Genomic DNA, 286,506 nt, shown 5'->3' with positions numbered 1-286,506 from the left:
CAAGTGTGCCCCCTCTGTGGCGAGGCGGTCGTGGTCAGCGTGCTCCCCACTCATTCTGGCCCGGAAGGAAGGGCCAGCCCAGCACCAAGGAGAACAGAGCTAGATCCCTTTTATCCCTTTTGATTTGTTGGTGCTTTCCTTTCACAGTTGGCTTATTTCCAATTTCATGCTCAACTCCTCCAGTAATGGTCACACTACGCAATTTGTGGGAGGTGAGGCCTCTGAGGTTCAGAAGAGGGAAGGGTCTGAACCTGGATCTGAGGTGAGGATGTTGCTGTTGACTCTGGCACAGCCCTCCATGACTCAGTTCAGGAGAAACTACCTGTGGGTGTGACACACATCAGAGCCTCACCCTCCTGTATGTTAACCACACACTATTCTGATCCAGGCTATGGATCTGGCCCTTGTCGAGATCCAGCACCCTCACAGGACCAAGCAAGGGCACCAGGCCACAGCCTCTGGCTCAGCACCCAGCTGCAGTGCTAAGGACCGGCCCACAGCCTCCCTTTGACTTCCTGGGCATCCAATGTTTCTCAAATGTGCTATGAGCCAAGGGGTTTCTACCCCTCTCACGTGGCAGGCGCTGGAGGGAGCCAGAGGCCACAGTTGGAGGTCCCCTTCTGCTCACAGCTCCTTGGAGGCTTGCCTCTGCATTGGCACCACCTGCATTGCCATCAGGGAAGAACCTTCATGGATGTCTCAAGGTACCAAAAGTCACCCCAGGGAGTGAGGGATTCCCTCTATCCCAAAATGTGTCACACTCTGCTGGATCAACTTTGATGGTTTTTATTGTCCTCTCAAAAACACCAGTTGGTCCTATGTGGGATTCCTGTCAGAGAGATCCCCCACCCTTCAAATACCAGAGCAATCTCTTACTAATTTTATGACTTTGAGTGACTTAACCTCCATAAGCCTCATTCTGTCTTAGCAGTTAAATTAGAATAAGAATAGCACTTACTTTATAGGACTGATATGACGTGACAGTGAGTTTGGACAACAGCTACACAGAGAACAGGTGGCAAATGTTAACTTTTCTTGTCAGCAATTTGAAAACCCCACAGCACATTCTGCTGTCATTCAACTTGGCTGCTGGGGTTACATCTGGGCCCTTTCCCTCTCTGGGCTGGTGGAGCTATGCTAGCACATGGCTGGTCTTGAGCCAGCCTCAGATGTAGGTCAGTGTAAATTTGGCCTCTGCCCTGTTCCCAATGTCTTCCTCACATAACTAGGAAAGGTGCAGGAGAGGGGGAAAGACAGAGGGGGCAGGAACAAGTGACTGTGTGTTTGTGCTAGGCGCTGACCCAGCTCTTCACAGCTTACCTCATCCAGTCCTCTCAACAAATGAGCTGGAATAAAACATCAAATTAGAGATGAAGCAAATTTACCAAGGCCACAAAGATGATGATGATGATGGTGGTGACAATGATGAAGTGAACATTTAAGTACCTCCTATATGCCAGATACTGTTCTAAAAGGTACACGTATATTAACTCATTTAATTCTAACAACAATAGTAAGTACTATTTTTATCCCCTTTTTGTAGATGAAAACTATAAAACACAGAAAGGTTAAATAACTTGATCAAAGATACATGCTAGTAAGCTGCATGTTTAGGACTTGAACCAAGATGATCTTAACTAGAATTTGGCAAACTTATTCTATAAAATGGCATGTAGCAAATATGTTAAGCTTTGCAGACTATACAATCTCTGATACAAATAACTCTGTCATTGCAGTGCAAAACGGCCTAAAAAATATGTAAGCATAAGTATGGCTGTGTTCTAATAAAACTTTATTTATAAAATAGACAATGGACTGTTCTTGGTCCACAGGCTACTTTGCCAGCCCACAGTCTTAACTGCTACACTAAGAGAATGAGGACCTACAAACATCAAAGCTCTCTAAGAAATTAAATAATAACCATGAACAAAGCATTAAACAATTCCTGGGACTTTCTCATGTGACATAGTATACGATTCATTCAGTGTTTTGCAACATTCTTTATTAAAGGCATACTGTATACAAGGCACTACTCTAAGTGTTTGGGATACACCAATCAACAAATTAGACTGGAAGCACATCCCCTTGTGTGAATATATCTTACAGCAGCTTTATTAATAAAATAAAGTAACTCATTGATGACTTATATAGTATGCTCAAAGGTGGTGAGTGCCATGGAAAGAGATGGAACACGGGAAGGGGAATGTGAGAACAGGAGAGGGAAGTGTGGAATGGTGTTTGTGTGCCTCACGGAACAGAGGGCATTGCACCAAATATCTAAGGGAGGAAAGGGGATGAGTCATGCTGACATCTTGGTGAAGAGTTATCCAGGCAGGGAGAATAGCCTGGTGCAGAGGCCCCAAGATGAGAGTGAGGCATGAACATGCTGGGCGAGCTGAACGTGCTGGAGGAGGAGGGCAACATGGCTCTAAGGGATAAGTAGGGGTCTCAAGAAATTCTCCTTAAAGGAGGCAGGGATAGGGCTCAGCCTGCTGACCAGAGGCATTGGGAAAATAGAAGGTGTCCGTACTGGGAATTTGTCTGGCTTGTCCAAGGAGGAGCAAGAGGTTCATGTGGCTTAAGTTTGATCCATGGGTGAAAAGAGGCCAACGGTTAATGGGAGCCTGATTGTACAGGGCCTTGGGGACAAGGCAAGGGCTTGACATCTACTCTCAGAGAAGTGGGGACCCAAGCAATGACCTGATCGGACCCAGGGAGTAAAAGGATTACTCGACTGCCATGTTGTATCTTGGTGTCAATAGCTTTGGACTCAGGTTTCCTGAATTTGATTCTGATTCTAGTACTAATTATTAATCCAATATAGGATTAATATAATTAATCTTCCTATGTCTGATTTTCATATCCATAAGCTATATCCATACAATTGTAGTTATCGCATAAGGCAGTTAGGAGCCTAAAATGAAAAAATTCAGGTAAGCCATTAAATGTAATTCAGAGACATAGAGAACACATGAATATCAGTTATTTTAATTACTATTCATCTCCACAACAAGAATGTATTATCTCACTGTAATATACTATTGTTCAACCTATACACTCATACAACTGAGTTCACCAGCACTGTTAAGGTCTCATCTCTAAAGCAAGAACAGGAGGCATATCTACCTCTGGGGGCACTGCCATTCTTACAAAGGTGGTGACAAGTCATTAGGGGGAAATTGCCTCTCACAAGGTTGTGACACTTTCTAGGGTATATAATGTCCACAAAAAATTGAGATGTTTGTTGACAAGGGAGGATACCCACTGAAGACAGTGAAGACACTGCTAATAATGATGACAAGGTGTATTTGTTACCCCTTGCTGTGTAACAAACTATTGCAAACCTAACAACTGAAAATAAGAAACATTTATTACTTCACAAAGGCTTTGAGAATCTGGAATCAGAAAACTGGCTGAGCTGGGTGGTCTAGCTCAGGGCTTCTCATTAGGTTGCAGGTGAGGTATCAAACATGGCTGCAGCCATCTGAAGGTATCTTCCAGATACCAGGTGAGTGATCCAAAAAAGAGCAAGGAAATGTCTTTTGTGACCTGGCTTCAGAAGTGACATACTGCCACTTCTACCATGTCACATGTTCATTAGAAACAAGTCACTAAGTTCAGTCCCTACTCAGCAAAAGACAGTTGAACACCACCTCTTAAAGGATGAGGTATCCAAAAAACTTGGGCACATAGCAGCAACCTCAAACTCTTGGGCTCAAGCAATTCTCTTGCCTCAGCCTCCCTAGTAGCTGGGACTACAGGCGCCTGCCACAATGCCTGGCTATTTTTGTTGTTGTTGTTGAGCAGGCCCGGACTGGGTTTGAACCCACCAGCCCCGGTGCATGTGGCCAGTGCGCTAACCACCCAGTCTTGGGTACATATTTTAAAATCACAACATAGGTGTTTGAATTTGGGGTATTGTCCTTACGAAGGGCCAGACATACTTTTCAAAAGTCCAAAACTGAGCGCATGTCAGAGATTTAATGTTATTCATAAGTGAGGGACTCAGCAGGATGGTAAAGCTGATTATCAAGATAATTCAAGGTTGACTTGATCAGTCAAGAAGGAAATGCTGGTATAGAGAATCTAAGTTACATATTGAAAAGCTGCTTTATGATGTGTAAGGCAGTAACACTGCACACTTTGGAGTTATTTTTTCCATTGGACTGGAAGAATTTGCAGTTTATCGATCTTCTCTTAGTTCACATCTAACTTCACAGGGTCTGGGGCCTAATTAGTAAGCAAAGAGCTCTGCTCCCTAGGGAACTTACTGTTGGTGGGGCCTGTTTCACAAGGAAAGCCCTCATAGTTACAGTTTTGTTTTACTTGAAGTCCAGAGAATTTTTCTTAAAGAAGTTGGGGTTATTTTCTCACTTTCATCTGCTTGTTCATTCATGGATCCCGCCATTCATTCGTTCTGTGAGGAGACATCTCCCTGTACCTTCAGCAAATTCACTGCATCTCCAGGAGGCCAGCCACATATAGGCATCATTCCACTGAAGGCGGACTGTGGAAAGAACTTCATTAACCCCACAGGCGTGTCCTGTGAACCCACAGCTGCAATTCACTGGGGTTAGGGGATCAAGTAGGGCAGCCTGGGTAGGTGGCATTTAGATTTTTTAGGTGAAACAATATCTACTTTTCCTACAATCACTTTGCAAAGGCAAGCCTGTTTGCTTAAAAGTGCTTTGTCTACAGACCAACTCTTTCTGGAGTTTTGTTTTTTTTTCTTTGCAACTGTCATTTGGCCAATTTAATATTTTTGTCTAAGGCAGCTTCTACATTAATTTTATTTTGTGAAAGGCATTTATCATTTTAGTAGCATTAGGTAAATCTTGGGTTATTTTCCTTGTTTTGGATAACTTGATATCTCATTTATTCCTGAACACTTGAAAGGCTTTTAGGCCCATATGTCTGATTATTATTTCTTTAAATTTATTCTTTAACAATAAATACTTTATCAACGGTACTCAAGACATAATTAAAATTGTTATGTGCGGACCTTTCCTTAACTCAAACCCATCACAGAGAGTGCATGGAGGTATTGAAATTGCATTAATCATTTTATCATCACATATTATTTTTACCGATTAGGTATTTAAGGAAGGTCAGTTATGGAATAACAGACAGAATAAACTAGGTTTTATTTCCTAAAGAAATAATCACACACATGAGCAAAGATGTTGATATGAAGATGTTTATTGCAATATGGTTTTCAATAGCAAAAAACGAAAGCATGAAAAATAAGAAAACAATAAAAAGGACCAATGATAATAGATTGGTGGAAATGATGCTGTTGATATACAATGGAATATTACACAGCTACTCAAACTTATGGTGTCATTGGATAACTCATTGGATCCATATGTGGTACAGAAAGATATTCTGCTATTTTGCTACATTTAAAAAAACCATGTTGGAAAGAGTGTAGATTCTATAATGCCCTTGTATGAAAAACTGTCTACAGTAACAGGTACAGGAGGGTGTCAAAAATTGTATACACATTTTAAGAAGGAAAAACTGTATTAAAATTGTCATAGTTGCTATATACTGATAACAAAAGATGAATACAAGTCACATTTGCATAATCGAAGTCAAACGTGACATGAATATTACCAATTTAATAGTTTTTGCCTCCCTTCAAATGTTTATCCCTCTTTTTGGCACCCTCTGTATATCACATGCCTGTGGTGGGAGAAGCGCTGTCATTGGCCGTCTGGCAATGCATGCACAGAAGACAAGTACTCATGTTTTCCTTTTTGCTGATCTGGATTTTCAGGTCTTTCCACTGTGAACATGGAAAGACCTGAAGCAGGAGTGCCCCTAAGCAGGAGTGCCCCACCTCCAGCATCTTTCTAGGCCTGGCAAAGTCAGGAAGGAAGGAGGGACAGAGGGAAGGAAAGAAGAGACAGGGGAGGGAGGAGGAAGAGAAGGAATGAAAGTGGGAGAAAAGGAAGGAAGGAACGGAGGTTGTTCTAAAATCTGCTTTCGTTGAGCTGCCATCTGCACTAGCTCGCTCACATCTGGATGCCTCTGAGGTGTAGGAGCTGAGTGCTCAGAGATGTCTAGAAAGCCCCATAGGAAGGTCTTCAGAACTGCGGGAAGGAACTGTCTCCAGAAATTTCCCTCCCCCAGAGAGGTAATGAGCAGCAGGTGTTTCTGAAGGCTCAGGGTGGTGTGAAATCACTGGGGAAACCCTGCTCCTCCCCAGGCTGCAGCAGTTTCAGGGTGCCTCCCTTGCTTAAAGGGCTGAGGCATCCTTGGAAGAGCAGGCAGACTCTGCAGGCTCCTGCCAGGAGAAAGGAGCATTCCCAGGTATCCTTTGGGATGCTGGCAGGACGGGAGCTCTCTCCTGACCCCACACCCAGAATCCCCTGCTCTGTGGAGGCTCCTCACATGCTGGGAGGCTCAGCCTCTGTCCCTACCTTAGATTTTCTGTTATTTGTTTTAAAACAGGGGAGTCTACACACTGTGGAGCTCAAGATGGTCCTGAGTGGGGCACTGTGCTTCCGGTGAGTATATGAAGCTCTGGTTTGGCAGAGACCCTGGGGCAGACCTGTCGTCCAGCTTTTTGAGGAATGGAGAGAGGAAGGGAAGAGGGGCTGTGATTGCAGCTGGAAGTTGTGACCAGTTCCTCACTGCCCTTAGAGAGGTTCTTCCGGCCTTCTTAGATTGAGCAGGACTGGGGAAGGCCACCTCAGGAAGGCTCTGACACTAAGGGGGACAATGAAACACCCAGTTGAGAGCTGCAGCCTGGTCTGTCCACAGTGAGGAAGTGGGTCAAAGGACGTGCTCAGAGCTCTCATGTTGCCACCCAGCACAGTGGATTGATGTCCACTCACCCATTCTGTGTCCATACCTTCTCAATGCTCACTGGGGGAAAAATTAAACAAAACCCACTATTTGGCCAGTTTGTTTAGCCACTGGCATTACTAAGAAGACACTCTGCATTGCCCTGGACCTTACAATGGTGGATGAGAGCAGCCCTTTCTCTGGGTTAGAATAGCACTTCCTAATGTGTATTCCATGGGACTCCCGACCCAGGAGATGCTTTAGCTCTGGAGCTTTCTGACAAAATGTGAGGAATGCTGCTTTCCACATCCCCTTATAACAGAACCACAGCACAACTCAGCTTATTAGTGACTCTAAGGTTTTCTGAAGAAATTAAATTTGTCTAATCCTGTTTGGCCACACATTAATTTTTATACTGTATGCTTTTCTCCCATATGACTTACAGAGAAAGCCACTTAGGATACATCTTTCACCTCACAAGATGTCAAAAAATCAACCAAGATTATAGATGAGAAATAACTTTGAGAAGTAAAATGAAAGAATTTTAAATTTACAGAGATTCTTCACTTAGCAGGGACTATATGGTCACTTGGAAGTACGGTACCCTGAGGTCTTCGGTGATAATTGAAGAATCAGATTTTAATCTGGAAGAGCCTGGAGTTATCGCTCCCATCATCTGAGTTCAGCAATGGGGAGCTCAGGCCCAGAGAGGGTGAGGGGAATTGTCTCCTGCGACTTGGCAGCAGCCAGGGAAGAGCTGGGATGGGAACCCAGGTCTCTGACTTCTAGTCCGGATTCTCTTCCCACAGCACACAGAGGAGACTTGTTGGAGTAGAAGAGGTTAGATAGGTAAAGGAGTAAATCTCAGATTCAGATGGGAAGCTCTGGTAGTGAATGAGCCCAGCAGGGTTGGGATGGATGACATGGTGGAAAGATAGGGAAGCAACGTACATGAGATTAGGGGCCTCTCTGGAGACAGGACACATTGGAGTGCCCACCTTCCCCTAATGGAGTCTCAACCCTTCTTAATGTTTCAGAATGAAGGATTCCGCATTGAAGGTGCTTTATCTGAACAATAACCAACTTCTAGCCGGAGGGCTGCATGCAGGGAAGGTTATTAAAGGTTGGTGGCAAAATGCGGCCCAACATTCCTGGGTCTCTGCCTACTCTGAGGGGAGGGTGCCTGAAGAGAGTTTGCAATAGTCCTGCCAATTAGCATAGGTTTATAGACCCCCAGTCCCTGAAGTGTTAGATGGGGCACTGTTAGTCAGACTCCCAAGGGCAAATAAAATACTCCACCTCTCAACAAAGTCAAGATAAAATCTACTGCTACCTGAAGCTTCTGTGCAGAGGTGGGATTATTTTCCAAGAGGGCATCTTGTCATTTCCTCATAGATATATACTTATATACAAACATTCTATTTTCTGGAAACTGGTGCTGAGGAGAGAACTACAGCAGGCTCTCTATGCTTCTATTCTCAGATGGGAGTACGTTTCTGTCCCTCCACTCTGGGTCCCCAGTCACTCAGAGTGGCAGAGAACAGGTGGCACCATTTGGCCTCTTATTTACTCTGCTCCTAACCCTGTGAAGGGCTCTTTGCTCTAAAACAGTGTTCACTTGCCCACCCAGGGGACCCTCACTGAGCACAGAGACAATGGATCCCCCTGCTAGGCCATGTGTTCATGTGTGTGCATGTGTGTGTACACACAGGCATGTATGTGCACCTATGTATGTAAGTGTGTGTGTGCAGGTATGTATGTATGAGTGTGTGTATATATTTGGGTGTTCATGTAGGCATGTGTGTAAGCATATTCATGCACATATATGTATCTATGTGTATAAGTATGCCTGTGTGAGCATGTGCACATGTGTATACATGTGTGTATATGCACATGTGGTACGTGTACATTGTATATCTCTGTGTGTATTTCTGTGTGCATGTGTGCATGTATGGGGATGAATCCCTGTGGCGGGATGTCCAGAGAGGAGTGAGGCCTGCTTCTGCTCTCTGGAATCTCACAGGGTAGAAGGACCTTCAAACAACTCTAATGGGAGGCTTATCAAGATGAGTTTCAAAAAAGAGGCCTGAAGCCAGGGGGCGTTAAAGGAGGAGGTTGAATTGGCCTTGGGGTTTAGAGAAGCCTTTTGAAAATTTGACCTGAACAAGGGGTTGAGATAGGAGGTGGAACAATGTGCTACTGTAACTTGATGTCTACTGGGCCAGCTGGCAGAGACCACCCCTCCTTGCCCTTATGACAGTCACCAAGAAGCTTTCCTTCTGCCCAGCAGGGGATAGGATGGTTTCCACTGGTCCTGCACCTTAGGTTTCAGGAAGGGGGTAAGGGGTGGGGGTGGCCAAGGTCCCTGAATCTAGCCTCCTCCTCGTAGGTGAGGAGATCAACGTTGTCCCCAATCGATGGCTGGATGCCAGTCTATCCCCAGTCATCCTGGGTGTCCAGGGAGGGAGCCAGTGCCTGTCATGTGGGACAGGGCAGGAACCAACTTTGACCTTGGAGGTGAGTCTAGTTGGGACATCCTTGTCAACTCGTGGCTAAGCCAACAGACAAAGAGTGCACTGGGGCTGGGACCCTGCACCTCTTGGTTATGCTCATCAGGATTCTCTTTATGGGCTTTACCTCCTCCCTGCCCTGGCCCCACCCAGCCCTTCCCCTGCCCCTTCCAGCCCCTCACCTGCCCTGTCCCTTTGCTGGCAGCCAGTGAACATCATGGAGCTCTACCTCGGAGCCAAGGAATCCAAGAGCTTCACCTTCTACCGGCGGGACAGGGGGTTCACCTCCAGCTTCGAGTCGGCTGCTTACCCAGGCTGGTTCCTGTGTACTGTGCCTGAGGCTGACCAGCCTGTCAGTCTCACCCAGCTTCCTGAGAACCCTAATGGGGATACACTCATCGTGGACTTTTACTTCCAGCAGTGTGACTAGGGTGGCCCCCAGGATTCTCTAGGTGGGGCCAGCTTGGGCAGGGTGTTAGTGGAGGAGGAGACCCTTTGGCAACCACCCCTCTACTCTCAGGGCCCCCACCTCTGACTTACTGGGCACATGGCTACTCTCTGTTTGGGTAAATTTGGGTAAATTCTGAGATTTGGGGCTCAGCTCACAGTTTCCTCCCCCATTGGGTGATGCTATTGGTGTGGAAACTTATAAAACTACATGGGATAAACTGGAGAAACACAAAAAGATTTCAAGGGGGTGGGTGGGGCAGTGGTGGGAATTATTCATGCTGAGTGGTAACTGACCCAGTGTTCCCAGACCTCATTGGTCAGCCCAGCCGCACTTGAGCCTTCTGGGGCCAACAGCCCCCACATGAGGTCCTGTCATTCACTGCTGTGCAGGAGAGGGAGCTGGTCACAGAGTTAGGGACCCATGGTCCTCAGCCCGGCTCCCTTCTCCTTCCCATTAGTCCTGCTGCTATCATCATACTATGCTACCCTGTTTCCCTGAAAATAAGACAGTGTCTTATTTTAAGGTGTGCTCCCAAAGATGCGCTAGGTCTTGTTTTCAGGGGACGTCTTACCTTTCCTGTAAGTAGGTCTTATTTTCGAAGGATGTCTTATTTTCGGGGAAACAGGGTAGCTTTTCTATCTCTACCTTCCTCCTTTCCCTGTGGGCATGAGAGGATGGTGGTGTCAGAGGAAATGGCTCCAGCTCACAAGGTAGAAGATGGGCAGGACATGCCTTCCATTTTCAAAACCTAAGGTGCAATAAAAACCCCAGATGGGGATCCCTATTCACATGAATAGTTGCAAATGACATATTAAGTGTGAAGAGCAATTATAAAGTAGCATATCTTGTAATTTTATTTTAATTTATTTTTCTGCATTAAAAAAGCCTAGAAGAGTTTACTTCAATTGTAGCAATGTCCAGGTGGTGGCAGTTTAGGTGAAGTTTTCACTTTTTTTTTTTTTTTTAGGTTATAAAAGTATAAGTTTATTTTATTCTAGAGAGAGGGAAGAGAGTGGGGGGAAGGATGAGAAAGAGAGAACAGAGCAGGGAGTGAGAGAAGGGAAGACGGGGTGGAGAAGAAAAGGAGCGAGGGAATGGTGTGGCAACGCAAAGAAGATGCTTTGTTCTTTTATTTATCTGAATTTCCTAGTCTTTATACAATGAGGATGGATTACTTGTATAACAATAAGAAATTAACCTTGGGCTAAGCACAGCAGACGTGGTTTTTGCCTGTCCTTGGGACTCCACGTCCCCAGAGTGAAATGTGCAAATTGAGTTGTGCTCTGCTGCTCTAGATGGCAGCAGCAGGGATCAGGAAATAGTCCTCAGCAAAGCCACTAAGAAGAAGGATGTGATGAGCTTGTGTGGCTGGAATCTCTTGGGTAAGGAATTTACAGGAAAAAAGATCATCTTGTAATTATTTCCTGGAATGGAAAGCCCTCCAAGAGGGCTGCTGTACTATTAGAGTAGTGTCCTCCCAAATGTACATGCTTCCTGAAACCTCAAACTTGACCTTATTTGGAGACAGCATCTTTGCAGATACAATCAGTTAAAATGAGATCAGGCTGGATTAGGGTGGATGTAAGTCCAATAGGAGGAGAGGACACAGAGACACAAAGGAGACACAGGGGGAAAAGCCCAAGCAACCACAAAGGCAGAGATGGGAGTTATGTTGCCCCAAACCTAGGAACACCAAGGATTGTGGCAACATCCTTTTATTTACCCATTCCCTCGCTCCTTTTCTTCTCCACCCCATCTTCCCTTCTCTCACTCCCTGCTCTCTTCTCTCTTCTCATCCCTCCCCCCACTCTCTTCCCTCTCTCTAAAAGAAAATAAACTTAGCACCTGTGGCTCAGTCGGTAGGGTGCCGGCCCCATATACCGAGGGTGGTGGGTTCAAACCCGGCCCCGGCCAAACTGCAACAAAAAAATAGCCGGGTGTTATGGCGGGCGCCTGTAGTCCCAGCTACTCGGGAGGCTGAGGCAAGAGAATCGCTTAAGCCCAGGAGTCGGAGGTTGCTATGAGCTGTGTGATGCCACGGCACTCTACCGAGGGCCATAAAGTGAAACTTGGTCTCTACAAAAAAACAAAAAAACAAAAAAACAAAAAAAAAGCGATATGAAAACTTCACCTAAACTGCCACCACCTGGACATTGCTACAATTGAATTCTTTACCTAGGAAGAGGAAGGAAGGATTCTTCCCTAGAGCTTTCAGAAGGATTGTGGTGGCCCAACTGACACCTTAGTTTCAGACTTCCAGCCTCCTAAACTGAGGGAGAATAAATGCCTGTTGTTTTAAGTGTGAGACAGTTGTTCACAACAGCTGTAGGAAATTCAACTAGCCACTAACAATCCCTGCCTCCTAGTGCTCACCTCCTATGCCCGCTTCCATATTGCACTGGAGTTGTCTCTGTGGCCAACAGAACTTGGTGGAAATGATGGTATGCAGCTTCCAGGATTAGGTTAGAAAAGACACTGTGGCTTCTATTTGAGTGTGCACTCGTGTGCTCTCTCTCTCTCTCTCTCTCTCCCACTCTCTCAGTTTCTTGGTTTACTTGCTCTGGGGGAATTCAGCTGCCTTGCCATGAGCATCCCCATAGAGAAACCCAATGTGGTGAGTAACGAAGGCCCCTTCCCACAGCTGCATGAATGAGTTTAGGAGCAGGTCCTCCAGCCCCTCCAGCCTTCTGCTCCTGTAGCCCAGCTGCCAGCTCAACTATGGCCTCAGCTACCAGCTCAACTATGGCCTCATGGGAAATCAAAGCAGAGTTGCCCAGTTGAGCTGCTCTGGATTCCTGCCCCTCAGAGATTCAGGGAGATAATGACTCTGGTATTTTAAGTTGCTCAGTTTGGAGCTAACTTGTTCTGTAGCGTAGATAACTAATATGCAAAGAGAAATAAATTGATTTGGTTTACATATGTATTATGATCTCAATTGTCGCCAATATTTTCGTTTTGCTTCTCCAAATGAGCAACAACCCTTTTATTTACCCAAATATTCTATTTAAAAGCTGATGATACTTACCAGCTCTGTGAACTTTGGCAAAAAAAGGAAGAAAGAAAAGAAAAGCTGATCATACTAAATTGGTTGAATATTCAGTTTCACAAGGTTTAAGTCTTCTTTGGATGCTTTTGTGCCTTGAGGTGCCAGGGACGGACTCCAGTGTCCCGGCCTAAACCCGGGAGGATGAGAGCAGAACCAGAGGAGGGGCCCTTACCTGAGCCTCAGGTATTCCACCCGCACCTCACCTGTTGGACAGGCCTGGCAGGTTCAGAGTCTGCTGAGGGTAAGGAGGTGGCCAGGACAGAAGGAGCTGCCTCCATGTGCCTCAGTGCTGGAGGTCAGATGCAGCTGAAGTCCTGGGTAGCACAGCTCCTTCCCTAGGCCTCCCAGGGCAGTCAAGAACATGGGCTCTGGGTGCAGCTGTGTTTCAGACCCTGTTCACATTCTTTGTCTCTCTCTATGGGCCCAAGCACAGCCCCATGTTGCTCCCTCTAATTTTGTACTCTCCACACCTACTCTCTGCCTAGAGAAATCCTTCATCCTGCTAAGATGCCACCTCCTCTGAGATGCCATTGATGAATGAGCTCTCTGCTCATCTGCTGTGGGAAGGCTTTGGGCACACCTCCCAGCATTGTAGTCACTTGACTTGGAGTCTGTGGTCACTGGCATGATCTTAAGGTTAGGGCTGCATCAGTTTGTTTCTGAGCATCTAGTATAATGCTTGACACATAATTGCAACCCTGTGAGTATAGAGTGTGGAAACTGTTCCTCTACCCTGGAATATTGTATTCCTCTCCTCCACTCATCTAAACAGCCCCAGCCCCAACACCCTGGTCAGGGAGCAGCTTAAATTCCACCTCATCCTTGAAGGTTTCTCAGACCTGAAGTGATTGTTTTCCCATCTGTAGAATAACAGGATTCAAAAGGGCTTTAGCCAGGATGAGCAGACATTTATAAGTCAATAGCAAAGGGAGGAATAGAAAAGGCTACCTTCAGAAACATAAGGGTGTAGAATCAGTGAACTTGATGAGTAAAAATAATAATACTAAAAAGAAACATTGGGGATGGATCCTGGCATCACCACTGTTCAAGTGAAAAAAAAAAATAACCTAGTGGTTTTTGATATCTGAAACTTTGATATAAACCAGTGGCCTGGGCCTACATCTGCAGAGGTGGAATGCTCATACCTTATGGGGTTTGTACCAGTTGCAGACAATGAAGAACAGATAATGTCCGAAGACCAGGTCATAAAGAAGAGGCTGAGGTGCTGAGGGTCTTCATCCTGAAGGAGCAATGGGCAGAGAGCCCCTCTCAAGCACCCAAAGGCCTGCAAATGGAAGAATATACTTTTTCTGTGTAATTTTAGAAAGCATATGCAGGACCAATGGGATTGAAATTGTGTGGAGGCTGTTTTTCCTATAGGACTTCCAAATTTTAATCACAAGGACAATAAACACTGGTAGTGCTTTTTAAAGAGGTGTTGAGGCAGAGCTGAATTAACCTATTTCTCAGAGATGCCTTAGCATGGGTTTCTCCATTTGAAGGGGGACTATGATGTCACTATAAAGTCTTTTAAATTCTAAGGACTCTTTTGCCCAAGGAGTTACTCCCGTGCAATTGTCTCTAACATGCCCCTTGGTCCAGGGCTTAGAGAGTCGTGTCTTCTTAATTACGTTTTCAAGTGTGTGTGACTTCCTTCTAGCTAGACTGTAAAGTGATTTAACAACAGGCGCTGTATATTCAATGTCTTTTACACGTAGCAAGCAAGTGGATGCTTTGTAAATACTCATTGATCGCCTGATGTAATGACCCACGCTTTGGCCCTTCCCATGGGGGAGTGAGAGACTGTGGAGAGGTGAGGAATGATCACTGCCTTTCCAAAGTAGAAATATAGTCCCCTTTCTGCCCCTCCTTTCTCATTTTTCATCCTGTAGGCATTTGGGTCCTAGGCTGATCCCTCCCCTTCCTCAGCAAGCCCTTTGTGAAACTTCACAAATAACCTGAGAGGGAGAATTACAATAAGGCTGTTGGTCCTCAGATAGTATTATACTCAATTTCTCTGCCTTTTGGAATAGGTGGATGAATGGATGGAGGGATGGAAGTATGGACAAATGGAAGGATGGACAGATGGTTGTATGGATGGACTGAGTTAAGTAGTATCAATTAGAGACCTGAGTGTTCTCTCCCCCTGCACTATTCACACTGTCATATTTCCTAGCGGTCAAGGATGCGTGATATTCGTCCAATCCCAGAATGAATCTAAGACCATTGTCTTTTGCAACTGGGATCCCCTAGATATTCTGTTTTATTAGCCTGGTACCAACTCATTAGACCTACTGAAAGGCATAGATTCTCTTTTCATCTTTCCCAATAGGGCCATCCTGTCAGGCCCTGCTCTCACTGTGGCTCTCTGGCCATAGTCTGGCTTCAGCCATCAAAGGTTGTTCTGTCCTTGGGGCCACCAGACATACTCTCTTTTGCATTTATTACCTCTTTAAGTCTAGGATGGAGCCCCATGGGGCACCAGAGAGGTCTGCCCCAGCACTGTTTATCTGTCTGTGAAACCACTAATAACACAGTCAATGATAGTAGCTACAGAACAGGGGGCTGGTTCTATTCCTTGCCCAGGCTTTATAGGTGACTCTCTCCCCCTTCACCAAACACTCATTAGTGTCCTACCTTCTTATTATCCAGACTGTGCCTGAGTCATTATGAAATCTCTAGGTTCTTCTTCTTCCCTATCCTGGATCCAATTATAGAGATTGCTACAGGCGTGACCTACTCTGACCAGATGGTATAAACACAGTTCAGATGCCCTGGAGAAATCAGTCAGAGGCTCCCAGCATCAGGGTACCAGGCCACCAGGATCTGCAGGTCAGTGGTGGACAAGTAGTATTCTCTCTTTCTTTCTCTTTTCTTCTCCCCTCTGTCACTATCTCTGATTCATTCCCTTCCCCTTTACCCCTCCTGTCATGCTCTCCAGGTAACAAGGCATCCCCTCTGCAGAACATAGTGGGGTGCTGCGTAAGCTTAGGAGCACATAGATTTGAGAAGGAATAGACTCTGTCAAATCAAGATTTTAAAATATTTAGAACCACAGATTTTAGAAAGTATCTCAGACAAAATCATCTAGGTCAGTGCTACTCAAATCATATTTGGTGAAGCTTGAGCATTTCTTAGCTTCTTGGGAGGCCCCCTGGTGCCTGCTTTGTGGGCAAGAGAAATACTACCAAGGTTCTAGTGTTTGCAGAGCTTTCCAGATCAGAAGAAGTGGGTCTCTCTTACCCATATTGCATTCATTAGGTTTCTGTGTAAACTTTCATTGTGACACTTAAAACAGTTTTAAAAGATACTAACCAACCTCTTATTCCAGTGATGATAAATTAAAGGACCGGGGACAAAAGGTGGCAACATAAATTGCTAACAGAGCTGAATCTAGAACCCAGTCTTGCAATTAAAAGTCTGCTGTGTGTGTTTCTGGGTCCTGCCATGAGCACCAAGCTCTGTTGGTCAGGGTGGCCGGAGAAAGAGTCCAGTGAGCTATAAAGACATAGTTCATGATGTCCAGATCTTATTAACTTTTATAAGGGAAACAAATGTCTTTATGTACAACAATAAACAATACAGTACAATTTAATAGGAGTTCAGAATAGGGTTGCGACAATAAGAGAAAGATTTATTAAATTCTGAGTCATGGAACTGTTGACAGTTTGACCTAAAAAGAACCTTAACGACCACATTATCTAATCCCATAAATTTATAGATGCTGTAACTGAGGATTGGAGGTTGAGCGACATAGCCCTGCGTGTCTGAACTGTTACTCCTGACTGATGCTTGACTTGACATAACTAGATACTGAGCCTGTGTATGCTGATACCATGTCTGTGATCTTAGTACTGAAAGATCTGAATGGGCAGAGATGGGGAGGGTTAGCTTTTGAGGCAAGAAAGTCAGGCAACTGTGAGGATGCCCTCCGAGAAGATAAGAAGGAAGTCACGTTGCCTGAAGGGGTGGCTTAGGGACCACAGAGAAGTGAGACATTTTCATATGAGTGAATCAGGGTCAGACGGTTGCAAAATGGGCAGTCATTGCAGACCCTAGATCTGGGCAGGGACGTAGCAGAAGTCCTCAGAATGTGGGTCCAGTACCTCACCTAGGTTAGGTTGGGTGGAAGGTGGATAATGCAGGAATACAAGCAGAGCTGTAATGAGGATTAAGAATACTAAATTATATTTTGTTTATTTTTGTATATGAATAGAAATGATGAAAGTGGGCTCTTTGTCTTCTTCCTATCTTAGAGGAAACATTTACAGATTTTCACAATTCAGAATGATTCTAGCAATGGGCTTTTCATATATGGCCTTTATTATGCTGAATTAAGTTCCTTTTATTTTATTTTATTGTTTGTGATTCATTGAGGTTACACTGATTGCATTTGTTAAAGAAAGTCCCTCTTACAAAGTTATATATATATATATATATATTTTTTTTTTTTTTGTAGAGACAGAGTCTCACTTTATGGCCCTCGGTAGAGTGCCGTGGCCTCACACAGCTCACAGCAACCTCCAACTCCTGAGCTTAAGCGATTCTCTTGCCTCAGCCTCCCGAGCAGCTGGGACTACAGGCGCCCGCCACAACGCCCGGCTATTTTTTGGTTGCAGTTTGGCCGGGGCTGGGTTTGAACCCGCCACCCTCCATATATGGGGCCGGCGCCTTACCCACTGAGCCACAGGTGCCTCCCTACAAAGTTATATTTTAAAGGAACAATGTTTCAGAGCTTGTTGACACATCAAACATTAGGTCAGGAGAAATGGGAGATACTGTCAATGATTCTCGGGTTTTGAACATCACTGCTGAGAGGAATGGTATGGTAGTGAGAGAAATGAAATTGAAAGGAGTAAGTGGGTTGGGAAAAAGAGAAAACAATGAACTTGACTTTAGATATGTTATATTAGGCAGATTATCAGCATCAGCAGGATATCCAAGGGGGTCGTTCTGGGGTTGTGCGTAAAATAGGGTGTTGGTCTGGGTTTAGGGGTTAGACAAGATGATCATTGCAGTGATAGGAACGGATTAATTTCAGCCCCATGGAGTAGGAAGTAGAAGTGCTGATCACTTCAGCATTAGGGACAGCCCCAGGAGGAGGAGACATCTATGATAAGGCTGAGAAGGAGGGAAAAGGAGCGGTGGGGAACCAACCAATGTCAAGGGTTCCCAGGGGGCAGCAAGCAAACATCAAAGGAAAAAAAAGAGACTTTGGTTCCACAGAAGTTAACATTTGGTCTTCAAGAGAACACCCCATAAAGATGAAGTGCAGAAGAATGAGGACAGGACAGGGCAGGTGGGTGTGCGAAAGAACATGGGAAAGCCCAGGGCTATTCCAGCATGGTATATGACACAGGACAGGGGAATTAAAGAGTTCTCAGACAGCCAGAGCCATGTTTGGGGAGAAGTGAGAGTAACAAAAGTGGGATGCAGGCTGAAGTCTAGTGAAAAGTCATTTGGAGACGACAGGGAAGGGAAAACTTTGGGGATGGAGTGCATGGCACATTGGGAGGGTCATTGCAGAGACTCAGCATCAGACCCAGGCTCTCTGACGGACCGGGAGGCAGCTCCCCACTCCTGCTCACCCATCACAATTGAGCCAGGGCCCAGGCAGGGAGGCCTAATCAAGGAGATACTGGAATTTTTGGCTATGCCAGGATGGGAAGTTTCTAGGGACCAAGGGATCCAGCTGGACAGGACCAGTGCTGAATGTCTGCCAGCTCTATGACAACCAAGAGTGGGGGTCATCAGCCTGCTGTCCAGCCTCCTATGGGGCCCTCCACTTGGTCTGCACCACCTAGGTCTGACACAGCTGCCAGGCTGCCCACCATCCTGCTGCTGCCACCAGTGGAGCCTCAGTGGTTTGTCTGAGGGAGAGCACATCACAAGTGGGCCTACATGGAGGGTCATTGCAGGGTCATTGAATGACCTGTCAGGTGTCATCTACCCTTGACCACTCCAGCTGCTGTCCCAGACCAGCCATTGCCTGGTTGCATGTTTTAAATGTGGTCTCAGGCACCATTCAGACCTAGAGACTGGAGTTGTATTTTAATAAGGGCTGCAGGTGATTTGTATCTTTATTCCAGAGTGGGAAGATCTGAGCTAGTATACCAGTTCCCAAGGCAGATAAACACGTCAATCCTTACCAGATCAGAACCTTCAGCCCAGGGCAGCACCTGTGGCTCAGTGAGTAGGGCGCCGGCCCCATATGCCGAGGGTGGCGGGTTCAAACCCAGCCCCGGCTGAACTGCAACAAAAGAATAGCCGGGCGTTGTGGCGGGCGCCTGTAGTCCCAGCTGCTCGGGAGGCTGAGGCAAGAGAATCGCGTAAGCCCAAGAGTTAGAGGTTGCTGTGAGGCGTGTGACGCCACGGGACTCTACCCGAGGGTGGTACAGTGAGACGCCGTCTCTACCAAAAAAAAAAAAAAGAACCTTCAGCCTGGAAAATAGTACTTATGAGAAATCGCTCGGGTGATTCAAAGAGCAGGTATGTGAGGGAGCCAATGACTTTGACTGAATACTCTATTTAAAATACTTAAATTTACTTTATACTACAAAGGAAACACATGTTCATTACAGGAAAAATGTTGAGATGCTTAAAAAATTCTCATAATCTAGTCAGCCATAGGCAAATGCTATACAATACCAGCTATCTTTATTTCTATGTACATGTGTCTGTGTGTGTGTGGGGAGTTGAACAGTTTATAATGTACATGTGACTTATAATCTGCATTTTTTACCTTATACATTTTGAAACTTTTTATGTCATAAAACAGGCTTCAACAACTGATCACCTTTAACAAACACACACTTTATTCTTTATTGAATTTGTCATAATTTTTAGCCTATTATTGAACATTTACATTATTTCCAACTTCTCACTATTGTAAAAAATAATGCAGCGAACATCTTTGTAACTAACATTAGGGCAATCCATCATTTTGCCTTAGAATAAGGGAAACACATGCAATGGCAGAGTATGTGGAATGCTTGAAGATTTTGATTCACAGAACTGACACCTGTCCAGGATTGCACCCGTATCAGTTCTTATTACCTTCACTCTCACTAACTCTTGAAGTCCCACCCTAAAGCTCAGGGACAGAAAAATGACTTGTCCACAGTGACAGAGTGGCAGATCCAGTAATAAAAGTCACCTTGTTACTGCCCCATTTCATTTAAAATCATGCCAGGGAGCTCAGGTGCTCAGGTGGTTGGAAGCCCGACCCCCAGCTCACACTTTTCCTCCTTCCCTCCTTTTCTGCCTCCCCAAATGTCCCTCAGCATTACTCCTTTCCTCTCTGTACCCCACTCCTTTTCTCTCTCTCTTCACTCTCTCTCATCTCTTCTTATTTTCTGCTGTCTTATATTTTTTCTTCTTGCTTGGTGAGAGTCAGATCTCCTTGGTAAACCTCAGCCCTAACAGTCATCCTTGCATTTGCTTTCCTGGGCTAATTTGCAGCTCCATGTGGCTCTGGGTTTCTTTCCATGGAAGGTTCTGCTTTGGCCTTTCCAAAGGGGGGTCATTTTAGGGAACAGCTCTCAGTCAAGATAATCTACCAGGAAGGAACAGAGTTCACAAGACACTGTGTGAACTGGTATTTCTACAGGGACATAATCTTCACTTTAGATTTTTTACTTTCAAAAACACCAGTGCTGTTTTCCATCTGGAAAGGACTGGGGGAGTTTGGATGGGCTGTCTTTGGTAGTCTTGACCATGCTAGGAAGGATGGTCTTCTCCTCTCCTGGGAGGCCTTGCCTATTCTGCTGTGACTGGAGACCCCTCCTGGCTGTGCCTTCTCTTCCACTCTGGCTCTGGGTACTAGGTAGTGGGAGGGCGTGTGGTGACCCTCAGGTGGATGGGCAGTGGGGCTGGGTTTGAGCTGGGTTTATCTGCCTACTGAGAGGCTAGAGCATACCCCACCCCACTCTCAAGCCTGGGAAGTATCCCAGCTCAGCTATTTAGGGCAACCTGTCATCAGGTTTGCACACAGGTCCTAGGCTCACACCCCTGCCAGCTAGACTTGCTCCCAATGGCCCCAGGGAGGGAGAGACAAAGCTGCCTGCAGTCTGCTGAGCTGGCAAGACCTTGGTGGGTCCCCAGAGGCTGCTTATAGATAAAGGCCTGGGCAACCTTTGCAACCTGTGGCTGAGTGGTTCTGGCCCCCAGCATGCTTTCCCCTAGCTCCACTCGCTTTCTTCTCTAACAGTCCTTCTCTCCTTCTCAGCCAGGGACCAGACACCCCTGATTGCAGGAATGTGTTCCCTCCCCATGGCAAGATACTACATGTAAGTTGTCCTGGCCAATCCACTTTCCCAACAGGGGGTCTGGGGATCCCGTGGGAGGAGGGAAGAAAGGCTGAGTCAGCAGATGAGGCTTCTTCTCACCTTAGGTTTCTCAAATGCCCTGTAATTAAGCATCGCCATCACCACAGTAGCAACAGCTCTCTTTCTGAATATCTCTGGATGCCAGCCATGCTACTGCCTCAGTTGTCCTAAGTAGTTTATAAGTAACCCCAATGGAAACTGAAGCTCAAAGAAGTTAAATTTCCCTCATGTCACCCAGCTACCAAAGGAATAGCCAGGGTTGACATGTCCTCTGTGCAGCTCCATCTGCCTCTGAAAACTCAAAGACAATTTTGAATCTTCTTTTTTTTTTGAGACAGAGTCTCACTATGTCACCCTTGGTAGAGTGCTGTGGCATCATAGCTCACAGCAACCTCACACACTCTTGGACTTAAGCGATTCTCTTACCCCAGTATCCCAAGTAGCTGGGACTATAGGCACCCACCACAACAGCCAGCTATTTTGTTGTTGTTGTTTGGAAGGCCCAGGCTGGGTTTGAACTCACCATCCCTGGTATATGTGGCCAGCGCCCTAGCCACCGAGCTACAGGTGCCAAGCCAGACAATTTTGAATCTTAATGACATCTTCTTGAGGCCTCCATGGTCTTTACTCCCAGTGTGGGCTTCCAACTCCTATTTGTGAGATCTGCATCCTTACTTTATTGTTTGTGATTTTGTCATGAGCTTCCTCAAGTCCTTTGGAGAAGAGATAGGGGATAATGAAAAGAATAGGATTGACCTCTGAGATGCATTTCATCCTCAGAGGACCTCAATCCCCACCCTGGGCCCTGTACTGTCCTGGACAAGGTGTGTGTATGTATGGGGTCGGGAGGGGCAGTGCAGTCCTGGCCTCTAGGAGGTGATAGCCTGGCTGGGAAGGCAAGATGCATATACAGGAAATATGCAAATGACAAACAGAAGTCAACACTTCAGAGCATCGGGCTTGTGTCCTAGTCTTCAAATAGAATGCTGTAGGCAGATGAATTGCCAGGTCTGTTGTTACCAAAAGGAATGAGTATTGACAAGCCTGGGATCTTTCCAGACTTTTATTTTTATGGTACAAGTAAACCTACTTTAAACATGTAGTCATTAGCTAAGGTATTATAATTAGCTGTCATTGAGAGAGAAAAGTTTCCTGCAGGTGGTGGCATTGGTCCAGAGGTTCTGCCCTAAAAGGTGATGGACGAGAGCTCCCTAGGTCCTCAGAGCAGCTGGCAGGCTTCTTCGAAACCAGTCAGGCAACTGAGCTAATAAGCCAACTTTAAAGTCTTTAAAATAAGTGAAAAGCAAATCACACTTCTATATACACTCAATCAATCCTTCTATTACAGAAAATAAATATTTATAAAAAAGTGGGGCAGGCCTTGAAAATCTGGGATAAGGCTCCCTGAAACTCAAACTCATTTGAACCTAAAACTAGGAGATGTCCCAGGAAGCCAGGGAAAGCTTCTTCAGTCCTCCATGAGAGGACACTGGCTCTCCACACTGCCCTAGGGCCTCGTGGCTGCCCAAGCCGGGTGAAGGCAGGAAGTCCAGCCTCTGAAAGCAGGAGCTGAGGAGGCCTTCCTTGCTTTAAGATTGAGTTGGACTTTACCTACTGTTGGGAGGAGTTGTGCCTCATTTCCCACCTTCAGAGGAGAGAAGATCCTCCAAGTGCTCAGGGTGGTGATTCAGAGCATGGGGGTGGAAGGGCATGGGGGTAAGTGGTGCCTGAGGGTGTGGGCGATGGACACTGTCATATTGTTGCAGAATTAAAGATGCAGATCAGAGGGCTCTGTGCATGAGAGATGGCCAGCTCCTCGTGGGAGATTCCACTGCAGACAACTGCTGTGCAGGTGAGCTTCTGGGGCCTCTACCAGCAGGTGACTGTGAGGTGGCATGACCCCTGTAAGGAGTCCCAGCTTTCCTTGAAGCCTGGAGGCAGAGCCAGGCCCAGTGTGCCCACATCCAGTCCTTCTTACCTAGCCTTTGTTTGCCAAGGGCCTGCAACCCGGGGTCTCCATCCCTTGACTCTCTTCTCTCTCCCCTACCAGAGAAGGTCTGCATACTTCCTAACAGAGGCCTGGACCGTGCCAAGGTCCCCATCCTCCTGGGGGTCCAGGGAGGGAGTTGCTGCCTGGCGTGTGTTGAGACAGGAGAGGGGCCTTCCCTGAAGCTGGAGGTGAGAGACCCCTCCCCACTCTTGAGGGTGCTGTAGACCTGGCATAGCTCTCGGGACCCTCTGGCATCTCTGTGTCCATCTGCAAATTCCTGGCCAAGTCCACATGTGCTCCTCCCCCACGTTTCCACTCTCTCCCCCTTTGCACCCAGCACCAAGCTCCTTGCCCTCTGAAATATGAAAAAAGTGGTTCTTTCTGCCATGTTCCTCTTTGGCCATGCCCTGAGAGCCTCTAGGGCTGACATCTCAGTCAGCACCCCCTCCTGCAGCTGGCCACTTTGCCCAACAGGATGTGAACATCGAGGACCTATACAAGGGCGGTGAAGAGACCACACGCTTCACCTTCTTCCAGAGCAGCTCCGGCTCTGCCTTCAGGCTTGAGGCAGCTGCCTGGCCTGGCTGGTTCCTCTGTGGTCCTGCTGAGCCCCAGCAGCCAGTACAGCTCACCAAAGAGAGTGAGCCCTCGGCCCGCACCAAGTTTTACTTTGAACAGAGCCGGTAGGAAGGCAGGAGGCTGAGGTCCAGCCTGGTACCCCCAAACAGGCTCATCCTGCTCAGGGCCTGTGGTAGGTAGAATAATGGTCCCCCAAAGATGTCCACATCCAAAACCCCAGACCCTGTGAATACATTACTTTATGTGGCAAAGGGGCCTTGCAAATGTGACTGTGTCAGGGATCTTGGGGTAGGGAGAACATCTGGGCACTTGTTGAGTTTTAGGTGGGCCAGACATAATCACAAGGGTCCTCGTGAGAGGGAGGCTGGCTGGGAGAGTCAGAGAGAGGTTGTAAGATGCTATACCAGGGGCCATGAGCCAGCAAGTGCAGCAGTTTCTAGAAGCTGGAAAGGGCAGGGAGTGGGTTGTCTTCTAGAGAAGGCTGGAGAAGGAAAACAGCTGGGCTGACACCTGGATTTTAGTCCACTGACACCCATTTCAGACCTCTGTCCTCCAACACTGTAAATTAATAAAACTGTGTTGTTGTAAGCTACTCCATTTGTGGTAATTTGTCACAGCAGCCATGGAAACTTCTACGGGGCCCCTGTCTACCCGTGTGCAGCGCTGAACGCAGGGGTCTTGGGTGGCATGGTGAGCTCTCCTTGGAAGGCTGCCCATAGCCTCTCTAGTCCATCTGCTCCGGAGCCTCTAGAAATAGTGCCGAAGCCCCAGGCAGAACCCAGTCTCCTCCTCTGTGCAGGGACAGAGCCTGCTTACCATTTCAGCTCCTATTCAAGTGTCTTGAATTTTGACCAGATACTTTACAGTGAATCAGTTCTTCAATTGACTGATTAGTGCTGCCATCTGCCTGCTGGTTTGGTGTGTGACGAGCCAGGAGGAGTAGTGAGGGCAGACAATGAGCATGTCCTGGATGTGTTGAGGTTATCGTGGCAATGAAATCCCTCAGTTTAGGTGACAGGGGAACATATGGCTGGAACTTGGCTGAGAGTTCACTGTTGGAACTCACACTCATCCTCAGAGCCCTAATGTTTCCCCATCTCACAGAGTATCTGTGGTCAGGCTCAGGCGGGAGCAGACGGCACATGGTATCAGGGCTCGGAGGAGGCGTGGGCTGCTGGTGCTCCCCCTTAACTACTCAATGACCGCCCAGCACGCTCTGAGTTCCAACCACAGGTCAGAACCTTTTTTTTTTGTTTGTTTAGTAGGCCCAGGCCAGGTTTGAACCCACCAGCCCCGGAGCATGTGATTGGAACCCTAACCACTGAGCTATGGGTGCCCAGCTTCACATGTCAGAACTTAAAAAAAAAAAGAAAAAGGTGATAGTTGTCCTCAGAATGACCCCACAAGGCAAGCATTCTTCTCTGTATTTAACAGATGAGGAAACTGTCCTAAGAGAAGTGAAATAACTTGCTAAAGATCACACAGGCTATAAATGTTGGAGCCCAAGAGAAAACCTGGTGTGTCTGAGCCCAATGTCATTCCACAAATTTTATTCCACTCCGAGAGCTGGGGACAGAACTGGGAGCAGAACCAAACTTCCCTGGAGCTGATAATAGAGTGGGAGAGATACTAAATAAGAAAACAAATGAAGAGAAAAAAATAATGGCACTTTTCACAAGTAGAAGGTGAGGACAGCAGGAATTCAGTGGAAATACTGGATAGGGTGTTCAGGGAGGTGATTTTTTAAAGAGGTGACATTTAAGAGGAAGCTGAAGGGCAGAAAGGAACTGGGGCTGGGAATGATCCAGGCAGAGGGATAGCAAATGCATCAGCCCTGGGGCAGAAAGGAGCTGGTGTGTTCAAATGACAGTAGCAGGTAGGGTAGGAGAGAAGGGAGGCCTAGGTGGTGAACAAGACCAGCAGGGTGGGCTCAGAGGATTATGTGCAAAAGAAACCACAAAAGGCTTTGAGCAGAGGTACAGTGTGATGGGCTCCATAGCCTGTATGTGCCCTGGTTACTTTATCCCCTGGATAGCCTATTGTGACCATATGTTACACATTGGGACTATGTGCTATCTGAGGGCATGTTCTGTTGAATTTTGTGTCACTCATGGCCAAAACAGTGGCTGGTACATAGAACGTACTGAGTGAGTGCAAAATCTTGAACAAGTTCGTGGGCCATCCCTTGGTTCATTGCTGCACGTTTATGATACTATGTGAGGACAGCTCTGGTGCAAGGTGAATGGATGTCCCTCATTTGGCACAAAGGGCTTGGAGGGCTTAACAGAGGAATAAGTATTTAATCTTGGCCTCAAAAAAGTAAAAAAAGAAGAGAAAACAAAGTAGGTATTCCAGATAGACAACTCAGGGATGGGCATCCAGGGCAGAAAACACAGCTCAGGAAAGCATGACGCAGGAGAGCTCCCAGCATGTCCAGGCAGGGTGAGTCAGCAGTGAGCCTGGGACCAAGGGCTTGTGGCGGAGGAGCTGCTGAAAAGTCAGATGGCAAGATGGGTGGGGCTTGATTATGAATGTCTTTTATCCAGAAGGCCCGGAAGAGTCATCCAACTATAACATGCAGAACCCAGATTTTAATCCAGGGCACCTGAGATCTACGTCAGGCTGACGCAGAGGCTACTAGGGCCCCAGAAAGAGGCTGGGCTCTTGTCAGCCTCCTCCTCCCTTGTCTACCTGCCTGCTTTTTGGCACCGCCCTTGGGTCAGCTCTGGTGCTCTGATCTGCAGTCAGCTTGACCCCTGCTTCATTTTGGGGCAGTTATCTGATCTCCTTCAAGCATGTGTTGAAAGATAAACTTAGGCACATTGAAATTTTAAAGAACTTTTCTGAGCAGACAGTGATTCATGAATCAGGCAGCACCAAACTGCAAGCAGTTCAGGGCTCTGCCAGGGGGGCATGGGGAAAATTTTATAAGGTGTTTAGAAAACAAGAGTAAGAAAAGATATGATTGGTTAAAGTGGAAAGTTCCTACTTAGAGGTTCCTGACTGGTTAAGCTCCAGTTTTGTTTGTTCAGGTTATGACCATTCACTCTGGGTTAGACTTCAGTTTGCTTAGTAGGAACCCAAGGTACTGTAGCCACCTCAGCTTAATAGCCTCCTAATTATTATTCTAACTCATGTTAACTCATTTCTGATGGCCCTTCCCTTGTCAACTGTGCCCATGGGCTACCGAGGTAAACCTAGGCCTCCTCCTGCTAGTGGGCCCTGCTCCCCTCTGGATCATGTTCTCTATATAAGTAAAAAATATGGCAAGCATCTAATATATACTATTTTTGTAGCCATGCTTGGAAGAGGGAGAGAACACAAAGACTTAGAAGGTATAATCCCTACACTTTAAGGTCACACGGTACAGGTGGGAAGACCAGACCCTATGTATAAAAGCTAACGTTTATTGATTGCTTTTTATGAATGACTAGAAAACACTTCAAACAGCACTCTGGGGACCTTAGATTCAAATTTCTGCAGGACTGTAGTAGAAATAGTGGAATGTTCTGGCACTGGGGACTTAAAAGCATGAAATGGAGGCAGCTTCTGACAGGTGCAGTTAAAGGATGCCAAGAATATTCCCCCCCTCCCCCTGCCCCCACAACATCCCAAGGCTTGTCCCTTAAATTTTTCCTTCCTGGAGACTACACCAAAGTCTTCACTCCACAACTAGGTCATGAGAGCTATTATTACATGAATGTGAGGGAGAGGCACACCCGTAGGTCCTATCTACTGTTTGCATCTCAGGGTGAACTGGAAGGTCTGGAGACAGATAACCACGCAGTTGGAGTCCTGTGCCTCTCTCAGTCAGGCTGAGCACCAGGGAGGGGGTGGGGCTGGGGGTGCATATGTGTACCTGTATGTGCCTGCGTACAGTGTGTGTGTGGAGCAGGTGTGCCTGGATGTGCCTGCAGGCCATGTATGTGTTCATAAGAGGCCCCAGACATAGGCTGCAACAGACTCATGGAAGAAGGTATAGATCAGCTTTACACAGAAGGGCAGTCTGTTCAGTGTCTCCTATAACCTGTGTGTCTGAAGCCATTCCAGCCAGGATGCAAAATCTAGCCCCACTTCCCTTTGATCCAGATTTTCACCTTCAGTCATATGCCCTGCATTGCTATAGCCCCTGCTATGAGCAACTGCTCAAAACTCCACATGCAAAACTCCATGGTCCAGGGAAGTCCAAATCTAGATTTAGGGAGGGAAAATAACAGTGAAGGAAACTGTAATGGATACTAAATTTCCCTGTATATAATTCTCTAAAAGGCACACCATGTCATCATTGAGCCAGACAGAAATAAAAGTAAAGAATATAAACATTGAAGTAAACATCTTTGAACCAAGCACTACATTCACATTATTTGTCTTTATTTCCAGTTGGATTTTACATTTGATAACTAAAAGGGCTCTACCGAAACAAAAAGTGTATCTATCTACCACACAGCAAACTTCAATCTTCCCTCTAAAAGGCACAGACCCCAACCAGTCAGGGGCCGGCACCATCCCTGAGCCCTTTTCTGCCTCTGGGAGCCTGCAGTGTGGCCTTTCAGCTGCAGGTGGCAACAGAGATCAATATTGTCACTGCCTTTGGGGGCCTGGGAGCTGTGTGAGCCCTTAAACTTAATTCTTCAAGCACTTAGAAGGTACTATGCGTCAGCCCCAGTGCCTCAAATCTCTGCCTCACTTACAATAGATACATCCTTCTCAAACAACTTGTAAGTGCATATCTGAACCAAGTGAAGAATTCCCAAAGCTCTGCGTGTTCCTTCTTTCTGGTAACCATTTCTTACCCTTCCTTGACAAGGGACAACTCTAGTCTCTAGAGCTTAAGGCCTAGTTAGACATTAAATATATACTCACTTTTATAGTTTTTGCACATACTTGAAGAAGCACAAGAAGTATGCCTCCTCCCTTCTCTCCATGACAAAGATGCTGATGTGAACCATTCTCCTGTATATTCATTCCCTCAAACTCCCTTGGGTCACCCTTACCCAGGTCCTGGTCACAGAACCAGAGTGACAAGGAGACTTGGGACCCTAGTTCTGGCAAAGGCTCTTACGTACTAGAACATTTCTCATAGGCATTTTCTGAGAGTCTGTAGACATAGGATCCAAGACACAAAAAATAGCACAGGTCATGTAAGCTTATCTACATACGGACCACAGGGTCAGATACCTCCTAGCTGTGCACTGTGTAGGCTAATTGTCTACACAGCAGACACTGTGACGGGGGACACTGTCATAATAAATGCGCATAGGTTTATGGCCAAAATGGTCACCTCTGATCTCTTCTACACACCTCTCCCTGTTCATGCTCTCTGCCCCAGACACACTGACCCCCTCACTGTTCTCCAAAGGCAAACACTGCAGACATAATGCTTAGCAAGTTGCTAAGGTGGAGTGTCCCGGATTCAAGCAATGTCGAGGAGAAACACCAGAAAGCAAAGGATCTGTGGCCAGAGAAATGGGTTCTGAAGTGGACAAACCTCTTCTGCCTCACAGTGCCTAACCCCTGCCAGTTATCATTATGATAAAGGGACTTGTGCGACTTTCTCGAATGCTCCTTCCTTGGCTTTTTTCCCCCTTCCCTCCCTCCCATGTGTACTTACTCCGTGTGAGGACTGACTTCCCAGTCTTCTCAAGTTCACGCACTGCCACATGTTCTTTCTTGCACTCCCAAGCCCCGAATTCTATATTGAGCACATAGTGAGAGCTTCATCAGTGGCTTTGAATGATTCTGAGCCACAGATGCAACCTGCCAGGAAGATCAAAGAATGTTTTCAAAGATACAGAGGATGCCAAAAAATGTATACACTATTCAAGAAAGGAAAAAATTATGAAAATTATAATACCCAAGTCACGTTTCACTTCTGCAATTATAAGAGATACAAGATACAATATAAAAGGTAACAAAATGTTATTGGTATATAGTGAGTATTACAATTTTTTTTTTTTTGCATTTTTTTATTTTTTCTTTTTTTGGCCGGGGCTGGGCTTGAATCCACCACCTCCGGCATATGGGGCCCGTGCCCTACCCCTTTGAGCCACAGGCACTGCCCGTAAGTATTACAATTTTAAAACAATGTTTTCCTTTCTTAAAATGTGTATACATTTTTTGGCACCTCCATATATCCAAGAGTAGCCTGTCCCCCATCTGAGATTTTCTCCACGGCTTGTCCTTTATGTCAGCTCTGAGGAAGCTGCTGATATTATATATTTGCATGTTTACTAAGTTAAATAATAAATTGCCCTCAGGGCACCAGAGAATCTCTCTTGACCACATATCAGTTGAAATGCTAATTAAAAATGAAGGTTCTATCTTGGTGCCCATAGCTCAGTGAGTAGGGTGCCACCACAACACTGGAGCTGGTGGGTTTGAATCCAGCCCGGGCCTGCCAGACAATGACAACTACAACCAAAAGATAGCCAGGAGTTGTGGTGAGTGCCAGCTACTTGGGAGGCTGAGGCAAGAGAATCACTTAAGCCCAAGAGTTTGAGGTTGCTGTGAGCTGTGACGCCACGGTACTCTACCTAGGGTGACAGCTTGAGACTATCTCCAAAAAAAAAAAAAAAAAGGTTTCTGGGCACTGCTCCCAGCTGGCTGATACAATGTCCAGAAAGCCTCCACAATGATGATTCTTGGGAATAGGCTGAGGATACCCAGCACCTACTGAATGACACCTCTTCTGTGATGATTTCTGCTCCTGATCCTATTGAAGAGACAGAATTTCTCCTTACCACCACCACCAGCTCTAAGATGTGCTTGTCACAGGAGTTGAAAATAAAACCACCCGTGGTAAATCACAAGTCATCCCCACAGACGTTAGGTCCCAGTCAGGGAACATCACTCAGTGTAAGCATGTTTCCATGACAAAAAGGGAATAATTAAAACAGGAAGTTGAAAATCAAAACATAACCCTCCTATAAAGAAGCTTGTGCCACAATTGTGACCAAACATGTCACTCTGGGCTCACGCTTGTTAGTCACAGGAGAGCATGGAAAATCATCCTCATTGTGAGAGGACGCGCCTCAGTCATCACTCCCCACACACCCAGCCTGAGAGGCAGAGTAGGTGACCCGGTTTGGAAATTCAGGGAAGTTCGGTTCTGAGAGTTCCATCACCTCCCAACACAAGGGACAGGAACACGGAGGATTTGGACTCCACTAGCGCAGGAGGTGCTTGGCCCAGGCTGGCTGGTGCGGAGCCAGGGGTGTGGTTTTCTGGGTGAGTGCTGCCTCCGTCCTCGTTTGGAGGCTGGGCCCGTCTCCTTACCATGTTGTCCTTGCTACAGCTTTGTTTTACCTTGTAGTCTGCACTCTCTGGTCTTGGCCAATCACTTGGCAAAAGAGGCAGGCACTCTTCCGAAAGAGATCCTGACAAGAGCATATGGGTGGGGCAGAACTGTATTCCACTTCCCAAATTCCCAGCTGGCAGTGGGTAGACCTTCATCCTTTTATCGGCACTTTTATTATTATGGCACCAGACTGTGAGCTCCTAAGGAGCAGGGTTTGGGCATTTGTATTTCTGCACACAGTCACGTATCTTTCAATAACAGGGATACATTCTGAGACTTACATAATTATGCAATTTTGCTTTTTGCAAGCATCAGAGTGTACTTACCCAAATCCAGATGGCACAGTCTACTACACACCTAGGCTGTGTGGTGTGGCCTGTTGCTCTTGGGCTACACACCTGTATAGCATGTTATGTACTGAATACTGTCAGCAGCTATAACACAATGGTAACAATTTGTGTATCTAAACATATCTAGTCATAGAGAAGGGACAGTTAAAAGTACGGTATAATCTTATGGGACCTCTGTAGTATACGGGGTTCCTCATTGACCAAATGATGTTATGTGGCAAGGACTGTATTTGATGAGCATGAAGCTGTTGGGCCACTTTCCACTGTATAACTCCAGAGGGTACCACCCACACTCTGGGGTCATAGGCTGGAATAGTGATTATGACAATGTTATGATGTTGAGTATAAATGACCTTGTACTACACAAAACCAGCCTTTCTAATGACTTTTTAGTTGGTGGGAATAAAATGAGAAAAAGAAGCCTTTTGCTAATTCCCTCCACAGAGTCAAAAGTAGTTAGAGCAAAAGTTCAACCAGATTGTGGAATTTACTGAGGCTTACTAAACTCCTGGTCTTTATCCAGAGGGCATTACAGAGTCACCACGGTTGATTTCAAGTAGGGGAATGACGTGATCAGATTCACCTCCTAAAATAATTGCTCCTGGCTGCTGATCAGTATTTGGACTGCTGGTACAACCTCTGAGGGGGTTCCCTGCTCCAGTGTTGCTCACCAGCACTCTAGCTGAGACATGGTGGTATCTAACAATTGTTAGAAGGGGAGGAGAGAGAGAAGGGTGTAGCTGGAGGGAGATACAGGGATAAAGGAAGAAATTGGCAGGATGCAATAGGTTTAAACAAGTGTAAAAGCTGATAGGAAGGACCCAATAAAGAACAGGTTGGAGAAAATAGGGTGAGGGTGCAGGTTGGGTTAGGGATGAGATCACGGGCTCTGGTGTAAACCTGGATTTAAATTGCTCCTCTGATATAGCTCATCAGGGAAAATGGAATAAAAACAAAGTCCTCAAGTTTCTTTTAAAATTATAAATGTGGTGAGTCACATGCTTTCTATCTTCTGATATGTGTGGGAGAAAAGTAAATGCCAGTCACCATCTTAGGCTTAGCAAGAAATAGTGTAATAGTATTTACACTATTGAAAGATATGGAAATGCTTTTTCAGTGTTATTTCCATTTACCAATTTGTCTATGTTTCATGTATCTATCTCTGTGGAATAAACCACCCCCTAAACTTTGTGGCTTAAGAATAAAAAGACGGTTACCTATTCTGCTTGTAAATATATAACTAGGCAGGGACATTTTGAATCTGCTCTACCTACCTATAGCTGAGGGGCTCCAAGGGTGAGCACTGCCTAATCGGATGGCTCCTTTGCAGGTCTGGAGGTTAATTTTGGTTCTCTGCTGGGACCTTGGTGGGCCTAGGGGCTAAATCACCTTCACACGACCTCTTCCTGCCATGTGGGCTTCCTCATAATATGGCAACTGGGTGCCAAAACTGAGTGTCTAGAGAGCAAGCAAGCCAGGCAGAAAGAAACCCTACAACTTTTGATGACCTACCTTCAGAGGTCATCAGCATACCTTCTGCCTCATTCAGTTTATTCACTAATGCCAGCCCTCCCTCAGAAGGACAAAAATCAGAATCCATTTTTTACTGAGAAAAGTCTCAGAGAATTTGTGCTTTAAAACCACCATTATGACAACACACTGCCAGTTAAGATAGCAAATTAAAATTTGTGAAGTTTCCTTGTCCAGTGTTATTTCTACAAGCCATTACCCCAATTTCTGAAGCTTTCAGTATCCTACAAGATTCTTTTGTTCAAGTACTTGAAAAGGGCATATTTGTTTTAACGAAGAACAGAAAATTTGGTGATGGTGATGTGTGTTCATAATGCACACACAAAGAAGTGCTAGTCTGTGCGCTCCAACTTAATGGGCCCAATGTTAGGGTCTATGGCACACCTCTTGGGGGTGGGACACCATTATAAGAAGGGCTTTACTTAACAGATGCAAAAAAGATAACCTAATTTGTTGCACCTTCAATTAACCTGAAACAAATATAAAACGTTTGAAAAAAAAAAGAAGTGCTAGTCTGTGGCTGTCCTCAATCTTGTGCCTCTTGAATGGATTCTTTGAACAAGTTTATGTTGCAGAAACACATTGCTTCTACCAAAGATACAAGAAATCAGGGATGCCCCCTGTATTCCTGAGAAATTTTTGTTTGGTTGTTAATTATGAAAAATGGCAGCATTATAAGCAATATTATTTGAATGATAAGGAAAAGAAATCAGGCCTTTAAGCTTAAGATTTTCCCAGTAGAAACGAAGTAAGGAACTAAATAGGATTATATTTAATAACAGTAGGATAAAGAGCACTGAATATCTTTCTTGTGTAAGCCTGGGTAGGTAAAGTGGGTGCACATGGTTTACTAATACACTAATATAGGTTTGTGGGGGAAGACTGGTAGAGCGTGCATGCCAAGCCCTCAGCATGGCACACAGAGGGTACTCTCTAAGTGACTGATAATGTGAGTGCCTGGAGGAGGCGAATGCCCCCAGAGCAAAAGTGCAGGCACTGGCCTTGGGTAAGAATGGGTTGCTACTTCTGTGGATGAGACAGAAGTAGAGGATAAATGAAGATTCAACAGGTTTTAATGTGGGCTGGTAGGAAGAAGAAAGTCTCCTTCTATTAGTTTCTGTTATTTGGCTAGAAATGAGTGAAGAGTGAAGAAGATGTGTTGGGACACAGCTAATTACAGAAACACAGAAGGGCTGCTGAGCAGCCATGAGGCCTGCTGGCTTGAGAGGTCATGGATGCGCAGGGTGAACGTCTCCCACGTGCTGCAGAGGGGCTCAGTGGGTGCAGGGAAGGATCCGAGAGCAGAGATCTTGGGCAGATCCAGAGCTATGTCCCACAGTGCGGCGGCAGGGAGAGGAGCCAAGCCGGGGAGAATATCCGAAAGAGAATGATCCGAGTGAGCTACTAAAAGGATGTGGAGACCTCCTCCTGCAGGAGGTGTGGGAGCAAAGTCAGCAGTCAAAGGAGTGGTGGTGTCTCCATGGGGCAGAAATACCAGAGCAGCAGGACTAATGGGGGTAGGGGGAGAGAGGCCAGTGTGGTCAGAGAATAGGATGTTTGGATTTGAACTTTTTAGAGGTGAAGAGGTTACCAGTGATGCCAAGGCACAGGGTGTGACCCTGGGAGTGGCCGAGCAGGGGGAGTAGGGGCGAAAGTCACTGGAAGTGAGAAATCCAGGAATGGAGAGCTCATGTTTGGCATCCTAATAGACATCAAGATCCCCCAAGGTTTTAGGACAAAGAGGAGAATGACCAAGTGGTCAGCAGGTCAAAGCTATAAAGAGAGGCATATGGTGGTACAAACCTCAAAGGACTGGGGCTTTTGTTTGTTTGGGCTGTTTTTTCCTTTTACAAAGGCTGAAGAAGCCACATCTGAAAATGCCAGGAGGGAGATGATCCCCTATTGGCCCCAGATCCAGCAGTGAGATACCTGAGTGGTAGGAGCTTGAGCTCTTTCTCCTTGAGAAAATTGCAGTGAAAGTATTGTCCCAGAGAACAGCCAGATTCCGGCCAAGGAAAGATTTAGGGAAATAGTTAGAAAAGATAATGGAAAGATAGATAAGATTCATTCATTTAAAGACTGACTACTGAGCACCTGCTCTGCATGTGACACTGTGTTGGGCATTGAGATGCATCTGTAAATAAGACGCAGAGTAAGGAGTTCACGGTCCAGTGGTCAGAGACAGGCAATGAATACCTGAGCAAATATACACTCAATATAATTTTTGGTAGTAATACAGGCTGTGCAGGAAAAAAAAACAGCACTTTTAGATGGAGAGCCCAAAGTTGTGCAGAGGAAGTGGGGGTTTGTAACAAATTGTTTCTTCCAAAGGGAATGGAAGGAGCCGTGGGAGCTGGGTTGATGGCAAGCCTAGATAGATTTTATTGGATTAATGCTTGCTACAATAAACAGCTTTACTGAGCAGCAGATGGAAGAAAGTGCATTAGGGTTTGCAAATCATCACTGTGAGACGTGTGATTTTGCAGACTAACTTCCGCGTTCTCACGGCAGTTCAGTCCCACTGTGGCCCTCTGGGGGAAGCTGTGGTCAGTGCAGTATCTCCCCTACCTGCTTGACTTTAAGGCCAAAGACAGACAATTGCAAACCCTGCCCACAGCCCCATAGATCGCAGAGCAGACGCTGCTGTGTGGGGATTGGAGGCAGCCTCCCCGAGGCAGTCTGCACAGCTCAGGAAGCAATGGCATTCTCAGAGTTGAGCAAAGGGAAGTGGCTAACACTTTAGACATGACACTTACTGAGGCTTGCAGGATACTTTTTTAGGACTAAGAAAAGAAAGTTTTACTTCACCAGGGGTTAGTAAACATAGGAAATTCATGTTCTTAACAGCTAAGTGAGGTCAGAGAAAGACCAGGAGCTATACTGACTGGTGATGAGAGTGGGAGATATTTAGGAGGTACCCTCATAGTAGGTGGCCCCAGGATCAGCAGCCTCGTGGGTTCCTTTGAGCCTCCCTACCTGTCCAGGGCATGGGAAATGCCACTCAGGCTCAGATTGGTCCCTCCCTTCTCTGATTTTCTTTATCACAAGTCCTCTTGTCTTCTTTCCTGATTCTCTCTGAACCTGTGCCACTTCTTGAGATTATGAGAAAGATACATTTTTTTCTAGCTATAGTTAAAATCTTTTTCTTGTAAAACCACCTAATTAATTTATTCTTGCCTCATGTGTTCCACTTCTGAGCTTTTATCGTATTCAAGATACTATTGTAGAACATAGGGACCTAAAGATAAAAATGTTACAACTCATAACCCAGCAGGGAGAACAGGTAATTTTTTGAATAGCATTACAAACGAATTTAAATGTTGGTTTTCCCTTCACCCTACAGTCTGTCTTTCAGGCATTTCCAAGACTTCAGCCATCACTTACAAATCTTCTCTTCCATCTTTCGGCTTAGTACATCCAGCTGCCAACTAAACACTGCCATTTGCTGTCTCATTTGAATCTTAAACACAGCTCAGATTGAGTTACCATCTTCCCTCACTACCCTCAGAGACAACCCATCTTCCCTTTCCAATCAACTATGTTGCTCACTGAATGTTGCTAATGCTCCCATCCCAGTTACCTAAACCCCCAAATAAGAATATCTTTGTTTCCTACTATCCCTCCACCTTCAATAGCCACCTCTTGCATTCAGTGCTCACAAGATCCCATTGGCTCTCCACCTATGGTCAGGTCCACTGCTTATACCTTTGTCCCCTCTCTGTGGGTTACCGAGGCAAACCAGCCAGTCTCCTTACCACCAGGTCTTGCCTTGTTCTAAATCTTGGCCAACACAACACAACTGCTGAATCTGGGCACCACCCTGCCTCTCCTTCCATGGCTCCCCGCATACTTTTAGCTCAGCCAAGCCCTACCAATCCCCCAAGTCATCTCTTCATTGTCCTCACAGCTCCCTGCCATGTGTCATATTTAATGAGGGCCATTATGAGCTGCTTGCAAATTCCCCAGGACACTGCAGTCTCTCACAAGCTCTGTCTTTGCATTTGACACTCCTTTTGTTTAGAAAACCATTCTTCTCCCACTTCCCTGGCTGATTTTACTCATAGTACAGAGCTCAGCTGAAGACTCAACCCTTCTGGGAAACCACGTGTTGCCCTGCAGCCTTTTCTATGCAGCCATGAGGCACTGGGTCACCCCCAGCACAGCACTCCCAAACTGCATGTACATCATGAGCTTCTTCCATTAACCTGCAGCCAGCTTCAGGGCAGGGCTGGGCCCTGTGTGTTTCTATCTGCAGGGACTAACTTGTAGTGGCTACTCGATACATGCGTGATAAATGAATATGTGTAAAAAGGGAAGAAAGAATGAGAGGAAGGGAGAAAGGAGAAGAAGAAGGAAAAGGAGAGACACATAGAGTGCACAGGAATAAAGAGAAGTAATAACTAACTTAAAAGGCAGACAGGCAGTAAAGGCCCCAAGGAACAGGCATTGTTGGTTGAGCTCAGTGTTGAGGCAAAGGGAGGAGTCATGCAGGCAGAGTCAGGAAAAGAGGACTTTTAGGCAGAGCCAAGAACGTGTTGAAGCATGGAGAGAAGGAAAATGGTGAAATGTTGGTTTATCTGTCAGAATTCAGTGGCAGATAATGGAAAGGACTCTAGCTGGTTTAACTGGGAAATGTTTCCATATAGAGAATTAGGTACTTACTGTAAGGATGGTCATGTTTATAGTGAAATAATAAAGAATTTACCATCTCACCCTCCCTTTTTCTAATATAAAATCAATACATGCTTTTATGTCCTAATTTTAGCCTAGAGAAATTCTTTTCTCATCCTGCACTCAGCATCAGCTGAGATTTTCTTTTTTAGCCTATCACTTGTGGAATCAGCTGGGGGACAAGAGAAAATGGGCTTTAGACTGGACATCCAGGAGTAAGTCCCAGAGGAACACTCCAGAACTGATTTGGGGGAGAGCTATCCCCTCTGTCACAGTGGGGAGGATGCTGTCACACCATGGCTCCAGCTTCACAGCTGGGGAACCTGTGCAGGGATCACTCAGCTGTTAGCTCCAGAAAATGTCTAGAGATTGGAATACTACCCCTAAAGCATTCTGCATGTACTAAAATCTGAACTACAGAAATGGATGGCTCTTCTCAAATAGTGCATTTCAAATTTAAGCCTTGTATAAATGTGTCTGCTTGGCAGAACTGAAGTCACATCTGAAACTCTAGCTGCAAGGGAGTCTGGGAAATATGGCCATTAGGCTCTGCAGGCACAAACTGGAAATGCTAAAAGAGATTTGAAGAGTCAGGCTACTTCTTGCACTACCTCTCCCGACATGTGCTGAGTTGTAGTAACCAGAAATGGCCTGTGCATGACGGCAGCGATAAGCCCAAGCTCCCTGGAGAATTATTTCACCTCCTACTCCCGGCCAAACTGTGGGACTGTGCAGTTTCCTTACCTTATGCCCATGGCGGAAAGCTGAGCCAACACTCTCATATTCTTTTCCGTAAATCCCCATGGTCTTTTCCTGGGTTTCCACCATGCAACCTAGAGCTCAGCTTAGCACCAGCATGTCTGGAGTAGTACTCATATGGTGAATGACTCACAATGACAAATCTGCTCCCCTCCTGTGGGGGTGTGTAGTGGGCAGAGCCCAGGACGGGGAGAAGAAGGTTTTGTTACACTTTGAACCCTGTTCCTCAACAGCTGTGTGACACTGGACAAACTACTTCAATATCCTGATTCTCATTCAGCACTTTATTAACGTCAAAATGTTCACCTGTACAGGGAGGGATCAGGAAGCTGCCACTCCACTGCCATGAATGACTCAATGTTTTCTGTGTCTTTGTGCCACTCCCTCAAATTCTAAGTCTTCAAGAGGGGCATCCACATGACCTATCTTTGCCCACATGCCCACACCCATCTCACTCTGCAGGGAGGAGGAAGAGAGTATTTGTTTTTTTCTGTTTATAAAATAGAAGCCCGAGCCCTATCTTCTACCAAGATGTGACCAGTGGGGGGTTAATCCCAAGTGAAAACACGTTTAGTTGATGGATAGAAAATAAAAAAGCCACTATGCTTTTTATACTTACATACTTACATAATTATACTTACATTACACTTACATAATTCTGTACATATTTAAGTAGAGATTGCCTACTTTGGCCTCCTCCTGGGCACTGATGTCCATGAAATCACACGTTTAATATGCCAACTATATTTATTTTAATTGCATCTTAAAATAAACACATAATTATGCTATTAAAACATAAAAATAGAAACTAATTTATGGCTTTCACATGAAAGCTATAATCCAGTTACAACCTAAGAATAGAGGGAAGGGGGATAGGGAGGGTAGGGGAGGGAGGGGGGAGGGGGGCAGAGGGAGGGTGATTGGTGGGATTACACCTGCGGTGCATCTTACAAGGATATATGTGAAACTTAGTAAATGTGGAATGTAAATGTCTTAGCACAATAAGAAAATGCCAGGAAGGCTATGTTAACCAGTGTGATGAAAATCTGTCAAATGGTCTATGAAACTAGTGTATGGTGCCCCATGATCACATTAATGTACACAGCTATGATTTAATTTAAAAAAAAAACATAAAAATATATTCTAGAATCTGAAATTATCTCATGTGCCACCAGCGATACACATCACACTTTGGAAATACAAATGTATAAATATCGTGTGACGCATAGACCATGTTATGTTACAAGTCACTCGTTGGTAGATCTGTAAGTAACAATCAGTTTTCTGTGGACAAGCAGTGAAAATGGGCTTGGACTAATTAAAACATAAACCAATTGAACATTTTTTTAGAAAAAAATATCACAATTTATTAAAAAGGTATCAGGTTAGTTCCCAGAATCAATAGGAAAGCTGGAGAATTAGCTCAGAAAATGGACAGAAATCAAAGAAGGTTTTTTGTAGGGGGTTTGGAAAAAGCCGAGGAAGGTAGAGGAAGAGAGGCCTTTCTAAGAAGGAGCACTCTGCTGTAATGTTATGTTCTTTCTTAAGAGCCAGAAGACTGGAGATTATTTTGATGTTAGACACATTCATGTTCAGGCCAACAGATACTAGTTGAGCCTGCTACTAGTCACAAGAGAAGCTGCAAACATGCCACACCAAGAGCTGGCCACTGAGGGAGACACAGGAGGACAGGCCTGGGTCCCCACATCTGTGAAGCTGGCCTGGTGGCCACCCTTGCGAGCTCTGTGCGACTGTATTTCCTGTGGCACTGAGAAGGCATCTTCATCATCCTCTCACACAGATGAAGAAACTGAGGCTCAGAGAACTTGAACTTAAGTAACTCACCCGAGCTAGTAAGTAGGGTAGATAGGGCCCAGACCTTTGAATCAAGCTCAGGCCTTTCTGACAGCCAGCCATGATTGTAATCACCACATATTCACGCTCCTTCTTAGCAGACCGTGTCTAACAGACTCAATCAGGCCATGATTTAAATGCCACAAAGAACTTCCAAATAACCCATGATGAGGAAGAGATTGCAATGCCTAGGGGATCAGGAAAGCTTTGCAGGGGAGGAAAAATAATTCTTTCCTCAATCCTCATGAGTTCCTCATTGGAAAGGACTCCGTAATAAAAAACAGACTAACAAGAGGAAAACAAACAGACATTTATTAACATGCGTATTTCATATACCCATGGGAGACATGGAGGAACTGAGGAGTTCTAAAAGAGTTGGCTTTGAAGGCCAGCTTATACAGCCATCCTAATAAAGAAGAGTTAGTTTTTGGAGAAGCGACAAGACAAAGGAAAAGGACTTTGAGTCTCTAGAGGCAATGACTTATGGGAAGGCAAGAAAAAGGTGTATACTTATATATGTGTATGGGTATATATATATATGTATACACACACACATGTTTATATGTTTAGTCTGTCATTGTTAATGTAAATTCCTTAGGTGCCACCTTCAGGCAGAATGAGAGTCTAAAGTTGTATTCAGTGTTAACCTTGGTGCTCCTGGTAGAAGGGCAGGGTGGCGGGATGGGGGCAATGCATTTTCTTCTTTTCTAAATCTGTGTTCTTCTGTCAGGTGATGGAGGGCAGAGGGCTTTCTGGTAATTGCCTTCAGCTCAGAACAATCCTTATACAAAAGAGACACATTTAAGGGTGGCATATTCTGGTTTCCCATAGGTTTGTGAAGGAAATCGAGTTGATTTCCTTCACAAACCTATGGGAATATGTGGGAGTTGGAGGGCACAAAACAAGCCAAAGGAAGCTGGGTGTTAGAGGCACTGAAGGGTCCCTGGGACAGGCCTCTGGAAGGCAGGGAAGGATGGAGGAGCCATGGCAGTGAAGACCCTATGGGGCAGGCCCTGGGCCAGCACAAGGGGTAGGGATCTCTCTCTGCCTGGAAAAGTAGGCCTTTGCAAATATAAGGTTGGGGGTAAGAGGTCTGATATAATCAGAGCTATAATTTTTTTTTTGTAGAGACAGAGTCTCACTTTACTGCCCTCGGGTAGAGTGCCGTGGCGTCACACGGCTCACAGCAACCTCCAGCTCTTGGGCTTACGCGATTCTCTTGCCTCAGCCTCCCGAGCAGCTGGGACTACAGGCGCCCACCACAACGCCCGGCTATTTTTTTGTTGTTGCAGTTCGGCCGGGGCTGGGTTTGAACCCGCCACCCTCGGTATATGGGGCCGGCGCCCTACTCACTGAGCCACAGGCGCCGCCCAATCAGAGCTATAATTTAAAACAGCTCTTCACAGATATTTTAATAGTTCATGCCAGGATCTTTTTAAAATGTTGGAAAACCACTTTTAAGTTTTATAAGGACATTAATAAAAACAACAAATTGCACCTTCTAGAACCATTATTTCATAAAAGAAAGGCTAGTTTTACATTTCCTCATCCTTTCTATGAGACATCTTAGAACAGGGTCCTCAAATTGAGGCCCGTAGGCCACATGAAGCAGTGTGATTGTATTTGTTCCCATTTTATTTTTTTACTTCAAAATAAGACATGTGCAGCATGCATAGGAATTTGTTCATAGTGGTTTTTTTTTTTTTTAAACTATTGTCTGGCCCTCCAACAGTCTGAGGGACAATGAATTGGCCCCCTGTTTAAAAAGTTTGAGGACGCCTGATGGCTTTTCTCAAGGAAGCAGAGTTGACAATGTTAATGAGGAGAAATAGGAAAATGGAGTTGGTTGGGCTAATGTGGGAATAGTTCAAAATTAAAGGACTATATGACCCCCCTACCCCACTACCTTGCTTAAGGGATGTTCTTTTTCCTTGACACTAACCACCAGACCATAAAGATGTATATCTTAAGGAATTGAGCAAATAATCCTAGGAGGTTAACAGCACAGGGAGGAAAAAGAGATTGTTCCACTGTTAAAGATTACTTTGATATTGCTGTAAATTAAGTTTTGGATTAAGTAATCATTCTCTGGATGCCTTTTTCTTTGTAACTTTCTATAAAAACTGTTGTGTTTGTGACCAAGACAGAACAGATTTGAGAGACTACTCTTGCTGTTCTCCAGATTTGCTGGCTTTTCTGTCATTAAAGCTTGCTTGGACCCTACCTCCTTTCTGTGTTTGGCTGCAATGACAGGCGGTGGAGCCCCTTTCGGTTCAGCAACAACAGCACCCTGGTATACTTAAAAGTCAAGCTCTGGGCTCTTGATTTTCTCATTTCATTTGGCTCATTGTTGAAACTGGCACTGGTGTCAGGACCACCATGTGGAAGGCACTGCTCTGACAGATCTGGCAATAAGGAACATTATAGGGAGAGGAGAGATTTCAGTTCCTAAGGAGCTCATCTTAGCTCCAGCTGTCACAATGAAATGCCTCTGGCTAGGGGGCTTAAACACCAAGAATGTGTTTGCTCACAGCCCTGGAGGCCAGAAGTCCCAGATCAAGGTCCAACAGTGTTGGGTTTGGGGAGAGGGCCCACTTCTTGCCTGGCAGACAGCATTTTCTCCTGACAGCCTTTCCTTGGTGTTTGTATGGGGAATGGGGCAGTGCCAGCCCGATGGTATCTTTACCCCTTCTATAAGGACACTAATTCTATTGCCTCAGGGACCCACCCAAGGTGACCTCATTTAACCTTAACAACTTCCTTATAGGCTCTGTCTCCAAATACAGCCACACTGGGGGTCAGGGCTTCAGTATCTGGATGGTGAAAGGACATGTGCAGTCCACACAGAGCCACTGCAATAGCAGCTCTGATTGGGGAAGGGAAGCCTGTGGGCAGGGGAGGAGGAGTCAGATCAGGACCCAGGATGGACGTGTACAGTGTTCGTGCTGTGTGCAGAGTCATTCCATGACCACAGCACACACAACACATTGAGGAGACCACTCTTTCTTGGGATCAGAGACTCATTTCTCACCACCATACTCGAGGCAGCCTATATTTGCAGATTAGAGTGCACAGTGACCCAAAACCTCTTTGCTACCACTACACCCTGTGAAGAGATGTGGGATTGGAATGTAGATGGAGGGGTACAGATGTCCTAGTGTCACAGGCCAGGGAGTTTGGGAGAAGTGCAATACATAGAATCATGGCCCCCAAAGATATCTATGTCCTAATGTATAGAACCCATCAACACATCTTATATAGAAAAAGAGACTTTGCAGATGGGAATAAACTAAGGATCTGGCAATGGGAAGATTATCCTGTATTATCTTGGTGGGTCCATTTAATAAGGGACCTCATGGTAGAAAGGCAGGAGACTGAGCTTGCAAAGGAGACATGATAATAAAAGGAGAGGTCTGAGCCATGTGGCCACAAGCCGAGGAATGTGGGTGACCTCTAGAAGTTGGAAAAGGTGAAGAAACAGATTCTAAAAGGCTAAAAGAAACACAGCCCAGCTAACATGTTGGTTTTAGCCCAATGTCATCTATGTCTAACGTCTAACCTATAAAATTGCAAGATGATAAATTTGTGTTTTAAGCCATTAAGTTTGTGGTGATTTGTTACAGCAGCAATAGGAAATAATACAAGAAGGGTTAAGTCATCAACAGAAGTAGAGCAATCAAAAGGAAGATGAGGCTTTCCTGGGGAGATCTGAGGGTAGGGTGGGAAGCTGATGAATTCTCTTTTGGACATTCTAAATGTCATATGCATTTATTGGGGAAATGCTCATCAATAGCTGGAACTTCAGGGATAGAAAGAAAGGAGAAGTGGGTAATAACATTTGTTGAATATCTGCAAGGTTTTGGGATATTTTACCATTATTTTATTTAATCCTTATGACATCCTGGAGGATTTTTTTTTTTTTCAGACAGAGCCTCAAGCTGTCACCCTGGGTAGAGTGCCGTGGCATCACAGCCCCAAAGATATCTATGGGCTCAAGCGATTCTCCTGCCTCCGTCTCCCAAGTAGCTAGGACTATAGGCTCCCACCACAACACCTGGGACTATTTTTGGGTTATAGCCATCATTACTGTTTGGCAGGCCTGGGCTGGATTTGAACCCGCCAGCTCAGGTGTATGTGGCTAATGCCTTAGCCGCTTGAGCCACAGGTGCCATGCCAGGAGGATTTTTTTTAAACCAGATTTTCCCAGATAAGTGGCCAAGGTAAGTGATGAAGGGCTAAAAGATGGGACCAAGATTACTGAGCTAATGGTAGACAGAATCCAGATTCACGTCTGTGTCCAGTCTGATTCTAGCTGAAGTGATTTTTATCCTTTTTATTCTAGCTGAAGTGGTGTTATGTATAGTTCTACTATAGCAGTGAGGAAGGAAGTCAAGGCAGTTCCTGACAGAGGTCCCCAATCTTCTCAGTAACACAGAAGGTGAGGTAGTGCTGGGGTCAATAGATCACTTTGAGAGGTGGGAGGTAAGTAAAGTTCAGAGCAATGGTGATGGCAGAGGAGATGAATCTCTGGTAACCTGGGAGAGATGCTTCTCAGAAAGAAAATTTCTTCACATCATGAGATCATTGGTTTCAGGACCAGTGGGTGTTCCGGATGATGTTAGTGGTGACTCACTGTCTGTTGGCTCAGTGAAGGGAGGGATGAGAGCCTAGGCAGTGGTCAGAGGATCTCACTTCTCCTGCCCCCACAGTGTCTATCTGTCTTCACTGCAGGGGAAAAAGGTGTGCCATTGAATTTCCCCAACAGTATAATATTCCTATTATACTGGTGAAGGCTCCAAGGAGACAGAAAAAATAACTCCTGATTTCTAGACTTGGAGTTGGCTTCAGGAGCTGGGGTGTTCTGGGCTCTTATACCTCCTCCTGATCGACATGGTATGTTGCTGAGATGGAGGTCAAAAGATTTTGGTGTTGGTCTACACAAGCCTGAGTACATAGCTAACATTTATTGGATACTTAGTATGTGCCAAATAGCTTATGAAACCAGTTCTCTTCTATTCCTATTATACTGGTGAAGGAACAGATGTTCAGAAAGGCCCAGTAACTTAATCAAGATCTCATAGCCAGTAAGCGATGCAGCCAAAATTTAAAACTAGGTTTATACAACTCCAAATCTCATATTTGATCCAGTTTTCTATGAATTAAATATGAGTCTAAATTTTGAAAAACTCCCAGTCCCTGTGGGAAAACAGATGGAATTACAAGTTACCATAAAACAGTATAAACATGTAGAAATAAAATTAAAGGCATGAGAAGCCTGATAAGAAGCTCTAATGTAGATAGAGAAATGTATGGGGGAGGCTTCTCAGAGGAGGTGGCCTTATATCTCTGCTCAAGAAAAGGGTAGATGAGTTTCTGGCTAAAAGGGCATGTAGGTAGAAGGAGAACCTATGCAAAGATGTGGAGATGTTAGACACATTTGGGAAGAGTGAGTAGGCTGACAAACACGACGATGAGTCAGGAGCTTATGATGTCAGGGGCTAATGTTGGCATAGTTGATGACAGAAGATTCTATGAAAAGAAAACCCTAACATTTCCAGGTAAGTCCTAGATCTATGCTGATTCTACATCATCTCTCATGAAAATCGTGAACGTTTGGACTTACTTATCATCCTTCTCTGTAATCATTATGTTACTCATTAAATATGTCAGGGTAAATTGTTTGATCAGACAACATATCTAAACTCTAGATATAGAATCATGAGCTTCCCAGTTTGTCATTAATATAATGTGGTCATTCCATCATGAGGCATAACCATCTGCTCAGAATTTTCTTTAAATAGAAAGAAATTTTATCCTAGTTCTGTATCTTCTGAGAACTGTGCACTTCCGAAATCTCCTTCCCTTTTTTGATCCTCAGTTAGGTGAGATGGCACTAACAGTACAAACATTCTTCGTGTTTACTATCTAGTCTTTAAAATTAAGCATTTCACAATCAGTGTAACCTGGTTTCTTGTACTCTCAATGAATCCCCAACAATAAAAAAATTAAGCATTTCAAATATCTGCATAATTTTTCATAAATGTAGAATTATTAACTAATTATTAATTTTCCTTTTTGTACATGAAATTTCTTTGAATGTTTTGTTACTTTCCTTTATGCTGAAATAATCTTAAGGTTTTATCCTCTGAGTTATTTTATATTGAAATATTCCCTAAAATGGTATTAATAATGGTATTTTTATGGCTTTTGATATATGTCCCCTTCTAAAAGAGTCACCAGAATCAAATTTCACTGCAATCTCATAAATGTTGGAAAGTGTGCTTTTTCTAATTTTTGCTAATTCATTAGATGTAAATGCTTATTTAGCCATGATCTGTTATTAATGACAAAGTTAAATGTTTTCTATATTTTTATTTTTTGCTCATTTTCCCTTGCTCACTTATCTACTAGAATTTTAATATTTTTCCTTTTAATTTTTATGACTCCAAAATCACATATGATAAATTAAGGAAAGGGTCTCCTTAGGAGCTAAATGAAGAAAATGGGCTAGGAATAAGAACACCAAAGAGATATTGAATAAATATATAAAATAATAGCTTAGAGTTTATTTATATATTTAAATCTTGCTCAGGGTTGTGATTCTTAAGCTTTTGGAGATTATATTCTTTTGAGCTATGGATCATTACCCCCCAAATAAGCCTGACCAAGAAATTTAAATGAGTTCCTAGACCCCCCCTTAAGTATAGCCATCAAACCCTCTCATGTTATGAATCTTGGCTCTATAATAACTGCTTTAATAAAAATGTTTGTTTAATTATTGCTTATTCGTCCCTGTATTGTTATATTTTGTATTAGAAGGTTAATATTCTTAGTAAAGCATCACAAGAATGGAGAAGCATGAATCTTATGTACTCAATTTTGATATGAGGACAATTAATGACAATTAATGTTATGGGGGGGCTGAAGGAAAAGCAGAGAGAGGGAAGGAAGGAGAGGGGCAGGGCCTTGGTGCGTGCCACACCTTCTGGGGGCAAGACATGATTGAAAGAGGAACTTTACCTGACAAATGCAATCAGCATAACCTGGCTTATTGTAGCCTCAATGAATCCCCAACAATTAAAAAAAAAAGAAAAGAAGGTTAATATTATAAATAATTTAATGTAGCCTTTCTTTTTTTCTTTTTCTTTTCTTTTCTTTTTTTTTTTTTTTGAGAGTTTTGAGGTTATCACTAAGTGGGCTTCAAAGTCCAGGGGGGAATTTGATCTCACCACTGCAGTCTTCAACTTCAGATATGAAATGGTTCCAGAAATAGGAAGCCTTGGAATCTAAAACAAAATAACAAACTGAGGCCTTCAGAGACTAGATGTATCAGAGAGTCAAATTTTAAAATAAGTATATTTGACTTGATTAAATTAAAAAAATCTTCTGCACAGCCAAGGAAATAAACAATAAAGTGAATAAATATCCTACAGAATGAGAGAAAATATTTCTATGCTATAACATCTGATAAAGCATAGGTAATCAGAATCTAAAAAGAACTCAAGTAAATCAAAGAAAACAATTAAATAACCCCATAATAAAGTGGCCAAAAAATATGAGCAGAAACTTTTCAAAAGAAATGGATTAATGGTCATTATGAAAACATATGAAAAAAACGCTAAACATTTCTAACTGTCAGGGAAATGCAAATCAAACCCACAATGAGATATCACCTAATTCCTAAAAGTGAGAATTGCTTTTATGAAAAAAATCCCCAAATAGGCCAGGTGCTATGGCTCATGCCTATAATCCTGTAACAACCTGGATGGAAGTGGAGACCATTCTCCTAAATGGCATATCACAAGAATGGAAAAACAAGCACCATGTGTTCTCACTATTATATTGAAACCAAATGATCAACATCATGTACACCATATGGAAGTAAAAGTCAACAAAAAGTCAAAAAAAAAATCTATCATGTGCAAGTGAAAGGAAGGAATGGGTTACATCACACCAATGTGTACAATGCACACTATCTGAATGATGGGCACATTGGTACCTTTGACTCAAATTGTACAAAAACAATTCATGAAGCCAAAACATTTGTACCCCCATAATATTCTGACATAAAATAAAATTAATTTGTTTTTAAAAATAACCATGTTTGAAATATTTAAAGTACAAAATTGAATTAAAAAATGAGCAAGAGGCAAGAAAAACAAATGAGCTGGAGATCTGAGAAAGAATTAATTGACCTTTTAGAAATAATAAACATAGTTGTTGAAATAAAAACTCAAGTGGATAGGCTTAAACAGCAGCATGAGTATAGTTAAAGGACAACTATTGCACTGGAAGAATCAAAAAATATATGACACAGAATGCAGAACAGTAAAACAAGGCAAACATGTTAAGATACTGAGAATAAAATAAGACTTAATATATACCTAGTCAAAACCCCTATGGTGAAGTTAAAAAGACAAAGAGAAAATAATAAAGAAGTTAGTGTTTGAGAATATTTCAATAGATGAAATAAATAGATGATAAATAGATGGATGAATAGATCTTGGAAACATAGATTATACAAAGAAGGATAAATAAAGATAAATTCACACGTAGATGCATTGTAATCAATCTGTAAATCACCATAGCTAAAGAAACTATTTCACAGGTAGAATGACAGCTGACTTCTCAAAAACAAAACAAGGAAACCAAGGAAACAGTTGAATGACATCTTCAAATCTTCAAGATGCTTAGAGAAAAAATAACTGATTTTTTTGTTTGTTTGCTTGTTTGCTTTTCAGAGACAGAGTCTCAAGCTATCACCCTGGGTAAAGTGCTGTGGCATCACAGCTCACAGCAAACTCAAACTCTTGGGCTTAAACCATTTTTTTTGCTTCAGCCTCCCTAACAGCTGGGACTACAGGTGCTCATCACAACGCCCAGCTATTTTTTTGTTCTTGTTGCTTTAGTAGGCCCTGATGGGGTTCAACTCCCCGGGCATGTGGCTGGCATCCTAACCACTGAGCTAGGGTGCCAAGCCAAGTTTCATAGTTCTGAGACTATAAACCCTTGAGTAGTTTGTCATGGTCATAAATAAACCTGTAATCCTTACAAAGTCCATAAAACCCTGCCTGGCCTAACTCCAGACTCAGTTTGTGAAACAGCCCCACTTGTTCTCTGACCTCCAGTCACACCATCCTTCTTTTGGTTCCTCAAATTCACCTCTTCCTCCCATCTGAGGACCTGGACGTGGGTTTCTCCCCTGCATAGGACACCCTTTCCTCCCATGTGCCACTGACAAGTCAGCTGTTCTCATCCTTCGGACCTCTGCTCAGGTTCTTCATCTGTGTGATCCTTCTGTGCAATATCTGATTCCTTGAGCAGGACACAGCAAGGACCTGGTCTGTTGACCATTATCTCCCCAGTTCATATCGCAGGATTAGGCCATAGGGAAATGAATGGGAAACCACCACCCATATGCTCTCTCTCACACACACTTGTGCTCATACATTCTTTGCAGATGAATGAGACCCCTGAGCATAACTTCCTAAGCGGTCACATATGGATATGTGCAAGTTCACATCAACTGAGGTCAAGATCTGCAGACTCTGCTTAATTTCTGATCCACTCTTCTGACAACTTCCCTCATCACTCACAGGGCCAGTCAGGTACACAGGGACCTGACCTTTTCCTTGGGCCAGGGCTGTCTGAACGTGTAGTGGGCAGCTTCCAGGGATAAGGAACTAGAACTCACAAAGGCTATGCAATGTGTACCTGCTCTCAAACTGAGGACTATCAAATTCATAAACTTTTGGGTAGCCACCTACATAGGCATACAGAGAAACAGTCATTGTGCAGAGAGGGAAGAAAAAACAGAGAGATGCAGGAACGATAACACTGTTCCACTGTTGAGGAACTTGAATGGAGTGATAATTATCATATCCTGGATTTCTCATAACTCTCCTGTTCCCAGCTGGTGTCTCTCCTGAGGTCTGGCTGCACTTTCTGTGTGTCATGTCTCACAAACTCCCCAGTATAGCTGATGCTAGCTCAAGCATGTCTATCCCCTGCAAAGCTTTACTTAAATAATTCTGAAAAAGCAACCAAGCAACACTTAGGTAACTGAGGCGTCTATAAAAGTGAAAACACAGAAGAGAAAGAATCCAGTAAGGCATAAGTTGACAAATAAGAGGAATCTTTACTGCATTGGTGGGTCAGAAGGCTCATTGACATAAATCTGTTTGGTAGCACGTCTGAAGTTTTGTCTGCCTTGTACCCAGAGCCTCATATCAGTGAGCAGCTTCTCTGTTTTATACTCTGAACATTGTTTATATCCTTTTATTGAGGTATAATTAGCATATAAAATGCTGTATATATTTAATGAATACATCTTGATTAATTTGGGAATAAGTACATGCCTATAAAATCATCAGTGCCGTCAAAGCTATGAACATATCCATAACCTCCCAAAGTCTCCTCCTAACCCTTCATTATTATACTATTATTGTTATTACTATTGTTAAGAACACTTAACATAAGACTGACCCACCGGGGAGGGAGACAAGATGGCGGACTGAAGCCAGCTTTCAACAGAGGCTCCCGTCCAGAAGGAGAGTTAAGGGACAGGAATTTAGTAAGTATCCTGGTGGACTTGAGCCTCACCAAGAGAGAAGGTTGAAGAACGCACATCAACACCGCTGAGGCAAGTTGTGATCACAAGGACGCAAACAAAAGGTACAAAATCCACCACCAAGTGGATGGGAGTCCCCCTCCCCCATGAGACTGGCTCAAGAGCCCCACAATTAAACAAGCAGGCAGAAATTAAAGGCCCTCCCACTACACTCCATGGGAGAGACTTTCTAAAAACTGGACCTACCTCCCCTACTGGGGTGTCGTAGTGTTCTCCTGCCAGGCATAAAACTGAATAAAACTTTGGGAATCCTTCGCCGGCAACCCTTCCGGTGCTCCCCTCCCACCCACTGAGGTCTGGAGGCCTGTCCCCCAGGACTTCGGATCCTTGGGTGATTTCTCAAGGGGAGTGGACAGTCCCCGAGTTGCGACTGGTCAGCATTGACTCTGAGGCGTGCGAGTGAGGAGAGGGCACCGGGCTGAGGGGGAGTCACGCCTCGCGGCACTTCCCTGCGGTGCAGTGCACCAACCCTCCCCGGGCAACATTATGGGGCACAAGACTGAATAAGACTCTAGCTTCCCCGCTGAGAGCTGAGAGCCCCTACTCTCACTCGGGGTCTGAGGGCCTATCCCCCAGGAGTTTGGATCCTTGGGTGATTTCTCGAGGGGAGTGCACAGTGCCTGAGCTGCGTCAGGTCAGCGCTGACTCTGGGACACGTGAGTGAGGAGAGGGCACCGGGCTGAGGGGAAATCAAGCGTTGGCGGCACTTCCCTGTGGTGCAGTGCAGGAGCCCTCCCCGGGCCGGGCCGTAGTGTTGCGTAAAACTGAATGAAACTCTAGCTTCCCCCCCCACTCCCAATCGGGGTCTGGGGGCCCATCCCCCAAGAGTTCTGATTCTTGGGGGATCTCTTGAGGGGTGTGGACCCAGCACAAACTGCGGCCGCTCAGTGCTGACTCTGGGGCGCGGGACAGAGGAGAAAAGGGTTGCCTGAGCACCCACACCAGAGCAGCAGTTCCCTGGAGGTAGATCAACAGCTGTTTTTTCTTTAACAGCAGAACGCTCACTTCTGGATATTCGGAGGCCACACCCCCTGTCTCCCTGGGCAACCAGAGGAGGCCCCCGGTGAGCGGGGGATTTCCTGACACCGCTCACAAACCTGGGAAGCTTCCAGGGTGGGGCCAACCCAGAGAGGTGTTCGGACGCAAATCTCCAGCAGCAAAGACGTTTGAACTCAAAACAGCCCGTCTTCTGTAAGTGATTTCGACAGGAACAGAGACAGAACCCCGCAAAGTTGTCTGTTCTGTTCTGTTCTGTTAGCAGCATCCATCAGGGATGGGGCTAAGCCTGAGTGAACACCTCCTTCCCATCACCTGCATCAAACACTCAAAGATGTCAGGCCCCATCTCCTCCTGCTAGATAGTGGCAGTCTGCGGGGGCCTGGCAGACTTCCTTGCAATTCAGGCAGGTGCAAACCCCTGGAGTGTCTGTTCACTGCAGGCAACTGGGTTAGTCATCTGCAGAGATACCAGTGACTGGGTCCGATGGAGGGGCAAAGTGGGGAAGGAGACGTCAACCTTCCTAGACTGCTCTGTTTGCTGGGTGGCTCCTCCTGACTCCACGCTGCACTGGGGTGAGCCGTGTCAGAGGAGTTACCAGGCCCCTGTGATCCAGTTCCCAGAGACCTCTTGAACTCTCCCACCCGAGACAAGTGCTGATTGAGATAGTTGATTTGGACCTTTTGAACTCGGCTAATAGACTGAGGACTTTTCAGGTGGTGCCCTGGGTGTGCGATTGTAGGAAGGCTTGATTCTCCTTTTCCAACTGGGGCCAGAGGTGGGCAGGTGGGGTGACTTAATTGCTGATTTTTCCACGCAGCTGAGACTTCAAGCCAGAGTAGAAGTTGCAATAGGATCGAACAGAAACCAGCTGAAAACAAGACAGAACCACTTTGCTCCACCACACCAGACAGGGCCCCAGTTTCTCAGGCCACAACACTGTACGGGCCCTCGATAAAACCCCAGGGGAAAAACCAAAGGGAGTAAAATAACCATGGGGCGGAATCAGCGGAAAAACTCTGGTAACATGAATAACCAGAATAGATCAACCCCCCCAAGAAAAGATACGGCAGATGTGATTGAAGATCCCATTCATAAACAACTGGCTGAGATGTCAGAAATCGAATTCAGAATTTGGATTGCAGACAAGATTAATAAAATGGAATTAGGAATTCGAGGAGAAATTCAAAAACTGTCTCAAGAATTTAACGAATTTAAAGACAAAACCACCAAAAACTTAGACACACTGAAGCAAGAACTTACAGCCCTCAAAGATATGAAAAATACAGTAGAATCCCTCAGTAACAGAATGGAGCAAGCAGAAGAAAGGATTTCTGACATTGAAGATAAAGTCTTCGAACGCTCCCAATCTCTCAAAGAGGAAGAGAAATGGAGAGCAAAAACGGATCACTCACTCAGAGAACTCTCAGATAATTCGAAAAAAAGCAACATAAGGATTATAGGAATTTCTGAGAACGATGAAGTGGCCTCCGAGGGCACAGAGGCCCTTCTGCATGAAATTATGAAAGAAAAATTTCCAGACATGCCTAGAGAATCTGACATTCAGATAGCAGACAGCTTCAGAACCCCAGCATGATTCAACCCCAATAAGTCATCCCCCAGACATATCATAATTAGCTTCACTAAAGTTAACATGAAAGAGAAGATTCTCAAAGCAGCCTGGCAAAAGAAAACTATAACGTACAAAGGTAAGAATATTAGAATAACTGCAGATCTCTCTGCTGAAACTTTTCAAGCCAGAAGAGGCTGGTCATCAACTTTTAATCTCCTAAAGCAAAAAAACTTTCAACCCAGGATCTTGTATCCAGCTAAACTGAGTTTCATCTATGATGGAGAAATTAAATACTTCAACGACATTCATATGTTGAAAAAATTTGCCATAAGTAAACCAGCTCTTCAGGATGTTCTCAGACCTATCCTCCACAATGACCAACCCAATCCTATACCACAAAAGTAAACTCACTCAGAAACTGCAGATCAAACTCCAACTTCCACACTGGCGAAAGGATTAAAAATGTCCACTGGACCTTTGAAAAACTTGATACCCAAAATTCCACCAGACTTATCAATACTCTCCATCAATGTGAATGGCTTAAACTGTCCTCTAAAGAGGCATAGGTTAGCTGACTGGATACAAAAACTCAAGCCAGATATTTGTTGCATACAACAGTCACATCTCAACTTAAAAGACAAATATAGACTCAGGGTGAAAGGATGGTCATCCATATTTCAGGCAAATGGTAATCAGAAAAAAGCAGGTGTTGCAATTTTATTTGCAGATACAGTAGGCTTTAAACCATCAAAAGTAAGGAAGGACAAGAATGGTCACTTCATATTTGTTAAGGGTAATACTCAATATGATGAGATCTCAATTATTAATATCTATGCACCCAACCAGAATGCACCTCAATTTATAAGAGAAACTCTAACAGACATGAGTAACTTGATTTCCTCCAGCTCCATAATCGTCGGAGATTTCAACACTCCCTTGGCAGTGTTGGATCGATCCTCCAGAAAGAAGCTGAGCAAAGAAATCTTAGATTTAAACCTAACCATCCAATATTTAGATTTAGCAGACATCTACAGAACATTTCATCCCAACAAAACTGAATACACATACTTCTCATCAGCCCATGGAACTTACTCCAAAATTGACCACATTTCAGGTCACAAGTCTAACCTCAGTAAATTTAAAGGAATAGAAATTATTCCATGCATCTTCTCGGACCATCATGGAATAAAACTTGAATTGAGTAACAACAGGAATCTGCATACCCATACAAAAACATGGAAGTTAAATAACCTTATGCTGAATGATAGCTGGGTCAGAGATGAGATTAAGAAAGAAATCGCCAATTTTTTGGAACAAAACAACAATGAAGACACAAACTATCAGAACCTCTGGGACACTGCAAAGGCAGTTCTAAGAGGGAAATTTATAGCACTGCAAGCCTTCCTCAAGAGAACGGAAAGAGAGGAAGTTAACAACTTAATGGGACATCTCACGCAACTGGAAAAGGAAGAACATTCCAACCCCAAACCCAGTAGAAGAAAAGAAATAACCAAAATTAGAGCAGAATTAAATGAAATTGAAAACAAAAGAATAATACAACAGATCAATAAATCAAAAAGCTGGTTTTTTGAAAAGGTCAATAAAATAGATAAACCTCTGGCCAACCTAATCAGGAAAAAAAGAGTAAAATCTCTAATATCATCAATCAGAAACAACAAAGACAAAATAACCACAGACTCATCAGAAATCCAAAAAATCCTTAATGAATATTACAAGAAACTTTATTCTCAGAAATATGAAAATCTGAAGGAAATAGACCGATACTTGGAAGCACGCCACCTTCCAAGACTTAACCAGAATCAAGTGGAAATGTTGAACAGACCCATATCAAGTTCAGAAATAGCACCAACTATACAAAACCTCCCTAAAAAGAAAAGCCGGGACCAGATGGTTTCACATCAGAATTCTACCAAACCTTTAAAGAGGAATTAGTACCTATATTACTCAACCTGTTCCAAAATGTAGAAAAAGAAGGAAGACTACGCAACACATTCTATGAAGCAAACATCACCCTGATCCCCAAACCAGGAAAAGACCCAGCAAGAAAAGAAAATTATAGACCAATATCACTAATGAATATAGATGCAAAAATATTCAACAAGATCCTAACAAACAGAATCCAGCAACATATCAACCAAATTATACATCATGACCAAGTTGGTTTTATCCCAGGGTCTCAAGGCTGGTTCAATATACGTAAATCTATAAATGTAATTCAGCACGTAAACAAATTAAAAAACAAAGACCATATGATTCTCTCAATTGATGCAGAAAAAGCTTTTGATAATATCCAGCATCCCTTCATGATCAGAACACTCAAGAAAATTGGTCTAGAAGGGACTTTTCTTAAACTGATAGAGGCTATCTACAGCAAACCCACAGCCAATATCATATTGAATGGAGTTAAATTGGAATCATTTCCACTCAGATCAGGAACCAGACAAGGCTGCCCATTGTCTCCATTGCTTTTCAACATTGTAATGGAAGTTTTAGCCACCGCAATTAGGGAAGAAAAGGCGATCAAGGGTATCCATATAGGGTCAGAAGAGATCAAACTCTCGCTCTTCGCAGATGATATGATTGTGTATCTGGAAAACACTAGGGACTCTACTACAAAACTCCTAGAAGTGATCAAGGAATACAGCAGCGTCTCAGGTTACAAAATCAACATTCATAAATCGGTAGCCTTTATATACACTAACAACAGTCAAATTGAAAAAGCAGTTAAGGACTCTATCCCATTCACAGTAGTGCCAAAGAAGATGAAATATTTGGGAATTTACCTAACAAAAGACGTGAAAGATCTCTATAAAGAGAACTATGAAACTCTAAGAAAAGAAATAGCTGAAAATGTTAACAAATGGAAAAACATACCATGCTCATGGCTGGGAAGAATCAACATTATCAAAATGTCCATACTACCCAAAGCAATATATAATTTCAACGCACTCCCTATTAAAGCTCCACTGTCATATTTTAAAGATGTTGAAAAAACTTTACTTCGTTTTATATGGAATCAGAAAAAACCTCGAATAGCCAAGACATTACTCAGAAATAAAAACAAAACAGGAGGAATCACACTACCAGACCTCAGACTTTACTACAAATCGATAGTGATCAAAACAGCATGGTATTGGCACAAAAACAGAGAAGTAGATATCTGGAACAGAATAGAGAACCAAGAGATGAATCCAGCTACTTACTGCTATTTGATTTTTGACAAGCCAATTAAAAACATTCAGTGGGGAAAAGATTCCCTATTTAACAAATGGTGCTGGGTGAACTGGCTGGCAACCTGCAGAAGACTGAAATTGGACCCACACCTTTCACCATTAACTAAGATAGACTCTCATTGGATTAAAGATTTAAACTTAAGACATGAAACTATAAAAATACTAGAGGAGAATGCAGGGAAAACCCTTGAAGAAATTGGTCTGGGTGAGTATTTCATGAGGAGAACCCCCCGGGCAATTGAAGCAGCTTCAAAAATACACTACTGGGACTTTATCAAACTAAAAAGCTTCTGCACAGCTAAGAACACAGTAAGCAGATCAAGCAGACAGCCCTCAGAATGGGAAAAGATATTTGCAGGGTGTATCTCTGACAAAGGTTTAATAACCAGAATCCACAGAGAAGTCAAACGCATCAGCAAGAAAAAAACAAGGGATCCCATCGCAGGCTGGGCAAGGGATTTGAAGAGAAACTTCTCTGAAGAAGACAGGCGCACGGCCTTCAGACATATGAAAAAATGCTCATCATCTTTAATCATCAGAGAAGTGCAAATCAAAACTACTTTGAGATATCATCTAACTCCAATGAGACTAGCCTATATCACAAAATCTCAAGACCAGAGATGTTGGCGTGGATGCGGAGAAAAGGGAACACTTCTGCACTGCTGGTGGGAATGCAAATTAATACATTCCTTTTGGAAAGATATATGGAGAACACTCAGAGATCTAAAAATAGATCTGCCATTCAATCCTGTAATTCCTCTGCTGGGCATATACCCAGAAGACCAAAAATCACAACATAACAAAGATATTTGTACCAGAATGTTTACTGCAGCCCAATTCATAATAGCTAAGTCATGGAAAAAGCCCAAGTGCCCATCGATCCACGAATGGATTAATAAATTGTGGTATATGTATACCATGGAATACTATGCAGCCTTAAAGAAAGATGGAGACTTTACCTCTTTCATGTTTACATGGATGGAGCTGGAACATATTCTTCTTAGTAAAGTATCTCAAGAATGGAAGAAAAAGTACCCAATGTACACAGCCCTACTATGAAACTAATTTGGGACTCTCACGTGAAAGATATAACCCAGCTACAACTTAACAATAGGGGGAAGTGGGAAAGGGGGGGTGGGTAGAGGGAGGGGGATCGGTGAAATCACACCTGTGGTGCATATTACAGGGGTATTTGCGAAACTTGGTAAATGTAGAATGTAAATATTTTGGCACAGTAACTGAGATAACGCCGGAAAGGCTATGTTAACCACTGTGATAAAAAATGTGTCAAATGGTTTATGAAGCGAGTGTATGATGCCCCATGATCATATCAATGTATACAGTTATGATTTAATAATAAAAAAATAAATAAATAAATAAAAAAGAATAAAGAAAAAAAAGACTTAATGTAATGAAGATTAAGGAAAACTCCGTGATTAAGCTCTGATGCCTGAATGTTACTTGATGAACAGTTAATACGATTTCCTCTTCTACTCAAAACTTACAAATTAAACAAACAAACAAACAAAAAAAGACTGACCCACCTAGCAATTTTATTGTACAATATAGTTTTGTTAGTAGTAGACACTATGCTCTATTGTAGATCTCCAGAACTTACTCATCTTGCATAGCCTAATCTTCATACCCTTTAATCATACACTTTTTCCATTTTCTTTTTCCCCTAGCCCCTGGAAACCACCATTCTACTCTTTTCTTCTATGAGTTTATCTATTTTAGACTCCATATATGTTTGTTGCAGTTGTCATTGTTGTTTTAGCTGGCCTGGACCAGGTTTGAACCTGCCACCTTCAGTGTATGTGGCTGGCACCATACCACTGAGCTATGGTACCACTGAAAAAGTAACTGTTAGTATAGAATTGTGTACCATCAGTGTAACTGGCTTATTGTACCCTCAATGAATCCCCAACAATAAAAAAAAGAAGAAAAAAAAAAAAAAAAAGAATTGTGTACCTATGGGGGTGGAGGCAAAATGGCCACCTGGACCCAGCTTTCCACAGAGGATCTTGTCCAGAAGGATAGTTAAAGGACAAAAGTTTAGCAAGTAAGCTGATGGTTTGGAACCGAGCCAAAAGAGAAGGTTGAAGAATGCACATTAACCCTGCTGAGGCAAGCTGCAATCCCAAGGATACAAAAAATAGGTACAAAATCCATCGCCAAGTGGATAAGAGTCCCCTCCCACAAAAGAATAGCTCACAGTATACTTTGTACAAACAAGCAAGCAGAGTTCAAACATACTCCCATTTTATCTCACAGGAGTGACCCTCTAAAAACCGGACCTCCTTCCCCTACTAGGGTCCATGACACTCTCTTGTCAGGCATAAAACTATATAAAACTGTACATATTCTCTACCTGCAATTCTGAATTCTCAGTACTCCCCTCCACTCTCACCCCAAGGTCTGGAAGCATGTCCCCATCGAGTCCAGATTCTTGGACATTTTCTCATGGGGTGTGGACAGGGCATGGGCTGTTGCAGGTCTGTGCTGATTCTGTAGCACAGGGGCAATGAGAAGATGGCACAGGGGTACGGACTAAAGGAATTGTATGGGAGAGGGAGAGGCAGTACCCCACAGCACAGAGCAGCAGCAGGAACAATAGGGCTCACACCCCTGGGGATATTTTGGACAGACACTCCCTGTATCTCTGAGCAACCAGAGAAAGCCAGGCATCTTCTCTGGTGGCAGCCACTGGCAGAACAGATCTGAGATGGAAATGCAGGCCCCATGAATAAAGATCACAGCCCGGCGGGGTTGCCAGTGACTGAGGAGGTACCCGCCTGGGTGGGCGCAGCGGGACTGAGAATAGAAGATGCTCAGGCAGAAACAGCATACTCCCAGGGTTGGATTAAGCCAGGACTGCTTTAGTGAGCCTAAGAAGTACCTGGCCCTCAGGGGATCATAGCTGAGACAAAGGCAGGTGGCCAGAGGCTGGAACCCAGAGCTGAGTGTGAGCTCTAACTGCAGCCACCACAACACAGACAGCAGTGGAGACAGATACACAGCTCAGGGCAGCAGCACAAACCAGGGCTGAGTTGCAGTTTGTATGAACTCAAACAGCGCCTGGTCCATAGGGGAATATAGCCAGGATAGAATCACAAATTCTGTGAAAATATAAATGTCAGCAACATCAATCATGGGCAGGGCTGGAACTGAGTGAACCACTTGAGGTTGTCAGGCCTCATCTGCCCCTGCTGGATGGTGGCAGAGTGTGGAGGCCTGGCCGAGGAGACATAGATCTCCCTGTGACTCAGGCAGGCGCAAATTGCAGGAGGAGCATCTGCTCATTGGAGGGAACTGGATCACAGCCCTGTGGGATTACCAGTGACTGGGTGTGACAGAGGTGCAAGGTGGGGAAAGAGGCATCAACCTTCCCAGACTAATTCATTTGCTTGTGGGGGGATCCTTCTGACTCCACAGAGCACCAGAACAAGTCATACTCAAGCTGTCAGCAGACCCCTGATATCTAGTTACAGGAGACCTTTTGAACTCTCCCACTTGAGACCAGGTGCTGACTGGGACAACTTATTTGGATCTCTCAAACTGAACCAATCACCTGAGTACTATCCAAAGTGGTACCCTGGGTGTGTAGTTGTGGGAAGGTTTGATTTTCCTTTTACAGTTGTTTTCTGTTGGGGGCGGGGTGAATTAATTGCTGGTATTTCTCCACAGCTGAGACTTCAACCTAGAGTAACTGATTCACTAGGGTAGGACAAAGACCAGCTGAAAACAAGACAGAGTCACTTAGCCCCACCACACCAAGTAGGTCCCCAGTGCCTTAGGCCATAGCACTGTACGGGTCCCTTGCAAAGCACCAGGGGAAAAGGTACAGACACCAGTCCCAGCTCTTGGGCAAAGGCCTGGTTAATCACTACTCCAGGAGTCACCCAACCCAACTTCACCTTATCTGTTCATCTAGCCAAATGGTGTAAAATAATCATGAGGAAGAAAAAGTGGAAAAACTCCAGGAACATGAATAACCAGAGTAGATCAACCTCCCCAAGGAATGACGTGGAAGTCACATCTGAAGATCCCATTTATAAACAAATGGCAGCAATGTCAGAAATCGAATTCAGAATTTGAATTGCAAATAAGATTAATAGAATGGAGGTAAAGTTGGCATTAGAAATTCAAGGAGCATCTCAAAAGTTGTCACGAGAATTCAAAGACAAACTCACCAAAGATTTTGACACAGTGAGACAAGAATTTGCAGCCCTCAAAGATTTGAGAAATACAGTAGAATCCCTCAGTAACAGAATGGAGCAAGCAGAAAAAGGATTTCTGACATTGAAGACAAAGCTTTTGAATGCTCCCAAACTCTCCAAGAGGAAGAGAAATGGAGAGCAAAAATAGATCATTTTCTCAGAGAGCTCTGGGGTAATTTTAAGAAAACTAATATTCCCATTATAGGAATCCCTGAAGGTGACAAAGTTGCTTCACAAGGCACAGAGGCTCTTCTTCATTAGGTTGTGAAGGAGAACTTTCCAGACATGCCAAGAGATTCTGAAATTCAGATAGCAGACAGTTTCAGAACCCCAGCACGACTCAACCTGAATAAGACTTCCCCCAGGCACATCATAATTAACTTCACTAAAGTCAAGATGAAGAAGAAAATTCTGAAAGCAGCCAGATGTAATAAAACCATAACCTACAAGGGGAAGAATATTAGAATGACTGCAGATCTCTCTGCTGAAACCATTCAAGTTAGTAGAGGTTGCTTATCAACTTTTAATCTCCTAAAACAAAATAATTTCAACCCAGGATCCTGTATCCAGCTAAAATGAGTTTCATTTATTATGGAGAAATTAAATACTTTAATGACATTCACACGTTGAAGAAATTTGCCATAACTAAACCAGCTCTCCAGAATATTCTCAGACCTATCCTCCATATTGATCAGCAAAATCCTCCACCACAAAAGTAAACTCAGTCAGAAATTTGTTATCAAATTCCAACTTCCACAGTGGCAAAGGGATTAAAAATGTCCACTGGACTTTTGAAAAACTCGATACTCAAAATTCCACCAGGCTTATCAATATTCTCAATTAATGTGAATGGCTTAAATTTTCCCCTAAAGAGGCACAGGTTGGCTGACTAGATACAAAAACTCAGGTCAGATATCTGCTGCATACAAGAATCTCATCTTACCTTAAAGATAAATATAGCCTCAGGGTGAAGAGTGGTCATCTATATTTTAGGCAAATGGAAATCTGAAAAAGGCAGGTGTTGCAATTTTATTCATAAATACAATAGGATTTAAACTAACACAAGTAAGGAAAGATAAGTATGATCCCTTCATATATGTTAAGGCTAATACTCAACAGGATGAGATTTCAATTATTAACATTTATGCACCCAACCACAATGCACCTCAATTTATAAGAGAGACTCTAACAGACATGAGCAACTGGATTTCCTCCAGTTGCATAATAGGCAGAGATTTTAACACTCCCTTGGCAGTGTTGGATAGATCCTCCAACAAGAAGCTAAGCAAAGAAATTTTAGACTTAACCATTCAACATTTGGATTTAATAGACATCTACAGAACATTTCATCCTAACAAAACAGAATACACATTCTTCTCATCAGCCCATGAAATATACTCCAAAATTGATCACATCTTACGTTACAAGTCTAACCTCAGCAAATTTAAAAGAATAGAAATTATTCCTTGCATCTTCTCAGACCATCATGGAATAAAAGTTGAACTCAGTAAAAACAGGAATCTACATACTCATACAAAAACATGGAAGTTTAATAACCTTATGCTGAATGATAGGTGGGTCATAGACGAGATTAAGAAGGAAATTCCAAATTATTGGAACAAAATGATAATGAAGACATGATTTATCAGAAATTCTGGGATATGACAAAGGCAGTCCTAAGAGGGAAATTTATAGCACTGCAAGCCTTCCTCAACAGAATGAAAAGAGAGGAAGTTAACAACTTAATGGGATATCTCAAGCAACTGGAAAAGGAAAAACATTCCAATCCCAAACCCATCAGAAGAAAAGAAATAACCAAAATTAGAGCAGAATTAAATAAAATTGAAAACAAAAGGATTATACAACTGATGGATAAATCAAAAAGTTGGTTTTTTGTAAAGGTCAATAAAACAGACAAACCTGTGGATAACCTAACCAGGAAAAAAAGAATGAAATCTCTAATTTCATCAATCAGAAATGGTAAAGATGAAATAACAACAGACTCCTCAGAAATTCAAAAAATCCTTAATGAATATTAAAGAAACTTTATTCTCAGAAATATGAAAACCTGAAGGAAAATGACCAATACTTTTTTTTTTTATTAAATCACAGCTGTGTACATTAATGTAATCATGGTGCATCATACACTAGTTTCATAGACCGTTTGACACATTTTCATCACTCTGGTTAACATAGCCTACCTGGCATTCTCTTAGTTATTGTACTAAGAAATTTACATTCCACATTTACTAAGTTTCACATATACCCTTGTAAGATGCACTGCAGGTGTAATCCCAACAATCCCCTTCCCTCTGCCCCCCTCCCCCCCTCCCCTCCCTCTCCTCCTTCCCCCTATTCTTAGGTTGTAACTGGGTTATAGCTTTCATGTGAAAGCCCTAAATTAGTTTCATAGTAGGGCCGAGTACATTGGATACTTTTTCTTCCATTCTTGAGATACTTTACTAAGAAGAATATGTTTTAGCTCCATCCACGTAAACATGAAAGAGGTAAAGTCTCCATCTTTCTTTAAGGCTGCATAATATTCCATGGTGTACATATACCACAATTTATTAATCCATTCGTGGATTGATGGGCACTTGGGTTTTTTCCATGATTTAGCAATTATGAATAGGGCTGCAATAAACATTCTGGTACAAATATCTTTGTTATGACGTGATTTTTGGTCTTCTGGGTATATGCCTAGTAGAGGAATTAGAGGATTGAATGGCAGATCTATTTTTAGATCTCTAAGTGTTCTCCAAACATCTTTCCAAAAGGAATGTATTAATTTGCATTCCCACCAGCAGTGTAGAAGCGTTCCCTTTTCTCCGCATCCACGCCAACATCTCTGGTCTTGGGATTTTGTGATATAGGCTAATCTTACTGGAGTTAGATGATATCTCAAAGTGGTTTTGATTTGCATTTCTCTGATGATTAAAGATGATGAGCATTTTTTCATAGGCCGTGCGCCTATCTTCTTCAGAGAAGTTTCTCTTCAAGTCCCTTGCCCAGCCTGCCATGGGATAACTTGTTCTTTTTTTGCTTATACATTTGAGTTCTCTGCAGATTCTGGTTATTAAACCTTTGTCGGAGACATAACCTGCAAATATCTTCTCCCATTCTGAGGGCTGTTTGCTTGCTTTACTTACTGTGTTCTTGGCTGTGCAGAAGCTTTTTAGTTTGATGAGGTCCCAGTAGTGTATTTTTAAGCTGCTTCAATTGCCCAGGGGGTCCTCCTCATAAAATACTCACCCAGACCGATTTCTTCAAGGGTTTTCCCTGTACTCTCTTCTAGTGTTTTATAGTTTCATGTCTTAAGTTTAAACCTTTAATCCAGTGAGAGTCTATCTTAGTTAATGGTGAAAGGTGTGGGTCCAGTTTCAGTCTTCTACAGGTTGCCAGCCTGTAGAAATGATGCCCAGCATCATTTGTTAAATAGGGAATCTTTTCCCCACTGAATGTTTTTAATTGGCTTGTCAAAGATTAAATAACGGTAAGTAGCTGGATTCATCTCTTGGTTCTCTATTCTGTTCCAGACATCTACTTCTCTGTTTTTGTGCCAGTACCATGCTGTTTTGATAACTATCGATTTGTAGTATAAACTGAGATCTGGTAATGTGATTCCCCTGGCTTTGTTATTAGTTCTGAGTAATGTCTTGACTATTCGAGGTTTTTTCTGATTCCACATAAAAGGAAGTATTGTTTTTTCAAGATCTTTAAAGTATGACAGTGGGGCTTTAATAGGGATTGCATTAAAATTATATATTGCTTTGGGTAGTATGGACATTTTAATAATGTTGGTTCTTCCCAGCCATGAGCATGGTATGTTTTTCCATTTGTTCACATTTTCAGCTATTTCTTTTCTTAGAGTTTCATAGTTCTCTTTATAGAAATTGTTCATGTCTTTTGTTAGATAAACTCCCAAATATTTCATCTTCTTTGCACTACTGTGAATGGAATAGAGTCCTTAACTGCTTTTTCGACTTGACTATTGTTGGTATATTTAAAGGCTACCAATTTATGAATGTTGATTTTGTAACCTGAGACACTGCTGTATTCCTTGATCACTTCTAAGAGTTTTGTAGTAGAATCTCTAGTGTTTTCCAGATAAACAATCATATCATCTGTGAAGAGTGAAAGTTTGATCTCTTCTGACTCTATATGGATACCCTTGATTGCCTTTTCTTCCCTAATTGCCATGGCTAAAACTTCCATTACAATGTTAAAGAGCAATGGAGACAATGGGCAGCCTTGTCTGGTTCCTGATCTGAGTGGAAATGATTTTGATTTAACTCCATTCAATATGATGTTGGCTGTGGGTTTGCTGTAGATGGCCTCTATAGTTTGAGGAATGTCCCTTTTTTACCAATTTTCTTAAGTGTTCTGATCATGAATGGATGCTGGATATTCTTAAAAGCTTTTTCTGCATCGATGAAAATGACCAATACTTAGAAGCACTCTACCTTCCAAGACTTAGCCAGAATGAAATGGAAATGTTGAACAGGCCAATATCAAGTTCTGAAATGCCATCAACTATACGAAATCTCCCTAAAAAGAAAAGCCCGGGACCAGATGGCTTCACATTCGAATTCTACCAAACCTTTAAAGAAGAACTAGTACCTATATTACTCAACCTTTTCCCAAATATAGAAAAAGAAGGAATACTACCCAACACATTCTATGAAGCAAACATCACCTTGATCCCCAAACCAGGAAAAGACCCAACAGGAAAAGAAAATTATAGACCAATATCAGTAATGAATATTGATGCAAAAATATTCAACAAGAGCCTAAAAAACAGAATCCAGCAACACATCAAACAAATTATACACCATGATTAATTGGGTCTTATCCCAGGGTCTGAAGGCTGGTTGAATATATGTAAATCTATAAATATAATTCAGCACACAAACAAATTAAAAAACAAAGACCATATGATTTTCTCAATTGATGCAGAAAAAGTTTTGATAATATCCAGCATCCTTTCATGATCAAGAAATTGGTATAGAAGGGACATTTCTTAAACTAATAGATTTCATCTACAGCAAACCCACAGCCAATATTGTATTGAATGGAATTAAATTGAAATCATTTCCACTGAGATCAGGAACCAAACAAGGTTGCTCATTGTCTCCCATGCTTTTTAACATTGTAATGGAAGTCTTGGCCATCGCTATTAGGGAAGAAAAGGCGATCAAGGGTATCCATATAGGGTCAGAAGAGATCAAACTTTCAGTCTTTGCATATGATATGATTGTATTCCTGGAAAACACCAGGGAAAATACTACAAAACTCTTAGGAGTGATCAACGAATACAGTTGCATCTCAGGTTACAAAATCAACACTTATAAATCTATAGCCTTTATATATACCAACAATGGTCAAGCTGAAAAAACAGTCAAGGACTCTATTCCGTTCATAGTAGCACCAAAGAAGATGAAATATTTGGGAGTTTACCTAACAAAGGATGTAAAAGATTTCCATAAAGAGAACTATGAAACTCTAAGAAAAGAAATAGTTGAAGATGTTAACAAATGGAAACACATACCATGCTCATGGCTGGGAAGAATCAGCATTGTTAAAATGTGCATACTACCCAAAGCAATATACAATTTTAATGCAATCCATATTAAAGCTCCACTGTCATACTTTAAGGATCTCAAAAAAATAATACTTTGTTTTATATGGAATCAGAAAAAAACTCAAATAGCCAAGACATTACTCAGAAATAAAAACAAAGCAGGAGGACTTATGCTACCAGACCTCAGATTATATTATGAACCAATAATGATCAAAACAGCATGGTACTGACACAAAAAAAGATAGGTAGATATATGGAACAGAATAGAGAACCAAGGCTTGAACCCAGCTACTTACTGTTATTTGATGTTTGACAAGCCAATTAAAAATATTCAGTGGGTAGAAGATTTCCTATTTAACAAATGGTGCTGGGTGAACTGGCTGGCAACCTGTAGAAGACTTAAACTGGACCCACGCCTTTCACCATTAACTAAGATAGCCTCTCACTGGATTAAAGATTTAAACTTAAGACATGAAACTATAAAAATACTAGAAGAAATTTCAGGGAAAACTCTTGAAGAAATCGGACTGGGTGAATATTTTATGAGGAGGACCCCCTGGGCAATTGAAGTAGCATCAATAATACACTACTGGGACCTGATCAAACTAAAAAGCTTCTGCACAGTCAAGAACACAGTAAGTAAAGCAAGCAGACAGTCCTCAGAATGGGAGAAGATATTTGCAGGTTATGTCTCTGACAAAGGTTTAACAACCAGAATCCACAGAGAACTCAAACATATTAGCAAGAAAAGAACAAGTGATCCCATCTTAGTGTGGGCAAAGGACTTGAAGAGAAACTTCTCTGAAGAAGACAGGTGCATGGCCTACAAACATACGAAAAAATGCTCATCATGCTTAATCATCAGAGAAATGCAAATCAAAACTACTTTGAGATATCATCTAACTCCAGTAAAATTAGCCCACATCACAAAATCCCAAAACGAGAGATGTTGGCGTGGATGTGGAGAAAAGGGAACACTTCTCCACTGCTGGTGGGAATGCAAACTAACATGTTCCTTTTGTAAAGAGTTTGGAGAACACTTAGAGATCCAAAAATAGACCTACCATTCAATCCTACAATTCCTCTACTAGGTGTATATCCAGAAGACCAAAGATCACATTATAAGAAAGATATTTGTACAGAATATTTATTGCATCCCAATTAATAATTGCTAAGCCATGGAAGAAGCCCAAGTGCCCATTCACCCACGAATGGATTAATAAATTGTGGTATATGTACACCATGGATTACTATGCAGCCTTAAAGAAGATGGAGACTTTACCTCTTACTTGTTTACATGGATGGAGCTGCAACTTATTCTTCTTAGCAAAGTATCTCAAGAATGGAAGAAAAAGTATCCAATGTACTCATCCCTACTATGAAATCAATTTATAGCTTTCATATGAAGGCTATAACCCAATTATAGCCCAAGAAGAAGGGGAAAGGGGATAGGGAGGGGAAAGGGATGAGAGAGGAGTGGGGAGGATGTGGAGGGAGGGTAATTGGTGGGACCACTCCTACAGTGCATCTTACAATGGTACATGAGAAATTTACTAGGTGTCGAATGTAAATGTCTTAACACAATAACTAAGAAAATGCTGTAAAGGCTCTGTTAACCAGTTTGATGAAAATATTTCAAATTGTATATATAAACCAGCACACTGAGGACTCCAGGCATCTCTGGCTGGTGGGATCTGCCTATTATCACCCCTGAGAGGATACAGGGAGTCATCAAGAGACTTCTGGACCCCAAGAGGAGGACTAAAGCAGTGGAAAACCGGCAAGTGGTCGCATGTGTTCAATCTGTCTAAACCCGCCTGCAACTGTAAGTTCAATAGCAGGCGAGACTGCAAACTGGAAAGGCCTTACCTGTGAATTGTTTTGGTGTCTTTGGAGTTGGCACTCAGTTGAACTGAGTTCAACTGAGTGGGAGTGCGGAGAACTTTGGCTGTTGTCTAAGGCCCCACTCTGAGCCGCTGAGCCAGTCGGAGCTAATAGTGTTTGGCTGTGGGTCACAGGGAGCCATTGTGAGCAATCTGCCCCGGCAAGCTCCGCCCTCATGGTTGCAGAGCTAGAATTGGGTGGGAGCTGGTAACCCAGCGACCAAGTAGCCTAAGAGCAGGGTCTGAGTCGCTTTGCAGCCCTAACCCTCAGGGGCAGAGGGAGAACAGTTTTGGCACACTAGGTAAGTGGATAGCCACTTCAGCAGTGATTCCAGCGACAAACACTTTCCTGGGAAAGCTTCTGCTCAGCAAGTGAACAAGTTCAAAGTGCCTTTTAAGTGGGCTGAAGAGAGATTTAGGGTGTCTACCTACTGGGGTTTGAGAAATCAGCATCCTCCAGTCGTATCAGAACTGTGATTAACATCTCATATTCCAGAAGACCACGTGTTGCCAGACAATATTCAATAACATATACATACAGCTTTGTTTTTGGTTGTGTTTTTTTTTTTTGGTTTGGTTGGTTTTTTTTGTTTATTTTGATGTTGTTGATGTTGTTTCGTTTTTTAAGTTCAACCTTTTCCATACAGATCCTTTTTCTTTCTCAATTTTTCTAGTTTAATTACAATTTCCCATTGCTGCCTATTTCAATAATTAGAACTTCATTTTGCTAGTGTTTCTACCGCTATTATTTGGCTTTCCACCCAATTTTATCCTGTAAAGTTTTCTGTTTGCTTGTTTTGGTTTGATTTATAGCATTCTTGTCTTTCCTCTCTACTTGGTGGAGGTGGGGTACTATGTCTGATCAGGTTAGCAAAGAGCTGCTGACCTCAAGGGAACCACCCAACTGGGCACCCCTAGAAGGTGGGGTTTTTTAAAGGTTGTATCACAGTACCCTACTGTACACCTATATTGCTCTGTCTCCCTCTTTCTGTGCCTCTCTTCTTTTTGTCAGTATTCTTTTTACCCACCCCCTCTCCTTTCTCTATTTTTCTTTTTTTTCTTATCACTCAGTCCTCCTTTCTTTCATCCCTTTCTTGCTCTTCAACCTTCTCACCCTTCTGGTCCTGTAACCCTTAGTCCACAGGCACGAGAACTTAAAGAGCAAGAGGAAGTGAAAGGAAAATTAGGGCAAGGAAACAGATAAAAGAAATCACTAATGAGGAAGAATCAGCAGAAAACTCCAGGCAACATGAAGAACCAGTCCAGAACAACCCCGCCAAGGGACCATGAGGTAGCTACTGCAGAGGATTCCATCTATACAGAAATGTTAGGAATGACAGAAAGGGAATTTAGAATACACATGTTAAGAACAATGAAAGAAATGATGGAAACAATGAAGGAAACTGCTAATAAACTGGAAAATAACAAAAAGGAAATCCAAAAACAAAATCAAATAAGAGATGAACCATCTGAAGAATATAAAAAGGATATAGCAGAGCTGAAGGAACTGAAACAGTCAATTAGGGAACTTAAAGATGCAATGCAAAGTATCAGCAACAGGTTAGACCATGCAGAAGAAAGAATTTCTGAGGTAGAAGACAAAGTTTTTGAGATAACTCAGATAGTAAAAGAGGCAGAAAAGAAGAGAGAGAAAGCAAAACGTTCACTGTCAGAATTATGGGACTTTATGAAGCGTTCCAACATACAAGTTATAGGAATTCCAGAAGGGGAAGAAGAATGCCCCAGAGGAATGGAAGCCATACTAGAGAATATTATAAAAGAAAATTTTCCAAATATCACCAAAGATTCTGACACACTGCTTTCAGAGGGATATCGGACCCCGGGTCGCCTCAATTCTAACCGAGCTTCTCCAGGACACATTGTGATGAACCTGTCCAAAGTCAAGACAAAAGAAAAGATTCTGCAAGCTGCCAGGAGTAAGCGCCAGTTGACCTACAGGGGCAAATCCATCAGAGTGAATGCAGACTTCTCTAAAGAAACTTTCCAAGCAAGAAGACAATGGTCATCTACCTTTAATCTACTTAAACAGAAAAATTTCCAGCCCAGAATTCTGTACCCTGCTAAGCTAAGCTTCAAAATTGACGGAGAAATCAAATCATTTACGGATATACAAACATTGAGGAAATTCGCCACAACAAGACCAGCTCTACAGGAAATACTTCAACCTGTTCTGCACACTGACCACAATGGATCAGCAGCAAAGTAAGAACTCAGAAATTAAAGGACAGAACCAAACCTCCACACTGATGCAAAAGATAAAACTAAGCAATGGACTCTCACAAAGTAAGACAAATAGAATACTACCACACTTATCAATTATCTCAATAAATGTTAATGGCTTGAATTCCCCACTGAAGAGACATAGATTGGTTGACTGGATTAAAAAACACAAGCCATCCATTTGCTGTCTGCAAGAAACACACCTGGCTTTCAAAGACAAATTAAAGCTCCGAGTCAAGGGTTGGAAGACAATTTTTCAGGCAAATGGAATTCAGAAGAAAAGAGGAGTTGCAATCTTATTTTCAGATTCATGTGGATTTAAAGCAACTAAAATCAAAAAAGACAAAGATGGTCACTTTATATTGGTCAAGGGAAAAATATAACAAGAAGACGTTTCAATTCTAAATATTTATGAACCCAATTTAAATGCTCCCAGATACTTGAAACAGACCTTACTCAGTCTGAGCAATATGATATCTGATAATACCATCATAACAGGGGACTTTAACACTCCTCTTACAGAGCTGGACAGATCCTCTAAACAGAAATTAAACAAAGATATAGGAGATTTAAATGAGACCCTAGAACAAATGTGCTTGATAGACGCATATAGAACACTCCATCCCAAAGATAAAGAATATACATTCTTCTCATCACCCCATGGAACATTCTCCAAAATTGATCATATCCTGGGACACAAAACAAATATCAACAGATTCAAAAGAATTGAAATTTTACCTTCTATCTTCTCAGACCATAATGCACTAAAGTTGGAACTCAACTCTAACAAAAATGCTCGACCCCACCCAAAGGCATGGAAATTAAACAATCTTCTGTTGAATAAAAGATGGGTGAAGGAAGAAATAAAACAGGAAATCATTAACTTCCTTGAGCATAACAACAATGAAGACACAAGCTACCAAAACCTGTGGGATACTGCAAAAGCAGTTTTGAGAGGAAAATTCATCGCTTTAGATGCCTACATTCGAAAAACAGAAAGAGAGCGCATCAACAATCTCACAAGAGATCTTATGGAATTGGAAAAAGAAGAACAATCTAAGCCTAAACTCAGTAGAAGAAAAGAAATAGCCAAAATCAAATCAGAGCTCAATGAAATTGAAAACAAAAGAATCATTCAGAAAATTAATGAAACAAGGAGTTGGTTTTTTGAAAAAATAAATAAAATAGATAAACCATTGGCCAGACTAACGAGGAATAGAAAAGTAAAATCTCTAGTAACCTCAATCAGAAATGATAAAGGGGAAATAACAACTGATCCCACAGAGATACAAGAGATCATCTCTGAATACTACCAGAAACTCTATGCCCAGAAATTTGACAATGTAAAAGAAATGGATCAATATTTGGAATCACACCCTCTCCCTAGACTCAGCCAGGAAGAAATAGAGATCCTGAACAGACCAATTTCCAGCACTGAAAAGCTTCCAACCAAAAAATGCCCTGGTCCAGATGACTTCACTCCAGAATTCTATCAAACCTTCAAGGAAGAGCTTATTCCTGTACTGCAGAAATTATTCCAAAAAATTGAGGAAGAAGGAATCTTCCCCAACACATTCTATGAAGCAAACATCACCCTAATACCAAAACCAGGAAAAGACCCAAACAAAAAGGAGAATTTCAGACCAATCTCACTCATGAACATAGACGCAAAAATTCTCAACAAAATCCTAGCCAATAGATTACAGTTTATCATCAAGAAAGTCATTCATCATGATCAAGTAGGCTTCATCCCAGGGATGCAAGGCTGGTTTAACATACGCAAGTCTATAAACGTTATCTACCATATTAACAGAGGCAAAAATAAAGATCACATGATCCTCACAATAGATGCAGAAAAAGCATTTGATAAAATCCAGCATCCTTTTCTAATTAGAACACTGAAGAGTAGGCATAGGTGGCACATTTCTAAAACTGATTGAAGCTATCTATGACAAACCCACAGCTAATATTTTACTGAATGGAGTAGAACTCAAAGCTTTTCCTCTTAGAACTGGAACCAGACAAGGTTGTCCTCTGTCACCTTTACTATTCAACGTAGTGCTGGAAGTTCTAGCCAATACAATTAGGCAAGACAAGGAAATAAAGGGAATCCAAATGGGAGCAGAGGAGGCCAAACTCTCCCTCTTTGCTGACGACATGATCTTATACTTAGAGAACCCCAAGGACTCAGCCACAAGACTCCTACAAGTCATCAAAAAATACAGTAATGTTTCAGGATATAAAATCAATGTCCACAAGTCAGTAGCCTTTGTGTACACCAATAACAGTCAAGATGAGAAGCTAATTAAGGACACAACTCCCTTCACCATAGTCTCAAAGAAAATGAAATACCTAGGAATATACCTAACGAAGGAGGTGAAGGACCTCTATAAAGAAAACTATGAAATCCTCAGAAAGGAAATAGCAGAGGATATTAACAAATGGAAGAACATACCATGCTCATGGATGGGAAGAATCAACATTGTTAAAATGTCTATACTTCCCAAAGCAATCTACCTATTCAATGCCATTCCTATCAAAATACGAACATTGTACTTTCAAGATTTGGAAAAAATGATTCTGCGTTTTGTATGGAACCGGAAAAAAGCCCGTATAGCTAAGGCAGTTCTCTGTAACAAAAATAAAGCTGGGGGCATCAGCATACCAGAGTTTAGTCTGTACTACAAAGCCATAGTGCTCAAGACAGCATGGTACTGGCACAAAAACAGAGACATAGACACTTGGAATCGAATTGAAAACCAAGAAATGAAACTAACATTTTACAACCACCTAATCTTTGATAAACCAAACATGAACATACCTTGGGGGAAAGACTCCCTATTCAATAAATGGTGTTGGGAGAACTGGATGTCTACATGTAAAAGACTGAAATTGGACCCACCACCTTTCCCCACTCACAAAAATTGATTCAAGATGGATAAAGGACTTAAACTTAAGGCATGAAACAATAAAAATCCTCCAAGAAAGCATAGGAAAAACACTAGAAGATATTGGCCTGGGGAAAGACTTCATGAAGAAGACTGCCATGGCAATTGCAACAACAACAAAAATAAACAAATGGGACTTCATTAAACTGAAAAGCTTCTGTACAGCTAAGGAGACAATAAGCAAAGCAAAGAGACCACCTACACAATGGGAAAGGATATTTGCATATTTTCAATCAGACAAAAGCTTGATAACTAGGATCTATAGAGAACTCAAATTAATCCACATGAAAAAAGCCAACAATCCCTTATATCAATGGGCAAGAGACATGAATAGAACTTTCTCTAAAGACAACAGACGAATGGCTAACAAACACATGAAAAAAATGTTCATCATCTCTATATATTAGAGAAATGCAAATCAAAACATCCCTGAGATATCATCTAACCCCAGTGAGAATGGCCCACATCACAAAATCTCAAAACTGCAGATGCTGGCGTGGATGTGGAGAGAAGAGAACACTTTTACACTGCTGGTGGGACTGGAAACTAGTACAACCTTTCTGGAAGGAAGTATGGAGAAACCTCAAAGCACTCAACCTAGACCTCCCATTGGATCCTGCAATCCCATTACTGGGCATCTACCCAGAAGGAAAGAAATCCTTTTATCATAAGGACACTTGTACTAGACTGTTTATTGCAGCTCAACTTACAATCGCCAAAATGTGGAAACAGCCTAAATGCCCACCAACCCAGGAATGGATTAAGAAGCTGTGGTATATGTATACCATGGAATACTATTCAGCCATTAAAAAAAATGGAGACTTTACATCCTTCGTATTAACCTGGATGGATGTGGAAGACATTATTCTTAGTAAAGCATCACAAGAATGGAGAAGCATGAATCCTATGTACTCAATTTTGATATGAGGACAATTAATGACAATTAAGGTTATGGGGGGGAAGCAGAAAGAGGGAAGGCGGGGTGGGGCCTTGGTGTGTGTCACACTTTATGGGGGCAAGACATGATTGCAAGAGGGACTTTACCTAACAATTGCAATCAGCGTAACCTGGCTTATTGTACCCTCAATGAATCCCCAACAATAAAAAAAAAAAAAAAAAGAATGGAGAAGCATGAATCCTATGTACTCAATTTTGATATGAGGACAATTAATGACAATTAAGGTTATGGGGGGGAAGCAGAAAGAGGGAAGGCGGGTGGGGCCTTGGTGTGTGTTACACTTCTTTATGGGGGCAAGACATGATTGCAAGAGGGACTTTACCTGACAGTTGCAATCAGTGTAACCTGGCTTATTGTACCCTCAATGAATCCCCCAAAATAAAAAAATAAATAAATAAATAAAACCAGCACACTGTACCCCATGATTGCATTAATGTACACGCCTATGATTTAATTTAAAAAAAAAAGAATATTGTACCTATCAAAAGTCTTTCAATACACCATAAAGACATTTCCAGATAAACAATGAATGAATCTACCTCCTAAAAAAATAACTTAAAGGGTACTTCCAAAAGCAGGAAAATGATCCCCCAATTAGAAAGGGGTATATTAGTTCCTACTAACTGCTATAACAAATTACCACAGATTTAGTGACTTAAAACAACATAAGATTATTATCTTTCACATCTTTTTGGGCTGCAATTGAAGCATTGGCAGGGCTGCTGGAGGCTCTGGAACATAATTTGTTTCCTTGCTTTTTCTACATTCTATTTTTTTTTTTTTTTTGAGACAGAGTCTCACTCAGTTGCCCTGGATAGAGTGCCATGTCATCATAGTTCACATCAACCTAAAACTCTTGGGCTTAAGCAAACCTCTTGTCTCAGCCTCCTGAGTAGCTGTGACTACAGGTGCCCGACACAATGCCTGGCAGGGTCTTGCTCTTGGTCAGGCTGATCTTGAACTCCTGAGCTCAAGCAATCCACCGGCCTTGGCCTCCGGAGTGCTAGGATTACAGGCATGAGCCATCATGCCTGACCCTTTTTCTACATTCTAGAGCCATCTGCTTTAGATGGCTCTACTGTGATTCCTTTGCTCCTGCTTCCCTCCTCCATCTTCAAAGGCAACAATGCAGTTGAGTCCTTTTCAAATCTCATTACTGTGACCTCTTCTGCTGCCCTCTCCCACTTTTAATACATTAACTGTCATATATGAGTTCTATTTAACTTATGCTAGTTTTGGGCCCAGGGCCTCATGAAACATATAACTCACACATCTCTTGACCTAATAAAACACTACAATCCCAAAGGGGGGAAAATTTTTTGCTTGAGGATTAATGGCCATTATGAACTACATGGTAACTATCTGAACCAGGAAGTTCACGACCAACCAACTACTTCAGAGGAAACAAATGGTCATTGATGTCTTTCACCCTGGAAAGGCAACAATACCAAAGACAGAAATTAGGGGAAAACTAGCCAAAATGTACAAGACCACACCCGATGTCATCTTTGTATTAGGATTCAGAACTCACTTTGGTGGTTACAAGACGATGGGCTTTGGCATGGTTTACCATTCCTTGGATTATGCAAAGAAAAATGAACCCAAACATAGACTTGTAAGGCATGGCCTGTATGAAAAGGAAAAGACCTCAAGGAAACCGCAAAGGAATGCAAGAATGGAATGAGGAAAGTCACGGGGACTGCAAAGGCTAATATTTGTGCTGGCAAAATGTGAGCTGGAGGTTGGTAACAGATGAAGGAAAAAAGACTCTACGATGATATTATCTATAGTCATTGTGTAGATTTTTCACAAGAGAATTAATCAACAAAGACTTTTTTTTTTTGGTAGACAGATTCTGAAGTTGTCACCCTTGGTAGAGTGCTGTGGTGTCACAGTACCTCAAACTCCTGGGCTGAAGTGATTCTCTTGCTTCAGCATCCTAAGTAGCTGGGACTCCCACCACAATGCCTAGCTATTTCTAGAGATGGGGTCTTGCTCTTGATCAGGCTAGTCTTGAACCGGTGAGCTCAGGCAATCTACCCACCTTGGCCTCCTGGAGTGCTGGGATTACAGGTGTGAGCCATCATACCCAGCCTTAACTAAAGACTTAAAAAATTTTTTTTGTAGTGTGGCAGTCAATGTGTTAAGGAACCTTGTGATTAGATTGTGTCTACCTAGATAAGCCAGAATAATCTTCCTATTTTAACGTCAGCTGATTACCAACCTTAATTCCATCTGTAACTTTAATTCTTTCTTTGTCATGTAAATTAACATAGTCAGATGTGAATATTTTAGGGAGGCGAAGGGCAGTACTCTGCTTACCACAGGAGATCTGGAATGAAGGTAAGAATGGCAATCCAAGAAATCAGTAAACAAGTATTGCCATACTAAGTCCATGTGTTGGACATGGATCCTATAGACTAATTTCTGGATGGATTTCTGCCTATTTACTTCCCTGATATTTATCTCTGTCTCTCCATTTACCAAAAGGAGATGTTTGCATTTGGCCTCAGCCAGTTGGAATAACCAAAAGGTTAAGCAACCTGATCACCCATAGAGGTTTTGGGGAGGCCTTACACTGCCATCTCTTAGAACTGTACTGCCTTTAATATGTACTAAGAATTCTATCTTACATTTTAGGGATTAGGTGTTCACAAAGCACATACATGGGCTCGTTTCTAATTGATTTTAGAAACATAGATAAATTCACACATAAATGCATTGTAATGAATCTATAAATTCTTTAAGAGAAGTGAAAGGTACATTAAACAATATCATCTTCATTTTAGAGCCTGGAAAATTGAATCTCAGGTTTAAAGACTTGTACAAGGGACAGTGCAGAGATAAGGTCGTCTGAACTGAAGTTTCTAGTGCTTTCTTCATGAAGGAAACACTACCATGGTTAAGTGGCTTAGAGTTAAACAGCTCTGTGCCTCCTTTTCTTTTCCTTTCTTTCTTTCTTTCTTTCTTTCTTTCTTTCTTTCTTTCTTTCTTTCTTTCTTTCTTTCTTTCTTTCTTTCTTTCTTTCTTTCTTTCTTTCTTTCTTTTTTATCGTTGGGGATTCATTGAGGGTACAATAAGCCAGGTTACGCTGATTGCAATTGTTAGGTAAAGTCCCTCTTGCAATCATGTCTTGCCCCCATAAAGTGTGACACACACCAAGGCCCCACCCCGCCTTCCCTCTTTCTGCTTCCCCCCCATAACCTTAATTGTCATTAATTGTCCTCATATCAAAATTGAGTACATAGGATTCATGCTTCTCCATTCTTGTGATGCTTTACTAAGAATAATGTCTTCCACATCCATCCAGGTTAATACGAAGGATGTAAAGTCTCCATTTTTTTTAATGGCTGAATAGTATTCCATGGTATACATATACCACAGCTTCTTAATCCATTCCTGGGTTGGTGGGCATTTAGGCTGTTTCCACATTTTGGCAATTGTAAATTGAGCTGCAATAAACAGTCTAGTACAAGTGTCCTTATGATAAAAGGATTTCTTTCCTTCTGGGTAGATGCCCAGTAATGGGATTGCAGGATCAAATGGGAGGTCTAGCTTGAGTGCTTTGAGGTTTCTCCATACTTCCTTCCAGAAAGGTTGTACTAGTTTCCAGTCCCACCAGCAGTGTAAAAGTGTTCCCTTCTCTCCACATCCATGCCAGCATCTGCAGTTTTGAGATTTTGTGATGTGGGCCATTCTCACTGGGGTTAGATGATATCTCAGGGTTGTTTTGATTTGCATTTCTCTAATATATAGAGATGATGAACATTTTTTTCATGTGTTTGTTAGCCATTCGTCTGTTGTCTTTAGAGAAAGTTCCATTCATGTCTCTTGCCCATTGATATATGGGATTGTTGGCTTTTTTCATGTGGATTAATTTGAGTTCTCTATAGATCCTAGTTATCAAGCTTTTGTCTGATTGAAAATATGCAAATATCCTTTCCCATTGTGTAGGCTGTCTCTTTGCTTTGGTTATTGTCTCCTTAGCTGTACAGAAGCTTTTCAGTTTAATGAAGTCCCATTTGTTTATTTTTGTTGTTGTTGCAATTGCCATGGCAGTCTTCTTCATGAAGTCTTTCCCCAGGCCAATATCTTCTAGTGTTTTTCCTATGCTTTCTTGGAGGATTTTTATTGTTTCATGCCTTAAGTTTAAGTCCTTTATCCATCTTGAATCAATTTTTGTGAGTGGGGAAAGGTGGTGGGTCCAATTTCAGTCTTTTACATGTAGACATCCAGTTCTCCCAACACCATTTGTTGAATAGGGAGAATTTCCCCCAAGGTATGTTCTTGTTTGGTTTATCGAAGATTAGGTGGTTGTAAAATGTTAGTTTCATTTCTTGGTTTTCAATTAGATTCCAAGTATCTATGTCTCTGTTTTTGTGCCAGTACCAGGCTGTCTTGAGCACTATGGCTTTGTAATACAGACTAAAATCTGGTATGCTGATGCCCCCAGCTTTATTTTTGTTACAGAGAACTGCCTTAGCTATATGGGGTTTTTTCAGGTTCCATACAAAACGCAGAATCATTTTTTCCAAATCTTGAAAGTACGATGTTCGTATTTTGATAGGAATGGCATTGAATAGGTAGATTGCTTTGGGAAGTATAGACATTTTAACAATGTTGATTCTTCCCATCCATGAGCATGGTATGTTCTTCCATTTGTTAATATCCTCTGCTATTTCCTTTCTGAGGATTTCATAGTTTTCTTTATAGAGGTCCTTCACCTCCTTCGTTAGGTATATTCCTAGGTATTTCATTTTCTTTGAGACTATGGTGAAGGGAGTTGTGTCCTTAATTAGCTTCTCATCTTGACTGTTATTGGTGTACACAAAGGCTACTGACTTGTGGACATTGATTTTATATCCTGAAACATTACTGTATTTTTTGATGACTTGTAGGAGTCTTGTGGCTGAGTCCTTGGGGTTCTCTAAGTATAAGATCATGTCGTCAGCAAAGAGGGAGAGTTTGGCCTCCTCTGCTCCCATTTGGATTCCCTTTATTTCCTTGTCTTGCCTAATTGTATTGGCTAGAACTTCCAGCACTACGTTGAATAGTAAAGGTGACAGAGGACAACCTTGTCTGGTTCCAGTTCTAAGAGGAAAAGCTTTGAGTTTTAGTCCATTCAGTAAAATATTGGCTGTGGGTTTGTCATAGATAGCTTCAATCAGTTTTAGTTCTTTCTTTTTTTTTGAAACAGACTCTCACTTTCTTTCTTTTTTTTTTTTTTGAGACAGAATCTCACTTTCTTGCCCTTATTGGAGTGCCATGGTGTCATAGCTCACAGCAACTTCAAACTCTTAGGCTCAAGCGATCCTCTTGCCTCAGCTTCCCAAGTAGCAGGGACTACAAGTGCCCACCACACTCACATATATTTTTTAGAGATGGGGTCTCACTCTTGCTCAGGCTGGTCTTGAACTCCTAAGCTGAAGTTATCCATTTGCCTCAGCTTCCCAGAGTGCTGGGATTACAGGCATGAACAACCTCATTACATGCCTAGGGTCCATTTTCTTCATCTTAAAAATGATGATGATAACAATATATTCTGAAGACTGTTGTGACAATCCAATGAGATAGTCCCTGTGGTGGCATGACAGTTATTATTGGTGCTGTAGTAGATGCTATAGTAAACTGCCTGGATCCCAAGCCTCAGCACTACCCATGGCACACAGCTAAAGAGGTTATACCCCATCCCTAAAGAAAGTCTTCATCCAGTGACTAGTCAATGTGAGTATACAAAGCTGGCCACTGCAGCTCCAGAACTCCTGGAGAATGGGCTGAGGCCTGTGTTGTGACTGCATTGCAGCTCAACTCCTCTTTCTTCTCAATCCTTCTGTCACACCCACACAGGTGTGGATCTTGCCATAATTCCCCAACAGATGCTCTGCATACTAACCTATTGCACACTAGGTTCTGTGTGAGTACATGAAAACCATCTTCTGTCAGTCAGGGCCCCTTCCTGGAGTGCAGAAAGGCCAGTCTGGGCAAGGTGTGCACCGTGTGCTTTTGCAATACAACAACGCAGATTGTTCTTTCTGAGGTATAAGTCCATGAACCTGGCCTCCAGCTCTGGAACCCAGCCAACTGAGGCAGCCTTTATGTATGATGCAACCCCAGACTTTGGGTTGTTCTGTTTTTTGGTGCAGCCTCCTTTCCCCAATGATGCAATTCTTTACAACAGACCACAGGTTGTTCGCACGTTCCTGTTATTGAGCACAGAGAGCCTTGTAGCTTGGTCTCTTCAGGAATTCTGACACACGGTAAGATCCCAGGGTCTAAATGCTTCTACTTTGCCTGTGAAAGCCCCTGGCCTCAGAAAAGGAAGCTAGTGCAGGTGACCAACACTTGGGGCAGGGCTTCTGCAGCCCAGCCAGGGTGTTACATGAAACAATCAATAGAGATACTCTTTGGCCAGAGTTGTTTTTAGGGGGTTAGGACCTTATAATTGTCTTCCGCTCTCCAGCTCCCCTTCCTCTGAATAAGCATACAATGTGAGGGGAAATACAAATTGAAGAACTGCTAGCCTTCCCTTACTTCCAACCAGATTGCTACTCCAAATCTCTTTTGTTGGATGTTTTTGGATCACCAACTCTGCCTCAAGCCCAAAGCCCTTAACAAGGTGAAGGGATGAGTCTGGAGGCCAGGAGTCCCTGCCACCCTGTAAGCTTCTCCCATTGGTTTTTCCCTGGAATGTTACCCTTGAACTCTGATGACTTCCTTGGAATTGCCTGAATCCCCTAGCCATGCTTTCTTTTATTTGGGGACCTCTCTTCTTTCCTCTTGCCCTGTTTTTCTCCCCTGACTTCTCTTCCAATCCTGGGTGGAGTATCTCTCCTCTGTGCTCCCACAAAACCCAGTGCTTCCTTCATCCTCCCATATATTACATCGTGATGTTGTTCTGGAGCTGTGAAGACTAAAACTTCCTGAGGATAAATACACATCTACCTTGCTCACCTCTGTGTTCTCAGGATCTAATATTGGCCCTAATATGCAGGCGGACAGTAAACATTCATGGAGCAAATGCACATTAGGAAGGACTTCTTGGTTAGGGATACTGGCTTTTGAAAGTGACGAAATCCCACCTTGGACTAGCTGACAGCTCTGACAACTTGTGCTTTGCAGTATTACCACTGTGAAAGGAAGAGGAACCACTCCTCTTCATTCAGTTTCATCTTGAACAATATCAAGAAGATTAGAATTGATCTGAATTGGCCAATGTTCTGTGGCTGAGGATAAGGTAAGATGGTGATTTCAGCAATAGCCAAGATATGATATCAACCTAAATGTCCATCAACAGATGAATAGACAAAAATAATTATGGTATATACTCACAAAAGAATATTATTCTGCCTTGAAATAGGAGACCAGGTGTTGTGGCTCACACCTGTAAACCTAACACTTTGGAAGGCTAAGGAGGGGGGATTGTTTGAGGCCAGGAGTTTGAGACCAGCCTGGGTAACATAATGAGATCCTTGCTCTACAAAAAATAGAAAAATTAGCTGGTCATAGTGGTAGGTGCTATAGTCCCAGCTACTTAAGAAGCTGAGGCAGAAGAATTCTTTGGGGCCAAGAGTTTGAGGTTGCAGTGAGCTATGATGACACCACTGAACTCTAGCCGGGGCAATAGAGGAAGACCATGTCTCAAAAAATAAATCAATAAATACAAGAAGGAAATCCTGCTACTTGGGACAACATGAATGAATGTGGAGGACATTATGCTAAGACTCAGGGGTCCTCAAACTGCAGCCCGCAGGCCAAATGAGGTGGTGTGATTGTATTTGTTTCCATTTTGGTTTTTTTACTTCAAAATAAGATATGTGCAGTGTGCATAGCAATTTGTTCATAGTTGTTTTTTTTTTAAACTGTAGTCCAGCCCTCCAACAGTCTGAGGGACAGTGAATTGGCCCCCTGTTTAAAAAGTTTGAGGATGCCTGTACAGACCTAAAAAGACATGCACTGAATGATCCCACTTATATGTGGAGCCTAAAATAGTCAAACTCATAGAAGAAGAGAATAGAATGGTGGTTTCCAGGGGGTAGGGTAAAAAGAAAATGGAAAGAGTATGGTTAGAGGTTATGAAGTTTAGGCTATGCAAGATGAGTAAGTTCTGGAGATCTACAATAGAGCATAGTGTTTATTACTAACAATACTGCATTGTACAATACAATTGCTAGGTGGGTCAGTCTTATGCTAAGTGTCATTAACAATAATAATAGTAGAATAATAATAAATAGTTGGGAGGAAACTTTAGGAGGTTATGAATATGTTTACGGCTTTGATGGCATTGATGATTTTATAGGCATGTACTTATTCCCAAATTAATCAAGATGTATTCATTAAATATATACAGCATTTTATATGCTAATTATACTTCAATAAAAAGATATAAACAATGTTCAGAGTATAAAATAGAGAAGCTGCTCACTGATACGAGGCTCTGGGTACAAGGCAGACAAAACTTCAGACGTGCTACCAAACAGATTTACGTCAATGAGCCTTCTGACCCACCAATGCAGTAAGGATTCCTCTCATTTGTCAATTTATGCCTTACTGGATTCTTTCTCTTCTGTGTTTTCATTTTTATAGACTCCTCAGTTACCTAAGTGTTGCTTGGTTGCTTTTTCAGAATTATTTAAGTAAAGCTTTGCAGGGGATAGACATGCTTGAGCTAGCATCAGCTATACTGGGGAGTTTGTGAGACATGACACACAGGAAGTGCAGCCAGACCTCAGGAGAGACACCAGCTGGGAACAGGAGAGTTATGAGAAATCCAGGAAGTGATAATTATCTCTCTATCCAAGTTCCTCAACAGTGGAACAGTGTTATCGTTCCTGCATCTCTCTGTTTTTTTCTTCCCTCTCTGCACAATGACTGTTTCTCTGTATGCCTATGTAGGTGGCTACCCAAAAGCTTATGAATTTGATAGTCCTCAGTTTGAGAGCAGGTACACATTGCATAGCCTTTGTGAGTTCTAGTTCCTTATCCCTGGAAGCTGCCCACCACACGTTCAGTCAGCCCTGGCCCAAGGAAAAGGTCAGGTCCCTGTATACCTGACTGGCCCTGTGAGTGATGAGGGAAGTTGTCAGAAGAGTGGATCAGAAATTAAGCAGAGTCTGCAGATCTTGACCTCAGTTGATGTGAACTTGCACATATCCATGTGTGACTACTTAGGAAGTTATGCTCAGGGGTCTCATTCATCTGCAAAGAATGTATGAGCACAAGTGTGTGTGAGAGAGAGCATATGGGTGGTGGTTTCCCATTCATTTCTCTATGGCCTAATCCTACGATATGAACTGGGGATATAATGGTCAAAAAAACAGACCAGGTCCTTGCTGTGCCCTGCTCAAGGAAGCAGATATTGCACAGAAGGATCACACAGATGAAGAATCTGAACAGAGGTCTGAAGGGTAAGAACAGCTGACTTGTCAGTGGTGCATGGGAGGAAAGGGTGTCCCATGCAGGGGACAAACCCATGTCCAGGTCCTGAGATAGGAGGAAGAGGTGAATTTGAGGAACCAAAAGAAAGATGGTGTGGCTGAGGTCAGAGAACAAGTGGGGTCATTTCACAAACTGAGTTGGAGTCAGGCTGGCCAGACACTTGTGGACTCTGTGAGGATTTCAAGTTAATTTATGACCATGGCAAACAACTCAAGGGTTTACAGTCATCAGAACTATGAAACTTGGCTTGGCACCCATAGCTCAATGGTTAGGGTGCTGGCTATATGCACTGGGCCTGGTGGGTTTGAACCCCGCCAGGGCCTACTGAAAGAACAAGAACAACACCAAAAAAAAAAATAGCTGGTGTGGCAGGTGCCTGTAGTCCCAGCTACTTGGGAGGCTGAAGCAAGAGAATTGCTTAAGATCAAGAGTTTGAGGTTGATGTGAGCTGTGACGCCAGGCACTCTAACAAGGGCGACATAGTAAGACTCTGTCTCAAAAAAAAAACACAAAAAGAAATATGAAATATGAAATATGAAACTGATCCCATTTCTTTTCAAAGCTTAGGTTCATTACTCTGGCCTCATGTGCCTAGACAAGCATAAAGCAGGATGCACCTGTCCTCTGACTGCGGTGAAGGGAGTCACCCAGTTTGTTAGTCTTCCCATAATACAGGGACCCTGATGTTGAACCCACCTCATGGGCTAGACTTCTGTACCCATGATATGACTTCCCTTTGGGAACCCTGGGGTGTCCCCTGCCTAGGGACATTATCTGGGACTATCTCAGCCCAAGAATGAGATTCTAATTGCATTCACCTTCAGTACCTTGCTCCTCCTTTCCTGATGCCTCTTCCTTTGCTACTTCCTCACCTCCTCCCTTCTACCTTTTCCTCCTCAGACTGACAGGTCAGTGCTGGAGTGAGTGGTCAGTTATCATTATTGGGGTTGGGATTCCTCAGGGTTCTTTAGGATTCCCCTTCCTAAGTGTTCCCAGCTACCTGGAGTTCCCAAGCTATTTAATGCCAGCTTTTCCCCCTATCCCTAGTTTTCATCTCCAGGACACTGGGTTTCAGGCTTCTCAAAGGCTCTGAGTGCCCTAGGCCAAGGAACTGGTCCCCTCAGAGCCTCCCAGCCTGGAGGAGAGGAGTTCTGATATGAGCCAGTTCTCATAAATGATCCTTTTACCCTGGACACGGCTAGTGCAGGGGCTTCCAGGGACTCCCCAGCTCTGAGCACTGATCAATGTGACTCTGGCCCTGACTATAAGTCTAGTTTATTCTCTCATGACTGACCCCAGACTAAGGAGGCCCTTAACACTCCAGGGAAAAAAATCAAACCCATACACTGTGATAATAATAGCTGATTCTTAATAACATTTATGGTGTTCCAACCACCTTACATTTGTAGCTCCATCCCCACAACAACCTCATCAGTGGTGTTATGGGATGTGAATGCAAGCAGTGTCGCAGAGTATAGGTCCTGCAAATGAAATTGTCTAACAGAAAAGGAGATCACAGGGGCGGAGACAAGATGGCTGACTGAAGCCAGCTTTCCACAGAGGCTCCCGTCCAGAAGGAGAGTTAAAGGACAGAAATTTAGCAAGTAACCTGGTGGATTAGAGCTGCACCAAGAGAGAAGGTTGAAGAATGCACATCAACCCTGTTGAGGTGAGCTGCAACCCCAAGGATACAAACAAAAGGTATGAAATCCATCACCAAGCAGATGGGAGTCCCCTCCCCCATGAGAACGGCTCAGAGTGCCCCACAAATAAACAAGCAGAGTTCAAAGGTCCTCCCACTACACTCCACGGGAGAGACCCTCTAAAAACTGGACCTACCTCCCCTACTAGGGAGCCACGCCATTCTCCTGCCAGCCATAAAACTGTATAAAACTGTATATATTCTCTCTCTCTTTTTGTTTTTTTTTTTGCAGTTTTTTTGGCTAGGGTTGGGTTTGAACCCACCAGCTTCGGTATATGGGGCTGGTGCCCCACTCCTTTTAGCTACAGGTACCACCACTGTATATATTCTCTACCTGCAACTCTGAGCTCCCAGCACTCCCCTCCACTCTCACTCTGAGGTCTGGAGGCCTGTTCCCCAGGAGTCCAGATTCTTGGGTGATTTCTTGAGGAGTGTGGACAGGGCCTAAACTACAGCTGGTCAGTGCTGACTCTATGGCATGGGAGTGAGGAGAGGATGGTCGGATAAGAGGGAACCACACTGGAGTGACGGTGCCCCGAGGCACAGAGCAGCAGCCATATTTTGGCAACAATAGAGCTCATTCCCGGATATTCTGAAGCCACACCCCCTGTCTCCCTGGGCAACCAGAGGAGGCTGGGCATCTACTCAGGTGGCAACCACCATGGAACAGATCTGGGACAGAAATGCAGGCCCCGTGAGTAAAGGGTTTGCCTGAGGTGGTACCAGCCTTGGTGGAGCCCGGGGACTAGAAATGTACGCGCAGAGCCGAGAAGTTCCCAGGGTAGGGCTGACCCAGAGGACCGCTTTACTGAGCCTAAGATGCACCCGTCCCTTGAGGGATCGTCAGCCTATAGACAAAGGAAGACAGGAGGCTAGAACTGACAGGTAACTGAATACAAACCTGCAGGAGCAAAGACAGGGCCTGAGGTGCAGGCTCTGGGAACTCAAAACAGCTTCTCTTCTGCAGGGGAATTTAGCAGGGACAGAAACAACTTCCCACAAAGTTGTTCTGTTCTGTTCTGTCAGAAACATCAATCGGGGTGGGGCTGGAACTGAGTGAACACCCCCCAGCCTCCATCAAGCACGCGAGGTTGTCAGGCCTCACCTCCCCCTGCTAGATAGAGGCAGAGTGCAGTGGCCTGCCTGAGCAGAAATAGATTTCCTTGTGATTCAGGCAGGTGCAAACTCCTGGAGTATCTGTTCACAACAGGCAACTGAGTCACAGCCCTGCGGGGCTATCAGTGATGGGGTGTGACAGAGGTGCAAGGTGGAGAAGGAGGCATCAACCTTCCCAGACTGATCTATTTGCTGGGTGGGTCCTCCTGACTCTACTGAGCACTGGAGCAAGCCATATCTGAGTAGTCACCAGACCCCTGCGATCCAGTTGCCAGAGACCTTTTAAACTCTCCCACCTGAGACAGGTGCTGACTGAGGCAATTGATTTGGACTTTTTGAACTGAGCCAATTGCCCGAGGACTATTCAGGTGGTGCCCTGGGTGTGTTGTTGTAGGAAGGTTTGATTTTCCTTTTCCAATTGTTGCCTGTAGGGGGCGGGGTGACTTAATTGCTGGTATTTCTCCACAGCTGAGACTTCAACCCAGAGTAACTGTTTCACTAGGGTCAACCAGAGACCAGCTGAAAACAAGACAGAACCACTTAGCCCCACCACACCAAACAGGTCCCCAGATTCTCAGGCTATAGCACTGTACGGGTCCTCAATAAAACTCCAGGGGAAAAATCAAATGGTGTAAAACAATCATGGGGGAGAATCACTGGAAAACTCTGGTAACATGAATAACCAGAATAGATCAACACCCCCAAGGAAAGATATGGCAGATGTAACTGAAGATCCCATTCATAAACAGCTGGCCAAGATTTTAGAAATCAAATTCATAATTTGGAAGGCAAACAAGATTAATAGAATGGAGGAAAATTTGGAATTAGAAATTGAAGGAGCAATTCGAAGGTTGGAATGAGAAATTCGAGGAGAAATTCAAAAGTTGTCTCAAGAATTTAACAAATTTAAAGAAAAAACACCAAAGATTTTGACTCACGGAAGCAAGATTTTGCAGCCCTCAAAGATCTGAAAAATACAGTAGAAGCCCTCAGTAACAGAGTGGAACAAGCAGAAGAAAGGATTTCTGACATTGAAGACAGCCTTTGAACGCTCCCAAACTCTCAAAGAGGAAGAGAAATGGAGAGCAAAAATGAATCATTTGCTCAGAGAGCTCTGGGATAATTTGAAGAAGGCTAATATCTGCCTCATTGGAATCCCTGAAAGTGATGAAGTGACCTTGCAAGGCACAGAGGCCCTTCTCCGTGAAATTATGAAAGAGAATTTTCCAGACATGCCAAGAGATTCTGAAATTCAGACAGCAGACAGTTTCAGAACACCGGCACGACTCAATCCGAATAAGACATCCCCCCAGGCATATCATAATTAACTTCACCACAGTTAATACGAAGGAGAAAATTATGAAAGCAGCCAGACATAAGAAATCCATTACCTACAAAAGGAAGAATATTAAAATAACTACAGATCTCTCTGCTGAAACTTTTCAAGCCTGAAGAGAGTGGTCATTGACTTTTAATCTCCTAAAGTAAAATAACTTTCTACCCCGGATCTTGTATCCAGCTAAACTGAGTTTCATTTATGATGGAGAAATTAAATACTTTAATGACATTCATATGTTGAAGAAATTTGCCATAACCAAATCAGTTCTTCAGGATATTCTCAGACCTATCCTCCATAATGACCAACCCAATCCTATACCACAAAAGTAAACTCACTCAGAAACGTCAGATCAAACTCCAATTTCCACACTGGTGACAGGATTAAAAATGCCCACTGGACTTTTGAAAAACTCGATACCCAAAATTTCACCAGACTTATTAATATTCTCCATTAATGTGAACAGCTTAAACTGTCCTCTAAAGAGGCACAGGTTAGTGACTGGATACAAAAACTCAGGCCAGATATTTGTTGCATACAAGAGTCACATCTTAACTGAAAAGACAAATACAGACTCAGTGTGAAAGGATGGTCATCCATATTTCAGGCAAATGGTAATCAGAAAAAAGCAGGTGTTGCAATTTTATTTACAGATACAATAGGCTTTAAACCAACAAAAGTAAGAAAGGATAAGAATGGTCACTTCATATTTGTTAAGGGTAATACTCAATATGATGAGATTTCAATTATTAATATCTATGCACCCAACCAGAATGCACTTCAATTTATAAGAGAAACTCTAACAGACATGAGCAACTTGATTTCCTCCAGCTCCATAATAGTTGGAGATTTCAACACTCCTTTGGCAGTGTTGGATCGATCCTCCAATAAGAAGCTGAGCAAAGAAATTTTAGATTTAAACCTAACCATCCAACATTTGGATTTAGCAGACATCTACAGAACATTTCATCCCAACAAAACTGAATACACATACTTCTCATCAGCCCATGGAACATACTCCAAAATTGACCACATCTTAGGTCACAAGTCTAACCTCAGTAAATTTAAAGGAATAGCAAGTATTCCTTGCATCTTCTCGGACCACGATGGAATAAAAGTTGAACTCAATAACAACAGGAATCTGCATACTTATACAAAAACATGGAGGTTAAATAAGCTTATGCTTAATGATAGCTGGGTAAGAGATGAGATTAAGAAGGAAATTGCCAAATTTTTGGAACAAAATGACAATGAGGACAAAAATTATCAGAACTTCTGGGATACTGCAAAGGCAGTCCTAAGAGGGAAATTTATAGCACTGCAAGCCTTCCTCAAGAGAACAAAAAGAGAGGAAGTTAACACCTTAATGGGACATCTCAAGCAACTGGAAAAGGAAGAACATTCCAACCCCAAACCCAGTAGAAGAAAAGAAATAAACAAAATTAGAGCAGAATTAAATGAAATTGAAAAGAAAAGAATTATACAACAGATCAATAAATCAAAAAGTTGGTTTTCATATCATTGTATACAGTTATGATTTAATAAAAAAAAAAGAAATCATAAAAAAAAGTTGGTATTTTGAAAAGGTCAATAAAATAGATAAACCTTTGGCTAACCTAACCAGGAAAAAAAAAAAGAGTAAAATCTCTAATCTCATCAAACAGAAATGACAAAAACAAAATAACAACAGACGCCTCGGAAATTCAAAAAATCCTTAATGACTATTACAAGAAACTTTATTCTCAGTAATATGAAAATCTAAAGGAAATTGACCAATACTTGGAAGCACGCCACCTACCAAGACTTAGCCAGAATGAAGTGGAAATGTTGAACAGGCCTATATCAAGTTCTGAAATAGCATCAACTATACAAAATCTCCCTAAAAAGAAAAGCCCGGGACCAGATGGCTTCACGTCAGAATTCTACCAAACCTTTAAAGATGAATTAGTACCTATATTACTCAACCTGTCTCAAAATGTAGAAAAAGAAGGAAGACTACCCAACACATTCTATGAAGCAAACATCACCCTGATCCCCAAACCAGGAAAAGACCCAACAAGAAAAGAAAATTATAGACCAATATCACTAATAAATATAGATGCAAATATATTCAACAAGATCCTAACAAACAGAATCCAGCAACACATCAAACAAATTATACATCATGACTAAGTCAGTTTTACCCCAGGGTCTCAAGGCTGGTTCAATATACATAAATCTATAAGTATAATTCAGCACATAAACAAACTAAAAAAGAAAGACCATATATTATCTCAATTGATGCAGAAAAAGCTTTTGATAATATCCAACATCCCTTCATGATCACAACACTTAAGAAAATTGGTATAGAAGGGACATTTCTTGAACTGATAGAGGCCATCTACAGCAAACCCACAGCCAATGTTGTATTGAATGGAGTTAAACTGAAATCATTTCCACTCAGATCAGGAACCAGACAAGGCTGCCCATTGTCTCCACTGCTCTTTAACATTGTAATGGAAGTTTTAGCCCTCGCAATTAGGGAAGAAAAGGCGATCAAGAGTATCCATATAGAGTCAGAAGAGATCAAACTTTTGCTCTTTGCAGATGATATGATTATATATCTGGAAAACACCAGGGATTCTACTATAAAACTCTTAGAAGTAATCAAGGAATACAGCAGCATCTCAGGTTACAAAATCAACATTCATAAATCGATAGCCTTTATATATATCAACAATAGTCAAGCTGAAAAAACAGTTACGGACTCTATTCCATTCACAGTAGTGCCAAAGAAGATGAAATATTTGGGAGTTTATCTAACAAAGGACGTGAAAGATCTCTATAAAGAGAACTATGAAACTCTAAGAAAAGCAATAGCTGAAAATGTTGACAAATGGAAAAACATACCATGCTCATGGCTGGGAAGAATCAACATTGTTAAAATGTCCATACTACCCAAAGCAATATACAATTTTAATGCAATCCCTATTAAAGCTCCGCTGTCATACTTTACAGATCTTGAAAGAAATAGTACTTTGTTTTATATGGAATCAGAAAAAACCTTGAATAGCCAAGACATTACTCAGAAATAAAAACAAAGCAGGAAGAATCACGCTACCAGACCTGAGACTGTACTATAAATCAATAGTGATCAAAACTTCGTGGTACTGGCACAAAAACAGAGACGTAGATGTCTGGAACAGAATAGAGAACCAAGAGATGAATCCAGCTACTTACCGTTATTTGATCTTTGACAAGCCAATTAAAAACATTCAGTGGGGAAAAGATTCCCTATTTAACAAATGATGCTGGGCATCATTTCTACAGGCTGGCAACCTGTAGAAGACTGAAACTGGACCCACACCTTTCACCATTAACTAAGATAGACTCTCACTGGATTAAAGGTTTAAACTTAAGACATGAAACTATAAAAACACTAGAACAGAGTACAGGGAAAACCCTTGAAGAAATCGGTTTGGGTGAGTATTTTATGAGGAGGACCCCCTGGGCAATTGAAGCAGCTTAAAAATACACTACTGGGACCTCATCAAACTAAAAAGCTTCTGCACAGCCAAGAACACAGTAAGTAAAGCAGGCAAACAGCCCTCAGAATGGGAGAAGATATTTGCAGGTTATGTCTCCGACAAAGGTTTAATAACCAGAATCCACAGAGAACTCAAACGTATAAGCAAGAAAAAGAACAAATGATCCCATGGCAGGCTGGGCAAGGGACTTGAAGAGAAACTTCTCTGAAGAAGACAGGCGCACGGCCTACAAACATATGAAAAATGCTCATCATCTTTAATCATCAGAGAAATGCAAATCAAAACCACTTTGAGATATCTAACTCCAGTAAGATTAGCCCATATCACAAAATCCCAAGACCAGAGATGTTGGCGTGGATGTGGAGAAAAGGGAACACTTCTACACTGCTGGTGGGAATGCAAATTAATAAATTCCTTTTGGAAAGATGTTTGGAGAACACTTAGAGATCTAAAAATAGATCTGCCATTCAATCCTATAATTCCTCTACTAGGTATATACCCAGAAGACCAAAAATCACATTATAACAAAGATATTTGTACCAGAATGTTTACTGCAGCCCAATTCATAATTGCTAAGTCATGGAAGAAGCCCAAGTGCCCATCGATCCACGAATGGATTAATAAATTGTGGTATATGTACACCATGGAATATTATGCAGCCTTAAAGAAAGATGGAGACTTTACCTCTTTCATGTTTACATGGATGGAGCTGGAACATATTCTTCTTAGTAAAGTGTCTCAAGAATGAAAGAAAAAGTATCCAATGTACTCAGCCCTGCTATGAAACTAATTTAGGGCTTTCACATGAAAGCTATAACCCAGTTATAACCTAAGAATAAGGGAAGGGGGAAAGGGAGGGGAGGGAGGGTGATTGGTGGAATTACACCTGCGGTGCATCTTAGAAGGGTATATGTGAAACTTAGTAAATGTAGACTGTAAATGTCTTAACATACTAATTAAGAAAATGCCAGGAAAGCTATGTTACCCAGTATGATGAAAATGTGTGAAACGTTCTATAAAACCAGTGTATGGTGCCCCGTGATTGCATTAATGTACACAGCTATGATTTAATAATAATGAAAAAAAAAAGAAAAGGAGATCACCGCTCTCTTTTGTGTATGACAAGAAATTTTTATTTTACCACAACTTTTATAGGCAGTACTACACATATGCATCATAAATCAATAATCTACTAGCTCTAACTCAAAGACCCATGCCCTAACCACCTGGTGCCTGGATATCTACAGCTTAGCTGATAACAACACTTCTAACTTTATCTAAAGTTGTTTCTTATGCTAAGTAACTAAAAGTAACAAACGCTAAAAACCAAAGCTCTGGGAGGTCAAATGGATTCAAGACAGAACTCTGGGGGGCCAAACAGTTATAATGCTTAACTTTTAACAGACCATCTGGAGGCAGTCATTCATCTTCAGGGAGTAGTTTGGAAAATCCTGAGATATACAGATATCTGCTTGCAGGTCTGCCCCCACGAAGCTAGGCTCTAAATCACATCTATGTGATTAGATCCTTCACCACATATGGAGTTCTATGCAGTTTTTTTCCTTCCTTACTCTCAAAAGACTTACAACTTACTCTCTCAGAATGAAACTACTTAAAGGTTATTTTATAGTCTTTCCACCTATAGTTGGGAAATCGTCTCACCCTCATTTTGTGGATGTTGTCAAGATCACAAAGCTGTAGTTCATCAGGCCAGACTTTGAACCTCCATCCACCAGAGTGCACCTCACGAAGTCGTCCTCTTGTTGTCATAACAAATAAGCACAGCACCATGATGACAAGACGGGCTTCCCCAATGGCTGCCCAGGCTACCCCAAAGCCCAGCTTTCTAGGTTTATGAAGTTGACATTTACAAAGTTTCCAGGTTTACCAGTTTAGTTCCTGATTCTTTAGCCAAGAGGCATTTCTGTATAAAAGCTGCTTCAGAAATTCCCAGATAAGCCTTAGAGACCTTGGTATTCTAGCTTGGTGAGCCAAGGCAGAAGAGAGAGGGAAGTGGTGGCCCTGTGGGAAGTCCCTGTAGGAGCACCCAAGAAGGGTGCCTGTCCTGTCCCTGCCCAGCCCCATTCAGGCCCAGTGAGTTGAACGAAAAGACCCTGGGAATGAGGCTAGTCCCCTTCATGTGTGGGAGAAAGTGAAGGGCTCCTGCAGGATCTCTTTTGAGAAGGTTATGATTTATAAGCCCTTCTGTAAGCAGAGCTGGACTCTCCTTCCCATCAGGAGGGACAGACGGAAGGTGGCAGGATTGGAGGCAGCCAGTAGTCTGGCGTGGCCCTTTCTCTCTCCATTACTTGTGTATTTAGGCATTGCCCACAGCAAGGCAATTTATAAAGCATTTTATTGTCTGTGTGTCATTCCTCCTTCTAGTGAGCCCCACGTCTAAGGTAGGGCAGGGAGCATTAGATCCATTTTGCAGCTGTTAAAGTAAGGCCAGGAGGGTGGAAGTGGAGTGCCCAGAACCACACGGCTTGCTGGTTGGCTGCAAACCAGGGGCCAGCCCAGGGCTTCAGCCTGCCCAGAGAACTTTTGCTGCGCTCTTGCATTGGCCCAGGTGATTCTAAGTACTTTTGAGTCACCTGCTCTCTGATGGCAGGGTGCAGAGGCATGAAGCTAAGAATATGCAGGTTCTGAATGGCAAAGAGGAGAAGTGTTTGGAACAACAGCGGCTTCCAGAGAGCCTTGAGGACAATATCACTGAAGCAGTCCAGTGTGGAGCCTGAGGGCAACTGGAAGAGGGATGGACACCCCGCTGCTCCCTAACCATGGCCTCCATGGCACTCAAACAAACCAGAAGGTTCCCAAAGCCCTTGCGCTCCCTCCACCTAGAATATTCGTCCCTTCCTTGACCTCCCTAAGGTCTCTGCTCCAAGATTACCTTCTCAGAGAGGCCTTCCCCTGGCCACTTTCTCTAAAACAGACACTCAGCTCCAGGTCCCTCAGAAGCACATTATGCTTCTCATCTCCCATGTAGCACTTATGGCCCCATGACATTTGTTTATTTGCTAACTTGTTTCTTATCTGCTTTCCTCCATTAGTGGAGGGGCCCTTGTCTGGCTCATTCCCAATGCCTGGAAAAGTGCCTGGCACACACACATTTTAGATGGAGCACACATGCGTGCCTGAGATGGTGGCACTTGGGGTTTGGGTGGGCACAAGGTATAGCTCAGTTCCACACACGTGACCTTCAGTTTTATGCAGATAAGAACCAGTTTGGTTTCTGCTAGCTTGAGTCAACCTTCTGGAAGCTGGGCCAGGCTTGGCGTCAGGTCAATTGTCAGCCCGTTCGCCTCCAGGGGCTGCCCAACCCTGTATGTGTGTGTGGGAAGGGAGGCTAGGCTCCTCCTCCTGCTCTCCTAGGTGTTCAGAAAGGAGGGGAGGCTCCACCCGGGGAGGGACTATGGCCCAGGTACTACCTCCATGCTCCTTTATATGTGGCAGCTCAGTCTGGAGCCAGAGGCTGGAAGACGTTGGAAGATCTGTATCTAATCAGGGCCTCCCCATGGCTTTAGGTAAGATCTTTCCACTCTTATTATTCCTTTGGAAAAATGTGAGAGGAAAATGTCTACCACTGGTTTACTAAATGCTTTCTACTGAGCAAGCATCCAGGGAAATGTGAAGTGCATGGAGATGCAGACCTGTCTGAGGGGCCATGCAGACACTCTGCTGGCCAGCAAGGGACAGAAGGATGCACCTGGTGTAAAAAGTCAAGGTGTTCTTGGAGTGGGGTGGTCATTTTCCACTGTCAATAGAAACAGAGCAGTTGGAGACATAGCTCTGTAAAACAAGGGAAAGAGCAGTGTGAGCTCAATGAGAAATAATATTAGAATCCGGCACCAAGCCACAAGGTCTGAGGGGTGACAGAGCAGGTGGGGACTGTGGAGAATTAAGGACTTGCCAAAGTCAGTTCCAGCAGGTGGTTGTCAGAATGCAGGCGGAGGTGGCCAGAACTTCTCATTTTTCAAGAAGAACCAGATATTCTGATTTCATTATGTATAATAATACAATTAAATAAAACACTAAAGCAAATAAAATATTTAATCTGCCAGGCATAGTGGTTCTAGCCTGTAATCATCGGACTTTGGGAGGCTGAGACCAGAGGATTGCTTGAGGCCTAAAGTTTGAGGTTGCAGTGGGCTATGATCATCACACCATGGCACTCCAGTCTGGGCAGCAGAGCAAGACCTTGTGTCAAAAAAAATTTTTTTTAAATCTGTGGCCACTGGTTTTCAATCTTTGAATAGGATATGTATGGGGCAAAGAAAAAAAATCTTAGGATCATTGGTCTGAAGACCCAGTTTGTAATTTTGTAATTTGAAGTCGGCTCCTAATGAGAAGACCATGTGTCTTTTCTGGGTCTCACCTGCCTCCTCCTCCAGCAGAGGCTGTCAAACTCTGAAGAGTTCACAGAAACACTAACAAATACTTTCATAGTGCTTACTACAAGCTAGTCACTCTGCTGAGCTCTTTACACAGTTTATTGCATTTAATCCTCTCACCCCTATGAGGAAGGACTATTATTGCTCACATTTTCAGAAGAGGAAATGGGAATAGAGAGATTAAGTAATTTGCCTGTGGTCAGACAGCTGCTATAAGAGGAGGAGCTGGGGCCGACGGCAGGCAGTCTGCGTCCATGGTAGGGGGGTGTAGGGACTGAATGAGATCATGGAGGGGAGATTGCTTTGTAAACCACGAGCAGTAATTCACAGGGTAGCAGGTCCTCCCCTTCCTCTCAGTGGGTGTAGTGGTCACTGTGTGTTAAAACATTAGCCCATGGTCTTATGTATTTTTCCAATGTGTAAAGTAGGATTCTGGAACCACTCCCAGAACCAGACAGTGATATATTGTGAAGAAATCACTATGTTTAACCATGGTTCATTCCAAAATATTATGAACTGGCTCATAGTAGGTGACAAATTAGTGTGCGTGAACTTGAATCAGATTGAATTCAGAAAACAAGGGTAAGTAAGCCCAGTGGAGAGACCATGCCCTGGGAGGAGGAGCTGCATTCTCCTTCGAAGGCCATGAGTATAAGTTATCCAGGGCTGCTCAGCACAGAGAAGTTAGAGGGATGGATGGTTTGACTGGAGACTTGGGAGAGTGAGAACAGAGGGCACGGGGAGATGTAGGACCACCTTCACATGCTCTGTTATCATGGACGAGGCATTAACCTCTGTAGAGAGCATTCCTCTCTGTGCAATGGGTCCTACTACTTACTTACAGCTGGCGTGTGTGGGGAGCGAGGGAGGAAGAGGAAGAGGAAGAGGAAAGAAACAGAAGGTAAAGGCATTGAACATGGAAAGTGTAAATCCCTTTTAGGACCTAAATTTAAAAACAGTTTTATACTATTAGATGTTAACAATGCTTGATTGCATGCTCTATATAGTTGGAGGCATTTAAAAATGAAAGGCTCACTTAAACAGTACCTTGATAGGCTAGGTATGGTGCTCACACCTGTAATTCTAGCACTCGGGGAGCCCAAGGTGGGAGGATCATTTGAGCTCAGAAGTTTGAAACCAGCCTGAGTAAAGTGAATATTTTCTATTATTAAAAATAGAAAAATTAGGCAGGGATGGTTGTGGGTGCTTGTAGTGCCAAAAACTGGGACTATTCTGGAGACTGAGGAAGGAGGATCACTTGAACCCAAAGTTTGAGGCTGCTGTGAGCTAGACTGAGGCCATGACACTCTAGCCTGAGGGTGACAGAGTAAAACTCTGTCTCAAATAATAATAATAATAATTAACTGGATCAGAATGAAAGCATATCTGCTATGGTCTCTTTTCCTGAGTGGCAAAGTCACTAAGGTTTTTAGATACTCTGTGTTATCTATCTATCTATCTAAAAGATGCATCATATATCTGCCAATAAAAAACAAGCTAAACTAGCAATGTACAAAGATTAACACTTAACTGTGCCCTCAATTTGTGGTCCCTGCCACTAGGTGTCAGTGACTTTTATGGGTTTTTAACTTAGAGTAAGCAATTATCCCACTTTTTCAGGGACTCGGGTTTTCAGAGATGAGAAATTTTCAGTACTAAAACTAAGAAAGTCTTGGGCAAACCAGGGCGATTGGTCATCCTAGTCTGAGTGTAACATGAACCTAAAACACAGCAGGTAAACAACACTTTTGTCCCCTCCTCTGAGCTCCTGTCCCTCTCTATCTTCTCTACTAGAAAGCTAATTGTGGAAGCCAGGAAGGCAAGAGCAAACACGTACCTTTGAAAACACAAGATAACTAGGCAAGTAATGACTTTCAGTGCAGATCCATATCAAATCCATAAACTGCTGAAGCAAAAACCATCTCGGAAACACTCTGAGCCTCAGAAAGGATTTGCAGTTAAGTTTATCATTTGGATGTGGAAGAAGAGCAAGCTTCCTATACAGCAGGGATAGCTAATAGTTGGCAGCTGCGCATGCACCACCTCCTGACTGCCCTTCACTAGCCAGGACAATGTGGCCACTCTGATGGCAGAGGATCAGAGGGCTGGAGCTGAGTGAGCAGAGATGTCCAGACATGACCCCTTGTCATTGGGAGCTTCTGTTAAGCTGCAAGATTTAGCCGGGTGCGGTGGCTCATGCCTGTAATCCTAGCACTCTGGGAAGTCGAGGTGAGTGGATTGCCTGAGCTCTGGAGTTCGAGAGCAGTGTGAGCAGCAGTGAGACCCTGTCTCTAAAAAAATAGCTGGGTGCCTATAGTCCCAGCTACTAGGGAGGCCAAAGCAAGAGAATCACTTGAGCCCAAGATTTGAGGTTGCTGTGAGCTGTGATGCCACGGCACACAACCCTAGGGTGACAGAGTGAGACTCTGTCTCAAAACAACAACAACAAAAAAAACCTGCAGGATTCGGCTAAAATTAGCATGGCTACCTGGCAGGGTGGGGTCTATGGAGACTGACAAAAAGAAGACACTGGTTTATACTGTGGGGGGTTGTATTTCTTATCCTTTTTCCTCCTTTATGTACTAATACATTTACTCATGGCTCAGAAAGAGCAACTGGAGTCTTTGTATCATTATCTGAGTAGAAAGGTATGAGATTTGGACAACAGTACTGCCTGTATTGTGTGGTGTGTGCTGTGACACTCAGGGTTCAAGAGCTGCCTGAAGACTCTAAACTATGAGATCAAGCCATTACAAATTCAGGGTACACATCTGCTCCCTCCCCCAAAGCGAGCGTCAGAACTTTACAACTGGTGCTTGGGTGACACAATTGCAGCTCCAGGAGGCACAGCTGAAAAGGTTTGCATGGAGACTATTCAAGTGTTCCCCATAAAGTAGGTGGATTAATAAGTACTGTTTTCTGCCAGGAGGCAGGACTCGTCGGGTTAGCCAGTTGTGTTGAGGAGGGAACTTGGAGTTGGGAAAGGTGGGATCATTACAGGGGTCCTCAAACTACGGGCCACATGAGGGGGTGTGATTGTATTTGTTCCTGTTTTGTTTTTTTACTTCAAAATAAGATGTGCAGTGTGCATAGGAATTTGTTCAGTTTTTGTTTTTGTTTTTTTTTTTTATTTTTTTTATTTTTTTGGCCGGGGCTGGGCTTGAACCCGCCACCTCCGGCATATGGGACCGGCGCCCTACCCGTTGAGCCACAGGCGCCGCCCTGTTTTTGTTTTTTTTTTAAACTATAGTCTGGCCCTCCAACGGTCTGAGGGACAGTGAGCTGGCCTCCTGTTTAAAAAGTTTGAGGACGCCTGCGTCAGAAGAACAACTCAATCTCCCTAGCTCTGTGTGTGCTGGAGTCAGTAAGATCTGACTGTGTGCATTTCTCCCAACTCCTCATTCAGAGATGTCATGTTGGCAAGAGTATTTACACCACAGAAATCAGCAAATCCTACGAATTAAAATGTTTTTTTGAGAGCCAGTGTTAAACACCAGAATGCCACTGCCTTGTCTTCAGGCTAAATTACCCTGTCCAAGTCTAATCTATCTGTCGTTTGTCCCTAACATGATCTTAGCAAAACAGATCTAGCAACATTCCCCCTGATTCAATTTTCTAGCTCTTTGGGGATGGTATTAAAGGACATTCCTCCTCTGGCTCCCACACAACTTTTCTTGTTTATTTATTTATTTTTACAGTTTTTGGCCGGGGCTGGGTTTGAGCCCACCACCTCCAGCATCTGGGGCCAGCGCCCTACTCCTTGAGCCACAGGCACCGCCCTATTTATTTCTTTATTTAAGACAAAGTGTCTTACTCTGTTGCCTATGCTGGAGTGCAGTGAGATATCAAAGCTCATTGTAACTTTGAATTCCTGGGCTCAAGCAATCCTCCTGCCTCAGCCTTCCAAGTTGCTGGCAGTACAGACCCCCAGCTAATTTTCAATTATTTTTTATAGAGATGGAGTCTCACTGTGTTGCCCAGGCAAGTCGCAAAGTCCTGGCCTCAAGTGATTATCCTCCCTTAGCCTCCCAAAGTGCTGGGATTACAGTCATGAATGATCATCCCCAGCTCCACTCAACTTTTCAATCACTTCTGCTCCTACACTCAAATGTCACTCAAACTTCAGCCATCCTGAATAATGAGACTTTTAAAAAGTAGATTTCAGCTACCACTTTTGGCCTAGGTTGGTTAGGACTAACCCCACTGCTGCAGATAACTAGAAAAGCTTGACAAAATGTAGTTCTGAAAGACTGGGGTCCAGAGAAGTGGAGCCTAGCAGTGGGGCCCTTTATGCCTGAAGCCATTTGCTGGTTTCAAATACTTAAGCTGAGATTTGTTGTTGTTGTTGTTTTGAGACAAAGTCTTGTCTGTCACCTTGGGTAGAGTGCTGTGGCCTCATCTGTGTCATCATCTTAGCTCACAGCAACCTCAAACTCATGGGTTCAAGTAATCCTCTTGACTCAGCCTCCTGAGTGGCTGGGTCTACGGGTGCCCATCACCACACTTGGCTATTTTTCTTTTTATTGGTAGAGAAAGTGGTCTCAGTCTTGCTCAGTTTGGTCCCAAACTCTTGAGCTCAAGCATTCCACCCGCCTTGGGCTCCCAGAGTGATGTGATTACAGGTGTGAGCCACTGCACTCAGCCTCTGCAGCTGAATTTTGGAAAACTCATGGAGCTTGGTGAGGGAGATAAAACTTGTACTTTACATGCTGCCTAGAAGGAGGGGCCCTGATAAGCACCCCTCTTATCAGTTTGGAAATGTGGAGCTGCCCTCACAGGTACTGAAGCCCACCCCCAAATGTTCTGGAGTCCTTTTTGGGTGGAGGTGACCTGGGGCCGCTGTGCTTCCAGCCCACCTGCCCAGCAGGAGCAAAACTGCATTGTCGCAGGACAAAGATAACATGACCCAGAGCGTCGACTAATCACTGCAGATTTTGACATCCAAAATCCAGCAGTCAATGAGAAGTAATCAAGGTGCAGGCAAGATGACCTGTGTGCTGGGAAGACAGACAACAGGAGAGCCAGCAGGGATCACATCACAGCGTTGTCAGACACAGCCTCTAAGAGAACCATGGAGAATATGTTCAAAGATTTAAAAGACAAGATTGGAAATTTTGGCAGAGAACTAGAAACTACAAAAAAGGAACCAAGTGGAAATCCTAGCACTGAAAGATGCAATTAACTGAAATTGAGAAATAGCCAACACTTAAAGAACACTTCCTGTGCTCCAAATTTCACAGGTGTCAACACAAAACATGCCTCCGTAAGGCGGTGTAGGACATGGACTGACAGCCTGGCTTCTCTATCTCCCTGCCTCGGCCAGGTCCCTTTAAGAGGGTCTAGGGGTGGGCTCAGGACTCAGCATGTAGAAGGCACTCTTTACAGCTATGGTGACCAGAAGCTTGGAGGGAAGTCGCAGGAGCTGACTGTGAAGATGGAGCCCACTGCGTGCTGTGGGCCCTGAGCTCCCTTCGGGAAGCAAAGTGGGGGGCTGAGTACCCAGAACTGAGACTATGTTTAGTCAGAGATTTCCTGTGGTCAGAAATCATAGGACACCAACTGTGTTGGTGAGATAAGACGGAACCAAGAGTGGAATTGTGGCCAGAAGTGTGAGGAGAGGAGGAATGCTTCCCTTCTCCTTTGTCCTCTGCCCCCCAACCCAGAGAGAGTGAAAGCCCCCTCCTCTGGAGGGGGAGCAGGCTGGGACAGGACTGCGAAGGGAGTGTGGGCCAGCACACCAGGGAGGTCGTGCAGAGGTGAAGGGGTTGGGGCACGGGGACCAAGCACCCCACTTTACCTGGGGTAAAGAAGCATACACAAGAGCTGCATCTGAGTGCTTCCGACATGCCAGGGTCAGAGCATGACAGATAACGTGCACTGTCTCATTTGACCCTTATCGTAACTCCTGATGTGGCTTCTATTATTAGCCTTCCTAATGATAATGAAACTGAGACCAAGACAGCTTTACACATGGTCTGGGGGTGGCCCAGCTCAAAAGTGACATGAGAAGATTCAGACCCAGACCGGCCTGACTCCACAGCCAAGTCCCCAGGGATTCCCACCCCACCCCCCATACCAGGAAAGGCCATTGTTGGGTCATTCTCAGGGCATGGTGGGAAAAGGACGTTGACCAGGGAAGTTCTGGGAGCCCAGAGCTTCTGTTCTCCAGCAGACAGCTCGCTCTCTCTCTGAATGCAGATTGAGGAAGCTTTTACCTGGGAAACTCAGTGCAGGTGGGACAATTGGTTAGAATTCTGTCTGAGGGTGGTGGCCAGGATCCCACCTTGGTAGGCCACTTGCCACTTCTCTTTTTCAAAGACATATCAGAATGCTGATTTAAAAATTCAGGAGGACTCTAGAAGTAGCATAACAAAGATAAGGAGCACAGAACCTGTCATAGTTGGGCACTAGCTGCCTTCTCTTTAAGCAGCTGCAATGACAAAGTTATGTAGCTGATGATTAATAAATGTTCCAAAAAATGTAAACTCTAACTCAACAAATTCATCAACGTGGCAAATAACCTGGCTGGTTCATATTCATCATCTCCTTCATCTAACCCTCATGAAAACAAATAGATGAACAAACAAAATGCCAAGGGAGATACTGTTTCTTGAATGTGTTTCAAAGAGGGTAAGTGACTCACTCAAGGTCACACAACTTGTGAGGACAGTGCAGGAAAATGACATGCCATTTGCTGGTCAGAGCCTTCTCTAGGGAGGTGATCTAGGCTTTTCAAAATGTTCTGTTTACTGTGGAAGAGGAGGTCTTCAGAGATTTGGGAAATTCACTTGTAGCCTTCCTCCTTTGAAGAATGGAACCCTCATCTGGACACAGGCTCTGATTCATTGGCTGAAAATAAAGTCAGATTCATCAAGATCAACTTCTGTAGTAGGATGACCCGGGCTGGGGCCAGAAGACCTGGAAACCCAAGCACACTTTTACTGTTAACAAACTGCATGACCTTGCCCAGATCCTTTCCTTTTTCTGGAGTTTTTTGAGTTTTCTATAGAACAATGCTAGGGCGGGACACAATGATAGCTAAGCTCCCACCCAGTTCTAAAACACTACAGTCTATGCTTCTGTGCTAGACTTAGCCATCAAGCAGACTATGTACAAGCCCTCTTCAAACTTTTCTGCCCACAGAATAGGAGCGTGCTTATCTTTTCCCCGTCTAGAGTATTGTGTCAAGGGAAGTTATTATTTATTAGTGTCTACTAAGAAACTTTCCCTTTCCTTCCTCCCCTCTTCCTTCCTCCTTCCCTCCCTCCCTCCCTCCTTTCCTTCCTTCCTTTTACCTGTGAGGAAGACAAATCATTCTCATTCTGAGAATGAGAGGGCAGAGCCTTAAAAAGTGACTCCTTCAAGGTCACACAGGTAGCACACAGAGAGTGGCAGAGCTTTGATTTGGACCAATTTTTGCTAAAGTGCTGAGTTCACCCCACTTTCCAGAGACCATCACTTTAAAGATATAAAGATATAAGATAGTGGTTTAAGACTGGTCCAAAGGTAGGGAGTTATCTCACTCAATTGTTCACAGTCAGTTACAGATTGAACTTCTTGTTCTACTCTTTCCCTTCTTCTCACTACTGCACTTGACTAGTCTTAAAAAAAAAATTAAAGAAAAAAAAAAGATAGTGGTTTAAGAGCAGCTCTCAGGAAGAACTCGCTTTTCCCTAGAACAGGAGTCAGCTGACTTCAAATCCAGGCCACCCCCTGCTTTTGTAAATAAAGTTGTATTGGAACAGTTAGGTGGGTTGATTTACAGGGTCTCTGACGGCTTTTGTGAAATGAGAGCTGAGTTGAGTAATCATGACAGAGACTGTGTGACCCACAAAGCCTAAAATATTTACTATCTGGTTCTTTACAGAATGTTTGCCAATCCATGGTCCAGAGTCCAAAGCTCTTCCTCCTTCCACGTGCACGAAACTGTCCCGTGTGTGGGCAGAACTATCACTTGGCTTAATATATTAGGATGGGGGCATTCCTGCTCAAATCTGTTCTCATAAACCCTCAGCAGTACCTGTTAGGCAAATGAGGGCATTTGGTTGTCACTGTGCTTTTCTTCCTAGGAACTCAATGAAGGGGAAACAAATCTCAATTTTGGGGAAATTGCACAGGGGAAAAAGGGGAGGGATTAAGTTTCAACACTCCATTGCAACATTCAGCAGGGTTGAAAGTGACAACAGTAAGGGTTTCTCTTTTTGGAAATGTGAGGAGGGTATTTCCGTTTCTCCGAGTGGGACGGGGGCAGCAGCCTTGCTTGGGTGAGTGACTATTTCTTTATAAGCAGCAACTCTGGGCCACAATGGCAGTCCAGTGCCTTGCTGCAGCCACAGGATGGACATCGGCAGGGGCCTCTGCGGTCACCTAATCTCTCTCCTCCTCTTCCTGTTCCATTCAGAGACAGCCTGCCGCCCCTATGGGAAAAGACCCTGTAAGATGCAAGCCTTCAGGTAAGGCTACCCCGAGGAGATGGAGTAGACCTGCTAGAAAATGGGATCACATCATAGCCTTTTGGGGCTGCCAGTCCACACAGGACCTTAGAACTGGATTTGGGCTAGAAAGAGATGTCCACTATTTAAAAAAGAATCTGCTACATGCAAAAGCTTCAGGGCTTATATTTCAAAATATCCCTGATGTGACTGTTAGCTTAGTGAGTGACAGACGCATGCCAAGGAGGGAGGCAGAGACTGCAGAGTGTGCTGGAGAGAAGCAGAGAGGGGCACTGTGGACAGCATGCAGCCCAGAGGCCGGGGCTGACTATTAGCAACTCATGACTGTGTTGCCGCAGTGGAGGATCCCACTGTCCCAAGATCTTAGTTTCCCCATCTGTGACATGCAGTCCGTTAATAACTCGCAGTGTGCCTTACAGGGTGGCTTGAAGATGAAATGTGTAGATACTCGTGTGACAATATTCTGTGAATGGTAAAGTGCCTGAAAACTATCATGATGTTTAAAACCAAATCTTGGGCTTTATGGGATGTCACCATCACTGTTGTAAAAATAACAGTCTGTGATGCTGGTAGGAATGAGAGTGCCATCTACGCACACCCTCTGTCCTGTGACACCCTGGCTGTGGAGCCCTGTTGCAGTGACTCCTCCTGACTGCCATGTTTTTCTGGCCTGAAAGTTGTGTTCAGGTCAGGACTCTGTGAGTGACAAGTCCCTTCTTTCCCAGACATGGGGTCTGTCTGCTTCACATGGTTTGCTTCAACCTCCTCTGATCAGCAAGGAGATCCAGGAGATGCCCCCAAGGCCTCCAGCCAGCCATGTACAATCCCTTCATACGGACACTAATCTGGAAACTAGAGCCTCACAAAAGGGCCAAGGCTTACCCATGCAAAGCACATCTGGTTGCCCCCCATTCTCACTGGCTTCATGGGGTCACCTGAGGAGATTGGTATAGATAGCCACATTTCATAGGTGGGAGATGAAACACAGGTCCCAGGTCACCTGGCCAGGGCTCTGTCTACCACATCTTACAGCTGTGGGCTCTCAACCAGAGGGGTCCTTTACCAAGAAGAAAGAATCAGGAGCCACAAACAGTTCACTTATGAGCTAGGAGTGGAAGCCGACTTTTTCCTGGGGTCAGCCATGGGACAGCTGTTCTTGGGTGACCCAGAGAGGGTCACTGGCTGATGGAGGGAAGGCTCTCGGGACAGACCATCCCAGTCCAAGGCTGGGAGTGAGTCAGCTGCAAGGTGCTCTGTCCATTGAAACTTCTCATTCTGTGCTGTGGTAGCCATGTATCAGGAGACTGGTTAAATGAATAAAAATAAAAGAAAATGAAAATTCAGATCCTTCATTTCACTACCCACATTTCGAGAGGGCAATAGCCACTGGTGGCTAGTGGCTACCTTACTAAACAGTGCAGATAGAAAACACTTCTGCATCCCAGAAAGTTATGTTGGATGGTGCTGCTCTATAGCATGCTTTGCTACAACAGAAGGTGCCTGACCTGGGAATCTGAGGTGAGGAGCAAGATGAGAAGAGGAACAGAATGTGGGCTCAGCACTCACCAGCTGTATGAGTTAGGCCCATCTCTTAACCATTGGTAACCTCAGTCTTCTCACCAGTGCATTGGGTACACTGAAATACCACATCCCTGGAAGAGGCAGATGCTGATTCCGTGAGCTCTGGGGGATGTGAGAAAGTGCCCACTACAGGGCTGGGCAGATAGTGGCTGTCCACTTCAGCCAGGTCCTTTTGCTTTTAGGATCTGGGATATAAACCAGAAGACCTTCTACCTGAGGAACAACCAACTGGTTGCTGGATATTTGCAAGGACCAAATACTAAGTTAGAAGGTGAGTGGATAACAGGAAATCCAATGTGGAGTGGCCCTCAGGTTGCTTTGCTCCTGGGGTGTGTGGCATCACTGTCTACCCCCACAAATCTTAGGTGTGATGTTCTAATCCCTGCTGGATCTTTGTACCTAAGTTTGAAGCTGGGGTGTCCTGCCCTACGAGGGCAGCCTTAGGAGGACAGGGAGGGCAGTGTCTAGGTCAGGAGCCACCACCTACAGGCACAGTGTCCCAGGGTCACAGCCATCGGGGACAGGGCCTAGAAGGAAAGACTGACCCTTCCTTTCCCCCTATGCCTACGGCTCCCACGCTCCTGTGCTCTTCAAACCCTAAGGCCAGTCTGAATTAATATACCACATATAAGGCTGGGCTATATCCCTTATTCATGGACTTCATACTCAGTTATATTCTGGCCCATGTTCTAAATAAGCTGGATGAGCCTGGGCAAGCTTTATCCACTCCGTTCTATAGTTTTTCCTTTAGTAAGGTGAGGCTGTTGGATGATGAGATGTGAGATTCTCTCTGCATTGGACTTCTAGATGTTTTCACTGCCTTGTTTGGTACAGTGGGGTGGCCTTATGTCCATCTCCCCAGCCTTCCCATTCCTTTGCTTTCCCAGAGCTTCCTTTCCTCCTTTCTGGTGTTCTCCTAATGGGAGCTCAGAAGCTCAGGGAGGCTGATCTTTCATTGCTCCATGAGGGTAGAGACCCGAGAGGGGAAAGGTGGTTCAAAGGGCTTCTGTGGAACCCCATTTGGATCTTGTGTGCTGTTTTTCCTGCCCCTTGGCTGCACATCTGTTGTCCTAGAGCACAGGGATCTTGGGGAAAGTGAGGGAGGGAGAGAAATCATGTGGAGCAGAACCTAAAAGGGCAGTCTTTTAGGAGTTACTAGATCACATGCTTGCTCTGATTTTCTGTTCGGATGCAGACCAGGAAGGGGTCTAGTTGGGGTTTTAGTTGGGGAGAGTAGGAAAAACACCCAGGGTCTCTTCGCCATCTCTACCTTTTCTCTCTCTGTTAACCTGACCCTCCCTTCTGCTCTTCTGCAGAAAAGCTAGATGTGGTGCCCATCAATCCTCACTCCATGTTCCTGGGGATCCACGGGGGCAAGCTGTGCCTGTCTTGTGTCAGGGTTGGTGATGAGATCAGACTCCAGTTGGAGGTAAGGACCGGTTTTGGATATCAAATCACCCCCAAATCCAGTGCCTTAAAACAACCCTGATTTATTCTTATCATTCTGTGAATTAACCAGGCAGTCTGGTCCATGTGGAGAAACATGCTGGGGGTGCTCCCACAGCTGCATTCGGCAGGGCGCCTAGCTGGTGCTGGGGTGGCCAGGATGGTTTCTCACCCTCCAGGCTCTCTTTCTGCATGGTCCCTCGCCCTTCCATAGCCAGCTTGAGCTTCCTTATAGCATGGGGTCCCCCTTCGAGAGGGACTATTCCAAAAAGACAAGCCCTGATGTGCAGACGCTTATTAAACTTCTGTTTGTACCGTGTCAGTCATGTGATCAAGTCCAGACTCACTTGGAAGGGACTTCCAGAGGATGTACATGCTAAGCGGTGTGGTCAGTGGGCACCACTCCCCTAGCAGCCTACCACATGGCCTGGATCTCTGTGTGCTACTCTCTTGCTCAAGGGACCCTGGCACACTTGGCCCTGCCCTCTTCTAGAAAAGCCAACCCTCAGGACCTCTCCTCCACTCCTCACCTACTCACAGTCAGAGTCCCATCCAGGGCCCTGCATGCCATGATCCCATCAATGATCTCAGTCAATGGGCTGCCCAGCCCCGGTCTTGTTGGACATGACCTTACCCCAATGTACATGGTCATGACCATAGCACTGTCATGGCCCTCTACCAGTGTGGAGCAAGGGTGGCCACAATATTATGTATAACCTGCTCAATGAGCTGTGAGAATTTCTCCCCAGCTTGGCTACTCTGAACCTTGAACACTCAGACCTGACAAAGTACCAGCCTCTGCTGATGGTGCCATGTGTTTGCCATACTTACTGGTCTGTGGCTATAGTGCCAGATCACCCCAAATCAAGGTGTGACAGTAGGACACCACTTTGTGTCAGTGGTGTCCTAAGAAACCCAGGACCCAGCATCTCCTGCCAGTGGTCTCCATGTACTCTGCATGGTGGGGGGCGGAGAGCCAGGCAGCACAGCACTTCCCAGGTCTCAGCTCTCACTCCCATCTCTTGATCCCCAGGCAGTTAACATCACCGAACTGAGTGAGAGCAGACAGCAGGACAAGCGCTTCACCTTCATCCGCTCAGACAGTGGCCCCACTACCACCTTCGAGTCCGCTGCCTGCCGGGGCTGGTTCCTCTGCACAGCCCTGGAAGCCGACCAGCCTGTCACTTTCACCAATACTCCTGAAGAGTCTGTCATGGTCACCAAGTTTTACTTCCAGCAGGACTAGTAGCACTGCTCAAGCCTGTCTTTCCCATTCCTGCACATTGTGACTCCAGGGACTACCTTTCCTTCTGGTCCTGGGGCTCTAGGCCCAGGGGCACTGAGGAGCAGCCTTGGCAGAGTGGCCCTCAGAAGGGGGCACAAGAGCCCTGGTAACAGGACTCTGCCTCCAGCCTCTCAACTGACCCAGCCTCCATGCTGCCTCTAGAATGGTCTTTGTAAGGAGCAAATCCGATCATACCAGTCACCTGCCCAAAGCCTTTCCATGTCACCTCTGCATTCAGCATAAAATCCAGGCCACCTGTTTAGCCTGGACTTCTGCCCTGCCGCACGCATCTCCAGATCCATTAGGCCACTCACTGACCCTCCACCAAGTGGCCCCACACCCTGACTTACACTGATGCCACTCCATCGGGATGTTCTTAAGGGTTTATGGGAAATGGAAATTAAGTATTTCATGATTTTTATAATTAAGCCAGCTTTATTCAGTGTAAAGGAGAGTCCCTTATTTGGGGACTATGTTCTTTCTTGAAGTTGCTGGGCTATCCCTGAATTTGTAGAATGATGGCAAAAGTAGATGGTAGCTTTTCCATTCTTTCCCCAATATTCCAACCTGTACAAATTAAAACTTAGTGTACTATGTTGGCCCCTAATTTGTTCCCTTTTTGAGACATTCCCATAGTCTTGGCCCCTCTGCCCTGCTCTGAGCTCCATCTCCACTCCAGCTCTTCTCCAGCCGCCTGCAGCACTTTGCCTCCCATGGAACGTTCCCGAGCTCCCCAGGGACTTCTCAAACATGGCTCCTGGGAGTCCTTTCCTCCTCTGTCAGGAGGGACAAATTGCTTCCTGACCACAGTAGCACTGCTGACCTTTTGAGACTTGAATGAGAGACAGCTGTGCCTCTGTCTGTCTCCTGCTGTGGGCCCAGAGGACAGGGCACCTGGCTTGTATGTGTCTCATGTCCCTGTGGGACCCTTAGCAGGTACTCAGTGAATGTGTGTTGTACATATTGGGTGCAAAATTCCCCACTCGCTGTGACTTCAGCTCTGTTTCACAATAAAACCTTGAAAACACCTACTTTATCAACTATGTCCTTGGCCTTGCCAGGCTTAGGGTTTAGACTGCTGAGGAAACAGGGAAGCCAAAAGGTATTTTTGTTGTTGTTGTTGAAAAAAAAATAGCTTTATTGAGAAATATTTTGCATACCACACAATTTGCCTACATGAAATATACCATTTATTTTTTACCCCAGGGGCTGGGGGCCAGCTGCCTCTCCTCTGAAAGTCTCTTTACTCCTTGGGGCTCACTCTCCCTTCCTGGAAGGTGTGGAGCAGCATTTTCCACAATAACCTCCACTGGAAACAACCCAAATGCCAACAGAAGAATGAATATATAAATTGTGTATCTGCATATAATGCAATGGTCGACAGTAAAGAAAATGAAGGAACCACAGTAGGCTATACCCAGCAAAACAGATGAATCTTACAAACATGATGTGGGAACAAGAATCACAAAGGCACACATGGAGGATGATTCCATTTCTATTAAGTTCCAACTAGGCAACGGTGAGCTGTTGTGTGGAGGAACGTGAAGATATGTGGTGCAGAGAGAAGTAAGAACATGGTCTTCCTGAAAGCTGGGTGGGGGCCGGCTCCAGGAAGGTGGAAGGAAAGACAGGAGCACCTGGGGACTTTTAGAGTCCAGCCAGAATCCTGTTTTCTGTTGAGCTATCCATTTCTGGGAACCTTGAAGAGAGAGGTCCAAGGAGCTCTGTTTGGAAAACCTCCATCCAAGTCAATACTCATCTTGAACAAATAAGGAGCAGGTCCCAAGGAGGGAGGTGACTTGGTCAAAATAATCCAGCAGGTCCATATTTTATTTCATAATTTCAAAGAGATCCTGGAGTCACATTTTGGTTCTCCAGTGTGCCATGTGTGCTCCTGGATGAGCTAGTTAAGATCTCAAAGCCTTCAGTTTCCTCATTTCTAAATGCAGAGGCCTGAGTTATCATATTTAATCTTTGCAATAGCTCTCTGTGGCAGGTGATATATTATTATTACCATTTCTAGTCCTGGAAGAGTCAGGGCTCAAAGGAATCTGCTTTAAAGCCTTGTGCTTTAAGAAGGGTCCAGGAATCATTAACATCAGCAGCATTTGGGAGCTAAAATTCAGACTCCCAGGCCTTGCACCAGACTTAACTGTCCTACAATCTTCATCTTAACCAGGTCTCCAGGACGTCACATGCAGGTTAATGTTTAGGAATTGCTGCTTCTGCTTTAAAGTGCAGCACTCATGCAATGTGTGAGCTCTGGCGTATTTATCAAAGGGATCCTCATATTATAAAGCCAAACACGTCCTTACTCGCCATCTCACAACTCAGTGACACCACTGAAAACTCCCCTCTTAACACTTCCTTATTTGGCTTGAAGTGTTCAGTAAAATATTCCTACAATAATAGGCATTAAGCCCTCATCATCCTACTAGAATGTCAGCTCAACCCATGCAGGGATTTTCATGTGTTTTGTTCTAATATGTATCCCAATGTTTGGCATCTACTGGGTGCTCAATAAATATTTGGTGAATAAATGAATTGGCCACTGACATATCAATAGGGGTTAATTTATTAGGATGAATAATGAATTGGCCACTGACACATAAATAAGGGTTAATGTTTTAGATTGACTGGCAAATTTGAGAAGACTGGGGACTCAGACCAGGGAAATTCTGAAGGAAGCCTAGAAAAAGGGAAGAGTCCTGTGTGTAAAGTCTTCCAGGGATTTGAGGGTGGAGCAAGGAAAGGATATGACCACGAGATGGCGGTAGCACACTCAAGCTTTATGGGTGAAGCTTTGACCAGTCTGCACTCGAATAGGTCCCTTAGGGTAAAAGTCTATCCAGAGGGTAGAACAGGAGGTGCAGTACTAGTCAGAAAGGGAAGAGGCAAGGGAACTTCCAGAGGAAGAAGGGAATTGGAAAGGGGCTTACATGTCACCCAGCAGCACAGAGGAGAGTCTCTGGGTTAGAGAGCGCCAAAGGGCAGCAATGTCTTGAGGTCTTTATGGATGTAGGCTTATCCTTGGCTAGCAGATACTGCAAACAGTTTTACAGGGTATGCAAAGCAAGCAAGGTCTAAATGGCTAAAATTCTGCTTATTTGGGTTACATTTTAAAAGAATAGCAATAGAGACATTGGAGTTTCTCAGTGGGCAGGGTTTTGAGCTAAGTGGTTGCTCTGAGCCTGCAGTGGAGAAATCAGCAAATGAAAGGTTGGCACACAGAGCTACCTTTGGCTCACTTACACCATACAGGGCAGGAAGACCAGGCCTGGGGAAGTGCACAGGTGAGGCTTTTGTACAATCAGGAGGCAGCAGGAAGGTGACCAGGAGGCAGGAAGGGCACAGTTAGGAGAGAGAAGCATAGACAGGGAAAATGAGCAAGCACCCAAGAGGAATGTGACCTTTTTGTCACTTCTAGGCCTGATAAACTATATAACACTTGGAATCGCAGACCAACTATTCAAAAATTCAAAACTGAATTCAAGTCTTCCAGGCTTTCACAGGCTCGTCAGGTTTTCCCTATCAATTAGCTGGAGACTCAGCCAAGCACCTCCCCTCCTTAGGCCTTGATTTTCTTTCTTATATAAAGAGGGGGCACAACTGCATCTGCTTTCTCATTATGCTGACCTGCAGGGCCAGAGCTTTTTTTTTTTTTTTTTTGTAGAGACAGAGTCTCACTTTATGGCCCTCGGTAGAGTGCCGCGGCATCACACAGCTCACAGCAACCTCCAACTCCTGGGCTTAAGCGATTCTTTTGCCTCAGTCTGCCGAGTAGCTGGGACTACAGGCGCCCGCCACAACGCCCAGCTAGGGCCAGAGCTTTTTAACAAAAATGCCTGGCCTCCCCCAACCCAGAGATTCTGCTTCAGGAAGCAGAAGAAGCCCTGAGCATCCCAGGGCGGTGAGACCTTTTGGATCCCTGAAATTTCTAAAATCCCTAAGCCACAGTGGCGGATCTCGACATGCTAGGTATTAAATCCAGTTATCTCAGAAATGTCTAGGGAGATAATAAATTATATATGTTGGATCCTTAGCCTTAAACCTGAGAAAGATTTTAAAGAAGGAAAATAAAAAAAGATTTAAAAGACGGGTGCGGTGGCTTATGCCTGTAATCCTAGCACTCTGGGAGGCTGAAGTGGGAGGATCCCTTGAGGTCAGAAGGTCAAGACCAGCCTGAGTAAGAGAGAGACCCCATCTTTACTAAAAATAGAAAAAAAAATAGCCAGGCCTTGTGGCGGACACCTGTAGTCCCAACTAGTGGGAAGGCTGAGGCAGGAGATCTCTTGAATTGTGTATCCCAAAAGAAAGGAAGAAGGAAAATGGAAAATAAGCCTCTGAGTCTCCTTTACGCAGAGACAAGAGCATAGTGTAAAAATGTCCACCAGAGGTCAGCATTTTCTATCCATCTCTGCTCTGGAAAGAATCTTAATACACAGCTCTATGAGGTGACCATCCAAGGGACTGTAACAAACTAGTCAATAGACAGAGATGGTCAACATAAGGAACTAGGCCTACTGTACTGATACACACATGTGGTGCACATCAGTTTATGAAAGTTAGGTCAAGTTAAAGAGGTCGTCAATGTACGGAAGTGGTCAACTATGGAGATTCTACTCTACTTAGTTAAGTTCATGCTCTCTGATTGGTAAAAAGGTTAGTTTTTAAAGACCTTGTAAGAAAAAGCTGGGTTTCTTTGCCCCAAGGAAAATTTATTTTTATTTATCTATCAATTGAGCTGTAGTATAGCTATAATTTCAGCTATTTACCTCATGATGTACAAGTGGGACCTGACCCCCGATGAATGGGCAGTAAATGTTGTCTATTATCAATGTCTATTCTAGGGGTAGGGTGCAGTGGCTCACACCTGTAATCCTAGCACTCTGGGAGGCTGAGACGGGTGGATAGCTTGGGCTCAGGAGTTCGAGACCAGCCAGAGTAAGAGTGAGACCCTATCTCTAAATATAGCTGGGTGTTGTGATAGATGCCTATAGTTTTAGCTACTTGGGAGGCAGAGACAAGAGGGTCACTGGAGCCCAAGAGTTTGAGGTTGCTGTGAGCTATGATTCGACAGCACTCTACTGCGGGTGACAAAGTGAAACTCTGTCTCAAAAAAAAAAAATCAATGTATATTCTCTAAGGGGTTAGGCTTGGGAAATTCTGAGAGTCTTCTGTATCTGCTTTAAAGTCTACCTTCTGGGGTCCTGTTTCCTGCTGAAGACCTCTTACCTGGAAGATTACTGTGTGGAGTTAACCCCACTCACCCCAAGAAACGCACACCTACCGTGCCAGAACTCAAGGAAGCCAGCAGCATTCCTCCGAGGGAAATGCCTGTGAGAGAAGACGTACCTTCTTGTGTTGGTGGTGGACAAAGCTCACAAAAGACAGACAAAAAACTCAGACACTCATTACAATGAGGAATGGAGCTATCCAGGAGACAAACTAGCCTGTACCCTTTCCCCAGGGACAGCTGACACCAAGTCAGATGTCTCTGAAAATTTGACTTGGAGTCAGAGTAGAGGATGGATCTTAGTGGCCAGTGAACTCAAGCTGCCCCATCTTAGTCGTCCACCCCCCCTTTGAGATGGGCATGCTTGTCCCAAAGCCAGGCCCATCTTCCTTGAGCATGATGGAGTCACACTGGCTCCTTTACCCTCCCTCCTTGGCGGTATCCTCTGTAAGTCATAGAAGTTTGCTTTCCTTTCATCAAAGGCCTTTGGAGCACAGGGAGGAGGGGAGAGGTTGACAGGGGCTAGATCCTGCTGGGCCTGGTGGGTGATGGTAAGGATTTCAGTCTGTTCTGAGGCAGGAACAGGTCTTGAACTCTGAAATCTACCTTGACCACACCATACTCCACTTACAGTTCCCACACTTCTTTCCGAAAAAGAGAGCCAAAAAATCTCATGGGGGTGTGGGAATGAGGGGGTGGGTGTGTAAAATAAACCAACAAGAATGAAAAAGGTTTGAAATAATAAATAAAGGAGACCCTGAATGAGATGTCAATGTCTTAGACATTTCCCACCCCACCACCTGTAGGGCAGGCTCTGGGTTGGTCTCTGCTCCTCTCTTTTTTCCCCAACTGTTCGGCCACGCGGGATCTGCCCATGTCCTTGTTGGGGACCATTGCTTTCTGCCCCACTGCTTTCTGGCCACCAGTTCCCGATGCCCATAGCTCTGCTGCTGTCTTCTGTGAAGGAGCTCACATCTCCTGACCTCCTCCCAGCCCAAGTGGGTCCAGGGCTCCCCTTTGTTTCTCCAAACACCGACCAAAGTGCTCAGCTAAACGTGGAGCCATCTATGCCATATTAGAGTTACCGTTACCTTTAGCATCAAGTTCTTGGGCAGAATTTTCACCCCTTTCAGACCACAGCAAACCTCCTGCTAAAAGTATGCCCCCCCACCCCCCAGACACATATTTTCTCAGAAACTCAGCCAGGAATAACCTGCTTCAGTGAGTGTGGGAGGGGAGGGGAGGAAGCCACAGACCGAGCCGGTGTCCAGACAGGACTTTTGCAAGTAGAGAGCAACAAGAGACTCCTCTGTGAGGCCAGAGCTACATCATTTAATAGCTGAGTGATTTTGAACTAGCTCCTGAAACTTCCTGAAGCTCATTTTATTCATTTGGAATATCAAGATCATAATACTTCTCAGAGTTGTTGTTACAATTAAATAACAGACAAGAGTGCTCAGGGGAAAAGCTTGCTTATAAAAACTGCTTTGAAAAGGTTATATCCTGAGTGTTACCAGATGTCTTCAGCCCGTGGACCATTCAAACATGCTGGTCCTGACGCAGCTCCCCTCACACGCCCCCGCTACAGTATTTCTGGCATGACCCAGTAGGGGGACCTCACCTTCCACCACTTCCCTCCTTTCCTTATTTGTTAATGTCTGTGCCAAGGGTGGTCTCTTTGGATAATCCCAGAGCCTCTAGTTCTCAGGGTACACAAGCAGGTTCTGAGAAGGGGACAGAACATCCATTTCCCAGCTCTCAAACCATTCAGTGGCACTTGTGTCACCGTATAGCACTCAGTGCTACCTTAAGTCTCCAGTGAAAACAGGCCTGGGATCACTAGTTTCAGTAAGACACCTATTCCCTAGGAGCTACAATATTTGCAGGTACAGTGAAGTCTGATGCAGACTTACAAAGAAACCCACAGCAGCAGTGGGCAGCCATGCAGGGCCTCTCTCCCATCATATCCTCTGCACAACAACTCTAGGCTTATTTGGGGGGGATTTTTTTTTGCTTTGCAGATGTATAATCAAATGGACCCAATCTGTCCACCCCAAATAGATCCCCAAGTTTTCATCTTTCTTTTTTTTTTTTTGTAGAGACAGAGTCTCACTTTATGGCCCTCGGTAGAGTGCCGTGGCCTCACACAGCTCACAGCAACCTCCAACTCCTGGGCTTAAGTGATTCTCTTGCCTCAGCCTCCCGAGCAGCCGGGACTACAGCGCCCGCCACAACGCCCAGCTATTTTTTGGTTGCAGTTTGGCCGGGGCCGGGCCCGAACCCGCCACCCTCGGCATATGGGGCCGGCGCCTTACTGACTGAGCCACAGGCGCCGCCCAGTTTTCATCTTTCTTAAGACAAAATTCACTTGCTGTTTGGGAAAGGAAATTTTCCAATTCAACCAACCACAGTAAGTTGTTGAGATTAGAACCAAGGGGAAGTCCAAGTTCTGACTTCCACTGCCTCAGAGCTGAGTGCTTCTCCTTGCAGTGATCCTTGTAAAGAAAGATGTTTTCCCCAAAGCCTGGCAATCCAGGTCTAAGGGATGGTTTTATGTCCCAAGCAACATCTCCATCAGCTTTCTCAACCCTCTATCCCCAGTTAATTCAGTAGCAATAAAATTATGCCTACACTCTTCCCACTATAGTTTCAGATGGTGTCTGTCACCTTAGAATTATGTGAGATTTTTTCTTTTTTCTTTTAGTATAAATTCGTTTATTCATCAAAATCAAGCCCTCATGTGGAATGGGAAGGAGTTTAGATTCTGGGCAAACAAGAGCCACTCAAGTGTTTTAAGCTAAAAGGTAAACAGATTGGTTTAGTACGTTTTTATTGAAGTACACTTTATATACAATATTATGTACATGTTCAGTTCCCTGAGTTTTGAGAAATGTACATTTTCATTTAATCCCAGTGAAAATGTAGAACATTTCCATAACTTCTAAAAATTCTTTTATGTTTCTTTCTAATCAATTCTGTCCACTCGAGAGGTAACCCTAGTTCTGGTTTCTATTCCCATAGATTATTTGTGCATTTAAACAGAATCATATAGCACATACTATTTTTTTATTTGGCTTCTTCCTCTCAGGACAATGTTTTTGAGATTCATTTATGTTGCAGGAAATTAGAGGACTGTTTCTTTCTATTGCTGAGTAGTATTCCAAATAAGAATAAATCACAACAGTGTACCCATAAACTTAGGGTTTTTTCTAGTTTTTGTTTATGACAGATAAAACAACTAATTTTTTATAAAGCTCTTCTGTGGACTTTCACTCTCTTGAGTAAATAAACGTCTGGGTCAAACAGTAGCTGCATGTTAAATTTTACAAGAAATTGCCAACTTGTTTTTCAAAGTGGTTGCACCAGTTTACATTTTCATCAGCAAAGTATGAGCATATGGGTTGTTCCACATCCTTATTAATACTTGGTATTACCAATGTTTTAAATTTTAGCCTTTCTTGGGGGTGGTGGTAAAGTAGTATCTCATTGTGTTTGAATTTGCAGTAATCATATTAAGCATCTTTTCATGTGATTGTTGGCCATTTGTTTTTTATTATTTATTTATGGGTATTCTAAATACTGTAGATATGATTCTTTTGCCACATCATTGTATATATTTTTTAATTTATTTATTTTTATTAAACCGTAGCCGTGTACATTAGTATGATCGTGGGGCACTTGTATATTTTTATAAAATATTTTTTCCTTCTCTGTAGCTTGCTTTTTCATTTTCTTATTTCCTTCTTAAACATTTTTTATTGATACATAATATATGAACATATTTTCAGGGTACGTGTGATAATTTGATATAGTCATACAATATATAAAGATTGAATTAGGATAACTGAGATTCCCATCACCTTAACTATTTATCTTTTTTTGAAGCTAGAAATATTACAATTTTCTTTTCCAGCTTTTATGAAATGTACAATAGATTATTGTTAACTATTGTCACCCTACTGATCTACTTATCACTAGGTTTAACTTCTTCTATCGACCTTTATATTTGTACCCATTAATCATCTCTCTTCATCCATCCTCCCACTTCCTCTGCCTAGCTTACTAATTTTCTTAACAGTGTATTTTGAATAGCAGAATTTTAAAAAATATGGTTAATCAATTATTTTATTCTTCTAAAAAACTTTGCTTTCCATAAACTTGCGAAGATTTTATCTTGTTTTTTGTCTAGTTGTTTTATAGTTTTAATTTTGATAGAGACATTTTCAGTTATTATTATAATTATTTTTTTAAACAGAGTGTCACTGTTGCTCTCAGTAGAGTGCTGTGACTTCACAGCTCACAGCAACCTCAAACTCTTAGGCTTAAGTGATTCTCTTGCCTCAGCTTCCCAAGTGGCTGGGACTACAGGTGCCCACCCAGCGCCCAGCTATTTAGCGACAGAGTCTCTCTCTTACTCAGGCTGGTCTCGAACTCATGAGCTCAGTCAATCCAACTGCCTTGGCCTCTCTGAGTGCTAGGATTATAGGTGTGAGCCACTATGCCTGGACTTTTCAATTAATTTTTATATGTGGAGTGAAGAAAGAGCTAAAGTTTGTTTTGTAACAATATTCCGTAATTATATAATGCAATATATTAACATGTAATAACATTTATTAACATATAATTTACCCGTTTAAAGTGTACAATTCAGCCTCAGTGCCCATAGCTCAGTAGTTAGAGTGCCGGCCATGTGCACTGGGGCTGGTAGGTTCTTACCTTGCCAGAGCCTGCTAAACAGCGACAACAATAACAAAAACAATATTCAGGCATTGTGGCAGGCACCTGTAGTCTCAGCTACTTGGGAGGCTGAGGCAAGAGAATCACTTGAGCCCAAGAGTTTGAGGTTGCTGTGAGCTCTGACATCACAGCACTCTACCGAGGGCGACATAGTGAGACTGTCTCAAAAAAATAAATAAATAAAATAAAAGTGTACAATTCAATGGTTTTCATTATTATATATTCTCAGAGCCATGAAATAATAACCACAGTCAATTTGATTACATTTTCATGACCTAAACAGAAATTCTACATTCTTTAGCAGTTACCTCCCCCTGTTCTCTTCATCCTCCCTAGGCCTCAGCAACGATTAATACACTTTCTCTCTAGATTTGCCTATTCTAGACATATTATATAAATGTGGTCTTTTTGTGACTGAGTACGTTCATTAGCATCAGGTTATGAAAGTCTGTCTATGTTGTAGAATGTATTAGTATTTCATTTCTTTCAGTGGCTGAATAATATTCCACTTTATGAATACGCTGTATTTTGTTTGTCCATCAGTCAATAGACATTAGGGTTGTTTTCAGCTATGACAAATAATGCTGCTATGAACATTTATGTACAAGTTTGTTTGTTTGTTTTTATAGAGACAGAGTCTTACTTTATCATGTGGTAGAGTGCCAGGGCATCACACAGCTCACAGCAACCTCCAACTCCTGGGCTTAGGTGATTTTCTTCCTTCAGCCTCCCAAGTAGCTGGGACTACAGGCGCCACCATAATGCCTGGCTATTTTTTTGTTACAGTTTGGCTGGGGCCAGGTTTGAACCCATCACCCTCGGTATATGGGGCCGGTGCCCTACTCAGTGAGCCATAGGTGCTGCCCACTATGTACAAGTTTTAATGAGGATATATATCTTCATTTCTCTTGGGTATATTCTTAAGAATAGAATTGCTGGGTCATATGGAAACTCTATATTTAATGTTTTCAGAAACTGCCAGCCTGTTTTCCAAAATAGCTGCACTATTTTAAAATCCTACCAGCAGTATGTAAGGGTTCCAATTTTCCATATCCTTGCCATTACTTATTATTTATTTATTTATTTATTTTGCCATTATTTTGCCTTTATTTATTTATTTATTTTTTGGGGGAGAGATAGAGTCTGACTTTGTTGCCCTCAGTAAAGCATCATATCATCACAGCTCATGGCAACCTCAAACTCTTGGGCTCAAGTGATTCTCTTGCCTCAGCCTCCTGAGTAGCTGGGATTACAGGTAACTGCCACAATGTCCAGTTATTTATTTTTAGAGGCGGAGTCTTGCTTTTCTTCAGGCTGGTCTGGAACTCATAAACGCCAGCAATCCACCCATCTTGGCCTCCCAGAGTGCGAGGATTACTACAGGAGCCACCTCACCTGGCTGTCATTTGTCTTTTTGATAACAGCCAGCTCAGTGCTATATCATTATTATTGTTATTATTATTAGTTTGTGACAGAGTCTCACTATGTCACCCTTCGTAGAGTGCTATGGCGTCACAGCTCACAGCAACCTCCAACTCTTGGGGTTAAGCCATTCTCTTGCTTCAGCCTCCCAAGTAGCTGGGACTTACAGGTGCCTGCCACAATGCCCAACTATATTTTTGTTATAGTTGTCATTGTTGTTTAGCAGGCCTAGGCTGGGTTCGAACCTGCTAGCCCCAGTGTATGTGGCTGGTGCCCTAACCACTTAACTACAGGTTCTGAGCCATTATATTTTTTTATTTTTTGTTGTTGTTGTTTTGAGACAGAGCCTCAAGCTGTCACCCTGCATAGAGTGCCATGGCGTCATAGCTCACAGCAACCTCCAACTCTTGGGTTCAAGCAATCCTCTTGCCTCAGTTTTTCTATTTTTAGTAAAGAAGGGGTCTCACTTTTGCTCAGGCTGCGCTTTTGCTCAGGCTGGTCTCAAACTGGTGAGCTCAAGCAATCCACACGCCTTGGCCTCCGAGAGTGCTAGGATTACAGGCATGAGCCACGGCACCCAGCCAAGTGCTATATCATTATGGTTTTCATTTGCATTTCCCTGCTAGCTAATGATAGCGAGTGTATTTTCTTTGTTTATTGGCCATTTGGATATCGCCCTTAGAAGATACCCTGTATTTGTATATTTTCCTTAGAGAAATGTCTATTCAAGCTCTTTGCCTATTTTTTAAATTGGATTCTTCTGTTTATGATTGGGTTATAAGAATTACTTAAATAGATATTAGATACAAGTCTCAGGGTTCATTTTTTTAACCATATGGATTTCTAGTTGTTCTAGCACCGTTTGTTGAAAAGGTTTTCCTTTCTCTATGAATTACCTTGACACCTTTGTCAAAAGATGTGTGGATCTGTATTTGGACGCTCCAATTCTGCTATAATGACCTATTCTTCTATATTCATGCCAATTCAATTTGAAGTATTTCTTCATATGTCCTGTGATTTGTTCTTTGATCAATTATTTGGAAATGTATTGCTTGATTTCCAAATATTTTGATATTTTTCAAGATAGGATATTATTTAATTCCATTGTACTAATTTAATTCTGTTGTGTTCAGAAAATATGGTCTCATAATTTCTTCCATTGAAATTTAGAGATTTCTCCATAGTCCATTGTATGGTAAGTCTTGGTGAATATTCCATAAGCACTTGAAAGAAAGTGTATTTTGACATTGGTGGTGTAAGATCCTATACGGTCAGTTTGGTTAAGTTGAATGAAGGTGAAGGAAGGTGTTGTTCAAATCTCCTGTATCCTTCCTGCTTTTTGGGGGGTGAGGGGTGGGGAGGAGATTGTCTTTGTTTCATTAGTTATTAAGAAATGGATTTTAGGGGCAGCTCCTGTGGCTCAAAGGAGTAGGGCACCGGCCCCATATGCTGGAGGTAGCATGTTCAAACCCAGCCCCGGCCAAACACTGCAAAAAAAAGGAAGAAAGAAAAAAAGAAATGGATTTTAAATGTTTGACAATAATGCATTTTCTATTTCTCTTGATTTTTGCTTGATGTATTTGGAAATTCTGTTGGTAAGTTCATACTCATTTAGGATTATGTTTTCTTGCTAAATCGATCCTTTTATCATTTTAAAGTAACCCTTTTCATTTCTGGTAACATCTTTTTTTTAAAGTCTACTTTGTCTAAGATTAATATTACATAATATATGTGTCCTATCGTTTTACTTTCAAGTAGTTTGTGTTTTTATATTTCAATTGTGTCTCTTATAAACACAATAGAGGTGGGTCTTGTTTTCTTAGCTTATTGGACAGCTCTGCCTTTTAATTAGGATATTTAAGTTAATTATTGATAAGTTTTCTATCTTGCCATTTGTTTCATATGTCCCTCTGAAAGAGCATATAGTGAGAATAAGACGGAGTCTGTCAGGCTAGGGCACACATGACACAGCTGGTCTGGTGGTTTAAGGTCCTGCCTGATCTTCACCCCCTGTTCCCATTCTTACTATTTTGTAAATTTATCTCCCACCCTAAAGATGCCTATTTTGAGGAGTTTAGGTGGATTGATTAAGGAGATAATTTTGAACTGGAATATTGTAATAGGTCACTGAGTTATGCTGATTATTATTTGGAATAGGGGTTGGTGTGGTCTTTGCTTTGAACTTCTATGTATAAAACTGTAATTTAGGAAACAGAAGACCACAACAGTCTTGGAGAGGCCACTCTCACTGTTCTCCAGAATTCCGGCCTTCTGACAAAGTTTGGTGGATGTGCAATATCCTTGTCTCTGCATATTGGCTGACAGTGACCGGCAGCTAACCCTTTTTGGTAACATTTGGTTCTTTTTTATTTTTCTTACTTTCCTGACCTCTCTGTATTAGTTATGTTTTAGTGATTATTTTTATATCCCCTACTGGATTTTACTCTGAGTTAATATTATACAATTTCATATATAAGAATCTTACAACACCATATTTCCATTTATCTCTCCTTCTATGCTTTGTGCTTTTCTAGTTATACATTTTGCTTCTACATATGTTGTAAGTCACTCAGTCTGTTACTATTTTTGCTTTAAGTGGTCAATGAACTTTTAAATAATTTAAAACAAACAAGGAAAACAGTCTTTTGTATTTATCCATTTACTTATCATTCTCAGTGCTCTTTTATTCTTTCTCCATACGTTCTAATTTTTATTTTGTATCATTCTCTTCATCTTGAAGAATATGTTAACTTTTCTTGTAATACTCTCAGATTTTGTCTATTTCAAAATGTCTGGCTTCCTGTTCAAAAAAACAAATGCTAGTAGATACTGACCTTTCTTTCTGAGATGTGTCCATTATAGGGTTTCAACGGATAAAAGCCCAAGGTATTACTACTAAGTCCCTCTCAGATGGCAGGACTTGAACTCTATTGTCCAGGAACAGGCAACTAAATGCACAAGTTTCTGCTCACTATTGTTTTTCTTTGTGTTATTTATCATAAATTCCTGCCCCATTCATATTTATTCAGGAGTTGAAGTAGTTAAAGGAATTTTGTATGCAGATATTGGGCTTCACCCCTCTGTGACTCCCTCCTTTCCATGATTTTTTCTCTTTGGGAACTCCCTTACCCCCTCAATTTACAATTTAACAGTTTACATTTTCCTGTTAAAAAAAAACTACTTATATTCCCTGCTAGGCTGAAGCTTTTGGAATGTTTAGTTCATTCTTGTTTTCCATAGTGCCTAGCCAACACTTGGCACACATGTAACAGTACGTGATGAATATTTTTAGAGTGAACAAATATGACTAATATGAGGCAACTTCAAAAAGTTCATGGAAAAAATAGAATTAAAAGAGAAAACGAGAGAATATAAACTTTGTTTCTCCACATAAGCACTACCAAGTTCAAGACACTTCTAAGTGAAGATATGAGACATTTAGTTCATCCCTAAAGAGCTGAGTGTCCTGGGAATTTAACCATATCATGCAGTCTTTTTTATTTTATTAACTGAAGAAAAATGGGTGCCCTTTGAAGATTTTTTTAAGATGAGAAAATAAGTCCGAGTGCAGTGGCTCATACCTGTAATGCAGCACTCTGGGAGGCCAAGGCAAGAGGATCCCTTGAACTCAGGAGTTCAAGACCAGCCTAATCAAGAGCAAGACCCCATCTCTATTAAAAATAGAAAAATTAGCCAGGTATTATGGTGGACACCTGTAATCCCAGCTACTCGGGAGGCTGAGGCAGGAGGATGGCTTGAACCCAGGAGTTTGAAGTTGCTGCGAATGAGGCCAATGCCACAGCACTCTAGCCTGAACCACAGAGTGTGACTCAGTCTCAAAATAATAAATAAATAAATAAATAAATAGATGAAAAAAGAAAAAGAAGACAGAAGGAGCCAAATTGGGACTGTAAGGTAGATGCCTAAGGATTTCTCACGAAAACTATAGCAAAATGCCTTTGTTTGAGGAGAGGAATGAATGGGAGGATTGTCATGGTGGAGAAAGACTCTCTAAGCTTTCCTGGGCAATTTTCTTTTAGTGTGTTGGCTTTCTCAAAACATTCTCAGTAAGCAGATGCTGTCATTCTTTGGCCCTCCAGAAAGTCAACAAGCAAAGTGCCTTAAACATGCCCCCAGACTGTGCTATGACCTTTGCTCTTGATAGTTCTGCTTTGGCTTTGACTGAGCCATTTTCACCCCTCAGTAGCCACTGTTTTGATTATGTTTGTCTTCTGGATCTCAGGATAAAGTCATGTTTCATTGCCTATTAAAATTCTTTGGAGAAATACTTCAGGATCTTGATCTTGTTTAAAATTTCCACTGAAAGCTCTGTTCTTGTCTGCAGCTGATCTGGATACAATTGTTTTGGCATCCATTGAGTGGAAAGTTTGCTCAATTTTAATTTCTTAGTCAGAATTGTGTATGCATTGAACCAGTTGAGATGTCTATGGTGTTGGCTGTTTGTGATGTTAATTGTTATTCCTCTTCAATTAGGGTATGAACAAGATGAAATTTTTTTCCTTGTAATCTGATACAGGTGGTGTGGTGCTATGAGCTTTATCTTAATACCACCTTGTCCCTTCTTAAAATGAGTTATCCATTTATAAATTACTGGTTTATTTGGGGCATTGTCCCTATAAACTTTTTGTAAAGCATCAATGATTTCACCATTCTCCCCCCAACCTTCATCATAAATTCAATGCTAGTTCTTGCTTCAATTTTATCAGAATTCATGTTGCTCTAAAAACGGTTTTTTTTCTTTTTTTTTTTTGTGACAGAATCTCACTTTGTTGTCCTTGGTAGAGTGCCCTGGCATCATAGCTCACAGCAACCTCTAACTCTTGGGGTCAAGTGATTCCCTTGCCTCAGCGTCCTGAGTAGCTGGAAATATAAGCACCTGCCACAACGCCTGGCTATTTTTAGAGATGGAGTCTTGTTCTAGCTCAGGCTGGTCTCGAACTTATGAGCTTAGCCTCCCAAAGTTCTGGGATTACAAGCATGAGCCACCATGCCCAGTCTAAAAGGGGCTTTTTACTTTCTTTCTTTCTTTCTTTTTTTTTTTTTGAGACAGAGCCTCAAGCTGCCATCCCGGGTAGAGTGCCGTGGCATTATAGCTCACAGCAACCTCCAACCCTTGGACTCAAGCGAGTCTTCTGCCTCCGCCTCCCAAGTAGCTGGGACTACAGGCACCTGCCATAATGCCCGGCTATTTTTTGGTTGCAGCCATCATTGTTGTTTGGTGGGCCTGGGTTGGATTCGAACCCACCAGCTCAGGTGCATGTGGCTGGTGCCTTAGCCGCTTGAGCCACAGGCGCCGAGCCAAGGGGCTTTTTTCAAACTGATGTTTTATCCTTTTTAGTGGCTCAAACTAGTTACTGCTCAGATAAATTATGGTAAGTTAGTAACAGTTTATTTTGGTGAAAAAAATTGAAATACACGCATAGTTGGGTTTTTTTCATATTATACATTTTTTGTGAACTTTCGGAAAACTCCTTGGTTTTAGGATTTAGCAGGAGTCCTCAAACTTTTTAAACAGGGGGCCAATTCACTGTCCCTCAGACCGTTGGAGGGCTGGACTATAGTTTTTTTAAAAAAAACAAACAACTATGAACAAATTCCTATGCACACTGCACATATCTTATTTTGAAGTAAAAAAACAAAACAGGAACAAATAACAATCACAGTGTGTCTTGTGGCCCGCGGGCGGCAGTTTGAGGACCCCTGATAAGCATAACCCCTGGTCCTGATTGTCTGACAGTGTGTCTTGATCAGGTGTCTTAATCTTTTTGTGTCTCAGTTTCCTCATTATGTGAAAAGTTTCCATTCATCTGCCTGCTGCCCAAGAAGAAGCCAATATCCAGAGACGGCAGGGTTTACAGCAGAGAAAGAGTTTATTTAGTATAACGCTAAGCAGGAAGATGGGAAGAATTTCTCATATCTGCCTCTCCAAGAATTGGGGAGACAGTATTTTTAAAGAGTTTTTTGGGCAGAGGAGTAGGCAATGGTCTGTTAATTGGCTGGTTTTGGGGTGGAACCATCAGTCATTTGGTATGGGCTGCTGTCTGGGTGGTCAGTCAATCCACTGGAATGCAGGACCGGGAAGATATCACAAAAACTACCCATAGATTCTGAACAGGGGATGTTATATCTATGGAGAAAAATTAAGAATAGTTAATAAGTACCAGTTGTGCCCTCTAGAATAGCAATTATAGAGAAGCAACAAGTGGACAGTCGCTGGCTACTGGCTACCATCACTTTAGCTGAGCCTGTTCCTCCACAGAGTTCTGGGGTCCTTCCAGTTCTCACCTTGCAGCCCTTCATGAATTTGTAAGGGCTTTTAATTCCCATCTCAGAGGGCTGTGCCTCCCACACAGCAATAATATATATTAGATATTGTGGTTGTCTGATCAACTCCATTCTAGGCAGGATCAAATCATGAGATGGATTTTCTCCAGTTTGCCTCTATCCCTCTGGAAGCTAAAATGTCACTGGATAGAAAGGAAATGTGACATCATTTAACTTAAAATGTCACATGTAGTGTGTTACATAGTTACAGAAATAGAAACCAGATAGTGCTATCAAGTGGAATACTGACAAATAAGTACTTCTTGCCACTGCCAAACTATGTCTGAAGATAATGTTTGCTAAAAATGTTTGTTTCAAGTCATAAATTTGCCACCATGCCACCAATCGCCAAATCTGCTAGTGAAAAGTTCACTGTAAGTCAGCAGTTACAGAGAGAGTTGACATTCTCAACTCAAATAATGCGATTTTTTTCCTTGCCCGGCAAATAAACAGTACATAAATGATGGCTTTGTAAGGACTCCAAATCATTGCCCTGTTCAAGGAGTGCACGTATCTGGAGCCGGCCTCCTCAGGTTCTGGTTGAGCAGCTGGAAAAAAATAAACAGCGGGCTCTCGAGTGCCCACAGCTCTGCAGAGCGCAGGCCGCGCGCAGTGCGCATAGACGCCCGGCCCTGCCCGGCGGCCCGGCCCGGCCTCTGCGCGGTCAGACCAGTCGGACCGCTTCGCCTCTGCCGCCCCGGCCCGCCCCGCCCCGCGCCGCCGCCCGTCCTCCCGGAAACCGACTCCCTCCAGCGCGCGCCCCGAGCTGGACCGGCCCAGCCCCCAGCGCAGCCCGCGCCCCGCAGCCCTCGCCGACTCCGGCCGGCACCTGGGCTCGGGGCTGTGGGGCGCCGGGGCCGGCGGGTGGCCGGAGCAGGAGCCCGGCGGGAAATGGGTAAGGGTTGGTGGCGAGGGCGGAGCCTGGGCGCTCCCGCCGGCGCCCTCCACTGTGACTGTGTGGCACTCGCGGGTGTCGCCGAGCTCCTGTGGAGTGGCTGTCAGGCCAGGACGCCCAGGTCGTGCGGGCCGAGAGCCGGGGAGAGCCTGCGGTAGGGTTGAGAGCAGGCAAGGGAGCCTAAGAATCCAGCCTAACTGGGTGGCGGGGACTGGGGCAGGGGCAGCGAGGGGACGCTCTCCCCATTGGCAAAGTCAACAAGACCTAGGGTGCGGTGGCTCCTCCAGCTGGGCTGCAGGATTTGGGGCTCCAAACCCAGTAGAAAAGCGGGCGGACCCCTTAAAGCTATCAGGTATCAGAACCAGGCAACACTGAGGGCTTTGCTCCTAATCTGTCCCGGTCTTGAGCCTCCGTGGTCCCTGGCACCCATGACCAGACTGGACCCTACTCCTTGGCGCGCTGTGGTAGGAGCTGCCTCCCAGGAGGGCACTGGGATGGAGGAGAAGGCAGCTCTTTCCCACCTCAGTGGACTCTGGCTGCTCTCCCAAGTGTGTCTGGTGAGAAGGTATCAGAGAGAGTCCTGGGAAGGTAAAAGTGTCTACTCAGCTGACAAACTCGCATCCCTCTGGTTCCTTTTTAGCCCTAGAGTTGAGTCTGGCTTGTCTTTGGGGTAGGTTGTTAGGTAGTGATGTGAGTTCTTTGCGGATTTTTCCAGGCTGCAAGGTGGATTTTGCTGCTGTGATCATTGCACTTACCAGACTCTCTGTATCTGTGTTCTGCATGCTTGTGTCAGGAGGCTTCAAAGTGAAGGCCTGGGCAACTTGGCCCCTCCTGTCTTTGAATTTTGTTAGCCTTGTCCCTCCCCAAGCCCAGAGCTGATTGAATGTAATTAGCAACTAACTTGTAGGGTTGCCTAGGAGCCCCTCTACCTAAAGAACATGCCAAGATCAAGTTTAGGCAGTGCACAGAGTTGAGTGATTCATTTCTTTCCTTCAGATGTAGTATTTCCTCTATGTGAAAGGTATGAAGAGTTATTCGGTCATTCATTCAGCAACTGTATAGTGAGTGCCAACTATGAATCAGGCACTTGGGCAATAGGAATATGATTGCTCTCATTTACATACAGGTTAGAGAGAGAAAATAAGCAAGTAAGCAGTTGAATCATATTATTTTAGAAAGTGATAAAAATGCTATAAAAACAAAAACCTAAAAACACCCAAAATGGGGAGCTGAGAGACATGACAATGAAACAAATAAAAGAAATTGGTCGTTAGCTGCAAAGTGTAGCAAGCAGACTTTGTAAATGAGTTGGGAAAATGGTCCCATTTTCAGATCCTAGGTACGCAGATAGGGTGTCCTCTATTTCTCTGAACAAGTAATTTTAAACTGTTAATAAGGGATCAGTGAGCAATGAACTAGTGGTGAGTAGCCCTCTCAAGTTCTAAGAGTATATTTCTTGTTGGGAGGCTTAAATTTAAGACAGGGATTTAAGATTATCCAGAAGACATGCTCTATTAACTCACTCATTTGTATGTTTAGTTAACAAACATTTACTGAGGGTCTGTCTGTTCCAGGCACTATTCGAGGTTTTCAGGATACATGCTTTAGTGAATAAGACAGTCCTCCTTTCACAGACCTTATTTTCTGATGGGAGAAATGAACAATAATCAACAACAATTTTAATGTCATGTCAGGTCGATGCTGTGAAGAAAAGTAAAGTAACTCAAGGTATTAGAACAGTGATTTTCAACCATGTGGCATGGCACACGTGTGTGCTGTGAAAGGATCTTAGGTGTGCCACAAAAAATTTTAAAGATCATTAATTAAATTATTTTCAAAAGAAATTCAAAACACAGTAAGTATATTCTTTCTTTTTTTTTTCTTCTTTTTTTTTTTTTTTTGAGACAGAGTCTTACTATGTTGCTCTTGGTAGAGTGCCGTGCCATCATGGCTCACAGCAACCTCAAACCCTTGGGCTTAAGCAATTCTCTTGCCTCAGCCTCACAAGTAGCTGGGACTACAGGTGCCCACCACAACTCCTGGCTAATTTTTGGTTGTAGTTGTTATTGTTGTTTGGCAGGCCCAGGCTGGGTTTGAAATTGCCAGCTCCAGTGTATGTGGCTGGTACCCTAGCTGCTGAGCTGCAGGCATCGAGCCTTTCTTCTTTTTTTTTTTTTGATCAACATAATTTAAGTGTGCTAAGGAAGTGTAACTATAGGTTCAAGTGTGCCGTAAGATAAAAAGTTGAAAAACACTGAGTTAGAAGGTCCCTGCAGGGGTCCTCAAACTTGTTAAACAGGGGGCCAGTTCACTGTCCCTCAGTCCGTTGGAGGGCTGGACTATAGTTAAAAAAAGAAAACTATGAACAAATTCCTATGCACACTGCACATATCTTATTTTGAAGTAAAAAAACAAAATGGGAACAAATATAATCACACCACCTCATGTGGCCCATGGGCCGTAGTTTGAGGACCCCTGTCTAGGGGCTGTTATGTTCAATAGAGTGGTCAGGATAGGGTATGCTGAGATGAACTTTGAGCTGAGACTGAATGAAGATGGAATATAATCATGAAACTATCTGGAAGAAGATCATTCTAGGCAGAGGCAACATCGGGTGCAAAGGCCCTGAGGCATGAGTGAGGCATCAGTGTGGTAGGCATGCTGGAGCTACTACTGGAAGAAGGCCAGGGTAGCTCTGGGGGGTGAGCATACATCTCAGGGACTCTGCTTTTCAGGGGCGGGGCTTAGTCTGTGGACCCAAGGCATGCAGGAGAGCAGATAGTGTCCCCAGCTGCTGTGAAAGGAAGACTTTACAAGCTCCCAGTCAAACTTGGGTCTGTCCTGGTGGTTTACACCAAGAAGAGCAAGAGATGATCACCAGAGATGGAAGAATAGTCTTTTGGCAGAAGAGGTATCATTTACTTTTGTACTCACACTCCTCATTCCTCAAAACATCATGGGCCCTGGGCGGCGCCTGTGGTTCAGTCGGTAAGGCGCTGGCCCCATATACCGAGGGTGGCGGGTTCAAACCCGGCCCCGGCTGAACTGCAACCAAAAAAAGAAAATAGCTGGGCGTTGTGGCGGGCGCCTGTAGTCTCAGCTGCTCGGGAGGCTGAGGCAAGAGAATCACTTAAGCCCAGGAGTTGGAGGTTGCTGTGAGCTGTGTGATGCCACGGCACTCTACCGAGGGCCATAAAGTGAGACTCCGTCTCTACAAAAAAAAAAAAAAAACATCATGGGCCCAAACAGAGAGAACTAAAAGCCACAGGCAGATCCTGAAGTTTCCAGATCAGTAAACAACCTGGGAACTGGGGATGAGGAGAAAAATGTGCCCTCCAATAATCTGTTTTTTCCATCCTTAATTAGGCAATCTCATTAGCAGGCCTAAAAAAAATGAGAAGATATACTAGTTAGCATTTATTAAGCATGTACTGTATGCCAGACCCGTCTCTGGGCCCCTTACATGCAGTAAAACACAAATAATCCTTGCAGCAAGTTTGTGAGGTACATACGTCCCCCTTCACAGATGACAAAACTGAGGCCTAGAGAGAGTAAGAAAGTTGCCCAAGTTTTCATGGCTAATAAATGAAGATCAGAATATGCCATCAGGTGGTGCCATTTTTGAGCCAAGTACACTTAAACACTAAGTACAACGATGTCAGAGACCCTACCTTGGGCCCAACCTGCCAAGAGATTCTGCCAAAACAGAGTTCCATCTGCTGCCCCAGTTTTCTGAGAAACACAGATTTGGTAAATGAAATTGATTCCTTTATAAAATAGTTGAGGACTAGTAGCTAATTCCCACAATTGCCAGTCCCTAGCTGTGGTGAGGGTGCACGGGCAGGGTGAAGACTATGCATGGTATAGTTGATCAGCAGGTCAGGTCCAGTTGGCTCTGCCCTGGTGCTGGGGCTAAGCCTTGTGCCTGGGGTCCGGTTTCCCTACGGGGTATTGGAGCCTTTGGCCATCACCTTGCCCCCACTCCCCTTGGATGTCAGCCCTATTTCTATCACTCTCCTCTGCATGCCCTGCCCGCCACTCCAAGCTGGGCCATCTACATCATGGACATCCTTGCAGTCTAGCCAAGGGGAGGAGCAGTGGTCTGGAGCAGCTGGCATTTGGTTCCTCTATTTTCACACAAACGATAAGGGTGATGGGGAGACAGGTGGGGACAAGCTGGAGTGCCGTTGGAGGAGCAAGGGAAGCCGGCATACAGGGTTGAAGTGAGGCTGCAGGAGGCATGGCCAGGGATGGGGTAGCTTTGTCCATTATGGAGAGGGCTCCACAGTGCATGACAACAGGGTGGCTAGAGAGAGGACAGCGGGGACTGAGCATATTCCACCATATGCCACTACTCTCCTTCTTAAGCTTTAGTGTCACATTTTGCTATACGTAATGTGCACCCTTGTTTTTGACTCAAACTTTCAGGAAAAAAATTGTTTTAATTCAAATTTTTATGTGCTCATATTTAGGTGTTTGTTTTTGTATTATAAAGAAATCCTAGCATTTATTTTTAAACATAGAGTTGATAATTTGAATGCATAACCATAAATAAAAGAATTTAAAGTGTTTATATAGGTATGAACTAATTTACCCATGTGTATCCTTATTTTTCCCTCAAAACTTTGGGCAAAAAGTGGGCATAATACATGGCAAGATATGGTACTTGGACAGGTTAAAAATTCTTTTTTTTTTTGTTTTGAAACAGAGTCTCACTTTGTTGCCCTTGGTAGAGTGCTTCGGCAGCATAGCTCACGGCAACCTCAAATACCTGGGCTCAAATGATCCTCTTGCCTCAGTCTCCCAAGTAGCCAGGACTACAGGCACTTGCTACTTCACCTGGCTATTTTTAGAGATGGGGTCCCACACTTGCTCAGGTTAATCTTGAATTCCTGAGCTCAGGCAGTCCCATATTGACTTCCCAGAGTGTTAGGATTACAGGCATGAGCCACCACGCCCAGCCAGGTTAAAAATTCTCTTTTTTTTTTGGAGGCAGAGTCTCACTTTGTTGCCCTTGGTTGAGTGCCGTGGCATCATAGTCCACAACAACCTCAAACGCTTGTTGGGCTCAAGCAATTCTCTGGTCTCAGCCTCCCAAGTAACTGGGACTACAGCCTGCCACAATGCCTGACTATTTTTCGAGACAAGGTCGTGCTCTTGCTCAGGCTGGTCTCTAACCTGTGAGCTCAGGCAATCCACCCTCCTCTGCCTCCCAGAGTGCTAGGATTACAGGCTAGAGTTTTAAAAATTCTTTAAAAAATATTTTTATAGGTAAGACATGTTAAAAATCTTTTTTCTTTTTTTTTGGTTTTTTGGCCCGGGCTAGGTTTAACCCGCCACCTCCGGCATATGGGACTGGCGCCCTACTTGAGCTACAGGCTCCGCCGGACATGTTAAAAATCTTAATTCAAACAGCTCTTAGCATACAAAGTGAAAAACCGGGCGGCTCCTGTGGCTCAGTCGGTAAGGCGCCGGCCCCATATACCGAGGGTGGCGGGTTCAAACCCGGCCTCGGCCGAACTGCAACCAAAAAATAGTCGGGCGTTGTGGCGGGTGCCTGTAGTCCCAGCTACTCGGGAGGCTGAGGCAAGAGAATCGCTTAAGCCCAGGAGTTGGAGGTTGCTGTGAGCTGTGGGAGACCACGGCACTCTACCGAGGGCCATAGAGTGAGACTCTGTCTCTACAAAAAAACAAAAAACAAAGTGAAAAACCTCCCTTTCCTGTCCTCTAATCTCCAATTCTCCTCCTTGAGGCAATTTCTTGAGAATACTTCCAGGAAGACATTCTAATTGTAAATAAGCATGTATGTATACATTTGTTTTCCTCTTTTTAATATACAAATTTAGAGAATAAAACTTAGGTATAGGCCTTGTTTGTTTTTTTTCAGTTTAACATGCTTAATATTTATTCTGCTTTAAGAATACTGGTGGGCCAGGTGAGGTGGCTCACGTCTATAATCCTAGCCCTCTGGGAGGCCAAGGTGGGTGGATTGCTTGAGCTCAGGAGTTCAAGACCAGCCTGAGTGAGCATGAGACCCCATCTCTACTAAAAATAGAAAAACTAGCCAGGTATGGTGATGCACGCCTGTAGTCCCAGCTACTGGGGAGGCTGAAGCAAGAGGATTGCTCAAGCCCAAGAGTTTGAGGTTGCCATTAGCTATGACACCATAGCACTCTACCCAGGGTGACAGTCTCAAATAAAAAAAAAAAATAGACATACACGTGGACTTCCTTCTTTTAAGTAAATGTATAATACCGTGCCTTGTAGAATGGGTCTACCATATTTACTTAGCCTGTGTACTCTGGGCTTATAGGATATTTTCCTTATTTTTTTTTGTTTGCTGTGATAGACAATAACGCATTAAGCATATTTGTATACCTATATAATCTCTCACTTATGTGATTGTTTCAGCAGGAGAAATTCATAAATGTATTTTAAAGTTATTGAAATACTTATTAAAGTATTTGAGATTTTGATGGCTGCTTCTAGCCTGCCTTCCAAATGCACGTGTGATTCTGTGGTTGGGAGAATGCCGATCTCCCCTCAGCTCCTCCAGCTCTGCGTGCCAGTCAACTTTTTGTTCTTGCCAACTGGACAGTTGAAAAACTCATTGCACTATAGCTTTAGTAGATGTTTCTTTCTGGTGAAGGGTGTCATGAGTTGTACATATTTTTAAGCTATTTGTCTTTCTGTGGACTGTTCATGTGGGTGGCCTATGCTTTAAATAAATTGGAATATTTTTGTCATTGAATTAAGGGTCTTATTATTTACTCTTCATCCCTCATTCCCAGTCCCAGCAGCTGCCCCCTATGCCTGCCACCTGCCCATATCTTCATGTGCAGCAGCTGCTGTGATATGATAGATTTATCATTGGATCATGATGTATTCTAGAAAGATATATGCATGTATTTTAAACTTACATATGTTATGTTGTGCTATAAATCTTCATGACCTTCATTTTTCTTTTTTTTTTGGGGGGGGGCAGAGTGTCACTATGTCGCCCTTGGTAGAGTGCCGTGGCATCATAGCTCACAGCAACCTCAAACTCCTGGACATAAATGATTCTCTTGCTTCAGCCTCCTGAGTAGCTGGGACTACAGGTGCCCACGTAGCTGGGACTACAGGTGCCTGCCACAATGCCTGCCTATTTTTTTGTTGCAGTTGTTTAACTGGCCCTAGGCCGGGTTTGAACCTACCACCCTCGGTATTTGTGGCTGGTGCCATAAGCACTGTGCTGCGGGAGCTGAACCATGATCTTCATTTTTTAATATTATCTTTTTCTTTTTAAACCAGTGCTTTTTTAAAAAGCTCTATCTGACTGCAATGTGTACACTTGGTTTGTTCCTTCTGATTTCTCCACTGTATCCCATAGCTGGAGTTATGGAATTATCTTAACAGTTGATTTTTTAAAATAATTTTATCCCCATTTTAAAATTTTATTTATTTGTTTAGATTTTAAAATGTTAAGGGGGTACAAATATTTTTGTTACATGTGTACACTGTAACAGTTGATTCTTACTGGATTGGTCTATAAAGGTTCTATGGAGAAGTAGCCTTATGGGGTGAGCCTTGAGGAGGATTGGATGGATGGAAAGGGGGATGGAAAGGAAATGGAGTTGACTAAGGAAACATATGGATGCACCAGGAACATTTGGGCTCTGCCAGGGCCATACCTCAGGGTGACAAGGGTGTTTGGTCATAGGAGAGGCTGGAGAAGCCTTGATGCCCAGGTTGGACTTTCCCTAAAGCCTTAGGGTAGGGGCAGTGGGATCAGTGTTGGGGATGGGGTGTTGGATGAATAAAAATTTTCCAGGGCAGGAATGATCTCTCGGCAAAGAATTAAGGTGAACTGTGGGTATGCATTATGAGAGGCAGGTGGTCGCTGCACGTTTCCGTATAAGAGAGGAGGGGAATCTGTGTGCTGGGAGGGGAGAGGAGCCTGGGCTGGTGACAAGGCTGCTAACTTGGGAGGCCAGCAGATCTGCCAGTGAACAGACAGGACCTGAGAGGGGCAGGCGTGGGCACAGGCAGGGGAGGGTGCTTTGGGGCCCTTGGGCAGGCTCTGAAGTCTGATGAACTGCTGCACATTCAGCTAGAGGATTTCTACTGGCAGTTAGGACCCTTGGCTGGAGAGGGGTTTGTGAACCCTCTGTGAGCAGGTGAGAGGTGAACATGTAGGAGTAGATGAAGTCCCCTGGAAGAGTATGAGGGTGAGAGAGTCCCAGCCAGAACAGAGCCCAAGGCAGGGGTATAGAAGAAGTGGACAGACAGGCTGAACCAGCCAAGGAGACCTGGTGCATTTTTGAGCTCTGCCTTTCCTGGCTAGTTGACCTCAGGAAAGCACCCTCTCAGTGGGGTGCAGTAGAGGATAGTTAAATACAACAAGGCTAAAGGAACAGTCTTTGTCTTCCTAGGGGCGCTCAGTGTAGCCTTGGAGGATGCATACAGGTACTGAGACAGGACAGGTGTGGTGGTTCATGCCTGTAAGCCCAGCACTTTGGGAGGCTCAGGCAAAAGGAACATTTGAGGCTGGAAGTTTGAAACCAAAGTAGATAGCATAGAGAGACTCTGTCTACAAAAATTTTTAAAATTAGCTCTGTGTGTTGGCGGCGCCTGTGGCTCAAGGAGTAGGGCGCAGGTCCCATATGCTGGAGGTGGCGAGTTCAAACCCAGCCCCGGCCAAAAAAAAAACAACCACAAAAAAAAAAAAAAAAAAAATTAGCTCTGTGTGGTGGCAGGTGTCTGCAGTTCTAGTTACATGGGAGGCTGAGGCAGAGGTATTCTTGAGCCCAAGAATTTGAGGTTGCAGTGAGCTATGATTATGCCCCACTATACTCCAAGCTGGACAACAGAGTGAGACCCTCTCTTAAACAAAAGTAAGAAAAAAATAGTAGTATAGAGACAGGAGGGAAATGGCTCTGGAAGCTCAGATGTGTAGGCTCTGCTCCCTAGGTCTCGGCTCAGAGGTCCCAGTGCTATTCCTGCTGAGAGGTGCTAAGCCAGGCTGCCCCTTTGTCCCCTGATGGTGACAATGGATAGGGCATGGGCTGGACCTTAGTGCTGCAGAGGTCACTGAAAGCACAGGGGTGTGCTGCTAAGGGCAGAATTAAATGTGGGCACCCAGAGGAGAATAAATAGCCCTTTGGGTGGCCCAGGAAATGTCGTGCTCTGAGTGTCTCTTCCTCCTTCACCTCATCAAAGCACGCCTGTTCTCTGTTTAATGCCACCGCTGAATTCCTGTGCACTGAGCATTAGAAGGAAGACTTTCAGTTCTTTCTCCAAAGCAGTAAATGCAGGAAAGGTCAGAACCAGCTATGCAAAGTGTCTTCTCATTACGTATCGTTGTCATGATTATTGGCATGAGAGTTTTACACCTATGATATTGTTAATTTTTTTCTTTTCATTTATACAACACGAGGTAGGCACTATCAACTTTAATGTGTTTCTAAGCAATAACATCTATAAATCACTAGTTTGTCGCACCAGTTATATTCTTTTCTAATGCATATTGAAATAAATGCTTAACTATTAAAGATGTTCATTATGTGTACATGCCCACGGAGGCAAACACAGCCTTAGATTTGTGGGTGATTAGAGAAGGTAATCTTGGGTCAGGTGCTTCCTCCCACCCTATATTGAGGAGGGAAAAACCCTTTTTTTCTACTCCATTAGGTTTAGTGACTGGGATCTGTGAATTAAACTAACAAAAGACAGATTAATAGAAAAAAAGGTTTATTCACTTGCCAGTGAGAGCCAGGGATATCTGATTTATTAAATGGTTAAAGTTTAGGCTTATATGTCTAACTTAGTAGGGGAAAGGGAGGGAGCACAAAAAGTCTTTCATGGGAAGAACAAATGAGTTTCTTTAGGGGAAAAAGGGGTTTTGGAGAACAAATGAGAGATAAATTTTATGATAACATTTGGCTGTACAGGTATGAGTAAGCAGTCACATTGTCTCCTTGAGGGCTGTAAAACTCTCCTAGAGAAGGGATTTGGGATGGGTTTTATTCCTTTTCTCCTTTCTGGCAGTAGATCTGCCTTGAAGAAGGAATTTATGGCAGCCCTATTTCAGAAGTTACTGTTTTTAGTCACAGAAAAGAAGTTCTGAGAAAGTTTTTTTTTTACATCTGTGAATTTCAAATGTCTTCACCTTAACTAATCTTCATACCAACTCTGGAGTTCTAAGTGGGTCCTCATACCTGCATCAGAGAGGTCACATTGGCCATAACAAGACCCACCGAGCTAATTTTAAAAATTTTTGTAGAGACAGAGTCTCTATGCTACCTACTTTGGTTTCAAACTTCCGGCCTCAAATGTTCCTTTTGCCTGAGCCTCCCAGAGTGCTGGGCTTACAGGCATGAACCACCACACCTGTCCTGTCTCAGTACCTGCATGCATGAAATAAAAAAAAAAAAAAATAAGCCAGGTGTGGTGGCACATACCTGTGGTCCTACTGACTCAGGAAGCTGAGTCAGGAAGATCACTTGAGTCCAAAAGTTTGAGGCTGTAGTGAGCTATAATGACGCCACTGTACTCTTGCCTAGAGTTGGAGACCATGTCTCTAACCAAAAAAAAAAAAAAAAAAAGAGAGAGAGAGAGGTCCTACTGGCAACCTGGCAACCATTTGATTTGAGAGGTGGTGGTGGTGAGGGTCATGAACTATGAACACACACAAACAGAACTGTGCAGACCCTGTCACGCCCTCAACCCTCCCACAGTAATTCTCAGCCTCTACTGATAACAGAGGTTGTCAAAGGATCTCCCAGTCTGTAAAGTGAGCACAGAAACTCAATCATTATTTGATCTAACAAATTTAATGTGCTAATAAATTTACGTTTTTTGTGGATAATAAACATTATAAATATTTATTTAAAAAATTACATATCAAACAAAGAAAGTGTATCCTCATTTGACTAAAAAAAAAGTCTATCCAGATGTACCAAAGGTGAGCCAAAAAGAAAAAAAGAAAAGGAAAACAAAAAGAAATTAAAATCACGTATACTGGGCTTGGCGCCCGTAGCTCAGTGGTTAGGGTGCTGGCCACATACACAGAGGCAGGAGGATTCAAACCTGGCCCTGGCCTGCTAAACAACAATGACAACTACAACAAAAAATAGCCAGATGTGGTGGGTGCCTGTAGTCCCAGCTATTTGGGAGGCTGAGGCAAGAGAATCCCTTAAGCCCAAGAGTTGGAGGTTGCTGTGAGCTGTGAGCTCACAGCACTCTACTGAGGATGACATAGTGAGACCATGTCTCAAAAAGAAAAAAATCATGTAGACTGTTATCAGGCACAGATAGCTACAATTAATCAATGTTTTACTGGCTTATTGCCTAGATACACAAACAAGTTTGTAAAAAATTGAAATCAAGGAGTGGTGGCTCACGCCTATAAACCTTGAGACCAGCCTGAGTATGAGTGAGACCCTGTCTCTAAAAAAAATAGCTGGGCTTGGTGGCGGGAGCCTATAGTCCTAGCTACTCAGGGGGCTGAGGTAAGAGGATCACCTGAGCCCAAGTTTGAGGTTGCTGTGAGCTGTGATGTTATAGCACTCTACTCAGGGCTACAAAATAATATGAATAGTTTTCTTAATAATATGCTAGAACATCTTTCCACTTTGTTAGATAGTTTTCAAAATAAGGTAGCCCACGGATCATCACATGGCTATATGGCTGTGTCTTAATCGATTTATCTGATTCCCTATCGTGGGTATTGAGGTGGAGAGCATTTTTGCCAATATAAGCAGCTACGTGCACATGTGTTTCAGCAGATGTTTGGTGGATGCCGCCTGGAGCCAACTCTGCTCAGGTGAGAAGAACAAACCTCTGACAAGTGGCTACAGTGAAAGTGCTGATCTACACAGCATAGAACTGGGGACAGCCAAGGAGGGTGGCCTTGGGAGAGGAAGGCAAGGGTGGACTTTCATGCTGGGGCAGGTGAGAGTCAGGGAGCTGTGGCCTGGACATCTATCCACACTAGCTGGGAGTGTTTCCTGTGACTACAGGGAGGGTAGTGACAACTGTAAGGTTGCTGTACCCCCCACAGGCTTGGCAAAGCAAGTACAGAGGCAGAGCCAGTCATTTGTGCCTGTGGTCACTTTCTGCCCTCCTCCTAGATGCCCAGGGCAGCAGTGGCGCACACATGTGGTGTTGTTGGAAGGTTGGTGATGCTACCATGGTTCTGTTCTCCCTTTTCTCTGTGCCCTAGCTCTGAGAAACTTGGCCCTGTGTGTTCTTCCTAAGGGCGCAGGCTGGGAACTGGGAGGGGATGAGGCCTTTTCTGGAGGAAGGAGTGTGTGGCTGCCTCCTTACTCCCAGGCTTCCCTAAAGGGGAGAACTTTTATGAAGACGCATTCAAGGGCATGGGGACCCACTGAGATACTTCAGGCCTTCCCACACACCCTGCTCAGGAGGGTGCCCACAAGGACAGTTATTTTTTATTTTATTTTTTGTAGAGACAGAGTCTCACTTTATGGCCCTCGGTAGAGTGCCGTGGCCTCACACAGCTCACAGCAACCTCCAACTCCTGGGCTTAAGCGATTCCCTTGCCTCAGCCTCCCAAGTAGCTGGGACTACAGGCGCCCACCACAACGCCCGGCTATTTTTTGGTTGCAGTTTGGCCGGGGCCGGGTTTGAACCTGCCACCCTTAGTATATGGGGCCGGCACCTTACCGACTGAGCCACAGGCGCTGCCCACAAGGACAGTTTTTAAGCTCCATTAGCTCCAAGAGTTTTTATAAGTTTTGAGTTGGCAGAACTGAGTCAGGCTTAGGCTGTCAGGAACTCTACTTGCTTGGGGAGGAGGCCTGCTCTGTGCCTCAGTTTCCATATCTTCAGCATGGAGGTGGTAACGGGGTCAGCAGGAAGGGTGTTTGCTGGGGCTCCACAGCCCTAGAGCCTGAATAACTGCTGTGACCCTCCAGTCCTCATCTGGTCTGTAGTGTGGGGATAATAGTGCCCTGCCCTTCCCCTGCCAAGACCTCTCAGAGCTGGAAATGATGCCTGAGGAGGGCTGCTGGTGCAAGTCAGCCCAGAGAGGTGCTCAGAAAAGGGGACCTCCCTCCCTCCTGCATCCCAAGAGCAGGGCAGACCCAGACTGGGTGCTGAAATCCCCAGGGCACCTCTCCTGGAAGGTGGCTCCACTCCCGCTCCTGTGCTCAGAGCACGAGAAGCCACATCACCACCTGTGCTGAGCAGCTTCCTCTGTGGGGCAAACAGGAAGCAGCCTACATCGAGGGAGGCAGAGGGGCGCCACGCATAGGCCTCCCCACCCCGTGACGGTGCCCTCACCCCTGCTGCTGCTTCTGTTTTCTCTCTGGTCCTCCCTCTCCAGCATTTGTCCAGTTTATGATCAGGTGTTGATTCATCAGTCATCTTGTTTATTTCTGTCTCTGACACTGGATTGGATGCTCCCTGAGAAAAGGATTGTGTGTTTTATTCCTGATGGGTCAGCAGCTTCTAGCATAGGGACCACATCGAATAGGCGCTGACCTACGCTGTGGCAACGTTCTGGAAGCATCCAATGGGCTCTCCACCCTGAGTAGAGGGTTGGATTTAGGTTTTGGTGACTTTATGGCTTACCCAGCTGGGCAAAGTGTTGTAAAAACCCAAATATGGGAGGAAGAGCAGGTTGGGGGAAAGAAGGAATCAGGTCTCCCTTAAAAACACTGAGTTTGAGGTCGGTTGAGATAAGCCTGCCCCCCAAATTAGCCAGCATAGGGAGCGAATAGTGGAGGCTCCATCTGACATTTCCGAATGTGGAAGTTACGACCAAAGCTGACAAACTGTCATGGATTGTCCTAGTCTCCTAATCCCCACCTTCCTCATGCCTGGTGGTCCAGGTTTAAGATTCTCAGAGTTTGTAGTTGCTGTGAGTAATGATGATGCCACAGTACTCAACCCCAAGGCGACAGAGTGAGACTCTGTCTAAAAAAGAAAAAAGAAGAAGAAGAAAAAGAAAAAAAAAAGATTCTCAAGCTCCTCTGAATGGGCTGCTGTGGTACATTCCACCCCAGCCTTTGGCCTCTGCCATGGCCCCACTCACACGAGCATGTGGGTAGGTAGCCTGTCCACAGGTCCAAGCCCTGGCCACCCCCCTCCCGCCTCTCTATCAGCGCTCTTGTCCCCACCATGCCGCAGTCTAGGGCTGCACGGAGCAGTGGTGCAGTGTGCCCATGAGAAAGGCCTTCAGGCCCCAGAAGCAGAGAATCCCGGGATCCTGAAGCTCAGAGTATGGTGGAGTAAGGGGGTGTGCAGGCTCCAGGTGGGATGGCCCTGTGGACTCTGTGTACTGTGGGGAGGGATGCGGCTGGAGGGAGAACTAGAGCCCACTCCTGTCACCTGCAGGCCTGGGTAGCCTGGTCTGAAGCCACTGCTGGTTGGGCATGCAAGTGGAGGAGTCCACTGAGCAGCTGGGTTAGTAACAAGACTGTAGGGTAGGGAAGGGTCTTTGGACCCTCAGCAGAGAAGTCTAGCAGTTGAGGCAGAAGAAGTAGATCTTAGGGGTGGAGAAGAGAATGGTGCACGAGTATCATTCCCCACCAGCCCCGATCTTACACTTGCAGAGAATACAGCTGTGGGAAGGGTGGACAGTCAGTGCATGTAGTCAAAGGCTCCAACTCCAACTGTGTGACTTCCCAGCTGTGCATCCCTAGGCAGTGGCTTAACTTCTCCAAGCTGGTCTTGGGATCTGGATCTGCGTAATGGGTTTAGTTATGCTTCATAAAGTAGGTATGAGGAATGGTTGAGGTCCTATTGGGGGACACCTTTTAACTACAAGGCAGCTGTATCAGGTGACTGGACACATAGCCACACAAAATTTGAAATGTTAAACACAAACAAAGAAAAGTTGCCTGGCCTGGAGCCCTCCTGTCTCCCACTGGGTGTCCTGCAGGGGACAGAGAGCCTGGGCAGAGCCATAGGGAGGAAGGAGGTGGGGCCTGCTCACAGTCCAGGCCCGGCCCCTTCCCCCTTCTTTCTCCCAGGGCCTTCCATTGTGGGAGAAGGCCAGTGCCATCGTTGGCAGGTCCTTCTGACCTAGTGTGCAGAGGGCCTCCAGAGAGCGGGGACATGGGGAAAAGGCCCAGGTGCCGGGCTTGGGAATGGAGACTCTTGTCTTGTGGGCAGGAAGTGCGGGTGCTGAGTAGCTCAAGGGCCCTGGGGAGGCGGTGGGGCGCAGGAGGGGTGTGTGTTGTGGTGAGCAGGAGCGGAAGGAGGAAGCACCAGCCACCACAGCCATATTCACTGTGCAGCCAGGAAGTGCTCCTGGGATCCCAGGCCAAACATCCCTTCTTGGGCCCTCTGGAGGTGAGTGAGTTGGGCATTCCTAGGGTGCAGCAGGGGGAGCTTCTGGAGAGCAGGGGACATGAAGGGGTTGGGAACAGTAAGTGCAGGGCAGCATGTCCCTTGTGTGTGTGCACCTGCCATGAGTGAGTCTGGCCTAGGCTAGACTCCTAGCCTTCCCCTTTCTTCTCTCTGCCCTCTCATCCCTCAGCTGACTCCTCCCCTCCTCTCCGTTGGGCCCTTCTTCGATTCCCCACTGTTTCCTGGCTTCTCTAACCTCATCCATTTCCCTTCCTAGGTCCCAGTCCTTTGGAGTTCTGCCACAGGGAAGGGTGAAGGAAGTCTCTTGCTTAACTTCTTGTGAACTCCCGGGGTGCCGGTTACTCTTATGGCTCAATACTCAGTGGGAGCTTTGGTGGCCAGAGGCTTCAAGTGAGCTTTGACCATAGACCCTGAGAAAGGGAGTCTGGGCAGGCCTGGGCCTGGAGTGGGCCACCCTAGGTATGGCCTCTGTAGAAGCTCAGAGTCCACTCTGCCACTGGGGGCTTCCAGCCTCCCCTGGCCTTCCAGGCCCCTCGCAGAGAGACTCGGGTAGAAGCAGGGACCCCTCTTGCCAGTTTCACCATGGTTTAGGCTTGTTGTCTTCATGAACACTGGGAACTATCTGACTCCCTGTCTGGGATGCAGTGAGGCCCACTCATTACAGTAGTTATTGTCATTGTGAAGGCAGCCTTGTGGAAGGAAGCCCCCCAGTCATGGTCCCTCATTCTAGGGCCCCAAATCCCACAGTTGGAGTCAGCCCTGTGCTAAAATGTAGGGAAGGGCAGCTGCCATCAGCTAATGATAAACACCCCTCAGGTGCCTGGGGCCTTAGCCCAGCTTGAAGGAGTGGGCCCCAGTAGGCCTTTCTCCCCAGTTTCCTGGGCCCTAGAGCATCACATCACCACCTCCTTCTCTGGAGAAGGAACCACCCAGCATAGGGATTAGAACGCACAGAGGGAGGGGAGAGGTCTAAGGAAGGGGTGTGGGGACAGAGGGAGGAGAGGCCCTATCTTGGCCCTGAACTTCCCAGTGGTCTTTGTCCTTCCAGGCCAGCAGCTACCCAGGGGCCCCTTTGGTGCTCTGTGGCCCCCATTCTCTTTCCACCATTTTCTCTCTGCCCACAGCAGTCCTATCCTCTCCGCACCCCTCCTGAGCCCCAGCTGGCCTACCACAGGCCATTGAGTGACGCTGGCCTCCCTCTCTCTCCGTACACATTTGCATGAAGGCTCCTTCCGTGTGGGCAGGATGTGGGGCTCCTTCAGTCATTTGTCTCATGGTGCTACAGGCCCCAGTTCAGACAGGAGGGCTGCCCTGCACCACCGGCTGGGGCACTTCCCTCATAGCTACTGCCCGCAGTGGCATCGCTAGTCTGGTGGCTTTCTTTTTTTTTTGTAGAGACAGAGTCTCACTGTACCGCCCTCGGTAGAGTGCCGTGGCGTCACACGGCTCACAGCAACCTCCAACTCCTGGGCTTAAGCGATTCTCTTGCCTCAGCCTCCCGAGTAGCTGGGACTACAGGCGCCGGCCACAACACCCGGCTATTTTTTGGTTGCAGTTGGCCGGGGCCGGGTTTGAACCCGCCACCCTCGGTATATGGGGCTGGCGCCCTACTCACTGAGCCACAGGCGCCGCCCAGTCTGGTGGCTTTCTAAGCTTCACAGGGACAGGCCAGGTCACCTCCTAAGTCCTGGACAGGCCAGAAGCCTTCATGCTTTTCTGAAGGAAGGAAAAACATTCCAGGGTAAAAGAATGTATGCCTCCTGAGTCTGACAGCTCAAAGAGGCAGCAACGCAGAGAAAGGCACCCTGGGGGTGGAAGGCTCAGGGCTGAGTCCCCACAGAGGCTGAGAGCCCAGTGTGTGCAGTTCAGGCTGAGCCTGGCCAAAGGGCTGTTTATTTGTTTTTATTTTTAGCCTCTCTGAACTGACATACAAAACAACAAAGTTAAACTGGCAGATGTGTTATTTCTTGACCACTTACCAAAGGCCACGCTCAGCATTAGCACTCAGATTCTTTCTGGCTTTATCATAAACCTGCAGAGTGGTTAACTGGGTCTTATTTCCCTATTTTACAGAAAAGGAACCAGGTGAAGTTTTTACCCCCAGTGACATGGTTCATTATTTTTGTTTTTGTTTATTTTATTTTATTTTGTTGGCTTTTTTAAAATTTTACTTTGTTGCTTATTTTTTATTTCTTTACTTTTTTTTTTTTTTTTGAGACAGGGTCCCACCCTATGCCCCTGAGCAGAGTGCAGTGAGTGTGGTAGCTCACCACAACCTCAGACTCGGGCTGCAGGCACCCCGCTGCCTCAGCCTCCAGAAGCCGCTGGGATTACACGCGCTCGCTGCGGCGCCGGGCTGGGTTTTTCCATTTTTTTCATGAGTCAGGGTCTCACTGTGGTTCAGGCGAGTCTCGAACTCCTGAGCTCAAGCGATTCTCCCTCATCAACCTCCCACAGTGCTGGGATTACAGGCGTGAGCCACCGCGCCCGGTGACATGGATCTTTAGTTGTAGAGGTAGGGTCGGAGTCTGGCATGGGAGCCTCCTTGTCTGTGTTCTTCACCATGACCTTCAAGTGGGCAGCAGAGGGCAGCAGTGTAGGGGGTCCTGGGCTGCACCCTTTTCCCTTCCTGCTCAGGGCATCTTTGTGCCCCAGCCTCCGTGCCTGGCTCCTCAGCCAGAGTACAAGGCTGCATTCCCAAGCTGAAGGTGGAAAACAAACCTACTATTCAAAAGCATCCTCCAGGTGTTACCTGTGCCCAGTCCTTGCCCTCTAAGATCAAAAAAGAGAGTGCCTTGAAGTCTCAGGGTGGTGTGGGGTGGGTGAGATGCAAGGCACTCTGTTCTTGCTTCCTCAGCCATCATTTTCTGTGTCCTTCACCTCCTGCTGGTTGAATACACAGCTTAGCCCCTGCAGAATTCTCCATGAGAAACACATACTCTGTTAAATGGTGAACATTTTCTGAAATGTAGTCAGCTAAGCTGAAGATGGAAGAGCTGAAGGAGGCACAGTGGGGCAGTAGTCTCACGTTCCCACCCAGCTCCCTCCTGCTCCCCTCTGTACCCTCCTTAGACATCCTGAGCCATCACAGTGCTCAGAAAAATGAAAGGCCACTTTATTGTACAGGTAACAGGAGCCACTTTAGTGGCATGTGCAGATTCTTGATTGTGGATTCCCTTGCTTTTGCCTTTGTTCTGGTTAGGATAACTGAGACAGGAAATTGCAAAAGAGGTTTTACTAAACACCAAGGGCGGGGGTGGGGGTGGGGGGGAAGACAAAGTAAGTCAAGAAAATTTTAGATGCATAAGACCTGGGCTGTGTTCCCCAATTCCTGGCCTGCCTCTCATGAAGAGATGTCATCCTACTTCTAGGGATCAAAGGCTGGTCTCCATCATTGCCCCTTCCTGGGTCAGGCTTCTCTCACTAGGGGACTGGTAGGATTGCCTTGATGGCCATAAGAAGTGATCTCACCCTTTTTCGGTCATCCCATCCCTCCACCAGGGAGCAGCAATTAAAATTCAAAAAGAAAAAAAAAAAAGACTGAAGACTGGGTGCAGTGGCTCACGCCTGTGATCCTAGCACTATGGAAGGCCGAGGCAGGTGGATTGCCTGAGCTTACGAATTCAAGACCAGCCTGAGCAAGAGTGAGACCCTGTCTCTAAAAAATAGAGCTGGGTGTTGGGGGGTAGGGAGGCGCCTGTAGTCTCACCTACTCGGGAGTCTAAGGCAAGAGAATCACTGAGCCCAAGAGTTTGAGGTTGCTGTAAGCTAGGACAACAGGGGACTCTACCAAGGTACCAAGGGTGACAAAGTAAGACTGTGTCTCAAAAAGAAATTTTTTTTCAAAAAAGAAAAAAACGTGCCTCATACCTCATGGTGCCTCATACCTGTAATCCCAACACTGTAAGGGAGAAGTAGGAGGATCACTTGAACTCTGGATTCAAGTGATCAGCCTGGGTAATATTGTGAGACTCTATCTCTAAATAAATAATAAAAAAAATAGGCAGGTGTGATGGCATGCACATACAGTCCCAGCTACTCGGGAGGCTGAGGCAAGAGGCTCACTTCAGCCAGGAGTTTGAGGCTGCAGTCAGTTGTGACCATACTCTAGCTTGGACAACAGAATGAGACACTGTTTCTAAAAAAATAAGAAAGGAAGGAAAGAATCTCTTAAACACGGAATTACACAAGTGGAGACCCAACCAAGGTAATTGAATGGGTCCTCAAATCTCCTGTTTCCTGTACAGGCTGCTTCCTGGGAGCTGAGGTCCATGGGGACATTTTGATTGCTGGCCTGGCAGGGGTCTACCTCTGTGGCTTTCAGAGTGCAGGGCCTCTTGGGAGGAAGAGGCAATTCATTCAACTGCAGACTGGCCCCATCATGTTATAGTGATGCTAATTCTCCTCTAAGCCTCAGTCTCCCATCCTCTGGTCAGGTTGTTGTGGAGGGAGAGTTCTGAGGATCTTTCCTATCTGTCTGTCATCTGTCCATCTATCCATCCATCCACCCTTTCTTTCATTTTCACAAATCATTTTTGTTTGCCTTTCAACTAAGCAGTTATTACACTGGCAGTGGGAAAATAGGAGTTGGAGTGACTGCTTCACAAGGGAATTCAGTCATGTCCATAGGAATGGGCTGGTGGGTGAGAAGGGAGGGGGAGGCTTACGGAGCTCTAGACCTGGAGGAGTTCACTTACACCTCAGTTGAGGCCGCATGCCAGCCTGAAAGTTTCAAGGCAACACTAACCTTTAACTTTCTTTTTTTTTTGAGACAGAGTCTCACTATGCCACCCTCGGTAGAGAGCTGTGGCACCACAGCTCACAGCAACCTCAAACTCTTGGGCTTTAGCGATTCTTTTGCCTCAGCCTCCCAAGTAGCTGGAACTACAGGCACCTGCCACAATACCTGGCTATTTGTTGTTGCAGTTGTCATTGTTGTTTAGCTGGCCCAGGCCGGGTTCAAACCTGCCTCCCTCAGTGTATGTGGCCGGCACCCCACCCACTGAGCTACGAGCACCGCCCTAACTTCTTAATCTACTTGAACTACAGTATAACTCTGCCCCCCAGGACTTTGTGGGTGGGAGTGGACTAAGACAGTCTGTCACCGTCTTAGTCATTCAGTATTTACATACTGAGACGCAGCAGTGAGCAGGGAGCACGATGGCCCGCGTTCTTGGTGTTTATCTTCTAGGTAAACTAGAACTGTGTGAGCAAACACTCAAGGAACGTTGGATAAATGCTTTGGAAGCAAATGTGAGGGATGGAGCATGGTGAGATTCAGTTTAATTGGTGTAAAGAATCAAACCACACACCTTGTCCCCCACTAAATCCTGTGGTCCCTCTCCACCCCCCAACCCTGCCTTGGGCTCCCCTCCACTCCCCACCATGCCCTCCAGCCTACTCAGAGGGCTCCTGCCCTGACATCTGTTCTCTGGAAAGGTGCTACAGCTTCTCTGTGCTTTTTGCTAATTTGTTTGTTTTTTTCCCTCCAAAAAAACTTCATTGAGGAGCACTGAATTCCTTCTGGGAGGGCAAATGGTGTCCTCACTTACGTCTAGCATAGACCTAGCATTTGCTTGTGCTGCTGCTTTATATACAGATGCATGTTTGTTTACTGAGATGGGATATGAAGAAAGGGGCTTCAAGGGAGGTGGAAGAAAAACTTATCTACACTGCCTGTGGTGCTCCAGTTTTATTTTCAGTTTCCACTCATTTTTGTTTTCAGTTATTGCTGTGCCTCAGTTGAACTTTCTAGCTCAACTGAGTAATCAAACCAGGTTAACTGGGTTTGGGGAACCTGGATTCCCGACCCCCAACATTTACAAGTATATAGTTGCTAAGAGACATGTGGGCCCCCCCTCATCTCATAAAAATGCAGGGTGCCCTTTCCAGTGGGCCCTACATGTCAACCTGTTCTTGTTCCCACTGTTGGCATGGGAACTTCTGTCGAGTGAGTTCACCGTTGAGTGAAGGTGAGCTGATGCCGTCCTGGCAAAATGCTCCAATGTGCACAGAGACGCCAGGCTGTCACCTATTCAGATTCAGTGTGTGGGGTGTGGGGAATGAAGACAAGAGGAGTTATTGTGCCTGGGAGGGAGATGAGGTGGGCCTAGACTGACCAGGCCTTAGCAGGGAGAGGGCTTTGGGGCTTGGGAAGGGAGGCAGTTGGGTGGAGCAGGCGTTGTCCTGTGTTCAGGCCCTGGTAAACCATGTGCGTCCCCCCAGCTCTCCCCTCCATCTCCTGGGAGACAGATGTCTTCCCAGTGTCATTTCCTGTACCCCATGGGTGGTTACTTAGGGTTGCAGTAGTGGCAGGATTAGGCAGGCCTGGGGGGGAAGTTGGGAACCCAGCAGAGGGAAGGGCTACCTGAGTATAGAGAATGGGTCCTGAGTCTCACTGACCCCTTCCACTTTGGAAATAGGATTACTACACTCCTCTCACTCAGAGAGTACTGGGTGGGAAATAGGCCACTGCTTACGTGGAACAGGTAGTGCTACCGACTCTCAGACTTGGAGCAAACCTCAAGCTCCTCAGCCTGAAACATGGTGGTAGAGGGACAGAACCTAGAATGAATTGTGAAGGCTGAACCGACGGCAGATGGCAAGACCAATCCCAGCTGTTTGACCCTGAGCATCAAGTACCAACTGAACATAAGAACAGGCCCCCCTTCCGGGATGTCAGCCTTTTAGGGAGGCTGACTTTTTAACTACATGGTAGAAGGGCCCTGCTGGGCTATAACTTCAGAATCAAGCCCTGTCTTTCAGCAAGTCCAGATTCTTCTTATTCTAAAAGTGAGAAAGGTAGAGGTTGGGACAGAGCAAGGGGTAAAAACCCAGAAAAGAATTTTCTTTCTGAGGGATTTTTAGAAGGATACTTTCAAGATGAGTAAGAACCCAACATTGCTCTTTTCTCTCAGTGCAAAGGATGTTCCCTAGGTGATCTTAAACAACAGGTGGCCCCCACCTGAGCTTGTTTGAGAGCTCTGGGAATTGTTACCACTTAGTGAGTGTCTATCAGTGGGCCAGGCCTGGCTGAGGCTGGCATGATTCACTTCCATTAACCCCAGCTCCCCTTGAGGGGGGGCTCCCAGGGGCTAAGCAGCATTCCCGTTTCACACACTCAACCATAAATGGCAAAGCCAGGGTTAGAGCCCAGGTGTGTCCATGTGGCTATTCATTTAGCCCCACCCATGTTCTCTAGTCCCCCATGGGTTGTTACATGTGTAGTTTGGGCCTCTCCAAGCTGTGTCAGGCCTGTCCGATAGCCCACTGGTGGCAGGCCCGTCTGGAGTCCCAGAAAAGGACAAGCCGTGGTTGTGAGGGTGGCTGGTGCAGGGGGAAGCTGCCTGGGCCCATGCTCTCCCTGCTGGCGGGAGAGGTACCTGCAGCAGGGTCAGTCCAGAGAGCACCAAAGACTGGAGGGCAGTGGCCTGGGCTCAGGGCCTGGCCTCCCTAACCTGCTGTGGGTCATTAGGCCAGTCTTGGGCTTTGACTTCCTCATTTGTGAAATGGATACAACAGGGGCTTGCTCACCTTGCTGGTGTGGGGTTGGGTGAGTGGTGGGTGGGGTGGGCTTTTTGAGCTGTGCACATGGGAGGGGCTGTCCTTTTTGGGTATCTGGAAGTCACACATGGGTACAAATTGGGAGCCTGTGAGTGTTTGTGTGTGTGTATTTTAATGCCCTGGTACTTCCAGATACTTCAGTGTAGCTTATCAGTACATACCATCTTCAAGGTAGAAATCTGTGAGTAAAGAAAGTAAGGCAAAGAGAAAATGAGGAAAGACGTGCTAAAGCCAGTGGTGTGTTTCAGACATGCCACTGGGGCCTGTGTACTTAACTCTGAATTTCTGGAGAGCCAGCGCCACAAGGGAAACAGATTATGAGTTACCAGTTTCACTGTGTCCACTGGATCAAAACAAGCCTGTTACTTAGAGGAAGCAGGGCCACTCTGGGAGCCATGTAAGCTGTGGGCCCGATGCAGGGGATGAATGCTTCTAGAAGATACCCTGGCTGTGTCTGATAAGGGTCCACCCAAAGTGTTGGTGTGGCCAAAGCACAAGGCAGCTCTGGGCAGAGGTACTGCAGCTCCAGGCAGACACGGCCACCACATCCCAGAAGGCAGGGGGCTCCTCCCCAAGCAGCGGGTGGTCTGCTCAGTGCCAGACAGTAGAGCTGAAACATCCTCCCTCTGTGAGGCCCAGGCTGAGCTTCATGGAGAGCCCTTTACTTTTGCACCTGCACCAAATTGCACAACTGTCAACAGTTTACAAGGACTGCAACCAGCCTGTGTGCTAGCCCTGTGAATGGCACAGGTCCCAAAGACAAGGGCCTTGGAAAGTGGAGATAAGTCAGGCCATGACCTTTCCCTCCTGGGTGCTGCCTCTCCCACGAGTCTGTTTCAGCGTCCTCACCTCTAGCCTGTGTCTGTTTGGCTCCCGTATGCCGTGGTCTACATGCCCATGTAGCCTGCTGCTGCTTTCCCACCTCTGTTCCTGCTGCCTATCACCTTGGTCTCTCCACTCTCCAATTAAGTCCCTAGAGAAGGATCTGATTTGGCCAATTCATCCTTTTCAGCCAAGCCACATGGGTCACCTTCAGCCAACAGATAGGTGTCTTTGGGGCAGATGCTGCCTGGGTGCATGTATGGTACACCCCTTCCCCCCCGCAGGGCTGTGGAGGGCAGTGTTCCTCAGCAGTGGGCACAGATGTGGCATTTACCCATACATGTCTGACACATCACACAGGTGCATCTGGGCCTGCCAGCCCTTTCTAACCTGCATTTGCTTTGGTCATTTCCAGGGTAGATGTGGATTCTCAGTTACACCCTGGGCCAGCACTCCCTCTGATCCATACAATGAGGCCGTGATGCCAGACTCGCTTGGGGGGCTCCTGTGCAGCTTTCACTTTGTGGATGATGGACGACTACAGACTCTCTGACCACCCCCAACCCATGGAATTTCTCAACATCTACTTGGGAGACAACCTTCAGCCTGACCCAGGCACAAGCCTGAGGGACATGTGTCACCATCAGGATCCTTCTGGACCCCTCAGGCAAGATGCTGCTTCCCAGGGCTCTGGGATGGAGCTCACGCATTTGGGCAGCTGCTCTTCCCAGGAGGAGTGCAGGCAGAGTCCAGCACTGGGAGGGGCACCTGGTGACAGCCATCCTGTGGGGAGCCCAGGGCAGAACCCAGGCACATCCACGCAGGTAGTATTCTGGGCAGGCATCTTGCAGGCCCAGATGTGTGTCCTGGACCTGGAGGAGGAGCTGGAGAAGACAGAGGGGCTCAGGGCTGAGCTGAGACGATGCCTCCCCACAGTCCCAACAAACCTTCCTGGGGACGTAGGCCTGTGCAGCAGTGCCCCTGAGGATGAGGACTCTGGGGAAGACAGCAGTGGACCCGAGGTAGAGCATGAGACATGGCCAAGACAGGGAACCCCAGGCTTTTCCCCAGAGTGGGGTTCTGAAGAGGAGAGTCTGTTCTTCAATAATCCCCTCTTCCTGGAGAGCCCTTGTTCGGAGGCCAATGCTTCTGGAGAATGCTTTTCTTGGGGGTTCCCAGACCCCCACGCAGATGTGAAGACTGGACTTGAGAGCCCACAGACCCTGGAGACGCCCCTCTTGGGAGGCTCAGTTCCACAGGAGCTGGGAAGTGAGCCAGATTTGGAGGACAGCTCTGCTGATGCTAGTGGACACAGCACCCCTCCGTTTCCTGTGCCCATCTATAAACCACACTCCTTTTGCTGTGCCCCAGTGTTCCCTGTTGAGGGGACTTTCACAGCCCCTCCCGGTCAGCGGGAGAGTGAGGTAAGCCCCATTCTGGGAACTGACCCAGGAGTGTGCTGGGGACCCAGAAGGAAGGGTCTTCCTCTGGGCTCATCAGGCCCAGAACATTCTTTTCTGATGTAAGGGCCTTTCGGGATCTGGAGTAATACAGCAGAAAATCAGGACCAGTGTGGCTTTCAGCATTATAGGGAATTTTATCAATGCCATGATGTCACCTGAACATGATGACAATTAAGTCCACAAATGTCTCCATCTCTCCAGCTCCAAGGGGCTATGTCTAGATATGTTCGGAGAACAAACAGCTCCTTCAATTTCAGCGTGTTCCAGGCTGTTCTCAGAATCTTCCCCTCCCACTTCCAAGACATTCCCAACTGTATCAGGCACCCTTTCAGGCTGCCACCTGCCCTAGCCTGAAGGAGAGAGATGTCTATTTTAGGAACTGTCCTTTCTTTCCATGAGAGATTTCAGCATTTTGTTACTTTTTGCTGATCATCTTTCATTCTCCCCATCCAGTGACAGTAGATCAAGCCTGTATGACAAGGGTGGAGATTCCCCGTATAGCCTAGGGATGAGGACAGATTTCCCAGGGAGGCCTCTGCTTAAGAGATAAGGAGACTCAAGATGGCAGAGGAAGCTGTAACTTTCTAATCTCTCAATTCCCTGAGAACAGCGGAGAAGAGCTCTTAACCAGAGTAATTCTCACCTGACTCCCAAGATCAGGGGACCTCCCTGGTATTGTCTGGCATCCCTTCCACTGCTGGCCAAGGGTCCCAGTATGGGTCGTCAGGGTTCTGTCCTGGGCAGGGGCATTTTCTCAGAACCTCCTTGCTCTAAGCACTAAAGTTCTCAGAGGGAAGATCTTTGAAGTTGGAGGTTGACACTATTCTGGGATGGCAGAGCCCCCTCCCGCCCAGTGCCTGATGCTATTCCCTAAACAGCCCCTCCCTGGACTGGCCCACCTGAGGACCTGAGGCAGAGCTATCTGGGCAGACCATGAAGGGAGGAGGCCTCATGGGTTATGGGAAAGGCCCTGGGAGCAAGTTTCCTCTGGGCAAACCTCTGTCTCTCTTTTAGACTTCTCTGGGAGATAGGCTTGGTCCTGCCCTATCTGGAGCACACCTTGTGGATAAAGCGACCTGGGAAACAGAACACCTTGGATCTCACCTTAGTCCTGCCACATATCCTGTGCAACCTTGGGCAAGTCACTTCCCCTCTCTGGGCCTCATCTTTTCCATCTTTAAAGGTGGAATGGGAGCCTGGTACCAACTACTGCTAGGATATTGGTCTTCTCCTGGATATCCAGGATCCTTCACTGGTGCCCACATGGTTGGGGGGAAGGATGGCAAGGAGGGAGAGGCTTCTGCTACCCCTGGAGTCCTTTCCCCTCCCTCTGTCTGGCCTCTCTCCTCACCCCCTCAGGGCCTCCAGGGCTCTTGAAACACCTGTGTCTCTCTCCCCAGGACCCTCCCAACCCTCAGAGCTGGCAGACCAAAGAAGGTCCTTCTAGGCCTCAGGTGCCTCTTATTTTCCAGGACAGAGGTGAGACCCGATATGGGGGTCCGAGAACTTGGGAGGTAACAGATTTTAGGACTTGAAGTGGAGACAAAGATCGTTCTTGGATCTATGTCTTTAAGGGTGTCACACTGCATTGTACTGGAGCCAGACAGACTTGGAGTTAAACCCACCTCTGCCTCTGGGATTTCAACATTAAAATGGGTTTTTAAATATTTACAGATAAGTGAAGGAAATGTACAAAAGACTCATCTGTTTATATTTATTTATTTATTTATTTATTTTGAGACAGAGTCTCATTATGTTGCCCTCGGTAGAGTGCTGTGACATCATAGTTCACAGCAACCTCAAACTCTTGGACTTAAGAGATTCTCTTGCCTCTGCCTCCCAGGTACCTGGGACTACAGGCGCTGGCCACAATGCCTGGCTATTTTTTTGTTGCAGTTGTCATTGTTGTTTAGCTGGCCCAGGCCGGGTTCTAATCCACCAGCCTTGGTGCATGTGGCCTGCGCTGTAACCACTGTGCTACAGGCACTGAGTCGTCATCTGTTTATTTTTTCTAAGAGATTAGGGTCTTGCTCTGTCACCCAGGCTGGAGTGCAGTGGCAGGATCATAGCTCACTGTAGGTTCCCACCCACCTAAGCCTCCTGAGTCTGGGATCCAGGTGTGAGCCACTGGGCCTCTAGACTCAGCATTTTTGATGCCCTAGGCTTAGTGATTTAGCAGAAGTCCTGCCCTTAGTTGCCTCAGGGCAAGAGCCCAGGAGCCTACTCTGCATGTGGGGGAGGTCACTGACTGAGAAAGAGATAGGGCCTGCTGCCCAGCTCCAGGGGAGGAGTGCCAGAGGTGGTGGCCCCGCCTGCAGCCCCTTAACCTGGTTCATTCTAGTTTCTTCCTCAGGTGACAGTGAGGCTGGGAACCCCCAGGAATCTGCTCCCTGTACTTTGGCTGCCCCCAACCCCTGGGAGAGCCCAGCTTCTTCACCGGATCCTAGCAGCCCCGAGTCTGAGGACAGAGGCCCTGGTCCCAGGCCTAGCCCAGCATCATCCCAGGAGGGCAGCCCGAAGCTGCAGCGCCACAGCTTGGGCACTTTTCCCAAGTGGACACTAGATGCCTCATACTCCTCACTCTTGGAGACAGATGGATTAGAGCCAAGTTTCCTCGAGAAAGAGGAGGTGGGGGAGGCCCCAAGCCCAGGGAAGGAAGTAAGGAGTGAAGTCACCATCAGCCCTACAGAGGCTGGAGGCTCCCAGCCCAGCGTTCACCTGACTCCTGCACAAGGGTAAGTCTGAGACTGACAGGGCCTCTGGCTCCTAATTATGGATGCATTAAGAATATCCTAGTCTGGGCACAGTAGCCATAGTATAGTGGTTACGGCACCAGCCACATACACCAAAGGTGGTGGGTTTGAACCCCGGCCCGGGCCAGCTAAACTGTTGTGGTGGGCACCTGTAGTCCCAGCTACTTGGGAGGCTGAGGCAAGAGAATCGCTTAAGCCCAAGAGTTTGAGATTGCTGTGACCTGCGACGCCTCAGCACTCTACCTAGGGAAACAAAGCAAGACTCTGTCTCAAAAAAAATGGGAACAAACAAAAAAAAGAATATCCTAGTCTGGATGAAGCATAAGAAATACACGTTGGGATTTAACATACTACCATTTGTTAAGAAGGATGGGGTTTAAAAGCATCAGAAACGACAGGGCAGATAGTCATACCTGTGGGGGCAGCATCTTGGTGTGCTGGGCAGGGCCACAAGAGAAGTGCCCACAGGTAGACACCAACCAGGAACGGAGGAAGAGGAAGAGGTGTTCAGGGAGCCTAGCCAGGGCCACGTGATCAGAAAAACAGGAGCTGTGTTCAGCAGGTTGGGGAGTACAAGGGGAGAGCTTGTGATTTGAGCATTAGAAACTGCTTTGAATTTGAGGAGGTTTCTGCTTTGAATTTGAGGAGGAACTTACCAAAGAGTGCAGGCCTGGGATGCAGGCTCAGGGCTCACCAAGCAGAGGTCTGGTGGGAACCAAGGGAATGGATATCAGGACCCCTCATAGGCTTGTGTAACCTCAGGGCTATGACCAGTGGTAGGGATGGGCCAACTGGGAAGCCAGGCTAGATATCCATCTGCCCAGTGTGCTGCATCAAGACTATCAGCCCCTGGGATCTCTACGCTGAAAAAGGGGTTTTGTTCTTTGGCTGGCTGAACAGGGATCATATTGAAGAGACATGGAGGAACTGGCAATGGTTCAAGTCATGTGGGGCAGTAACTGGAGGGTTAACCCCACTCTCTCATCTTAGTGGCCTTGGGTGATGGTGACAGAATGTTAAATCAGTGCCAGAAACCAAAGAGCCATCTTCCTTATGCACCTGGAAACTAGGCTGCCTGGGGATGTTCAGAGGCTTGGTAACCAGAGAAGCCCCAGCCTCTAAAAAGGGAGCCAAAAATTTAACTTCATTCAACCCCAAACAAGAGTAAATTCCTCCAATATGAGAACCATACTTTCACAGTAAATGATGAAAAAGGTTTAATTGGTGATTCATCTTGGTAAATGACACTGAACATTATATAAATAAGTCTATTTAATCTTATATTTAATACAACATAGGAAGTTTAATTTTCCCAGCACAAATTTGCTGGTTTGAGATCTCTTTCACTCATGTTTGACTTTCCCAGTGAGGTCATAAAGGTCATTTATTAAAAAACAGCTTTAGTGAGGTATAATTCACATACCATACAATTCACTCAAAGTATACAATTCAATGATCATTTATATTTGCATATTATTTTTTTCCAAAGTACTTCCCCATCTTGTTTTGGTAACAATGGTAATTGGTCTTTTTTTTTTTTTTTTTTTCTTTTGCAGTTTTAGGCGGGAGCTGGGTTTGAACCTGCCACCTCTGGCATATGGGGCTGGCGCCCTACTCCTCTGAGCCACAGGCACCGCCCCACTTTTTTTTTTTTTTTTAAGAGACAGAGTCTCACTTTGTTGCCCTCTGTAGAGTGCTGTAGTGTCACAGCTCCAGCTCCTGGGCTCAGGCGATTCTCTTGCCTCAGCCTCCCGAGCAGCTGGGACTACAGGCGCCCGCCACAACGCCCATCTACTTTTTTGCTGCAGTTTGGCCGGGGCTCGGTTTGAACCCGCCACCCTCAGCATATGGGGCCAGCACCCTACTCACTGAGCCACAGGCGCTGCCCTAATTGGTCATTTTTAAAATAATACTGTATTATATTTTATTTATTATTTTTTTGAGACAAAGACTCATTTTGTCACCCTTGGTAGAGTGCCATAGTGTTATAGCTCACAGCAATTTCAAGCTCTTGGGCTCAAGCAATCCACCTGCCTTAGCCTCCCGGGTAGCTGGGACTACAGGTGTCCTCCACAATGCCAACCTCTTGCTCAGGCTGGTCTGGAAATCCTGGGTTCAGCAATCCACTGGCCTACCGAAGTGCTAGGATTATAGGCATGAACTACTGTGCCTGACCTATAATATGGGCTTCAAGGAATTCTCTTTGTATGTGACAACTGGGTCCTTATTTTTATTTTCTCTTCCTTGTTCATTGGACTTACTGTTCTGGTCCCTCATTTGTCAGTGGATTTCCATGTCCTGGAGTCTTATATACAGTGTCTCTTTCATGGATTTTATGAAATCCTTATTTTTTTTTTTAACCAGAATTGTAATTTCACTTTTTCATTAGTTTCTGTTACATTTATCCTGCATTATTGGATATTTATGAGCCTCAGGAAGCAGTGAGAAGTCATCAGCAAAGACCCTGACCCATTCGTTTTAGGGGGAGAGGATGGTTGATTGAAGCCTAATGTTATAAATGGTCAGTTGATCAGTGAATATTTTCATATTATGATAACTTTTGCTTACCTGTACAACTCCCTAACTATGGTAACTGGATAATGAATGTTTAAATAACTAGGATATCCCACACTTGGTTGTTTATATTGGAGGGGAAAAAGAAGAGTCAAGGGGAGATTAGAGTGAGTGGTATCTGAGGGTCTTAATGCTAAACTCAGAGTGTCCTCTAAGTCTGCTGGGGATTGCTGCCCTGTCTGGACTTTTCACAGGTCACCCCCTGCTTTCCTTGTTGTGTGACTACCAGGTGTGGGGAAGGAGAGACTGGGGACTACCTCCTGGACTCCCTCAGCTACTGGCATTTCAAAAGCCAGTCGAACTTCCTGTTCTTTGCCCATAATTCCAGCATGTAGGCTCCAGATCTAGGAGTGGAGGCGGGAGCTGGGAGGTAGGAAAGGGACAAGGAGATGTGTAAGGATCACAGGTGAGGGAGAGAGACAATCCCATCTATCTTGGGTTAGATAGATACCACTGGAGTCCTCAAAGGGTTGTTCCTGCCACCCGAGATGAGAGAAGCCCAGAACTTCCTGTAGTTTACCTGAGGAAGTGCAGCTTGGCTCCAACCCTCATTGCCTTGTGTAAATACCTTCCTGTCTGGGTTCCACTGGTCCTGGCCAGGCCAGGCTGGTTTGGCTGTAACCCTGCCTTCTTCCTGCTCCTCTAGGTCCCTTCAGTCAAGGCTCTTGAGCTCCAGCTCCGACCCTGAGGCTGGGACACCCCCTACCACGAATGACCTGAAAGCACACTTGACCCAGAGGCCCTGCATCTCCATTCCAAGCAAGATCCTGAGAGCACCACTGGACTTTTTCAGGCTTCCTGAGGACCCCATGCCCCAAGCACGGTCCCCAGAGGAGGACCAGAGGCCATCAGCTGGAGATAAGCTGGCTAATGGCATCAGGAACGACAAGGTGGCCTGGAACTTGGCCTCACGGCTCTATCACCTAGACGGCTTCCGGAAGTCTGAAGTGGCTGCCTACCTGCAGAAGAAGTAAGGGGCCCTGAGGCTGAGGCAGGAGATGGAGGAGCTCCCGCTGGGCTGCCTCACTAGCCACCCTGATGTCCCCTCTGCCCTTTCATCCCATCATCCCCTCCTGTCCGGTCCTATTCCCCATCCTCACTCTCCCCTTCCCTGGCCATCCCTGCTGCTCCCTCGTATCATTCCTTCTCCATACCTGCCATCCTTGCTTAGCATCCTGGACCCTGCCAGCTTGCCTACCCAGACTGCACGGTCCCTCCCACTCAGCACTGGATGCAGGTGCAGGCCAGACCAGACCCTGGTCGCCCCCTTGCGCTCCTGGGACCTGAGGTCCAGCTTGGCTGTGCCTTTCTCCTGCTCAGCTCCCACCCTGTTAGACCCATGAAATGTGCCAGACCTGGGAGCCCTCTGCTTCTGTGGCTCCAGCCCAGACCCTGGTGCAGGCTTCAGCTCTGTTTCCCCTCTGCAGCAACGACTTTAGCAGGGCAGTGGCTGAGGAATACTTGTCCTTCTTCCAGTTTGGAGGCCAGAGTCTGGACCGAGCCCTCCGGTAATGCCTTTGGGCCTTTCTTATGGGAGGCTATGGGGGAGGGATAGTCCTGGGGCTCTGTCCTTGACTCTGGCCCTCCTTGGCAGGGGCTTCCTCCAGGCCCTGGTGCTCAGTGGGGAGACGCAGGAGCGAGAACGAATCCTCTACCAGTTTTCTAGACGCTTCCACCACTGCAATCCAGGGGTCTTTCCCTCGGCAGGTAGGGAGAGGCCAGACATGATGGGGGAGTTCACTGGAGGGCAGCTGGTGAAAGTATTGGGGGCCATGGAGTAGGGAAGTATTCCAGGGTGGCCAGGTCAGCAGGGATGCTGCCGTCCTGGAATGCTTCACGGGCAGGGGAAACAGAGGAGCCCTGGCTCCAATGAGCTTTTTCTGCCTCATTTCTTTGGTGCAGATTCTGTACATACCTTGACATGTGCAATCATGCTCCTTAACACAGACCTGCATGGACAGGTAGGAAGGTGGGGAGAGTGCCTGTGGGAATTGAGGCAGGGGCCAGTGTGCAGGTGAGGGGAGGAGACCAGAGGCCTGGGATAGGTCAGGGAAGAGTGTGGGCCTGGGGAACTGGGGTGCCTGGCTAGGGGTTATTCTATCAAATGGGGTGTGTGCTTGAGCCATTTCCCTTCCCTCCATGGCCACAGAACATTGGGAAGAGCATGAGCTGCCAGGAATTCATAACCAACCTGAACGGCCTGCAGGATGGTGGCAACTTCCCCAAGGGGCTGCTGAAGGTATAGCACACTAGGATTTTCTCCCCATTTGAGCCTTGAAGCCTTTGTTCCTTATCCCAAGGGTAGTGTTGAGCTCAGGCCAGGCTCTGCCGAAATATCCTTGAGAGGACAGGGCTGGTTGATGGAAGGATTACTAACAAAGTGGTCTCTGGCTGACCTCACCAGTGGAATATTGGAATTTGTTAGCCATGCCAATCCACAGACCCCTTGTCCTGGGCCTTCTGACTCAGGCACTGTGAGAGTGGGACCCCTGAAGTGTTTTATTAAGTTTCCAAGTGATTCTTACCTCTCTGAAGTCTGAGAAACACTGGTTTATTGGTTCTTGGAGTGGACAAAGGGCAAAGCTTCCGATGGCAAAAGTCTAGAGCTCAGACTCAGGAGTCTGGTATTCCTGAGTTTGAATTCTAATCTTGGACAATTTACCCATTGGCCAACTCAAGTTCCTCCTGGAGGCATAACCACCTTAAATGTCATTATCCAGATGAGATAAAACTGGCCAGGTGCTTGGCACAGGGCTTGGCACACAGCATGTGCTTCACAGGCAATTAGGTCATTTCCTCTTCATGCATTGAGTAACGCGAGGGGCAGGTTCTGAGAAACAAGTCATTAGGCGATTCCTTTATAATGTGGACATCACACAGTGTGCAAGTTCAGGGGTCCTTAAACTACGGCCTGCGGGCCACATGAGGCGGCGTGATTGTATTTGTTCCCGTTTTGTTTTTAATTTCAAAGTAAGGTATGTGCAGTGTGCATAGGAATTTGTTCATAGTTTTTTTTTTTTTTTTTAAACTATAGTCCGGCCCTCCAATGGTCTGAGGGACAGTGAACTGGCCCCCTGTTTAAAAAGTTTGAGGACCCCTGAGCTAGCTGATACAACCTACACATGCCTAGGCTACCAGCCTGGACAGCATGTGACCGTGTCAAATACTATAGGCAACTGTAACATGATGGCAAGAATTAGCTACTTTTATATATGTATGTATAAACATAGAAAAGGTACACTAAAAATATAGGTTAAAAGATAAAAAAGGTACCTGTTTGGGGCAACTCCATTGTAACCTATGGGACCACCATCACATGCATATCCTTGACTGAAATACCGTTATGCTGTTATGTAGCATGTGTGAATATTTGGCACATTTATTATGGCCAGGGTTAGGGTTTCTAGAATTTCTATCAAAATACCAATAATGTTTTTTACAATTTGTTTTTAATACTCTAAAATTTGGGCCAGGCCGGAGGCTCACACCTGTAATCTTAGCACTCTGGGAGGCTGGGGTGGGAGGATTGCTTGATCTCAGATGTTAGAGACCAGCCTGTGCAAGGGCAAGATTCCATCTCTACTAAAACAGATAGCCACTTGCTAGCCACTGCAAAGGCTATAACAACAAGCACGATATATCTACATTAATACTATTTGTTATTATTTCAAAGTTCTAGCACATTTGTTTCTAGCACAACTAATCCTTCTCCATCAAATTCCTCTCGGTAGGATGGTATGTGGGTGATTCATTTCCCCTTCAGGAAACTAGTTCAGCCCTCACTAAGCTCAGGCAGGGCAGGGACTTGGCTGTCTTGATCATCTTTATGTCTCTGGCACCCAGCACAGTGCCTGGCACATGGGAAATACTTGGTAGTTTAATGCCTGGATGGAAGGATGGATGAGTGGATGCTTGCCTGCTGAAGAAGAAGGCAGCTGTGTCGGGTTTGAGGTAACAGGCTGTGCACATGCCCCTATCCTATCATAGTTGACAGAAGTTCCCTGCCCACCTGTGTGCTTCTGTTCCAGGCCCTCTACTGGTCTATCCGCAGCGAGAAGCTCGAATGGGCTGTGTGAGTGAGCGTCCCTCTCCATCTCCCTTGCCCCTATCTGTGGGCTGTCCTTTCTTTGTCATCCACCTGAGAGCTGGAGAAGCTCAAGCTCCTAGAGTTTTCCTGAATGGGGTGGAGCCAGGGGCAGGGAGCTGGGCTGGGCTCAGAGAGGGTCCACAAGCCTAGGTAAAACTAGAGAGGCCAGAGGTAGTTGAGGTTCGGGGGTGGGAGGTGATGGCAGTGTTTTCAGAAACTGTTGGGTTGGCTTTGAAGGAGGACTCCTTTTGGGGGTCCTGGGTGTAGCTCCATAGCAAGGGAGCAGACACGGAGGCCCTGGGAAGTAACAGACACCTCCCAGTGGTCTTTGCCCAGTCATCACTCACAGCCTAATTCTCTCATGTGCAGGGATGAAGAAGACTCAGCCAGACCTGAGAAGGCCCTGCCATCCTCGCCAGCTGGCAAGATGAGCAGCCCCTTCCTCCAGCTGGCCCTGGATCCCATGGTGACCACCTACAAGCAGGGCATCCTAGCTCGGAAGATGCATCATGATGCAGATGGCAAGAAGAGTGAGTGTCTGCTGCCCAGAACAGGGTGGCGTTCTCATAGTGGTCCTGCTCAGGCACCTGTGGTGATGAATGCATGGGTGTGCAGAGAGATGGCCTGTGTCTAGGACAGGCAGCCCATGTTCCTTCCTCAATGCGTCCAGAACGGTGACTGCCAGGTGCAATGTAAGGCTTGGGGGATGTGGTAGCCCAATTATTTCTGAGCCACAGAGCTCCTGTGGCAGAGATTACACAAGCACACCAATGTCTTGGATAAAGGGTGGAGCTGAGTGTGTAGGGAGGGCTGGATCAAGTGAAGAGGGAAAGGTTTTGGTTTTGGTTTTTGAGGCAGGATGCGGGGACAGGGCTAGGTAAGTTTTCTGGAAATCATGGGAGCAGGACTGAACTTGGAGGGTAAGAGGGTCTGGATTTTTGAAATTGAGTAGAAGGAATGCCCACAGAAAAAAAGGGTAAGCAGAGTTTGCTCAGGATGTGAGGTGTGTGAAAGGGAATATTGGGAAGTGTGCTTAGGGAGAATTTTCCAGAGTCTGCATTTAGGCCTCATTCCCCAGGCAGAGAAGGTATTTGAGCAGGGCAGCAATAGGACCGGAGCAGGATCTAGGCAGACTAATGTAGAATCACAGATTGAATGGGGTGGGGCCACTAGGAAGGGAACTTACACTGGCTGTGAGAAGCCACAGGGTCCTGGGTGAGGCCCCAGGGAGGTGACCACAGGGAATCAGGTCTTCTGCCCACGGAGCTTAGAATGGGTCTTACCACACATAGGTGGGGAGGTGGGTGGGAGTATGAAAGGGGGTGGTTGCTCAGAGTAGGGTACATGGGGAAGCACATCCAAGGCTGCGACCTGAGCTCCTAACCCCTCTGCATGGGTACCCAACACCAAGACTATCTTGCAGGGACCAGAAAAGTGTCTGAGTGGAACTTTGTGGCTGGTGTGTTTGCATGGGTTATGGGTGTGTGAAGGGAAGGGGATGGTCTGTATGAACATCCTCATTTGTCAGTGAGTAGTTCTGTCTGGTTTTGTGCCCAAGCAGGATTGCCAAGTGGAGAGCTGTGCACGTTTGTGACTGTATGTGTTTCATGTGTTTCCTTGTGTTGTTTTGCTCTGTATTTTTGTGCATTCTAGAGGGACTTGGAGGATGTGTGAGAGGTGGGGGGGGGCGACTGTGCACTCTTGTGTGTGTCTGGATGTGAATGCTACCACCCACCTTTGTGTTCTGTTCCTGGAAAAGCACCATGGGGCAAGCGTGGCTGGAAGATGTTTCACACCTTACTGCGAGGGATGGTTCTCTACTTCCTGAAGGTAGGAAGGGAGTCCGCAACCCCCTTACCCCCTATCCCTGCAGAATGCGGAATAAGGCCAGGGTGGGAACTGTACTGTGGGGAGGGTGGGCGGCTAACAAGGCCATCTCCTCTGAGTCCCTGTGCCCGGTGCAGGGAGAGGACCACTGTCCCGACGGGGAAAGCTTGGTGGGGCAGATAGTGGATGAGCCTGTGGGGGTACACCATTCGCTGGCCACTCCAGCCACCCATTACACCAAGAAGCCGCACGTCTTCCAGCTGCGGACTGCTGACTGGCGCCTCTACCTCTTCCAAGCTCCGTAAGTCCCTTGTTTTCCTCCCTCTGACCCTGTTGCCCCAGGCCATGGTGGGAATGTCCTACTGACCAGGAAACCTTAGACTGCTGCCCCAGGAAGAGTGGTAGGATGGAACCTGGGGGCTTCCTGCCGTCCTCCTCTGCCCTCTGCCCACGTGGCTGCCATTGCCAGCGCATTAGCCTTTTCCTTGTAAATCAGATCAGGCCTCCCAGTTCTGAACAAGGGACTCCAGGAAGGCACTGACAATTGATCATTGTTGGTATTTGATATAAAATCTACTGCCTTGCCAGATGGTCCTCTTTATATATATACACACACACACACACACACAATTTCAGGTTAATGTAAGGGTACAAACAACTAGGTTACAATGTTTACATTGGTTAGGTAGAGACCCAGGTAATTGTGCCCTGCTTTGACAAATAAGAAAAGCCCTGGGCGGAGGTCAAGCACACAGCTAGTGGCCGGCTAGTGGGTGGGGTGAAGGGGGCGTTAGGGGACCTACTTTGTCCCTGGGGACTGACGACCTCCTCTGGCCACAGCACTGCCAAGGAGATGAGTTCCTGGATTGCGCGCATCAACCTGGCCGCTGCCACGCACTCCGCTCCACCCTTCCCTGCCGCCGTGGGCTCCCAGCGCAGATTCGTGCGGCCCATCCTGCCCGTAGGCCCGGCCCGGAGTTCCCTGGTACCGCCTCCGGGAGGGCGTGGTGGGCGGAGCGGGGTGTGCGCCTGGAGCCCGGCCCGGAGGTGGGGAGGATGCACGTTGGGCCGGGCCGGGAAAGGAGGGGCGGGCCCTGACAGCTCCCTCCACCATTCGACTCCCAGGAGGAGCAGCATCGATCCCACGAGAACTGCCTGGATGCTGCCTCAGACGACCTGCTGGACCTGCAGAGGCACTTACCCGAGCGACGGGGCCGCAGCCGCGAGCTGGAGGAGTACCGTTTGCGGAAGGAGTACCTAGAGTACGAGGTGAGGCGGCCCAGGCTCTTGGCCCCAGCCGACTGCGCCCTCCCTCCCCGGCCCGCTGCGCCCTCTCGTGGCTGCCTCGGTCTTAGGCGCCCCAGGCCCTTGCGCACCCTCTGCAAATGTGCACTGAGTTTGTGTGTGTTCGTTTGCACGGACGCCCCTTCACCTTTTGTCCTATGGGCACATAGAAACTGCTTTTCTGGGAACACTCATAAGGGGACGCAGTTCCCCCACTCCTAAGAGTATATATGGCTTTTCCTAAATGAAAAGAAAAACTATTTTAGCTGGATTATTCCGTAGTACTTATGGAGCTTGTATTACTTGCATGGGTTATTTCATTTAATTATCTTACAGCTTTGGGGTAAGTACTATTACCTTCATTTTACAGATGAGGAAGCTGAGGCATAGGTAGATTAAACAACTTGTCCAAACCTGATACATTTATATACTGCTCCAAATGCCTCATTTGTGGTCTTAACTAAGGAATGAACAAACTTTTTTATTATTTATTTATTATTATTATTTTGAGACAGAGTCTCACTCTGTTGTCCTGGATAGAGTGTCATAGCATCATAGTTCACAGCAGCCTCAAACTCTTGGGCTCAGGAGATCCTCTTGCCTCACCCTCCCCAGTGGCTGGGACTGCAGGTGCCCACCACAATGCCTGGCTAATTTTTCTATTTTTAGTAGAGATGGTCTGATCTTGCTCAGGCTGGTGCACCTGCCTTGGCCTCTCCAAGGGCTAGGATTACAGGCATGAGCCACTGCCCCTGCCAGAATGAACAGCCTTTAATAGCTCTATGATGATTGTCGAAATGTTTTATGTGCTGGTCTCCCCTCCCCCTACCTACCTATACACCGCAGTTCTGCTTGGCCTTGTGTCAGTGCTCATTCTGGGCACCTAATACTGAGTGCCCACTTCAGGGGGCCTAGGTGTTGTCCTGCTTAGGGTGGGGGTGCCTGCAGGGCACAGAGGGCAGGCAAGGTGCAGGGTGTGATCACTAGAGACCGGGGAGAGGCATCAACAGCAGCTCCTACCTATGCCCACAGGCCCTCCTGCAGCCCTCTCCCACCCTTTCTGCCTGTTTTCAAAGGCCTTGACCATCCTTTGGCTTGTTGATTATATCCATGGCTGTGGAGACCCAAACTCTCCTTCCCTCTGACAAGCTGGGACCTTTACTAAGCCACTGGCCCTCCTCCCCACAGATATTTGCCTCCAAAAAACATCCCAGACTAGGATGAGGAGCCAGTGGGGTGGATGGTGGGAAAGAACCTTATAAACTGAGAACTGTATCGTAAGGATGCCAGTTACAGCAGCCTTAGAAGCCCGTGTTAAACAGATGAGAGTAGTTAGTATCACACTGTACAGATGCCAGTTGTTAAAATGCTATTCAGACTCAATTAGGCCTCAGTATAGTTGTGAGCTATGCTCAGGTCTGCACAGATCTGAGGCCTATAGGTTATACTTTTTATTGCCTCTTTGGAGATGTAACATGGTGCAAAATGTTGTTTGGTTATTATTAGAAAGGACTGGGCTGATATGTGTCACTATAGTGCTATTTAGAGGTATGCCCTGCAAAGTCTAGTGGCTCAGGAGCTACACAGACATTTGCTGTTGATCCAGCCTTCTTTCTGCAGAGGTCCAAATCGCCATAGCTTTATACAGTTGGGGGGCTGTGTCTCAAGATTCCAGCATCCTCCTGACCCAGCTGTGATGGTGCTAAGGTGGTGGTGCCTGTGTGTTACAGAAATCCCGCTATGAGACCTATGTGCAGCTGCTGGTGGCCCGACTGCACTGCCCCTCTGAAGCCCTGGACCTGTGGGAGGAGCAGCTGGGGAAAGAAGCCGGAGGCATGCGGGAGCCCAAGCTCAGCCTGAAGAAGTCCCACTCCAGCCCATCCCTGCACCAGGATGAGGCCCCCACCACTGCCAAGGTGAAGCGCAACATCTCAGAGCGCAGAACCTATAGGAAGATTATCCCCAAGCGGAACCGCAATCAGCTGTGAAGCTGGCACTGCTCACAGACATTGGTCCCTGTTCTGGGGTACACTTGAGATGAACCTCTGTGTGTGTTGTGGGCAGGGGACTTATTTCAGTGGGTCCATGACAAGAAATGAGCTACGTCCCTTCCCTGCTGAAGAACAACCCTTGTTTCCCTGTAGTTCTCATATCCACTCCCAAGGGAAGAGGTAGTCTAGGACTTGGCTCTATTCCCAGAGTTTGTCCTATGTCGCCCTCCATCCTTGGAATCTAAAGTGGGCTCATTTCCTGGGCCTGGTGGCAATTGGCATTTGAGAATTAGAGCATATGTGCAGTGGGTCCTGGCTTCTGGGAGAGAGTTTGGGTCAGCAGAGGCATCTGAGCAGGCCAGCCAGGGGACCCACAGCCCCCAAGATGGTCTTTCTGTGGGAAATAGGTGGTCTGCCCAGGGAGGCCCCAGGAGAGCAGGTCAGGGACTCCTGGGAGCAGGGTCACTGAGGCCCTGCCACCGAGCGGACAGCCTTCTGCACAGGGACCTCTGCAGGCTTCAAGGGCTGTGTGAGGCTGTGAAGCCCCAGGTCTTTGTCTCCTGGCTCCTTTCCCCCTATAATCATCCATGTGCAGGGCCAGATGAGAGCCTCACATGCCCAACTGCTGATCAGTAGAGCAGAGCCGAGCATGTGAGCAACAGCCAGGAGGGTGGAGAGCCCTGGAGCCCTGGCACAAGCAGCCTTTGTTTCCCCAGAGCAGGGAAGAAGGTTCTCCAGATTCAGACCACTAGAGAGTATGGAGAAGTAAAGAGGTGATGGTTCCCCCTTGGTGGTCTGTGGGCATACAGCTGTGGAGAGTTGTGAGGGGTGGGATGGGGGCTAGGGACCAGGGAGGCCTACGCCAGGCTCAGGAGACCTCTTCATGTGCTCCTTCCTACTCAGTCCTGAAAGCTTTTTTCCTGAGTGGTGCCAGGACCCCTGGCTACCCTGGGGCTAGCTCACAGGGGCTCTGCTGCTCTCGCCTGGGAAATCCCCCTGCCCTGCCCTCTGGCTGCCTCCCAGCTGGGCCTGTTCTTGGGGGAGGTTCCGGAGACTCATGGATGTGGGGCTCTGCCTGTGGGAAGGAGGCTGGGCTGGAGGGAGAAGCCACCATTGTCTCTGTTCAGCCAAGTGTGTGAGCAGGCAGCCCGCCAAGAGGGGCCTGCTGCTGCTGCCCGCTGCCACTGCCTGCCGCTGACGCACTGCCTCTCCTGCCTTCCTGCTGGGCCACCATCCTCTCTCCCATGCTTGTGATCAGCCCGAGGCCTGGAACTCCCAGAGTGGGGTTGGTCTGCAGTGTCTCTGGCCATGGCAATAAATACAGACCAACCAAGAAGGAGGAGTGCATTAGTGTGTGAAGAAAGGAGGGTGGGTGTGGAGGCTCCGTCCCCCCTGCCCCGTGTGCCTCTGGCTGTCCATGCCAGTGTGCACAGTGTATGTCTGTGTGCTCATGCATACGCACAGTTACAGGCCACCAAAGCTGGAGGGGCCCTCAGAATCATGTATTCTGCACTTCATCTTTCATTTCACCAATATGACTGAACACTGTTTATGGGCCAGTACTAGGGCATTCACAGATGAATTAAACATGTCCCAACAGTCCTGCCCACTGGTTCCCAGCTGTCAGTATGCAGACATAATTTATCTTGCTGGGGAAGCTGAAGGATGCATTCCTGGCCCACACCTTAGGAGTCTGATTCAGTAGGCCAGAGTCAGGAATGGATATATATGCTTACAGCCCCTTGGGCCGCTCCAACACATAGTAGCAGCAGCCAGAGTCATGTCCAGGTGTATCATTTATTGAGATGGATTCCTAGCATCCAAGTGGACATGACTTGGCCCAGGATTGGTACTTACAAGCCAAATGACCTTGAGTGGGTGATTTGACCTCATTGGACATGTATAAGGACATGTATCCTTATTTCTAAAACCAGAATAGAAGGTGAAGGTTTGTTTGTGTATGTGTGACACTTCGATGCTCCTATGCTCGTGTAGAATGGGCACCTCCCTTTCACCTGGGCGCATAGAGCCTTCAGACCAGATGAAGGTGGCTGCCTGGCTTCCCCAGCCGGTGCTGCCAGGGCACCCCTGTCTGTGGGGCTGAGGACAGGACCCGGGCCGTGGGCTGCAGTTGTGGCATAGGGCCGCTGGGGGGCAGGCTTTAGCTTTCTAGCTCCTGCTGCTCAGGTGTCTGTTCAGCTACAGCACTGTTCATGGAAAGGCAGGAAGTTATTCCGTGTGCTTCTGTGCTAATACGAGAACTGGGGCCTTCAGCTTCCTAAAACCCACAGTGGTCTGTGCCAGGATTGCTTCCATCTGGGAAGCCTCTCCCAAGCCTAGGGGTCGGACTCTGGCATCTTCCTGCAGATGGAGAGGAAGAAGTGTCTCAGTCAGCCAAGAGCTTCACAAGGTGATGTTCCAAGGGGCCCATGGAAGTGGACACTGGGTGGTTCCCAGTCCCAATCCTGGGTGTGGAACAGATCAAACCATCACAGAACCTTCGGAGGCCTGCATCTGACCTTGTCTCCACCCCACCCTCCCTTCCCCCTGCATGGAGGGTCAGTCCTTCTCTTTGCAGGGGAAGGCAGTGGGCACAGGTGCTTGGTGAGGCACTCTGGCTCCATAGGGTGGCTGGAGTTTGGCTTCAGCCCTTCCCTTCCCATCCAGGAGAGCTCAGTTTCCAGGGGTTTAGGCCTGCTGTGACCTAGGATGACACCCTTGCTGCGACCCCTCTATACCCTCTCACCATCTCTGCTTGACCTGGCATTCTGCTGATGATATTCATGTTTGTTGTTTGCCAGGTACCAGGGAAGGTTAAAAGATCATTAAGGCCTGAGGCCTAGATCCTTTCTCTTGGAGGCTCATACTCTTCTGGAGATGGAGACAGACACAGAGTTGTGTCAGGGTTGAATGGAACTGGGCTGGAGGGTCAGGGTGAGGGTGGCTAAAGGAAATAGGGCAGTCACGGTGGCCTGAGGCCAGATCATACAGGGTCTTGAGTGCAGTCAAGGAGTGTGGCTTTCTCTGAATGTGCAATTTCTAAGCAGAGGAGTAACAAGCTCAGGGCTTGGGAGATGGCCTGAGAGCTTTAAGAAGATGAAATGACTTAAATAAGCAAGGCCGACAGGCAGGTTTACAGTATGTCCTGGAAATGCACTGTTCTATTTGTACAACCTTTATGTAAATATGAAATTATTTCAAAATAAAAAATTAAAAGGAAAGTACAATGGCCTGGGACCTTGGGAAAATCTGTCTATACCTGATCCTTCCCCCTCCCTGGTCTTCCTGGGCTACCCCCATGGGCACAAAGGCTAAAGGGTTTCCCAAATGGCCCCTCTCACAAGCTCCCTGCCCACCAGCCCCTCTGCCAGCACCTTTGCCCCCAGGTCTTCTGGATGCCCACACCCCTCACCATCTAACCATGCTCCCCTTTCCCTCCTCCAGAGGAAGAAGTGCCCTCTGCAGACCTGTGACCAACTGGCCCCTCTTCTGCATGCCATGGAGCTCTCTCCCTCAGGGTCCCCTCAGGAGTCTCTGGGCCTACCTCTGCCCCCTCTGTTTTCTTGCCTTGCAAATATCTTCAAGGAAGACTATCATGTAGATAAAGAAAAAAATCAAAGCCCACTTTAGACTCCACTGCTTGCCTATAGCTGAGATCTGCTCCTTCCTTCCTATGTGTGATCTTCGCCAGCTGTTCTCTTCCCTCACCTTCTTCATTTTCCTACCTGGCTGTCAATTACACCTTACAAGTTGGCTTCCACCCCACTCCTTCCTGAAACACACCCTCCCAGGGCCACTCATAACCTTCAAACTTCAAATCCTGTGTCTCCCCAGCTTTCATACTCCCTCTCCTTTCAGTGGCCTTTAACCTTGCTGGCCACATACCCTGCTAGACCTTGTACCGAAGTTCAGCTGATCTGGCCACAGCAGCCAGGCCTTGGAGTTGGACAGTGTGCGCTTGAGACCCAGCTGTACCTTTTCTAGCTGTCTGACCATGGCCCAGTTATTTAGGCTCTTGGGCTGTTTGCTTCTCTACAAAATGGGGATAATAACCCTACTTATGTCACAGGATCCTCGTGAGGACTGAGTGAAATTATGCACGTAAGCACCTCAGAACAATGCCTGGCACAGAAGGGAAGCCTGGCGAGGTTAGTTATTAGCACACAGCCTCTCTGGACTTCCCCCATGCACCCTCCCCTCTTCTGGGCCCTAGCTCAGGTCCTCCCCTCAGACCTGCCATCCTGCTTTGATGCTGGGCCTCTGCCCTTGGCTTTTCCTGGGCCTGGAGGTTGCAAGTAATGCATCTTAGCTCAAATGGGTAATAACAACATTTGGGATGTCTCAAATCACTGCACAGTCTGTGTCCAGGTCAGGTGCAGCTTCATCTTGGGCTCCACACTGAACCAGGGGGCTTTTTTCTCTATCTCCTCTGAGACTCCACCTCCCAGGCCTAGGAGGCAGGAGCAACCCTCATGGTAACAAGATGGCCCCAGTAGCTCCCAAGATCCCTCTTCGTGGTATAAATCTAGCAGATAGAAACTATCAGCTTCCTGGAAATTTCAAACTCAAATCCAGGAATAAAGTCTCCTTGAGCAGACTGCCTGGGGCCCTGTGCCTGTGTCTACGCTAATTACTAGTGCCAGGGGCATAGGGTAATCAGAGCCCACCTTTGAAGATGGGGGTGTGGTGAAGCCAGTATCTGAGAAATTCTGAGGACTACAAGGACAGACCAAGAGGTACTAGATAACCACTATCTAGATGATGTTTCCTCCACATTGCCTTCCTAGGTTTTTTTTCCTCCAGATACTCTTTGTCACATCAAAAATATAACTTTTCCCCCATTTTATCCGCATTTTGTAGAGATGCAAACAGCTTTCCTCCCTACCTCTCCTTTCCCCTCCTTTCCCTTTTCTCCACTCTCAGAGCAACACAAGCTTCCCAAGAGAAGGAAGTGGGGTTGTTGGGTTCCACTGCATTCCTAGAGCCTGCTAAAACTTTGTCCTCCTGTAGGGCCTACAGCACTCCACATTCTCCTGATTCTTCTATTGTCTTGCTGGTCTTTTTCTGTCTTTTCTACTACTCTTTCTTGCTCCTCTTCCCACCTCTGAACTGAGTCTTTCCACAGCATGTAGCCTCAGAGATCTTACTTGGCTGACTGTAGGGCCTTAGGGGAGTTTCTGGTTGAAGCCTCAGCTCTGACCTCTGTTCTACACTTTAGACCTGGAGTTCTAACTGTAAGATGTGGCCCCTCAATAAATCTTCTTAGAGACTATAAAGTACTGTCCTGCAAAGGGCTTTCTTATTCCTTGTAAGACTCAACTTAGTGTCATCTCCCCAAAACTTGTCCTCTTCTGACTCCCCTGCTTTTATGAATAATTCTGCAGTGATTTATCCATTTCTCTAAAAGACAATATACCAGTAAGGAGACACAAGACTCAGATGGGCCTTTGCTTCATCTTTGGTATCAGGGTAGAAGCTTCTGGTTTTCTGATCTCATTATCCTCATCTATGGTATGACACAGAGTCAGAAGGAGGTACGTGGCTGGAGAAGGGACACCTCCCCTGTTCAGGGTTGCTGAACAGTCTGGCCCATGTCCCCCAGCCTTCTCTCCACTATAGGCACCCATTCACCACCCTGACCTGACCAAGCTTAGAACCCTAACTTCTGAGACTCTGCTCGTGCCATGGGCTAGTCTGTGGTCCAAAACCCACATGAAGTACCAATGCTGAAGGGAGAGTTGAAGGATACAGAGTGCTTCTTTGTTTAAGATTTTCTGGATTTCAATGCTCCAACTGATCAGGGGTTGGGAGTGACTGCCTCAGCTCTCCCTGCTGGACACTACCTGAGATAGCCCTGGGAAACTGGACTTGAATTTGCTACTGTGTTTTTGAGGCCATTATCTGTGGTTAGTCTCCTTTGCTGGGGCTAAGGTGAGTAATATCCTTCACAGCCAAGTGCTAGGGAAAGTGCTGTGTTTCCTGAGAACTGACATATTGTTATCTTGTGAATAAGAGCCATATACATGACTGTGATAGCTCTTCTACTTGACCACCAAGAGACTGAGGCTGATTTCCAGCCAAGGGCCCACTTTACACCCGTGGTATGTTTTCTGTGGTCCTAATGCTTTCTTTTCTATTTGTAGTTTACTAATTTATTGCATGCATTTCCTATGAGCTATCTCAAATCCTCCCTGGAACAAGGTGGGGAATACATTAATATTTAAAATAAAATAAACAAAATGTTAGTGTGTGTGTTGTAGGTTGAAAATTCCTTAAGGGCAGGGACCATGTCTTTTTGTATAGCACCTGGCAGAGTGTCAAATTGAAGCTTAACAAATGAATTTTGATGAACAGCAGAAAGAAGCTGCAGAGACTTAGGTCTCATCCTCCAGCTGACAGTCAGCCAGACTCCCACTGGCTGGGGGTCCCCTTCCTAAGGCCTGACACATATCCTCACCCTATTCCTGATGGTGCAGGCTCACCCCCCCTTACCCAATGTGGCCCTCACCCACACTCACGCTCACCAGCAAGCCTTAGCCACACCTGCTCAGAGCTTTACCTCCATATACCCAGTCCACACTTCTACCCCTGCCCCATTGCCCACAAGCCCCTCCCAGGCTGGGCAGCCACGCATGGTGCTAGGAAATGCCACCGGCCTTTGAAGCATTTGAGGTGCTGTCCCCATGCGTGCCTTGGCCCCATGGGGGCCTCTAGCCAGGCAGGGACTTAACAGAGGGAAGGAGGGGATAAGCTGCTTCAAAACTCCAGATGCAGCAGTTAAAAAGAGGACAGAGGCAATGATCCTTCAAATTGCCACATCTGTATAATCTGCCTTTTATTTTCTGCTTCATGAAGTTTTATTTCCTATTATTTATTCACCTCCCCGCCCTCCCCTCCCCCGCCTCCGCTCCTCCTTAGCAGGCGACATGCTCAGATGGGCCCTGAGCCTTGGCTTGGGTCTGGGCCCACTCTCAGCACCTCCTTACAGGCTGGCTGGGAGGAGGCATCTGCTCCCCCTTCCTCTAATTCCCTCTCTTCTTCCCTCCCTCCTCCTGTGGGGCATCTGGGGACCATACCTCCCATCATTGTGTTTCAGTTCCTTTAGGCCCTCCCTCCCCCTTCCACTAAGTGAGGGCTCTGAAAAAATGCACATGGCAGAGGGAATCATGAAAGTGAGTCCTGTCCCCAAGACCTGACTCACTGTCACCACCCCCAGGGTCCCACAACTCACAACCAGGTTATGTCCCCACCTCTCCTGTGCTTGTCATTTCGCACTGTCCCACTGAGGAGCCTTCTCTCCCTCTATGCCGTTCAGTCCTGGGTCAGGGAGTTGGGTTGGCCCTACCCGGGTGCAGGGGACCATCAAGATGGAAAGAAGGGGACCAGCCTTTGGTCTGTCTTCAGGCCTTAAGCACCACCTTCCTCCTCCATCCAGGTGAAGGAACAAAGCAGCAGTTGAGAAAGAGGCTCAGGCCTTCCAGCTCTAGGCTCCCATCCAGTTAGCCAGGGCTGGGGCGAGGCAGGAAGAGGGGGTGACCAGACTATAGTTCAAGGGGGTGTCTGATTCTTTCTTGCCCAGCACTTACAAGCATGGGAGAGTAGGGAGTGGCTCTAAGGCCTGAGATTTAGGGTTTGCAGTTGGTGTTCCCAGCAGCTGGTGTTGGAGAAGGCAGGACTCCCAAAAAAGGCCTGGATGGGCAGGAAGGACTTGGCAACCATTGTCTGACATCCAACAGCACTTCAGATGCAGCTCCCTTAAACCTCATTTCTTTCTTATCTTGCTCTACAGTTTTATACAATCTCACCTCTAAGTTTTACTTATTTATTTATTTTTGGAGGTGGGTATCCTACCTAGCTCATCTTGTTTTCTCTGAGGTGCCTACTCAAGGGAATGGCTTAGAGCAGGTGGCTGGTGAAAGACTTGTAAATGGATGAGGCAGTCAATGGGAGGGCTGCAGCAGCTTCCTTACATCAGCCTGCGGTGACTAGGGCTTGCTAGCCCCACCCCTCTGGTCTCAGTCCTATCCTGTAATCCTTTGAGAGCCTGGCTTTAGTTGTAGCAAGTTGAGTCAGGACCCCAGCTCCTATGTGGGTGGGTGGAGGCACCAAAAGCCACTCCCAACCCCAAACATAGCCCAGATTTCAAACATGAAAATAGGGTGTTTACCTGATGGAAAATCACTGGGGAATCTGGGAGAGAGAGAGAGCTTATATTTCAGCCAATCAGATGAAGACTTAATGCTTTTCACTGACCCAGGTCACTATCGTGCCACAGTGTTAGGGCTAGGTATCACTCTGGCATAAGCCACGCATTTTACAGTTGAAGAAACTAGGGAGTCCCCTGGGGTCACTAGCAGGGAGGCAACAGAAATGGAGTCACAACCCTGCACTCCAGACCTGGGACCTTTTAGCAACATCACTCAGCCACTCTTTTTAAGGGGGTAAACAAAGGTGATGACAGGGTGTTGTTGTGACAGTAACTACAGGCTCTAACACACCCACAAACTCAGAATAACAGAGGTCCCTTTCCCCAGGATCAGCAAAGAGGGTGCTTGTAGGGAACAAATGGCTGCACTTACACAGGCAGAAACCTCCATCACCTTCTCGAGCACCCAGAGATAGTGAGGTAGGCCTTTCCCTTCCTTCTTCCTCCCTTTCTCTTTCTCTTCCTTTTCTCCTGTGGTAGAGAAATGAGTTTCCATTCTGACCAAGCTTGTCTGTTTCATGGACAATTTCTTTCCTGCTGTAGTTAAGCCTTCAGGGGGCTCTCATCTCCGGGAAAATATGTAGGGGACCCAAAGTAGCTGGTCCCTGGTCCCTGCAGGAGCCGGGTCAGGGAATGATGGGACCGAGGTGGGAGAAAAGTGGGCCTGGACGGTGGGCTCCTGCTCTGGGCTTCTCACAAGGCCTGTGGCTTCCAGTTATGCTCCTTACCAGTGCCCCCACCGCCACCAACAAAAGCAAACATAAAATAATCGAAAAACTGATTGGCAGAAGGAGGGAGGGCACGAGGCGGGATCTCACCTAATATGCACATTGTGAGGGTGTGTAACACGCCCCCTGGGTGAAGGGCTTTTTACAACTGGAACTTTACTCTGGAAGTGAGAACAATATAACCTAAAAAATTGTACCTTTATATTAATTTGAAATAAAAAAATAATTGAAAAAAGCTGTATTGGTAAATGAACTTGTGTCTCAGTCAGGGATGCTCCCTGAGTTTGGGCAGAAGGTGCGGGGGGCGTGTGTGCTCCTGTGTGGTTGTGTGCAGGTGTACGGGCTTGGGCTTCTGGAACTTGAGGGGGGCAAGATGCCTTGGCTGCGGGGAGGGTGCCTTGGCAGGGGACACTTTGGCTGAGAGGTGCCTTGGCTGGGGGATGCCGTGGTTGGGGTAGTGTATCTCTGCTGGGGGGAGGGTGCCTTGACTGGGGAGAAGGCAGGAAGGATTCTAGTGGGGAGAGCACCAGGGAGCAGGAGGGAAGTTGGGGGGGGAGGTCTCAAAGGGGTGGGAAAAGGAGGTGCAGTGTGGGAGGGGGTTGGCTTCATGCTGTTACGAGTTTGATTTATCCCTAATGAGTTCTCAGCACATGGCTGCTCCCGGCTCACTCCAGGGGCCAGTCGGCCCGCCCCGACTCCGCAGCCACAGCAGCAGCTCACTCAGAAAAGAGCCAATTTCCACACTGCACAGTCCGCTTCACTCAGGGGGAAATCACATTTCCCTGGGAGAGCCGCAGGCAGCGCTTCACTCCACAGCCTGGCCGGCTGCCACAGGGCACAGATGCAGAGGACCTGGCCTCCCACCACCCCTTCTCCCCCCACCCAAAGCCCCACTTGCCACCTCCACCTTGCCTGAGCCCCCCACCCCAACACTCCAGGCAGCCTCTCCACAGTGGGGCCTTAGCCCTGCTGCGTCTCAAGGGTAGGAGAAAGGGTGCTGTCCAGGGGAGGATGCTGACCAGAGCAGGGGGACAGGGTGAAGACCTGTCACCCTGCCTGTCTTCTACAGCTTCTTTGGGGAAGAAGTGGGCACCCTGGTTTTGCCTGCAGGACAGGAGGGAACATGCAGGGAGGGGATGGCACTGATGGTGGCAGTGTGTGTGTGTGTGTGAGAGAGAGAGAGAGAGAGAGAGGAGCTGTAGGGACAGGTGTCTGCCACCCACGAAGGAACGACCTCTAGTGTCTGGGTCCCAGAGGCCCCCAAAGAACCCAAGGAACAGGAGAAAGTAATGAAAAAAGCAAGAAGCTGAAGGGGGAGATGGCAAGGGGGAGAAGGGTGCTTCCTGGAATTTCCTGAACACATTCATGATCCAGAAGCTCTTCACAAACATTCCTTTTCTCCCTCACTGTTCAGAGCCCTGGAGGCACTAAGGTCTCTGGAAGGGAGGGGGAAAGGAATAATTGTTTTAGGGACAGCAGAAGAAGGAGAATAATCAGAGACTAGAAGAAGTGAACAAAGGAAAGTGAAACAGGTGAAAGAGAGATGTCTTTGTGGGACTGCAAGTTCTTCTATTGAAATCACAGCCATGGCCCCTCCGTGGCCACATTGGAAGGTAACAACCTGGGGCAGAGGAGCCACGGCTGCCCTGTAGAAGATGGAGAAGCTTCATGATCCTAAATGTTGGGGAGTGGTGAGCCTATGGGGAGATTTAGGGCCATGGATAGAGGGGGATAGAGGGAATCAGCATGGCGCAGCTTGGCCTGGCCCCTGTGCTCCTCCGTCCAGGGCTATTTGCCAAGGTGGGAGCATGTGGCCGTGCCCTAACTGCCTAAGTAACTTCTGTCCCTTTCCACCCAGTGAAAGGTGCCTGAGGTCTCTGCAGAAGCCTGGCCACGGCCTTAAAATAGAATGCAGAGTAGGCCTCAGATAAAGGGTAGGTCTCTCTGCTGACTAGTTGAATGACCTTAGAAAAGTCAAGTCACCTCTTGGTCTCAGTTTCCCTAAGTGCAAAGTAAAACGGGACCAATATTCAGAATCTGAGAAGCAAGTGCATGCAATTTGTACTCAGGAAGAAACAAAGCCTGTTTGAAGGCTGTTTACAGCTTCTGAGACTGACATGGGTGAAGAAAAGGAGGGGACTGGAAGGGAGCCACCGTCCCCACCTAAACCTTCCTAGCCTCCTGTTCTTCATCTGCTGCTGATTGACAGGGCGGTTGCTGAAGCACATGCTGACCATGGGCACTGAGGTCTCCAATGCCCCTCCTCCTTTGGCCACCCCCAAGGGGCAAAGACAGTGGCATTGTTTTAAAGATGTATGTTGGTATGGATGGGAGGAAGTGTGTGTGTGTGTTGGGTGACAGCAGTAGGAGGATGATGAGGGCAGGTGGTGTGGGGAGACCTTAGCAAGGGCCTAAACCTTTCTAGTATCCTGTGCCCCATCTGGAGACTGTGGCCACTAACTCCTCCTGCCTGAGGTTGTCTTGGGGGTTGAGTGTGTGTCTAGCACACATGGGGCAGAAAATTTCTTGGTAACAAATCACATGGCAAGAATATTGGAGAAGAGAGAGAAGGTGGGAAGAGAAAAGAGGCTGGAAATAGCCTGCTCTGGCTGTGGAGGCACCCAGCTCTCCCAACCCCACACCCGAAGCTGTAGGGTAGGGACCAGTGGTTCCAGCAGTTCTGCCTGCCCATCTGGTGGACCCCAAGCCAGGTTTGAGCTGCTCCCTCTTCCAACAAGAAACCCACCACCCTGCTGGGGCTTTTTGGTCCATACGGCTTTCCTGTAAGCCCCTAACATGCTGGGCTGGGCGAGCTGTGCTGGTCCAGAGGAGGAGGGGTGAGGATGATGGACCAGGGAGAGCTGCCTGGAAGCAAAGGTGGTCTCTCTGCACAGATAGTGAAATGGAGTCTTTCAAGTGCAGTGTGTATGGGAGGACCTTGATGCCTTGGGAATGTCTCAGGCCATGCCTCATCTCCTATTCTCCTGCCAACACCTGCACCTCTCACCCCTGGTCACATGCGGCCAGGTGAAAGTGGCCTGCCAGCTCAGGCTTAGTAGCGTCCCTTGTCCTCACAAGGCTACTTTCTTTGCCACACCCCCTTCCTGTGCCACTCTGGCTTCTCCCAACAATAACCCCAGTGCTGGGGCACCTCGAATCATCTTTCTCTTGCTCAATATACAAATGACTATATTTTCTGAGCCTCAAAGGGGACCTTCAGCTTGACCATGGACAGAACATCCAGGTAGGTACTATCCAGGACCCATTGCACTTGGGTCACAGCCCACAGTTACCAAAGTCTCCTGCTCTGAGTTGTGTCCTCGGATGCCCATCCAGCCCACCTTAAAGAAAGGAAGGTGAGTTTGGAACCATGGTCATAGCAAAGGCCCAGCCCAAGTCCCTTGGTTGTTGTGAGGTAGAAAGGGCCTGCAAGGGTATTCCCAGAGTGATTTTGGCTGCAAACACAAAGGATGGCTAGGCAGACTTCTGAGATGCCATGCATCTCCAAGTACTTCAGGGGTGGGGGTTCGCTGTGGCCCTAGAACCTGGTGGGGATGGTCTTAGGGCCTCATGAACCCAGAGTTTGGGATCATGAAGAGACTTGGATACAATGGGATTCAGAGTCCTGCTGCTTCCCCTTCTGACTGACAGGAGGGAAGTCCTGTCACTGAAAAACCAGTCTCATCTTGATCCCCTCAGATCCTGGGCTTGGATCTTCTTCATGGAAGGGCTCCCCCAGGGTCAATGATTCTCATGCCATGTCCAGGAGTACCCCAGCTTCTCCTTTTGGGAGCCTAAGAGGTAACAGCCCTGTCTCTTGGCCCCTCAGACTTGGAGTTCCTGGCCCCTCTCACCTGGTTCAATCCCAGAGTTGTCTGCCCAGCTGCCCACATTGACCTGGACATCTAGGCTTCAGGCCTCCACCCCTTATTCCACTTGGGTCCCATATAGCGGGGTTCCACACAGCACACAGCCTCCTGTGGGCCAGGCACTCTGCTGAGGGCAGAGCCCCTGCTGTCACATTGCATCTCATAAACTTTTTGGAGGTAGTTGTCCTAAGTCTCTGCAGCTTCCCTCACCCCCTCTGGGCCCCTCTACATTTGGATCTCCTGCATTCAGGTCAAATTTCTGGGACCAAACCATAGGAAATTAGATCCTCAGTGGCAGCTCCAGAAACTCCCTTGGGTCTAGAACACTCTGACATCCCTGATGAGGGTTCTATGATGTAGGGCAAATGTGCTGGACTCAGGGTAAGAGGACTACCATGGGCAAGCAATTTCATTATTTCTTAAGTCTCAGTTTCCTAATCTACAAAATGGGGCCAATTCCAATGTAAGTTCTATGAAGCTCTCCACACTGTGCCTGGCACACAAGAGAGCCCATTTCTCTCTTCTCTCCTTTCCCACTGCAAGAGCCACCAGAGCTGTTTATGTGGCCTCCACTTTACAGCTATCTCTGGATCCTTCACCAACCTACCCTCTGATTCTTTGGCTTCCTGTTAATAACAACACAACCACCTATGTGGAGTCTCTGATTGGCCTGGCATTGTGCCAGCCTCAGACTTCAGCATTAAAGAACTCAAAAACTAGGCTAAGTGATGTACCAAGCATTAAACATCTATTAAGGGGCGGGTGAGGATGCCAAGTCAGGACTCTGGAACACTAAATAGTTCCTTCCAACCCACAGTGCCAAAGTAAGTTTGCAGGCTGCTTAGCTCTGAGCTTCTCAGGAGCCCTGAGGTGTCTCCTTTCCCAGCCAACCTCAAAGCCTGAGATGAAGAGTAATGGTTTATTGAGTCATGTGGCAATGGTGGGTTGTCTTTAAAAAAGAAAGAAGCATCAAGGAGAGAAGCCCAACACGGTAGGGAGACAATTCACTCAGAGGCCAAAGTCTTGGGGGGGGTGGAAAGAGGGAAGCTTGACCCAAACAGAGTTTCATTTACAGTATATACAGTCAGGCCTTGCGGGCAGGAGCTGCGGGGAGCCAGAGAGGGAACTTCCACTGCTGGCTTCAGGGGGTTGCCTGGGAATCTCTTCAGTAGCTGGTAGGCTTGAGCTACAGGAAGCACGCTTGGCTTGGCTTGGCAGGAGCTCTCGGGAAGGGGAAGTGGGTCCCCTGAAATTGTGCCTGGTTCTGCCTGGGGCAGATCTGCACCTCACCTCTGAGGGGCCAGGGCCCTTTGGAATGTCTGTCTCATGACACTTGAGGCTGGCCTGGCTGTTGGCAGCTGCCAAAGGGATAACCCACTTGTAGAAGAACCTGGGGTGGTGCTCACACATCACAGCAGTAGGCAAAGGAAGGTCAGCTGATGGCTGGGAGTTTTTGATTGACTCATCCCAGCCCTTGGCAAGGAGGACAGCCAGAACCTTGAGTTTGGAGCTAGCAGAGCTGAGGGAGGTGACTCCAGGGTGGCTGGTGGGGAGAGCTTCGGTTCCAGGCTGTGACTTGCGGGCTGGAAGGAAGTGCTTACACTCCATAACTTCTAGAGCAGTGTTGACCACAGGGCCTTGGAGGTACCCACCCTGTGCACACCTTGGGGCCCAGGCAAGGGCCAATCACTAGGTCCTCAATCCCCCCTCCCGGGGTGCTCCCGCTTCTCTCCTTTGTGGTTCCAGCTGGGGGCCTCATTTCTTCTCCAATTTTGTCTTTTTCAGAATGGGATGGTTCTCTTTCCCTGGGACTCCTGCCCCTCCTTAGGGAGTCTTGGAGGACAGTTTGGCCTTTTCCAAGGTCATCCTGTCTTTCATGGTTCATTAAATTAACCACACAGGGAGTGAGCTGTGATGCTGGACTTGTGGTTATTTTTCATGTAATAAATAAAGATTCCTTTGTGCGACTCTCTGGGGCCTGTCCCAGGCTGAGTCCTCCTGTTGCTTGGTTGTTCCCTCTGTCCCCATGGCAACTACAGATGGTCAAAGGCCGTGGCAGTGGTGGGCGGCGCATTTGGCCTTGATGTGGAACTGTAATAATATGGGGAACCTGGACACGTTAAAAAAAAAATAACAACAACACTGCCGGTCAGAAGGGGAAATTGCACCACAGCCTTCCCTGCATCTGCTGACCTTTAAGACAACACAAGTTAATCATTCATCCCTCTGGCCTATCTGATCATCAAAGATTAACTCCTCTCTAGTCCTATTTCCTCCTCTGGCCTCACCTTTGAGTTTCTGGCCAGAATGAGAATAGTTGCTTCTTGTCCCTTCCCCTAAGACTTCTCTGACCCTCCATACCCTGGTTTTAGGGAGGGGGCAGGAGGCAGTAGGTGACTGTGGAACCCCAAAGAGCCAAACACACTGGTGGTGGGGATGTCCTGGGCGTCTTCCCCAGCCTTGCCTAAACAGTGCCAGGACAGAGAATCTTCCCCTTAAAACATTAGTGCCTGAAGGGCCTTCAGACACTCTGCACACTTACAGGGTGGGCAGCCTGGGGAGGCTCAGGAGGAAGGCTCCTGACCCCAGTGTGTCTCATCCTTTCTGGTGAAACTGAAAGAAAGGTGGCTTGGTGTTGACCTCTTTGGGCAAGTAGAGCTCAAGTCATCCACCCTCCCAGTTATTTCTGGAACACCACGAGCTAATGCGAAGAGAGGGGGTCTTGGGGACTGGATGGTCCTGCCAGACTGTGACCCCACAACATTGGCCACCCTTGGGCCACTGCTTCTCTCTGACTCAGATTTGCTCTGACATCCCCATGGCCACCACTCAAGGAGGCTCTAGTGGGATCCCTCCAGTCCCCTAGCTGTGGGGCTTGCTTTGCTAAAAAACTTCTCTTCCCAGCCCAGGGTCTCAGGGCCAGAGAGGAGAGAAAGGCAGCCTGGAAGCTCCCTGAATCTCTCTCTGGACCTCGACCCTGAAAGTTGTCTGCATCTCAAACCAAATATGGGGAATGTGGTGGAACAAAGGGTGACTGTCTAAGCATGATTATTTGTGAGCCATTTAGATGGTTAAAGGGTGGGGGGGGGGAGAGGCAACAAGGTGGCATTCTTTTTTTTTTTTTTTTTTGCAGTTTTTGGCCAGGGCTGGGTTTGAACCCGCCACCTCCAGCATACGAGGCTGACGCCCTACTCCTTTGAGCCACAGGTGCCGCCTGGCATTCTTTTTTTTTTTGAGACAAAGTCTCACTGTGTCACCCTGGGTAGAGTGCAGTGGTGGTGGTGTCACAGCTCACAGCAACCTTAAACTCTTGGGCTTAAGAGATTCTCTTGCTTCAACCTCCCAAGTAGCTGGGACTACAGGCACAGCCACAACGCCCAGCTGTTTTTTGGTTGTAGTTGTAATTGTTGTTTGGCAGGCCCGGGCTGGATTCAAACCCACCATCTCCAGTGTACGTCGCTGGCATCCTAGCAGCTGAGCTACAGGTGCCAAGTCCAAGGTGGCATTCTTAAAAAAATCAGTTTCCTCCCCAACAATAACAATAAAAAAAAAAAAAAAATCAGTTTCCAGGAAGGAGGATAGCCGCTTGCTGGTGTCTACCACTATTGCACTGTAAGCCCCTAGAGGCAGGAGGTCCTCTCTTAGGCTTTTTTCCAATCCACCCCTGCCCTCGGCCTCAAGTCTTAAACTCTGAATCTTAGACAAAACAAAGATCCCATAGACATGGCCTTGGAAAGCAGGAGGAAAACTGATGCCAGGAAGTCTCTGGCCTTCTTCCCTCTTTCCCCAAACCACCAGGCACACTGCCCTCCTGTTACCTTCTTTGATTACAAACAACACCCACCTCCCAGGCCCTCCATGAAACCTGGGGCCCCTATGCCACCCCACCCCAACCCACCCAGCAGAAGGCCTGGCAGCCCCAGGGACTTACTCAGCAAGCTGGAGTTGGGGAAGCGCCAGGCCTCGCCGTAGGAGGAGTAGGGGGTGTGGCCGTAGGCATTGCCAGAGTACTCGCTTCCTGTTGGAGGCACACAGGGGAGAGGCCTGTGAGGTGGGCAGCACCCATGTGTTGCTGGGGTATGGAGAGGTCTGCAGGGCTGGCAGTGGGCAAGCTCTGGGGATGGCAAGGAGGGACAGCTGGAGCTAGGGCAGGGGTATTGCCCTCTTGGTCTGGGGTCATTTGGAGCAGTATCCTTTCCCCTAGATACTGGAGGCACTGTCTTAACACACTGCAGCCCTCCCAGGAGACCCAGGAGGTAGACGTTATGATTATCCCCATTTTTCAGATGAAGAAAATGAGGCTCTGGTATCTGCAGGAGCTGGCACAGCTGGAGGGTTTGGTGAAGTTTGGAAGCTATGGTATGACTCTAGGGCCCAAGTTCTAAATGCTGCTCCTGCTGCTGCCCGAACCTTCTGCAGAGGGGCCTTTCCTGGGGTGGAGGGTGTAGCAAGGTGAGGGGGTTACTGGTCAGAGGGAATCAGTATATATGAACTTTTGAGCCTCCCTAGGCATAAGTGTGTTGAGTGTGTGTCCACTGGGGATGAGGGGAGGTGCCAAGGATAAGGCAATGGGAGGAAGGAGGGTCCTGGAGGGCCCCACCTCTTTAAGAAGTTGTGTCTGGGGAATTGTTCTGAGAACCTTGTTGTTGCATCGCAGGTCCACCACTTTAAGCAAACTCAGTGCATGAATTTACACAAAGTAAATTAGATCACCTTCTGTCAGTGAATTCTTGACTTTTCCAAAGGAGTTATTTACCAAAGAAATTACTTAGGAATGAATTTCCTTACAGAAAAACAACAAAGTCAAGCTGACCACCTTGGTACAGAGTCTACCATTGGTAAAGTACTTTCTTACACATGACATCTCTTTATTCTCACAACCATCCTATGAACTAGTCATCCATACTGCCAATTTATAGCAGAGGAAATTGGAGTGCAGCACGATTAAGCCGTTTGCCTCAAAATCACACTATCGGTAAATGGTGGGGTAGAGCTCCACCTTAGGGCTCTTGACTCTAAATTCTAGATAATCTCTTTATTCACTTGTGAGACAATTCAATTGACAAAGCCAGGTTTCTGCCAGCCCTGAGATCCAATGAATGTTCACACAGTCTTTCAGAAACTGATTTGTGATTGTGAAGAGACTCCAGGCTCTCTAAGGGGGGAGGCTTGAAATTCCCTGGCTCTGGAGCCAGCCTGTCTGGAGTCAAATCCCTGTTCCCCACATCCAGGGAGGACAGGTCACTTAGCCTCTCCGAATATTTTTTTTTTTGAGACAGAGTCTCACTATGTCACACTCGGTAGAGTGCCGTAACATCACAGCTCACAGCAACCTCAAACTCTTGGGCTTAAGCGATTCTCTTGCCTCAGCCTCCTAAGTAGCTGGGACTACAGGCACCCGACTATTTTTTTTGTTGCAATTGTTGTTTAACTGTCTCAGGCTGGGTTTGAAACTGCCAGCCCCAGTGTATGTGGCCAGCGCCTTACCCACTGAGCTACGGGCACCAGCTGAATCTTGTTTTCATCTGTGAAATGAGACAAATTATTGTTTCTATACCATGGGATTTGGAAAGAATTAAGCAAGATAATACACATTAAATGCTTAGCACCATGTGTGGAGTATAAGAAGCAGTCTATAAACGTTAGCTTTTATTATTTTCCCATTAAACAGGTGCTACAATGAAGCTCAATGCACACTTGTATCCATCATCCAGCCAGTCTTAAGGCCTGGGTTTCTGTCAGTGGGACAACTCTCTTGCCAGAGAGGGGTTGCACAGGAGGGATGGAAGTGAGGAGGAGGAATGTGAAGCAGAGAAAGGCTCCGAGATCATCCCCATATCTAGGGAGCCAGTGACAGTACACAGTAAGAACACAGTAATCTCGTTAGGGGCAGGGACTAAGTCTAAGACAGACAAGGCAAAGAACACATGTAAAAGAAGGAAGAGTGGAAAGGAAACAAAGCAAAAAAAAAAAATAAATAAATAAATAAAATGAAAGAAAGTTTAACCACGAAATGATCTAATCCAACCATCTATTTAACAAACGAGGAAGCTAAAACCCAGAGAGAGAAAGAGACATCTGTCCACGGCCACATGCTTGATGACAGCCTGAACTAGAATTCTGGTGCCTTGTTCCCACCAGTGCTCTCTCAGACCTCACCATATGAATTGTTCCTGTGTAGCCCAGATCTCATGGTTTCAGCGTTCCCTTGCAAGAAACATGTTCTACAATGGCTACACAGCAAGGACCCCAGGCCTTTACCCCACACTACCCAGTGCCAAACATTGCAAGCTCTAATGGGCAAGGAAGAGAGGCAGAAAACACAATGTGTTTGTCCTCTCATTTTGTCACTCATCCATGCATTCACTCACTTACCCACTTATTTATTTATTTAACACCCACTTCCTGAATAGCCATCTGCCTCAGTCACATGGAGGATAGAGTAGGAGATGGAGCTTGGGAGGTGGTACAGTCCTGTGGATGGCGTCTTTCCACCACAAGATCTGTCAATCTGCCTGCTCATGCCACAAGAACGGTCCCCACGTTTATGGAAGGCCACCCTGGCAGTGGGCAAGCCCTGGGGATAGCAAGGGGGAACAGCTGGAGCCGGGGCAGGGATATCGTCCCCTTGGTCTTGCTTCATCAGCCTCTCTCTTGTAAGTCCATCACTCCCTTCAGCCTGCAAATATACTCTGCTACCTTCTACCATCATGCCCCTCGCTAGCTACCAGCCTCTTTCTCTGCCCCATGCTCCCTGCTTTCTCAGCTCACTTCTTCCACTCAGGCCAATGCCAGGCCCCTTAAATCCCCACAGCCTCTAACCCAACATCCCTATGGTCACTTCTATGGCCACAATTTCCTCTAGCTCATCACTCTAGCTCACCACTCCGTTTGTGCCCCTGGCTTGGTGATAGCCTGTGTCGTGAGTCACTATCTTTCCTACCCACTCTCCTTGCTTGTTCCTCCTCAGTGAGAGCTCTAAGCGATGGTGAAGGACCCCAGGCTTGGACAGCGAGCCTTCTGTGAATCTCCATCCACATTCTCTTTCTAGTGATGTTGTCTAATCCCTTGGCATGAAATAACAGCTTTGTATGTGGCTGAATTTATACTCTAGTCAGGATTCTTTCATGACTCATATCATATGCCGACTGACTTACTAAAAATGGGTGTTTCGTGGGTATTTCCAAGCAACATGGCGCAATAGAACTCTTGCTTTCCACCTGTCACCCACTGCCCCTCATCTTCTCCTGGCCTCCCACGTGTAGTAGACTTGTCTCCATCAGCCAGGCAGTCTCCCAAGCCCAAACCTAACAGTGATCCTTCTTCCCTCTATTTTCTCATCCCTATATCCAATTCTCCAGAAAGCTTTGTTAGGTCCACCACCAAAATATATCCTCAGTGTGTTTTCTCCTCCTTTGCTGCTGGCTCACTAGTCTGAGCTAGTTACCTCTTGCAAGAACTACTGCAACTATCCCCTAACTAGTCTCTGTGCTATCTCTCCATACTGTCTACAATCTATTTTCCCAGAAGACTGAGTTGCCTTTTAAAAGTTGACCCAGCCAAAAAAAAAAAAATGGCCGGGTGTTGTGGCGGGTGCCTGTAGTCCCAGCTACTCGGGAGGCTGAGGCAAGAGAATCGCTTAAGCCCAGGAGCTGGAGGTTGCTGTGAGCTGTGTGAGGCCACGGCACTCTACCGAGGGCCATAAAGTGAGACTCTGTCTCTACAAAAAAAAAAAAAAAAAAGGTTGATCCACCACTGCCAACCTCTCTTTTCCTTTGGCACTTCCCCCAGTCACTCACTATTCTTTGCCATACTTGCCTTCTTTCTGTGTGCTACCACGCTAAACTAGTTCCTGCCTTAGGGCCTTTGCACTCACTGTTCTTCTGGGCCAGGGATGGTCTGCCCCAGTTTATCACTTGGCTGACCACTTTGAACACCTGCTCACAGAGGCCTCCCCTCATCACCCAATCTAAAGTAGTTATCTCCTTTCCCTGTGGCTCTTTATTACATCATCCCATTTTATTGTCTTCATAGCATTTATCACCATCTGGAATTATCACATTCATTCATTCCTTTACTTGTTTCTCTCCACTATTAGGTTGTAAGCTCCATGAATAGAGGAATTTGACTTGTTGACTACTGTACCCCTAGCAACACATATAACAGATCCTCAACCAGTATTCTTTTTAAGTGAAAAAGTAGTGAATGGATGGAAGTATGCAAGGATGATGAAAGTGTGATGGTAGAAGAATTAGTGATGAAAGGATGAAAGGATAGATGGGAAGTGAATGGATAGATGGAAGGATGGATTGATAGATAAATGGAAAGTTGGATAGATAGACAGAAAGACAGATGAATAAGAAGATGGTCACGTGGATGGATGGATGATGAAAGCATAGAAGGATATGCCAGGTGTGTTGGCTTACACCTGTAATCCTAGCACTCCAGGAGGCCAAGATGGGAGAATCCCGTGAGCTCAGGAGTTACAGACCCGCCTAAGCAAGAGTGAGACCCCGCCTCTACTAAAAATAGGAAAATGCAGGTATGGTGGTGGACGCTGATAATCCCAGCTACATGGGAGGCTGAGGCAGGAGGACTGCTTGAACCCAAGAGTTTGAGGTTGCTGTGAGCTAGGCCACAGCACTTTAGCCTAGGCAACAGAGTGAGACTGTTTCAAAAACAGAAACAAAAAAAAAAAAAAAAGAAAAGAAAAGAAAAAGAATGGATGGGAGGATAGATAGGAAATGCATGAATGTATGGGGGAAAATATACGTAAAGATAAATGGATGAATAGATGGTTAGATGGATCCATGTATCTGGAGCTGATATGAGGGTCATTAACTGAATTACTATGGTCAGAACCCCCCCAAAAAAAAGAGATAGAGAGAGAGAGAAGGCAAATAGGAGGTAAAGAGACAAGGGAAATCTGTCCTAGTCCTTTTCCTATACCACTTTGCTGTAGCTTGTGTCTTTATTTCTGGTATGGTAAAAGGCAGTGCAGTGTAATGCAAAGAGCCCTCAATTTGAAATCAAAGACCTTTGTTTGCACAACTCAGTGACTTTGTATGGCTATGATCCTGAACATATGGCTTTGTTTTTCTAAGTCTCAGTTTATCAGCCTTTCAGTCTTATAGTGGGGATAAAATGAGAAATTACGTTGAATGTATGAATGGCCAGGCATGCAGAATGCGCAATAAATGATCATTTCCTTCGTTCCACAATTGATTGATGAATGTCACTGGCATGTCTTGCTTTAAGCATTTTTTATGTGCCTAACATGCACTCAGTAGGTGCCTAGTGAAAGTTTATTGATTTGAATGGCAGGGATCCCCATGCAGTCAACTAGGAGATCACAGGCAGTGGTAAGAGAGGAATACATAGTTTTTCAGCAAAAAAAAATTCCTAAATAACTAACTTGCAGGCTTGGTGCCCATATCTCAGTGGTTGGGGCCCCAGCCACATACACCGAGGCAGGCAGTTTCGAACCGGCCCCAGGCCTGCTAAACAACAATGACGACTTCAACAAAAAAATAGCCAGGCGTTGTGGCGGGCGCCTGTAGTCCCAGCTACTTGGGAGGCTGAGGCAAGAGAATCACGTAAGCCCAAGAGTTTGGGGTTGCTGTGAGCTGTGATGCTACAGCTCTCTACAGAAGGCAACATGGTGAGACTCTGTCTCAAAAAAAAAAAAGAACTAACTTGAACAATGGCTAGGAACCAGGTGATTCATTTAAATGGTATTGCATTTTCTGAAAACTGATTTGCATGCAATTTACTGGGACCCCATCTACTACGTAAGGTGCAGCCCTTCCCTTTTGCAATTCACTTCTAGTCAAAGTCTTAGTTGTGCTATTTTTTTTTTCACAGCACCCACTCCTGATGAAGTCTTTCCAGGGGCCTTTGATGAGAGGCCCAAGCCTTCCAGCTACTTCATAGGTCAGACTCTGGGCCCCAGGAGCCCCTTGCCCTGGGCTTGCCCTCAGGGAATGATTCATAATTAAGAGAAAAGCCTTGTGCTTTATGTCTCTTCCTCCTCCTCTAAGCAGGCAGCAGGGGAAGGTGGAGGGGTTGGAAGGGGAATGGGGGAGCAGACTGGAGCCTGGGATTTTGATTGAGAGGCCCCATTATCCACACTCTTAAAAAAATAACCGAATCTTTTCCTTTTTTATCTTGACCAATCTCATTTCACGCTCCAGAAGAGGAAGGGAGAGAGGGAGGGAGTCTAGGGCCAGGAGGGAGAGAGGAGTCAGTATTCTGTATTTTCAACGCTGCATTAAGCACATCGCCACGGTAACCAGGCAGCAACAAGTGCCAGCTCAGCAGGTTCCCAGGGAGCACGGAGCTTTTTTCCTCCCTCTCTTTCTCCCTCCCCTTGCTCTGCCCAGGAGAGCCAGCCCACCTGCCTCTGCACAGGGTGCCCAGAGTGGGCAGCTGGCAAAGATTAACCCCTACTAGGGAGGGAGGGAGGCAGGTCTGGGCAAATGTGCTGTCTTTGGGGTCAGAGACAGGGAGCCTGGGCCAGGTCTGGCATGGGGGTCACGGATGTCCTGAATTCAGAGTCCCTTTCAGAACCTCCAGGTCCCCAGGCCCATCTGGGTGGTGAATATGGTTCAGTTCTACTCCATCCATCTCCTAGGGAGGATCCTAAAGGACTGAGACTTGTCCAAAGAAATTCTCATTGTCTTCATTTGTCCAGATCTCTACACCCTGGATCACCACTGGATGATGACTGGCAGACAAAGAAATCCAATTGACTGGCAGGCAGGACTTCTAGACAGTCCAAACGAGGAGAGAGAAACACTCCAAGCTTATCTCATACTCAATAGTACCCTGAGTGTACCTAGATCCTTAGTCCTACCCAGGCAGGGTAGAGCATGGAGGGTATGTTTCAATCATTTCACCCTCCTCATCCTCACCATCAACAAGACCATTCATACTCAGGATTTGCAGCAGGGGTCACTAAGATTCACCAGAGTTAAATGCTGGGAGGTCAGGGTTGCTTAAGGGCAGGGCTAGTGTTTGGCTGCAGCCTTTCACTGACCCTCAGAGGATGCTCCATTATGCTTACTGAGTCCTGGAAGAAGTGAGGGAGTGGGGATTTGGCCACAGTTCTGTCTCAGTCCATCCCTTTTCTTCAAGGTGGGAAATGTGGGGGATTTGAGAACATAGAGACCAAGCTGGGGTGAGTTAACAACAGAGCCAGGTCTGCACCGGGGCACTGTCTATAGGCGTTTACAAGAAGATGCCCACTGAGGTTCATCTTTCCATGTCCTTTGGGAAATCTATGAATGGGATGCAACATGATTCCATCTGCTCTTGTCCCTCCCTCCACCAACACTTCCTCTTTTCAATGCCCTCTCCTTACCTGCCACCATGCCTGCGATGGCAGAAGAGGCATAGCTGCCCTGTCCACTGGTGGGGATGTGGGGTGGGTATCCGGGCAGCGTGGGCCCCACCATCTCTCGCCCTGGAAAAATATAGCAAACAGTCATCAGTTAGGGCACTGGGGGCTCCTGTCCTTATTGTCTCACTCTCCTCCCATGCCACTGCCACTCTTTCCAAAGCCAATTTCCAAACGTCTTCCCACCACCCTCCTCTGAGCCCAGTGCTTGTGTCCTCTGTCTGGTCTTCCGCAGCTCCACTGTGCAGGCAGTACTTGTTATTGCAGCCCTGTACTGTTCCCCGTTCCCCAGTGGTTTTATTTACGTGAATGTTATCTTATTCATCCACAAAAATGTCATGGTATTGGAGGCTGGGGGCTATGTCTTCTGGTCTTTGTTATGTCCCATGACACCCAGCACAGAAGCAGGCACAGCTGCCCTCAACAAACACACTCTAAGCCACTTGGCTCAGAGCTCATGCTTTTCAGCCCCGGCTCTAAGGACAATCAAGAACAAGGCTCTGTGGTGGCAGGCATATGGCCCAAGGGCTGGCCACTATCCTTTTCAGGCCTTTGACTGACAGTGCTAATCAACCACCACACTCTTTCCCATTCAGTGGAGGGAACTCCTGATCCCCAGCTTGACCTTCCAGGTGGATCAATCAGAGTTGCAAGGAGCATGAAACCTATCAGCTATCCTTGCCCTAGGAAGGCAATCTGGCTGAGAGATATTTAGCTTTCAAATGTGACCACGAGCTATACCTTTCTCAATTTCATTTCTGAAAAGAACCATTTTTAGCAAACCAGACACTAATCTCTCTTGGTTTATCTACAACTTGTGAGTAAATTGCTGTCTCATTGATACCAAGGCAGCTCTGTAAAAGCTCCATTTCTCTGGCTCTGCCTCTTCTCTACATCAAGAAGTCAAACCTTCCCATTCTGGATACCACCACCTGACCTGGCAAGCTTCTCCCCATTTACCCATGTGCCAGAAAACATAATCCCTCACATATGCCCCTCTCCCAACACCCCTATGTTCTGCAGGCTCTGACCAGACTCTCCCTTACCCAAAGACTCTTGGCAAGGTGACAGTATATCCTGGTTTTCCCCAGGTCTGCCCAGATGTTGACCACCATCTTAGCATATTTATTTTAATAATACCCATTTCACTGTAAAAATGCTCCAGTTTGATGAATTATTTGGTCATCCTTGGTCTTAGTGATATTTACAGAGTTTCTCAATCTTAGAAGTATTGACATTTGGGCTGCATAATTGTTTGTTGTAAGCAGTATCCCTGGCAAATCCCTTAATGCTTTGTTGTTTAGCAGTATCCTTGGCTTTTATCCATTCTGTGTGACAACCAAAAATGTCTCCAAACATGTCCTCAAAGGGAGGAGTAGGGGTAAAATTGTCTCTGGTTGAGAACCACTGTCTTATATTATGACCGTTTTACCCAAATGTCTTTTGCCTCTTCCATGTTGGGGATTGTGTTTTTCTTCTAGGACTTACATGGGCCACCTATGAGTTCCTGATAACGAACTTACCAAGTCCATCTCCTCTGTGGCACTACTTGCCCAACTTCCCTCTCATCAATGCCTCTGGGACCTTCATACCTCAGCCCCTTTAAGGGGTGCCTAGTAATGATGGAAGGGAAGGTATGTACCATGAAACATGTAAGTCAAGAATGCCACAGTGGCTACCTCCTCCTTACCTGTCTTTCTAGAGATTGCCTAAAGATAATTAATTCACTCAACAAATACTGAGTAAGTACTATGCACTAGGTAGGCACTTTTAAAAACTATTGGGATACAGCATAAAGCAAGAATGCTAAATTAACTAGAGCAATTAAACAAGAGAAAGAAATAAGAGGTATCTAAATTGGAAAGGAAGAAGTCAAATTATCCTTGTTTGCAGATGATACGTATGATCTTACATCTACAGAAACCTAAGGACTCCACCCTAAAACTATTAGAGTCGATAAACAAATTCAGTAAAGTATAGATTAAAAGATCAACAAAAATCAATGGCATTCTGACATGCGAACAATGAACAATCTAAAAAAGAAACCAAGAAAGTAATCCCATTTACAATAGCCACAAATAAAATAAAGTACCTAGGAATGAGCTTAACCAAAGAAGTAAAAGTATCTATAATGAAAACCATAAAACATTGATGAAAGAATTGAAGAGCACATACAAAAATGGAAACATATTCCATACTCATGGATTGGAAGAATTATTTTGCTAAAATATCCATACTACTGTAATGTACATCTATAGATGTAATGCAATTCTTATCAAAATACCAAAGACATTCTTCACAGAAATAGAAAAAATAATTTTTAAATTTACATGGTCACTATCCTTTTCAGGCCTTTGACAGACATTGCTAATCAACCATCACACTCTTTCCCATAATTATATGGTAACACAAAAGACCCAGAATACCCAAAGCCACCCTGAGCAAAAAGAAAAAAACTGGAGGAATCACATTACCTGACTTTAAATTATACTACAGAGCAGTAGTAACCAAAACAGTATGGCACTGGTATAAAAACAGATACACAGACTAATGGAACAGAATAGAGAACCCAGAAATAAATTTACATATTTATAGTGAACATGTCTTTGATAAGAATGCCAAGAACATACATGGGACAAATAATCTCTTCAATAAATGGAAAACTGGATACCTATATGCAGAAGAATGAAATTAGATCCTTACCTCTCACCATATACAAAAAACAAACCAAATGGAATTAGAGACTTAAATCTAAGACCTGAAACCATGAAACTACTGAAAGGAAACACTGGTGGAACACTTTGGGACATTGGTCTGGGGAAGGACTTCTTGAATAATATGCTCAAAGCACAAGCAACCAAAGCAAAACTAGACAAATGGAATAACATCAATCCAAAAAATCTTCACAGAAAAGGAAACAATCCACAAAATGAAGAGACAACCCACAGAATGGAAGAACATATTTGCAAACTACCTGTGAGAGAAGGTATTAATAACTAGAATATGTGAGGAGCTCCAACAACTCAATAGGAAAACAATCAAATAGTCCAATAACCAGTTAAATTGGTTTTCATCAAAAAGGCAATAATGAATGATCATTACCAGAGGCTGGGAAGAGTAGCAGGGAGGGAGGGGTTAAGTAAAGATGGTTAATGGGTGCAAAAATATAGTTAGATAAAATGAATAATATTTGATAGCACCATACAGTGACTATAATCAATAATAAGTTAGGCTATACTTCAAAATAATGAAAAGGGTGAAATTGGAATGTTCCTAACACAAAAAATAGGATGTGGAGAAAAAGGAACCCTCACGCACTGCTGGTGGGAATATAAATTGGTGCAACTGCTATGGAAAACAGTATGGAAGCTCCTTAAAAACTAAAAATGGAACTACCACCTGAGTGTGGTAACCCCTGTCTTAGTTTTAGTTAGCTCATCCAGAGGTTCCCATGGCTCATGCCTGTAATCCTAGCATTATAGGCGGCTGAGCCAGGAGTATTGATTTCTTGAGGCCAGGAGTTTGAGGCAAGCCTGAGTAAAAGTGAGACTCCATTTCTACAAAAGATAAAAGAATCACCTGGGTGTAATGGGGGGCAACTGTAGTCCCAGATTATTGAGAGGCTGAAGCAAAAAGATTGCTCGAGCCCATGAGTTTGAGGTTGCAGTGAGCTATGATAATACCACTGCACTCTAGCTTGGGCAATAAAGTGAGACTTTGTTTCAAAAAATCCAAAACAAAACAACAACAAAAAAATGGAACTAGGGGTAGGGGTGCTGGCCCCATATACCAGAGGTGATGGGTTCAAACTGAGCCCCGGCCAAAAACTGCAAAAAAAAAAAAAAAAAAAAAATAGAACTACCATATGACCCAGCAATCCCACTGCTGGGTATATATCCAAAGGAAGGGAATCCAGTAAACCAAAAAGGTATCTGCATTTCCATGTTTATTGCTACACTTTTCACAATAGCCAAGATATGGAATCATCCTGAGTATTCATCAGTGGGTAAATGGATAAGGAAATTTTAGCACAAATACATAATGGAATATTATACAGCCACAAAAAGGAGTGAAATCCTGCCTTTTGCAACAGCATGGATGGAACTGGAGAACCTCATGTTAAGTGAAACAACATCATGGTAAGTGAAATAAGCCAAGCACAGAAATACAAATCTCATATGTTCTCACTCATATGTGGAAGCTAAATATGAAAAACAATTGAATTCATGGAGACAGAGAGGAGGATGATCATTACCAGAGGCTGGGAAGGGTAGCAGGGAGGGAGGGGTAGAGTAGAGATGATTAATGGGTGCAAAAATATAGTTAGATAAAATGAACAATATTTGATAGTACAATACAGTGACTATAATCAACAATAAGTTAGGTTATACTTCAAAATAATGAAAAAGGTAAAATTGGAATGTTTCTAACACAAAGAAATGATAAATGCCTGAGGTGATGGATACCCCAATTACCCTGATTTGATTAATTCACATCATATGCCTGTATCAAAACATCACATGTACCCTATAAAGATGTGCAACTTTGGCTCGGCGCCTATAGCTCAAGTGGCTAGGGCGCCAGCCACCTGCACCAGAACTGGCGGGTTCGAATACAGCCCAGGCCCGCCAAACAACAAGGACAACTACAACCAAAAAATAGCCAGGTGTTGTGGTGGGTGCCTATAGTCCCAGCTACTTGGGAGGCTGAGGCAAGAGAATCACTTAAGCCCAAGAGTTGGAGGTTGCTGTTAGCTGTGATGCTACGGCACTCTACCCAGGGCAAGAGCTTGAGACTCTGTCTCAAAAAAAAAAGTGCAACTATTATGTACCCATAATAATTTAAAAAAATTAAAAAAAAACCCAAAGACAGAAAAATAAAAGCAAAAGTAAAAAAAAAAAAAAAGTAAGTTTAATTAGCAAGGCCAGGGGCACAGGCCATAAACAATTGGAGCTAAGCCTAGGGGCTGTCAATAAACAAGATCAGACATACTCAACTCTGTGCTTCCTCTAAATCAGTGGTTCTCCACCTTCCTAATGCGGCCCTTTAATACAGTTCCTGTGGGTTGCGACCTACAGGTTGAGAACTGCTGCTCTAGAGGGAAGAAGGGCCTAGAAATGAGAGCAACTTTGGTCCTTACACTGCTTCTATGTCTGAGTGCCCTTAGACCAGCCACTTATGCACTCCAAGCTTCAGGTTCTTCACATGCAAAGTGGGACAAAAATTAAAGTAGCCTTACACACCCTATTACTATTATTGTGAGGTTATCAGCATAATTCAGAGCCAGGGTTTCCTGCTTTAGGTGGGCATTGATTAGTGCGATGAGCACATTCTAGAAATACATGTCGATGGAACTTTGACAGAAGTCCTCTCTGAAATGAGCTGTCAGTGTGGATTACATAAAACCATGGGAAGGTGTTGGCAAATGCCAGCACCACCTTCTAATTCATTTCACTTTTACCACAGTGTCCAGCTGTGCTCCGTGGGCAGGACTGCCAGAATTTTACAGGTGGGCTCAGTTCACCTGACACAGGGTTGTTAGGGGAACAAATGAAGGACTGGCAACACAGGAGGGGAACAAGGGATTTTACTGTATTTAGAAGTAGAGGGAGAAATACACAGATGCTGAAGAAGATGGCATAGGACTGACCCTCAGACTCAGCCCCCTGGGCCCTGGGATGAAGCATCTGGGCACCAGGCACTGGGGACCAGGAGAGGGAAAGAGTGATGTGAAGTGTGTGAGAACAGAAGCAGCACAGAGCCTGGTGAGGAAAGGAGTGGTGCTAAAAGGGGGTGGTGGCTGATTCAGGCCTGATAACGTCTCCCTTCTGCTTCCCTCTCTACTTCCTCCTCCCCGGGAGAGCAAGAGCTCTCTAGATGCAGGGCAGCTCCGGATGAAAGACAAGCTACTTAATTCTCCTCACCACAGCTTCCTGTCTGTCACAGGAGGAAGCAGTTTGGAGTAGAGCTTATAGATTGGGGTGACCGCGTGATTGACTGGGAGGATCTTCCCGGCACCCTGTGTTGAGGATTCTGAAGCAGCACCTACGTCTATGGTCTTGCGCTGGGCAGGTGGGTGGTAAGTTGTGGCTCTTAGGCTGCCTATGTGCTGGCTCTAGCCTCCTGCTCTGTGGGGCTCCTTTTAGCCCACAGCCTGAGGCCTCATGCTCCCCTTCCTCCTGCCCTCATCCTGTCCCTTTCTATCACCTGGCCCTGGGGTTGCCTGAGCCCTGCAGCTTAGTGGGGGAGCTCCAGGGCACATACCCAACTTAGGCCACAGCTTGATTTAGTCCATCCATAGGCCCCATCTCATGAGAACTAGCCCCCACATTACTCTTGTAAGTGGAACGCATTGGCCTCACTCCCCTGTCTTGGGAGATTTTAATCTTCACCTCCCCCAAATCCCTAATTTTCTCCTATTAGGAAAGAAGTTTCTAAATCAAACACCAGAGCAGACCCTTGAAGGCTTCCTTCTGAAACTTGGCCTTCCAGGAGAGGCTGGTAAGACTCTCCTCAGGACAGCCCTTGCCCAAACCATGGTGCCCCGAATGCTCCTGACAGCTCCACAAACACTTTGCTGCAATTTTTTAAATACATATTTTCTTCAAAGCAAAAACTTTGCAATCTTTTTAGCAACAAAAACACAGACGCCATGAGGTAGAGACACCTCATCATGGCCTATTCATGCCCTCATATTTAATTCTCTGTTTTTTTTTGGGGGGGGGAGGGGTTTGTTTGTTTGTTTGTTTGTTGTTTTTTACTTCTGTTTTTAAGGCTCATCATAAATTGACCCTTACTATATATCCCAGCCACTCCATACTCAACTATCCTTCCAATGCAGCCCTGTTTTTTTTTTTTTTTATTTCAAGCAACAGTGGCACAGCTCCACCACACCTTTATACAGAGACAACACCAGAGAGCTTTGGGTTTACAAGGGCATTTTACAATGCAGCCCTGTTTTTAAGAGGTTGGCACAAGGCACAGCCCATGTTGACTGGCTATGGAGTGGGGTTCCCTAAGAAAACTCTAAATCTCAGAAATATTGCTAAATATTCTAAATATTGGTGGAGACTAGGATCCAAAAGCCAGTGAAGGTAGAGGTGATTCCAGACTATACTATGTTCCCCCTTTGATGTCTGCCCTCCACATAACCCCTTTTCAACTCCTTATCTTGCTCTGATAGCAAGGAGAATTTATGGCAGCCTAGAAATCTCTTTGGCAGGACGAAATATAATTTTGTACAAAAGGATGGAGGAGGGCAATGAACTCTTTGATGATAAAACCTTACTCAGAGCTTTCTGACTAGTTGAGCTGGATTTAGCTCTGCAGCAGCTGGGACCAGGATGACCTCAATGTTGCTGTCCTGTCCAGACTGGGGTGTCCCAAGGGACCTAGGAGGAATGTCAGGGCCAATCTGACTATTCCTCAAACCCTGCCATTTCCCCCTTTTTTGGCTGTTTGCAGAGACTGAGATGATAGTCACCTTGGAAATCACACTATCAGATCCACCAGGCTGAGGGATGAATTAACTCAGGGAGAAACTCTATGAAGCAGATAAAGGAGTTGTAGAAGATGGCAGAAAGGGCTCTTAGGGAGTCACTCTGAGGTGCTCAGAAGGTTCTGGTGACGCTGAGCTGATTATGGAATGAAACACACCAGCTCCTCACTCCTTTCCCCAGCCTGCAACACCCTCTAGGAATAATTTGGTTTCTGCTTTCTTTCCTTTCAAGCTCACCTCTTCCTCTTTGGGGTAGGTTTGAAGCCTCCCAGACTCTTAAAATCATTTCTTTCCAAACTTGCCTCCTCCCAGCCTTCTCACGGTGGCTCAGGCACACATTAGGTATTTAAGTTCAGTCTTGCCCAGAGGCCATAGTGGAGAGGCTGACAATGAGCTCACAATGGATACTCCCCTATAATGGATACCAGCCATCGCCTGCCTTTATGGGTGCCACAGGGAACAGCAGTCCTCACTTGCTCTCTGCTCTTGGCTCTCTGCTTGGACCAGTCTCTCCAAGCCTGGCACTTCTCACTCTTCTCAGATCCCCTGCCTCTGTGCTGAATTGTCAACACTCAGGCTGGGCCCCGTGGCCAGCCAGCAGCTTTCAAGGTGCTCACACATGCCTTGGGGGCCACCTGCCTGAAAGATGTGCCAGTGCTGCATACTTGGCTACCTGCTGTCTGAATGACCACCTGGTGTCTGCTGCCAGCTGCTTTGTCTTAAAAGTTGGATGACTTTCTAGTCTAGCAGCTGGCTAGGAAAGTGGGCATATCCACTGAATTCAGAACTGGTAATAGTGGCAAGTGTCAGCCCTGATCTACTGCATATTGACAAGGGACATGTGCAGCTCTAATAAGGGGACTGATAGGGGTAATGGGGGCATTTGGGGGCAGTGAGATTGCTCTGGGCACTCCAACTATACTTCATACCACTGTCCTTGTCTGTGCTTTGATACATCTAGCTGCTTTCTTTTTTTTAGAGATAAGGTCTCACGCTGTTGCCCTGGGTAGAGTGCCGTGATGTCACAGCTCACAGCAACCTCCAACTCTTGGGCTTAAATGATTCTCTTGCCTCAGCCTCCCAAGTAGCTGGGACTATACAGGTGCCTGCCACAATGCCTGGCTATTTTTTGGTTGTAGTTGTTATTCGGTGGGCCCAGGCTGGATTTGAACCTCCCAGCTCCGGTGTATGTAGCTAGCGCCCTAGCCATTTAAGCTACAGGCACCAAGCCACATCTAGCTGCTTTTAACGGCTGTAGGTGCTTCCCTCTTCTCTCAGCTGGTCACATCAAACCGGTCTACCTCTTGCTGGTAATTGAGTAAAACCTCAATCAGCAGGTGCTTCCTCCACACCTTCATCCCTTCCCTGCTCCACTGCAGCCCTGGCGCTGGTCTGCCATTCACATGAGACCTGCAGGCCTCCCAGTGATCAGATAGACAACCACATAATGGACGGGAACCTTCTTTGCTCCCTCCACACCTCCCTCCCTATCCCATTTTCTCTGGCTGACATAACTTCACTCAGCTCACGATTTTTCTCCTTTAATCACTTTGGTCAAAATAAATGACCCGTCTCTGCTGACTTCACCCTCTTTTGAGATTTTGTACTCTGAGTCAACATTTTCTTCCTCCCTTTAGACCCTTAAACACCATCTTTCTGCCCACACACTAGATGCCCACCTCTTCCAAGAGGCCCTCCCATTTTAGATACAGAAAATGCAGAGTGGGGTTACAAGTGAGACTACATGGACTTGAATCAGATGCCCCTGGAGTCCCTCTGGGCTCCTCCGGTGCAGTAGTGCAATGGTATTCAAGTTCAAGAGCTTTCTGGGGGGAGGGACCCTACTTCGAATAGAGCAGATCTTCAGGGATCTGGTGAAGACACATAGCTTCTATTGAAAGAACCAGACCAGCGCCATCTTAAGAGTTAAGTTTCACTCCCCTCCACCATTTCACTCAGTAGGTTTACTTTCCAGACAAGCCCAGGCAAGTCCCCGAAATCATGAGACAACCGACCACCAATCAGGGACCCCCCACCTAACCAATCCAGAAGCGCCCCTTTTGTTTCAAGCTGTGCACGCCCACCCGCTGCGTGGGACCATAAGAACCCCTTGCTCCAGAGCTCGGGGCTCCTGGCTCCGATCCCAACGGAGTCCCTGGGAGCCCAAGTTCGAACTTGCAATAAACGACCCTTTTGCTTTTGTATTGGACTCGGCTCCCTGGTGGTCTTTGTGGGGGATTTCAAGATCTGGGCACAACACTATAACGGCTTTTACTTCACAGAAGCATTGAGAGGCCCAGAAAATTTGAAAACCATGGGTCCAGATGCACTGTCTGACTCTGGGCTGTATCTGTGATGGGTCCCTGCCACCCTTCCACTGATCTCTGCCCTAATATCTCAATGTAGTTGCATGATGGAGGGGCAGGGCAGTGGTGTCACTAAACACCCGTACTCCTAAGAGACAGCACTAAGGTTAAGTAGATTCTTCCAGTGCTGACCTGAGAGAGAGCTGGCTTCCTCCATTGGTCCTGCCTCCTCCCCTTGAGCCCAAATCTAAACTAGTCTCATTCCTGTGGAGGCCCTTGATACATCAGATGACAGTTATGGGCCCCTGCTCCCATGCTCACTGCACTCAGGACTTCTGTCCAAAGCAAAGACATGATTTTTTTCCCCGCTATTGCTCAGGCCCTGGCTGGGTGGGCTGACAACCTTCTGCTAAGGAGCCCCAGATCCATCCAAGGTCTGTCTCTGCTGGACACTATGCTTCCAGCCAGAGACCTTAGCCAGGCCTTTCTCCTCCCTGGGCCTGTATCCTGAGGTTTGCTCAGAACGCCCCATAAGGCACTTGTAGTTTTAAATTTTTGGAGGCAGATGAATTTCTTGATGGGAGGTCCCCCACTCCTCCAGCTCTCAAGCTGTGGAATCACTCTGGGTGTATTGTGTTTAAAAGATGTTTGTGTCCTACATGGGCAATGCTGTTAAGCTGGGCACAAAGATAGCTACATCATGGAGCCATAACTGGCACTGAACTCTGTCCTTTGCAGAAATTTGATCCTGAAATTGGCTCCAGAAGCCAATATCTTTTTCCTTCCAAAGTCTTCTACGTTCTTCCTTCTTTTTTATTTTATTTTTTACAAGGATGAAGTATTTCTACTTTACTACTCCTGGCTCCTGGCCGTAGGGTCCCTGCTCTTCCATGGACTCTGGGAGATATATCCCACTTCCTGGCACCCCCAGAGTGCTTGCCCCTCCCAAGGCCTGTGGAGAACTTCCAGAAGTTGCCGGACCAATTAGAGAATAGAGTGGTGGCAGAAAAGATCCTTGGGGCCAGGGAGGAGCGAGAGGGGAGAGGGTCGAGGCGCTGGTCCTGAGGATCCCCCTCCCGCCCCCCGCAGACCTGCACGGCCCGGGACCTCCCTGTCGTACCTGAGAGAAGGGCCTGGCCCGTGAACTGCCCGTACACGGAGGCAGCATGGGGAAAGGCATTGAAGGGCGGGACCGAGGCACCGGCTGGGACCCCGGAGCCGACTTGCTGCAGATCCAAAAAGGCGGAGCTAGATAAAGAGGAAGGGGTGGAGCTAGAACTGGACACCTCGGGGGTTTCCTGCTTTATGGCGAAGGGTGAATGAGGATCTGCCAGAGGGAGGGAGACAACAAGGAGAGAGGGGTGTGAGATGACGGGGCGGGCACATGCACAAACCAAGCCAGGAGATGCGGGAGGGTGCGGGCGGCGCGGGGCAGGCAGTCCCGGCTGCTCTCAGGGTCGGGCGGGGAGCGAGGGCGCCAGGGCGAGAGGTGGTCCTCGGGTCGCGGGAGAGAGACGTTCTGCCTCCCTGCTGTGCCTTCTAGCAGTGCAGATGGGCCCTGTGCGCGCGTGTACCTCGCACCTGCTCTTCGCAGGAGGGAGCGAGGGGTCCCAGGAGCGGCCAAGGGTTGGAGGCTGGACCCCCTTGACCCACCTGGAGGCCCCGCCGACACAGCCCACCTCTCCTCTCCAGACCAGGGCCCCAGACATCTTCCTCCTAACGGCCAGCCAAGCTCTGCCTTTCCCGGCCCTCCACCCCGCTCTCACAGTTGGGGCCGGCTGGCCCGGGAGACTCTGGCGTCATACCTGCCACCACAGGATAGGTCTGGTGAGTTGAGAGGTTGCGTCCCAAGGGCGTATTGGAAGGGGTCAGGGTGGCCTTCCCATCGTCCAGGGTACTGTTGAGCAAGGGCAGCGGATAGAGGCCCTGGGGAACAGAGAGAAGTCAGCGCACAGAGAGGTCCCCCGGCAGGCAAGCCTTCCTACAGACCCTGCAGCCTGTCCTAGCAGTTGGGGGCCTTAATTTCCCCAGGAAAAGTTCCTTTCCTCATCCTGCCCTTCTTACTGTACATCCTCAACTGGCAGCTGTGTTTCATCTCCTCATTTCCCCACATCCCTGGGATTTAAGGCGGGCTGGTGGCATGGGCGCGCAGGATGGGATGGAGAGTGCCCCCTCAGCCCCGGAGGACCATGCCCAGGCTGGATGGCTGGTCTCCTTCCTGCCTCCCCACAGAGTACAGGAAGGTGCCAAGGGCTGGAGCAGTCCTGTTGGGTGACTTCACTCTAGAGTGTTTTACACTCTATTAATTCACAAATTCCCTCCAGATAGGGAACACAGGCACGGAGAGGTTAAGAAACTTGTCACACATCCATATAGGGCAGAGACAGGATTCCGGGATTCAGACGAGGGGTTAGGCCCCAGTGGTCCTTCTCTCAATCACTATCCTAATCTGGAAAATATAATGCCCACTTCTTACATTACCAATGTGCCTCCGTTATCCAGATAGAATCCCTCAGCAACCGTGTGACATGAGCATAATGTCTAGTTTCCATGTGGAGCCTGAAACCTGGAAGGGTAAATGGCCCAGGGCTGTATAATTGAGACTAAACCCACTTCTTTGGGTGCTGCCTCGGGTGCTCTGCCCACCAGAACAGGTAAATTTCTTCTCCCATTCCATATCCAAACAAATAGAAGCGTGCAGGTTCAGCGTGAAAATGATACTTGAGTTGATTTTGTTGGAAATATTCTGTAATAAGTGCTGCCATGAGCACAGCTATTGCCTTGGATGCTCCTTCCAAAAAGAATTTAACTAAAGGCAAATGTACCCTATCCCCTCACAATGGCTCCCTCCCACCAGGGAACAAGACAGCACACACAAACACACACTTGTTCCCTACATGGGGTTATGCATGGCATACACGCACCATGGAAAGATTGTGCACGACTAAAATCAGGGAATACTCTGTGGTTATGTAAGCTGCACTAAAGGCAGTTGTTTTCAGTGATTTCCATAGAGCTGGGTTCTCCAAAGAGCCACAGCACTTTCCAGTTGCATGCCAGGCACTTTTGGAAGCTGTAGTCAATTCTGGAGGCCACCAGGGCACCATTAGTGTGTAGCGGCAATTACTGACTAAATGGTGCTCTGGTTCCATGTCTTCCGAGGGGTCCCACTTAGAGGCAGGGTGGAGTTCCTTACAGCCCAGCTTAGTGAAATTGAACAAAATACCTAATTTCTGGAAAGTGAAAGAAAAGTTTAAAATGCCTCATGGATATGTTGATTGCCTAGCAAAGTATCTACTCAGAAACCTATGACTGTTCCAAAATGTAGGCAACTTTGTGGAAAAAAGTGATAAAAATATTGTCAAACATTTTGGAAATTTTATATCAAATGCCTTAACCATCCCAGTGATGACTGTTTTTTTTTTTTTTTAAACCAGGGATTGAGTTTGAATTGGGGACAGCAGCACAATGCTTCAGAACATAAGCGAGTTTGAGCCTTGGTTCTGTGATGACCTGCCACATAGCTTTAGTCTGCTTGGACCTCACCAAGACTTGATTTTCTTACCTGTATAACAGGGATCATAGAATCTGCTTTGCAAGGCTGATGTAAGCATTAAATGAGATTTTTTTTTTTTTGAGACAGAGTCTTGCTTTTTTACCCTGGATAGAGTACAGTGACATCATTGTAGCTCACTGCAACCTCGAACTCCTGGGCTCAAGCGATCCTCCTGCCTCAGCCTCCCAAGTATCTGGGACTTGGTATAGACTGGTTCTCCCAGCCCTCCCCACCCCCACCATGCCAGAGTGTACACTATGAGGCGGTTGGCTAATTTTATATTTTTAGTACAGATGGGGTCTTGCTCTTGTTCAGACTGGCTTCTAACTCCTGAGCTCAAGCAACCTCCCTCCTTGGTCTCCCAGAGTGCTAGGATTATGGGCATGAGCCACTGTGTCCAGCTGAAATTTGATATATAAAATGCTTAGCACAAACTGATAACAACAGATGTACAATAAGAATTGTAATAAGTATTATTATCTCATCGGTATTATTATTTTAGAATTATGGGAAGAGTCGGAAGCTTCCAAATTCTTGGTCTCTGTCATAATATTCACATTCTTTTCATAGGCTTCTTGGTACACTCTCGACTATGTCCCTAGTGAAATAGCAACCAGGAATGAGGTCACATGAGGTTTCTGTTGACCACTTTCTCCCTTGTTGACTTTATAAAAGGGATGGCTCTGTCTATGCCCCATCCTCAGGCCAGTGTGTACTTGTGCTTCTCTCTTCGTTCCCAGGCCAGAGGGCCTTCCCGTGCCCGGGTGAGAGAGCACAGAGTGTTCCTTTGGCAGCACAGTCAGTCACCAAAGGTAGGAAAGGCAAGGGCTGGGACACGAGGGGCCCTTGGTATAGGCTGGTTCTCCCAGCCACCCCCCCATGCCAGGGGAGTGAATGAGTGAGTTACTGATAGAGCAAGGAAATGGATAATTTATAGGCACTGTGCTGGGCCTCAGTTTCCTCATCTGTAGGATGAACAGTGGGAGCAGTTCAACAGTTTCTAAATGCTGTGTTGCAGTCATCAAATAGGACATACATAGAAGCCCCATATCTGAAACAGGTGGCAGTAGGCCAGTCTGAATGAAACCAGGGCCACAAGCCTGAGCTCCACAGCCATCCATCTGCTTCCCTGAGCCACCTCTGAACCCTCCTTGGGCCTTGGTTATTTCTATGCATTTGGAGACACTGGTCTATGTGGTTACCGAGGTCCCCGCTAGCCTTAAGACTCTCTTATTCCAGGATTCCCCACAAGTGTTTGCCAGCAGGGCACAGGGGCTCTTAGCCAAGCAGGGTGCTTTGTGGGGCTTAGGGAATGGATCCAGGAAATGGCTCTGGGACCCAGCAGGTGCCCAGGGGCTCATCAGTAAGGCTTCTTTGCTCTCACAGGGCAGCTGGTGCTTGCACATGGGTTTTGCAGGTTCACCTCACATAGAAGGCTTCCTGCAGGCCCACAACTATGTCCTCTTCCCTCTTGGAGCCATTTGCTGACTCTTAGAGGAGCACCCAGGCTTTCTCCCCAGGTCTGCTGACGGCTGGCTTCCCCTGCACCCTCGTGGTTGCCACAGTTCAAGCTGATAAAATCGCTGACGCAGATTGCCTGCCCAGCTGTGGGCACTGGCAGAGGGCCAGCAGCCCAGATGGCCATTGGCAGTGGTTCAGCTGATTATTGGCATTGTTACTGTGGTCCCCACTCAGATGTTACAGGCGTATACACTCACCTCACTCCTAGATCAAATGACAGCGTGAGGTGAGCAAAGAGGGGCAGGCAGACACCACCCTAAAGATGATCCTACGCTGGTGACTTAGTGGGGTGTGGGCAGGAGGACATCACCACTGTAGACTGAGGGCTCAGTGGTTCCTTCAGAGTACCAGAGCATATGCTGTCCTCTGGCAGGGATCTCTCATGTCTCTGTCAACTTTTCACAGAAGCAGCCCATTATAATTCATTTCACCTGTCCTAAGCACTGGAAAAAACAATTCCCTATAGCTTGTGACTGATTGTTCTGGACTTCTCAACTCATTCATTTGTTCATTCATTCAGTGGCCCTTTGCTGAGTATCTGTTAGGAGAGGGCACCACATTAGATGCTGAGGATAAAAGCCACGAGGGATATATTAACTAGCTCAATGTAAGCATTCCAAATTGTATATGAAATCAGCACATTGTACCCCATAAATGCATTAATGTATACATGATCTATGTGTTTATGACTTAATTAAAAAAAAAAAGCGCCACCATGTTTCAAGTCTCATGAGACTTCCCTGTGTGCCACACCTTCTGGGGGCAAGACATGATTGCAAGAGGGACTTTACCTAACAAATGCAATCAGTGTAATCTGGCTTATTGTACCCTCAATGAATCCCCAACAATAAAAAAAAAAAAGAAATCTGCATATTGAATGCTCTATGGGGTGGGGCAGGCCTGGCCAGGGGCTGAGGTACAGATCACTGAACAGCAGAAAATCACAGAGCAGCTGTGGGCAATTCAAAAGGAATTATTCTGTTTGGAAGTGGATGATGTTTGGAAGCCTGGGGTAGCTAGAAGATTACTTGCAGGCTCAAGAAGATATTGGATAGAATCTGGCTTCCTCCTTGACCTGGAAAGGCCATTCAGACAGGCAGGTGGAGAGGCAATGGGGGACAGAGGCCAGGACATCAGCCAGGAGAATTTGGCTCAGTAAGAGGCATGATTTGAACCCAGGTTTCAGTTGGGTGAGGACAGGTGGGGCAGGGAGGATATTAAAAAAAAAAAGAAATATGCATATTTTTACACTTGTCTGCTAACTCATTAGGCTACACTGTGAGAACCTATTAGGGGTGGTTTGTGGGACATGAGAAGCACAGAGGGGGCAAGAGAGGCCACTCATGTCAGAGGGGCAGGGATGGATTCTCCGAGAGGGTGATGTTGGAGCTGAGTCATGCTGGCTGTGGTATTTTTCCAGGTAGAGAAGTGGGAGGAAAGGCACGCAGTGAAGAGGGCACATGGTGTGCAGGGCAGAGAGGTGTGAATGAGGGCAGCATGCTCAGGGGCATGAGTAATGCAGGGCCTTGGGGTGTGCAGGGTGAGTGCTGGAGAGGGACAAGGAAGTGGTGGCTGAGGTCATCATGTGAAGACTTCGAAGACTTCGTGCTACCACTTTAGACTTGTGAGGCCTGACCCTGCAGTCTGGGGAAGATGCTGATGGCAAGGGGGTGGCACTACCAGGTGCGTTGCCCTCCCTGGAAGGGTCAGGCTCAAAGCTCAAAGGTTTGGGGTGAGGGAGGCCAAGAGGGTTGGAAGATGAGGATGATGCCAGGGCAATAAATAAAGTGTGTGTTGGGCTTGGAGCTGCAGAAGCCCATGCCCTGAGCCCCACGAAGTGAATTCTACCTGCTCTGATGGCCGGACTACAGGCTTATTAGGAGGGCACATCTTGCTCTGACCTCTACCTGCCCAACCCTGCTCACTTCTCAGCCTGGCTTCTCACCTGCTCGCCTTTGGTGTGGCTGGGGGAGGCGTAGGCCTCCGGGTAGTGCTGCCGCTCGAATGGGCACTCGAGGGGCTCAAGGTGATGCTGGCTGAAGGCGTCCGTGCGAAGGTGCTTTCGGGGCCCGCTGCTGCTGCTCTGAGAGTCGATGCTCAGCCGGCAGCTGTCCTGGTCACCTGGTGGCCCCAGGTGGGGAGAAAGCTTTCAGTGGACCCATCTACCCATCCCCCAGTCCAAAGTAGAGGACAAAATGTCACCTGGAGAAAGGGAAAGGACCAGACGCCTGGGTCCAAGGCCTTAACCAGCTGACAGAGCAGGTGACTTCAGGGAGGTTTTCAGAGCCCCTATAAAGTCCTGGGACATAGGGCATCTGCCCCTCAAAGCCTGAGCAAACTGCTCTTCCTCACCCCCATACTAGCCCCCTGTCCCCAACACTCACTGTCGTCCATTTTCCTCTTGCTGTCGCTGCCAGGCTGAGCGATCCCCAGGAGCCCGTTGATGGAGTAGGTTGAGCCCAGGGAATCTGACTGGGGTGACTCCGGGGGCGTGACTGCCGAGCTGGGGACTGTGTTGGGGTGAGAGGCAGAGGGTCAGGATGTGGGAGAGACACCTGTCATCGTCCCTGCTGCCACTGTGGAGGAGGTGTCAAGCCATTGCACGGACTGAGGCCTAAAGAGGCTGGAGGCCATGGGGAGTCTTGGAATCAGTGTCATCTGAAGGGCTCCCACCTCTCAGTGCCTCAGGAACTCTTCCCTGGGATCCAGGCCAGCTGTGTGTCCTGCGTGTATGTGGGTGTGTAGAAGTGGGTAGGAGTGCCCCGGGGCCCTAAGCACTCACTCAGCGTGTGTCCTGGGCTAAGAGACTTGGTGGCCACACAGCTGTCCATAGGGAGGTTGAATGGTTGCTGCACTTTGGTCCGGATGATTCTGATGGGAAGAGAAGAAAGGCCGTGAGAGAGAAGAGGAGGAGAGAGGACTCATGGCTGCCCCAGATCCAGTCACATCTTTGACACCCCACTCTGGTATTTCAAAGCACCTCAAACTCAGTCATCCTCATGCTCACATCTGGTCTTCTCCCATGTCCCCTTTTCATGATTGGTACCAACAATCACTCAAGGCAGAAATGCAAATGGGGCAAACATCTGCCTCCTTCTCTTCCCTTCTTAGCAAACCTGTCATTGAGTTCTGTGTCCTTGTAAACCTCACCTGTGTTGACCCCTCTCTGCATATCACTGTCAACACCTTAGCGCGTGCCACCACAAGCTTTCTCTCTCAAGGGTCACTCCCTGGCCCACCCTATCCACGCTTGACCCTTTGTAATTGGTTCCCTCAGCACAGTCAGATTGAACTTTCTGAAAGGCCAGTCAGCCATTTGCCAAGGGCTTCCCATTGCTCGTAGACTGAAGGCAAGAATATGTTACTCGGCCCCCAGCTCCTGCAGTGCAGCCCACTGACATGGCCAACCTCAGTCTACCTCATGCCCCTCTTCTCTCTATACTGGCTTTCTTTCAGCTTCCTGTGTAAGATTCTGTTAGCCACAGGGCCTTTGCATGTCCTGCCTGGGAGCTCTTTTTGGTCCTCTCATCTTGTTAACTTTTTCTCCTTATTTCTTACAGGAAACCTTTCATAACCTTCCTGAAGAAAGGCACCCTGTGCTAGTTCACACATCCTGATGTTCCTCTCTTTAGCAGGAATTATAGCTGCACTTTTATAGTGTTTTCTGTGGGTACTTGATTAGTGTTTGTGTTCTCATTAGACGATAAACTATGCAAAGATAGGAATGTGTGTCCAGTGCCTAGCATATGGTGAATGAGTGAATTATGTGTGAACAAATTAATGAAGAAATGAGTGTTAAGTAAATGACTGAGAGTGAATAATTGAAGGCCTAAACAAATGGGTGAATGCTTGAATTTGGCCAGGTTAGGGGTCTTGTGACTCATAAAAGAATCAATTCAAGAAGATTCTTTTATTGAATGAAAGAGGATGTGGTGTTTGAGGAAGGAAACTGTAGACAGCACAGTTTCTTGCCCTGAAGGCTGTTTTTTTAATCAGGTTTCATGGCCAGGGCTGGGAGGGTGCCCCACAGCATGGGATGGATGAGGGGTAGGGAGGTGTGATGCTGCCTGATGCAGGATCGGGATGCTCCCAGACTGATTCTTCAGTATGAGGCCCCTTCCCAGCCCTGGCTACACCCAAACTAGGCCCTTCTCTGGTCTTTTTTGGGATGCCCCCAATGCCCAGGGGCCCTAGCTGATTTCAGAGACTCACCTGTTAATGGAGCTGACGCTGGGTACAGTGTCATTGTCACAGACGCCCTCAGCCAGGAGCCGGTCTCGGATCTCCCACGCAAACATGGTAGGGTTCTGTCGCTTGTAGTCCCCAATCTTCTCCACTACCTTGGGGGTGGCCACCTTGGGCTTGGAGCCCCCTATCACTCCAGGCCGGATGCTACCAGTCTCGTAGTACCTACTCCAATAGAGAACCCCAAAGAATTACCCGATAAGCAGGTGGGGTCTTTGGGTGGGGACTCAGTCAGGGCTTCTCTGGCTCCTGAGGCTTTTGGTGAGGATTCTGGGGGTGAAATGTGCTCCTAAGGCTGGCCTCAAATACTTGATGTTCCAAGAACTGTCCATGTCTCTTGCTTGGATAGGCTCATGCTGCTGCCAAACCAGAACTGTCCATAAAGGCCTCACCTTGGCTCCTTTCCTTCCCTTTCCTCTGATCAGTCTGCTGTGCCCCAGCACCTGCAGAAAGTATCATATGGGGCACAAAAGACCCACCTTCTAAGAAAGGAAATCTTGGCATATATGCTGTATGAGAGATAGGTTCATGGTGGCAGTTGGCTACATCCAGCTTCTCTTGGCCAAACCATGACTGGTCAGGTATCCTCCTTGGCCACCTGGGAAGCCAGCTTCGGTCACTGGGGCTGCTCCTCTGTCTTTCTGGTTCACCTTTGCTCCTTGCTGTGTCCAAGCTTAAGCCATATCCCTTACCCCCTGGTTGGTGGTTTTCTACTAAGTTACATGGTTCAAGTTAAAACTGCTCCTTGTGGGCTCTGGGATGTCAGCCTATTAAGCTGAGTCTCCTCTTCCAGGGTCTCCACTCCTCCCCTCCTTCCAGCCCCCAGCTAGTGGCTTTGGCAGATCCATGGATATCCTCCCTTCCTTGTAGAAACTGTCTCTCTGCCATGAAAAATAATCTGGCTCTTTAAAACTCCATTCATTTGACAAGAGCTTGTGTCCCCTCTGGGACATACCACAACCCTCTCAGAAGTCCCCTCTCTGTACCACACTTTCCCCTAACACTTCAGGCAGGGAGCCAGGGCTTTTCATGGGTCAATGAATGGTCCAGGCAGGAATCCTGTTAAATCCACTATGATTCAGAGGAAGGGGACAGGTGCACGTACATGGAGCTGACTCAAAGCTCTGGCACAGTTACACTTCTGACAGAAGAGTCTCTCTAGACTGGAATATGTAGCCACATCAGCTCTGAGGCAGGCCTTTGTACCTCCAACCCCTGCCTGAACCTTTGGGTCAATGGTTCTCAACACTGGCTGAGGAGAATTAGAATCATCTGGCAGGAGGGGAGGCTTAGCAATATCCCCAAACTTGAGCTTATACCCTTAATTTAATCAATTCCTCTAATTTAATTGGTCTTGGTTAAAGCATAAATAATTTTTCTTTTTGATCAATGCTGTCCAAAGGATTCTCAGCCAGGGCTGAGAAACACTGTTCTGGGGCTTTGTAGGTCACTGGTTGCCACTCCTTAAAGTGTTTCCTGGACATCTCATAAGAACCACAGCATGCAGGCCTGGCCCCTGGTTAGGGTGATTCAGTAGGTCTGGCCAGGGGCCTAGGAATCTGCACTTCATCACACAACCCTGGTTCTTCTGCGATTTGGGAATTATAATTAAAGCAGCACAAACTTAGGCATCCTTCTGGCAGGGGTCAGAGAGACTCTTGGAGCCATGCCCGTCTGACTGTGTGTCCCCTCCCCATTGCTTTTATCTTCCTAGGTTGACTCAGCAGGGGGAGGACTTTTGTGGAAGATTCTTCTGCCTCAGGGGCAGAGAAATCTATAGCAAATGAGATGCGGAGCAAAGGAGAAGGGAGAGTGAGAAACTAAAGCAAGGTGAAATTGACAAACTAGGGAAAAATGGTGGAAAACAACAGATCATTGGATGGGAAGAGGCCCTGAAGTCCCTCCGCACACCTTGTTCAGGTCTTGGGAATAAAGCTGGACTTTGGGAGCAAATCCCCAGTCCCCGGGGCAGAAGGGAAAGTGGTCATGCTGCCACGAGTTCAGTGGAGAAGGCAAGCCCTGTAGTGGAAGTGGTGTGTGGTGAATTTCGTGCTTACCTGCCAAGGATCTTGCTGACACAGCCATGGCTGACGCGGAGCTGGCGAGAGATGTCACAGGGCCTCACACCTTGGTGGGCCAGGTCTACAATACGTTGGCGGACCACTTCCGGCAGAGGTCTGCCATTCACAAAGGCCCCTCCTAGCTGGTTCAGCCCTCCATGGCCTAAGGAGACAATATTCCCAGAGATCATTGTCAGGGGCCAGGCAGGAGGTTGGGGTGGGAATTAACCAAGAGTGTGGGGCTGTACATGTGTGTCTGTGATTGTGCACTCCACGGACAGGCTGTTGGGAACTCCCTCTGCATCCCTCCTAGTTCCCACTGCCAGGAAGGCTGGCACAAGTGGTATGTGATGTCAACCCCCCCACTGGCCATGTGATATGGGGGCTTTTCAGGGCAGCTAAGTCACCTTCAAACCCTCAGCTCTTCATTCCAAATAATCCACCTTTTTCTTCCCTCCCTCTGAGAAGTGTGTCCAGGGTTCAGGGTCTTTCTACACTGGCACTAAGCTTTGTGACCCTGGGGAACATCCCCTCTCCTCCCTGGGTTTCCTTTCCTTTTCTGCAAAATGAAGGCACAGGATAAAATCAGTGACTTTCAAATTGCTCTTTCTCTTCTTAAACCAGATTTTAAAACACAATTATATCCAGAAACATGAACATGAAAGAATAAAAGGAGAAATTTTTTGGTTGAGTTAGGGCAGAGTAAGCCCAGGCCCTGTCTGTGTGCTTGCTGCCTAAACCACCCCCCAGGTTTCTTCTCTCTCTGATAGGTGAGAGCACTATATATGGCTGGCAGGGACCTCACAGCACATGTGCCCTTGGATTGACCTGTGGGCTGCAGACAGTGTGCAGAACATGCACACACCATAGCTATATGTCCTTATTCCCTTAGCTGCTTTCCTGACTCAGCCACTGCCCTCTGGACCCAGACTGTGTTTCGTTCTGAGCCCAGCCAGCCAGCCAGCCCCACACGTATTAGTGTCTACTCTGTGCCAGGCACTGCTGAATAAGACAGATGGGATCCTTGCTTATTCCTCCTGGGGTTTATTATAGTGAGGATCCAGACCAGAAAACAGCAAATTAGCAAACCCTGTGACTACTTCTTGGACTGGGGACATGCAGAGGGCTATCGAAACCAATGGAGGGGACCCAGCCCTGGCTCAGGGAACCACAGATGGGTGCTTGGAGAAGTCTAAGCTGAGACTGAAGACAAAGAGGCGCTGTCCAAGTAAGGAAGAGAAGGGAGAAAGCTGATCCAGACAGTGGGAACAGCACATGCAAAGACTTAGAGGCAAGAAGGTGCTCGTCTGTTAGATTTACCAACATATTCAACTCTGTAAAGTCCTTAGATCCACATTGGGCTGATTTCAGGGCTGAGATCTCCTTTTGTGCCATGAGAATACTGGCGCTTAGTGTAAAACTGTCTGAGTTTAGTCAACTCTCTATGACTTGTCTGACTCATCTTACATGAGAAGCCAGGGTCCACCCAGAATTTAAGTCTCAGCTCAGGGCTACTTCCTGGGAGGAGCCTTGTTCTATGGCTAGTGCTGACCCCAGAGGCTTGCGATTGGTCCTGCAGTCTTGTGCTGAAGGTGCCGTGGTCTAGGCATGAAAGACATCTCTCCATGCCAAGATTTTAGTGATCTAGCTGGGAGGCTAGAGCCCTGGGGGTGGGAGCCAGAGGGAGCAGGCAGGCAAGAAGCAAGGACCAACATCAGGTCTTCTGTGAACCAGTTAAGGACTATTTATGGCGAGAGTGGGAAGTGCCTTTGCTGGGCACACAGTGCCCATTATCACCCACTGACTTAGCACATTCAGAACTGCCTTGCAATGTCTCCTCAGGGGCCCAGGCTGTTTTCAGCAGAACAGTCAATTTCCCTTAAAAACAAAAAAGGGCTGTGAGCCTCTGCCCCAGGCAGTAAATCAGGAGGAAAAGCCCACTGGCCAAACACCCAGCAAGAGGGACATGATGGCCCATCTTCCTGGTGGAGGCCACTGGGTGAACTTGGGCACAGCTTCTAGACAACTTGTCCAATGAGTGCTTCCACTAGGGCTGGAATGATGTCCGCAGGGGCTTTCAGCAGAGCCCAGATGGTGGGGAGAGCAGCCCCAGCCCCACTCCAGAACTGGTGCTGCTGGTCCTCGCTGGCCGTGCTGTCTTTTGTGGAGCATCTTCCTGTAGCCACCTGCCTCCTACTACTGCCATTGTTGCCTACCCTGCTTTTTTGGGTCCAGGCACTGAGCACAAGGGGGCACCAGACAGCCACCCAAACCCACAACGCCTAGCATGGTCCCACTTTTGTCCTTTTCCAGAACTTTCCCTGTTGTGTCCACTAAGGCATGTTTGTGCAAGGACCTCTACATCTGGAAGCGAGATTTCTTACAGGTGGGAACTCTTCACCCCTAGAAAGGCAGCAGATTTTTAAAAAATAAGCCTTTTGGGGTGATTTGAGTTGGGGAATTGCACTTTTTATTTTTTTTGAGACAGAGCCTCAAACTGTCACCCTGGGTAGAGTGCCGTGGCGTGGCATCACAGTTCACAGCAACCTCCAACTAACTCCTGGGCTCAAGCGATTCTCTTGCCTCCGCCTCCCAAATAGCTGAGACTATAGGCACCCTACACAACGACTGGCTATTTTTTGGTTGCAGCCGTCATTGTTGTTTGGCAGGCCTGGGCTCGATTTGAACTGGCCAGCTCAGGTGTATGTGGGTGGCGCCTTAGCTGCTTCAGCCACAGGCACAGAGCCTGCACTTTTTTTTTTTTTTTTAAAGTCTACTTTATTATCCTAAATATCTTGAAGAACTTACTCAGGTAGTTTCCTTAGAAATTCAAACCCTCAGAAACTCTCCCAGAAGGTTTTTACCATATAAGCAAGCAAACTGCAAGGAAAGATATAGTCACATTTCTGGGCCCCAAAATGTGAATTCTCTGAAGATTTATTTTATTTTAATGGCTTCTGAATAACTTTGTGTTACTGCAGAAAGAGCCTTGGGCCAGATTCTTGCCTTGACTCTATTTTAATCTTATTGTTTGAGAAAGTGGTTCCCCCCACCATGTTAGTGTTTTCATCTATTGAATGGAGCTTAACAAAACTTCTTGTTAAGGCCTAATGCTGACTTGAAATAAGATGGGGAATGAAGATGAAGATGTGTTTGGCTAGCTGAAAATCTTGATATAAATGTAAAGTTTTTCTAAATTGTAATATTCATGGTTGGATGTTGTAGCCTACACTTGGCCCTAGGACAAGGGTGGTGTTTCTCAAACTTGAGTGTTCATCAGAATCACCTGAAGGATTTGTTAAAACACAGCTGTCTGCTAAATACAATGCCCTGAGCTTCTTACTCAGCAGGTCTGGGATGAAATGGAGAATGTGTATTTCTAACAAGTTTCCAGACGGAGCTTCTGGATTACACATTGAGAACCCCTGGTTTAGCATAGGCAATGGCTGGTAAAGAAAATGTAAGAGAGAGAAAAAAAAATTCAAGAGAATAACTTTTTGTACCAGCCCTCCACCCCCACCTGCCATTCAACCTTCTCTAAAGAATAATAATTATTGTGAGTATATTATGGTTTTTCTTTTCCTTCAATTCAATACATGTTTATTAAGTGTCTTTCATGACTTAAGCACAAAGTATTGGGGATATAACTTTAAATGAGACAGGAATTCTAGTCTTCAAGGAGCTTAAAACCGTTTGGGATATACAATCAGATAAATGAGAAATCGCCATGTTAAGGAAGACGTGTCCTGAACACGGGAAGCTCATAAGTGGTCAGAGGGAGGCCGTAGGGAGGAAGAACCAGGTGAAGAACTTTCCACTGGATAAAACTCCATGCATGAGTCCATGCATAAAGTCTTGGTGTGTTCAAAAAATTGAAAGACATTTACTATGGCTATATACAGGCAAGAAGGAATTTGTTAAAAGGGTGCTGGCTGCAGAGATGGGCCCCTATGGTTTGAGGTTTTGAGCTGAGTTCCTGCAATGGAAGGTCTTTTGTCTTCCCTGTGTCCGGTGTGGGGGAGTGGACTCCTGTGGGTGAGTCACCACCAGACACCCAGAGGTGGGTACAGGCTTCCTTCCTGTACTGCAGAGGGCTGGGCGCCCACTGGGCTGACCACCTTACTATACCACTGTGGACAGAGTGGCCTTGAGGCCGGAAGAAATGAGTAGGAGCCCCCTGGTTGGGCAGGAGGTGAGGGATGGAGGGCATAGGTGTGACCCAGGAAGAGGTTTGAAGCTTCATAAGCAAAGGTTCTTTGAATGGAGGATTGTGGGTGGGGAGGGATGGGTGTGGAGGAGGATGACAAGATCAACTGGCTGGCTGCAGGCAGGTTTTTGAGAATGAAGGTGCACAAGCTTTTTTAGGGTCAGAGAGGACACATCTTACCGGAAAGGACTTTGAAGCTCCACAAAGCTCTCCGTGAAGCTTCCTGTCTAGAAATGTTTCCTTTGGAAAAGAGAATATTTGGGGAGGTCTTAGGACTTTCTTTGATAATTTCTTCACCCTTCTAGATTTCTGAGGCATAGAGAAGGTCAAAGGAAAGGAGAAAGGCTCATTGCCCACAGTGATATCCAGACAGTCCCTTAGGATGTGGGGATACTTCCCCTGTGCCCATAGTCCTTCACACAAGGCCCTGCCATAGCACTGACTGTATTGGAGATTCCTTTACAAGTTACTCAAGGGTATATGGGTTTGTCTTTGTCTACCAAGTGTATGACACAAAGTTTAATTAGTGCTTTAGTATATACATGGACAGAAAAATGCTTTACATTTTGATGGTTGTCACATAGATTCCAGGATCCCCCATTATGGAATCCCCACATTCCATAGTCCAATGTTTTCTTCTTTTACTGTCTGCTTGACCCTTGGAGCTCTGCCCAGTGCTAATGATTCAATGTGTTGTTCTGCTAAAATTTCCATGTAACTACCTGGAGATGTTTGCTTTAGTCCCAAAGAGTTTGAATCTTGGCAGGGCTATAGTGAGAAGTGCGGTAACCACTGTAGGATGCCCTTGAAATCATGCTAGACCTACTCTCCTTCCACGAAGGAACAGCCTTGCCCATGCTAATCAGTCTCTGCGATGCTTTCTGGTGGTTTCTCTTCCCGGCTAGCCTGCTGGATAACAACTGCTCCTGCTATTAGCCCCACCTTGCTGGGGCCTTATGCTTGCCCTCCTCAGGGAAGCCAGGCAGAGGGATGGTAGCTAGGTAAAGCTGCCACTTGGGTCTGTCATTGACCCCTCACTCTCTGCCTGGGCTGGAACCCTCCCATTTCTTCTATATTATCTACCTCTTTCTTTCTTCTAGGTCCTTCCCCTGGATCTACAAATGCAATTAAATTTATGTATGCTACCTTCCCAGCAAACAAATAAATAAAAGCCTGCAAAATCATTTCTCTTTTGACTGTGAGAGTCTTTTTTTAAAAATTGGTTTCATCCCAATTTCTCAAAGTCATCATACTTACAGTTCCTATTTCTTCCATTTCCTCCTTTCCCATTCAGCATTCAACTCATGCTGCTCTGCCCGTGTTCAGACACTGGGGGTGGATGCTGTGCATGGATGGTGAGGGGAGGGGGCCATCCTCTCCTTTGTGAAGAGGCTCCCGTGACAGTGCTTTCTCCTGGTTGCCTATCTCTTCACCTAGGTTTTTTGTTTCTCTTTGATAAGGTTCTTGTCCCTCCTTTGCTCCATGACAGCCCATTTTCCCTGGATCCTCTCCCATCCTGGTGTCTCTCTCCCGCTTCATGGCCATCCTTGGCAGTCCCCCCACTCTCATTATTGAACCTACTGCCTATGTCCTGATGGCAGCAGGGGCATCCAGATGGATCCAGCAGGTTTTCCCCTCAACTTTTATATCCAACTTTTATGGAAAGAAGTGATAAGGAGGTAGAAGGAAGCTTCTCCTCCAGTGTTGCCTTCGTTGGTATCAACACCAGCTGCCATGAGGGCTCAGGGCCTTCCCTTCCGCTTCACCTCAAGCCATCTGCCACCACCTGCCACCACCCACCACTACGTATTCTGTGCTGCACCGTCTTGCTCTTCTGCATGTCCTTGGAACTACCTGGAGCTTTGTCTTGCCCTCTTATTTAGTTAAGGCCTGCTTATGCTGTAGAGCTCAACACTATGTCACTTCTGCAGGCAGCTTTGTTTGATACTGCCGAGTAGGTTTGGGTCTCTACTTAGATGTTCTCTTAATATTCTTTATCTTTTGCATGGAATTCATCGGATTGCAGCATTGAGTGTGACTGATTTTTGAAAAATTTGGTTAAAAATGAGAGAAAAAAGTTTCATAGTCAAAGGAAGAATTTGGCAGCAGGGGATGGGGATGTAGGGAGTCATGGTAGATGCATTTAAAGGCATTTGTAGTTTAGTTTTACAGAGTTTAGTTTTACATTTCTCTGCATGATTATGTGTATAAATAATGACTATCTCTTCCATGAAGATGGAAATCTCCATGAAGATAAGACTGCTTCTGTTTGTTCATTATTAAAATTCTATTAGATGTTCGTTCAATAAATACATGCCACACGAATTAATTAACAGGCTTTAGCTTCTTCCATATTTGCATATGGAATACTCACAAGACTATGTCATTTTTACCTCCTAAATATTTACCTGACCACTACCTTCTTAACTCTTCCTAGAATTCAAACATCCACACATTCATTCATCTATTAGACGTATCTTGTATATGCCTGTTATGTACCAAGAACTTTAGTAGAACTGATTCCCACCTTCCAGTTCAGGGACAGGTAGTGTAGGGGCAGATAAACATTTAAAAAATAAACAAACAAATGAATGTAAATTACTAATTGGGATGAGTGCTAAGAAGGACACAACAGGGTGTAGTGTTAAAGAATTATGGGTTGGGGGTAAGAAAGAGAATTAGTTCAAGGTGATCAGGAGGATTTCTCTACATGGCATATAGTCTGAGTGGAAGGTGAACAGGTGTTAACTAGTCACCTAGGCTAACTAGTCTTCTCACTCAACCTTACCAAAGTGGCCCTTTGGTATGCAGCTGGGGAACTAAACTCAAGACCAGCCATGTCACTTTTATGTTTAAGAATCTTTGTGAGGCTTGGCACCATCTCTGTCATGCTTAAGTCCAATCTACTAAATCAAGTGGGCAGTGCCCACCACTATCTGGCCCTGCCTTTGCTCTGTAGTCACATTTATTACCTGTCTGAACCTTGAACCTGTCCTTGCCGCACAGAATTGCTGTTCTTCATTAACAGCGTCAAAATCCTCCCCTATGTCCTTGTTTGTGTGCCCTTCATGCCTAGAGTGCCTTTCATCACCTTCTTCTGACTGATTTCTACTCATCCTTTAAGAGGTAGCTCAGGAAGCTCCCTCCTACAGAAAGCCTTTCATGGCATTTCCTGCCTGCTCTCATTCATCCTTTCTTTTAAATAAGCTAGGATGTAATCTCTACTACTACATTTAGCAGAATATAAGTGTCTATTTATTGGCATGTCCTCTGCATAGAGGAATGTTTGCCCTTTGGAGGAATATACAGCTTCTTTATCTCTGATACTCTAACATCTGGATCATGCTTGATGCATAGTAGGTACCCAGTAAGTGCTGACTGAAGAGAAGGGAAGAAAGGAAGGAAGGTTGGAAGCAAAGGGGAGGGAATGACAGAGGAAGGGTAAAGAGAGGGAGGCAGATCCTCAAAAACTTTAGTGAAGCCCACACATTCTTTGTCATAAACAAAACTTGGTCTTCCATAGACACCTATTAATAGAAATGCGTTGTTTGAAGAAGAGGGGTCTAGCTGTCAAAGTCCAGGAAAAGACAGATTTGCCCTGCTTCTGAAAGAGTTGGGAAATGAATGCAGAGGCCTTCTTGCTGGCTTTTACATCAAGCCTTTGACATCACCATTAAAGCTCCACACGTTTGTGAGGAGCTTTCCAGTGGGATGTGGCACGGTGTTCCTCAGGAGCCCTCTGGGGGATGGGTACTATTTTGTAATTTACACCAATGAGAAACTATCAACAACTCAGGTCTTTTCTGAGCCATGAAGCCTTTTTCTTCTGGGCCTGTCCATAGAGGCTCTATAGAGAATGATGGGCAGTGGCTTACTCAGATTCTGTTGGGAAGAATTCAAATGCATTGAAGAACCATGAGAGACAGCTCAAGCTAAGGAGGACAGTGGAATGGATTGGCAACAAAAGCTATCCCTCCCGAGAACTCAGACATCCCAGACTCAGAGACCTACTTGAGGAGAAGTTTCTGGCTCAGGGCTGCATGGACAGTGCTGCCCCTTTATGTCTGTACGGGTCAAGTCAGTAAAAAGAAATTAGTTCCCAGCTCTCATTAACAAGGAGCTCAAGACCAATTGTATCTTGGAATCCTGTTCCTCAGACATCTTCAGGCACCAAGCACTTATCAGTCTGGGCCCAGTCAGAAGGAACAGAAACCTGTTCCTAGGTATTTCAACAGAGGGGCTTTAATATAGGGGACTGGTTGTCTGGGTGTTGAAGGGCTGTAAGTGCACAAAGGAAGCACTGCAGCAACCCTGAGATCGTAGCTGCTGCCCTAGGGCTGCAGGAAGCAAAGGGAAGAGGCTGGAGTTCTTCAGAACCTAAATGGTTGGAGAAAAGGTCTGTGGAGCAGGGATTTGGATCTCTGAGGTGTGGCACTGCCCAGCTGTTGCTGGGAGGCATTGCTACTGCTAAGGCAATGGTGACAAGAACCACATACAACAAAAAAGAAGTCCCTCTATCATCCTCCAGTCTGCTACCTGCTATGTGGCTCATGTATCAGCTCCTCAAAGAAGTCCAAACTGAGAGGCAGTTTTCAAATCTGTCCTCTTGCCCTGATGAGTGGGTGAGGTTCATATGTCCATTTATTTTCATTCTCTGAAGCTGTGTAAGGTAGAGATTCAGAAACCTCTGCTTCACTTCTAGCCATGATCTCAGCATGAGCCTTGGCTCTCTTTGCCTTTCCTCCTAGAAGTGCTGTGAGATCTAAATAACAAGATGCACGTATAGCAATTGACAAGGGGCCTGGGCCTCAGAAGACCCCTCCCGACCCTCCCACGATGTGTTCACTATTACCACAACCTCCAGGACCACCACCACGTCCATGCCAGGCACTGCTCCAGGTTCCAGGGACAAAGGAGGATCAGGCAGAAATGTCTCACCCTGTTGAAGGTTATGATTTTATGGGAAGGTTCTTTCTGTGATATTTCCCAATTTAATTAGCTTATTTCTTAGCAAATAACAAAGCTCTCCACCCATCTGCCCCTCTTCTTGCCTAGATCAATTTCTGTTCTCACTCATCTAAGATCCTTAGTAATGAGAAAAGGGCAGGACTCTGGGATGCCCTGAGGGGCAAAAAATAATCCTGGCTCTTTCTTCCCCTCCTGGAGCCCATGACTAGGCCATTATCATCCAATCCTGGCCTTTTTCTATTGCTGTGCTCTTCTGGTGTAGGGCTCTGGTGGGCAGCTATTTCCTTTATGCATCTCAAGAGGACCCCAGGGTGTGAGGCCGTGAGGACCAGCTCTGGCTCCTTGTCTCTATACTCTGAGGCTCTGGCAAATTTAAGAGAGTTTCCCAGAACCATAAGAATGTTGGCTTCCTTGGATGCTCTTTCCTTAGATCATGCCAGAGGGGAGCTGGAAAGGGAAGGCTTAGCACTAGTCTTTAACCCCAGGGGAGAGAGAGGGCTGGGTGATGGCAGAGGGATGGAGACAAAGGATGGATAAAGAGCCAGGAAAGAACCAAATTTGGCTGGTATATCACCAATGTTGGACCTAAAAGTGAAGGAAAGGAGGAAGGAAGGAAGGGCTCTCTTCAGTATTTAGGTCCTTTCACCAGTTAGTCAATGCATAGGAATAAGACTTTTAGCCAGTATTATGGGATGTACTTATTCTTGAGGCAAACCAAGCAGTATAAATGCTTCTTTTCCCTTTTCATAATATCCCTTTGTGGTAGGAAGCACACTATCCCCATTTTACAGATGAGAAGGTCAGGAGCAGAGACAGCATGTAACTGGCCTCAGGCTGTACCCTCACAAAGGGGCAGGCCTGAGACTCCAGCTTCTGGCCATCCTCTCTTGGCACCTGCTGCCAGCAGCGTAGCATTTCAGGGACAGCCAGACCCTTCCCTCAGAGCAATGCCACCTGCTAAGTGTGGGAACTTTCCAAAGCCCACTTCGAAATCATCTCCAGGTTTTCATTTTGTTGGGACCTAATTTTTCCAACTTTGATTTTCTCTGGTCAGAGAATGAACCTCATTTCTTTATATTTTCCTTCCTCCTTCCATATGGGTTGCTTCTCTTCTGCTCTCCTTGTTTACATCCATCTCCATCTCCCTTCTGCTCAGTCTTTTGCGCCCTGGGCTTTTATTTCTGTCCTTAGCCTGTCCAGGTGCCTCGCTCTCTTTCTCCTCCCCGGGGCTCTTCCCAGCTCTTCACCCTGTCCCTTCCTGTGGAGGGTAGCCTACTCCTAGGCCACCTCTCCCCTGCCGGTTCACCCTAGTCCTCCCTCTCTCTCTTTCCCCTGACTGGCTCCTTGGCCATCCCCCTTGCCTGCATAATCTTTATTGCCTGCATGACTGCTCAGGTTCTTTATCCCATCTTCCCCTCAAAGGCATTCGCAGTTCGGCTGTTATTCTTGTATTAGCATTGAACCCATTAAAGCTAATTTGTTTGCCCTAATCTCCATTTATTTTTCCCTAGTTGATATTAGATTTCCCTTTCTATTGCTCCAGCATGATTTTCTCTTTGTCTTCCTAATGGTCTACCCCCCTCTCTCTTCCTCTATTAATCTGGTTGGCTTCACTGTGTGGTTTCCAGGCCTTTCTCCACCTCCCCCAGTCCTTAGATTAACCCTATCACCTCCCTCCAAGGAAGGGCTTCAGCATGTGGATTTCTAGGATGGAGCTGCTACAAATGTCAATAGACCTCAAAGCTCCCTGAGAAAAGTATTGCTTTTCCTGAAGTCAGTCTGGAGGCTTCAGGAACACAGGGGCCACAGAGATGGAGGCAAATTAGACACACAGAGGCCACTCTGGACTGAAGGTCCCAGGCCCAAGAAGCTCTGGGTAGGGTTGCCTTTGGGGCTTTCTCAAAGATTTCTGGAGGCCTCTGCAAGCTTTCTGAGATCCTATAAATGGAATCAGTAGGCCAACCAGCAAAAGGACCACTTTCGTCCTCTGCCTAAGACTGGGCACTATTTCCCAAGCCGAAGACACTCTCCCTCCTTTCCTGAAACAGTGAAGCTCCTTTCCTCTGGATGTGGCTTGGATGTGGCTCATCCAGGCTCTGCACTCTGGCCTTCACGTACCCAGGGAGAGAAGCCTCCCAGGAACAGCGCTCAGGAACCTTCTCCATGCTCCCTCTGACCTCCCCATGCCTTGCTCTCTCTCTAATTCTCATTGTCAAGGCTCAGGTCCAGATGCTTACTCCTTGAGGGCAGGTGCAGATCTTACCTACCTGCTCACAGGCACAGCCCAAGTGGAGCAGTCATTCCCGCCCTGCTGCGCCCTGAGTTCAGCAACTCCCCACCTCAGCTCTGTTAGGTCAGAATCTTTTGGCACAGTGTCCCTGAATCTGCCTTTTTAAGAAACTCACTATTAACTCCCCAAAGTTTATATCCACTCTGTGGATGTCAGTAAATATATATTGAAAGCAATAATTTATTAATTAAACATGAACTTCCAGTCAGGGCTGTGAATGGAGTTTCCCAGTGCTCCCTGAAGGTTTACTAGAGGTCATCATTCCCACCTCTTTCCTGCTAGGCTAGATACCTGCAGACTCCTGGGGCAGTGGAAGGACCCTCGAGGCTGCAGTAGAAGGGCCGGGGCCTCTGCATTTAGTGGCGGGAGGCACTGCGAGGCAGATGTGCTGGCACCTGCCGAATACACATTTAGACGCTCAGCATCGGCACAAATCTCTGTTCTACACCCTCCACTGCTCCTGGGGTCAGAGGCCTATGGCTATTAATGCTTTTTATAAAAAAAAAAAAAAAGGTTGATATTAAAGCAATTTTCAGTTCATTAGATTTCAAATCAGTGAGCATCCACTCTATGTCTAAAAATACTCCAGGCTGTGTGTGGGGAGATGGTTTCTGACTAGAAGAAAAGTCCTTGCCCTTGAGAAACTTACACACTCATAGCCCAACATGTCACAGAACCTTAAAGTTTTTCAATCCTTTCTCCTGCCCTGTCTCTTTCGATGCTGTCTACAAGCAGCCTCATGGAATACCATGGGTACGTGTGTACGTGTCTGTGTGAGTGCGTGTGTCTGTGTGAGTGTCTGAGTTTGTGGTGGGGAGGTGGGTGGACCGTAGATGACTCAGGTCCCAATGACACACAGTAGAAGGTACTCCTGGGTTCCAAAGCATGAAGTCACCATGTTTTAAATGTGGGCTTAGTGGGCACTGATTTAAAAATCACCCACAGATGAGTTAGGAGGGCAATAGAGAGGTGACTAGAAGGGCCCCTACTGGGGACAGGGACCCATGAGAGTGGGGAGGAGGGGACGGCAGCTGTACTGGCATGACTGCAGTGACTGCAGGGCCAGAGGGCAAGGGGATCCCCAATATGGTGAAGTCACACAAGGACTCTTCTGTCACCCAGAGGCTTGGACTGAATGACTTCTAAAGGTTTCCTTCTCACTCTGAGACTCTCCCTTCTGAGATCTTAACCAAGTTAGGACCTGACTGACTGGCTCAGGGAAAAGGCAGTTGGGTGGGGTGGGTTAGCCCGAATTAGAGGCACAGTTAAAAAGATTTTTTTTGTGTGTGTGTGTGTGTGTGTAGAGAGAGACGCGCTAGAGAGAGAGACATGCATGGCCCTCGGAGTGGCAGCCAGAAGGGGCCTGGCCATCCTGAAGAGCAAAGCAGTTGAGAACGAAGAAGCACTGTGCTGTTGAATAACACATGGGAACCAAATCTGTGACAAAATCCTGCATGTGTGGTTTCCACACCTGTCAACAGTATAGCAAAGGAATTATCTACTCTAGAAGTCACCCTCACCCCTGCAGCAGGAAAGGGGAGGGCACAGAGGGGGACAGGCACAGCCTGCAGATTGTGTTTTAAGGGAAAGAAATAAGATCCTGAGAATCCGGAGGCCAAGGTTCTGCCCACTTTGGGAGGGCACCAGTCTACACCTCAATTTCCTTGCCTGGTCCGATGGAAGCAGCTGATCCTCCCAGATCTAATAACTGCAATTCCAAGACTGCTGTCATTCCAAGGAACACAGGTCAGAACCCCAAGAGGAGGATGCAGAGAAAGCTCTCTGAGGAAACATTGCAGCAAACTACAAGGGTGACGCTGAGGCCACCCGAAGAAGATGTGTCCACCCCTGCAGGCTGCCACATGGCCTGTGTGGTGACGGATGGGTTACTTCAGCTATTGAGGGGGCATATGTCTGGTATCTACGGAGTGGCAGAGCTGTGGGGGCACTTCTTAGAGTGTCTCCAGCTGGGAAAGGGAGGCAATCTGTCTCATGTCACAGACTTACTTCATGGCAGAACCAAGACTGAACTTCAGTGTTCTGACCAGCTTTATCCCAAGAGCCCCTTGGGGATCTCAGTGCCATCTTGGTTGAGGCCATCACGGGGCAGAAGAGAAAAAGAGCATGGTGGGGATTATGCAGACTCTGTTCTGAAACATGAGCCACCCTGAAAGATTTTGGTTTCTCTTATCAGCTTGTTTACTTGTCATTTTTATTTTCTTAAGTGTACAACCTAGACTTGAAGCTCTCTTTTGGGGTTCTGGTTTTAAGAGGTGGAGTCCCCTCCTCTGCAGGAGCAATGGGAAAGGCTCTGGAAGGTGAGTGTTAGCTTCTCCACTGCTCTGTCAGTCCCAAACCAGGGACTGTGCACCCATGAGGCCAGGGCTGGGCCAGATCAGCAACACGCAGCACTCAGGCTTTTACGAGTTTGTGTCTTCCCAACCCTCCAACTCATATGTCAAAGTCCTAACCTTATTTGGAAACAGGGTCTTTGCAGATGATCAAGTTTGTATGAGGTCATCAGGTGGGCCCTAATCCATATGACTGTGTCCTTGTGAAAGGGGGAAATATGGACACACACACACAGGGTGGGGGGTGGGAGGAGAGGAGAGCAAGTCCTTTCCTCTTAGAGGGGAGAATGCCACTTGGAGATTGGAATTATCCTGCCATAAGCCAAAGAACACTAAATATCGTCTGCCACCCACCAAAGCTAGAAGAAAGAAAGGCATGAATGGATTTTCTCTCTGTCTTAGGAGAAACTAATGTGCTGACACACTGGTCTGACACTTCTGGCCTTCAGAGCTGGGAGATAATAAATTTCTGTTGTGTAAGCCACCCCTTTTGTGGTACTTTGTCACAGCAGCTCTAGCAAACGAATGCCCAGATTGACAGGGCTCTGACCTGGAGTTGGCCACTCTCCCAGGAGGCCGGGAGGTACATTCCCTCCAGTTCCCTCCACAGGGTGCCTCAGAATAAGGCAGGATTCAGCTAGGCAGGCAGAGGGGAACACTTTCTGACATCTGACCCTCCCTAAGTGCACCTTAACATCACTATTCTCCCTGCAGCATCCCATTCTCTGGCCTTGATCCTCGCATCACATGGCAATTATTTTTCTTTAATAGAAGTCCATCAACATATCAGCACAGCAGGGCCTATTACTCTTGCCATGCCAGGCTGGCTTCCCCTCAGTCTACCAGGACCTCTAGACTCTCTCCTTCTTTCAAGAACTTTCTAATGTTGGATCCCATCTAAAGGTTGGTCACATACTCATTAACTCCACAGGACCCTTTCAAAGTGCTTTTAGATAAGTAATTCTTACGTTTAGTTCAACAGATACCCAGTGTGCCCTGGTTGCATCAGGGATGGATTTTCACGACAAACCATGAGGGATATGGGGCTGGCACTATGTCCCCTTTTATGGATAAAGACACCATATTGGAGGGTTAAGTGGCTTATGCACAGTCACCTAGGGGCAGACTTGAGAACACATCTAGTCTAATCCCCTCCCATCTACGGCCAGATGAGAATTCTGTGCAAGGAGGGGCATCCAGGGGAAGGGCTGTGTCCCCACTGTGCTGGCATGAAAGACCCCATGTGGGAAAAACCCCTGGTGGATCTCAGCTAGGCCAGCCAGCTCTAGATCAGAGTTTCTCAAATGCTGATCCACAAAAGAATTCCTGGGAGCTTGTGAAGGGTACGGAATCCAAGGCTTCACTTTTGCTAACAGAATTTCAGAAGCTTCTAATGCAAAAATAGAGACCACTCTTGAGAAACACTTCTCTGAAACCAAGAAAAAAAGAAAAGAAGAAAGGAAGGGGAGGTAGAGAAGAAAAGAAATGAAAAGAAAGAGCCTTTCATTCAACAAATATTTATGAAGCACCTAGTATCTGTGTACCGTGTGCTAGCTTTTATTTGTATAGCTTTTATTATTCCCAGTCTAGAGGAATGACAAGAATCTTGCAATCTTTGGTCCTCACAGATGCTTTCATCTTAGATCTGACTTATCACCCTGCCAAGCAGACACCCAGCATCCCAGGAAGGTCTCCTGTTGGTTTAGGACTTCCCAGGCCTGCCTGGGTTTATTATGGTCAGTGGCCACTGCTGCCCAACATGGCTACCTTGCCTTCAAGCATAGGCAGATTCTGTGCCAACAAGACATCCTCAGGACCAAACAGGTGTCCCACTGGGGTAGCTCTGGCATCAATGACTGCATCAGGTTCCCTAAAAGAAGGTATTCCTCATTTTCTCAGTCCCTTAGTTGCCAATTACAAGGAAAATAGATTTTCCTAAAACAATGTGTTGGTGGGGAGAAGGCAAGTCAGAAAGTAATTATAGCAACAACATCAAGGGGAAAGATCAGGTGTACTTCTTGTTGGGAAAACTTCATGTATAAAACTCAAATGTGCGAGTTAAGTCAATCCAAAACATGTTATTGGAGAATTTGGTGAAAACTACCAACACAGACATCTGTGGAGTCCCCAGTCCATATAGGATTTTGTGTGAGGTGCTGGGGTCATAGAAGGACCTGGAAGAGTTCTTGTTTTCATCTAGCTCAGAGGCAGGATGTCACCGTAAGAAGTGAAATGACACTCCTATGTTGGTAATGGGTACTGAATGCCAAGGGAGGGGAAGAGGGTAGGTGCCATGGAAGTCAGAATAAAGGGTCACTAAAGGGTCTCATGAAAGAGATGGAGCTTGAGCAGAGCTTTGTCAAAGGGGTGGGGGTGGTGATGGGGTTGCAGGCAGCTGGCACTAAGTGGGCCAAGGCACAGAGACTAGAATGCACCCGGTGTGTTTTGGAAACAATGACTAGTTGGCTGGAACATGGGTTTGCATACAGAAATAGTGGGAATTTGAGTTAGGGAGGTGGGCTAGAGACTTCTTGGATTGTAACCCGGCATTCTGCCTGAAAATGCTCGTTAATGATTGGATGAAAAGGAAGTGCAAGCAGGAATCTAAGATTATTTTGGAAAATCACCAGGCTAAGTTCCTCTGGAACAGAGCCAGAAGAGGAGAGAAATCAGAACACTTTGATAAAGTGAATAATCTCGCTATCACCGATTATTGCCACAGCTATTCCATTTAATACAAACACCACGAAGCCCAAAGAGGACAGAGGCAGTAGTTATGTGGCTCTGGCAAGAGAGCCAGAAAGAATACAAAAATTGCTGACAACAGAAGTGTGAGGGCAAGCCAGGTGAGGATGGAAGTTTCCTACACAATTGAGTAAAATGCCCTAAAACATGTATGCTGAGTGCACTCGACTCAGGCACCCTGACAGCAGGTTGGAATTCACACCAAAGCCTGGCTTCCCTTGTCAGAGCCCCCACGCAGGGCTGAATTCCGTCTGTCTTTCCACTGCTGTCTCCTTCACACAGGGCTGACTGTTGGTCCCTGGAAGCTGCCCACACTCCTGGGACTCCCCACCTCTGCAGGGGCTTGCCCCTGCCTCCTGCCCTACCCAGCCGAGGCCCAGTGCATCCTCCCCCTCGTTCAGCATTTTGTGTCTATCTGCATTGAAGCCTTTGCTTTCCCTCTTCGATTGTGGTTTGATGTAAGCATTCCAAATTGTATATAAAATCAGCACATTGTACCCCATAAATGCATTGATGTACATAGTTATGATTTAATAATAACAAAGCAAGTCCAGCTTGCTTCTCTCTCACTTGAGGGTGTCAGCATGAAGGCAGAGGCACGAGCTCTTGAGTTCTGTAGCCCCAAACTGCCATACTGAAGGGCTCGGTAGACATTTACTTACTGAATTGACTATCAGGTCATAATGCTATTTGAAATAATTTGGAGTTAAAATTTGTGTGGCCAGAGGTTGCATGATTGGGTAAGGGCACATCATAAAAGCTAGGGGTAAATGGGCATGCCAGGGGTTTGGAGTGAGAGATTTGCACGGGGCACTGCCAGGCACTAGAGGCAACAAGGCCGAAGTGCTAGGCAGAGAGAGAAGGGGCACAGTGTTCTTTTTTAGTAGCTGGAGCAAAACCTGATGTGATTCGGCCACAGAGTGCAGGCTGAGCACCCACTCAGAAGAGAAACTGGCCGGGGGAGGGAGAGAGGTTCAGCAAAGGACAGTGGAGGCTGGGACTAAAAGCCTTCCGACAACGGGCCAAGAAGTCTTTGCATCTGAGGAGACAAAAGAAATCATGATTTCTATGGCTGGCTGTGATGGAAACTTCAAGGGTCTTCATGGGGCAGTCCCAAGGAGGGGGATCATGCTCCAGCTGTGCTCCCAGGATACTGAGTAACGAACAGGTGACCCTGCTTGCAGTAGCCCACCTTTTCTCTGTGTGTCCCTACTCTTCCACAAAGCACCTGGGCCCTCAAATGACCAACACACACGTGCCATGCCATGTACCAGGGAAGAAGGGAGCTTTGTCAGGAAAGTGAAGGTGGGAGGAGGTGCCGAGATGCGGCTCCTTTCTTTGGATAGTGACTGCACATTCTCCATGACTGCAATGCTGGGGACGCCTTCTGACCAAAGGAGGTGCATTAATCTCAGCATGTCACAGAATGAGGGAGCCATTGCCACTATGTGGACATCAGGCGAGTCCAGCCTCACATCAGCACCAGCTGTTCTGACACTCGTCAGCACCTGGAGCACCCAGAAGGTCACAGTGTTCTGCAAACACCACCACCAAGTAGTCTGCTTGACTTCTCAGAAATCACAATGCGCTGCTAATTGAATCCTAGATCCTACGGAAAAGATGAGGTAGTGGCCATTAAACCAAAAATGTACACCTTAAACTGGAAGGTTTTATCCATAAATGTCCTCTTTCCTGCCACTGTTGTTCAATTTTAGTTTATCAGTAAGCACCTCTGTCCACCCTACAGAGAAACATTGTTTGAGAGTCACTGATTTATGAAAGTTAGACAAATATTGGTGGATCGCATGTACAAAGCAGTCATGATGACACCATATTGTATAGGGCCATGTGGGTGCTGCAACAAGCTTGGTATTGTGCATGAAATTGTTCCTGTTCATGTTTTTCCTTTAGGTCTTAGTGAACAGGAGCCAAGGGCCTCAAGGGACAGAGTGCTGGAATTCTGAGCAGGGACAAGACCTTAGAGAGTGTATTCTCACATCCTGAGCCAAGGACCGACCTGTGTCAGTCCTCAGCCGCCTGCCCTCAGCACTTCACCATCGGGCACCAAGAAGTCAATTCTGAAATGGATAATCCCTGCTGCTACTGCTGCTGCCTACTTTTGGTAGTGCTGTTCCCATCTGGCAGGAGCCATCATAAACTCTAGGAATGGAGCAGTGCTAGGGAGTTCCCCTGGGCCTTATGTGAAAGTAAGGGAGGCTGGGCCCAAAGGTCTCTACAGGACTCCTATGACCAATCATATCATGTAACTTCATGGGGGTGGTTGGGGAGCTTGGAGGGGGTCATAGCTAGACACTATGTCTGTTCCTCTATTCAGACATCAAGCTATAGGTTGCAAAGACACAGAGGTCACAGGTCAGTTTCCTCATGCTTAAATGGACCCACAGCACAGAGTCGATTCCCTGGATAACTCAGGCCCCACTTCCCAGCCACATCCATTATTATCACTTCCTCCTTAACAAAGGTGGATTCATCCAGGACTCATTAATTATACCTGTAATTTTGAAGCTGCATCTCTCTGAGAATAAGGTCTCTCTTTTTATCATCCACAGACCTGCAGCTGTCTTCTGCATGACATATGAACATTGTAAAGGCTCACTCCTTAGTGTGTTCATGAAACTGAGAGGGTTATGACATGCATGTATCTGTGAGGACTGCCAGGTGTGGATGGGTGTGGGAGTAACCAGGTATTTGAGTGTATCATATGCAGAGAACTAGAGTGAAGACAGCCAGGCATCCAGGCTACAGAGTCTCAGGAGCATTTGCTCTCAAGCCTGCCTTTGCATGAGCCTAAGAGGACAGCTTCCTTAAATTTTGCACCCTGGGCACCTTCATGCCTCACCCAGGCCTGGCTGTGTACATGTGTGTGTCTCTGTGCTTGCATGTGAGTTGTGTGTATACCTGTGCACACATTTGAGTGTGTGTGTGGGAGCTGTCCCTGGGCTTCCCAGTCTCCATCAGCAGGTGAGAAAGGTCCCTTCTTCTCATTCCCCTGGGTCCTGCTTACTCAGAATGGGCCAAAGTCAGTATTCTCTCAGCTTGAGTCAGGCCTCACTTCTACCCTTAACATACTCTGGAAGGCACCTTGGGGTCATGGAGAAAGCCTTGGAGATGAGATACAGTCCCTACTCGGGACTGTAGTATCTGAGGCAAGGCACATATTGCTTGGTCCCAGTTTCCTCATGGTAAAACATGGTGACAGAACCTCATCTGAGCCCTCTTTAGCCTCAAACAATGCCGGGTCTAGGTAGGCACTTTGGTGTAAGAGAACCTGTGAAGCTTTGGGGTAGGTGAGGCACACATCCCCTTGGCACTTAAGTCGCTCAGGTCTGGAAGGCAAGAATCACAGACAGAAATACTCCAATGCAAAGTGGATTGCAAAGCATGCCATATGAACAGCACTGGGAGGCCCTGGGAAGGTGGGGAAGGCTGCGTGTGGGGCGGGGACACAAGGACAGCTGGACATGGGGAGCACATGACCAAGTGCTTGCACACATGTCTCTGGCTGGCCCTCATAGCAACCCTCACTTGGCTGAGGGTTAAGTCTCACTTGACCGGTAAGGGAAAGGGCCACACAGGTACAGGTGGTCAAATAGTGATTCAAAGCCAGGTGTGTCTGACCCTCTTAAGCACTCCTTTTATTCTCTACCAAAGGGGAGAGACAGGCTTCCTGGCCTCAAGACAGCACCATCTATGTGGAGTAGGGAAAACAGCCTGCAGACAATAGAAGGTTATACATAATTGTGTCTACACTTGCAGGTACAGAGAGTGACTTCCAGAGAGTTGGGGATGGAAAGCTGCGTGGGCAGGTGTACGATGTGCTCCTGGGCCTCAGATCTCTCAGGGCGATGGACATCTTTTGGTCAGGAGGATCCAGCCAGGGCATGAAGAAAGGAGAGCACAAAAGCTATGTCACTGCCATCAGGACTCACGAGAGCAGGTGTCACCTGCAAAAGGGTGAGTCCTGAGGCCCAGGCAGGCCTGTTGTAGTATGGGGCACCTGTCTATACAGCCCTGTGGCCAGAGTAGAGGTGGGGAGGGGGTGGCTTGTGAGGCACAGGTGCCTTCCTGGTATGGGGCACTGCCAGGTCCCCAGGGAATATGGGGACCCAGGAAGGTCCCCGTTGCTAGAAAGACCCCGGCCTTTTCACACTGTCAAGGAGATAGGAGGCCTGGAGGGGAAGACCTACAAAGTTTGCACATCTATGAAGGAACAGGAGTTGAGTAGTAGAAGTGTCCAAAAAGCATATTGATTTGACAGAAGTGGGCAGGTCTCTGTGACACTTGCACCTGAAGCTCTGCCACATTTTGCCACAAACTGGGCAGCCCTCCTCAAGATGGAGCCCCATTGTAGACTATCATGCAGGTGGCTGATCCCTCACAAGCTTACATGCTGCTTTGCTTGAACATTGAGTGCTCCAGGAATGGACCAGATTCAAGACAGTCAGATGAGGTTTGCCTGTTAGCAGTGATATCATGGTTGCACTTGGGTGGCTGTTCTGATCGAACTGTTAGTATTCAGTTCTCATCCTGCCATGGGATTATTTTGTCTGATTATTTCCCCTCCTTGTTATGTGGATTGTTATCTCGAAAGAGAATTGCAAGATTCCAGTTCTCTGGGCTGAGGAGGAACCCTCACCTCATTTCATAACTGAAGCCCAGTCATTTACCTTGACTACGCTGGCAACAAATGTCACCATTACTGATATTGTGCCTTGCATATGGCTGGTGGCTGTGTATGAGGGCTTGACCATCAGAGTGCAACTGGCTCCCAGCTCGACTCAGCCCCTTTCCATCTGGACACCCTCTCTCCCAACCTCATTTTTCCTCCTAGTTCCCACCTCGAAGTCCCAGTCAGACACTCATCACAGAATGGGCCCCAGTAATGACAGGAGGTCACCCCATTCCTGCCACCTCCATTTTGACACTGCTCAAGAATGAATCTCAGTGTTAAAGCAAAAGAGCAAAATAGAGCTTAAGTCAGAGATTTGGTGCTCGGCTAATCACAGAGACTTTTAAATGTCAACCAGGGTTTGCTCTCATGCCAAAGCTGGGTTATTATTATACAGAGAGGAAAATACATGATAGCAAGAAGTGGGGAGGTAGGAACAGAGAACAGGGCAGAGGATTAGTGAATATTAATTTTTAAAAATAAGTGTGGTTCTGTGCTAATTAAAAACATGTATCCAAGACAAGTTTTCTGCGGTCTTAGCTGCTTACGCGGCTCAACTCCTAACCCACACGAGCTCATTTTTGCTCTTAGACCAATTCTCCTGAACCCCGAGAGCAGTGTTTTTTAACCTTTTTTATCTCATGGCATACTTGAACCTATAGTTAAACTTCCACAGAACACACTAAAATCATGTTAACAATGACAAAAAAAGAAACAAAAAGAATATATTCACTATGCTTTGAACTTCTTTTTAAACTAATTTAATTAATGATCTTATAAAAGTTTTCAGGGCACACCTGAGATCCTCTCATGGCACACCAGTGTGCTGCAGCACAAAGGTTGAAAATCATTGCCCTAGAGTATTCTGGATTCCAATATAAAGTCCACAGACAACCCATTCTGTTAAAAGCCCAGTGCTTTCCCTGTAACTGAGTTTTATGGTAAAATAAGTAAAGAATCCTTTTCCAGATTGGGCATAGTAACAGCTGATAATGGCCACAGAAGTCTTAGCCAGAATTTTCTATGTATCTCTTAATTTAATCCAAATATTTCTCTGTGTTAGAGGTACCTATAATTTTTCTGGGTGGAATATTACAAGCTCTGTCCTAAATTTTAAATGGAATAAAGTTTTGGCACTTGAAACACTAAGATAATAAGACGTCTGGGAATGTACCTCCCTGGTGACCACTGTAAGGAGCAGGAAAAGATGTCTTGAGTGGTTTCCCAGGGTTAGGTGAGGATACTGACTTTACTTACATTACTTCCCAGAAGCCCTGCATCCCCATATTTTATACAGATGAGGAAATCCAAGCCCAGAGAGACAGCTGACTTTCCTAAGGTCACACAGGGAGAAAACAGCAAGGTCTAGGTCAACAACGAAGTGTCCTCTAAGGCTCAGCCAGGAGGGGTGGCTGAGGGCCAGGCAAGGTGGGGTGGGGGTGAAGGGGCTTTCCTGATGAGGAAGCTGCAACATAGCCCTAGCTTCTTAGTGACTTCAAAAATATCTCACCCTCTTGATAACTCATGGCCCCTGAGTTTGTCCCAGGAATAATAGTTCAACTGTCTTCCTGGAGATGCTGAAGAATTAAAACTGCAACACACAGAGGACCCTGATTGTGTGCAAACACAGTTCACAAGATGACAGCAGATTAAGCCATTTCTCTCTTAGGTGTGTCACCCAACCAGCTCCTGGACCTTTCTGCTTGTGCTGCCCTGACAGTGACAATATGTTCCGGGGAACTAATTAGCACTAACTACTCAGGTCACTCTAAGGCCACTTAGGAAAACAAGTAAAACAGACAAAACTCAAGAGCATTGTGGTTGAAGACAGGAGAAGAAAGGAGTTAAAAGAAGGGAGGAAAATAGTTTTTTTCCTTTCTCAATCTCGCTTTCTCTCTGCTTAAACTAAAGATAGATTTTCATCAGAGAAATGCAACCATCCCAAGGGTTAAGCAGCTACTCTCCACAGAAAGAAAGGGAAAAGTGAAAACATGAAAATGAGAGCCTTTTAAAGCTAATGTTACAAATTGAACCTCTGCAGAGGATTGGAAGGAGCAGATGCCTTGGTTATGAGCTCCTGAGTGAGAGGGATCCCGAGGGAGCAGAGAGAATGATGCTAACGTTGTAAACATTGCCGGTGCATGGGACACCAGTGCTGGCCCCTGACACCATGGCACCCCTTCCTGGTAACTCTGAAGCTATTTCAAAAATGGCCCCTGGCAGGGAGGCCGACTGTGGTTTGGAGATGTCAAAGGAGAAAACTAAGTTCCCTGTGGGCTCTCAATCTGTATCGATATGTGAGGATCACTGCTTTTTTCTGGTGCAAGTAGAGACAGGCCTGCCTTGGGGGAACGTATTGAAAGAAGATTCACACGCACACACACACACACACTGACTGTCCTAATGGTTCATCATCTCTTTTATCCTCACAGCCACTTCCAGGAGGGACACCTGATAACCATTTCCCCATTTCACAGATGGGAAGACTGAGAACTATACTGAAAAGGGATACATTTTAATTAAGCAGGAGCATTGAAGACCCAGATGAAGAAAACACTGAAAGCCCTGACTATCATTACAGGCCCAGGCACTTGCCTGTTCTGGGTGGGATTTCCACCAGGATTACAGGTGTGGACCATCCATGGCTGCAGGGAGCTGGACTTAGGGTGGGTGGGTGGACAGATGAAAGGGGTCCAAACACTTCTCTGAGCATCAGTTCCCTTCTCTTCTGTAAAAAGGGCCCACGACAATACCTGTTTGGCAGAGTTGTGAGCATAAATGAGACAGTGGCTATGCTGGCTCTCAGCGTAACATCACACAGTCCTTAGAGATGAGACTGGCAGCTTCCATTACTGAGAACTCACGAAGTGCTGGGGTGCATTCAGCTCTTGTGCATTGTTTCTCTTTTTGGATGTTGAAGTAACAATGGCAAAGAGGAGGCAGTGCTGAGCCCTGGCCATACTTGACATCTTATATGGCATTCGGGACTATAGGCATAAACACAGAAACAGGACCCAGGTATCCCTGGGTGACTCCTGAACTTCCCTCCCTTTGATGTTGGACATGCTTCAGTAAAGAGATGCTGGTTTCTACTTGGGCCCATCCTGGGGAAGGATCCCAGTCAAAGTAAAGCCCAGACTCTGTGATGTGATTTAGGGTGTAAAATAGAAACCTCCCCATGAAAATTTCTCTGCCTGGTAGAGCACATCAGAGACATTTGCTCATCATATTTCTATCTGACAGATGGAGGGGTCTGGAGGGGGAATTTCAGCAACTCACGTGGGCTTGTTGGCTCTAACTTTGGACTGAAGGAGATAATTATGAACCCTCAAAGATCTACTTACAGGTGTCATGACTGTGAATAAATAAAGAAGGTTGGATGCCCCTGCGCAACCTGCTATCCAGTGATTCCATCTAGTCACTCTGGACTAGATGAATTGGGATTGACCTGGGAGAGTGGAGTTTACAGGAACCAGGAGACCCCTGGATTGTTCTCTGTACTCCTTCCCCCCTCCCACAAAAGAAACAGAGAAATGGCTAGTATACTGCTGGGAGCAGTCTTTGCAAGCATTTTTCTAGGCAGAATGTGTTCTAGTTCCCTCCCCAAAGAACCTGCCCTAACTAAGGTGTTCCGGTTTGAAGCTAGAGAGAATCCCTCCCTCAAAGAATTCTGAGCATGGGGGCACATTCTCCTCTCTTAGAGAAGTGTGTTTACACCCCTACACCCTGGAGTTCTAGCTCCAAAAAGACTGAGGACAGATGGGGGTCAGCATCCTAGCCTTTCTCCAAATCTCAACAAAAACAAAAGTGACAACAATTTGCGATCTTGAATTGGGTCTTATTCCCCTGCCCACCCCCAGCCCTTTTAAAATCATCTTTCCCTCCCTTAAACAGAACAGTTTCTTTTTATCTTTTCCCTCCTTGTATACTCAGAACCACAGAGCTCAAAGCCTCTCAGTTCAACTGAGAACTCAGCACCTCTTGGACTGATAAATAGAGCAGCTTTAAAGTGCTTAGAACTGAAGACAGACCAACTGTGGCGAGGGAAAGTAAACACATCCATGCACCAGTCAACCCTAGCAAGCTCCTCGCTGAGATTACAAACTGCAGTTCCTGCCGGAGTTGGCAAGGATGCTGGAGCGGTCTGAGGGGAGCAGATCCACAAAGCAGCCTCCTCTGCCTCAGTTAGTTGTACCCCAGAGGTGCTGGGTCCCTTGGGAGTCTTCTTCGGACCTGGTTTGGATGTTCCTACCCAGGGCAGACTCAGCCAGCATGTCCGCCACTGGTTTCACATTTGGAAATGTACCAAGAAAAGGGGGAGACCGCTTCATTCTTTTTGATCTAAAAGGGAGCTCTTTCCTTTGCTCTCAAGCTCTCTGTGTGAAAGTAAAACTTGCCAGTGAGATACTTGGAATTTTTCACAAAATAGAATATGATAATGACACAATTTGATATGAATATTTGAGGATCTTTTCCTGCAGAAAATATATACTTTAAATACCCCCCTCCCCAACTCTCTCTCAATTTTCTCTCCCTCTCTCACACACACAAATTGTTTTTATGAGAACCAATTAATAAATGCTAATTCATTCAGGCATATCTCTACTAAATTACTGTTTCATTTAATTGCAGGGGAATTTTCCATTACTAAACTCTCCCTTGCTGATTTTTTTTTGCATTATTTATATATTTTTTCAGTTCACTAGTAGTGAGGTTGGTATGTGATATTATCTGCTGTTTGTGCGTCTTAAATTTCTTTTTCATTTAAAATATTTCCTCATTCTTGCAGCTCCCTGTAATCTGGGAGAAACATCATTAAAATCAGACAAGATTTTATATATAAATGATTGAAAAAGGCACTGGCTGAAATTAACCTGACAGGAGTGCATCTTGTGCGATTGTGTTTCTCTCATTCCAGACATGCATGAGTCGGGGTGTGGGTGTGTGTCTCCACTTTGGGTTAATGTGGGAATGTTTTCCTATGTCAGTAAGTCACAAGTGTATCTATAAAAGGATTGTGTATATACAACTCGGGTTTGTAATGAAGATTACAGGGTCTTTGATAATAAAATAAAATGAAATGAAATAACAAAATAAATAAAAACAGCACTGAAATCTCTTTTTAAGTCTCCAGAGCACAATGCGTATTTTCTTGCTTCCTTTTTATGGAATTCAAATCATGACTTTAACACCCATACATGCAAGATCCCGACCAGCTACGTTCTGAAAACCTTGCATTTTTTATGCATACACAAATAAAAGTCGGGGTATCTGGTGGTGGTTATGGGTTGCTTGGGGTTGTGGTAGAGATTTTGTATTCCAAAAAAGTATTTGGAAAGCAGGATTTCGATTTTCTTATATTGAATGGCAAAGGTTCCATGCACCTGGCTACCTTAGTTTCTGAAATAAGTGCTTTCATTTTATTCTCTCCCACCACTCTCTCCTTCCCCTCCCCCATTGCCTCTTTTCAGTGTCTTTATTTTTCTCTTTATTCTTTCACTCTTTTTCTCTCACAGTAAAATGTTCAGGAGGATGTGAATGATTAAACTATTTACTCCAAGGTTTAGCTATGAAAAGGCATGTCACTGTAAGTAAAGTTTCACCTTTATACTCAACTCCATCAATAATTACAGAACAAGGATGACTATTAGTAAATCTTTCTTATGATTAGCTCCGACAAAAATGATTTCATTTCTTCTGAGCATACTGAGTTCTATTGATTTTACTTTTCACAAAAAATAATTACAAGGCAGAGAAACCTTCTCCAAAATGAAAGAAGCACATAAAGGATTTGTGAGTAAGTCCACAGGAAAATGTATACCTATGAAACATGTAGCTCATTAAAATCAGAGATTTGAGGCCATAAATACAAAGTTTTGACACATTACATTAGTAGATGCCCTCTCTTTTGAACCAGAATATCTCTTAATAATTAAAATTCCATGAGATTGATTTCTATTTTGTTTTTCTCACTTCCTTTGTCCTCTTCAGCAAAATTAGGCAGAGTCCTTTTGGGTACAGACCGATAAAATTAATTAACTTTCCTTCCACCCCCCAAAAGTCCTAAATAAATGCTTCCAATAGACATCAAAAAAGTGTCAATTAGAAATAATTACTTCTTATCAATCAATGGGGCAATTAAAGTGACAAAGCTTGAAAAGATACTTATCTTAAAACTAATTCACAAGGTAGCTAAATTATCTCCTAATTAACTTGCATTGAGGAGGATGGGGGATAGATCATCTTGAAACAAAGATGAATTGAAGAAGCCCAATACCTCTTTATGTTCCTCAAGACTGTTTCCCCTTCCCCAAAGACCTTATTTTCACTCAGCCAAGAAACATGGGAAGAAAACAGAAGCTTCCCAAATGCATTTGTTCTCCTTTTCTCCATTCTAAAATCAAGAGGAGAGAATGGGGCTTTAGATTTCAGATCTAGAAAGGTAGAGGCATCTTCTCTCTTGGATCTTAAGTCTCATTTTACCACTTGACTGACCTATTTTCAGGACCAGGGTTGCCACCCGTTATTTCACATAACTTTTAATGACAGCCTGCTTGCTTTTACTGAACTCTCTTCTTCATTGATACAGTATTATTTCTATTTAAAAATTTTGAGGCATTTGCCATTTAGTATGCATCTTTGCATATTATTAAAAAATGTTTTTGCTTTGCAGGATTTTGTTCCCCGATACAACAAACATCTCAGCGGATTTACCGAACGTTCAGCCCATCCCTGACCTTCGGACGTTAGAATAATTCACTCTCAACGTTCGTTCAGAATAAAACTGTAGGAAAGAAAAATATTAAGATCTGTTTGCAAAGCAAAATCAGCCAAGGATGAGCCAAGGGTGAAGCACCGGCGGCCCGGGCAGCTGCAGAAGCAGCGCGGGAAACTTTTTTGGAGCGTCTGGGATTTTTGCAAAGCGTGCGCTCTTGGCCTCGCTCCCGCGAAAAGGCGCGGCTGCCTGCGCCCCGGATTCTGCTCTAGAAGAAACTTAAATGCAAGCTCCCTTTGCAGGGCCAAACTCAGAAATGGAAGTGCCTGAGGAAAAGGGGAAAGTTGCTAACACCTAAGAGAGAATGGGCGTTTAGAAAATGGAGGGGTCAGCTTTTAAAACATAGAGGAATTTAGCTGTAAATATAGCCAACGATAAAGCCAAGCAAACTTCTCAGAAAGACAGAGGGTCTCCTGCTCAGGTTTGCCAAGAGATGGTTCAGAAAAGAAGCGGTGAGCCTTGATCCGTGCTGTGTTATAGGCAAATTTCCTCTGCTTTATTATATTATCATTTATATTAAACTCAGGAAGAAAGTCCCATTTTCTCTCCCTCCCTCACAGCTTTCTTTCTTTATTTGTTTTGGGAAGAAGGTAGAAGAAGCCTGTCTGCCTCCCCCAGACAATAAAATAAATGAATAAATAAATAAATACTAGGCAGGGCCAGAGACAGGAGGCTCCCTCCCCAAACCGAGGGCGATTTGCATCTAAGCTATTGGGAAAGCAAACGGCATAGAAGGAGTCTCATCATCTGGGACTAATACTGATTAAAACTAAAGTGAAAATAAATTGTGCCTTTTTAATCCTTCCCTTTTTATTCCCATTTATTTTAATGAGCGCTTCTAGAATAAAGATAAGTAGCAGGGGGGAAAAATAAATAAGCCAACCCAGGGAACTGTGACATCCTCTTGTTTCTCCAGTAGTGTCAGAGGGGAAGGGTCCGTCCCAGCCTGGTAAATGCGAGGTCCGAGAGCATCCACTCCTCCAGCCACCACCCGAAAGGTCAGGGGAAGGTCAGGGGGGAAAGACTGAACCCTGAACCCCAGAACCAAGCGGAAGTGGCCGGGACCAGCCTAGTGGGAGATCCGGCCCTTGACACCAGTGCTCTTGGTCTCGGGACCGTCCTGAACCCGAGGCAGGGGCAACTTCCGGGATCGTATCCAGGTTTCCCTAAAGACTAAGGGGGTTAAAACCTGATCCTGACCTTAGATAGTGGCCTAGGAGTACGCCTGTCTCTAGCGCACGGAGGGGAAAGAGTGCCAGGCAGCTCCGCTCCATCCCCGGGCTCGCCAATCCCGCAGCTCCAGGGAGACGCCACTGGGTCTCTACTCGCGGCTCCTGAAGCAACCCCGCGCCAGCTGAGGGCGGCGGGACAGCTCTGGCCCGGTTCTCAGACGGGTATGGGGGATAGGAAGGGATCATCCAGGTGGCTAGGTCTGTGGCTAAACCGAGTGGAAACCTGGAGCCCCAAGGGTCTCCCCTTTTAGTGGCCCTGGGACCCACAACTGCTCTACAAACCCCGACCCCATGGCGTAGTAGGCTAAATAGAGATTTCAGCCACACGCAGCGCCCGATCCGACCCTCTTTATTATAACAAATGTCCCGTTTGCCGAGCGGGACTTCATATTCGCCGAGAATTCATCTGAAATATTGATTTCCTCTCACTTCGCCGGCCTTAATCGATAGCGATGCGCCCTGGCCCCATAAATTGTCTTCCTTGAGGCCGGCCAGGCTCCATCCATCACCGCCAGCCGACTGCGCCTCTGCCGCCTGCTGTCCGCACTTGCTGCGCGCCAGGGTGGCTGTGCCCACCAACCACGACCCCAGGGCTCCTTCCCGGCAAAGACCCTTCCTGGCCCTGGTCAGGAGTGGGCACCGTGGCCTGGGAGTTCTAGCTCTTTTGAAGGCCCAGGGCCCCGGCACGGGTTGGGAGGGGTGTTTCTCTCCGCCAGCAGCTTAGTCCTTACCAGGCGAATGCCCCGCGCTCGCTGCTTCCCACCTGTCCCATGCCGGGCAGGGAGGAGTCGAGAGTCAGAGCACACTTCGGGCTCCCAGACCCCAGACCACAGGCTCCTTTCCCGTTGGCTTGAAAAATGCGGGGAGCTCACAGTCCCACCAAGAGAGTCACGGGAAAGGACTGCGCACACCGAGGACCAGGGCTGGAAAGTCAGATATAGGGGAGCCGCAAGTCCAGAACAGATGCGGCCCAGGGACTGAGCGCGAAAGATATCCACCTTAAGGGGCCATGCAAGACCGGGCGTGGAGCGCCAAGGACACCCCCGGTAACTCCACAGAGAGCTAATATCCTCTCCAGGTGGTCCACAGTAACCTAGGCCTGGGGAGGGCGGCTCGGCCCGCCAAGGGCGACCCTAAAGCCCGAAAACAGCGAAGCAGCTCCAGTGTAGAGCCAGGCCGAGGCGCCCGCAGCTGCGTCCCTACGCAGGTGAATCCCGCGAGCCCCGCGCGTACACTCACAGCCCCACCGGTCTGAGCGCACGCACAGACGCACGGCGGCGCGGGGGCTGGGGGTCTTGGGCACGCTGCGTTCTTACCGGATCTGATGGAGTTATGAGGCATCGCCGGGGAGTCACTCAGCCCGCCTAGGGGTTGGGGCTTATTGACGCAGGTCCCGGCCGCGCCTGCCGCCACGCCGCTGCCCTGCATAGACCCAGAGAAGGGACGTGAAATTCGATGCCCGCAGCCTTAGACCCCCTTCCCAGGCCCGAACCTGCTTAGACTTTCATCCACCTGCCACAGTTGGAAGATTTTTAGGGGAAGTGTGATGAACCTCAGTCTGGCCTAGCTAACTTGCCTGCCCGGAGGATCCGGGGATGGAAGATGCGCCGAGGAAGCCCCAAACTCCAGCTCATCCGCCCCAACATTATCCCGTTTAGCTTGGGAGGGAAAAGGCTGTCAGGCTTCCTGGGACCCTGTCCTGTCTTGAAAGTCCTATCTCTGCCAACCACTTTCCTGCTAACCCCAGGGCGACGTACCTGGCCGGCCGGCCGCAGGCCCTCACTGCCTGGGTCCGCCTGCGAGGGTGCCCTCAGCCCTGCGTCCCTCCTGGTCTGAAGTTAGTTCCCATCCACCCGGCATCGCCAACCGGTTTTATCCCGCCGAGGCCCTGGGAGATGGGTCTGGCGAGGCTTGAAGGCTTCGGATTGGCTGGCTGGGTGCAGGGGGGTGCGGGAAGGGGAGGATTTTGCAAGGGGGACATGGCTGAGTGGACTCAGGAGTTAGAAACATTCGCTGGAGCTTCTGTTTCCAGCGGAGGAAAGAGGGGAAGGCAGCTGAGCCCTAACTCAGCAGGCCTGGAAGTATTTGGGGAGTGAGAGGCCTCAGGAACTGAACATGAGGCTCTGTGGGTCTTCCTGTAATCACTGACCACCACAAGTGAAAGACATGTCTCTCTAGGACACCCTGTGTGCCCCCTCTCACCTCTAGTCAGATGGGCCTTCTTTTCTTTTCTAGGAAGGAACTCTTGTTTATGCCTGGTTCTTAAAGTAGAGCCTGCTCACAGAACTGCAGGCAAGACAGGGCACCTTCTCCCCACAGGTGTGACCTCTTGCAGAGCAGAATCCCAAATAGCCACTGAAACTGTTCCCCTCTGTACCACACAGACAAGATCCGCACCCTCACTTTATTGGACCCACACCACTTTCTGCCCAGATTCCTCTCCCTTCACACACACACACACACCTGCTCTTTTTCTTGCTCCTTGAAGATTTTGAACTTGGGAGAAGCATTCAGGGAAGGAGCTGTGAGGGCCCAGATTTCTCCTCCACATGGAAGGACTTTAGAAAGGGACTGGACTGAGCTGACATCCAGTCTTGCTGCAGCCTGGGCAATGTGGGAGCCTGGGTGTGGATAAGAAGGGCCATAAGAGGCCATCACTGAGGGCCTCTCAGGTGAGAATGAGAGGCCCTCAGTGATGGCCAAAGCTGCCCCATCCTTCCTCATGGGCCTTCTCTCTGTCATGGAATTGGGGTAGGGATGATCATGTGTGAGTAGATCCAAGCAAATGTCCTGTGGCATCTGCAGGCACATGGGGTAAGGCCTGGGTGCTCCCCCAATTTTCAGCCTGACTCAGACTCTCATTACAATAGAGAAGACAGTCAGCTCTCTTCAGAGGTAGCTCTGTGGGCCTGGCAGGGCTGCTTTGGGACACAAAGACACTGAGGTGTTAGAAGGGGAGGGGCTAAGCCAGAGGATTGTGAAAACACACAAACTGTTTTGCTTAGTTAAAAAAAATTTTATTTTTCACATTAAGCCACTGCTTCCTTTAACTTAGTCTTTCTTTTCTCTCAATTAAAAAAAAAAAGGAACCTGATTCATTTTGTGAAAAGAAAAAGGAATGCCTATGTCCCTAAATGGGTCTTTCACATTTGCAAAGGACTCTGAACAAAAACAATGATTTATTGTTTTAAATGTTTTCTCAAAAATTCTATTTAAAATTGTTCTGTGGTTTCCAAACATGTAGATCCTCAACTTCTCTGGTCAGACACCCCTGGAGAGAGAAGATCTAAGGAAAGATCTTAGGAATGGAAATGCATCTTGGCATAGGTCCTATTAACTCCATGGGCCAGTTTGTCATCCTGGCCCATGGTCTGCTGCTGCAGGGAAGCTGTGGGATCTGAAGGCCATGGCAGAGACTCTCCCCTTGCACCCAGGCTCCTCTCCATCCAGGGAGGCAATAGTGCTCCAGGACAAATCCAACAAGCCCTCCTCCAAACAGTTCTGAAAACTGAAGAGGTTCTACCCAAGCCATGTCTGATAGGTACCAATAACCACTTAAACTCATGTGTCTGTTCTTGCCAATGTTCTCTTACTTCCCAACAAAATAAATCTCCCTTCCTCCCTCACCCCTCTTTTTGGACAAATGTTCTTTCCCAGAGGACTAAACAGCAAGTTATCAAAACATTCCTGTCCCCATTAATCAACTCATTTAACAAAATTCATTATAATATAAAGGCTTAAATGAAACTGTTCAGGGTTACTCTTTAAGGAAAAATGCACCCACCCCTTGAGATCACCCCTTCTCCAGATTGCAGCTGACATAGCAGATGACCAGGTGAAGACTTGGCAAAAATCTTCTAGAACCAACTAGCAGTAAGATGAGCAGTAAGAACTCAGTGAACCCCTGTTGCAGAGAGAAACATGGACCTGTACACTGGCCCTGCTTTCTCTTAACAGTCAGAAATCAGGCCTGGGTTCCTTGGTACTTCTTAATTCTCTGAGACCAAGGCTGGGGAAATGTCATTCACCAGAACTTGAACTCCACAACTTTGGTATCTATCTCCTCCTCTGCAAAACAAAGAATTCGAAATACATGTTTTTAAAAAGATACCTACTTTCACAGTTTTTTTTCAAAACTTTTAAAAATCCATGATCCCTTTAATTAAGCATAAAAATCATAAGCCTTCATTTGACGTTATTTGCCATTTAAAAATAAATTTGCATCATGACTAAGAGACTTTCAGTTCTATGGGAAATTTAGAACTCACTTTTAAAAATCAACACCTCCTTCTCTACTTCTTTTTCTCTGACTTCATGCCCATAAGATTTTCATGCCAAGATAAATTAACTGGCTGTTAACATTTTTTAACTCAGTGTTTTTCTGAGAAATTTAATTTATTGCCAGTATTAAAAATACATGAGTAGAGAAGGAGAAACTCTGGTTTGCCTTTAAAAATGTGAAAGATTTTAGCCACATACCTGAGTGTTTCTTCGTGGAAATGAATGTTCTTTCAGGTTGAACGTTCTAACAATCTTAGGTAATTCCCTTGCTATAGTATGTTTTTGAGTTTGCATAATATTCTGTGACTTTTAAAATTCTGTGCTGATCTGATGAGCCCTCAAAAGATGGTCTTTCTAGGTTCCAGCCAAAGTCCACTGGATGGATGGTAGACAGAATAGCCCTGGCTTGCCCTAGTTGTGAGATTTTCAGTGTTAAACTGGCACTATCCTGAGCACACCAGGATGTGTTGGTTATCCTAGCTGATTACAGTTGGGGAGGAGGATGGTTTAAGTTCTTTTATAAGAGTTCGGTTTCAGCTGACTGTGAGGTGGGTGTTTGGACCAGTGGAATCCTACCATCTGTGGGCTCATGTGGCTAGGCCTCTAGAACTCCAGCACAGGTCTGTGGGGCTCTTTCCCTCCCTCTCATGTGCCCTGTGTTCTCTGTGCAAACTGCCCAGGAGCCAGCGGTAGGGGATGACCCCTGCCCCCAACAACCTTCCCTGCTTACCTGCCAGTGCACCATTACCTATACAATGCACCACCCTTGGGACTAAAGTGCCTCCTTCAGGAAGAAAACAACAGTCTCTGTACTTTGGGTCTAGAAGATGAGTGTTCCAGCCCTGTCTGTATGGAATGGAGCTGTTTTTTCCCCCTCTCTGAACCTCAGTTTCCTCTTCTGTAGAACATGGGTGCAGGCAGGCGGTGGGGGGGAGGCTAAAACCCACTTCATAGCTTTGTTGTGAGGATGAATAGAATTATGAATGTGAAAGCCCTTTAAAAACTACAGCTCTGTACAAAAGTTAATTATTATTAGGCAACAAAGGCAGGGGCAAAATGTCCAAGAAGGACAGAGTTAAAATGCTTCTAGAATTTTTGCTGTGGAAGCCGGTTCCTTTAATCCCTTCCCAACAACATGGTGAGCTTTGCAAATAGCGATCTGAGCTGTGAGCCCTGGGGAGAGGGTGGGTGAGCCCTGCTTTTCCTCGTAGCAATAGGTGCAGGGGTGGAGGATCAGGACTGCCTGTAGCCCAGAGAGAGGGAGAGCCAATGGGAGAAGGGTGGCCAGCACCATGAAAGAGCTTCCAGCGACAACCTCCAGGTTTGGTGGCCAGAACAAGGGTTCAGGGTTCCTCTGTCAGTTTTCACTCTATCCTCTCCCCTTACAGACTTGCCCAGTCCTGCCACAGCCACATGGGGGATTTCTACCCTGTCCCCACACTCTGGAAATGGCCGACAGCCTGCCCTGGGGCCTCCTGGTGGCTACTCCTGAAACTCAATCATTAATTATTCCATGTCCCACCCCCAACCCAGGCTCTCAAAACACAGAAATAGAAATACAGGTCCTGGCAGGTGAAAGGAAAAGGGCCACTGGCTGTAGAAGGCAGTTTGGAAAAAGCCACCCATGGCATTTGGCCAGTTGTTTTAGATTGGAGATGTGTTCTGGGCACTTGTTTCTTGGGCTTTTTGCCCACCCTGAGGCCTCCTGGAGGCAGCCTCCTGGGCTGCTGGGAGAAGACTGAAGTGCTTCTGGATGGGTAGGAAAAACACCTCACAGGGAAGCAGAAAAGAGGTGACAGGTGGAGAGGAAAGGAGGGATGCAGAGAGGGGATAAACACTGCTTAAGTTTGTCCTCCAATTGCTTTCCAAGGGTGGCTGCTGGGTCTGTGGACGCCATCGCTGCCCCTGGAGTGTCCTATCCCCTCTTTATAGACTGTGTTGCAACCAATAAAGACTGTTTCTGCTGAAAAAAAAAAGTTTGTCCTCCAGTAACAATAATTTTGAAAAAGCTACACAAAATGAGCTAAGCCCTTTTGGCAACTTATTTTTCAGATGAGAAAACTGAGTCCCAGGGTACGTAAGTAACATAAGCAAGATCCTTCAGCTAGTAGGTGGCCAAATAAGCACTAGTGACCTAGGACTTTCCTTAAGTGTTGGAAATTCTGCTTATTCCAGTCTGGTTCTTCTCACTACTCAGCATCTACTCCCTCCCTCCAGGAAGGAAGGTTCTGGAGCCCAGGGAGTGGCCAAGGTGAGGTCAGACTTCCATGGCCGGAAAACTTTCCTGCCACAGGAGAGGGAGAGCAGCTCACTGGGCAGGAATGCCCTCCCCTAGTTGGGCACCTGTAGTCCAGCCTGGTACGGCAGGAGGCAGGACACAGACACAGGTATCCTCTCGGGCCAGCGCTGGGGAACTGGAGTGGGCTGCCTTTCTGACAGGTTGGGGAGGAGCCAGGGAAAAACCCAGGTCCTGGGCTTTTCCTCAGACTCAAGGTTGGCTTTGTTCTCCTTGGCCTTGGAATGCCAGAGGTTCCTGCTCTTGGCACAAACCATAGAACAGGGCATGTCCTCCCCAACTCCTGGCAGTGCCCAGGGTCTTGATAAAAGGACCAGGGACCCTGGTAGTTGGGGTAGGGTGGGAGGATGGGGAAGAGGTTGAGGGATCAAGAAAATTCAAAAGATCTAACCTACCTTTTGTCCCCAACCTTCTCTGCCTGCCCTTGGAAAGTTTCTGGCACATTCCAAGCTGAGCAATCTTGAATGTTATGCCCACTCCTTTGTGGGCCTGGACTGACTTCAGGACTGGCTGCTGCCAGTTGGACCTCCTCACAGCCCTTTCCTTTCCTGTGTTTGGAGGGCCAGCCCTGAGGGTTCAAGGTTCCGGCTCCCCACTTCCTCTCTGTGCTCCAGTGACCATCCTTGCCACTCTGGGGTCCCTGTACCAGGGTGGGCAAGCCATTACCCCAAGGGAGTGCAAGGCATGGTATTTCCTTCTAGTAATAACAGCTGCCACTACTAGTGTTTACTCAGTAGTACTGAGCTCCAGGAACTGCGGTGTGCTTTGCCTATGACCCCATTTATTTTTCACAGCACCTAGTGAAACTCGAGTTTTGATGCATCTGGGGCATAAAGATTGCTCTATCGGAATCTGAACGCAGGCCCATCTACACCTGAGTCAGCATTCTCTCCACTACCCCATGAGGTCTCTCTAGGGCATGGACAACTGTTATAACTCCAAGAAACTATTGGAATAGGCTAGAAAATTAACTAAAAATTATTATCAGTTTCAGGGCCACCAGGGGCCTGTTAGGAGGAAGCTTGACTCCTAGCAATAAGGCTATACTGTCTAGGCCCTCAGAGAGGCCAAGTGAATGAAAGAATAAAAGGAAAACCAAAGGCTGGGGTTACGGTGAGTCTCACTGCTCCCCAGCTGAACTCTGGCTGCACTTGCAAAGCACACACACAGAACACATGAGGGGCAAAAACGTATGGGCCATCCACCTCCACATTTTCTGAACATTGTCTTAAATTCTCCATTTTCAGGCATACTACCGTCATGTCAGGTAGCATTACATTTTATTTGTTATGAAGCACCTCTGCCTTGTACGTCATGGCCCTGGTGATTTCTGTTCACGTTGTCCACATTCTCTGTCACTTTATAGATTTTTATTCCATCTGCTCTGAGATTTCTAAGTGGAATCACTTGACAGAGTGGAGAGCACCTGGTGTCCTGGGGGAGTATGTTTTGGTTTTTGTTTCCCATGTGGATCCTGGCACTCATTCTTCCAGAATGCATATGTGGCTGGGAAGCTGGTTGCCAAAGCTGGAATCCTGGCATTTTCCTTTATACTGGCTATGTGACATTGTGGGGATCACCCAACTTCTCTAAGCTAACATTTCTAAATTTGAAGTGTAAAACTAATAACAATACTTTTTTCATATGATATTATGATGCTTAAATCAGAAAAAGTACTAAGAGAACAGTAAGTGCTCAATAAATGTTAGTGACTAAGTAAAGATAGGCCCAATAAAGATGATAGAGAAGAAGAGAGAGAAGTGTTGTTCACAGAACTTGGTATGGTGTCACTGTGATGCTAGGGACGTGGGAGACACTAAGAAGTCCCTCAGGTGGCAATAGGGTGAGGGGGCTGAAGAGAAGGAGGACTGAGGTCAGGGTCTCCCAGGCAGGTGTGAGCTGTGTCCTCCCTTCTGCTAGGGATATGTAGTATGCACTTGCTGGGACTCAGGCCCCTGCCCTGCAGGGTGTCCAAAACTACATTCATAGACCACAGACTACTCCAGTCACCTCAATGAGCTGCCAAGTTTTACTGCCTGGCAACTCTCCTCCCAGAGAGTGCTCCATGACACCCGGTACCTGTGTCTCTAGAGAGTGGAGTCCAGAATATACTGTAAGACCCCACTGCTGTGACTTCCAGGATTTCCATGAAATCCTAAGCTAAATCTCTCACTGGGTGATGTCTGACTGAGCTGAATTCATTGAGATTCATTGAGAAGCCACCATCTTTTCTAGTTTTCTTTCTCTTTTTATTTTATTTTATTTTCTAGTGTATTCACATGACATATTGTAAATAATTCAAACACAAATGATTAATGTACCTCTTCCAGCCCTTAGCCTGAAGTAACCCTATTATCTATTGATACTTATCCTTCCAGACCTTTTCTGCTTATACTCATGTGTCTGTTATGAGAGAAATTATGACTGTTGTTTTTAGATTTGTGTTTTAGCATAAATAGTGGTGTCCTGTATGAAAGTCTTGCTCTGCGAGTTACTCTTATCCACTCACAGTGCCTCAGCCATCTTTCTAGGTCAGAACATATAGCTTTACCCAGTTCTTCTGAACTGCTCCATTATAGCCCCAAATGTGGATATGATAGAGTCTAACCACTCTCCTTTCAATGACATTTGTGTTGTGTATTTATGTATCTCAGTTTTTTTTCTTATCAAAATTGTTCTACAATGTGAATATTTTTTTCTGGAGAAGTGGGATTATGGGAGTACAAGTCAGATCTTTAGAATGGACAGGAAAAAATAGCTTCCCACAAGCCTGGTCTTTTTTCTTTTATTGCTCTTGATCATTTCTTTAAAGACAGGAGGTAAGCAGGTAGGGGAGAGTGAGAGGGGGCTACCTGGAGAGATTCCCCAACCCAGGGATATTGCCCTTTTCTGGGCAGTGAGCCAAAGGGTACAGAAGTTCAGTGTGGGTGTCCTGACTAAGAAATGCTCTTGATTCTGAGAGATCTTTGGCTGGCCACAAATGACCAGGGAATAAAACACAGGTGTACCTCTGCTCCTGGAGATCCTAAGGCCACGTTCATGGGCAACTGAGTTCAGTCTTATAGCCTTTCCTTCAGGATGAAAGAAAGAACTGGGTCCTCATGCTCAGGATTCAGTCTTTCTACTCCAGAGCTAAGTAGTTGTGGGTATGGAAAGTACCTTAGACTCAAAAGTCAAAGAGACCTGGGTTGTGGGAAAGCCTTTGTGACCTTGGGGAAGTCATTCGTATTCTCAGACTCTTTGTATTTAGTAAAACTATGCATGTAATATCCACATCCTGTCAGCAGGCTGTGCAAAAGACATTTGTGAACTGTTACTAAATGGAGAAGTGTATGGGATGATGAATTTGAGGCAATCATGATGATGAATATAGTGCCAGGGTTCCCTCACCAGGATAGCCTTTTCTCTTTCTCTCTCTCCCCTTCTGAGTTTAGTTGTATAAGCACTTACGGAGCATCTAGTAAGTGCTGGGCATTCTCCTACGACCTGAGAATGCAGTGGTGACCGAAACAAGAACCCTGCCTTTATGCAACAAATAGATAGGGCCTTGCATGGAGGTATGCTGTGTGTTGAGGTGGGGTTGAGGTGGAAAGCAAGAGATGCGGCGAGCAGCGAGTCTTCACTGTTCAGAAGAAGAGACCTCTGAGTGGAGACCACAGAAATGGGAATCAACCAGGCAAATTTAAGAATGGGAGGAGTGAAGAGGGAATGTTCTGGCATGGGCCAGGGGGAGCCAGGAGTATTTAGGGAACCAAATTCACTATAGTGAGGGAAAATGTACAATAATAGGATGTGTGTATTACATGTGTATGGTGAGAGCTGAGAGACACGTCTGGGAAAGTGTGCAGGATTAGATCACAGGACTCCTTGTAGCATGTTAAAACTTGGACTTTTTACTAAAAAGCACAGGGATTTTAGTGGGGTGAAGGAAAGGAGCAAGCTTATGTTTTGGAAAGCTCTTTTCTTCCTAGTTGCAGTGTGGTGAACAGATTGGAGGAGGCCAGATTGCAGGTGGGGTGGGGGTTGTGTTCTCACAATTCTCTGAGGGATGGAGAGAAATGCTGGGTTGGGGTGGGGAAATGCTGTCATAGCCAGCTTGTGACTCAATTCTATTCTTAGCTGGTGGTCACAGGCTGCAGCCCTGTCAGATTGGGCAAGTGTGGAGGGAGATACTGGTGCAGGACCCCTCAACTGCCATAGATGGACTGATGGCGTGTGGATGAGCCACGTGCCTGTGTTGCTCAGAGTCTGGGATTTCAAATCCTACCCAAGTTAGATATTGACAGCATCCCTGTGGCTGAGTGATGGAAAGACTTTGAAAGGGATGAAGAAGGGGATGGGAAGTTATACAAGAGATTTTTACCACTGATACAGAGCAGTAAAAAAAGAAAGCACTGGTTACAGTTAGCAGGTTAGGTTCTCAGTCTTGGGACTGAGGCTTTGCAACCTTTGGGAGGTCACTCGACTTATCTGGGTCTCAGTTTCCCCATGTGTATAAAGAGAGAGTAAGAGGAGTATTTTCTAGAGTTGTGTCTTGAGCAAGAATCATTCAATACTTCCACACTCCTGTTTTCCATTTTCAATAAAATGTGCTTAAAGACATCTTCCTTTTTAACCTCATTAAGTTGTCTCTGGTGAGCCAGTATGTGTGACAGCACTTTGAAAACCCATAAAGTGTGATAATGCTGTAGACTGATAAAAGGCTTTACGGTGAGTAAGTGCCATTTCTGTATCCTTTGTCACACTGAATACATCTGTCAGTACTTGTGATATTACGATGTCTGGCTATGTGTATCCACTGTATGATAATGTATATGTGTATGTACTATATGTGTGTATACATATGTAATGTATAATAGAGCAGGTATGAGAATCCAATATACTCCAACTCATAGTCGGTGGCTCTCTTATCAGAGAAAATGACAAAATTCTTGCCATGGCTTCCAAAGACCTACTCCATCAGCATCAACTCTGCTGGTCCTACCCTACCACTTCCCTCCTACATTCCCCTCTGGTTTCTCTCTGTTTTATTCCACTCCAGCCACACCAGCCTCCTTGTTTTCTTCAAGCCCGCCAGGCTTCCTCTTGCTCTTCTCCCTCCATCCCTGGCCAATTACCCTGAGGCTCACCCCCCACTTCCTGCTCTTGGCTCAGCTTTCACCTTCTTAGGGAACTCTTCAGTTCCCCACTGCAAACCTCTCTGCGCAGTGTTTATCCCTGTCACTCTGCTTTACTTCTCGCCACCATGTGATGTGTTGTATACTTGACTTATTTGTTTATCCTCTGACTTCCCCAGTACAAGGTAAGTTGCAGGAGGGCAGGGATTTCTTGTCAGTTTTGTTCACAGCTGTACCCTCAGTGCCTAGAACAGTGCCTGGCACACTGGCAACAACTGATAAGCACTTGTGCTTACGTGAGTGTTTGATGGAATGAAACATGAGTGGCAAGGGAAACACAATGACTCAGGTGCTAGATACACATCAATTAACAAGGCAAACACTGGATGGCTCCTCATTGGTTTCTGGCAGCTAGTAGCAGAAGTAGAAATTCTAGAGCTCTTAATTTTTTACTTGCAGATGCTAGCTGCCTCTCCTTTTTTTTCCCGGGTACCTGAGGATCCTCTGAGTGGAATCTGGGTTGGAGTTGGATATAGGTCATGGGCAGGGCCAAAGAATGGCCCTCCTGAGAATCCAGGGACAGTGGAAGGCAGCCAAACCATCCTCCTCCTCTTTGGCGCCCAGTCCTGCCACCAAGAGCTCCAAATCTGTGGGCAAAGGTTACAGCACCTGCTGCCCAGGGAACATGTGACCACTTAAGCGCTGCTGGGTTGGAACAACCTGCACAATCAGGTTATTGTACTAACCATGTAGGTCCCTTGCCAAGCCACACCCCATTCCAATACTCCAGCGCTGCCAGACTCTTTTGGGGCCTTGATTTACAGAGGCCTCATGAGGTGGGGAGGATTTGTGTAAATGCCCCCAGGGGAGGATGAGTTCTCTTCTGCAAGACTCACTTGGCTGTAGCTTCCTCTGAGATCCAGGGAGAAGTAAATAGGAGAAGGAATGAAAAAGCCCCTCCTGGCTTCAGATACTACGAGGAGTGGCATTCACTGACAAGGCCACTACTGTTTGGCTTTTGGTGACACTTTAGCATTAACCATTGTCCAGCATACCCTTTGGCTGGTGAAGATTATTGAGCACTTATTGACTTTTTAGTAGTCCAAAGGTTTTCTTCCTATCATTACTGGGTCCAGAAATTCCCATCAAGTCACTGTCCACTCTTGGAGGGAAATCTTCCTTTACATAACTGGGTATCATTTGGCCACTAGACAAAGCTTTGGGGCTACTGAACTCTGAGTGACCCCTGCCAAATTTGGAAATGGCATGGGGGATGCATTTCTGGAGATGCCAACAGAGTTAGGAAGGAACGAACATATTTCAACTTTTCCAATTTTAAACCAAGTGGCCTTGGGCAAGCCACATAACCTCTCTGGGCCTTAGTTGCCTCGTCTATAAAATGGGTACAGTGATGTCTGTCATATACAGTCACTGGTGATCTTAAATGGAGTGAGGTTTATAAAGCATTGGCCTGCATAGTAAGCATCCATTTTTGTTCCTGTCCTCCCAGAAGTGAGGAGTTCTACAGGACTGCACCCTGCAGCACTCAGGCAAAGCTCACTGGTAGGTTTCACTCCACAGGCCCATTAGGTGGCTGTTAGGAAGTCCTGCCCTACTCTGGTTGTTTATTTTTTTTATTAGGAGTGATTTTAAGGGAGATGGCATGATATGGTAGCGCAAAGCTCGGTCAAAACAACCTTGATTCTAGCAGGCAGGTAAATAAGGAAAAGTCTTTTGCAAAGTGCATTACAAGATTCTTGAGCACCTGGTATGTAGTGCGTATTAAAAAGAGGGGTCTTGGGGGCGGCGCCTGTGGCTCAGTGAGTAGGGCGCCGGCCCCATATGACGAGGGTGGCGGGTTCAAACCCAGCCCTGGCCAAACTGCAACAACAACAACAACAACAAAAAAAAATAGTCGGGCGTTGTGGCGGGCGCCTGTAGTCCCAGCTGCTGGGGAGGCTGAGGCAAGAGAATCACGTAAGCCCAAGAGTTAGAGGTTGCTGTGAGCCGTGTGACGCCACGGCACTCTACCGAGGGCAGTACAGTGAGACTCTGTCTCTACAAAAAAAAAAAAAAAAAGAGGGGACTTGGAATCAAGAAGCTTAAGGTCAACCAGGGCCACTTTGGGTCCTGGATATTTGTCATGAGTTTGGAGATCCCACGTTCTACCTTTCCCCCAATCCTCATCAGACCTTTTCACAAGGAGAGAGGAAGACACAGTAACAGCTCTCATACTTTCCCACCTCCCCCTGCAGGAAAGACAAGGCTTTAGAAGCCAAGAGCCAGGCACCTGAGATGCCCTTGTCCATGACCCTGGCTCCTGGCGCCCAGCAGGTGATTTTTGTTTTGTCTTTTGAGAGTTGTCTTCCATGAAAGCACACCTACTACCCCTGACTCTTGAAGGAAAGTCTGGGTGAGGGACATTGCTCATACAGTGACCAAGCACCTACTCTGTGAGCACCAACTGTGTGTTAGGTACTGTCAAAGGCACTGTGTATCCACCATTTTCACCATTCTTGGCACCCTTATTGCTAAGGAAAAGGATCCTGTGACCTTGAACTTTGGAGTTGGACTGTCTTGGGCACTCCTCTGTGCTACTCACTGTAAAGGTTTCATGAATGATTTAGCCATCTTGGAGCCTCATTGGCTCATCTTGTGAGATGGGGATAATTAGAATGTCTACATTTCAAGGGTTGTCGAGATTAAATTAATTGATGAAGCACGCGGCACAGGGCTTGTTAAGGGCTTTGCAAATTTTTGGCATGAAAAGGATGATGATGATGATGATGATGAAATAGGGAGAACTCTAAAGGTGTCCCTAGACGTCATCCTTGGCTTCACTGTGCTTGGAATTTTCCAGTGGGGCAGTACAAAGGCCCTGAAAGACCTGACTTTATTTCTCACTTGTCTGGTGACCTGGTACCAGTCACTTCCTCTTTCAACATCTTCAGTTCTGGGGTCTGAGGGCTGAGTCCTGGTGGCTCTGGATCAGTGGCACAGTGTCAGAATTATTCCAAAGGACAGAAAGACCTCTCTTCTCCTAGGCCTTGCCCCAAACTTCTCTGGGTCTTTTCTGCCTGCTGAAGGTGCGAGGAGTAGAGAGAGAGAAAGGGGGTTTGGAGAAGCACCATCGAGGAAGAGCAGGGCCCTCCCTGCCAAGGAGCACTGCCTTGCTCTAGTTCCCGCCTCCCACCAGCCAGGTCTCCAGGTGCCTTCCTTTAATTAAAAGTATTTAGCCTTCCGCTACACTGGCCTTCATTTGCATGGATCTTTCCCTTTATGCAGCCTCGGTATCAGAACCAGCCAGAAGGTTAACAGAGCGTTGTGGTGCCGCGTCCCGGAACTCCCAGGCAGCGCGCGCCCTGGTTCCCCGCGCCGCCGGTGGGACTCTGAAGGCAGCTGCTGTCACAGGGCGGGGAGCTGTCAGGTTTCCAGTGCCTCTGTCGCGGCCCCGCCTAGCTCGGCCACAGTAGGGAGGAGAGGCGCTGGAAGCAGGCTTGTCCCCAGCTTCCCGCTGTGCAGAGCGGTTACCTGGCTCTGTGCATCCTTAAAATCAGGGCGGGTCTACTGTTAGGTATCTGAATGGACGAGGAAAACAGGTGTTTTCTGATCACCTATGTGCTCCAGACACTGGACTGAGTTCTCGTGGTTATTTCAGGGAAGAACGCTCACAGCTCCTGCCCAGAGCTAACCCGCTAGCCGGAAGAAATTCGTATTGGAGATTTCACAAAGAACTATGATACTGGGTGAAACGTAGAAGGTGGTTAAAGGTTAAAGGGAAGGTGGCTCACGCCTGTAATCCCAGAACTCTAGGAGGCTGACACGGATGGATTCCTGGAGCTCAGGAGTTCTAGACCAGCCTGAGCAAGAATGAGATCTCATCTCTAAAAGTAGCCAGACGTTGTGGCAGGCACCGATGGTTCCAGTTATTCCCGGCACTGAGGCAAGAGGATCCCTTAAGCCCCTGAGCTTGAGGTTGCTGTGAACTATGATGCCATGACACTCTACGAAGAGTGACAAAATGAGACTCTGTCTCAAAAACAAAACAAAACAAAAAACTGCAGGGAAGTTTCACCCAATGGGGCACTGACCCTCAGAGGACAGCAGAAGATAAACTGTCAGTGTCAGGCTCTAACATATTAGCTTTTTTTTTTTTTTTTTTTAATGAAGTCTGATGCTTAGGAAAATCAAGCAAATTCACTAAGGTCAGATAGATGGTGATAGACAGGGCTGGGGTTTAATCCCCAGCCAGCTGCTCTCCTAGGCCCATGTTTCCTGCTCAGGAGGGAAAGCTGACGGTGGGGAGACCACACTCCTTTCCTCCTAGGTGCTCATGCTCTGACAGAAGCTCAGACACAGACCTGGGAGACCCCAGAGTTGCCTTTACTGTACCACCTGGCTTTCTCCCAAGATGTGAAGTTTTCTCTTAATGCTGCCTCCAGGGTCCTTACTGCCACTCCAGTGCCCCACCAACCCCAGGTGAAGACCCACCCCTCTAGCTGTCCCAGGGTTTCAGGACCAAAAGGAGAAGCTCAGGCAGGGGGCCTGATTCTTACAGTTAAGGTGTGGGGGGGCTCCTTTATCTTTGCTTATGTTTTTATCCCTTTTCTCAGTTTGATTCAGGAACCCCTGCTCTGCCCCAGATTCCATGAGTGATTTCAGATCATTCTTTGCTACAAGTCCCTCTTCCTTGGAAAGAAGACAGCCACTGTGGTTTAAGAGAGCAATTGTGCCTTAGCTCCATGCAGAGGGTTGGCTGCAGAGCAAACAGCCAATATGGACCGTATGAAATGACAAATGGGTCTTAGATTGGGCCCAGAAGTGGGCCTAGACTCCCATGTTAAAGACAGAGGAGGAAAGAAGGTATACAGAAATGTAGAAGGGATGTAGAACCCCTTATTCACTCGCTTACCCCCATTAATTTCTGTAGTCTTCCAGTGTATAGATGCCAGGGCTCTGTGCCATCAGCCCCTCCTGTGATACAGTGAGGGAAGGAGGCAACATTCCCTCTCACTTTGCTCTGTGGAACTCCTGGAACTGGGAACCCAAGGGACATCCTTGTCTGTCTGGAGTCAGCCCAGAAAGATAGTCAGACACTCATCTAGATCCAAGGTAGACCTAGGTCTAGGTGTAGTGGCAGAGGAGGGCAGGATAGGCTCAGCATTTATTTTCGAGGTATATTTTCGAGGTGCATTTTCAGTTGCTCCTTGTCTTTCCTTGACAGCTGGTGAAGTACATGGAAGATGAAAGTCTCTCGTTAGCACTTTCTCAGCCATGCACCCTGGAGTGGGTGAACTCTCTTTTTCCACAGCTTCTTTTCCTGGATGCTCTCCGAGTTGGGGGGAGGTGGGGACACAGCTTGGAGTAATGGTAGCAGTAACTCCCCCATGCACTTTTTAGTAATACTATCTCATATTATCCTCACGAGCAATTTATGAGGTTAGTACTGATCTGTTTTACAGATGAGCAGAGTGAGGCTCTGATGGGTTAAACAACATATTCCACGTCACTTAATGACTGAGTCTTGGGATCAGGACTTGGACCCAGGCCCTCTGATTCCAGAGACTAGGGAATCTGGGGAACATCATCTGAAAGGGAACTGGAGTCTGGGCAAGACCCTTGAATTTACCCAGGGAAGTAGAATTTTCTTGAATAGGACACTTGAAAGAACAAGGCAAGTGTCTTGCTTGAAATGATACTAGATAGGCCAGAGTGTAACAGTATCGATCCAAAGGCCCAATAGAGTTATCAGCAGACACTAGGCCATTTAGTAAACTTGCTGTTATCCAGAAAGCATGACCTTGAGGGGATGGATCTTTGGGGCAGGTACAATTTGATGGAGGTGAGAGAGAGCTGGGCATGGGAAAACGATGAGGATGAGGGTCTGAACAGTGACCTGTATGAGTGGAGGGATTCTGAAGGCCGCAAAAAGGGCATCCTTAGGGAGCTCTCTAAGGTCAGATTGATGGTGACAGACAGGCACTGAGGACAGAATCTGGGACTGCCTTGTTGTCTCTGCATCCCTACTATTTCACACAGCACTGGCATATGTAGGAGCAGGAGAGCAGCCTGGAAGGTAGACTTTGTACAGGTGAATTCCATCTGGGATTAGACTTTTGTGAGAGAGGGAGTGAGGTGTAGTACATGTAATCAGCATGAATTGATGCCTTAGTTTTCTCATAGTGTCTTCTTGGCCTTGACAAAGGACATTTTCTAAAGAGTTAAAAAATGTTTAGTTAATTTTAATGGTAAATATCCAATTGGGTTTGGCCTGGACTGGATTGTGCCAAGCATGATAAAGATGCTGGCTTGGTAGAATGCACACAGTTTCTCTCTGACTGAGGTGAAAGGAATGGTCTGGGCAGGTGTAGAGGCCCAAGGAATATCTACCCTACACGAGCACCAGCACAGACACAATAACATCAGTAGTACCAAAGGTCTCCGGAAGTTGTATCCATTGAAACTCTTCAGTTGCAAAAAAGGCAACCAATTAGGGCCAACTTGGCAGAAATATAAAAGATGGGTTATAGAGATGTAGGGATGGGTTATGGAATCCAAGGCAGCTGAACTTTAAGAAATGACCAGTAGCAGAGCCCAGAGGCCATTGGGCTGCCTGCTTTTTATTCTCTTTTTTATTTATTTTTATTTTTTAAATCAGAGCAATGGCTTTTCTTTCTGTATCTGCAGAGAAGTTCTTTATCCCACCATGGATAAGGCAGGTCCTGAGACTACCTATTAGATCACATGAAGAGAGTGACCATTCTCCCTTCATCAGAGAAAAGCTGCTTACCCCAACCTGTGTTGATTCACATCTTGGTCCAGTCAGCTGTTACTAGGGCTACTAAAAGTTCATCTTTATGAATGAAGATTTTAGTTCTCAGAGAAAGGAAAGTCAAGATCTTTCCAGCTGCTTAAACACCTCAAAGATACTGAAGATGCTTTCTCAGAAGGCTTGAGAGTGCCCTAAATACCCATTTGTCATAATTTACCTGCCCCAGTGTGCTAGGGCTGACTATAAAGTTGGTGTACTATTAGATAGTATTAACAGTAGAAGGTGGTATTCTGCCACCCCATGTTCCTTTGAGTCACATCATGCTTGGGTTAGGTGCCACATTCTGAGCAGTATCTAAAAAGAAGTCTGGGATTGACACAGAGGGGTGTAGTGACCATGAACACTGAGGATGAATCGAAAGGACAGAGAATATTATGCCTGAAAAGGGAAGACTGAGGGTGAAATGAAAGTCCTCTTCAGGAAACTGGACAGTGGCTATGGGGAGAGAGAATCCATGTGCTTGGTGAGCGATGTGCGGACATTGTGGACAAGTAGGTTTTAGTTAAGTCTGAGCAACACATTTGGGACAGACATTGGCTAAGGAGGGAGTTGATGGCCTAAAGCTAAGAGTCTTTAAGAGAAGGCTAGATCTCAATGATTCCCCCGCCCTCAAAAAAAAAGAGGAAGCTAGATGCTTGGGGTGCTAGGCAGAGGGGACCTTTGGGATGGCATGTTCCCAAACCTGATTGATCATGCTATCACTTAGGAGAGTTTAAAATACCATGGACTCTTGAGCTGGGGGGAGGGAGAGGGTCCCCTAGTATCTAGAATTTTCCCTGGGTGATTCTAATGATCATCTGGATTTGGGAACCATTGAATCAAAAGACCTTTAGTGTTCCTCCAAATTCTAGATTTTGATGAATTTAGCTATATATCAAGTGTGGTCCCTAGACCAGTGGCATCATCAACATGATCTGGAAATTTTTTTAGAACGCAAATTCTTCAGTTCCACCCAAGGCCTACTAATTCAGAGACTCTCGTGCTGGATTTTAGCAATCTGTGTATTATAACAAATTATGATGGCTGCTCAAATACGAGGTCCATTGATATTTACCATTAATTAGTAATTCCATGTTTGGTTTTAGTCTATATATCAGAGTGGTGAGTTCCATTGCATTTATCACCAATGGCCCCTAAAGAATACTGAAGACAAAGGATCCTTGCCTTCTCCTACTTGTGCCCTTGTGTAGTTCTTCCTCACATGTTATCAGGGTCAGTCTATATGACCACTAGAGTACAGCAGAGTGTTGGTATATCAATTCTGAAGTTGCATTATGAAAGATAAAGCTTTTGTCCTGCTCCCTCTCAAACCACAAGTCCTAGGCAAAGCCAGTTGACATGTCATAGGGACACTCAGGTATCCCTGTGATGGGGAACAAAGGCCTGCTGCTGACAGTCATTAAAAACCCAAGGCCTAACCTAGGCAGCACAGTGAGACCTCCATCTTGGCAAAAAATTTAAAACTTAGCCAGGTAAATGACTGTGGTCCTAGCTACTTGGGGTGCTGAGGTGGGAGGATTGCTTGAGCCCAGGAATTTGAAGTTACAGTGAGCTGTGATCACACCACTGCATTCCAGCCTGTGCAACAGAGTCTCTGAAAACAGATAAAAAAGAGCCCGAGGCCTCCAGTCAACAACTAGGATATCCTGGTTGTTAGATATCCTTTAGCTCAAGCCATGCTTTTAGATGACCATAGGCCTGGAGGACAGCTTCTGTAACCTCACAAGAGATCCAGCCAGGATCATCCAGCTGTGCAGCTCCTGCATTTCTGACCTTTAGGAATAGATGTTGGTTATTTTAAGCTGCTTAGTTTGGGAAAATTTGTTATGCAGAAATAGAAAACTAATACTCTCCTATCTGTTATGAGAAACTCTTCTCTTGGCTTGACAGTGTCCTATTGGGAGACTGCCAAGATGTTTTCACGACTAGAGAAGAAAGTAGAATTTTTTCTTGTCTTTCTTTATCCTTAAACTGACTTTTTTTGAGCTTTAAATCTGCCTCTAGTACTGACACTGAGATTTGGTAAATGAGTGCATGAATTCATTCTTGGCATTTCAGATGTGACTATGATCAATTTTGCTGAGGGATCCTCCCAGAACCAGCTGGGAGACATCAGGTGCTCTCGTTTGGATCCAGCAGAGGCTTTATCCTGGGAGAGGTCACGTGATCTTTTCTACAGACAAGTCAGAAAGCACAGCCACTGTGGGGGTGGAAGTTGAAGTTGGTGAGACCCCGCTTTCAGAGTAAAATAAGAGCAAAGGCCAATTAGGTCTTATTTCCTGTGGTTCATACAGGGTGTGCTTATGTGTGGATGGATGACCTTTCCATTCCCATCTTGAAAGTCTTCAAGGAATCAGAGACTAGGACCAGGCCTGGTCCAACCTTGTTACATCTGGCTTGTTACTTTCCCCCCAGTTCCTATTTCTTCTCTCAGGAAAGGGAGCTGCAGAGGAGGAAGTGCAGAGTCAGAGAGAAAGGCGGGAAGCATACTGAGTTCTAAGGATGAAGGTGAGCATATGAGAGGCTGGTCTGGGTCTGTAAAGGAGGTCTCAGCACTGAAAATTTCCCTCGGGGATTCCAAGATCATCTTCTGTGTTTTTTTTTCCATTGCCTGGACTCTGTCTATAATTTAAGCAGGTGTCATTGGGTCAGGGAGTGTGTGGATTACAACCTCATAACTCCTGATTTCCTGGAGATGTCTGTAAGTGGAGACATGTTTAACCACCAGGCTTAAATCTACTTCTTAACACAAGGTCACAAAACACCAGTTACTGAGAAATGCTCATTCACCAGCAAGCATGGTACAGAAGTTACTTATTGCTAATCCTCTCCTGTCCTTTGTTGCCTCTTTCAAGTGAAAGGGTTGAGGAAAGTAATTTCTAATGCTCAGCTCAGCATTTCTAGGGTTCTACAGTATAACATTAAAACAAAACTTATTTTACTTATTTTTTATTTATGTTAGTTCCTTACAGTTTTGGAGCCATACTCATTCCCATCCCTTCTTTTCCTATAGTTGAAATGAGCTCTGTCTTTTTTAACTTCAACTATCACTCAAAGCTCATTTCCTCAGCTTCTCTCCTCTTCATTTAAGAAATGTCTCCGTATCGTCACTTGTTCATTTTTTTTCTCTTTTGTTCTGGTCTATTGGTCACAAACCTCATGTGCTTTCTTGGATTCTCTCAACTTCCTCCATTCTCTCTCTTGTTTGGTGCCCAGACCATTCTGTTCTGGGTTGTCCTTCCTCTTCCACACTCGGTGATTTGGTCATTTGTGGTGGAGATTTGGAGATTTGTGACGGAGACTAGAAGATCCAGGAGTCTAGAGCATTTGCTTACTGCTGCGTACATCCTGACGGGTGGCAAATGGGAGGCTGGAGGGGATGGTCAGATAAATTCCCTCCTCCATCTGGTGGATACTTTGAAATATGGCTCCTCCTTGCATATCTTTTTTTTTATTGTTAAATCATAGCTGTGTACATTAGTGCAATCGCCTGTACCCATTCTAAGATGCACCATAGATGTGGCCCCACCCATTGCCCTCCCTCCACCAAAACCTCCCCCCTCCCTTCCCCTGCCTTGGCCCTTTCCCCATAGTCTTGTGCTATAGTTGGGTTATAGTCTTCATGTGAAAGCTATAATTTAGCTTCATAGTAGGGCTGAGTACATTGGATACTTTTTCTTCCATTCCTGAGATACTTTGCTGAGAAGAATATGTTCCAGCTCCATCCATGTAAACATGAAAGAGGTAAAGTCTCCATCTTTCTTTAAGGCTGCATAGTATTCCATGGTATACATGTACCACAATTTGCTAGTCCATTCGTGGGTCGATGGGCACTTGGGCTTCTTCCATGACTTAGCAATTATGAATTGGACTGCAATAAACTTTCTGGTACAGATGTCTTTGTTATATTGTGACTTTTGGTCTTCTGGGTATAAACCTAGTAAAGGAATTATAGGATCTAATGGCAGGTCTATTTTTAGGTCTCTAAGTGTTCTCCAAACATCCTTCCAGAAGGAACATATTAGTGGGCATTCCCACCAGCAATGTAGAAGTGTGCCCTTTCCTCCACATCCACGCCAACATCTCTGGTTTTGGGATTTTGTTATGTGGGCTATTCTTACTGGGGTTAGGTGATATCTCAGAGTAGTTTTGATTTGCATTTCTCTGATGATTAAGGATGATGAGCTTTTTTTCATGTGTTTGTAGATTGTGCGTCTGTCTTCTTTAGAGAAGTTTCTCTTTAAATCCCTTGCCCACCCTGAAATGGGGTCCCGTGTTCTTTTCTTGCTAATAAATTCTGGTTATTAGACCTTTATTGGAGGTATGACCTGCCAATATTTTCTCCCATTCCGAGGGCTGTCTGCTTGCTTTACTCACTGTTTGATCAGGTCCCAGTAATGTATTTTTGATACTGCTTCAATTGCCTGGGGAGTCTTCCTCATAAAATATTCACCCAGGCCGATTCCTTCAAGAGTTTTCCCTGCACTTTCTTCAAGTATTTTTATAGTTTCATGTCTTAAGTTTAAATCTTTTATCCAGTGAGAGTCTATCTTAGTTAATGGTGAAAGGTGTGGGTCCAGTTTCAATCTTCTACAGGTTGCCAGCCAGTTTACCCAGCACCATTTGTTAAATAGCGAATCTTTTCCCCACTGAATGCTTTTAATTGGCTTGTCAAAGATCAAATAACAGTAAGTAGCTGGATCCATCTCTTGGTTCTCTATTCTGTTCCAGACATCTACTTCTCTGCTTTTGTGCCAGTACCATGCTGTTTTGATTACTATGGATTTATAGAACAGTCTCAGGTCAGGTAGTGTGATTCCTCCTGCTTTGTTTTTATTGCTCAGTAATGTTTTGGCTATTTGAGGTTTTTTCTGATTCCATATAAAATGAAGTATTATTTTTTCAAGATCTTTAAAGTATGACAATGGAGCTTTAATAGGAATTGCATTAAAATTATATATTGCTTTGGGCAGTATGGACATTTTAACAATGTTGATTCTTCCCAGCCATGAGCATGGTATGTTTTTCCATTTGTTAACATCTTCGGCTATTTCTTTTCTTAGAGTTTCATAGTTCTCTTTGTAGAGATCTTTCACGTCCTTTATTAGGTATACTCCCAAATATTTCATCTTCTTTGGCACTACTGTGAAAGGAATAGAGTCCTTGACTGTTTGTTCGGCTTGGTTATTGTTTGTATATATAAAGTCTACAGATTTATGGGTGTTGATTTTGTAGCCTGAGACATTGCTATATTCCTTGATCACTTCTAAAAGTTTTGTAGTAGAATCCCTAGTGTTTTCCAGATATACGATCATATCATCTGCGAAGAGTAGAAGTTTGATCTCTTCTGACCCTATTGGATACCCTTGATCACCTTTTTTTCCCTAATTGCAATGGCTAAAACATCCATTATAATGTTCCTTGCATATCTTAAAGAGAAACCCAGCATGGCAAGCAACCATGTCTCATGAGCCACCGGCTATATTTCTGTGATGATTAATTTTATGTGTCAACTTGACTAGAACATGGGGTGCCCAGCTATCTGGCTAAACATTATTTCTGGTGTGTCTGGTATGTTTCTGGATGAGATAAGCATTTGAATCAGTAGACTGAATGAGGTAGATTGTCCTTTCCAATGTTAAAGTTCTAGTCTACTGAAGGCCTGAAAAAGGCAGAGGAAGGGAGAATTGGCTCTCTGCCTGACTCTGTCAACTGGGACCTTAGACTTCTGCCTTTAAATCAAGACTTACACCCTTGGCACTCCTGGTTCTCAGGCCTTTGGACTTGGACTATAATTACACCACTAGTTTTCCTGGTTCTCCAGCTAGCAGGTGGCAGATTCCAGGAATTCTCAGCCTTCATAATCACACGAACCAACTCCTTATAATAAATCTCTCTCTGTCTTGCTCAGCATATTTATATAATATCTGTATTGTTATATTTCTGTCTATATAGCATATAGATCCATACATAAAAGATGTATCCATATATCTATATATGTACCTATTTCTATATCTCTCTATATGTTGTATTGGTCCTGTTTTCCTGGAAAACTCTGACTAATACAGTGTCTTCACATTACATGTTTCATCACAGGGCTTTGCATGTTTCCTTGCCTTGCTTCCATTTACTCCTTACCCTCACTGTCCTGGACTTGAACTTAGCAGTTCAATCTTTGCCTTAGGTTCTGCTTTCCATAGGATCAGGCTAAGACACCTGGCCTCAGATGACAAACTGTCCTCCACCTGTTTAGGACAATTATGTTGCTTGGGTTATCCTTTTCATTCCTTTCTGCCTCCTCCATGTTTCATTAATTATTCTTCTATTGTTTTGAAACGTCAATTTGTGTCTCGCTCTATGGATACTTCTCTCTTAGTCTATAAACATGCTCAAGTATGTCCACAAAAAGCAAATGTTCTCTTTGGTAAAAGTGTTTTACACTTGATCTTAGCCAAAAGGCCGAGAAGTGATAGTAAAAGTGTTTTAATTTAATCTCTCCATGAACAAATTTCTTATAAAGTTATATTTACTGCGTATAATAGATTTCTAGGGGTGCCATAGCAAAGTCTCACAAATAAGGTCATTGAAGACAACAGAAATTTATTTTCTCACAGTTTTGGATACTTGAAGCACACAAGCAAGATGCCGGCAGGGCCTTGCTCCCTTTGAAGGTTGTAGGGGAGGATACTTCTTTACCTCTTCCAACTTCTGGTAGACCCAGGATTTCCTTGACTTTTGGCTACAAAACTCCAGTCCCTGCCTCCGTCTTCACTTGGGCATGTTTCCTCTGTGTGTCTGTGTCTTCAAATGGCATTCTCCCTTCTCTTAGGAACACAGATCATACTGGATTAAGGACCCATCCCAATGACCTCATCTTAATTCAATTACAGCTGCAAAGGCCTATTTTCACATAAGAGCACATTCCTCAAGTACTGGGATTAGGACTTCAACATGTCTCTTTGGGAGACACAATTTAACTCATATGACTGCTTAAATGTCCTTGCTGCTCTGACTTCTTGTAATCAGGTTTCTTTCTACATCTTCCTCCTCACATGGCTCCCTTGAAGGTCATCAATGCCAAAATTCTGTGGCTTTTTCTCAGTCCCTATCCTGCGACTGTCCTGCCTTATTTGTCATGGTCACCTTCTCACCTCCTTTCTGCTAATCTGATGCAGGCCACTGTGCACACCTGTGGCTCTTCCTGTCCTCCAGGATGACTCCATGTATCCCTACTTCTCTGACTTTCCCTTCTCCCCTCATCTCCAGTTCTAGATGCATTTTAATGTTGGGGCCCTGGTCACTTTCTCTTCTTTCAACACACTCTCCTGTTGCCTCCTCTCGACCTTCATGCATCAGTGAGCTCTTCTCAGTAGGGAACAGATACATCTCTCTAGCTTGACTATCTCCCGAGCTCAGGACAAGTATTGCCACAGAAGAGCTCAAAGATAATACCATATATTTCCCAATCACAACACATCCTCTTTACTTACATATGTACACACATACACAAACACACACACACCATTTAGCCATTTTTTAATTTTTCTTATATCCATGTCAGTCTTTCTCTGGGAAACTTTTCTGAGACTTCTAGAAATACTTGAAGTACTTTGTGGACAGGCTCTGGGAGGACTGGGTGGGGTCACCCAGTGAAACATGGCTTATTGTCATAATTGTGACCTGTTCTTTTTTTTTTTGAGACAAAGTCTCACTTTGTTGCCCTCCGTAGAGTGCCATGGCATCATAGCTCGCAGCAAATTCAAACTCTTGGGCTCAAGTGATACTCTTACCTCAACCTCTCTTTTAGCTGGGATTACAGGCACCTGCCACAATGCCTGGCTAATGATTTGCTTTTTAGACTCAGCCTAGCAAGACCTAGGGAAATTTGATCTACACCTGACTTTGTCATCTGAGTCCCTCAAAGCAACACTAGCAAAAGCATATGTGGGCAGACAACTTGGGGTATCAGTGCTACCGACTACATGTTTGTGTCTCTCTCAAACTCGTATGTTATAACCTTAACTACCAGAGGAATGGTATTTGGAGATAGGGCCTTTAAAGTAGTTATGAGGGTGGAGCTTGCCTCCTCTCATTTTCCTTCTGTCTCTCTCTCTTTCTCTGTCTTTTTTTCACATGGGTGACACAGCAAGAACAAGGCCGTTAACAAGCCAAGAAGAGGGCCCTCACCAAGCATCTGCCCATGCTGGTACATTCCAGAGTGTGTAGAATACATGTTTGTTGCCCAGTCTGTGGTATTTTTGCCATAGTAGCCTAAAGTGACTTAGTCAATTAGATAACTCTAGTCCAGGTTTTAGATTAAATGAGGCCCAGAAGTATTCTTGGACACCTTTTCTCTTTCATGCCATTTGGAATATGTGATTTTTACATGAATTCTGCATTCTTTTCAGAGCCTCTGGTAGAGAACCCCACACAGAGCCAGCTTCCTGTAAATATGGCTGAAGGGTGAAATATCTTAGTGACAGGTTCTTATCTCAGTGACCAAAGCCAGTACACTTGCAGCTGGTGCTGCTTCTCTGTGACTCAGCCTCTAGCACCTTCATTTCCCTGCACAGCCAGATGGCGGAATAAGGGCGATGTTTAGGATTCCGAGCTGGAGTGGACTTAGAGATGACCTGCTTCAAGCTCTTCATTTCATCCATAAAGAGGCAGATGTTTTGAGATGTTAAGGGACATCCCTTTGGCCCCCTGGGGCCTTATTACCCGACATTTGCCTTTATTTGCCTTCTCTTTACACTTGGTAGCATCATGCCCAGATGGCCATTCCTGGGATGGGCAGAGAGGCTGCATTCCAATCCCCCTGCCCTTAGTGTGTTGGGGGTGGGAGTTGCAGTCCCACTGCACATTTTCATCCTGCAACATCCACCCGTAGCTTTGTAGAAATGCTACCCAACAGCAGAGTGTCTCAGGGTACCTTTGGGGAGATTGTTCTGGGTGGATTCTCGAGGCCTGGAGGGCTCAGCTGAGGGAGGAGGGACATGGGTGTTCAGGGATGGGCATGTGTGGGGAAACACTAACTTTTGGGTGTCTCCTGTATTCTTATGTGACACAAGTATTCACAACTGTTCTTGAGGATTCTGCTTGGACTCAGAAGGTCCACACCTTCCTGGGTAGTTGAAAATTGGTGTCAGTCATACATTCAATAGCTCTTCATTAGAAGCCTGCCTCTGTGCCTTGTTTCGTTGCAGTAGCTTACACATAGCCCGGGAGTGCCGAATATGTGTTGTCTGATATTTTATTTATAAATATGTGTTGGGGGAAGGGGAGTGGGTACCAGATGTGTCTACAGTGTAGGCTAGACACAAGGAGTGGGTATATCTGGGACATGCTGTGTGGCCTGGGAAAGCCTTTGTACCCTCCACTGTTGGTTTGCTGAGCCCAGGCGAGGTCCAGACAAAGGAGAGGCAGGCTGTCGGCATCATACACAAAGAGACAAGAGACTCCTGTATACCCAATATCCAGGTCTCACCCGTTAGAAGAAACTTCCTTAGCCATCAGTGACCTTATCCTCCAACACAATACTTAACTGAGTATGGACTTGTTTGGCAATTGTCACATAGGCTTTGGCCTCAGTGGGACATTAAAGCTATAGGAAGAGGAACTAGAGACTTAAACGTGGCCTAGGAGAACCAGGATGCGCACCCAGGCCACACAAGATCACGTCCTCCCTGTGGCTGTCTCCTGCCCCCATGTAGGACGGCAGTACCCAGCAGCTGCATGCACCCCACCTTTTCCTCTAGATCTATTCTGGGAATTGGAGTAAGCAGTGAAACCATTTGCTTGTGGGCCTATTATGTGCCAGAAACCTGCCAAACAGTAATGCAGGATTCTCGCCACAGCTTTAGGAGGTAGGTGCTCATTTCCTGATGCTGCAGCTGAGAAACTTTAGTGCAGCCGTAGAGAGGTTAAATAGCATCCTAAAAATCACCCAGGATGTGTCGTGCTGTGGTGGAGCAGGACGCTAAGCCGCACCAGCTCCTGAGCACCAGCAGCACAGGCCATCTCCACAGCCCCAAGGAGAGGGAATGGGAGGGGTTCCTCCCACTGCCAGGCTGGGCTGCAGGGGCCTCTGCCCCAGCTTACCTGGGCAGGCGAGTGGAGACTGCACGGCTGGTGAGTGATACATGGAGAGCATCGCCTCCTGCCTGACAGGCAGAAGATAAACAGCTCTCTGTTAAATCTCACTTAAAGCTGATATTTATAAATTTATTCAGCTTGTGTTTACTGAATCGAGAGAATGCCTAATAACATAACGTGCTTCGTCTCACATGTTCCTACTAATGAGAATGCAAGTATGCTTAATTTTTTTTTTTTTAATATTTCATTTGCTTTCTACTCACTCCACCCTATCCTATTGCTGTTGGCTTGGGTTTTAATTTGTTACTAAACCCTGGAAAGTCTGGGCCTCTGGGGTTTTAGTGAGGAGAGGGCCGAAGTGTGTTGGGGCAGTAGGTGGACCAAGGCCCACAAACCAAGCCCTGTTGGGGCCAGGGCAGTCCTGGGTGGTGTTCACCAGGCGGCAGGAGCCCAAAGGCAGGGCAGGGAGAGATGGCAAAGTGATGAGCAGAGCTCAGGGAGGTGCTTGGAGATGTAGTCTGGCAGAGGGCTGAGGGTGAGGTGAGCTGGGGTAGTCTGAATTGGGCTCCCTCACAGGGGGACTGGGTATAAGCTTGCTGGGCCCCAGAGCCTGTGGATGATGAAAAGGGGAGGGAGGACACCAGGTTGAAGGCCAGAATTGGGGTGGGGGATGTGGGCAGTGGAGCTAGCGAGCACCAGCAGGGCTCACACAGGGAGGGGAGAACAGGGGAATACCAAGTCTAATTCAGGGAGCAAAAATAGGATCTGGGATGAGGTGAGGCCATGGGGAGCGGAGATGGGACCCAGGCCTGCTGTGTTCCCCACCAGCTACTCTCTGTCTCCCAGCTCCACACTGAACCCTCATGTTCTGTATTCATCCAGCACTGGTTTCTTTTTTTGACATTTTCTTTTTCTTCTCTCCTCTAGGCAACCATATCCTGGGACTGAAACATTCTTTATACTTCTAAAAAATATATAATCTTAAATATAAAAGTTGAGTAGAATAATTCATACTTTCCTGTCAAAAGCTTTTACACACCCAAACTTATTTATAGATAAGCTATAAATGCTTTTCTTATCTAATAATTCAATTGATTGCCCCCTCATGCCTGTGGCCCCATTCTGCTGCACTGGCTGGAGGAGAGGCCATGATTCTGACCCTAACTGCTTGGACTAGCCACTGGCATCCTTAGGCCTCACGACCTGAAGCTCTGTCCCTTCCAGGCCTTTGTGTCCTGGGTGTCTTCTGGCTGAGCAGGAGGACACCCTGGCAACACGAGAGCAGTGCTCTCTGCTTTTATGTGGTCTGAGAGACACGACAGGCCCAGTCTTCCTTGGGGCCTGGCATCTCCTTAGAGAAGGGGGTTATGCCTTTTGACTTTATCCAAGAGGCTGGGACTGGCCTGGAAACCCAGGGAACCTGGGAAGTCTGGGGGCAAGAATGGAAGCTCCAACTGGACAGTGGAGACCCAGTTTTTCCCAAGGGCAGGTAGTAGACAAGGTACCAAGTTCTAGTTCTGCCCATCACTGGGTTTGTGTTATTGACAGAGTTCTCTACCTGTCTGGACATCAGTTTTCCTGTCTTGTTAAAAGTGGGTTGTCATCAGGTAACTAACCTCTGCAGCTCTATCCATGGCCACCTGCCCAGACTGGCCTAAACCATGGTGTCCTTGCCAACAATACCCAGCCCTAGTCCATCTAGTTTGCCTCTCTGAGGACAGGGGCATAGGCTTGAGTGGCAGACACCTATTTAAGAAGTGAGTTAAGAAGTGCAGCCCTGGCCACCTACTCCTGTTTCCTGTCCCCCATATCCAGGTCTCTGCACAGGGAGCCCACATCCCCATCCAGGCTGGCACCTCGGAGGTCAGCACAGTTGGCCCTCCCAGGTTCCGCTCAGAGCAGCAAGAACTTCCTCTAACGCCCCTCCATGCCTCCCTCCAGGCAGCAGGCTCTGTTTGGGGTTCCTTTAGGGGGAGGGGTGTGGACGGGCTCATCCCTTTCCTTTGTGCTGCCTCTCCCTCCCACTTCCGCTCCCCTCGCTTCTCCACTGACCTTTCACCCCTCCCTTGGATGTCCCTCAAAGGCAGCTCCTGTGGTTAATAACTTCGGCTGGCAGCCCCACACAAAGCCAGGGCCGGAAACCATTGTCCCAGGGACAATGGCTAAGCAGCCCAATAATGAGGCGGCCACAGTGTTGTCTGACATCCTACGTTGCCCTGGCAAAGGAGGAGGGGCCGTGGGGGCGCCATGCCCTCACCTCCTGGAGCTGAATTATTCCCCTCGCACATGGTGGCTCCTCTTTCTGAGGAGGCACCAGGCACCTGTGCCTGCCGATGGCTGCATTTCCCTGTGATTGCAGGCTGGGTGGATGTCACCTCAAGACACCCTCCCCCTCAACACACACCAGCATTACTTTGGCTAGTTTTTTTTTCTGTTGCCACGTCCTGGGGAATATGAGCCAGACTACCACAGAGTATGGCAATTGATCGGTTCTGGCAAATCTATAAGGAAGGGGAGGGAGTTCTCAGCCTGATGGGAAGCATATGGCATCTGGAAAAGAGCATGTGCTCTGGAACCAGCAGGTGTGGGTTCAAGGTCTCACCTCTACCTTCCTAGCTGTGTGACCTTGGGGAAGCAGCTTGACCTCTCTGAGTCTCTATGTTTTCATCTATGGAAGCAGGGGTGGGATGGCAGCCTAGAAGAGATCTCTTAAAGAACCTCAGAAGTAGCCATGCCCTTACCACTCTTGTGGGTGACTGGAACCCTTTTATTTGTGCAAGTGGCCCTGCCTCGGTAATAATTGCACTTTTCCTTATGCAGGTCCATGCCTTGTATTCTAAACCAGACCAAAAATTGCCAAGTGACATAGTGTGCTTTATGCCGTTCCTCTGCCTCTCTGCCTTCTGCCTCCTGTGCTGGGCACTTGGTGGGATCCCAAGGAAGTGGCAAGCATTGATGCACAATGCTCTCAAGCAGTTCTTAGCCCTGCTGTCTACTGGAGTTACCTGAGGAGGTTTTAAAAACACCCAGAAATTTTGATCTAATTGGTATGGGCTATGGCATTGGAAGTCTGTGTGTGGGTGACAGGTGGGAATATTTTAACACACAGGCAAAAAAACATAGATTTGTATCCTTACAAATACACCAAGTCACATTTATACCTGAGCACAGCCTTTCTCTTGGGGGAAGAAATACAGTATGTATTAAGACTATATATTGGATATAGTATTCTTTATTGTAGCTTTGCTGTAAGAAAATGACTTAGGTTTAGGGATAGTTTTCTTTTCACATCAACTTTCTTGAGGTATAATCTGAATATATTGTAATGCCCCCACTGAAAGAGTACAGTTCATGAATTTTGACAAATACGTGCATCTATGTAATAACCACTAACCCAGGGAAGGCGTAGAATAAGCCACCACCTTGGGAAGTTCCCTCATGAAGCATGGGATTTTCAAAGCTCCCTAGGTGACTTTGTGATGAAGCAGGTTCTGAGCACCATGGAGGCCCAACAATCCCGTTCTGACAATCTCTGCTTTGGACTCTCAGAGAGGTCATCCAGACCAGCACTTCTCACACTTCACCACACATGGCCTCACCTGGGGATCTGGTACGATGTCCTTTCAGTCCCAGGGTGAGCCCTGGGACCCTGCATTCCTGACACTTTGAAGCTGTGCCCTAGTGCCTCATTTTGCAGATGAGGTAACTGAAGCTCAAAGCATTGATGTAGGGGAATTGTAAATTCTGGTTTTGAAGGTCCTGGACTAATGACAAGCACACCTCTTGCCCTTCAATCTTTTTCTTTTTCCTTTCCACCTTAACCCTGAATCCCCAATGCGAGACCTGGCCATGCTAAACTCTCTTTCTGCTGTTTCTCTTCTCTGCATCATCTGCTGCTTCCAGCCCCTCCCACCTGCCTTGTACTGACCTCAGTCATCCTCCTTGGGAATGGCCACCTCCTCTACCTGTTTCTGAATTAGCAGCTACCTTTTCCTTATCAACGCCTCCCTTTCCTGGCCCATTCCTCTCCTCAGTTTAATTCAAAGAGCAAATGTTTATGAGGCAATAGCACTGGGCCAGGCCTGGCCCTGTCCCCAGGAGGAAGGCAAACCAGAAACTGTGATTAACTTAGCTGAGAGGGCAATTAAAAAGTATGATATACCAGGGAAGATCATCCAGCTCACTTCCCTCGTTTCACAGACAAAGTCTAGGAGGAACCATCCATTCCGACTCCCAGAGAAGAGGCTCCCATAGAGTAGATTTCACAGAGAAGGACTTTGAACAAAGAGTAGAAGGAGCTATGAGAAGACAAGACTGGTGCCTTGGCTGAAGGCACTTGGAAGAGGCTGCCAACAGACCTTACTGGTGGAACCTGGGAGGTGACAGTTCAGAATCTCCGTCCATGTCTGGTCTGAGCACCCCATGTGGGATGTGACATTTGGAAACATTAAAGAGTGTGTGTCTGGGATGGTCTGGGGACTAAGTCCCATGGGCACTGGGACTTGGGAATGTTTGATCTAAGGAAGAGAAGCTAGGGGGGCCTGGGGACCTGCAGGCTGTGTTTAAGTTTTAGAAAAGCAATCTCATGGAAGGTATAATTAGCACTGTGGAATTTACAGAGAGGCTAGTTTCATCTCACTCTTAGGAAGCGGTGGGTTGTAATACTGCATGTCTCCCTCGGAAATAGATTAAATCACTTCAGGAGGAAGGGATTTCAGTGCCTGACTGCAGACAGCTGAAGCTGGTGAGGATGAAAACGTCAGACCTCGGAGTTTCCACTCCCTGAGCACCTAGGGAAAGCCAATCATCATGGTGGCCTCGTGCTCATCTTCACATCTGAAGTGCAGCCCCCACAGCATTTCCACTGTGCCCCCCTGGCCACGTGACATGTTTTCATTTGCCTCCCAGAGAAGTAGGTACCTCATTTGCTTCACAGAATAGATCTACCTCCAGAATTTAACGGATATTGGCAAGAAAACAGACTAATGTATATGTTTAGAAAAGAAGGAAGCAGCAGCTCTATTAATATTAGATTATATGTGAGGGGTTTTAGGTACCTAAAAATTGTGAAAAGTTTGAAATTTGAATAAGATGTTAGTGTTGAAGGTATTAGAAATGGGAATTAACAGAGTGAGACCTATCTAGGGAGATTGTGTAACTGCACGTTACTGTGGATTGACTGCCTTGTGGAGTTTTGGGGAGGATCAAATGTGAATGGAATTTGGTCATGACCAGTCCTGGGAGTGGGCATCAGCCCTGCCTTGGCCAGCTGTGTGTCCTTGGGTATAACAAGGGTAAGTTTCCTCTACTGCATAATGGTGAGATTGTCCTTAAGATATTTAAGGTTGCTTCCAGCTTAGACACCCAGAATTTAAATTCTAAGGTTTCATGGATTCAATCCAAAATTCCCATCAAGCAGCAGACATCAGGGCTGAGCTGGACCAACTTGGAGGAGTAGTAGGGTCAGGGTCCATCAGGATCAGCCATGGTTACTCTGGGGGAAAGATGAGAAAGGGGGGAAGAGGGGAATAAGTGTGATTCTAGGTAGGGAAATAAAAATTGGACTGTCCTCAGTTCCCACAGTGGAGCATTGCAGAAGCTGGACCTGTCTGCCAATTGTCTGCCAATCAGACTGAGAACGTCTCACAGGACCTCACAGGGGTTGCCTGGTCCATGTTCCACAAAGCAGGAACAACTGCTGGCTAATTACGCAGACAGGAGGTGAGGAGTGCAGCTGCCTCTGGAGTCAACTCACAAGGAGCTGCAATTTTTGAAGTTAGCTCCCAGCCAAAGGTGGGGGACCAGCTCTTCTGAGGTGATAGGTATACCTACATTGGGTTCCCTCAACCACTTTCAGCTTGCTCTCCCTTACCTACCCCACACATGACACTTGTTCTCTGCTGGGAGAGAAGAGCCTTTTGAACAGAGAGGGGAGTGGCAAGCAGTGTGGTCCCCAGCACTTGAGCACCTTGCTCTAGCCATGTGACTCATGTCTCCAGCTCAGATTTTTCCCTGAAAAGAAAGTCTGGCCTGCATTATGAGTGCTTTCTCAAGAGACAGTGAATAGCTGGATACCTGATCAGTGAGTCTGAAGGATGCTGGGCTGCAGCCTTTAAGACAGAGAAGCCAGGATGCCAAATACCCCTTTCTCTCCAGGATCCCAAGGCACCATATTCTTCTGCTCAGGATGGCCTCAGAATACATCTCCCCGGCACCTGCATCAGTGGAGTTGCCATGCACAATAAATCCTTGACCATCTCTAGACTAGAGGGTTAAACCCAACACTAGAAAATGGTTTGGGTTATTATACATACACCTATGACACACTTCCCCTCAAAACCACACAGAATCATCTCTGCTGGCCATCAGGAGTGGCCAGGATCATACAAAATGTCAAAAGGCCCTATTATCACAATATTTGCATGAAAGTAGATTCTCAAACAGTTCCTTAGAAACTATTGACAAAAAGTTACTTGCTATCACTTTTCTGCCTAACTTGCCAAAAGAGCAATTCGAAATTATGTGGGGATTCACACAATTTTGGTTCACAATTGAGTAAATTGTATATAGTAGGCATATATTAGGCACTTTGGAATGAATGAGTGAAGAATGAATGAAATGAAAGCTCTGCCAGTCTTTCCCTGCATCCCAGTGCTCTGCATTTTTTCTGAAACCTTCCCTCTACTTGACAAATGTTTTTTGAGTAAAAACAATCTCTCTATAAGCTGTGACATGTTAGTGATGAGTTTTTGCTGGGGAACATTCTCTGTGCCTGCAAACCAAGTGACCCAGCTACTTTCTCTGGGAAGCACATTTCTCTCAGAGAGGGGCTTTTCAGGAAAGGGGCACCAGTTCCCCAGGAGGTGACGTCTACAGCTGTTATCCCTTCCTGCTGCCCCATGTGCCACGCTTCTTGGGTATGAGGTGGCAGGGCCCAACATGGGCAGAATTGTTGGCTATTAACTTTGTAAAATAACTTTCTGAACAACTGTGGCCTATTTGGCTTTGGTGTATATTCACTCACCTCTTTTCTGGTATGTCTTTCTTCCTAATTGTGTTTGCCCTGACTTATTCTATGGCTTGAAGGCAGGTTCTGAGATTCTCTATAGGGTCAATAATTGGGGGTGGTGTGAGGTTTGATATAAATGCATGACTGGGCAGCATGTGGGAAGCAGCTACATTAGGGCACGCTTAGACTTACCCGCCAAGGGCTGGCAGCCCAAGGGTAAGCAGCATCCATGTGACCTCCTGGAAAGAGCCCAGTGCTGGTTCATTGTTGTCTAGGGGGATCAGGGATTCTAGGTGATCCTGGGTTTGCTGGCAGTCCTCTCCCTTCCTTTCCTGCTATCCCTGACCTTTGCCTGGGCTTCAAGGACATCACCCCTCGGGGGTGCGGGGGAAGGATGTAGTCAGGAGGTTGGTGAGTTTGAGGGGTGTAGTGGAGGACGAGGATCACTTTCTCTAGAAGGCACCAGGCATCATAGAATCCTGAGTGCCTGAGAGGGAAGGGGCATTAAGGAGTGTCCTGTTCAACTTCTCATTCGATAAAGAGAAAACCAGACCCAGAGAGGAGAAGTGGCTTATGAAGTTAACAGAGATCATTTTTGAGAAAACTGGGACTGCAATCCAGGTCTCCTGACACTCAATCCCCCCAGTCGTAGAGTCCCGTGCTGCTCCGGATGGGCCATGAAGGTTTATTTGTGGGTCCCCTTAGAGCACCAACAGTCTCCCTGTGAAGCCCCAGAGTCTCAAGGTAGGGCTGGAAAATTGAGAAGCTGGTGGCCTTGGACCTAATTGGGTTTCTGGGTAAAAACCCTTTTATTTCCTTCTACGTTTTCTAGTCTCTGCATTTCCATTGAACTGGAAGATTTTGTGTATGTCAGAATGTTTTTAAAATATTTGTCACATCATTTAACCCTAAAATGAATTTTGGAACAGAGCCATTATTTCCATTTTATAGGTGAGAAAACCAAGTCCACTCAGAGATGAAGAGTCGCTTATTCAAAGTCATAAAGAGTAAGTGGCTATGGGGTGGGGGGAGGCAAAACTGCCTGGGTCCTTGGACTTCTCTTGAATGCTGTCCACCTGGGCACCCTGGTGCTTGGTTAGTCACATGAAACAGTCTGTGTGAATGGGTCAGGGAAAGCTTCACAATGGGGAAGGGGACTAAAGATCATAATTTGTTTTAAACTATAAGATATGATCATATTTGACCTTTTACTGGCCTGCAGTACACATCCTGCTTCTTTCTGAGGTTGCAGAGTTCAAAGGATATATTGAATTCCTAAAGGCTAATAGGGATTTCATCTTGTGCACTGAAAATAAGAGTTTTTTTCTTACTAACTTGGGTCTGAGCCCAGCTTTCTCACTTAAAAGCTGTGTGACCTAGGCAAAGTTACTTAACTTCTCTGAGCCTCTGTTTCTTCATAGGGAGGTGAACATGCAGGACATTTATTGTAAAGTGGTTGTAGGACAGCAACTGTGGGGGAAGAGAACGGGCAGAGGAAGAAGCTGAACTATAATGGAGTTTAAGCAGTGCTCTGAAGCTGGGCAGCTCTGCAGGGTTGTCCTGACTTGGGGCACGAAGGCCAGGCCTTTAAACCTCCCCCTGACCACTCACTGGGTGTGAGGCTTGACCTTGTGAGTTGGCTCTCTTTGGCTGAGGATAGTTCCTGAGAGGACTGAGAGTTGGGAAATGAGTCCTTTAATCTTGGAGAAGGGCAGTGCCCCTATAGTAGTTTGCAGTGTTGTTTTAGGATTAAGTTAAATGATTGAAATGCACATACAGTAAAGAGACTTTGGCAGGGAACGTGCCTGGTGGATATGAGGTCCCGTCTCCTCCCTCTACCTGTGATTCTTGGGTAAGAACTTCTGCTTGGTATGTCAGGTGAATCCACAGAGGAACAATCCACAAACCTCACAGAGCTCAGAGGACCAACCTGCCATACCTCCCAGAGAACCTGCTCCCATTAAACAACCTATAACCTGGCCATTTTTGCTGTAGGGACATGGGAGGGCGTGTGTGTGTGTGTGTGTGTGTGTGTGTGTGTGTGCGCGCGCGCATGTGTGTGTATCTGGGTGTCTCTGCCAAATCACCTAGAAGGTTTTCAGGACAGGCATCATGTCTAATGTTTCTTTCTTATTTCCAAAATAGTAAGTTGACTTAGTGTGGCAAGTCACAGTGGAAGTTTGCTAACACAATTTAAACTAACCATATGGGAGAGATTGTTCTACTGTGTGGAGGGGGCTGCGGTTGAAGCAGTAATAGTCCCGGCTGCCTTGTGCCAGGTGCTCTATACACGATCTTCTGTAATCCCAAGAGCCCTGCATGGTAGCAACTGCTCCTATTGTCTTACATACATTAGGAACCTATGGCTCAGAGCAATCAAGTCACAATACCAAGCTGGCCCAGCTGCTAAGTGACAGAACTGGGTGGGACCCTCTACCCAGGAGTCTGACTTGGGTCAACCCTATGCTTCAATGCCTTGATCAAGAAAAAGAAGGTAGACCTTAGCATGCTGTGGAAGAAGTGAAAGCAGAATTATGAAACTAAAATGGCTTGCCAGGCCACAAAGGGACCAGAGGGGACGGCAATCCCTTTCGTTCTTCCTAAAGAGGGCTTGGGACTGGTGGCAGAGAAGACTCCGATTGGAAGGAGGTAAGGTGTCAAAATGAATTTGAGAAGAATGTTGTGGATCTTCCCTGACCACTACAAATAGGACACTGCAGCCATCAGTGGCAATAATCAGTGGTTCACTGCTCATCAGAAACCAGGGTGGGTTGATAAAATGTCTGCTGGGGTCAGCTCAACTGTCCTACTTCAGGAAGACCTGCTTTTGGAGAACACAAGTTTGTGGGCCAAGAAAGCTGAGGATGGCAGGTTTTTATTTTGTCATCTTAAATCCTTTCATCCCTCTAAGGAGTTTTTAACAAGTGACTCTGCCTGATGCATTGAAAATTGGATTTGATCACTTTCTAAATCATCACAGAGCTTCACCTACAACATGAAGCTGTGTGTGCCTGCATGCTCTGCAAGTGGCTGCTCCTTTTCTCTACTTTGGTGTCCTAGTTGTCCCGAAATCCATGACATGCCTGAGCAGGTGTGCATTGTGGAGCCTATCCTTCTCCATGGCCCCCATCCCAAGTCCCGAGTCTTTGGCTGGAAATGCCTGCTCTGTACTCTTCCCCTTTTCCCTGACTTTCCAGCTCTAAGCTGATGGCACTATCCCTTACCTCTTATGCCTTTAACTAGACCTTGGTTGTTTTTCTTTAGGACTCACCTTAGTTTCCCTTCTGAATGCATCTCACACTTGCACTTTGTCTATTCTAGATTCTACATAAAGTACCCCTGTCAGCTCTCAGGAATGAGAGTAGACCAGAGGGAGGCACAGGAGCTTAGAGCAAAGAGAGCTGCCAGAAATGTTCAGATCTCAGCTCTCTGGCCCAGCCTCTACCATCTAACTTGAGTCTTCTCAGTTGTAAGGGGGACAGTCATTCCTGCCTTATAGGTTGTTTGGCAGTGCTTGCAAAGGTTGTGGCAAAGACTTTGGAGAAGCTTAGTGTAAGATGCTGTTGCCATTGCTCCTATCTTATGATGCTAGCCCCCCACTCCCTTCAGGGCTCCATGGTGAGAGAGGGGAAGCCTAGCCTTGTGGGAGAGAGACAGGCAGAGGACTCAGGCACAGCAGATACACACAGGCCAGTGGAGATGGAATTCTGGGAAGTATTAATGCTGTTGCTGTTGCAAACTTTGCATGAAACTCATTTATCATGAATCCCAGGGCCCCTGCTGCTAAAAGCTCACTATAGGTCAAATATTTAGGAGCTCTGTCTGGATCCTAAACAAAGGACTTGAAATTCTCAGCATTACCAGAACTCTTTTACAATCTGGATAGTCTTACCTCCAACTGATGGACTTTTCTCATGATAACCAGTTTGCTTCTCAGATGGAAGGATGAAAATTACAAAAGAGCTCCAGACTTTTTGCATAGAAACAATATCATAAATGGTTCTTAGAATTCCCGAATCAGTCACTAACAGTGCAGCTAAGACCTTGCACATTTACAATAAAATGAACCAGTCTATAAGACTGCTGCTTGTGAGTGATTAACCAATGCATCTGAAAATTGAACCTACTAGTTTTTGCATTTACCCTGAGTGCTGAGCTCCTGAAGAAACAGAAATGATTAGGAGATTTTGAAGGGGTAGACTTTTACAGGACTCTGGAGAAGGATGTGGGCATGTTCAAGGACTTATGAGGTTGTTTCTTTGTGACATCTACTTCCACCTTCCTTCTCATCTATTCACATGGATCACTTGGGCACTAATCTTGCATTTATCAGTCACGATTAAAGTCAAGTTTTGGCTCACAAATAGAATGACTAGAGGGAGAAGATGAAAAGAGAGAGAGAGAAGAAGAATGAAGAAGAATGAAGAAGAAAGAAGGAGGAGGAGGAGGAAGGAAGAGAAGAATGATGATGATGATGATGAAGAAGAAAGAGAAGAAGGATGATGATGAAGAAGGATGATGAAGAAAAGAGAAAAGTGAACTGAGAGGGAAGGAGGAGAATATCTAGATCTCTTTAAAGATGCTTAAAAAAGCTTATTTGGGGCGGCTCCTGTGGCTCAGTGAGTAGGGCGCCAGCCCCATATACTGAGGGTGGCGGGTTCAAACCCAGCCCCGGCCAAACTGCAACAAAAAAAATAGCCGGGCATTGTGGTGAGCGCCAGTAGTCCCAGCTACTCGGGAGGCTGAGGCAAGAGAATCGCTTAAGCCCAGGAGCTGGAGGTTGCTGTGAGCTGTGTGAGGCCACGGCACTCTACTGAGGGCCATAAAGTGAGACTCTGTCTCTACAAAAAAAAAAAAAAAAAAGCTTATTTGATAAGGAAAATATTTAGGTTTTTCTGCTGCATTACATCCTGAAGGAGAGAGACAAGGGGGATAGGAGGACAAGATGTTTATTTGGGAAAATAAAGGAAGCAGTGAAGGAGAAGCTTGGGGGCAGAAGGCTACCTGCACCCAACATTAAGGGTGCTCTTTGCTCAGAACACACTGGCTGGGTAGGTCAGTGGTGGGTAGTGGGCAGCTGGAAGAAGCATGAAACACTTGTAAGGTCAGATGGTTATAATTTGAGGTTGGGACCTTGTATTGGGGAGGGCATAGTGATGGGGGGGAAATCATCTATTCTGTTGTTGTGGTTATTATTAAGAGGGTGCCATTTCATTTTATATCAGTTGATTGATTTTATTCCTCAGCCAATAAATATACATAGACTGAGCTCCCCCTATGTCATAGCTCCTTGACCGCAGTGCTGAGTGTAAACACTCACGATGTTTCTTCTCAGGAGCTTGTATTCAGTAGAGGAGACAAATGTGAATGAAATCATCACACAGAGGCATGGAAATCTGTGTCAAAAAAATGTGATGGAATGTGATCGATGGTGGAAGGATTTGACTTGGTCTTTTCTGCAGCAAGTTTTCTTGAAGGAGATGATGCTTGCACTGAGCCATGAAGGCTGACAGGAGCTGTGTGGGCTGAGAAAGAAGATATGGGGCTGGGCAGAGTGGGTGGCAGGTGGGGAGGCTGAATGGTGGGAGGGTGCCTGGGGAGGGTGGGGATCTCCAAGAAGGGAGGATAGTGAGATAGGGAACAGGCAGATATTGCTTAACGGAGTCAGGAAGTCTCAAAGTTTTGAACTACCCTGAGCAAAACAGGATGCAAGTCAGGAGGTTTCCAACTACTCTGATTAAAAGAAAATGGGAGCAGGGCAAATTCCAGCAAGCTAGAACCAAGATGGTGGAGAAATCTATTGCTTCCTGACCTTGCAGCATCATTATACCCTTATGAAATACCCTCACCATGAATAAGAAAACCTCCCATCATGCACCCATGCCATAACACTTCCTGTTTGACCACATTTAGTCAAAAAGGGGGTGTCACCTTAATTCCAGGGAAATACAGCCCCTTTCCAAGAAATTACATGAATATTCCCCACTGCTTAGCCTATAATTAAGCTGTTGATGAAATAGAGGGGAAAAAGGAATAAGAGGGGCTGTTCTCCTCTGCAGGGAGAACTAGTCTCTACTCTGTGGAGTAGATTTTCTATACTTCCTAAATAAAAATCATTTTTGCTTCACTCCTTAATTCTTTATTTATTGTGTGAAGCCAAGGACCCACACAGATGTTGAACTATTCTTAGCATAGGGAATTACTTTGCTGTGCCAAAAGCATGGGGAATGTGAAGCTTGGGAGGTTTGTCCCACTCAGGAGTTACAGATGAGGAAACTGAGGTTCAGAGAAGTTAAATAATTTGAGCAATATTGCACAACTCAGAAGAACCAGAGCTGGACCTACTCCTCATGGTACGGAAAACTGTGGCCCCTAGTTAACATTTTCCACCTAATAGGTACTTTGTTCAATGTGAGTGCTTGGAAAAGATCGCCTAATTATCCCTTGTTAAAACATTAACAATACTATATATTGCTAATCAAGCATCTCAAATGCACCTGTAACACCATGTTGTCTTATATAAATAGAAGCATTAATTAAATATGTACATAATAACCAGTCATATCCTCATTTAACTTCCTAACATATATTTCTGGAGTATTTTTATTTAGTGGTATCACAATAGCAAGAATAATTACTGCTATATTAAGCTGAAAAGAACATCTTCAGTGGCATGGGCAGATCATCACAGAGTGACTGTCTGCAGTGCTCTTTAGGGTTGGATACTTGCAGATCTTCTTCACTTTGCACGATAGACATGTTCTAGGAAGCCCAAGTCTAACCTGAATTTAGACAACCTCAAATCTACAGGTAATCTGAAGGATTCCTTCCTCCAGAACCAAGTGGGATGCATTTACAAATTTGTATAACAAGTTTTCTGAAATCAGGGCCTCCCTCTAATATGTTGTCAAGTCATCTATTCATTTATTATGTTTTTTGAGACACTGAGTCTCGCTGTATTGCCTAGGCTGGCCTCAACCCCCTGGGCTAAAGTCATTCCCCTCACCTCAGCTTCCTAACTGGGACTAGTGGCGCTCGACACTGTGCCCAGCTTCAAGTCTTTACGAACTTGAATTTGAGGGGTGAGTTTTAAACACTGTGACAATGTTTGTCCTATCTTCACATGATAAGATAATAGGTGTATAGATTATAAATCTACGTGTAAGCTTTGTCCTTTTAACCTGGTGTTACAGTTACCAGGGTCTGATATTGTGAAGAACTGGGATGACTTTGGCTTTCTGCACTGGGCTGGAAGCGTTCTTGGCATAGATGGCCCAGGATGATGGAGCTGGGTCACTGATCTTCAAGGTCTTCTCCTTTCCAGCCATATGCAGCATCCCTAATGAACTCTCTCCCTGGCAGGATGTGCCTAGGGCTAAAAGGCCCTTCTCATTGCAGACTCTGTTCTGCCTTCATTTCTCAGGCTGCCTGCTCTCACCTGTCCTGGCTCCTTTCAGCTCTATGATTTCCACACTCCTCATCTGTTCCCTGATGGCTTTTGTGTGGGCCAGGGCTTTCCAACCTTTTTTATGTCTTGGCACACTTGAATCTATAGTTAAACTTCTGCAGCACACTTAAATTATGTTGACCCAAAAAAGAGTAAAAAAAAAAAAAGAATATGCTTACTGTGCTTTGAACTTCTTTTGATAACAATTTAATTAAGGATTGTTAAAATTTTTCATGGTACACCTAAGGTCCTCTCATGGCATACCAGTGTGCTGCGGCACACTGTTTGAAAGTTACTGTTCTAGGCCCTTTGTCTTGCCACTCAAATGCAACTCACAGCTTTCAACTTCTACTTGCTGTTGACGTTTTGTCTCTTCTCTTGGACAAGGTAAAGTTACTGATAATTCACAATGTGCTGAACTCATTCCTCTTTGGTGGGTGGCAGGGTAGACCTGGCCCTGGTGCTGAATGGGTAGGGAGTCTAGATGCTAGAGAAAGAGCTTTGGGAGCAAGTGGACCTGAGTTTGAAATCTGACTCCAAGAATTACCAGTCATGACCTTGGCAAGTTGTCTAAATCCTCGGAGCCTCAGTTTCCTTAATCATAAAATAGTGAAAAAATTTTAATCACATTGAATTGTAAAGATCCAGTAACAAAAAGTACATAAATCATTTGGTACATAATAGGCAGTACCCTTAATAACTATTATTTAATTATGATCAGGGTAGGTGGTATAAAATAGAAAAATCTTGAGAGTGAGCCTAAAAGACAAGCAGAATTCTATCAAGTCCAAGGGGAAAGTGGAGAGTCAGGAGTGAGAGATGATTCCCACATTTGAGATGAGACAATGAGAGGATTAAGCATGAGGAAGTGAGGGAGGCCCTGGTCCTGATCCACTGACCACAGGGTGCCTGGGCCCTGGTATGGAGATGGCAGTTGTCTTTTAAGGAGATAGGAATATAGTTCTAAGATTAAGCAGGCCCTCTGGATTCCACTGTCCCCATCCCAAGAAGTCCACCTCCCCAGTCTGTTGGCCTATGTTCTTCCAACCCTGAGATTGTTTCATGTGTCACTCTGTTTCTCTATCAACTGTTCTTATTTCAACAAGAATAAGTTGGAGTTTATGTCACTTTGACATGGGGTTACCAGTTAGCTATTTTCGTTTTTAAGGCTGAGCTTCCACTGGGCTCATCAGTAACATTGATCTCAGCAGGTCCCAAGTTTCATGCTATAAAATTGTGATGGTTTTATTGACCAATTAACATAGGTTAATGATGATTGTTTTTATGTAAGTTGGCGGGTCACCCTCTGGACAGCAGGCTGAACAATGTCATCTCAGTCTTAATCATAGATCATTAAATGTTAGCGCTGGAAGGGTTTCAGAAGGCATGTAATCCAGCCCTCTCAGTTAACAGAGGAGAAAACTGAGGCCTGGATGGTTAAACCTTGGATTAAAATGGCCAGCAACATGAAGAGAGACGTGGAGACACCAAGAAGGGCAGGCATTTCTCTTAAGCAATTCAGTAAATCAACTCAGATCTCTCCCAATAATTACGAAACACAGGACTTCCAAGTGCTAGGTGCAAAGATGATGCTATGGTGGGATTTGTTAGGCCAACTCATGAGAACTGAATATTTTAAAGGTTAGATGATCTCTAACCTTTTGGTCACCTTTGACATTCACACTAGACCACTATGCTACGTGATATGCACGATACTATATGTAGTATAAGTAATTTTTTCTTCTGTAA

At 46.0% G+C, this 286,506-nt stretch overlaps 5 protein-coding genes and 2 long non-coding RNA genes across 18 annotated transcripts; 5 read left to right on the top strand and 2 right to left on the bottom strand.

Annotated features, from left to right (window-relative positions):
* The first annotated feature begins 5,991 nt into the window (after positions 1 to 5,991).
* Positions 5,992 to 13,312, top strand: IL36RN (interleukin 36 receptor antagonist). 2 transcript variants are annotated; one of them, XM_053589911.1, is made up of 5 exons: positions 5,992 to 6,139; positions 6,457 to 6,512; positions 7,830 to 7,915; positions 9,182 to 9,309; positions 9,508 to 13,312. In XM_053589911.1, the coding sequence occupies exons 1-5, from the start codon at positions 6,062 to 6,064 to the stop codon at positions 9,730 to 9,732; spliced, it is 573 nt and encodes a 190-aa protein (XP_053445886.1). In that variant the 5' UTR covers positions 5,992 to 6,061; the 3' UTR covers positions 9,733 to 13,312. The 2 variants fall into 2 exon arrangements, with proteins under 2 accessions (XP_053445886.1, XP_053445887.1); XM_053589912.1 differs by lacking the exon at positions 5,992 to 6,139 and adding an exon at positions 6,289 to 6,315.
* Positions 13,313 to 19,284: 5,972 nt separating this feature from the next.
* IL1F10 (interleukin 1 family member 10) lies at positions 19,285 to 24,274 on the top strand. Its single transcript, XM_053589910.1, has 4 exons — positions 19,285 to 21,087; positions 22,893 to 22,978; positions 23,177 to 23,304; positions 23,591 to 24,274. Exons 1-4 carry the CDS (start codon positions 21,056 to 21,058, stop codon positions 23,801 to 23,803), a joined length of 459 nt encoding a protein of 152 aa, XP_053445885.1. The 5' UTR covers positions 19,285 to 21,055; the 3' UTR covers positions 23,804 to 24,274.
* A 57,285-nt stretch (positions 24,275 to 81,559) lies between these two features.
* IL1RN (interleukin 1 receptor antagonist) lies at positions 81,560 to 109,746 on the top strand. Of its 5 annotated transcripts, XM_053589621.1 has the most exons (6): positions 95,063 to 95,083; positions 96,795 to 96,851; positions 104,352 to 104,403; positions 106,167 to 106,255; positions 107,301 to 107,413; positions 108,464 to 109,746. In XM_053589621.1, exons 1-6 carry the CDS (start codon positions 95,074 to 95,076, stop codon positions 108,674 to 108,676), a joined length of 534 nt encoding a protein of 177 aa, XP_053445596.1. In that variant the 5' UTR covers positions 95,063 to 95,073; the 3' UTR covers positions 108,677 to 109,746. The 5 variants fall into 5 exon arrangements, with proteins under 5 accessions (XP_053445600.1, XP_053445598.1, XP_053445596.1 ...); XM_053589625.1 differs by lacking the exons at positions 95,063 to 95,083; positions 96,795 to 96,851 and adding an exon at positions 81,560 to 81,674; XM_053589623.1 differs by lacking the exon at positions 96,795 to 96,851 and having other exon boundaries at positions 94,984 to 95,083.
* A 17,444-nt stretch (positions 109,747 to 127,190) lies between these two features.
* On the top strand, positions 127,191 to 170,256 carry PSD4 (pleckstrin and Sec7 domain containing 4). 3 transcript variants are annotated; one of them, XM_053589005.1, is made up of 17 exons: positions 127,191 to 127,350; positions 151,472 to 152,480; positions 153,534 to 153,656; positions 153,920 to 153,998; positions 154,873 to 155,254; positions 158,493 to 158,816; positions 159,274 to 159,354; positions 159,441 to 159,553; positions 159,749 to 159,807; positions 159,996 to 160,085; positions 161,875 to 161,918; positions 162,303 to 162,463; positions 163,693 to 163,763; positions 163,898 to 164,061; positions 164,601 to 164,745; positions 164,886 to 165,029; positions 166,775 to 170,256. In XM_053589005.1, the coding sequence occupies exons 2-17, from the start codon at positions 151,584 to 151,586 to the stop codon at positions 167,030 to 167,032; spliced, it is 3,135 nt and encodes a 1,044-aa protein (XP_053444980.1). In that variant the 5' UTR covers positions 127,191 to 127,350; positions 151,472 to 151,583; the 3' UTR covers positions 167,033 to 170,256. The 3 variants fall into 3 exon arrangements, with proteins under 3 accessions (XP_053444980.1, XP_053444978.1, XP_053444979.1); XM_053589003.1 differs by having other exon boundaries at positions 154,861 to 155,254; XM_053589004.1 differs by lacking the exon at positions 127,191 to 127,350 and adding an exon at positions 142,426 to 142,653 and having other exon boundaries at positions 154,861 to 155,254.
* Positions 170,257 to 181,753: 11,497 nt separating this feature from the next.
* PAX8 (paired box 8) lies at positions 181,754 to 243,533 on the bottom strand. 5 transcript variants are annotated; one of them, XM_053588526.1, is made up of 13 exons: positions 243,438 to 243,523; positions 243,257 to 243,338; positions 242,997 to 243,102; positions 212,420 to 212,585; positions 210,330 to 210,530; positions 208,900 to 208,988; positions 208,502 to 208,627; positions 208,063 to 208,238; positions 202,846 to 202,966; positions 202,161 to 202,367; positions 191,201 to 191,302; positions 183,770 to 183,856; positions 181,754 to 181,948 (listed from the first exon to the last, which is right to left on the bottom strand). In XM_053588526.1, exons 3-13 carry the CDS (start codon positions 243,019 to 243,021, stop codon positions 181,872 to 181,874), a joined length of 1,377 nt encoding a protein of 458 aa, XP_053444501.1. In that variant the 5' UTR covers positions 243,022 to 243,102; positions 243,257 to 243,338; positions 243,438 to 243,523; the 3' UTR covers positions 181,754 to 181,871. The 5 variants fall into 5 exon arrangements, with proteins under 5 accessions (XP_053444501.1, XP_053444500.1, XP_053444502.1 ...); XM_053588525.1 differs by lacking the exon at positions 243,257 to 243,338 and having other exon boundaries at positions 243,438 to 243,533; XM_053588527.1 differs by lacking the exon at positions 243,257 to 243,338 and having other exon boundaries at positions 210,330 to 210,527; positions 243,438 to 243,533.
* LOC128583881 (uncharacterized) lies at positions 202,350 to 208,045 on the top strand. The gene is made up of 3 exons (XR_008379574.1): positions 202,350 to 202,401; positions 202,733 to 202,867; positions 204,478 to 208,045. It is a non-coding gene; the product is annotated as an uncharacterized LOC128583881 (long non-coding RNA).
* A 1,197-nt stretch (positions 243,534 to 244,730) lies between the features above and the next one.
* On the bottom strand, positions 244,731 to 246,895 carry LOC128584827 (uncharacterized). Its single transcript, XR_008379739.1, has 3 exons — positions 246,692 to 246,895; positions 245,478 to 245,748; positions 244,731 to 245,181 (listed from the first exon to the last, which is right to left on the bottom strand). It is a non-coding gene; the product is annotated as an uncharacterized LOC128584827 (long non-coding RNA).
* Positions 246,896 to 286,506: the final 39,611 nt, after the last annotated feature.

Source organism: Nycticebus coucang, chromosome 4 (genome assembly GCF_027406575.1).
Source record: "Nycticebus coucang isolate mNycCou1 chromosome 4, mNycCou1.pri, whole genome shotgun sequence".
Classification (NCBI taxonomy): Eukaryota; Metazoa; Chordata; class Mammalia; order Primates; family Lorisidae; genus Nycticebus; species Nycticebus coucang.
This window is presented reverse-complemented; position numbering and strand designations above follow the sequence as displayed.

What these genes read in the sequence shown, in the direction of transcription:
- IL36RN (XM_053589911.1), top strand. Translation starts at nt 6,062, where the DNA reads ATGTCTAGAAAGCCCCATAGGAAGGTCTTCAGAACTGCGGGAAGGAAC. An exon ending in TGCAGGGAAGGTTATTAAAG is followed by an intron (nt 7,916 to 9,181) that starts GTTGGTGGCAAA and finishes TCCTCCTCGTAG; the next exon opens with GTGAGGAGATCAACGTTGTC. An exon ending in AACCAACTTTGACCTTGGAG is followed by an intron (nt 9,310 to 9,507) that starts GTGAGTCTAGTT and finishes CTTTGCTGGCAG; the next exon opens with CCAGTGAACATCATGGAGCT.
- IL1F10 (XM_053589910.1), top strand. Translation starts at nt 21,056, where the DNA reads ATGTGTTCCCTCCCCATGGCAAGATACTACAT. An exon ending in TGCAGACAACTGCTGTGCAG is followed by an intron (nt 22,979 to 23,176) that starts GTGAGCTTCTGG and finishes CTCCCCTACCAG; the next exon opens with AGAAGGTCTGCATACTTCCT. An exon ending in GGCCTTCCCTGAAGCTGGAG is followed by an intron (nt 23,305 to 23,590) that starts GTGAGAGACCCC and finishes TTTGCCCAACAG; the next exon opens with GATGTGAACATCGAGGACCT.
- IL1RN (XM_053589621.1), top strand. An exon ending in GAAGAGGAAAGAAACAGAAG is followed by an intron (nt 96,852 to 104,351) that starts GTAAAGGCATTG and finishes TGTTCCATTCAG; the next exon opens with AGACAGCCTGCCGCCCCTAT. An exon ending in ACCAAATACTAAGTTAGAAG is followed by an intron (nt 106,256 to 107,300) that starts GTGAGTGGATAA and finishes GCTCTTCTGCAG; the next exon opens with AAAAGCTAGATGTGGTGCCC.
- PSD4 (XM_053589003.1), top strand. Translation starts at nt 151,584, where the DNA reads ATGATGGACGACTACAGACTCTCTGACCACCCCCAACCCATGGAATTT. An exon ending in CCGGTCAGCGGGAGAGTGAG is followed by an intron (nt 152,481 to 153,533) that starts GTAAGCCCCATT and finishes TCTCTCTTTTAG; the next exon opens with ACTTCTCTGGGAGATAGGCT. An exon ending in GCCCGGCCCGGAGTTCCCTG is followed by an intron (nt 164,746 to 164,885) that starts GTACCGCCTCCG and finishes TTCGACTCCCAG; the next exon opens with GAGGAGCAGCATCGATCCCA.
- PAX8 (XM_053588525.1), bottom strand. Translation starts at nt 243,021, where the DNA reads ATGCCTCATAACTCCATCAGATCCG. An exon ending in CAAGAGGAAAATGGACGACA is followed by an intron (nt 208,239 to 208,501) that starts GTGAGTGTTGGG and finishes TGGGGCCACCAG; the next exon opens with GTGACCAGGACAGCTGCCGG. An exon ending in GGGCCAGGCCCTTCTCTCAG is followed by an intron (nt 191,303 to 202,160) that starts GTACGACAGGGA and finishes ATATTTTTCCAG; the next exon opens with GGCGAGAGATGGTGGGGCCC.